Consider the following 288,358-nt stretch of genomic DNA (forward strand, 5'->3'; position numbering starts at 1 on the left):
GTCTGGAGAAATATTTGATAAATAAATAAACGCTTGCCGTTTTAAGAAAAAAGAAGTAAAAATTACCCAATGGGTACTTTTTATTTTGTTCCGTTCATTAGCTTAAAACATTTTACATATATCAAGAGCGACTTAATAGTTACATGGTATAGCCTGCATTTTATAAAAATACCTTTAGGATGCTTTATAAAATTTAAAGTATTTTAAGTACTTAAATATATTTGCATTTTTAAGATTTTTTTGGTTGTATATAATCTTTTTTAACTTAATTTTAAAGAATAGAAGATTTCAAAATCTATTTTGTGTCTAATGGTACCAATCTTACTCCAAAGAACTTTTCGGTATACTCGGCGGTTATATTACTTGTCGATGTAATTGAAGTCGGTTTTGTTTCATTTGCAAGCAAACGGAATTTTTTTTTATATTTATAAATAAAAAACTCTTCAATTAGCAAAGTTATTTTTTCTTCTTAAATATGATATCTAGATGACTTGCGATATTTTTGTTTCGATGTTGTTTCTGAGACGATCTAGCGACTAAATAATATTAACTACTTTTCAAATAATTTACTAAAGATAACTAGATAAATGTTTGTTTGTATTCTAAGAGACATCTCTGAGAGGACCAATTAGTCTATAGCGTGACGTAACTTTACTATCCTGGCGAGAATGAGGTTGGGTATGACTTATCCGACCCTCCGTTTTTTGCATATTGTTTCTTCGCCTTTTTAGCTGATCTATCCATTGACGCAATTGATAGTGACACAGTTTTTTTTTCTCAGGGAATATTGATTTTGTTGAGCTTTTACTTCTTACAAAAAAGTTAAATTTCGGAACTAAAAATAATGCTTCGATAATCAAAAAATTAATTTTGGGATTTAAAATAAGATTGACAACAAGATTGAAAACTTATACGTAATATATGTGGGTTCTTAGTAAAAAAATGTTTATTATAGACTTTGGAGTACTATTTTTAGTTAAACACTTAATTATCTGCCTATAAAAGCATAGTTTTACTGATGAATGAGATACAATCTGTAACAATTGCAAGAATCTTTTATTTAATACATTCGAATAGTCTCAATTTTTAAAAGATGAATGGTACTGACAAAAAATTATCGTAAATTTAATAAATTTGACTGAAACGGGGGCGGTTCAGAAACTTTTATTTTAAAATTTTCTGTTAACAAAGACGATGGCTACCGCGTTTTCCGCTACAGAAGGGATGCTATCGATACTAGAGATCTTTTATAATATTGCCTCGTGTCACGCTATCAAAAGTGGATTGTGCTTAGCATTTAAAGAAAGTAATGATTTAGTTACCATTTTCTAGGGTTGGGCTGGAATTTTTATGTAATTTCTATATCTTTATATTATTTGAGTTTGTTAGTGGAAGCTTATTTTGTTGAAGCTATTTAATGCCGTAAAAGGTAAGTAAAATGTAGCAAGTGTTTCCACTGAAGCGGAGCGGAGTGGGGCAGTGGAGAGCTGAGTTGAGCGGACCAAAGCAGCACTGAGCCGTGTTCCTATGAGTGAAATTCGATCTTTAGAAGAAATTATACGTTATGTTATAAGAGCGGCGCTTTTGAATTCTCTTCTCTTCCAGAAGATGAAGATTTTGTTATTTGAACTCCAAAAGAAATCACAGATTCCTGACTTGAAACCATATAAAACTACTCTGAATACGGGAATTTTATCACTTTCTGTGAAACATGTGATGATGAATTATAAGAATTTTTTTAAAGACTATCAAGAGACAGTTTTCTCTTACCATTAATTTCTCATCCATTGCAATGCCGCTAACTAAACTAAAACGCAACCCACGAGTCATTTACCGATAAGCTTACCCTACCCACTGCTCCGCATTGTCCTAATACGGTCCGCTTCGTGCTTTCTACTCTACTCTTCAACTCCGCTAGGGAAATGGGGTCATATATTTTCTTTGAAAGTCCGCTCAGTTTTGCTCCGCCCTCCTTACAATATTTCCACTGATGCAGAATAGAGATTTTGAGCTCTTGATTGGTCAATTCACGGTCTGCTCAGCTCCACTATGCCCAGGTTCGCTTCGGTGGAAATGCACCCTTAAATACGATCTTACGGTTCTCTCACTCGTACTTTATAGCAAACCACAAACAAAGCATAAATATAGTTATGGTTAATTAGCCATTTTTCAGTTCGTATTTAGTACAGTTGTGGGAAAAATGCGGTATGTATCGCAGAAAACCATAAATTAAAATGTCAATGTTTAACGGGTTATTTACCTTACCCTTTACCTGAAATAAGTCGTACAAAAGTGGAAATGTGTAAACCGAATCCTTGTCATCCTTCTGCTCTTTGTGAACCTTTGTTTTACACATATATTTGCAAATGTCTCGCTGGCTATGTTGGTGACCGATAAATTCAATAACTAAATTTTTTAATTATGTCTTTCAAAGATCACTTGATATTAAAACAGTTTTTAGTCGAAAAATATTTCTACAATAGTAACAATCATTTCGGTTTGAGTTCTCATATATAGTTTTATATTTTGAGACATAATCATGTGGAAAATATTTACAGAACGCGTTACTATTCAGTATTATAATGACGAAATGTAATATTATAATGTAAAACCCAAAAATACTGCGGACTCGTTTTACTTTTGTATTATTATGCTTTGAAATATGTTTATTGTAAACGTTGTCTTACAAATGTATCCATCAAGAGGAGGAAGTTTAGTCCAAGTTACTTAATATATCTACTGTTAACAAATGTTTCTGCAGCATTTTAGTGCCCGACTCGGGTTATTAAGTTCGTGTTATACATTTTAACCCTGCTCGACGCTTTTAAAATGTTTCAAGAATACTGAAAATTTTCAGAGACCATTTATTATTTACCAAAAATATTGTTCTTTCAATGTTCTTAGTGACTGAATGTCAAAAGTTGTAATTTATTCACGCGTTTCAGATCTTACCAAAGTATTAATGTGTCATTGTTTTAAAATATCTTATTTTGAAAGGAAGTTTGCCAAATTGGTACATAAAAATATTTTACACTTTTAAGCGTTAACACAATAATGTTCAAGTAATTATAATAAGGCCAATATCACGAAAATTTTCTATTTTTCTATATTCTCTATTTTCTGTTGCTGCTATTTCATTGTTGTTAATGTATTTATTTATTAAATACTTTCTATGAACTTACTTATAGATGCAGCATAGTTCAAAAGAGATATGTCAAAGAAACATATACATGAATTTTGCTCAAGCGTCAGACACAAACAGGGGTTGTAAGGTAAAATGATTCCTTTTGAAAAAAAAAAATGTTACCATAGAGCATGATAAAAAAGGTAAATAAGAAGAGGTTCACAATTGAGACGAGGGTAATGGTAATGGTGATGTTTCGTCTATTGTGCTTAATGCATATGTTTATTTATTAGTAGGTGAGGGGACAGTGGCTTTTTTACCAGAACGAGGTTTTGTTAGGTTAGTAAAAGAAGAGTAAAGCTTTTTTCCTTTTTTTTGTTGATAGACACATGATAGCTTTGTATTTGTTCTCTTCTAATTTCTGAAGAGAATGTCACTATGTGACAAAAATAATCATTAAATGGCAGATTTTTTTTTACGCCAAATAAAATGAACCTCGTAAAACATTATGGGGCTAATTTTTTCTTTCAAAGTCATAAACTCGATTTTTAAAATAAGGGCATAAAAGGATGATTAAAATCTAAATGCAACTTTTATAGGGAAATGTAATTAGGTATGACAAATCGCAATAAACTGAAACTAGCTTTTGAGTCGTCAGAGTTTGTTTACGACTTTAGAATCGAGCAGTTTGATTTTTGTTTATTCCAACTTTGAAAAACTGGAATTCAATTACATAGGTCATTTGTCATAATTTCTTAAGCTTATCCAGTTTTTTCCTTTTTACATAGTAAAATTAACACTTTTATATATAGTTGATATTTCTTCAGTTCTTTTTTAATTTTTATAGAGCGTAGGTGTTTTTATCTCGGAGGAGTAAATGACATTTAACATTTAGCGTATTTAAAAATTATATGAATTTGAACGGCTTAAAGATTAAATTAACACGCAAAATAAATAATTGTGTTTGCTCGCAAACGAAAAAAAAAAACCGACTTCAATTACATCGAAGAGTAATACAACGTAGATCGACGAAAAAATAGTAATACTTTGTTCGTATTCCATATAACGCGACATTATAAAATTGTAGAATTATATAATGTTCTACTGTTATTTCTAACATTTTGTTAGCGATTGTAGGCAGAAATTTCATAAAAGGCCCGTCGTCGATTCGCGCGAAGCGCTGACATCGCTTATTACGGCGGGTTTTTTAGTTGATGCGGATTTATATTGAATTACGGTTTATGTCTTTTTTATTAAAAATATGTAATGTTCATGTTTTCACACAGCTCCGATGCACGACTGGAGTTTACCCCTTCAGATCAACTGTCTTAATAGGCACAAAAAGGCTTACTAGTCTAAGAAATATATTATTACTATATCAAATTGTAAATAAATGAATCCAATAACGCCATCTATCGGAACCTAATTGCGTTATTAGAAAACGTCTGAACGCCATCTCTAACAAGGTCATTCGTTCAGTAGATTTTACTGTTCAATTTTTTCATTCCGGGGCCTTAAATGAAAATCGATTCTTAAGGAGAAAACTCCAAAAACAGTCAAGTAAATACGCCATATCAGATATAGCTCAAAAAGTTCGAGTCAAATCTCAATTATATTTAAATGGGACCATATGACAAGCACCACCTATCGATTAAAAAAAAAGTCATTGATATCGGTCCACCCAGTAAAATAGTAATGAGGTTAATATAACGTTGGTCGACGTAAAATAGCCAAGTAAATACCCAGTATTAGCGATAATTCAAAAATTAAAAGCTCAAATATATTTATAACGAATAAACTGCTACTCTCTACTCTAGTGGAATATTGTAATTTGATCGATAGTGAACGAAGTAATTTCATTAAATTTTGATAGATGGCGTTGTGGCAAAGTATTGAACATGACCACAGTCGTCTTAACATCGTCGTGTAAATACGTGTCATCAAAGATTACTCAAAAATTGCTCATTATATCTCAATCATATTTAAAAAGAACGACATGACAAGTATTAGCTTTTGATTTATACAAAAAAGATCAAAATCAGTGCACCCAGTAAAAAGATATAACGTATAATACAACGTAGGGTAACGAAAAAACCGTCAAGTAAATACGCAATATTAGATATAACTCACAAATTACTAATCAAATCTCAATTAAATTTGAATGGGACCACGTGACGAATAGTAGCTTTTAATTTATATAAGAAACGTCAAAATCGGTGCACCCAGTAAAAAGTTATGAGGTATAAATACAACGTAAGGTGACGAAAATAATGTCAAGTAAATACGCGTTATCAAAGATTAATCAAAAAGTAGTTATCAGATCTCGATAAAATTTATATGTGACCACATGATAAACATCAGCTTTCGACTAAAGTAAAAATTATCAAAATCGATACAACCAGTAAAAAGTTATTGCGGATTTTCAAGAGTTTCCCTCGATTTCTCTGGGATCCCATCATCAGATCCTGGTTTCCTTATCATGGTACCAAACTAAGAATATCCCCTTTTCAACAAAAAAAGAATTACCAAAATCGGTACACCGAGTAGAAAGTTATGTGGTATAATACAACGTAGGTCGACGAAAAAAGCGTCAAGTAAAAACGCATTATTAGATATAATTCGAAAAGTAGTTGTTAGATCTCAAATAAATTTAAATGGGACCAATCGGCACACACCACCTTTCGATTAAAACAAAATTTGTCGAAATCGGTCTACCTGGTCAAAAGTTCTGATGTAACATACATAAAAAAAAAAAAAAAAAACAGTCGAATTGAGAACCTCCTCCTTTTTTGGAAGTCGGTTAGTAAAATATAATGAAGAATGATTGTTTAGTGTTGTAATATTTGTCTAAAAACACATTATTATTATTTATAGTTTTCAAAGAATATTGTTGTTATCATAATTTAAATGTTGTAGAATGCTGCATTTTGTCATAAAAATGAATTTATAGGATTACTAGCTGACCCCGCAAACATTGTTTTGCCATATACGATATTAACCCCCTTAACCCCCCCACCCTTTATAACTTAGGGGTATGAAAAATAGATGTTGGCGGATTCTCAGACCTACCCGATATGCACAAAAAATCATAAAAATCGGTTTAGCCGTTTTGGAGGAGTATTTTAACTAATATTGTGACACGAGAATTTTATATATAAGGTAATAAAACTATATTTGCACAATTTTTAGAATAATAACATACGCGCCCGATGCGTACCAATAAAAGTAATTATCCGGTAATACTATCTAGTTTAACTGAATATCACGTAGTGGGAAACTAGGTTAATATCGATAGAATTTATTAAAGTCGTGTTGCAGACGATTTCTTAATACCGTCTGTCCTGTGTAAAAGTAGACTTTCTTTATTTTAACCGGTTTTATCCAGATTTTACAGGACTGTAATAACATTTCCTAGCTAAATTTCTATTACAATTTGATTTATTAAAATTGTTATAGATAAGTAAAAATGAAAACATCACATTTTCGTTTAAAGATAAACTCCTTTTCTTAAGGAATAGATGTAATTGGTTATCCTTTCTTCGAACCTCAGTGGCGGTCGGTATTCAGGACTCGCTAAGAATAGCAATGATCGAGTTATTGAACATTGACTAGACCTACTTCGGATTTTCAGTTCTATCTGTCAAAGTTACTGAATGAATACGAGTATAAAAGTCAAAAAAGTTTTAAACATTTTGCTTAAATAAATAAAAGTGTATTTATTTATTTTATTAAAGTAACTTAAAATTATTTTAGAACACGTTGTAGGTACATAAAACGGCTATAATTAAAAAATAAAAAATAAATTTGATGTTATTCTAACTTTGAACTGAAGATAATATACATCGACATGAAATAAAGATTTAAAGAGAATTTGTTGTTTTTAGTCGTTTATACAGCAAGTGCACATCGCGTTAACTGATATTGCGTGAAGTATGCATAGCGTTATTATAGCTTTTTTTTTCGTAATATATAACAAATTTAAGAAAAGTTAAAACAATTCAATACATAAAAGAGGTCACTCACTTCGGCCTGTCGCAGTCCACCGCTGGACATAGGCCTCTTCAAGTTCGCGCAAAAGGGCGTGAACTTATGTGTTTTGTCCATAGTCACCACTCTGGGCAGGCGGGTTGGTGACCGCAGGGTTTGCTTTGTCGCACCGAAGACGCTGCTGCCCGTTTTCGGTCTGTTTATTTCAAAGCCACTAGTTGGGTTGTTATTCCGCCATCAGTTGGCTTTTTAAATTCCATGGTGGTAGTGGAACTGTGTTATCCCCTAGTCCTCATACGACACTCACGGGAAGAGAGGGATGGCTATATTTTTAACTGCCGTAACCACACAGCACTATAAAGGTACTCTTGCTTAATCCGAGAAATGGAAAGGAAGTCTTTTTATAAAACGTGTACTTTCTGTATCTTACTTTATTTCTGTACTTGAAAAATGCTGTTAAGTATTCTGTAGCGTTTTTATTATTAATGCACATTTCTAATTCTGTTCAGTTAGTGATTTGTAGACATACGATGTGTTAAAATTATGTAATCGCCTTAGAAACAAACTTGCGATAAAACTTAAAATAATCATATGATAAAATTAAATTATATGCTATTATTACATGTAGAAGTTTAAGATAATACATAAATATATAGATATAAGTTTATATCAAACCGTAAAATCTTTAAAAAACAGCATTACACTAAAGAAGTCTATTTTTAATATTGAGAATATAATCGTTTACGTCTACAAATTGTGTTATAAGGTCGATCTGAGATAGGAAGTTCAAAATGAAAGGTTACGAAACGAACAAAATGTTTATGATTTTAATAATAATAATAATAATAATAATACTAATAATAATAATAATAATACTAATAATAATAATACTTTTTTATTTGCAACATCCACACAAATCAATGTTACATATCCATTAAGCTAAACAATTAAAATAAACAATAAGGATATCGCAAACCCGGTCTCAAGCTCGGCATATGCTGGCAGAGCTGTCAGCGCCGATCTTCCGCTTGAGCCGTCGGGTGACAACACGGTCGCACCAACACCACATACCATACAAAATCGGAATACAGAAAAAGAAACATGAAAATTAAATGGATATAGTGAAGTATACATGGGACTAATATATTATACGGCAAAGTGAAATGCTCTGGACACTGAAAGGAATTTCGTTCTTATTCCGACACATTAGAGTACAATTCAGCTTTGTTTACATGTAAGTTCTAAAGTAAGTAATAAAAATATTCTTTCAACATAAATAACGCTTGCTAGGTAAAATTAATAATAGGTTATCCATAATCCATTTCACATAGGATGGGTACGGTGACATTTGATATGTTCCAATACACTCTCACTAATTTCAACAAATCGGATAAATATACGTTTTTTTAAAAATCACCAATTAATTTCCAAAGCAAACAATAATACTTGATTAGATTGAAATTGTATTTAAATATGCGTTTTTACGTTTAAAAAAAAAAATGAAAAAGATACAGAAAAAAATAAAATAAAAAATAAAATAATAACCTAAAATTACATTTTTTTTTACTCTGAATTATTGATAATATGTATATATTTCAATTTATTCAGTGCTATAGTATAATAAGCGTAATGTTAAACATTGAATTCACTAAGATTCTAAGTCCTAACACAATTTTCCCGATAACGTGAGTGAACTGGGAATCAGTGTAATAATCCAATCGATCCATTTGTCAACATTGTACCATATGGCTCACGTACAACATTGTTGATATTTCTTCGACATATGCTTCTCCTTATCAAATTTTCTGCTAACACACCTCGCCGAAAATTTAGTTACATGTAACAATATAACATAAATATCGATATAAGTTTATATAAAACCTTTCTTCATATGTTCGTTAGATTATCTGAAGTCGTGAGCTAGCGGCGTATGAAAATATTGTTATTCAAAAGATGGATTTAATTACAGTAACCTCGGAATGTTCGTTTTAATTTAATCTCAATACAAGAGTTGAGATGTGTTTTACTATGAATAAACCTATTTTAGCTTATATCAATTTTAGTATTTAATTAACGAAAAATTAGAATGATTTGTTCATTTTAACCGAGTGGTTTGTTATAAATTGTCACAAAAACAATTTAATAAGCATAATAATTCTATTTTGCGCAAAGTATCGAATAAAAAGTAACACATCAAAATAATTAGTTAAATATTGATATGAAAGCCATTTAAACATTTAAAAATACCCTTTTTTATGGACACACACATTAAATTGGTCAGTCTGTATAAACTATGAGATAAAGTTTATTTAGCGACAAGGAAAAAGACACAACAGGCATATGTAAATACTTTTTGCACTACTATATAATATTTATTTTATCAAAGTACATATTTACTGGAAACGAGATAATTTGTTAACCACCTAAGTAATAAATTTACATAAAATTCATGTCGTCTCTTTAATGTCTTAATAATATTAAAATAAATAATTTGACAACTTGTATTTTATTCAATTCCACGCGGACATGATTTATACCAAAACTATCTGTAAATATTTAGTTCTTAAGTTGTGAATTGTAAATATTTTATTTAATTTATGACAGTCAACACACTTAAAATAATGTAAATTGTGTCTAGAATATTATATTTTATTTCTTTGTATAAGTTAATATTTCATTATTAAAAAAAATGGAAGTCAGTATGCTTCACGACATATTACGTTCGAAAGACCCAGTTTACTATCTATACTGAGGTAGGTATATGACGCGCAAAGAAAATGCGACCTGGGTCAAGGCTGACACTGTTTCATCTCATGGATGAGAAAATCACGAGAGGATTTTCAAAAGAATTAACGAGGCCTCGACTTGAATTTAAGACATACCATAAGATGAGGGATTAATGCGTACTTCCAGATAAAATACCAGGGAACGACATTTAACCTGTCTAAAACATCGCTCGACTTGATTTAAAGCCGTGGTAAAGTATCTCAGCATTTGCATACATGAAGGTATTTATGAGGAAAGCGTAATTCATTATTTAAATAGAGCGTCTCTTTTACGGCACAATAATAAGGAATATTTATTAAAGGCAACGCCTGTCTCGCTAGTTATATCTTGATTTACGTCGATCGTTCGGTGCTGCGTGCAAATTATTATTAGTGTATTAAGCACCTGCGTCTTGTATTGAACAAGAGACTAAACACTCTTTATCCTTATGCTTTTATCTAGCGATAGGTTTTATTTAATACGATTCATCACATCATTATGTTTTACGTGATTCTGCGAAATGAAGCCTAAGGTCCTGTCCATCATGCTATCACAAGACTCAGGTTGATATTTCTGGAATTATAATAGACATTTTGGGAATCATCAAATCACAAAAAGATTTTTTTTAGAATTTAGCCTTTTTCATCAAATTTTGATAAATAAACCTTTTTTATTTGTGCTTCGAAGTTAGTAAAAAAATCGGCCGTTCTGCTAGTTCTGAAGTTGTAAGTGTGAATGTTAATTAATGGTTGCTTGTAATACTTCGGTTTTCAAACAGGTTTTTCGGGATTTTTAAGAATTTTTCTATCCTTATCATTGGTTGAGTGATGAAAATAAAATCACTACTGTTTTCTAACACCCTATAGGTACTATCTATACTGTGTGTCAATGTAACAAGAACACAATTTTCTTCTCATTAGTCATTAATCTTGAACACGTATCACATCATTAGATATATAACTAGATGATAACACAGATTTATGGCAAATACACGCGTAAATATCTATTCTGATGTTGACTTTGATTACACAGTTCTAATTTAATATCTAAATACTTATTAATATTCCACTAAAGTATGTAGTAACGTCAAAATATAAGCTTTATTTACTTATTCTATGTACGTATATTTCTTGAATATTTATGGCTTTTGCTTAATTGAATTTACGGTGATATCTTTGATGTAATAAAGACGTAGGCTTTAAATAAAAATAGCTTTTTTTTCAATTTTGATCAAATTGGTATTTTGATACAAAGCAATTAATTAAATGTTTGAATAAAAGTGTCATTAATTTTTCGTTTTATTTTTATCATTATTAAAGCTATATTTAATTAAAAATTGAAAAAATATAATATAATATAATATATTATATATTTATGCACCCATAAGTTTATTAATATATAATGTTGCATCAGTTTCATTGCAAATACGGGACATAGGATTGTCTGCTGAAAATCTAGTTTGAATGGCTGTTGGCGAATATAATATAGCGTGGCTAGGAATTTTCCAGCCAACTTTTTCACAATTCATCTATGACATAGTAAAGAAGATAATTACTTAATTTTTATCCATTAAGCAGATGGGTGAAGATCAAGTCTAGTTCGGATCTTAGACTGCAACACTTAAAAAGTTTTCAATTATCTAAAAATGATAATGTCGTCATTTTGTGAAGTAACATTTAGTCAATATTTCATTTATATCTTCGTTATCAAACCTTTGCTTTATTTATTTGTCAATATTTACAAAAGCACTAATAGATTATATTAGATTGTCTATACAAATGAAAAAATACACGAAGCTAGCTTTGTCCTGCGGTTTCACTATCGATGATTTGAGCTACATACGTTGGTCGAGTGACCGCAAGCGCGACTGCCGAGCTAGGGTCTGAGATCTGATTCCTGGGTCGGTCAAACTGTTATTGGTTTTTAATTTTTTCATAATATTATCTTTTTGATATCTTATTGAAATTGTAAAAGTATTTGGTCCAAAATAAATTACTTGTTTATTTTTAGTATCTTTTCTTTCTTCTGATCATAATTTTGTTGCGGATCTGTTTAAAAGCTATGACATCTTCTTAAATAATTATCAAAATCAAATGATGTCAAGGAAAATTTCTCTAAGGATTTCAATATTATATTTATATTGACGACGCGTTGGCGCAAAGGTCACAGCACTGATTTATGGCATTTGCGCTGGCGGTTGCGGGTTCAATCCCCGCACATGACAAAAATTTGCATTCGCCATACAGGTTTGCCGTTGTCTGGGTGTTAGTGCAGTCCTTGAGGGTCTCTCCACCGGGCCTCAGAGAGCACGTTAAGCCGTCGGTCCGGGTTGTTATCATGACACCTGATCTGATGATATCATCATACCTGATAACGATCTTTACTCATAATAGGGAATATATCCGCCAATCCGCATTGGAGCAACGTGGTACGTGGGAAAAGAAGCATATAACCATGGGACATTACAGGCTGAAGCGTATTATTGTTTAAACTTACTTAACTGAGGTAGAACAGACACTTTAGAGCAGGAAATTCCCTGCTCAAAATATGGGCTAGCCCAACTGGGGTAGTGCCTCGACCTTACAGAAGATCAAAGCTAAATAATACTGTTTTCAAATAATACTGTTTTAGTTATAGAAAAAAATATCACGTCTATAAAACCATTTTGGCAAAATAGTGCATTATCAACCTTAGAAATAGACGTATGGTGTCGCGGATTTTTGTGTAAAAGCTTTGATGGCGATAATTCCCGTTATAAATGGTTTTTGCGTAACTTTATCCAACCCAAAAATAATTTATCAATTCTAACCAGTAATTCCAGAGACTAGCGCGTTCAAACAAATAATTAAGCCCATGAGCTTTATATTAACTTTTTAATTTAACTAAGGTAGGGCACAGCAGGAATTTCCTGCTCAAAATCTTTGAGCAGCCCGACTGGGGTAGTACCTCGACCTTACAGAAGATCACAGCTAAATAATACTGTTTTCAAGCAGTATTATGTTCCTGTTGGTGAGTAAGGTAACCAGAGCTTTTGGGGGGATTGGGGATTGGGTCGGCAACGCGCTTGCGATGCCTCTGGTGTTGCTGGCGTCTATAAGCTACGGTAATCTCTTACCATCAGGCGAGCCGTACGTACGTACGTATAAATAAATAGATAAAATTGGAGTGTCTGTTTGTAATTTTAAAATTACCACTTTTACCAAATGCATATGGATGTATACACGGTACATATACCCAAATAACATTTTTAACAATTTTGTCTATCTGTCTGTTTGTTCCGGCTAATCTTTTAAACGGCTAGACTGATTTTGACGGGACTTTCACTGGCAGATAGCTAATGTAATAAAGAGTTGCTTAGGCTACTTGTATTTTAGAAATTTAGTTATTTTGTAACTCTGCGAACTAAACAATATATTTTTTTTAATCCCACGCGGACGAAGTTGCGGGTACAGCTAGTAGAAAATAAAATGACTAAAATAAAATTTTTGTACGTTTCGTTATTCAGGAATTCGCTTTCGAAATATAAACTTATTTAAAAAACTTTTGAACCCTCAGAGGCAGACTTTTAAGATTATTGTAGAATGTTAAAAATGTTTGTATAAAGATTGTAATACTATAATATATGAAAGACGAAAAGAAAATACTCCTTTTAATGGCAGGCTCATTATAGTAACCAGTTACATGTGTGAAGCGAAAGTGTAACGAAACGAAACTGTAGATTTCAAAATGAATAAAGTGATATCACTATTTTTAATTCTTTTTATATCAGGTTACAAAACAAAACGAGAAATATGTGTGGGTTTTAGTTGATTCAACTTCGTTGTATAATATTTATCTGTATCAATAAAAATGAAACGCTTAAATTTATGTAGGCACATAATTTCCGAACGACTACGCCAAATCATGATTAATTGTTCTTGTGTTCATTATTTCCTTATATACTATGAATACAATTTTTTTGAGAGAATATAAAAAAAATATATAGTCATATTATAAATGATGGTACGAAATTCGCCGGGACAGTTAGTGTATAAATAATTATTATACATTGAGACACCTTTCTTATCATAATTATTTTAAAGAATAGTAGATGTAAGTAAGTAATAGGCAAAGGAATGTGTGTCGGTACATATTCCTTTGCCTATTACTTTTCGTTTCACGACATACAAACTAGAGAAAACTGACGTATCCTATATCGCGATATCAAAGTTATCAGACCGATTGAGTATATATATAAGAACCCGACAAACAATCGTCGGGGCGTTAGCCACCAGACACAAAATTAGTCTGGTCGGAGGATCCTGCATTTTCAGTGGTGGATGAGGAACTTCACAACCTATTTCTCGTGCCCCCCAAAAATGTGTTACCATTTAGATGTTACTTAGTTGTTTAAATGTGGCGGACGCCTACGACGAGGGCGAGTCACTTGTTATAATAAATTCAATACACTGCGTTTTTTATTTGTCATCGTAGTATTATAAAAATTATTTGTAGGGCTATCGAAACAAACCGTTTGTTTAATTATCAAATTTATAAAACAAAATGAAAATTAATTATTTTGTGTTAATTAATTGCTTTTTCAATAATAAATAGGTACAATTATATGAAATGATACACAAAACGTTTGTTGTGACTGAATAGAGCATCCGTAATTCCGTTACATCTTAGAACCGTGAGATCAGATTCAATTATTATCGACTTCCAATTATGGTAAATTAATTTCGCGACGGAATTGCAGTCGGAAATACCAAATCAATTGGACCAATTTAACGATGACGCTTCGACCGGAATAACGAACACCGTGTAAATTGAACACCTATGTACTCGTATGTAGATAAAGAACTATAGTACGCTCCAACTCAGTCATTATTCGCATTATGGACCTTATAGAAAAACATTTAGTGCAGGAACTGCGTGTGTAAAAGTTTGTTTTCTTTTCTTTGTAATCAGCATTAAGTGTCTTAATGGAGCGATTGCATGTCCTCTCTCAGTGTTCGAGCCAGCGAATACTTAGGGTTATATCAATGTAATTCAAGTAAACTCAAATGGCATATATTGTTTTTTAAAAGGTACATGAAGTTATTTGAATTATGGTTATTAGTGTTAAAGCGTTTATGTTATGTATAGTTGTATGCCTCGAATTATGTGCTAATGTGTTTTTCTTTTGTTTCAGGCGCTCCAGCGCAGGGCTTCTCGCCCCGCAGCTTACGTGTCAGAGTTCGCCAGGCCCAGCGGCAACAGCACCTCCCCTCCCTCCGCCGGCTTCTCCTCCCCGCATTGTATCCGCACCCCCACTGCAGCCGCCACCCGATCCCGTTCCTCAACCGGCCCAGGAAGACGGTGTAAGATTACGTCGAGCTCACACGGTTGCAGTACGGGATTATCTTAAGCGCGAAACACAAACGTTCTTTGGTGTTCAGCGGGACAATGAGACTGAACAGAGGCGATTGTGGTATGAGAGAAGAAGACGACACGCAGCGCGTGCGCTCGGTGACTTCAGGCTCGACTTACCACCCGATCACCATCCCGATGTCGACGATATTAGGTAGGTGTATATTTTGATTGATTGGTAACAACCGTTCTGGTGTAGTGGTGTGAGTAGTCGCCTAAAACGCCGATGAATGAGGTTCGAAACCCGCTCGGAGTTGATATTTGTGATTATACAAATATTGATTTCCAGCGTAGATGTCTGTACTTGTAGGTCTCTCCACCGTGCCTTGGAGAGCACATTAAGCCTTCGGCCCTAGCTTTATCATAAATACCTGATAGCTATTGTTACTTACAGTAGGGAACATATACGCCAACCCACAATGGAGCAGCGTGGTGGATTAAGCTCCAATCCTTCTCCTACGTGGAGAAAAAGGCTTATTCGAGAAAGGTTTATTAGAAAGTTAATGTATAGTGCTAAGCGACATTTAAAAGTATTTGATTGGGACATTACTTCTATATTCAGATATAAGAACCTAAATAAACACGAACGATACCATTAACGTCTCACTAACTGTACAAACTACGTTAAATGAGAAAAATAAGCCAGGTATATAGCGACGATAATAGTGTTAACCCAAACTAACTATATATTTATATTGTTACTTGAAACACGGGAACAATAATAATAATGTTTTTCTTTAAATTGCTTTCCTTATTTGTATATACACAAGTATCGAAAGATAACAATATTAAATGTAAATCGGTTTGCTATAGTATAAATACGAAGGCATATAGGCTTCTATGTACTTACGTAGTTTCCAAAATAGCACTAGTTTGGACAAAATTCTGAATTTTTACCGCTATTTACTTTATTTAATTACCCAATTTTCCACTTACGCTTTCGTCCGCGTGGCTGATACCGTTCCAGTTTTGCCTTCTAAATATACTCTATGTCACTCAGTGATAACGTAGCACTCATTCCCTTAGTAAAAAGATGTTTAAAATCAGTCGAGTATTTTCTGAGTTTATCCAATACAAGCAATAAAAACACAATTGTTTTCAATTTGTAATACTAATATAGAAAGTTAAAGCCCATAAAAATCTTTTTAAGTCAAATTGTATATAATAACAGTTTTATGTTATTCACCGTATAGAGCGATATTCTAAATAAAATACGTATTGTGAAATAGGTCTATGTGAACGGCAGATGTTTCACAGTTAACATCTTATTTTGTATTCTGTATGTTAGGTCTATCACATATTCTGTCAACGTACCTAGATATTTCAGACGATCTTCATATTATTATACAAACGTTTTTTGAAGTTCTTGGAACTTGGAGCGATTCTGTTATAACGACTCTGTAAAGGTAAATTTTCAAGCAATTCCATTATATTTACTCTTTTGTTTTTATTACGAAAATAAATAGAAAATTCATTATATGAAAAGATATTTTTATAGGCTTCAATAAAGAAGTTTGTTATTAGAAAAACACAGTTTTAGTAATACAGATTATGATAAATGACCTAATAATAATTATATTCGTCATGATAGGGCGAGTGAAATAATAAATACGTATCGATACGTATAAAGTTGGAAATAAATATTTATAATCAATACTAGCTGTGCTCGCGACTTCATCCACGTGGAATTTAACAAAAAAGTTTGTCAGTTCGCAGAGGTATAAAATAAATAAATTTCTAAAATAAAAGTAGCCCAAGTTACTCCTTATTACATCAGCTATCAGCCAGTGAAAGTCCCGTCAAAATCGGTCGAGCCATTTCAGAGCTTAGAGGGAACAAACAGCCAGGCAAACAGACAGACAGACAGACAAAAATTAAAAAAAATGTTATTTTGGTATAGATACCGTGTATACATCCATTTGTATTTAGTAAAAAGCGGTTATTTAAATATTACAAACAGACACTCCAATTTTATTTATTTGTATAGATTAAAATTTTGAAGTAAGGAATACTTAGTATAGTATAATAGAATTATAATGTAACAAAATCCTTTTAATGAAAAACAAAGTTTCAAATTTTATGCGTTGGAAATATCGATATGTAATCTGCCAATTTTTTTTTACTTATTAAGATACGTGTAATTATTAATAAGCCGTACACAGTGTAAAATTATTGAGGTGTATTCGTTGAACGTTGTTTTGATTTAAGTAAGACTTATATTGGAAGCATTTGCATGTATTATAATGGAAGCTAACATAAAATTAAAGATGAAATTTTAAATGTAGGCAAGATAATACTAATCCAGCAACGTTACTTTGGATTATCTTAAAATCTAAATTGTAATTGATAATTTATTTCAAGGATATTATGGGATATGTATGTATGTAAGCACAGATTACATAATCTGTGCTTATTTGTAAAATATTTCGTTCTTATTTTCTATTATAATTTATTGACTTTTTCAGCAGAGCTGAAAACGGAATTGATCCCCATTATCACAATCGACAATTCAGCAAAAGTGTTTAGTTGTTATAAATTTTACTTATTGATTGTCAAATCTCTTGATTAACCGAATACGAGTAGACACAAATGTCATGCTAAAATTAATCAAATAAGTTTGATGAATCAAAATTAGTTTGTTATGGAAGCGGAAAATGAATTGTAATTATCAATCCGTAACAAATAAAATCAATTACGTATACAAGAATTAATTAGTGTTTTGTATAAAAAATTCTATCAAATATGTTTATTACTCAACATCAAATTATGAATTCGTATGGAAGGTAATTTTTCTGAATTATATGACGTTAAGCTCAGCGAATGCGTGCTAAATATTTAATACTGACCTGACCCGTATTTAAGACGATCAGAAATGAGGTCATGCGAATTATGGGACAGGTTAAAAGGCGCTAAAATACGAGTAACGTTTGAAAAATATTGAGTTCCATTTAGATATATTATTGTCACATACTAGTTTAAATTTTGACTTACAGTATGATCATGAGGTCTTGAGCCAGATGTAAATTAATAAATAAATATTTATTTTATTATAGATTAAGCACTGTAGCAATAACATCTAAGAAGTTGATTTTAATAATACGTAAGTACGATACGTGTGTGTGAAATATAACCCTTTTTTTAAAGTTCTATTGAGATCAGCCATCCGAGGAGACTATTGACGACTACGTTGAATAAGTTGGCAATAGCCAGAATCACAATTTAAATTTACAGTTTTGATTATTTAACAAACATTAGTAAGTCCTGTCGTACCTATATGTATCTCAAGTTCTTCACTAGATCAGGATCATTCATCATGCTACAGGATATCGTTGTTTGAGACACACTGTCATTATTCTAACAATGAATAAATAATAGAATTCTCATGGGAACATTAACAAAATAAAGATGTATATTTATGAGAAAAAACACACTAAGACCATGACAAACATCTATATGGCCAATACAAATATCTGTCGTCAGCGGGGATTGAACCGGCGATCGCCAGCGCAATAGCAATTGCTGTGACCACTGCGCTACTCATGTGTTTTGGCCATAGTCACCACGCTGGGTAGGCTGGTTGATAATCGAAGGACTGGCTTTGTCGCCCCGAAGACGCTGCTGCCCGTTTTCAGCCTGTGTATTTCAAAGCCAGCTGTTGTATCCATCGGTCGGCTTTTCAAGTTCCAAGGTGGTAGTGGAACTATGTTCTCCCTTAGTCGCCTCTTACGACACCCACGGGAAGAGAGGGGGTGGCTATATTTTTTACTAACGTAGCCATACAGCCAGCTCATGAGTTCACGCCATTTTTGGCATGAACTTGTGCAGGCCTATGTCCAGCAGTGGACTGTGATAGGTTGAAATAATGACCGCTGTGCTAACGCGTCGTCAATTAATGAAGGTAAGGTTCGGTTGTTGGTCTTACACACATATAAAAACCTTCAGATTAATATTTATTATATTACCAAAGTGTCTTTATTACTAAAATTTGTTAAAGGTACTTTATTCAAATAATTTTCAAAATACGATTAATCAATTTCGATTAAACATTCGATTTTTAAATTTTGATTCGATTTAAATTCGATTGTATTATAAATTCAGCTTCACCACTAAATTTGAAGACTTCGATATATAGCGGATCGCGTACGGATTTCAAATGCCATGTTAGAAAAGTGTGAATGCTCGACATACCGTTCGGAAACCGGTACCAAAATATAAGACTATTTTTCTGTTTTGCAGGCAGAACTTAGAAAACGTATTACAAATTTGATTTCCTAGATCTACGTCGTTATTTGACTGCTTTATTTTTATTACTTCTGTAGACATTTTTTATACGACTAGGTCGCCAAATAAGCGTACGGCCCACTTGATGGAAAGAGGTTACCGTAGTCTATAGCCGTCGCCGCAAACGCGTTTTCAACCTTACACACAACCAGGAGCTCTGGTCACTCTTACTTACCACAGGAACCTAAAATTACTTGATAGCATTTATTTAGCTGCCTCTTCTTTAAGGTTGATGTACTTCCACATAGATTGACCTACTCCAGATTTTGAACAAGATATGTCCTAAATTAAACAATATTGGTGATAATATTGTCGTTTCGCAATTAATTTAATAGAGGTAGCACAACTGAGGTAGGGCGCAGCGGGAAGTTTTATGTTCGAAATATGGAGCTGTCCAAATGGGGAATACCTCGATCTTATAGAAGATCACAGCTAAACAATACTGTTTTCAAGTAGTGTTGTGTTCCTTTTGGTGAGAAAGGTGACCAGAGCTACTGGGGGGTATTGTGGATAGTGTCGACAACGCGCTTGCGATGTTTCTGGTGTTGCAGAAGTCTATAAGCTTTTGTAATCGCTTAACATTAGGCAAGGCCGTATGCTTGTTTACCGACCTAGTTATATAAAAAAAAACTCATATATTAATATTACATTTATAAATAAGTAAATTTAAATATCTAAAAACGCAGTGTTGGATTTGTTTTATTACAATGGTTATAAAATATCTTGTGACAAATAATCTACTAGTATCTTAATCTAAACATTTTTGAATATCATATCAAAAATTGACCGTTCCAGCGGGGATCGAACCTGCGTCTCCGACTGACCGTGTCGACGCTCTAGCCGATTAAGCTATGGAACGATGTACCCGCTAGATCGTAATTTTTGATATGATTATTTTTATATTCGGTTTAAGCGAACCGTGGCGCCGTCTATAGTGAGTTCTTTACAGAGACCCGTAACTATTCAAAGTTTTATATAACAATGAAAATCTTTGACAGGAGACGACACTATGCTGTTTTTAATATGTACGATTTTATTTTTGTGCTACCCACACATTAGGAATTCTAAACATTTTTGAATATCATATCAAAAATTGACCGCTCCAGCGGGAATCGAACCCGCGTCTCCGACTGACCGTATCGGCGGCCAATTAAGCTATGGAACGATGTCTTAATCTACTTTAAAATACTTTCTTACAACCGAATAAATTATTTTTTTTCTGTATTAAAAAGTGTTTCCTATTCTAAAATAATATTTTGTGTTCTATTTAATACCCAAAAAGTGATGTCCGGCTACATTTATTGCCTGAAAAAATACAGTAACATATAAAACAAAAGAAAATACAATGAGAAATTGTGATATGAATTTTTAATATTACAAGTATTACAACATGTGAGAATGTTACGCTACATAGTACCTACACTTCTACTTCGTAGATATCGCGGGCAGTTCGAATAAGGTCGATTATCTATATACATATAATAAAATGGTAGGAAAGTCAAAACTGTACATTGAATATTTTTTTTAAGAATACTTGGGGTGTGATCTACAATCGATACTGAAGCCAAAAATATAGTTTTTAGAATTTTTGTCTGTTTGTCTGTATGTATGTCCGGGATAAACTCAAAAAGTATTGCATGGATTTACTTCAAATTTGGCATGAACATTATAAAGAAGTCGGGTCAACATATAGGCTACATATTATCACGCTATCACCTACGGGTAACGAGCAGTGAACCTTTATTTCTTCAACGTATTCTGTAACAACGTCTAATCTAACGACGCATATTTGAATGTTGTTGTTATTATGTTAATAACCACGCTATAAACTAGCTTCTCACTATAAATAAAGACATTTTGTAGTATATTTAGTATCAGCATTGCATCCGTGCGAATCCGGGGCGGGTCGCTAGTATGTAAATATATTTGTAACATTAACAATTTAAATTCTTCTTCTACGCCCGTAAACGTTAAAAAAGGTCGATCAAAGAATCAAAATTCATTTGCAATAATTTCTTACGGGACTAGTGAAATAATTATTTAGAAATAGTCCATTAGCATATTGTTGAAAGCTAAATATTGCGGTTCGTTTGGAGTAAATATTAAATTTATTTTCCAGTATGTATGGAGCGTCCGGAGCGGCACCGAGAGAGGCGCGGGGGCAAACGCGAGAGCGGCCCGATGTCCTCCCTGCGCCGGCGCCGCTCCAGCCTCCCTCACCTGTGCCCACTCGTCTCGGGAAAGACAGCGTGGCGAGGCTCACCCTCACCGGAATCTCTTATGTTGTTACTGTAAGTGTATATCGTGTATTGGCTGATTGATTTATAGTAAATGAGCGTACACTATTGTGGATAAATTAAGTAAGTAAGGAAAAATGCCGCTATTTCTTAAAACTAGGCATTAAATTTCATTTTTAGACTCTAAAACATGGTATATACGCTACTTGCGTAGCATTAGCGTCCAATACTTTAGCAATAAAAAAAAAATATTTTTTAAATTACGTAAACTGTTTTGGTTACACAAACATTTTATAACATATTATTTTCTGCATTCTACAGTAGTGTAACAAGTAAACGATCAGTAATAAAACTAAAAATCGGAATAACAAAAGCATGGGCACTTTAAGCCTGTGGACATAACTCTATTTATAAAAAAAAAACCATATTATTTTATCTATACGGCGAATGTCTTAAGCACAAAAACTCACCAATAATTCGAATATAGAAAGGTGACTTTTCTTCCTCGAACTTGCTATATCTACGAGTATTAAACCATTGTGGGTTTTTTTTCTTCTAATGTTTACGCGAATTTCACATATCATAATGAAACAACTTTTACGCATTTTATCGCGGTTTATTAAGTTTTTTAAATGCTCGACGTTTCGGATATTCCACAGCAACCATGGTCACGGTCCTCCATAATTGTCGAATTTTCTCTTATAATTAATTTAAAATTAACATGGCGAGGTAGTAAAGATAAACGAACTCATAAAATCATTTACAAAATAATCAGTTGATGAGCTAGCGGAAAGTGTAAGATATATGAATGTAATTTCTTTCGTAACAAATTACGAGTATCGTTCTCTCTAAGTAATTTTTTTTCAATGTCCGAATAAGTTTTAATATTTGTATTTTAATTATACGTAAATCTTTTAATCGTGCTGGCTTTGATTACTCGATTGAATTAGCGCTTTAATTCTTTTTATTGAAATACATTGTTTTATAACGCATAATGTATCAGCATTCGATTAAAAAATGAATCATATTATCGGTACTCACACGCACATACACCAAAAAATACAGTCGAATTCTCGTTCTTTTTTTGTGTTGGTTAAGAATGCGAGTTAAACGCTATTGTGTTTTCTACTTGTAAACCACATCATTTATAAGAATTATTTGTATGTTTTTTTCTTATTTTTATTCAGCTAGGTCGTCAAACAAGCGTACGGCTCACCTTATGGTTAGCGATTATTGTAGCCTATAGACGCCTGCAACACCAGAAGCATCGCAAGCGCGTTGCCGCACCTACCCGTAATCCCCTCAAAGGAGCTCTGATCAGTGATCACCTTACTCACGACAAAAACACAATACTGCTTGAAAGCAGTATTAATTAGCTGAGGTCGAATGGAAGGTCGAGGTACTTCCCCAGTCAGGCTGCTCGAGAATTTGAGCAGGATATTTCCTGCTGTGTCTACCTCAGTTAAGTGGTAGTGTGGTGGTGCACACACATAATAATTTATAATAAGTTATGATACAATGCAGGACAGTAAATCAGCTTCTTCAACTCAGCTGTTACTTCTGGTATTATTTTGACCAAAAAAGGTCTTTATTTTAATTATTTCTTATCTATCTCCTTCTCATCAATCTTTATTTAATTTAGACAAACGATAACAGTTAATAATTATAAAATAACAGTCATTGTTTTTTGTAATTAATTGGTATTGAAGCCTTAAAATTTGATTTTAAATTAACGATAAGATTTTACAATGTATGGGTAATTTTTGAAATTGCAAATTTTGTATAAATAAGACAGGTTGGGTTATCTCTGTGATAACAAAAATTAACCATTGCGTTTGTGACAAATTGTTGTTAAGGTCTTACAATTGCTAGTTGTGGTCTCAGAGTATGTGTTTCTGTTATTTGGGAGATCTTTGGCTTGGGATTTTGATCTTACTTAGGGCTTTTGAGTATGAGATGATTTTTAACTGTTATTTTATATGACGTTTACTATTGTTGTTTTTTATTTTTAACGATTTCAAAACATCATTTTTTTTTCAGCGTGAATATGCTTAATATGAATTTTTAAAATTAAACCATATAAACGACATTAAATCGTCAAAATATACGTACGTGCATAGCCTCCGAATGCTTGCACCGAATTGGTTATATATTTTTGGTCGATATTCTCAGGATACGATTTATGGACAGGAAAAAAGAAATATTTATTCACGAAAAAAAAATACGAGTGCTAGTTTGCCGTTCAGCTAGTTTTAAATAAATAAGTAAATCAATACTATTTTTCAAGCAGTTCCATGTACATCGTAGCTGCGCGATAAGAGTGTATGCCACGTGCATAAAAAGCTATTAAGAATTAAAAGATTTCATTTCATTTTTATTGTTATTACAGCACTCTAGACGTACTTAGGGTTTCATCCACGTTAACGTCCATATAAAATGTTACAGAGTCATATAAAAAATGGTTAAGTAGTGCATCAAAAAAAAAAAAAAAAAAAACATTCTAAGCAAGTAATTAACATAGATTTATTATTTCGACGACATAGTAATCATAGCAACTGACCACAGCTATATCGAATTCCATTCCCGTACATGTCAAACATTTATGTAGACCACACATTTATTATCTGTATTTGTGCTTGTGTAATATGTGTGTTTCCAGTTCCCGACAAAGAATTTACATAAATTTCCTACATTGATTATGAGTCGTTTATTTATTTATACCTTTTTGTTATTACATCTAGGATCTACACGGGCTCACGTGCTTAAAATCAATAAGCGAGTAATTGCTTAGAGATATACCTACTGTAATATTTTCAAATGGTTTTGATCTTTATTATAAATTTGGCGTTTTTCTCACTTAAACATCTCAAAATAGCACTTTAAATTGTTGACAATTTCTGGATAAGTATATTCATTACCAGTTATTACTTCAATAATTAGTTTCTAAAACTTGTACAAAGGCACCTTAACTGTTGTGGTCACAGGTGTCTCGGTTTTAAAGCTTACCTACCTACTTATAGGAGGTTAAACATTAAAAGTTAGCTGACATGTATAAAGTTTAAGAAGCGGGTGAAGAGGACTGAGTTCGTTTAAATGCTTTATACTAGACTAACGGGAAATATGATTTGTCATTTAAAGATTTACTAATCACATAGTTTATTACTTGTTTCTAAACTAAGACTTTGTTGCCGCGGATATTTTTCTACTTTTAATATAATACATTTGTCACCGCTTGACGTCCGAGTCTAAAAAATGGGGAAAATAATAATGAAGATTAATATGAAAACAACGGAAGTCAAAACTAGTACAATTTTTTATGATATTCCATTTTTCTGTCTATCAGTCTTTAAGTATTTTGGGATCACGCAAAGGTTTTAGTAAAAAACTAAGGTCCCGATATATAATTTAGATATGAATAACTCTATAAACAAATATTAGCAAAATTGTACCAAAATGCGGGTACAAACTAGTAAATAACAACACATGAATTAGAATACAAATATGGAGTTGAAAAGAAAAACCTATTACTAAAAACGTGACACAAACAGTACACAGGTGCTCATAATACATAAGCATTTTAATAATCTAATAAAGTAAATAGCGATGTATAATTAGAGAAAGTACAGAAGTAGAGAAATAGTTTCTCGATCGAATATATTAAATTATATTCATATAAGCGATATTTTGTCATAGAAACGTATTTAACTAACTTATTAAATGGGAAAATAAAAGTTTAGAGAAATTTAATCATGAGTCATATGTCTCACCTTCATGTCTAACGTACCGTAGTTCTCTTAATAATGTAGAACCAGTATTTGTAAATTTATTATGTATCGAATAATTAAATTTTTTATTGCTAAACAAGGGGCAATGTATTTCTTTTAAAATTATGACAGAAACATAGTTTACGATTATTAGCATGAAATAAAAAGAGATAGTTTTAATTTAAATAATTAATACTTCCCACTGCTTAAAGTAGTTCTTATTAATATGGTCATAATGTGACCATGACATCATTTAGTATTTTGTAATTTTTATATTTGCTTATGGTATCAATATAAACAATAAACTTCATAAAGAATAATAAAACGACAGTGTTATAAAAGATATCTATTTTTACTGTAGAAGCGTACATTTCTCATTACCTCTCTAGAAGCTCTTGTTGTCGAGGCACTTAAGAGGCTTCGTGTTGCAAGCTTGTATGTATCTGCTTTATAAACCTTCTAACCACTTAGCGACGCATATATCTCCTACTTGGAAGTTATAAAATATGCTCAAGCCCGTAATAAATATGAATAACGCTCTTGAAGTATTTAAATACAACGTATATATGTACATATATAATAAGAAAGGAAAAGAGAATTAACGGTATAATTTTGTTACGATCTTTTTGGAGGTAAATAATATTTTTATTCGTGACTCATACATAAGACTTTAGAAAATAATAATGATATATTTAATATATTTTAGGATATACGTTTAGTGTATCTTGATGAGTGTAATACACATTGTAAAGAAACCATTAATTACCAATGTGAAGTGATTCCATTAATTAATATACCATAAATGCTGTTTCAATATTAAGGGGTTAATAACATTTATAGTAAAAAAACATTTGCGTGGTCAGCTTTCATTCGTTAAATTAAAATTTCAATGTAAACAACAATCAAAGTAATCGTTCTTCAGGAGTAAGCTCGAGTCACATGTCGGAGCTGACACACAAACTTTTTTTATGACTAGCTGTGCCCGCGACTTCGTCCGGGTAGAATTTAAAAAAATATGGTTCAGTTATAGTTACAAAAAAAATCTGAGATAAAAGTAGCCTAAGTTACTTCTTATTACATGAGCTACCTGTTAGTAAAAGTTTCGTCAAAATCGGTCCAACCGTTTCAGAGATTAGCCGAAACAAACGAACAGACAGACAGACAAATAAAAATTAAAAAAAGTTATTTTGGTATATGTACCGTGTACATCCATATGCATTTAGTTAAAAGCCGTTATTTTAATATTACAAACAGACACTCTAATTTTATTTATTTGTTTCAACTTTTAAACTTTGACTTTGGATAGTTGCTTGTTTTATTTTACTGGACATTTCCTATTTAATTAAACTTAAGTATGTTAATACATTACTACATTAATACTCAAGAATGGCAAAGTTAATATATATTTTTTAAATATAAAATAAATATAAAATATTTATAAAGCGTGCGAAAGTCTTAACGTTATAACGTAGTTCAACTTCTACAGACTAACGGTAAAATTTTATTTTCATAATCGTATTGCGCTACTAAGAAAACAAAAGTTAACTTTCACGATTTAAGCTTGCTTTTTAGTTGTTTAACAAACAAGTTTTAAATTCAATTATAAAAAGTAATAATATTCGAATGTTCTGAGTAAACAGTCTGTTCGCAGAAACAACTCCTTTTTTCGAACAATGTTATGCAAATGTTAGTGAATGTTGGAATCTAAAACGAGGTAGCGTCATTAAAGTGAACACTAAACCTATGAAGTACCAAAGGTTTCGTATTTCTCTTAAAACCTTCAAATGTAATTAATTTTATAGTTACGTTTGCACGTATCTTGTTAACTGTTTGACGTGGCTTTACGCAAACAGCAACGAAACTTTTTTGTTTATATTATTTGACACTAGCTGACTAGGCAAACTTCGTACGCGATTATATCGATTTTTTATCGATTTTCTTTTATACAAACCTATTTTTCTCATTTTTTTTTTTATAACTAACTATCGTCGCTAATGTTTTTTATTATTTTTGTAAAGTAATTTTATTTTGTTTTTAGTAACTTTTTTTAACTTAGGGAATGTGAAAAACACTATAAATTATTCTGAATCTACAGCTACATGCGCACCGAGTTTCATTATTGTCAATTCAGTAGTTTTTGCGTGATAAAGTAACAAATATACATTCGTCCATACTCACAAAATTTTGCATTTATGATGTTAGTATGAAAGTAAAGATAAGCTTATTGCGTTTCCATAAATTCACGATTGAATGAGTTAAAATTTTCTTGGATGAAAATGACCAACAGACAGCGCATATACTAATTATCTAGAGGTAATACTTGCTATAAAAATATACAACTTTATTAATAAATTTAATGATAATTTTGCGAAGTGCTTTTTTTATTTTATAAATTCTCATATGACGGGACGATGATATAACATTAATTAGATTTACATATTTGTGTGATCACTTTTGAACTGTCAGATATTTGATAAAAAAAATATGTATTTTATTTTTACGAATACGTAACATAATTATATTTTTAATATTCAATGTGGAACATTCAGAACAATCTTTAACTATACATATTTTTAACGTGTGAGATAATTTACTTAAATCACGGCCTTAAATTACGTTTCCTTGCTTTGAAAATAGTAAAATTTTTGACGTTTCTTGAGATAAACGTTTAGCTTAGCTATTCAAGAAATCAAAAATTAAAATTAGTATTTTGTTACAGGTTGGTATTACCAACTTCCCCAACAAAATAGCAAATATGTGGTCGTTATCCTATAGTACAAATGTATATATTACCCCACAATTTCTCACTTTTGTGGCATCCAGAATATGCGATAGACGAATTAGGCTACCATATTTCTGTGCGATAAATTATAAAAGCGATGTCTTTAGGGATCGAGTCAAGCTTTATAGCATCGTAAATAACACAGTTGCTGGTCGCAGCAATACCCTAGAAAGGAACTCTACATAATATAGCCGCTTCTCTTAAGAGCACTATGCTTTAAAAATGGATTTATGGAGTGTGTCATGCAAACGCGCCGTATTTACAACATAAGTCTTACATTTTTGGGGTAAAAGTGGATATGATAAATGTTAGGCGTTAAGGTTGGTGTCATTGACGATTATGGGGCTCATTTATCTTCTGATATAATGACACGGTTTAAGGCTACGTTCGATACGTATTAAAAGCGGGATATTATTTTTCATACCGGAAAAGTATAACGTATGATCATATATTTACAAACCGAAAATTATCTACAGTATATTGAACTCGTGTATTAAAAAAAAAGAACACCCGGCTATGACATGGAAATCTCTCTCACTCAACGGCTACCTGTAAGATTTGCTCTAGTGTTGTGGGACCAGAAATACATACAATACACGGGCCCAAACGCCCAAACCACGACAACGGAAAATATCTGTATCTTCTAAACAGATATTTGCCTTGAGAGTGGATCAAACCCATGACCATCAGTGGAACAGCCAGTGCTGTGACCGCTGGGACAACATAAACTAAATAAATAAACGCTTCATACTCAACGGCCCCCAGTAAGATTTTCTCCTGTGTCTGGTGTCCGAAAACACTCACAATACACAAGCACAACGCCCAGACCACGACAAACATCTATATGGCCGATACAAATGTCTGTCGTGAGCGGGAATCGAACCCGCGACTGCCAGCGCTACAGATAGTGCTATGACCGCTGCGCCAACGCGTCGTCAAATCATATCGAGTTTTAATTCTGAAAGTCTAAAAGTATTAAATATACTAACTATGATCTCCCTTAATTGATTTTAATGATATTTTTGGTCTAACAGGCGGTTACAAGACGCTCACGTCAGTCGACATCGGCGCAGTGGTCTCGTTCATTTCGAGGCTCAGCGACCAGTCCGCACGATGACGTCGACGTCGATGATGTGTTCTTTACTCCTCAAGCACTGACGTCACCGTTGAACCAGCATCATCATGACGAAGACGCTGTTGATGGAACGAAAGGGTAAGTGCTTAAATAACTTAAATTTAACGTTCCTTATTTGTAAATTTGTTGAGTTAAGATAGTAATATCTTTTAATAATTAATATTGTTTAAAAATATGTACATCGTTTGAATGAAAAATACAAAAAAAAACTGTACAAATGTTACCATGTCTATTATATTCTTCTAAATCAAAAAATAAAACTAATATTGGTTTTCTAAATATTTGCTATTTTTAACGTAATAACGCTTTCAGTGTCAAAGCCCGCACCAATTATCTAAAAAATTAAGTAAAAATTGTAACTTTGTAAGTTTTGGAATGATGTTCGGTGGATTATTATTTCAGTCAGTCAGTCAGCTCAGCCTATTGCAGTCCTCTGCTAGACATAGGCCTCCCCAAGTTAGTGCCAGACATCTCGGTTTTCCGCAATCCTCATCCAGCCTACACCACCAATCTTACGTAGATCGTCGGTCCAATGGACCGGAGGATGTCCCACACTGCGTTTTTGAAGACGCGGTCTCCACTCCAGGACCCGTCTGCTCCAAAACTATCGGTCCTGCGACACAGATGACCACCCCACTGCCACTTCAACTTACTTATTCTGTGGGCTATGTCGCTTACTTTCGTTCTCTCGCGGATAGTCTCATTTCTAATCGTATCTTTGAGAGAAACCCCAAGCTTAGCCCGTTCCATTGCACGTTGAGCGACTTTAAGCTTGTGAACCAGTCCCTTCGTCAGTGTCCACGTCTCGGCTCCGTATGTTAACACAAGCAGGACGTATTGCTCGAAGACTTTTGTCTTCAAGCATTGCGGAATCATCGAAGTGAAAATTCGACGAAGCCTGCCAAATGCCGCCCAGCCCAACCGAATCCTCCTATCGGCCTCCTTCTCGAAGTTGTTGCGGTCTAGTTGAATAGTATGGCCTAGCTAAATATAATCCTGAACAACTTCGAGAAGAGTACCATCGACCGATACCGGTCTCGGTATGACTTGTTTGTTAAACATAACTTTCGGTCTACGTGACATTGGCGAAATCATCTGTGCTCATTTGTCACTAAGCCATTTTAAGAAGAAGAAGAAGAACATAACTTTCGTTTTGTCCAAGGTCACCGACACCGATAATTCACCGTTGACGTTGATGCCTCGTTCTCCCCAATCCAAGGTCTTAAACAGATCATCTAGCGCAGTGGTAAACAGTTTCGGTGATATTACATCTCTCTGTCTTACCCCACGCCGGAGGGAAATAGGTCTTGTTCTCTGGTCTTGGACATTAACGGTCATCGTCGCCGCGTCGTACATACATTTCAGTACCTCGATATATCGCCAGTCGACATGACATCTCTGCAGAGAGTCCAGGACAGCCCAGATCTCGACAGATTATTATTTACGGATCTCTAATCCAGCTCTGAAAATAACTCCTCGAACAGCTTCAAATATTAATAGTAACTTCTCAGTATTTTAGGCTGCGGTGACCAACCCGCCTACCCAGCGTGGTGACTATGGGCAACACCCATGCCCAGCGTGGTGACTATGGGCAACACACATGCCCAGCGTGGTGACTATGGGCAACACACATGAGTTCGCGCCATTTTTGGTGCAAACTTGTGGAGCTCTATGTCCAGCAGTGGACTGCAATGGGCTGAAATGATGATGATGATGATGATGATGATTTTAGGCTGTATTTCATTTCAATAAAAGTAACTTATTAACACATTTCAACTTTCAACAATTAAAGTTAGATAAAAATTTCATATTTGGTTTTATGGATTTCACTCATCAAAAAAAAAAAAAAAAACCCGCGCTTCTTATAAATACACGACATTTATTAATGAGGAAATAAATCTTGAGTGTGTTAAGAAGTTATATAGTTGTGGATCGTTTTTAAACTTCATTATTAAATCTGTTTTAAAATAGGACTAATTACGTATCTAGGCTATGATTGTTGTTGACTGGCTGTTTACTTGCTTACCAATGTACTCTACAACTGGCTTATGAACATTAATCAAATGATAAATAGAGCATCATAACGGTTTCTTAAAAAATAGGGCCTAAATAGAATTTATTATACGTAGGACGAATTTCTTTTTTTAAACGGGAATTAGTTTTCGACGTTTATCTCTCATATTTCTGCTAACTAATAAAGTAAGGTTTCTAAAATTTTATTCTATATGGATGGAAAAACTGAAAGAAAAATTTCTATGGAACCTTAAAATTATTAATAATAATAAATTATTGAAAACATATTATGAAATTTTATTTGAAAGGTTTTGACAAAAAAATTGGTTTGAGTAAGCTTCTAAGCGTCAAAGGTTTGAATTGTGCACTTTGATTTATCATTGCTTACAGTGAAATATTATGTACTGAAATCGTAGTAACGTGTTATCTTGTAACTTAACTGTTGTAAAATACAAATCGTGATAATAATGAACTTCGTTTAACACTCTGTGTCTTAAAAATTAAAATTATACACATGTATAAATGATAATTAAAATTAAAACTATAATTAATATAAATAAGAAAGCTCTGATATCTTTATTCGTTTCTGAATACTATTTGTTTTGATAAAAAATCAGGTGTAAACGCTATAGTTCAGCCGAATATACGAGTACATCTAATATTTTTGGTTTTATTGCTATGACAACTTAGATAAATTTATTGCTGGGTCCCTTGTCGTAGACGAACTAACGAAAAGTGGATAGGTTTATTGGATGGGATTAGCGTTAAGGTAACAAATGACCCAAGAGAATTTTTACCCGTAATTTATTCTTTGTAAAGAAATTTGTAGGGAACATCAGTTACTATTAAGATATTTTTTTTGTAACGATTCTGCTCAAAGTGATTTCTGTTATGTAGAATTAAAAATAGTAAATATTATATCATTATAAAGAGTTAAATATCTATGCCACAATTATGCTCGTAATTGTTTCTTGTTCGATTCAGCCCACCCACTCCCACTGCTGGGTATAAACCTCTTTCTCCATTTAGGATTAGGATCGGAGCATAATCCATCACGCTGCTCCACTGCTGGATGGCAGATATATTGCTTACTATCAATAGTAACGATCGCTATCAGGTGTACAAGATAACAACCGGGATTGACAGTTTAACGTGCTCTCCGCAGCACGGTGATGAGACTCATAAGGACAGATATTCAATGCGGAAATAAATATTGGTACAAATATCCACCTAGATCACGAATCAAACCCGCAAACCGACAGTGTTTAGGCACACGGCGCACGTATCACTACACTAGAGAGGCTGTTAAATAATAATATACATATAAAATGACTCTCAGTATAGTAAAAGTCTTTTGTCCTATAAAAATAATAGCTTCCTATTCAACCGTCCCCAGTAGAATTAAAACGTGTTAGAAAATGTGTTATAGGTCCAGAAACTCAAACGTTACACAAACAGTGAGATCTTGACAAATAAAATATTCCCCTTTGAAATCAATATCTATTATAGTCAAATTTTATTGTCATCTGAGGGGATTAAGCATGCGATGTTAGTGCAACACCTAGTTTCTGTAAGCATTGCGCTAAAGGGTCTTAGGGGTAAACGGATATCTTAGCCTGTAGAGACCTGGAATATTAGGAGCATTGTAAGCACGTTACCTAGCTACCTCCGACGCTTTATAGGAACTCTGGCTACTGTACTCACAAAAGAAAATACTGTACTGTTTGAGAGCAATATTACTTAGCTATGGTGCAAAGTTAAGGTTTCTTCTCAGTCGGGCCGCTCCAAATTTTAGTGAAGTATTAAAAATATTCCATTATATAAGATATCCTCTAGACAATTTTTAATTAGTATGTAGTATTATTTAATAAAGTTTGATTAAAAGCACACGCTGCTCTTACGTTTAGTTAACTAAATTCACTTTAGCCGTGGCAAATCTGAAACGAAGTTTTAGTTAATAAGCGCGCTCGACACTCGAGCCCGCTTCGTATTATTACATCATACTGCGCTAATTTGACAGATTAATTAAGTTCAACTTATGATTACACACTCTTATGATATGAATTTAATCAAGCGAACGTTAAATCTCCTAACGGAATATAAAACAGTTTATCGATTGAAGAATATGGTTGCTGACGGTTAATTTATGAAATCACGTGTCGGTTTTAGGTGAGGTGAAAGACCTAAGGAGTTCTATTTTTAAAAGAGGAAGATGTATTAACTTATTTATCTCATCATAGTACTTGTCATGCTTTCTTCACTAAATTCAAAATTCTATTAATGCATTCTTTTAAAAATTAAATTTATCTACTTCATAATAAGTTTACGTATACATGCAATATTTTTTTAAATTCGATGTGATTAGCAAACATTTTTACTTTTTATTTTTAAATGTCAATGCATTAAATATGTTAGTGACGGTATCTTTATAAATCCAATATTTAATATTTTAAAATTTTAAATAAAAATATCAAGTCTAAGCCGTGGTGTTTATTTTCATTAAAATCTTTATAAAGACGTATCACATCTGACAGATATATCAGTTTACCCAAATCTCTATGACGAGGGTCTTCGAATAGAAGATTAAATCATTGGACAAACTAACATTATAAAATATGAATACCCTCAAAAACTAGTTTTCGTCAATGTTTGTTTGTACGTTTAACATATTAAGTTTAAATATTCGAGTCTAAAATTAGTTTTTTTTTTAAATAAAATGTATGTAAAATTCTTCGTATAAGTAAACCATCAACATAAGTAAATTGTAATTTAAGTTGACAAAAACAACTTTAATATTCAAATCATAATACCTTCATAATATTTACGAGTATATTACACTTTCATTACAGCTATAAATTATTCAGCTTCTAATAAATATTTATGATTGAAAAAAAAAAATTCAAAAGATTAATTTTACAAAATCGTATTACGTAAATTGTAGATCATGATAAAGTTGATGTATTAACAAAACCTTTTGTTATGAATTTATTATAGAATCCCGGGGGAAATAATCTCTTTAAATGCTCGGTGTTGTGAAATAAAAGCGAACTCTGAAACACTGAATATTATATTAAAATGTTATTAAATCGTTTTGTATAAAAATCGTGATGAATAATATTATTTAAATATCTATAGTAGTTTTATTTTATATTGCTATAATGCATCTTAAATGTAGTTATTTTAAAATTTTATGCTTTGAAATGAATACCGAACTCAAAGGGTTTCACTGTCCATTTTAATACTACAAAATGAAAGGTATCTATTACATTCAAGTTTATATTTTAGAAATAACATACATGTATCAAAATTTTCTACAAATAGCTCTGCATAAATATTTTTTATATTAAACTAGCCCGACAACCGCTGTGGTGTAGTTGTGCTAGTAGTCTCCTAAAACACTAACGGTTTGCGTGTTTGAATCCCGCTTGGGATTGATATTTGATTTGTACAAATATTTATTTCCGGTCTGGTACTTAGTCCTTGTGGGTCTCCCCATCGTACCACGTTAAGCCGTCGGTCCCGATTGTTATCATAAATACTTGATAGCGATTGTTAATCATAATAGGAAATATATCGGCCAATCCTAAGTAGAGCAGCGTGGTGGGTTAAGCTCCAATCCGTCTTCTACGTGAAAAAGGAGGCCTATGGCCAGAAGTGGGATGTTACAGGGTGAATGCGTATACTAGTCCATCTATCAAACGTATTAGTGATTATTAAACTCAGTAGACGTTGGAAGCGTTACACAGATAAAATAACATTTGAAGTTTACTCGTTAAGATCCAACATGAGGCCCGTGGTATAAAAAATTGCATTTCATCTGTTTGTTATTACAGTTTGATATAGTTTTTATATATTCTGATTTCTGATGGCTAGTATCTCTATTTACACTTCATTATTGCTTCAAAATCTGAAATAAGTTAGTTCGCTTTGAGAAGATGTAGAATATTTTTATCTAGCTCCTACGTATTTTTTGCATATGATTTTATTGTTGTCAGTACAACAAAATCATTTTTGATATGCGTTTGTTCTACAATGTTCCACTGTGCGCGCGTCGGAGCCAGCAGAGACACTTTTAACTTATTAAGTATACTATGAATTTGGTATGAGTAGGTTATGATTATAATTATATTATAAGTTTGATTTGAATTTTGTTCTAACAAAATAACGGTAGTCGATATTAAATACAAATAAAATAATAGGGAAAAAATAGCGTGTCCAACGATGTTTGTCACGATTTCACTACTATTATTTATATAATAAGAACTTCAGAGTCACAAATGTGAAGCTACATCTAATTTTGTTCAACAGACTGGGTGAAACATTAAAATACTTACAGACAAACATAGTGACATACTACAATTGTAGTAATAATTATTTTGACTTCTATTGCTGTCCCATATAAGTCGGCTTTAAAAATTATTTTTTTAGCAACAGATATCGGGTATTAAAAAATGTTTATTATTGTGTATTGAATTATTTTTGAAATAAGTAATTAGAAACTAGATAAGTTAAATTTATCAAGAAATCCAAACAGATTTCGAAATTTGTGGGCATAACAGTAAAATTAAGCTAGTATGATCTAACACTATTGTAAAACTTTCAGTGCCCGCTCTCCAATCCGGTCTTCAAGTGTCGAGTACAGGAGGCCGGAGAGGACCGTTCAGTGGGGTGCGGGTGGCGTCCGCATCCACACACCGATGCTCGAACCTTTGGCAGACAATTCAAATCGAAGGCAGTTCGGAATGGGCGTCGTTGGTAGATTTTTCCGGTATGTTCCTTGATATACTTATACTTTTTAATATAATTAGGTCGGCAAACAAGCGTACGGTCTACCTAATGGTAACCAATTACCGTAGCTTATACGAGAACACCAGAAGCGCGTTGCCGACCCGACCCCAATCCCCTCCCCCAAGAGCTATGGTTACCTTACTCAGCACAGAAACAACACTGTTTGAAAACAGTATTATTTAGCTGTGACCTTCTGTAAGGTTGAGGTACTTGCCTAGGCGGGCTGCTCCAGATTTTGAGCAGAATATTTCCTGCCGCACCCCTACCTCCTACATAATTACTATCAACTACTCAGTCGCTGGTTGAATTTCAGTCTATACTCATATAAAATTTTAAAATCATTTCATTTGCGTAACATACACACATACGACTATATTCACACATAAATATATGTATGTTTTTCCGTATACACATAAAATCATCATGTTATGAAATATTTAAAAATACAACCTTATGTTTGCAGCCATGCTATGAATCGCAACAGTTTTACCTTTCAAATATATGACACAGATATTTTTAATACTGAAATGTTTTTAAATAGTACGAGTTCAACAGCACTATAATTTGGTAGCTTGTGTGATTTGAACAAAATCTTCATATACAAGCAGTTTATAAACATTTTATATTTTCAAAAAAAAAAAAAAAAATTCACGTAGTCGAACTGTTTCGTTTGGACCTTATTGAAAATGAATCAGGCAGTTTTGAAAAAGTATTTATCGTTAATTATCTTGCTAACAAATACATTTTACGTAAGAAACCTCCAATATACCTATATACTACATTTTCAATAAAAAGTTATTATATTAAAACCAAGCATGTTTAATTTGATTGATGTTGATTACATTGCAAAATAATTTTAATAGAAATAAATAAATATAATTAACAATATTGTTTTTCTTGTCACAATTTATAATAAGAGTATGTAGAGCATTATCGGGAGTTTTACTTGGTAAGCGATTAAGTAACTGTTACGTGAATCAAGTGCAACTTAGTGAGATCCATATCACTAAGTGCTACTGTTATAATTTTCAAAGTTAACTTTATGTGTCACGTTAAAATAATTTCACACTATTGAAATTAAAATTTTCTAAGAAGTGATGAAATGTATTAAATAGTTTGTTCAATGATAGAAATATAGTTATTTAGAAAAGTGCGTAAATTATGTAGAACAAAATTACGTTCTCCAACACTTTTTAGACCCAAAAGCAGCAGCAGCAGTATTTTATATAACAATACAATAATTTGACATCCGAATTTTACGTATTCCTTATTTGCTTAAAAAAGTCACTTGAAAGTGCTTATAATTTATATGACAGGGATTATTTGGAAAGTTTCAACTTTCAGTCGACAAACAAGCGTACGGCTCCCCTGATGGTAAGAGATTACCATAGCTTATAGACGCCCGCAACACCAGAAGCGTCGCAAGCGCGTTGCCGTCCCAATCCCCAATCCCCCCAGGAGCTCTGGTCACCTTACTCACCAACAGGAACACAATACTGCTTGAAAAGAGTATTATTTAGCTGTGATCTTCTGTAAGGTCGAGGTAGTACCCCTGTCGGGCTGCTCCATATTTTGAGCAGGAAATTCCTGCTGTGCCCTACCTCAGTACATGTGTTTTTGGTAAAACCACCAATTTTATTTTTATCCTTTACTTCATATCCATCCGTTCAGTTAGTGTTGTTGAAAAAGTCTCTGCAAATAAAAACTGGAGTTCATTGTTCATCTGAAAACTACCTTTTATAGAAAAAAGAATGCTGTCTGCGGTTATGGGCGAATCATTTTCAGGATTACTCGTTGGATGGAGCCTCGTTGAGCTATCGATCCGCGTCATAATTATTAAAGAGCTCCGCAAAGAGCTTAGCCGTCTATAAAGCTCACCTGGTGCTTGTATAACATTTGTGTGTTAATATTTTACATACTGTTTTTACTTTAATAATATAAAACGTAAAAATTGGAAATACATTTAATTTTATTGTGATTTGCGTTGAATATTTTTACGTACAATTGAACGTTGAAAATGATGATTTTCAGTTCTGATTTAGTGCATTGTGATCCATTTCAGTTCTGATTTAGTGCATTGTGATTAGTGCATAGTGCATCTGATTTTATGCAGTGTGTTAGTATTATAGATAGCTGTTAATTTATTCATACTAGCATTGATTATAAAACTTTTCTATAGCTATTCCCTAATAACACGAATATCCGGGTTCAACTCTTTTTACATTTATTTCACTACAATTTAAATACATTATTTGTGATGGAAATCTGTTTACCGATTCGAATTGTCAATTATTAAAAGATAAGATCTTAAAAATAATCGAAGAATGATTTTAATAAAACAACTGTTTATTTATCGATTTGTCTAATGAATTTTCGAAAAAAAAAAATCGTTTTTTTATGAAATAAAAAAATAAATATGAATAAAATAGGTAGGTATGGTGTCCCGAAACCTGTGACATAATTGGGGATTATAACAATTTCATCTATCACACATTTACTAAATCAGACTTGTTAACTTCTCATAGCAATAGTTAACGGTAGGTACGTTAAAGAAGAAGAAAATGAAAATATGCTTTTAATTTCATAACTTACTTTTCTTTAACCGCATGAAAGATATTACGTATTCTTTGAACACAGACAAGTTTCAGTTGTTTGTGAGTTTTATAAATAATGAAAAGTTTCAAACTTAAACAACGTGAAGCTTAATAGCTTTGTTGCGGATGGGTAAGTGAGTTGGAGGCGAAATGAAAACAATATCCTTTATGACTGGCAATGTTTTAATAAAGATATTTGATTCGAAAAACCAGAAACTCGTTCTGTTAACTAATTGTAATTTTTGTTAAATATTTTGTTATTTGTGTGTTAAATATAATATGTATTTTTTCTTAAAACTTATAAACTTGATTGTGTGTACACGTAGATGTCACAGTTATTCTTAATGCAAAAATATATTATACAATCTCTCTCATTCTTAATTAAGATATACATTTTTAAGCCAAGTTCACAATTATGTTATTAAGGACTAGATAAGTGCAAAATAAAAAAGCACTCATAAGTTCTTACTATACAATGATTCGTATTTTAAATTATTTAAGCAATATCTAGAGTTTTAATATAAAATCTGTATATATATCATTAATTATACATAACGGTAACAAAACACATACCATTTGATTTATTTAAAGGGAAATCGTATAATTAACTTACATAGAAACGATTCGTTGGAGCCTGTCATAATTCACCCGCGGCCTCAATATATTTCCCTACTTACCAGAAACTCCGATTTTAACTTTATGTAATGGATTTTTAAATTAATACCTCGTGGACATGACATTGGGTATTATTAATGTTTTTTTTGCAATATTTTCCTTTTTTTGTGTAAGTGATATTGCTTGAATTTTTTCTTTTATTTAATGGTTGAAAATTTAATGGCTTAATACCCACGCATTTGCCCGACTTTAGGTAGAAGGGGATTAATATTAAGTACATTGGTTATGACCATTTGTACCCAGTAAAAATATATGAAATATAATACAACGTAGGTCGACAAAAAAATAGTCAAGTAGGCATTCAAGCTGTAACATCCCACTTTTAGACATAGGCCTCTTTCTCCACGTGGGAGAACGATTGGAGCTTAATTCACCACACTGCTCCACTGCGGGTTGGCGAATATGTTTCTACTATGAGTAACGATCGCTACCACGTGTTTGTGATAATAATCGGGACCGATGGCTCAACGTGCTCTCCGAGGCACGGTGGGGAGACCCACAAATACAGACATCCAAAGCGTAAAGGAATATTTGTACAAATACTAATATCCATTTTTAAAAAAAGATGTTTCATTATAATAAGTGATATTCGCGTAAACATTAGAAAATAATAGGGTTAATTTTTCAGTACATTCTAATGTAACATGTAACAAGATTTGATTTCTTTATAGTCGATCTCTTCGCAAATCTGTGACGCGTCAAGAAGAAGTTGCCCAGCAGTTAGATGAACTAACAGACTACAGGCCATATTTCACGTGGTGGGTGAGCACGGTACAGACACTCGTGTTGCTCCTTTCACTCTTGTGCTACGGATTTGGACCAGTCGGCTTTGGAAGGCACACACATTCAGGACAAGTTTTAGTCAAGAGCCTTAGTTTACAACAGGTAAGTACCATAAAAACCTCTTTTTAAGGGGATTTTTGAGTTTTGTGTTTTAAAATATACCTATAAACAGAACTGAATCAATATTTAAGAGTGTTGTCAGGATTGCATAATTATTTAAAGAATAATTTAATTATGGAACACGAAGTTCCTGTCTAACTATATATGTAGATATCAATTAATAAAAAACTAAATACTGACTTAATAGTTGCTGTCATATTTAAATTTCACGTTTAGGATAATGAGATAAAAAAAGGTCTGAATTTCTAAAAGTTAGAAAAATAATAGTTCTCTAGAGAGAAATGAAACCGCTATTTGGGAGTTATTTCTTGGTTATAGTTTTAAATAGCGCACGTTAACAACGTAAAGCTTTTAGCCAGAACGTAATATTATCCTAGGTTTAATTTAAACAGAATAAGTACGGCAAACTTGAATTTCATTCCTTGAAGTTATTTTTAGACGGATGTTATAGTTTTGATGTTATAATTGTTTGATAAAAATCTTGAATGTTATTGACAGACATTGTATAACTTAACCTAGTGAGCACATGTATTTTGCGTGGAAGTTTTTTATTTTATTATAACAAAAATTAATCAAGAAATAAGGTCTTATTTAATATTACAAAGGTCATGTAAACAGATGAAATTCCATTCCACATTTCTTAGTTAATAAAGGGAATTTGAAAATAATCTCCATGTAGCAACGTAGTAATTGTTTTTAAAAAATTTCCTCTTTGATTGAATAAAAATTTTGCAATAATTACGAAATTAGAAAATTTGTGATTTCATATATTTATACAGTACGTTTATAGATACAAAAACTAAACTTAAAAGTGAAAATAGCGCGTTGAGGAGAAGACTTATCAGCTAGCTAATTGTAATCAAAAATATTTAAAAAATTCTTATAAAATTTTATCTGTTACGAATGTGATTAATTTAATGGGTGATCGCTCTTCGATATTGAAGTTTCATTGAGATTTAAAATGATTATTGTATTTTTTAATACTGGGTCATTGATACACGCATCATATGGTTAGGACGAAAATTCCTAACGCTTACAGAGGACACAATTAGGAACGGTTGAGGTACCTCTCATATGTTTCTCGACTTGAAATTAAAATTTTCAAATCGAATTATATTAGTAAAATGAAAATTTGTGACGTTTTAGAAACAATATTCATTATAAGAATCTGATGACTGGTCTTGAAAAGAGAATACTTTCTGATTCATGTAATAATTCATTTAGCTTATTCTTTCATTGTAACTAGCAGTTTCCTTGAAAAATGTTCAAATGACTTGAAACATGTTTGAATTAATATTTCAAAGAACTTTATTTTAGAAAGCCGGAGAAAATTAACTTTGAAATTCCTGTCATAAACAGTTAATTTTGTGATGAAAAGTTGTTAAAACATTTCATAATATTTATAAATAAAAGATTTATCTTGAAACGATATTCGATTAATTTTTGAATTACACTACACATTGTACATAAAAAGTGCAAAATCCGTACGTGCGTCACTGTGTACGTTTACAGGTACATTGCGAAAGATAAATACTACGCAAAAAGAAAAATTAATATTGGAAGTGACAATAATGGTAACGAACCACTCCGCGTCCTATCAAATAAAAGGATGCATTCAGTGATTTAAAATACACGTAAATATGATATTTAAAAAAAAAGGCTAATAAATTCGCATTATTTCAAGTTTAGCGGCTTCTATATTGCATGTGAAAATTTGTAGTCGAAATAAAAAAACTGTTCGTGTCGTATAATAATGAGCAATTAACAAATACAAAGCTTTTACTGCGGTAGGCGAAAGGTCGACACGACAAAGTAAGAGTATTAACGAGTGAGTGGGATCTAGGTCACATAGGCTTTGTATGCGACTCTTTGTCTAAGGTTTTTGTTGCTAACCAAAAGATATCGTTTTTAAACATGAATGACCTCACCATTATATTAATTCAATATTTTTTTTTTATAACAGTAACATCCTTGATTTTTTGTTATACTCACGTAGACTAAAATTTATACAAATGTACTGGTGTAAAAATTAACAAGTTTAGCTTTAAGCCTTACGCACATAGTATATCATAATCTATATAAAATGCTTGAACTGAAATTATAACATTAAAATTCGGAACAAAGACTATTTTTGTACACAATAAACAGGTTTTACTACGAATATTTAATACTGAATTATTTTTCCTAAGGTTGAATGGGAAGAACCAGCTTCATTTTGGCTCGGGCCAAGAGCGGCAGACCTTATACATTTAGGAGCTAAATTCGCACCATGTATGCGAAGGGATGCGAGAATTGCGCGGGCAATAGCAGCTTCAGCAAGACGAGAGCGAGATACAGCGTGTTGCATACGAAATGATGACTCAGGATGCGTGCAATCTTCCAAGGCCGATTGTTCGGTGAGTACCTTTATTTTCTGGCAGTTTCAAAATCCGTGAAAATGCTATTAAAGGATGTTTAAAACAACATTCACGATTCTAATCCACAACTTTGGTTTGAGTTTTCTAATGCTCTTATATAAAAGTGGAATATTATTTACAATTAATTAACTTCACGTTTAATACTTGCACGCACACAGATTAGAGGATTAGTATCAAAGGTAAGTCCTTAACTTATTATTATTATTAATTTAACCTTATTTTAAGTAGCAATGAATTATTTAACTGCGGTATATATTATATAACGAAAATTGTTTTTTATACAATTGGGCCGGCAAACAAACAAACCGACCACCTGATGTAGTACCGTACCTCATAGATGCCTGCAGTACATGAAGCATCGCAAACGCGTTGCCGACTCTAGTACCTTTCCCTGGATTTACATAATTTTGGTTTATTTTTCCAGAATACGATATCAACATGGAAAAAGTGGTCGTCAGGTGAATCAGGACCTGGTGGACGAATATCGGGTTCAGTTTGTGGATTAGATCCAAAGTAAGAATGTTATACTTAATTTTATTTTACTTTACATGTCTAATAGCTTAAAATATAATCTTCTATATATTAATAAGTGAAGCAAAAACTTTGTACCCCTTTTTACGAAAATTGCGCGGACGGAGGAGTATGAAATTTCGTACAATTATAGTTTAAATAGAGAAAGATTGTAGGATGATAATTTTTTTTAATTATGCATAAATTTATATTGAATTATTAAAAAAAAAAAAAAATCACACACACTACTATGTATGTGACACACACACGCATATTATACTTTTTTGTTGATTGTCAGTCTGTAGTCAAATTTAAAAAATTTAAACAGTATCTTATTTTCTTTTTTTTTAATATTTTTTTTTAATTATGGTCGCATTTCGACCACTGGACGATCACTAGTTTTAATTATTACTTGTCCTATAAATCTCTAGCAACTGTTTTCATAATTTTCAGGTTTTGTGAAGCGCCGCGCTCAATAGCTCCCCACGAATGGCCAGATGATATAACAAAATGGCCGATTTGTCGCAAGTCTGTCTTAGACGGTTCAGCGGCTGCTGGTCGGGCTGGTCACGCTGCAGAACATATGGCATGCGAAGTCATCGGGCATCCTTGTTGTATAGGTGTACATGGACAGTGTGTCATTACCACGAGAGAACACTGTGATTTTGTTAAGGGTTACTTCCATGAAGAAGCTTCGTTATGTTCACAAGTAAGTTATTTTAATTAATAATCTGATATAGGTAGTTCTAGTTCTTTTGATTGATCATAAATTCTTACAAAATGATGTACATTTAATGAAATAATATTATCTGTGATTGTGATTAATAATTGTAATCTAAATTTAACTTTTCAGGTGTCTTGTTTGGATGATGTCTGCGGTATGTTACCTTTTATGCGGAGACGTCGTCCTGACCAGCTGTACAGAGCGTGGACGTCACTCTTTGTGCACGCTGGCTTATTACATTTGGCTGCCACGCTAGCACTTCAGTGGCTTTTTATGAGAGACTTGGAGAAGATGGCAGGTCCAGTTAGAATAGCGGTTATCTATTTGGGTAGTGGAGTCGCTGGTAATATGGCATCAGCTATATTCGAGCCGTATAGAGCAGAGGTAATTATTAATATTGAGTACTGTAACGTTTAAAAAATAAAAAAAGTTTCAAACTTATATAATATATTGCGAACCATCAGTAAATTATTTGAGAAAAACTAAATTTTAATTTTTTTATAGAATTTGGTTTATTAGTAGTTACAATTAAGAATTAAAGTACAAGGCGAAGATAACCTTAAGTTTTTCACATTCCAGGTTGGTCCAGCGGGCTCACATTTTGGTCTACTTGCGTGTTTAATAGTTGAAGTCATCGGCGCGTGGCCCCTTCTAAAACATCCTCGACGCGCTCTACTTAAGCTCGTGGGAATTGCGATAGCTCTCTTTCTCTTGGGGCTCTTACCCTGGATTGACAATTTTGCCCACGTGTTCGGTTTCGTATTTGGTTTTCTACTCTCATACGCACTGCTGCCTTTCATAACTTTCGGCCCCTATGAGAGACGCAGGAAGATAGTTCTTGTGTGGGTGTGCTTAGTGTCGGCGGCGGCGATGCTGTGTGCATTGATAGCGCTTTTTTACGCGGCACCGGCGTACGAGTGTGCGGCTTGCGCGTATTTTACGTGCCTGCCATTTGCGCCGGACATGTGCGCGTCGCAAGACGTCCGCGTGCGGCAGCTGGACGGCGTATGACGGCGCGCGGCCCGGGCGCCCTCGCCGCCGCCGCCCCCCCGCCCCGCGCCGCTCGCGCACCCCGTGCCATCCACCTGCCGTCGCGTCGCACGAGCGTAAAGTGCTTTAGAGACAGTTGAATGCGATTTATAATACCAAGTGATCCACAATCGCAATTGTTCGTTTACGTGTTCTCTCGAGACGATACATCGTAATCGACAGTTACAGTTTTAATAACCTTATTTAATTTCGTTGTGTTTTGGTCACTAGTTACTCTATTTTTCAATTAGTCTGTGAAAATTGCTGGCAATGGTTAACATCACTAAAAATTTTCATTAATGTGCTGCAAATACATAAGCGCAAGTGATGTTGGCTTTAATTTGACTCGTAAACGATCAAGCGCAATTGTTGATCATGCAGTGTTGTGAATTGCAATTTTCTCAGGGGTGCTTAAACTGCTGCAGCGATCAGTTTTCTCCAATATTGTTTGCCGTTCGCCAGTGAATAGCGAGAATTGATTTATTATAATCTTTATTTAAAAAAAGCGATTAATTATTTTGATATTATTAAATTGTTGAATCCATGAGTCAATTGTGTTAATTGTTAATAATATAATGTATAAAAAAATTGTTTTTGTTTTTCAATAAATGGTGTTTACAATAATACATATAACGAGTATTTTAAATGATACAGTATTAATTATATTGCCGTTCGTTATTTACGTGTCCAATTATTGTATTAAAATTAATCGTATTCAAAATTTAAATTCACACGTTTTGTTATTAATGTAAAAAATTTAGTTTTTTTGTCACAGACATTTTTTGTTATTTAAAAAGTGGTCAAAACTAATCGCATACAGCGGTAGTGCCTTCACTGCCATCGGCATCCTGTGACGACACAGTATTATTACGCTCAGCCCTGGATGCTCAACAAAAGTTATCACGTTGTCACATTCGACTGCAATAAATCGAATGAAAGATATCACATTACAAATAAATTATTTGATCACAAGTATCAAATGCACAATCATTACATTTATAATGTCTTTAAGCAATAGATTTTCCGCAATATTTTTAATTATGTTATTTTGTGAGGCTGTAAGTATTATTAAATTCATGTGCGGTGAAAATTCATTTAGAAGCACTGTTGAATGACTTTTTCTTATTAATTGTTCTATTATAATATTGCCAGTGCTTCTAGATGTGTAAGGCTTACCAACCCTTATAAATGTGATAAAAATAACCGTGGGTTACTCTATGGAAATTTGACGAGTTAGTATATTAATTTACATGTATATAATCTGTAAAATATACATAAATACGATCCCTAATTAAGCTGTATTTATATTTAGAATTAAAATTACTTTCACCTGCTTGCCTATTACGGGAATAAGATTTCAATTTCATATTTACATTTACATCTCGTTCCTTTTTTGTTTTTAACAAAAATGGTTAGAGTTGCAGAGTTAATATTAATTTAAAATGAACTTTTCTTTGCTGCAAATCTTATTCCCGTAACAAGGTACATTATATAAAATTTAGTACATTACTAAATAATGTAAATATCATAAACGAATATTTGTTAAATGTATTTGGTATTATTTCTAATGATTGAAATTCCATTTTAATCTTTAAGTATCGAATATAAATTTTAGTTACGTCAATTTATATAGTTATTATAATAAAGTCTGCGTAGATTTAAACGTTAATTTATAAAGTACGCTAGTTCATATTTATTACAGTTATCTATTTAAATTATTTTATACAGACAAATTAATGTTGATACTATGTCTAAATGAAACATCTACAAAACAATTACAGTAAAAACGATATGCCACAAATATTCTATTCCAAAGTTATTTGTGAAAGTTTTATTTAAAAATATATATTTTTTTGAGTAATAATAACATATTTATTGTTTCAAAAAACATTGGTAGGAGATACATTACGTCACATATATTACGCATATTATATATTTTGTGAAAGAAAAACTTAATTTCGGTGACAATTTTAAAATAGTAATACACATGATTATTTTTAAACGTTTGGTAACGTTCTATGATTCTAAACAACAGTTTCAATATTAATGAATTATACAATGATAAATTCGTAAATATGATTCGAACTTAACGTTCTGTGTAAAATGTGTTAAAAATAGGATATGTGTTCATTAGAATTGATTTGATTATACTACGAACAGGTAAAAACGATATTTGCAAGTGTCAAGAATTAGTCTTTGTATAGAGAAGATTTGTAACGAATTTACAACTAAGCTAGTCAAGCATTTTTATTTATTACTAGGTTTAGTATCTGCATATGTTATTTTATATTCAAAATAATTTCACGTATAAGCACAAAATCGTACTTATTGAATTTTTTACTATAATCTTTAAAACGTTGTAGATATTATCAGTTTTGTAAATATTAAGCAAAAAACGTAACAAGGGAACTGTAGGTAATATTACAAGATTAACATTTTCCTTTTGAAATATGAAGCATGTTTACTGAAAGTTTTTAATTCTCCGTGAGGTTTTTTTTTGTATCGTGAGCGCACAAATAATGATTTCTCACTATTTTGATGTTTCTTTACTATCTAGTTTTTTGATTTTTATATAACTTCATTTGTTATACAAACGGAGTTATTTGGGTTTTGTGTTAATTACTTATCTGTACTGTACAACTGAAATATCTACTATGCATAAGTTGTAAACTGAAGGAAAGTGCTAAATATTTTCAACAGTTTCTTTCGTTTACATTTGAAACTATAAATGTCGGCTTTGACTTGATATACTGACTGTCTGACTTTCACGTAGTGCCACAACTAATAGGGATATGAATAGATTTTAACGATTTAAAATATAAAAAAAAAAACAAAACCCATCGAAATTGATACAAAATGAGTTGTACGATAATAGTTCCAATGTACTCATGAAATTCTTGTAAATACAAACGAATATATTTTTGGACAAATTAATAACAGTCTTCTAGAATTTCCAATGTACTGTTTGTTATTTAAATGTATACTTCAAGTGCGTTGGTGAGGCCGAAATGTTGTAGATTACTCATTTTTGTAGCACAATTTATCACAATTATGTTATGCAATTGTTACGGTTCCAAATATTCGCATATGTTTTTTTTTCGACTTAAGCTTAATATGTGCATTTGAATATTTATAACTGTAAGTGCCACAGTCCTTAATCCCCAACTTCGTAATATTTACTTATTATCATTGTACAATGCCTTTATATGAAAATTAAAAAAAAAAGTTGAATTGTTAAAATAATTCACAAGTACCTAATCAAACGTTACGATTTCACTGAAAATAAACGTTGTAAATGTGCGTATTTTTATACTAAAGAAACAATGTGTCGTGTTCGAGTGATGTGTAATGTGTTGGTTATCAAACGCGATTCGTTATTTATTTCGTTTTAAAATAGTTTCAGTGATGTTATCTCAAAGTGCCCTTGCGGCCGGCGGCCCGGCGGACTGTTTTCAGAATTTAACTTTAAGAAGAACCTTACATATTGTACATTGTGAACATACAAGTAATTAATATTCTAATTTATAAGAAAATGGTAAAGTAATCTTATTGTAACTAGCATTAATCGAACAAGAAACCTTATTATCATAATATCATCGTGTTTTATTTAACTTTCATCTCAATTAAACTTGGTTGGTTTCATGAAATATGTCATGAAAGATAATGTTAAAATTAATCTACCCTTTTTAATATCAGTTAGATATAACTAAAACTCCTTATTTAAGGCATCATAACATTTTTAAAATAATTATAATTTAATAACTAACTATCGTAACCACAAGCAGTTTGATTTTATTCATATAATTTAACAGTTCATACAGATAAATAATCGGAGTTGATTGGGTATATGGGTTTTGTGTTACTGAACCTCCCGTTGCAGGTTTTTAATTACATAAAACAGTTTTTAAACAACTATAAAAGGAGGAGGTTCTCAATTTGACTTATGCTTTTTATGTGTGTAACCTCATAACTTTTTACTGAGTGTATCTACCGATTTTGATGATTTTTTTAATCGAAAGCTAGTGCCTGTTATGTGTTTCTTGTGATCGGAGGAGTAGTTTTTGAGCTATCTGTACTTAATATTATAAAGCTGAAGTGTTTGTTTGTTTGGATGCAATAATCTCAGGGTCTATTGAAAGTCCCGGATCTACGATTTCTTCGAACCGGGGTAAAACGAATTTTTAATGATAAATAGAATAAAAAACTAATGGATGAATTATAGTTAGATAGTGAACGATTTAATGAAATAAAATATAAATATTTATTTCGCCATAAGGTGATCACACGCACTTAGTGAACGTCAAAAATAATAAGATTATAGATTAACATGGCTACTTCTATTACTAAAACTATTCAAAAACGAGATATTTACCATGTTTTTTTTTAATTTTAATTTTACGGAGCTCGATATTTCGACATTAACTGCGAATGCCGTCAAAATCTACCCGCAAATTTCAGTCTCGTGTACAAAACATTCGCAGTTAATGTCGAAATATCGAGTTCCGCAAAATTATATAAAAAACATGGTAAGTATCCTGTTTTTGAATAATTTTTGTCAAAAATAATATCATTTACAAAAAAAAAAACAAAGAATAATAAAATAGAGTTAAGGTAGTAAAAATATCAAGCCATAATAAAAATTTACATTAAGTACATTACAACCTTACTCGTAGGTAATGTACCTAGTGCTTTAGCGTGAAATTTTAAAACTTAAAACTTTTGTCGTAAGGACCATGTGCCTAAGCTATTGTAAGAAGTAAATTAAACAAAATACCTAATACAAAATGATCTTAATTGCCTTAGACCAATTAACGTTGCAGTGATATATGTGTGTGTGCACAACGTCATTTTTTCTAGTCACAAATAAATTTCAAATTAACTGAACTGTTTTTTAAAAATCTTTTTTATTTATCAATGTCCACGTTGAAAATATCTGTAAAACGATCCCGACTATTTTTGTAACAGCTGTGGTGAATATACATTAAAAAAAAGTTTTAGACTAAGTGTGTCGAATTTCATAAAATAGTGTATTTTGATTAACTTTAATTCCCTTTGGACTCATACTCATATGGTATGTAGAACATGTGTGGAATCTTTGAGATAGTGGGCGAATAAGCAAAGATTGTTAATTTTGTGAAATTGATATAAACGGGCAACTACAGCCAAAGAAGTACATATATATAAAGAAATAGAAGAAGTGAAAGTATAGTTAATGTTATGGGTAGAATCAAGTACAACGAACACAAGTGGCTGATATGTGTAAATCTAAAAATGGTGAATCCACTTCTTGGGCAACAAGGGGACTATACAAAATGTCCTTGGTTTATTTGTCTGTGGGAAAGCAGAGCTAAGTCTGAGCACTGGGGTAGAAATGATTGGCTATCCAGGCAAGCAATGGTTTCAGAAAAATTAATGTGATAAATGAGCCCTTTGTACTTAGGGATCGCATAAAGCTTTGAACGAGGATAGTGATTGATTTAAACACATCTCTAAAAATTTCGTTAATTTGAGCACATGGAAACTTAAAGCCGGATTTTTTTATGGTCCACAAATAAGAAGGTTGATAAAAAAATGTAATAGTTATATGACTGATATTGGAAAAAAACGAATTGAATAAATTTGTTAGGACAAAAAGGATAAAAGCTTTACGGAGCATTTTGAACTGATATTGTCAAACTACCAGCAGCTTGTTAGTAATATGAGCATCAAGGTAAACTTCCTTCACAGCTATTTGGACCAAGGGAAACAGTTTGCCTCCATGGAGGAAAAGTCTAGCCTTTTCGCCGAGTGCAGCCGGTCGCTGGAAGGATCCTGTTGCCTGCAGATCCAGGACCCTCCAATTAAAGCGGCTGATGGCTCCCGCAGGGGTCCCTGCGATAACAAAAAAAGGGGAACAGTTTCATCAAGACATTCGAACTATGGAAAAACGTTACCAGACTCACTGGAATGCTCACACGATGGCGGATTATTTCCAGAGTATTAAAAACAACCTTCGTGATCTTATAACAGAATTTTTTTGAATTCGATTTATCGGGATTTATACCATGTACCTTTTTATCTTTGAGGCTCCGATATTTCGGCGCAGTTGCATGCGCCATGGTCACGGAAGAACTGATATCCCTGATGATCCACTGGATCCCGATAAATCGAATTCAAATAATGTTAACCATGGAAATTTAAAACAGAATTTTTTTGATAAGTAGCGGTTATTTTCTAATGGTTTTTTTAATGAAAAACAGATTTTTCTTAAAAATCTCTATTTTATTATATCTCAATAACTAAATCCGATGGAAACAATCTGACTTTAGTTCTGAAACCAGACTTAACCCGAAAACTTGTAGAAGATCAGAAGGTGAGTCTTTACAGAAGATTCTTATGAAAAAATTTTTTTAAGAAAATTGCGTCGAAAACTTATAAATAGCAAAAAGTTATAGCGATTATTTCAACGTTATGCGTTTGACAGTTCGTAAGATAGGACAACGGTTGTTGGGTAGCTGTTGACATACAGTTTACATTTTTATTTAAATATGTCACTTTCAGTAATCTCTTTTTTTATCATATATTTATCTCTCGGATAACTCATTGGAAAAGTCAATTTATTATTACATGATAAAATTTGTTGTCATTATTAATATTCATATTGTTGACACTTTTGTTTTTAAACTGTAAATAATACATTAAAAATACACGATATCCATAATTTTAAGAAAATAAATGCATATATATATATATATATATATATATATATATATATACAGGCATATAATCGTGAAGTATAAAAACTTATTTTAAAAGTAAAACTTCAATGATAAACTTTATTAGGCATATTTAAAAAAGGTAGATCATAAGTGTATGTATTATGTAAACAATTTATCTATCTGTATGTATATCTATTTATTGAGTTGTTTTACATTATTTTCTTAAACATGAAACTATACACCTACACCTTCAATATAATTATCATCTCCTTTGCCGTAAGGATGCCTGGAAGAGGTTCTTATTAGCAATAAGGCCGCCTTTTGTATATTTTCAACTAATTATTGTTAATATTGCTTGTTTACTTAATTTCTTCTTTGGTGTAAAATCAAACGTAAAATAAATAAATAGTACATAAGATTTAAATCCCCAAATTATGTCTAATTGAAGTCTACATCTAGACTACAGTTCAGACAGAATAATAAGATTATTCTACTGAATTCTCGTATTATTTTAATCGAATATATTATAATCGAATATCGTCTTTGACTCATCATAGTGTAATATCAATTATAATCTTAAACAGTTTAAGAATTTTAAACGCTCATAATACTAACCGGTGTAGGTTACGCCGAGTTGCACGAAAATAAATTATAATTTAAGTAGTGATTAAACTAATTTAATCGCAAGAATTTTATGAAATTATTGTGATTAAATTAGTTTAATCTCTAGTTAAATTTAAGTTATTAAATTTTAATTTTGTTTCGTGCAACTCGGCGTTAGTATGACAATCAGACGCGATTAGAATTCGTGAAGTGGTTAAGCTATCGAACGCGTTAAGGTGTGCGTTGTCAAATATTTATCATAAGGTTTTTCCGGATAGATTTTTAAATATTAGTAAATTATTTAATAAATAGTAGTAACACGTACATATTTGAGACGATTAAGTCATGATTTTAATTCAAAAATTAAATTATTAATGCTATACACTCAACAAACCTCTATATGATGAAAATGCTTAGTTGGTGGTCCAGAACATACATAATACCTACTTCAGCACAAACGGTTAGACTACGAAAACTGAACATCTCCATAAGAATTGACCTTGACTACAAGTGTAGCAATCTTCTGTAGCCCTTAGGGCAATCCGTCATAAAAAATTTAAATATTATATTTGTCACGTTACTTTTTAGAATTCGTTACCGAAAACTTTCCAATACCCTAGCACTAAAATTTTTCTGTCTCCTGTTTATCCGTCTATTCGTCTGTCATATTGCTGAATAATCTAAGGTCCATAATCTTTATGAATCCCATTTCTTTTCTATATCATTATTATATTTATATTTCATAAATAAGTCATTTTGACATGTTTCTAAAAAAGAAAATAGCTTTTGGAAGAGTATCGTGAGTCGGCATTCCGTTGTGGGCAATCTTAGTCCTCTTCTATTTTTAATTTACAGTAAGTCATTCTTTTAGTCTATGAAAAAGGTTTTTGTGAGTTAAAGTATTTTGTTGCTTATAAACTTTAAACACTTTTAATATAAATAATATAGTTAATGGCTAAGAAATGTGGATTAGTTTTAATTTTGTTACCTAGTTCATAAGTTCATGTTATTTTATTTTTATTTTCTTAGTTTCCTGTTTTTGTCTAATAAAACCATTTTTGATTTTTTTGATTTTTTATTTTATTTTTACTTTATTTATTTTTATTTTATTTAATTTTGTTTTTTCGAACTAACCCAATATGGACTTTAGTCTGAAATAAAGAATTATTATCATTATTTTACTAAGAAATATCATTCAACAAATTTATAGACAAGTATTTAAGAGCCATTTCACAATTTTACGCTCTGCAAGTTTAGGTAAATTTGGTCGCATCGCGCGAGTCGTACGAGCCGCGCGATCTTTGTGCTAGTACGTATAGTGTGACAACCAAAAGACCATCGTGATCATTTTCTGATGTATAATAAAAATTATAACTATGGTATAAAATGTTTTTTTACATAATTAATTTGTTAAAAATTTCAAGTATGTTATATAACAACAGTCAATAAATTTAAAATAAAAATAAAAAATCAATTTTGAGAAACAAATTTTTTAAATTGATTTAGTTTTTTCAGTTTGCGAATGAATCTAATATTTACGATATGAATAAAATAGCATTTTATGACATCGACACCGACAAACATATTAACTAACAAATAACAAGACAAACAGATTGAAATGCCTATTTGTATTGATAATGTGAGAAAAGAAAATTAAATTATACATTTGTTTACAGAAATTATCATTATATTATTTTACAGTCATTTTCGTAATATGTTTATTTTATTTATATTTTATTATGAAAGTATCAAATGCGTTTTATCCGCTATAACAACAGGCGCTTGGCGCGTGTGAGCGAAAGAGACGGCTGCGCAGAATTTGGCGTGGACCTTACCTCTAAGAGCGCTAGCGCTCGACTGATTTACCGGGCTTGATGCGTGGCAATATATACTACCTTTTTATTATTTAATATAAAATGTATTAAAAATAATTACATCTTTTAATTATTTTTTTTGTATTTCTTAATGATGTAAGTTTACTTTGATGAAGATAGTTCGTTAAAATTTCTTAGTTTTCTAAGAGAAATATCGCTTTTAAAATTGTACTTATTTGGAAAATATTCGTAACTTTAAATTTTTTTTATCGTTTAATAGAGATACAAATGGAATAAAAATCTATGATAGTGGACAACAAAATTATATTCCACATATTATGATATTTTTTTAAAATGGTTTCAACGTAGAGGTTATTGAAAAGTAGGACTTCAAAGTATACATTGCGACCGTTTACCTAGGGAGGAGGCTGATGAAAAGGTTAATAATTTTATACACATAATATAAATCAAAATTCTGATCTGAATATGGACTACAACAAAGGTTGCTCTATTATATTTCAAGAATATAAATTACATTATTGCATCCAACACTGAGATTAACGACGTCAAAATATTACAATTTCGCGGATTGTTACCGATTTTTGTGAAATGGCTCTTAAGTATAATAAGTACCTATTGACCTCAATGGAAACGTTACTTACATACATACATACGAAAACTATAGAAAGTGTTTTAGTCTTCGAAAAAAGCTGTTTATTGGTGATCAAGACTTTCTTTCCAAAGCTATTACTTTTACTGGTTCACAGATATTAGTAGCAATAAATATTTACGACAACATCATATATATCTTTAAAAAATATAGATTATTTTGACAGAAACTACGACATGTGAAATATAATATAAGAAGGGGAGATAATCTTATCGCACCAATCTTCTTGTCTTTAAAATACTGTACATAAATTGAAACCTACTTGAGTATATTTGGATTAAATTTTTTTAGAACTAATTTTTGCCTAATCATAGTAGAACTTATACAGACTGATATATTTTAGACCAATATTTTTAGACCTAAGATAGTCTAGTGCGTAATGGATACGCATCATCAGTAGATCGAACACGTAAATTGTAACAGACTACCTAGGATTTAAGTCAGTGAAGAATTCGCTAGTGCTTCATACAAATAAATACAAATGCACTTTTCTGTAGAATCTAAAAAACATATTGCATGAAATAGTGTATAAACAAATAATAAAAATATGTACAAAAGGCGGAATATCATTAAAATACCGAACTTTTCCAGACAACATTTAGAGAAAGAACATGCAAAAGTATAAGGCAGAGCTTAATTTTTTTTAAGTAATTTCATACGCTTCAGCTTTTAATATCCCACAGCTGGGCCTCTTTACCCAAGTAGGAGAAGGATCAGAACTTAATCCACCACATTGCCCTCATGCAGGTTGGCGGATATATTCTCTACTATGAGTAACGATAGCTATTAGGTGCACACGATAACAACCTGTATCGACGGCTTAATGTGACACGGTGGGGAGACCCACAAGGACTGCACAAACACCCAGATCACGGCAAACATCTGTATGGCCAATAAAAATCTTTGTCACGTGCGGGGATTGAACCCGCAACCGCAAGTGCAACAGCTACAAATCAGTGCTGTGACCGATGCGCCAACGCGTCATCGTTAAAAGTTTTAATAATTTCATATTTGACGAAAATCGTAACGCTACTAGCTAACGTACATAATTTTTTTTTAATTTAAATATAACATCCATAGGCTCTAAACTTCCCATATATCATGCATTGTAATTATGATTATCCTACAGGAGCTTTATTACTTAAAACTCTAAATCAAAAGTCCTGTTACTTCCTAGTAAAGCTAGGACTTGGTCGGTATTTTCTGTTACAATATCATAATCTTTTTTTATCTTTACAGTTTTCATGTTTGGATTTTACTTCTTAAGAATCGATTTTCATATAAGGCCCCCGGTACGAAAGGAGTCAAATGTACTGAACGAATGACCCCGTTACGTTTTATGCTCAACCTATTCTGCGCACTTTTCACTGTTCAGGTGTGAGTATTAAGATGACACACGCTATCTATCGGAACCCTATTGAGTTTACCCTATTGGGCATTATAACAAGTGAAGTAATATCATACCCATAAATATTCGTATAAATAACCGTATCAAAGCTCTACATTCATAATAACGAGATTTGCGACTAGAACTGAATGTTTTTTACGAATAATTAATTAAATAATAACCCGCCATCCATATAGATGATTATCTACAATAATTAAAGAATTCATAATTACTGGAAGAATTACAATTATAAAACCGATCTTTGGTTAACACGATGTGGTCGAAATTGAATTGATCGAGAGTAAAACGAATCTTTTTTCGAATAAAAGAACTCGGTTTAGTTCGATAAAGTTGGGAAATCCTTCCCAGAGCTACATTTGCAGCTCTAATAGAAGTTGATTTAAGTATTTGTAGCTTTTGTTTTTAAAAATAATTTGTTTTGTAACTGAGATTTTGATTGTTATCTCTTTTTAAATCTGTCTTCAATTAGTATAGAAAGGAACCCATGTCCATCAAGGAATTTGTATTTTATAATTAACTAGCTTTCCGCCCCCGGCTTCGCACGGGTATTTAACAAAAATTTCAAAAAAAAAATACCCTGATTTTTTAAAAATATAACATAGCCTATGTCATCTGCGGATAGTGTAGCTTTTCAACAGTGAAAGAATTTTTAAAATCGATTCAGTAGTTTCGGAGCCTATTCAATGCAAACAAATAATCAAATTTTTCCTCTTTATAATATTAGTATAGATTATTTTCCTACTAACACAATCTTAACTTTACACCCGCTTGTTAAGGTATGATATTAACAAGAGTTTTGTGTTAATATTAACTTTTGAAAACTATTACAAACATGTTCATAAGTAGCTAGTGTAAAATTAATTTTGCTTGGTTATTCTTTTCATGACTGCAAAAATTTAGATATTATTGTTGAGTGAAAGAAGCAACAAGAGTAATTTGTTGAAGTCTGCACCGTGTTCACCCGCCACGTGAAATATGGCTTGTAGTCTGTTAGTTCATCTACGTGATAGGCACCTTCTTTTGACACGTCACAGATTTACGAAGGGATCGAAAAAATTGTGGTTATAATATGCTGGTATTTATTTGGCATTTAGAATATGCTAGTATATTTCTTAATAGCTCTTATTACCCTACAGAGCCCAACAGCAGGAAATATCTTGCTTAATATTTGGAGCAGACCGACTCGGAGAGCTCAACCTACATAAAATTACAGCTAAATAAGACTGCTTTCAAGTCGTGTTGTGTTCTTGGGGTAAATGAGGTAGCAAAATTTTCTGGGTAGGATCGGAATTATAGTCGGCAAAGCGCTTGAATTACTTTTGTTGTAGTAGACGACTACAGGCTACGGTAGCCGCTTACCATCAGTTGGGTCGTCAGCTTGTTTACCTTCCTAGTCGTATAATAATAGTCACTTAGTTTTAAGCCATTCGACAATAACAAAGTGGAAATATCCACACTTTATCTTCAAAAAGAAAGTGAAGATAAAAATATCTCAGATATTGATATTGACGTTAAAATAACTTGTTGTTTAAAGATATTATTTCACAAAAGTCATTTAATAACATGTTATTGTGGGTTTAATCTGAATCGGATAAAAAGGAAAATGTAACCAAAATTAATGGATTCTTTAAAGATTTTAGGATCTCCAGCAAAATTGCGACAAAAATATAATTGTAATGGGCGACTTCAACACACAAATAGAAATATGTATCAATGGCGGAAAATAATATATACGTTGGGAAAATATGGACAGGGTAAAAGGAGCAAAAATGGATCCAGACTGACGTTTGCTTAAGAAAATAAACTTAAGATCTTAAACAGTTTTTATAAGAAAAAGGAAACAAAAAGGTGGATATGAATGAAATAAAATGAAATTTACAAGCACACAATTGATTTTATCTCTCATTCACAACTTATATTTTAATTCGTATCATAAAATGGTTCGTGCTAAACTAACAGGAACCAAAGTAAAGACTAAAAGACAGTTTTGCTCAGATACAGTATGTCCAGCAATACAACTCAACTTATAAATAACTTAGAAAATAAAGAAGCATGAACCAACCTAATAGTCTAGGAACGATACGCGAAACTTATAAACCTATCGAAAACTAAATACAGATAGAAAAAAAGTAATATCGGACGAAACATATAAAAGTTTAATTACGTTAAAAAGTTACACAAAATGAACCTTCAATATACCCATCTAATATAAACAGTAAATAAATAATATTCTATACAAATAAATAAAATTGGAGTGTCTGTGTGTAATATTAAAATAACAATGCAACAAAAACAATGTTTTTTTACAATTTTTGTCTGTCTGTCTGTTTGTTCCAGATAATCTCTGAAACGGCTGGACCGATTTGACGGCACTTTCACTGGCAAATAGCTGATTGAATTGAAATTTAGCTATTTTATAACTCTGCGAACTGAACAATAATTTTATTGTTGTTAAATTCCACGCCGACGAAGTCGCGGGCACAGCTAGTGTGTAATACGTACCGTTCAATTGCGAACGACTGTAAAACGTACGTACCGTAAAAACGACGCGTTGGCGTAGCGGTCATAGCACTGGTTGTTGCGCAGGAGAACATCCTCCCGGGAGTCCTTGAGTCGAGTATGAAGCATAATATCTTTAGTTCTACTCACAGTAATATAATTATATAAATTTGCCTAATAATTTAGTTTACTAATAAAACGAATGCTATTATGTTTTACTTTAAAATATATTATATTAAAATGCACAAAAAAGTTTAAAATAATAAAAATCTATTTCAACATATTTTGCAAACATTAAAGGTAATATCAAGTAGATATTATTATAACACAACGAATATATTATTGTATTAAATTAATTCCTGCGAAGGCGATAACGTCAATCAATACGATAGTGGATGTGAAGATGCGAAGCAGTGTTGCTGTACAGCAGCTAGTACCGGTTCAAACTTTATTAGGATTATACTTACATAAAACATCCTGAAGTGTTTTGCAAATGTCAGTTATATTAAGATAAACTAATTTTTTTTTGTAAATTATACCATTTTTTTTGTTATTGCAAGATAGTAAGTAGGTAGGTATTTATTGGTTTTGTCAAAAGTTCAGTATATTGTGTATTTTATTCAACTCGGCGTAACGGGGGATGAGGCATAATTAATTACCCGGCTTTTTTTGATCGATCGTCATTTTAAAACTACTTTTGCGACTTTACCGCTTTTATCAGTAGCGTTTTTAACTTAAACTGTCACTCCAGCAGCAGTCATGCTGTTAGTTATTCGTGCCGAAAGTTGAAAAAGATAAATATGACCCATCCCTGTAGCCTACGTCACTATTTTGTGTCATTTATCCCATGTGTCACCAACGCGTCTACCCAGCGTGGTGACTATGGGCAAAACACATGAGTTCACGCCGTTTTTGGCATGAACTTGTGGAGGCCTTTGTCCAGCAGTGGACTGCGATAGGCTAAAGTGATGATGTGGTCCCATGTGTACTTTTTTCACTTATTTAGATTTCATTAATAGTATTTTATGCCTTATATATATATATATATATATATATATATATATATATTTAAACAAATTTTATCAGTCTGCTTTTGTTTTTCAAACTATATATTCTATTATATAATTTAAACTACATAATGATAATTTATATATTACTCATCACTGATGAGTGATATATAAATTATCATTATTATTGTTTACTTATCACTATTTACTTACAACCTACTACCTCCTAGTGGAGGATGATGTCCAGCATGATGAGAGTCCAGCAGATGTTCGCGTCAAAAATGGAGTAAACTCATGTGTTTTGCCCATAGGCACCACGCTAGGCTATTATATTATATACTTTAAATTAATATTTATTATATTAATTTAAACTATATATGTCTATGTATCTCACCACTTTTGGTTTAAATTAAAATAATCTATTTAAAATTTTTATTTTTATTTTTCATTAGAATTGACGAAAGTAAGAGAAGAAAAAAATACAACAGTATTTAAATATTATGTCTAGTGATATAATTTGTTTAATACGATTCTTCTTTTATTAGTTTTAAGTGATCATTTCTAGTCCAAATTTGCATATTGTCTAAAACTGAACAATGAATAAAGTTTCGATAAATAAACTATTAAGTCTTTTGGAATTCATTTAGTACACAAAAACATTTTCAACTTTAAGCCAACAAATAAATGAATATCTACAACACACACACACACACACTTACACACACACACACACACACACACACACACACACACACACACACACACACACACACACACGGTCGTCTGTTCCTAAAGTAAGCAACCTAATGCTTGTGTTATAGGTAAGAGCCGACTGGTATAGCTACATAATTATATATTGTTTTTCGATAAACTGACACATAAATACCAAATACAGAAATAAATATATATTACACCCAGACTCTGGGTGGGAATCGAACTCACAACCCCCGGAGCAGAAAGCAGGGTCTCTACCAACTGCGCCAACGGACTGGCCGATAATCACTTAAAGTAACCACTTTTATAATCGTCCTAGAATTACCAATTTTTTTTATTAATTTCGTTATACATCTCCAAACACCAATTTTTTTTTATCAAGAAAAATTGTAAAATATTTTATCAAGTGAAATTGCTTAGGTGTATTAACTTCAAGAAAATATGTACGTACTTTTGATATCAAATCTCGTAATACGTAAGGCTTATAAACTACTGAAACACACTTCAATTGTGTATACATATTGTAGTGATGGTGTTTCTTGATAATTGTTACTGTGAAATTTAACTTATTTAATTACAAATTATGCGAAGTTAGATACGCTTCAAAGGATTTGGAATAAAGTAAGTCTGAAAGTAAACAACATATTTTTTAATTGAATGAATTTTTATTAAAAATAAAGAGGTTTGAATTCGCTAATCTTAGGTACTACTGCATTAAAAAAAATTTTTTGTGGCGGATAGTCCATTTATTAAGGTAGGCAATAGGCTATTCTTAATATTAATGCGGGTGAAACCACAGAGCACAGCTAGTGCTAATATATATGTAAATAATAGGTCTTTATCTATGAAATTGCCGTTTTTGATGTAATAAGTTAAAGCATTTTTTTCTATATTTTGTATTTTTATTATTTAATTAATAATAAAAAATAGAATTATAATTTATATTATTAATAATAAATAATAGAATCAATGCATATTTGCCAACGTAGTGGTAACTTATTGATGCCTTTCTTGAAAAACTTTGCTGGACGGGAGGCAAACTCTTCAAAGGCATTTAGTGCTGCCTTCCGGGTATTGAATTTTTTCCCCACCAAAAAGTTATCCAAATTCTGGAAAAAGTGGAAGTCTGAAGGTTCAAGATCTAGCGAGTACGGTGGATGACGGTGAACTTCCAACCCCAGCTCTTGTAACTTGGAGATCGTCTGCTATGCAGTATGAGGTCGCGCGTTGTCGTCCAGGAGCAGCGGAGCCGAGCGATTGACCAAAGCTGGTTGGAGACATGCGAGCTTCCCCATTATTGTGTTTAGTGGTCAATTTGATGCAAATGGATCGATATTGTTTTAGTGCTAGCTTCGAAAGCTGCTGCTAATTCAGCTGTAGTTAGAGAATAATCACCCTCCACAATCGCCTTCGAATTAATCGTCATTGTCGATCAACATTTTCGGCCGACCACGTGGTTCCTTTCTTAGGTCGAAATTTCCGGAACGAGCAAACCAATAACGGGGGGTACGATCGTTAGTAGTATTTGCACCGTAAACGTCGTTGATGTTGTGTGCCGCTTCGCTACCACGACTGAACTCATATTCCATAATCACTCGAATTTTTAACATATCCATGATGATGAAAAACGTACAAATGCGATGTAAACAGAACGCTAACCATTAAACAAATGACTAATTATAAAAAAATAATTCTATATTTCTGAAATAAAAATAATTTGAAGTTCGAGTTCTTAGCGATTTTTTTTAGTTTTGAAATAGCCAGTACGATGAAACGGCAATTTCATAGGTAAAGAAAGACCTAATACATAAAGCTAGAATACAAATTTCCTTTAAAGGTTATCTACAAAGACATAGAATGTTATTTTCTTGTTCATTAGATCGTGTTTAATAGAAATAAGTTTTTGTCGTTTCATTGTAATAAAACGAAAATTCCATTGCACAATGTTATATATAGGTACGTCAAAGTAAATGAAATATGTCTTTCAAACAAACACATCAGTGATAAGATTGTAAGGATTTTATTTAAGATAAATATTTGCACTAGAAATATTACGTATAACATTTTTTTTAAATGTCTATGCCCATACCGTATCGATTTTTGGATTGTGTATTTATATTTTCGACTGATAAAATTTTGTTTAAATTTTGTATTAATGTGTATTTCAATTTTTAATTTCAAAGAAAAAATTTTTCTGGTTTTATATAAAATTAAACCGGCGAACTTTATTTCTCGTCAATATATAATTTTTTTTCTTTTATATGTATAGCTTGTTCCAAGAGTAGCAAGTAAAAAAAATAAGGAATTATCTAGTTTGGTACAATCGGTCGAAAGTTATGCGCATACATACATTTTGGCGATTTATTTAATTATAAAATTTGTGCTAGAATATTTTGTTTTTTTTAAATGTTGTATAAACTTTACATATATTACTTAGATGGATACACTGTGTGGTTAGGGCATTAAAGAATATAGCCAACCCCTCTCGTCCCGTGGGTGTTGTAAGAGGCGACTAAGAGATAACACAGTTCCACTACTACCTTGGAACTTAAAAAGCCCACCGAGGGCGGGATATCCAACTCCTGGCTTTGAAATACACAGGCCGAAGACGGGCAGCAGCGTCTTCGGTACGACAAAGCCACCTGCGGTCACCAACCCGCCTGCCCAGCGTGGTGGCTATGGGCAAAACACATGAGTTCACGCCATTTTTGGCGTGAACTTGTGGAGGCCTATGTCCAGTAGTGGACTGCGAAAGGCTGATATGATGTGATGATGTGATGATATTACTTAGATAAATATTTTATCCAACTGTTCACACGATTAACTTTTTATTTAAAATATATGTACGCGATAGGTTCTTAATTGAACGAAATTAATAATTAATTACTAACTAACTGTAACTACGACTTCACGATTGCCAACTACATTAGATTATAAGGTAAAGTAAATACACCAGTTTCAATTTATTGGGAATACCGAGGGTTATGTTGAATATAATTTGAAAACTGATAAACTAAAATCCTTGTATTATTTACCGAACAGTATTTAAGTTATTTACTTTGTAATAAAAAAAGGAAAAATTAAATGAAACAATGCGTTAATGAATTACACCTATATATATATTTTGAATTACAACCCTTCTCCCAAGATAATGGTATAGACTTAAATCGTTCAAAACATTATCTACAATCAATGTGCGACCAAACCACATACAGACAAATAAACAAAAATTTAAAAAATATATACGAATATAGGTGTGTTTTCAGTATCTATACAAATCAATAACATTGGAGTGTCTGTTTGTAATATTAAAATAACCGCTTTTTATTAAATGCATATGATGATGTATACACGGTGCATATACCAAAATGACATTTTTTACAATTTTTGTCTCTCTGTCTGTTGTTTGTTCCGGTTAATCTCTGAAACGGCTGGACCGATGTTAACGGGACTTTCTCTGGTGACAGCTGATGTAATAAGGAGTAACTTAGACTACTTTTATTTTAGATTTTTTTTATAACTCCGCGAACTGAAAAATAACGTCGACGAAATCGCGGGCACAGCTAGTCGTTTATAAAATATCTTCCGAACATTTCTTCAAAATATGTTTCATATGCACAGAATTTTTCCATTGTCATTGTAAGTGTAGATGACAAAAACAGTATAGTTATGTATCTTTTGTGTAAAATATTGTAATTAATGTTCCGTATTTGTAAACGATAGTTTTCAAATATTCGCGTAGTTGAGTATTTACGTCGTTATTCTATAAAATAAAAATAGTAAAGTTACAGCATGAAGTATTAAATATTAGCCATGCCGAGGACGATCAATTTAAAGTAGAGATGGCAATCGATTAAGAGTTGAGATTACTTATCAAATGTCACATCTACTACTCAAATTTATCAGCAAAAAGTTATGACTTCCCTGAGTGGGTTTTTTTTGTATGAGATAATAATAAAATTGGATTTATTTGACGTCGATATCCGTTGAGGCTTAGGAGTACTTCTACACAAGTGCTTTATTTACTATTTGTTGGTTCTTGAGTAAAGTTCTTCTCTCTAAAGTGTATAAGTAAATCCTTGTAGAAAATAAAATGGCAGGATAAAAATATTCATATGTAAAACTATGTTAAAACTGAACAGTACTTTTGGCTGTATAAATTGCTTCGTTTGTTTTTGTCACTGTTAAAGTGAGGAAAAATTGGATTAAAAAGGAACTTATAAGAATTTGATTTAAGTTGGTTAATGTTAGCATTAATACTGACTTAATTACTTTGTATAACATAAAGCGTAGCTACTTTTCTGGTTTAACGATTGTAATATAGAACCCAAAATCAATTAATCATTCTCAAATAATTGTAAGTCATTCCTGAACTTCGTTTTCTAATCCTTTAAGGAACTTGTCATTTAATATTTTAGTATCATATATTTAGATGTAAGTAATGACAAAATGTACCTACATATTTCTTAAAAATTAATATTTAAAGCTAGTGTAAATTAAAACGTTATCAACGTAGCTTAAAAAAAGTAAAACCAATTAAAGCAATAAACAAACATAACAATTGTGTTTGCCTCAAACAAAAAACGACTAAAATCATTATTAGGGATAATTCTTTCATCTAATCCCTAATAATCATCAAAATCAGTAGACGCAGTAAAATTTTATGATGTAACACATATAAAATAGGAATACAATCGAATTGAGAACATATTATTTTTTGAATCCGGTCAATAATGCAGTAAGTAGTAAGAGGATATTACAACATGTATTCTTACTCCGTAAAGTTGTAAATTTAACAAAATAAGTAACGATATAACAATTTATCTTAATCAGAAAATGTTTATAAAAAAAAAATAAAAAAAAAATTAAACATATTTTTAAAAAATAGAAAAAAAATTAAACATATTTTTTCAGTAAATATTCATATCCGTACCTACTCGTAGTATAACATATTACAAAGCCAGTCAAAAATATTGAATATATTTTTTAAATTATGTACAGTAAATTTTACCTAAACAAACACAAGTTTTAATCAATCATTTGATAGCATGTTATTGAGAAAATTTTATATATTGTTTTGTTATAATTTTTCATCTGACATCCAAAAATTAGGTTATCCTTAAACAAACCGGTTGTGGTAATCAAGATTACGTAGGTCAGTTTGTGACGGTATTGTTTACGCTGGCTGCGTCCTTAAGGAAAAGCATGATTGACCATAGTAGCGTATCCAATTTCGTTTTTTTTTTCGGATGTATAATTTGCCACCGCTTGCAGCCTTTTGCAGTAATTTTCCTGATTAGTTTCTCAGCTAGCTAGTTGTTATGAAGAAACTGAGCGAAGTGCCCGCGAATTGTTAAATATATTTTAGTGATAGAACACGAAAATGGTGAACGTTGTTAAAGTCGAATATGTTGGTTCCAGATACAAATACAATATGTTGACAGGATGGAGGCTTTCTCTGTCGAAATGTAAGTAAATATAGTTTTTATTTATGTTACATATAATATAAAATATATACCTACTATAGACTATGTTACATTGTTTTTAGGATAAGTTATCGTATTACTTAAGTCTAAATTTATTTTTATTGTTTTGAGGTGTCGTAATGACAACATTATAATAATTTTTGGTATTTAAATCAAGACTTTTTTTTTGAGTTTTTAGTAAATTTGAAATTATGTGGCAGACAAAATTGGTTTTCTTTTTCAGGTAAATTTTAATTTAGTTAATGCCAAAAACAAGTTTTCTTAATTTAAATTTTGTGTATTCGTTTTTGTTTTCGATTTTTGAGCATATTATTTGAGTACAAGCCACTTTGTGCCTGCTTCTAAATAGGTATATTATATTTAATATGAAACTAACAATGAGTAAATTTAGAAATAGATTGCATTTGTATGTACATCTCTTTTATAATATAACAAAAAGTTTAGCACATTCGTATGTACAACTACTGTATTGTTTAAAAAAATCAAAATCGACTTACATTTGACTTACATTGAAAAAATTAAATTAAATAGTACGCGTTAACATATGCTTATATGTTAACTTAATTAATAATTCCACCCGTTAATATAACAAGTAATTTTATTGTTTATATAATATATTTTCAGTGTTCATAATACCGCAACGGTATGTGCTCGCGATAATGGCGCTGTTTGCCGTGGCGAATGCGTATACAATGCGAGTATGTCTCAATTTGGCGATCACACAGATGGTAAGGAGGGATGTGGTTAGTGAAGGTGATGAAAATTACGATCCCGATGCCTGTACGGACTATAATATACCGACAAATACAACAATGAAGTTAGCGGATTATATTATGAGGGATAGTGTAAGTACTCGAAATATAAATGTACATCATTAGATATTATTCATTGTTTATGTTACGACTCATACTGAGAAGACAATGAAACTTTTTTAAAGTGTATAACCATTTACACTTTAAGGTAGAATCAATAATTGAGTTTGCAAATGAAAAAAAAAACCGACTTCAGTTTCATCGACAAGTAATAGGACGTAACGTAATTTTTCGATTAAAAAAATTTATTAAAATCGGTGCACCCATTAAAAAGTTATGAGGTATAACACACATAAAAGTTACAACGCCCAAACAGAAATGATCATTAAATAAAACTACTTAACCGAACTGAAACAAATTTTTAGGGGACTTAATGGCAACTATTCCGCACCGTACAAAAAAAAAAAAAAAACGAATCACGTACATAATCACGGCGTAATCGGTGTACATACATTAAAATAAATATATCAACCAAATTGACAGTCTCCTCCTTTTTGAAGTCAATTAAAAAGAAACTTACAATTAATTATACAAAGAAAAGTAATGTATAAACCCGTTTTTATCGCTGAAAAACACATAACTTTTAAAGACCACACACGTGATGTGATGATGGAGGTGGCATAGATGTTTTTGTAATTGCTTGTTGTAATTTAAATTGTATAAAGGTTAAACATTTGTCAGGCTGTAAGTGTTATTGTATTAACTAATTACCCATCCTCATTAATTTTAATCTCTTACCATGTTATCAAAATATTTCTGTTGAAATGTGAATGTTTAATGTGAGGAAAATTGACATTTTATACATAAAAAAATTACGTCTCATGTACTTTGAGATTCCTCTTCGAATTTTTTTAACCGAGTAATAAATGTAAAAAAAACTTTAATACTAAAATTATTATCGGTTATTGGTACAAACTATATATATATATATATATACTATCGACATGATGTCATAAAAAATCGCTGTCGAAAAAAAAAAAGTTGACAAAGACGTGAGTAAATAATAAGCCATGCATGTCGTTTATTTTAATCGCAAAAAAATATATCGAATATGGTAATAAGGCAATTTAGATTACTTAGCAGGTGTGGTATCGCCAACTATTTTGTAAGTTGACACATGATCAGTAAATTAATATTAATTACTCGTATGTCACGAAAATGTATTAAAATCTTTTATTTATGTTTTAAATACTTTGTTAGTAAATCTATCTTCGACACAATACTATCAAATTTTACGTGTCACTAGCAAAAAAAAAAAAAAACGAAATATCTTTTATTCCCAGAGCGACAGTTTTGAATTTAAAGTTACTGTTACTCTTAGGTATCGTTTAGGTTGGAGTATATTTTGTGGAAACACATTGATGCTATAAAAGTTATACAGCCAAGATACACCCAGACGTTTTAAATCGTGAATTGAAACCAAAGGTTGCGTTGAACAAATCCTTGAGTTAGATTTGTCTTTAAAACTCATTTCGTGTTCAGTGATCAAGGAAAACGTGAGGAAAATTGTATTATTCGGGAAAAAAATGAGTCATGCAACCCATAAACCTGTAGTAAATCAGCGAAGCATATTGATATATTTTCTTAATTGCGTTATAATTAATGTTTATACAGATTGTAAGCGATGAATTCATAAATACTTCATTGTGCACTTATTATTCTGTAAATAGTAGCTAAGTGCTACGTGTTGTATCTAAATCCCCTATTATTGCGTTTAATGAAAATAGCTTATTGGTAATAATTATGATAGCCGTAATAGTATTGGCAATCTGGTGCGATAAAGTAATAATAATAATAACTAATGTAATACATAATATATAATAAAAATATTTTGAGTCAATCATAAACAGGGACGCTAATGTGTTGTCTTATTATAAATTTATTTGTATAGAAAATCCCCGCAGTAGCATCTTTGTTTATATTTATTTGAAACGTATTTTAAATATTTATAGCTTTACCATAAAATTGTTTGTTTAATAAAATTAAATAAGGTCTAGATATAGCTATATCGCTTATTTTTTTTTTAATTGAGCATTATACTAAAGGTTACGATCCGTATTCCGTAGTTTATCAAGATATGTTTAAAAATCAATATCGTTTATCGTTATAATTAATAATCAATATCGTTTGTACGAACATAATTATATATACACAAACTTGTCTACTAAAAGAAGAAGAAGGTTCACTTCTATAGAGAGGAGAGTAAAAAATTGAGACATAGATTAATTTTGAAAACTCCATAAAACTAACATGACGACATAGTATATAAAGAAATGGTGGTAATAGTGGTAACTAGAAGCATTATGTATTCTTCTGGACTGTGACTAATTGTATTTTTAATAAAACAAAAATATATGGAGACGTTCGTTTTAGTCAAATAGCATTGAAAATGCGCTGTATATCTCCGAGTAAGTGTAATTGAATTTTAATTTATTTTCTTTAATGTTAGCACCGAACCTTGGCATTTATTGTTGACCTATTTTACACTTGTTTAAATGTGATAATTTAAACATTTATTAAAACACATTGACGTGACGAACATTTCATTATGATATTAACGACATTGTTTTTATTTGGGTGAAGATCAGTGTAATGGGTACAACACACTGAATGCGTAGTGCGTTTTTTAAAAAAAAGCTTTAGACAACATTGACCTTCGTAAAAACTCGCTACTTTTTTCCGCCTTTGATATGTCAGTCATTACAACGTCTGTGACGATCGTTCATAAAGCAATTGCATGTAATTGAAATTAATGAAAAACGTATTAGATGACCTTGTAAGACATGATTGATGTTCACTAATAGGTTTTTTCATATAGTATAATTGACGGATTCGTAATATTAGAACAATTGAAATCAATAACATAGCAAATGACGCAATTGGCGTAATATTTGCGTGTGATTGTTTCAGGGGCACATAATATGTATAAAAATGTTTCTGCCCGTGGCGAATTAAGAAAACTATCTTATCGCATCGCTTTTCATATGCACGCCTCCTAAGTAATTGCAGGTTAACTCTACTCAGATATCACAATCTTTTTATAACCCTTGTCTTCAAAATTATCAATCACGGGTCTACCAAGGCAATCTCTTATCTGATGCGGATACATTAGTATCTTATTTTGTATCTTATTTCATATACTTCTATTTTTTAACAATTCGATTATGGGTGTAGATGAGAAAATTATTAGTATGAAAATTATATGTAGTTAAATTGAAGTATTAACTATACAAAAGAAGCTAACATAAGACTTATTAGTAATTGTATAGACACAATTTAGTTATATTTTCACTTCATGCTAACACAACTTGTTTTGTTAAGATTATTTGTAACTGATCAAAATTCATGTCACGTGTTGTATTATTTTGGGTCCTGAAATGAGAAATAATATTTAAACAAGACAACAACAATACAAACTTGTATTGCTGACAAAATTAATCTACACCAATTAAGATATATAAATATAGTTGAAACTTTGCTAGTGAAATTTAGGTATAACATATTTGTACTTTTTTCTTCTTTAAAAATAAGTACCTGGGTGACCGAGCTCCGCTCGGTATTTTTAGTAAATCATGAGGGATTAGTAGTAGAAGAGAGAGTTAAAATGATTCGCTGCCGGTTTGGACGAAGTCTTTTTAACCGACTTCAAAACAGGGGGAGGTTACTCAATCCGGCCGGAGGAAACTCAATATACATAATTATATATCTTATCTATAATCTATAATATATATAAAAGCGAAAGGTCACTCATCACGAAATCTCCGAAACTATAACACCTATAAACTTGAAATTTGCCAGGTAGGTTCCTTATAGAGCGTAGACATCCGCTAAGAACGGATTTTATAAAACTCGACCCTTAAGGGGGTAAAACAGGGGTTGGAAGTTTGTATGAAAGTCCTATGTTTTTGAAGTAAGAAACTTGAAATTTAAAATGTATGCTCTATAGATGGTGAGAAAGTGTTCAAATAATTTATCTTTAGAAATCAACTCCCTTTTGGGGTTAAAATGGGGTATGGTAGGTTGACTCACTCATCACGAAATCTCAGAAACTATAACAGCTACAAACTTGAAATTTTGCAGATAGGTTCCTTATAGGGCGTAAACATCCGCTGAGAACGGATTTTACGAAACTCGACCCATAAGGGGATAAAACGGGGGTTGGAAGTTTGTATGAAAGTCTTATGTTATTAAGGTAAGAGACTTGAAATTTAAAATGTATGCTCTATAGATGGCGAGGAAGTGTCCAAATAATACATCGTAATCTATATATATAAAAGAGAAAGGTCACTGACTGACATCACGAGAACTCAAAAACCACTGGATGGTCCATCCATCCAAGATGGACAAAGATGAAATTTGGCAGGAAGGTAGATTATAGTTAGTAGACGTACGCTAAGAACGGATTTTGCGATATTCCATCGCTAAGGGGGTTTAATTGGGGTTGATAGTTTGTATGAAACATATACAGCAGCAATAAGTTCGCCTGATAGGTTATTCATACTGCAGCCTGAAAATAAAACTAAAAATGTGGTGTATAGAGAGGTTTTATAAAAATAACTATTAAATTATACTTAATTGTGCCTTTGAAAAAGTTACTCAGAGTGATAAGCATTTCAAGTGACTGAAATAAAAAAATAATTTGCGTTAAGCATCTTAATAGTAATGCATATCTTCCGTATGTGATCGATTCCCCCAAAATCTACTTAACGGATTTTCATGCGGTTTCACAAATGGAGAGAGGGCTTCAAGAGGAAGGTTTACGGAACGGCAAAGCCGATTTTGATGAGAGTATATACATATATGTATATATATTTTTAAATGTATGTTCGGGGATAACTTCGTCGTTTATGAAAAGATTTTGATAATTCTTTTTTGTTGGAAAGGAGATATCCCTGGTGTGGTAATATGATAAGGAAACCAGGATCTGATGATGGGGTCCCAGAAAAATCGAGGGAAACTCTCGAAAATCCGCATAACTTTTTGCTGGGTGTACCGATTTTGATGATTTTTAACTTAATCGAAAGCCGATATTTATCATGTGGTTATATTTCATCGAGATCTGATTACAACTTTTGGAGTAATCTTTGATAATGCGTATTTCTTGACTATTTTTCCATGCACCTACATTGTATTACTTGTCGATGTAATTGCAGTCGATTTTTTTTCGTTTGCCTGCAAACACAATTTAATAATGTCTAAGCAAATATTTGTCTACGCTAAAGCCTGTAATATCCCACTACTGGGCATAGGCATCTTTCCCCATGTAGGAGAAGGATCAGAGCTTAATCCACCACGCTGCTCCAATGCGGGTTGGCGGATATATTCCCTACTATGAGTAACGATCGCTATCAGGTATACATGATAACAACCGGGGCCGCCGAGGCACGGTAGGGAGACCCACAAGGACTGCACAAACACCCAGACCACGGCAAACACCTGTATGGCCAAAACAAATGTTTGTCATGTGCGGGGATCGAACCCGCAACCGCCAGCGCAACAGGTACAATCCATGTCTGTAACCGTTGCGCCAACGCCGCGTCACAATTATTAATAATGAATTAAAGCAAAATAAAAAATAACGATAAATTAAAAATTGATATAAAATACACAATTACAAAATTGAGAGTAATTGCATCTCAAAACTGATAGGCGCTCCAACAAATCGTGTTTGTTTTGAAAATCATATTTAAATACGAATTACATATTTATAAAATATGAATAATATTTTTTTACCGACAATAATAACAAATATAAATAAATATAAAAAATCAAAAATAAAAAATAATTAAAAATAATAATGATAATATATAATAAAATAAAATAATAATAATATGAATAATATTTTTCGATTTTACCGACATAATAATAAAAAATAAGAAGTGCCTATTTAAATAAAAAATAAAGGGTGAAATTAAAAAAAAAAAGAAAAAATATTTTTTCAGGGACATGGGGATTTGAACCATGATCTTCTCGGTTGATCCCGACCGGCCGATTTCCCACCGAGCTATTGCAACTAAATTGACAGATTCGAAATTTACCTTCGTAATCTAACGATATTTTTTTCACTCCCTAAAAACAGGGATAAAACGACATTTTCTATAAATGAATCCTAGCTAGATGGATTTATCTCCCCCGAAACCTCCTGTATACTAAATATTATGAAAATCGTTGGAGCCGTTTCCGAGATTCAGATTATATATATACATATATATATACAAGAATTGCTCGTTTAATAGTATTAGATTTAATGAAGGAAATAAAATAATACAGTTAGGTTATTCATTATAGTACTAAAAAAATTAACATATTTTTTTTTATCGCTGTAAAATGCTTTTACGCACCCCGCCGCTGAGGCGGGCGCGAGTGTGGGGCTTCCGGCTGGACTGAATGAGCCAAAATACCAACTAAACCCAGCGGTGCCTTTATCGTCATATTGTACGCCACGTGGTAGTTTTCGCATTTTTCCGTTACCATCCCCTATAGAATGCCCGCGCGCAGCTCTCGAGCGACACAATCTAGATGCTTCTAGAGCCATGTCCATCTCTCCCTCGGTAACAGGAGATGGAACGCACATATCAAACTCGACCGAGGAGGACGGAGTCATCACAGGCGGAATATGGCCGGGACGGTGTGCAAAGAGTTCCGACACGGCTTCGACATGGCTACAGGAGCTCGATAGAAACGGCCATGAAACTCGGTCTAGATTCGCTAGTAACTCTTCTCGGGATAGATACTATAATAGACCCAAATTTTAACAGATAATATCTACATTAAGTTTAAGTACTGGGAAACAGTATCCTTCGTTTTTTTTTTAATCCTTAGGTCCAATTTCATACCTAAAAATGCATACGCTGCTATTTTAAAGATAAAGATGCTTATTTTATCTCATATGGCCAAAGTATTCATAAAAATTAAAATGTGTGAATTACAAAACAATATATTCATCTTTTACCACTTTAATTAATAATTATAAATCGTTGCAGTCATCCCTTTTCGAATGGAGTGAAGCTACACAAGGTCTAATTCTCAGCTCATTTTATTATGGTTACGTACTAACTCACATACCTGGTGGTATAATGGCTGAACGTTTCGGTGGCAAATGGGTCCTGGGATTAGGTTTGCTGTCTACAGCCGTTTGTACTATTATAACACCAATCGCCGTCAAAAGTGGGGGAGCTACAGCTTTATTTATACTTCGTGTGGTCGAAGGACTTGGGGAGGTAATAACTTAAATATGACTACTATATTATATTATTTATGACTTAATAAATTTAGTAATTGTGTTTTGTATTCAAATTTACAACTAATAAAAAATCAACTACTAAACTTCTGCTTGAGTTAAAAAATACCAAGATTTGCTTGGCAATTAATATATACAATTATGGTTTTACTGGACAGTATTTTATACTACAAATATAACCTTATTTTTCAGACAGTGTAGCTTTATTGATTGAGGGATTTTCTAATACTATCTAATACTTTTATTATTAGTACCATAAGTAAAAAAAAAAAGATTATAGAGTTATATTAAACTAATTTAATTTTTAGGGTCCAACTATGCCTGCGTTGATGGCGATAATATCAAAATGGGCACCAAAATCTGAAAGGGCTCGTTTCGGATCCATTGTTTTTGGTGGCGCTCAAATTGGTAACATAGCGGGGTCATACTTCTCAGGGCTCATTATGTATGACGGATCTTGGGAAAACGTATTTTATTTGTTTGGAGGCTTCGGCTTTGCATGGTTTATTTTATGGGTAAGTTTGAAATGCAATTTGATAGATTAATTTGTTTATTATCGGTTAAATGTTCTAATAATTAGAATAAATACCAAAGTATATGTAAAAAATAAAACAATCGTTAGTATTATGTATATATATGTAGAAATATAAAAATTAAAAATATTGATAAGTGTATGTATCACTTGATAAGAAATTCCAAGATTTACTCAAGTACCTATAACGTTTGTGTGACCGACACTGTATAATGTCTACACTATATATGTATGTTTGCTCGCAAACGAAAAACACCGACTTTAATTACATTGACAAGTAATACAACGTAAGTGGACGTGGAGTAAGTCTCCACGACTAGTGCATTCGTTAATTTTTTTCGATACGATTTTCGAAAATACTCCTTGATTTTTCTAGGAAGCCATCATCGGATCCTGCTTTTCTTATCATGGTATCACCCTTAAGATATTTCCTTTCCAACAAAAAAAGAATCAGTAAAATCGGTTCATAAACGACGAAGCTATCCGCGAACACACATAAAATATACGGTCGACTTGAGAAATCTCCTCCTTTGTTAAAGTCGAATTAAATGAAATTCAAATGACGTGTTTAAAATTTGAATATATATTCTTATGCTATATTTAAAGAAAATGTGATTTCTATATTGTTAAGTACTTGTCAAAGAAACTTTTTATTTTTTCTATTTTTTGCTACTACCGTAGCATTGTAGTTATAACGTCACATAAATTTCTACATTTTCAGTCACTCATTTGCTACAGTACACCAAATACGCATCCTTTCATTAGCGATAGCGAGAAGAAATTTTTGAATGAAAACGTTCAAGCACTGATTCATAGTGAAAAGCAGAGATTAGAACCAGTCCCGTGGAAGGCTTTACTTCGATCTGTGCCTCTTTGGTCTTTGATTGTCGCTGGTGTAAGTTATTAATTTATAGAAAATAATCTTAAAAATCCTCTGAAAGTATTTTATCAAAAAGATTAAAAGTGCTTGTCTTTAGATTAAGACCCGTCGAATTAATTTAGTAACGAAATTATGCCGATAACCGGTCAAATTTTGAGCTTAGATTGGTTAGGGTTATTTTTTTTAATATTTAACGGGTCTTAATCTAAAAAAGACTTACCGATTAAAAGAGTAGCTGTTAATATTTTTACCGATTCTTCTCAGCAATATAAAAATCTGAAGTAAATGTCGCATTGCATTAATTATATTCACTTGAAGAATATACATATAATTACTTAACAAATACAAATAATGTAAAATTATGATAAAAAAGGTTTTTGAAGTCTACTCGAATAAACACATTTTAATTTTGGTTTAAATTTATTTTATTTTATGAGAAAACTTAACGTAATTAAAAGGTTTAATTGTTTTTTATTAGTTAAAAATTACACTTTGTATTTATTTGACTTCAGCCTTTATACTAGTAACTAAATGAAGAAAAAGTTTGAAATTATAAGTTAACAGGCTATAAAATATCATGAATTACAATAATGGAAATAAGCAAAATTAATTCTTTGTTTCTAGATTGGTCACGACTGGGGTTACTTTTCAATGGTTACTGACTTACCCAAGTACATGACTGATGTCTTGAAGTTTAATATTAGATCTACTGGCTTACTATCTGCCATGCCATACGTTGCGATGTGGATCGCCTCTTTCTTATTCGGACTGGTCTGTGATTTCTGTATTAAAAGAAATTACCACAGCATAATGACAGCTAGAAAATTGTATACGACAATAGGTGAAAATTTTGTATTACATTATATCTATTTTTTATGATCATGTGTATATTAAAATTTTTCCGTTTATAGTCTGTTTGTATTTTTATGAATAAGAATAGTTAGAGCTCCATTTCGGGTAAGAGGAACTCTCAGCGTTTCTTCCGTTTAACGTGATTTTTTAGAACAAATTAAGCACTTAAAAACTGCGTTGATTTAGACCTCTAATTCTTTATTATCTATTTACATATTCTATTCTATCACCTCGGCTAAGTCAGTTTTATTTAAGTATATAATATTGGAAGTATCAACTTGAGTTTAGTTCACGTTACGAAGTTTTTTTGTGATTTTTCTATAGCAGTCTATATATTCTATTCTATTGCATAGGCTTACATATTGAGGACAAAAACGGGACGTTTTGCTACTTGTTGGTGGATAAATGTTTTAAAATTTCTTTAGTACTATAGTTTCCTCACTATTTTTTCTTACAACCCTTAGTATAAAACAAATTAAAGGCTTTTAAATGGTGTTAGCTCGACTTTAAAATTTCGAACTTCCGGTCAAAAAATTATTAAAACTTCCAATTATACCACATGATCAATCAATAAATCATCGGTTACAACCGTAAATAGATTATATTTAGTTCCATTTGAATTTGTAATAATTGTATATTCTTTCTTAAGACTTACAATAAAATCCAAAATATTATATTTTATTTTCAGCCGCCACCGGTCCAGGTATTTGTATAATTCTTGCTTCATATTCCGGCTGTGACACTACTTTAGCGGTGTTCTGGTTTATTGCTGCCATGACACTTATGGGTGCTTACTACAGCGGTATGAAAATTAACGCCCTCGACATAACCCCCAACTACGCCGGTACAACTACCGCGATGGTGAATGGTATCGCTGCAGTATCTGGAATAATTACGCCATATTTGATCGGTATACTGACTCCAAACGTAAGTTTTGTTACAAATAGCTTTGATAATAATAGGTTCATATTTATACTCAAAAACAATCGTTATTGATGCTTTGCGATAATTTTTATATGATTTTTCGTAATGTAATGAAAATAAAAAGTGAATTTTAAAAATAAGATTGATGATGTTGAAGTCGTGTAAAAGAGATAAAATTGAAACAGTATTTATTTAGTTATTTTTTATTGTGTATTTTCAAATAATTTTTCCTCATATCTAGTACTTCAACATCAATGTCATTTCCTTTCGATAATGAAACGACTTCCTTGTTTGTATCGTAGTCGTGCTACTCACTTCAAATTAAAGTTTTTGTATTATAAACAAAGAAATTAAATACAAAATATCATACTATTTCAAACAGTTTCGACTCTCGGGCAAACATGTACATGGCGTTCTGTCAGCAATAGAGGCCGTTATTAATATATTTGATTTTTATTTCAGTCAACGCTCAAAGAATGGCGAATAGCTTTTTGGGTATGCCTTGCTGTTTTGGTGATCACAAATATTCAGTACTTAATCCTTGCGAAAGGTGAACAACTCTGGTGGGATGACGTCAATAAGCACGGTTATCCACCAAACTGGAAGCATGGCGATCTACCTGTTAGAAAAAATGACTCTGAGAAACTAAAAATGGAAACCAATAACGAGAAAAAGTAAAATATAGACCTGCTAGTCAAAATTATTTAATTTCTTTAAAAATAAATTGTTAAAAAATAATATTGTGTTATTCTTGGTTTTTAATTCCTATAGAAATAAACACTTTCACCTAAAAAAGACGATATGTTTGCACTATTTTGTTACTAAGCACTGAATATCAATAATTGGATATAGCATTCATTATTATTATGTGAAATACATTGTATACACAAATTAGTTATTTGAAATCTGCCCCTTTTTAAACAATATTATATATATTAAAATAACAAAATATCACAATATTAAGAAGTACATGATTGTATTTGCTCGCAAACGAAAAAAAAACCGACTTCAATTAAATCGACAAGTAATACAACGTAGGTAGATGAAAAAATAGTGAAGTAAATACGTGTTATCAAAGATTACTCAAAAAGTTGTAATCAGATCTCGATGAAATTTAAATGTGACCGCATGATAAACACCAGCCTTCGATTAAATTAAAAATCATCAAAATCGGTACACTCAGTAATAAGTTATGCGGTCTGATACAACGAAGGTCGACGAAAAAATAGTCAAGTAAAAACGCATCATTAGATAGATATAACTCGAAAAGTAGTTGTTAGATCTCAAATAAATTTTAATGGGACCAAATGACACGCACCACCTTTCGATTAAAAAAAATGTCGAAATCAGTCAACCCAGTCAAAAGTTCTGAAGTAACACACATAAAAAAAATACAGTCAAATTGACAACCTTCTCCTTTTTTTGAAGTCGGTTAATAAAATTGTACATTAATGTACATTACTTCTTGTTCAAAGAAATCGTTTTCAAAGTAATTTACTCATAACAATGGTAAATATCTTGAATACTGAACTAAAGTTAATTTCCATTGCTTTGTTCAAAGCTATTTCAATTTAAATTTATTTATTTGCTACTCTTGTTGTATACAAAGGTCTTTTATATATATTTTTATAACATCAGAAAAGCCTTATGTCATATTTTATCTAGAGCGGCATAAATAGCATGAGTAAGTAGAGCCTTTTCTCGTTTAAGACCAATGAGCAGTTTTTGTTTCATTGAAATAAATAAGTTACAAACATGCAAAATTCTATTAAAAAACAATAATGAGTTGATCAATGGGTTTTACATCTTACCTTAGATCTTCTGATTTTTTGACGTAAGAAAGCGTACTGAAAACTTGGGATACTGAGGTTCATCAGGTATACTTTGAACATTTATAGATTAATTACGGATAAGGATGATTCTATAGGTTTGGTATGATTCGCTAACCTTTGTTGTTCCCAACCATCAAAAGTTTCTAAGATTAAAATTTTGTGCATTATCTTCTCATTTTTTTCATAATTCTGTGCCTCTGCTAATTCTTAACAAAAATATTCAATATATTATTATTGTTATTATTATAAGGTTTTAAAATGATTTCAAAAATATTTAAATATAAAATGAATTTTACTCTCATCTATGGCTTATTAGTACTGTTCATTCATTTTCTCTTTGTGTCACTTTACGAAATTACATTATTTACTTTAATTTTCTGTGGTCGGAAGTACGCCACATTTGGTTGCCATTTGGGAGACTACTAAATAAATGGACTATACAATTGACACTACAGCCCAACGATAGCTATTATAATTCATTATTTTACCAAAAAACGCCAAACATTTATAGCTGTTAATGTTAAATGAGTTCAGTTTTACATACGTCATATTATACAGTCGTGTGACTGATATTACGTCACTTCCGGCTTTAGTCTCACATTTTTTTCAGTTCGGTCGCCCGGCAAAATTTCTATATCCTCCAAGCCTGCCGTAAGGAACTTCGTTCCAATAAGTGTGTATGTACTTATTATACGCACGTAAGAAGTTATACTTCATTCGCTAGCTAACTTCATATTGCGTAGGGTGTCGATTGTTCCGCGCCCAAATATAAGTTTGGCCCTAGGGGTCTCTCTCAAGACCCCCAAGTAACTTCAGCCAGTCCCCCTCCTTGGCTCAGCATATGGCCTGCTGCAGCATCTTCCTTTTCTCCATGTAGATCCTGCACAGACTGTCGTCCCTGTCCACGTCCTGGGTGTATCTCCACCTGCTCCGAGTATATTGCCTCCTGGCCCCATTGCAGGCGGCCCGGAGACTAGCTATCTCGGCCGACCACCAGTAGAGCACCCGCCGCGGGGATGGACGCTTCGCGGGCGACATGGCCGCTCTGCAGACAGAAGTAAATGAGTTGTAGAGCCGGCTAGCCACCTCATTCACCCCAAACTTCGACAGCGGCGGGAGACGCCAACGGCCGACGATTGCGGCTTCCTTAGCCAGTTCCCGGTTGAGGAGGAGGAAAAAAAGGGTTGTCGGTTTTTTGTGACTGTGGGCGCGCATCGTAAAAATTTACCCTCATCATTTTTCTCTAACGCGCCAAACAAGTATAACTTCAAAAATTATTTAATTTTTCTAAAGTTTCCGGTGGATATCATATTAAGATACTAAATACAGAGTATAACATTGTACATTATAGGTGAAGTATATGTCCGAATAAAATATGGATACTCGTTAATCCTCATCTTTTCTCTCTTACTACAGTTTCTGACAGAAAAAGTAATAACGCTATTATGGGTCATATTTTTTATAGTCGTTGACAAAGCGAATATAAAAGTACTAATAATAAGTAGAGACCTTACTACATTCTTAAGATAAATGTAATAAGGTCTTAATAAGGATACATTTATTGTGGTAAAAAAGGTTTAATAATTAATTGTCATTTTTTGTCTACGACGAATAACGCTTAGTTGCCTTGTTAAGTAGTTTCTCAAATATTCTGAAGTTTACTTGTTCTGCTATGATTTATGTGTTAAAATGTATTTTTGTGCATTTAAATACTCAATGAAGTGTTTCATACATAATATAAATCACACATTACTTTATTTACATACATTTTGTCTGTATCATATAAATTTTCTACAAAAATAACTTTTTTTATTGAAAGGCTTCACTTGTCTTAGGTATTTATCAAGAAAACCATCTGTTTGTATGACGTAAATCACTTCTTGTAGGGTTGAAAGAAACTATCATATACTGTATCGTATATACATGAATTTTATCTGAACGTGTTTCAAGTATTTACTTTATCTAATATCTTCCATGTTACTGAGATACTGTTTTTATTTCTTTCACTGATAATGTCATCTCGTTACAATCACACGGTTTAGTGTACCTAAATATCATCAAAGCGTTAAGATAATTCAGAAATCAACACGGATGTCAACTGACAATAAAATAGTTTTTTTTTTATATTATTGTGGAATAAGTGTAAAGGAAATGACGGTATAAGTCAAAGCAATGTATTTTTTTTGCATTATTAATCCTGTAAAGTTTTCAAGTGGTTATTATTGTTGAAATACTTGTATTGAAGTGTGACATCACAGGCAAACAATATGACGCTCACAGGGTGGCGCTTAGTACTAAACAGGGGTAAGATGTGTTTGAGTAGCAATAATTATAATATACAATTTTATATCAAGTTTTCATGGAATTTTATCGCTAATAAAACATAAATGTCAAAATCATTGTAAACTGAAAATATAAATACATAAAATACAAAGAAAAATATAACATAAAATATAAAGAAATATATATAAAATAATAATAATATATATAAAATAATAACATGAAATATAAAGAAGCAACTAAGGTTAAGGTTGCTTTTATTATTGCTTACTATCTGTTGCATATTTCTTTATTTGATTTTTTAAATACTCCGTTAAATTTTTAAACAATTGTTTTAGCAGCTAGTTATCTATTTTTAAATATTTTTTAAATATGATTAATAAATAATTATTAATATCTTTCAGTATTAATAATACCGCAACGTTATGTCTTCGGTTTGCTGGGTTTGTTCGCGTTGGCAAATGCTTTTACAATGAGGGTTTGTCTGAGTGTGGCTATAGTCAAGATGGTTTCCTATATTCCACCTGGAGAACATATCATAGGTGAAACGTGTCCAGATACCTCTTTAGTATCAGAGTCAGTGACTAATACATCAGTTGTAGTTAATGTGAGTAGAACTAACACCTATTTCATGACGGTATCGTCGGTTTTGTAGCTGGTACATGGTAAACGTTGAATATCAAATTGCAGTAGTTACAATAATCTACAATAGTTGCACATAAAATATGCGTCCATTTCGAGTCTCTCAGACAAGATTGCGACGAAATCCCACAGCAGCAATGAATATAAAGTTACATGGGATAAAATTTTCTACAGTATTTACAAAGAGGGGCAAAGTAGTGTATAATCATTATATTACAAGAATTTATGACATATTTGTACAACATTTATGGTCATTTTTCGTGATTCTCTTAGATTTTTCAAATCATTTTGTCATGCTTCTGAAACTCCTACTTCAGATATGACAAGAAAATGTTTAAGATATACTGAGGCCTAACTACCTAACCGGGTCTAAAATAAAGGGTAAAATATTGTTTATTGCAAAAATAAAACGCACTTTTAAACAAAACGTCAATGATTTTGATGTGATTAATTTTCTCTCAATTTCAAAAACGCTGATTGAAGGTCTACGAATTCTAGAAATCCCCCTATAATTATGTTACCCATTAATTTGACTAGCCCGTTGGCGCAGTTCGTAGTGACCCTGCTTCCTGCTCCGAGAGTTGTGGGTTCGATTCCCACCCCGAGTCTGGGTGTAATATAAATATTTATTTATATATATGTATTATTTATAAGTATGTATGTAAAAAAAATGTAGCTATATACCAGTCGGCTGTTATCTATAACACAAGCATTAACTTGCTTACTTTAGGAACAGACGACCGTGTGTGTATTGTGTAGATATTTTATTATTGTTTATTATTATTTAATGTTAGAATTCTTACAAATACGAAACACGAGTTCGCTCATTTTTAATTAGTAGTCCAGAACTAAAAAATTAAGTTTAAGGTTAAAAAATGACGAATTTCTCATTTAAATTTTCAATCCCTATTTTATCCCTTTAAGGGTGGTTTATAATTATATGCTGATGCGGACATTCGTATTCACAAATTTTTAATAAATAGTGCAAAAATTAAGTTTTATGCTTCTAATTTAAAAAAAAAATGACATACGACGGATTGTAACAATAATAAAATAATAAATAATTCTTTATTTCAGCCAAACATTTACAAATATCTTCAGCATACAGATCACAGATGTTACACTTAACACACTGTTACACTTAACCATTATTTATATATCAGATATAGGCAGCACTAAATACATTTATTAGATTGGGATTTATTATTGGGAACATATAAAAATTAATAATAAATATTCACTAATGTGAATGACAAAAAAAGTATAGAACAACTACTATAATTGTGAATACACGGCCGCCAGGGCCAACCGATTGTATAACAATTACAAACTCTAAACCATGATCTGACGATCTGAGATAATTAATTATTTTTCAAAATCTTTTGCTATTGAACCTCTAAAGAGTCGTCCAATGTGAAAATGCCAGTTCTTAGACCACCTTAGTCCAGAAAATATGTTCTTAGCGAACATTTACTGAATACTAGAAATCTCTTTGCAATTTTTTTTTGAGTGCTTTAATTCAGCCCTATCAAAAAATTCATTCTTAGTGGATATCTACTAACTATAAACTACCTCCCTGCCAAATTTCATCCTTATGCGTCTAGTGGTTTTTGAGATTTCGTGGTGAGTGGGCTCACTTCAGCCTATCGCAGTCCACGGCTGGATATAGGCCTCCCCAAGTTCGCGCTAAAATGGCGCGAACTCATATGTTTTGCCCACTGTCACCACGCTGGGCAGGTGGCTTGGTCTGATGTCCGTCTTCGGCCTGTGTATTTGGAAGCCAGCAGTTGGATATCAGTTATCAGATAGCAGTTATCCCGCCATTAGTCGGCTTTAACAGTTCCAAGGTGGTATTGAAACTGTGTTATCCCTTAGTCGCCTCGTACGACACCCACGCAAACAGAGGGGGTGGCTATATTCATAGACAGCTGATGAGTGGCCTAACGATTTTATATATGTATATACATATAATATGTATGCAACCGTTGCATCTTCGTGCGGTCGCTAATGTAACCCAATATCTAAAATGCAAAGAAATGGTAAAACAAAATCATTTCTCTCTTAATATTATTATATTATTTTAATTTTAACAACGTATTTCGAAATCAAAATCGATTCCACCGAATTGTTGTAATTTAGTCTTAATATAATTTCGCATTCGTTATATATAGAAATCTAACGATTAAATAAAATAAATTTAATTAAAAATAAATTAATTATACCTAAAAATCCTCTGAATTCCTGGATTCTTATTTATAATAATAATAAAAACTCTTTATTGTACACCAAGAGTGAGCAAAGTGAGATTTATCAAAACTTTTTGAGGAAATTGTAATTTTTTTTCAATATTTTTTTAATAGTGCGTAATATAATCGTAATGTAATCCAAAAAAATCAATAACAATATTGATTTTTTGGATTTAAATATCTATGTATAAAATATAATGTAGGTATAAATAAATATGTGTTTTCTCAACACTTTTGTTTTGAAAATAGTACTATAAACTTTACTATATGTTTGTATTAGGTTTTCGATTGTTGTAAAACGTGTCGAGTATGCTACCTTACATAACACAAAGTATATATGCGTCAATCAAAAGATATCTTTCGAGTTTGTGAAGTTAGAATTACCGCTTCGCATCGAAAGTTAGACAATCAACCAAACTTTACATTTATGACATTTATTGATAAATTATCGCAGGCACATCGTTTGTTATTCAGTAGTACGATCAATAATATTTGACGTCCGATCTTATGTAAATCTGTTTTGGGAAAAACGTACTATCGGATTATGTTGATGTAGTAGGTTTTTGATAAGTTTTATAATCGTGATTATGTTTTTATAAGCTTTTTTTAAACTTTGTTAAGTTTTGAGCAGTGATCCAATAGTGTTAACCGTATCCAAAATGTTTTAACAAAAACTGGTTTTTATGCTATATCAGAATTAAAATTATTATTATTATTAATAATTTCCATCTATTCTATGTTGTTTATTTTGTATTTTTTTAACATATTTAAAAATTTTGAAAAAATAGTCACGCACGTTGTTTGTCCAAGCCATATGCTGCTTAAGAGGATTTATATGTATCCTTAATACCTAAATATATAACTCATTGTAGTTTGTAATAAAATCATTATAATTTTTTAACTCTCTGAAATCCTGTTGGTGGTTATTACTAAATAAATAATTTTTTACTTAAAAATTAAATTAAAGATTACATTTGATAATAATGTGGGACATTACTATAGTATGTAGCAGTGTTGGGCAAATTTTAATTGCAACAACAATTAAAGATTAACAATTGATTAATTGGTAAATGTAACCACAACAATTAACAATTAATCAATTGTAATTGTGGAAAATTACAATTAACAATTATTTAATTGTTAACTGTAGTAGTAACCATTAACAATTAATTAATTATTAATTGTGCTTTACTACAATTAACAATTAATTAATTTTCAATTGTTTTCTGAATTTTAATTAAAACTAACAATTAAAAAATACTGCTGTATGCTGCTGTGGCTCCGGGTATTAATATATATATATATACACATATATACATATATATATATACATATATATACACACATATATATATACATATATATATACATATACATATATATATACATATATATACATATATATATATGTATATATGTACTGTGTGGCTACGGTACTAAAGAATATAGCCACCCTCTCTCTTCCCGTGGGTGTCGTAAGAGGCGACTAAGGGATAACACAGTTCCGCTACCACCTTGGAACTTAAAAAGCCGACCGGTGGCGGGACAACCGTCCAACTGCTGGCTTTGAAATACACAGGCCGAAGACGGGCAGCAGCGTCTTAGGTGCGACAAAGCCAGCCCGTTGGTGCGGTCACCAACCCGCATGCCCAGCGTGGTGGCTATGGGCAAAACACATGAGTTCACGTTGTTTTTGGCGTGAACTTCTGGAGGCCTATGTCCAGCATATATATATATATATATATATATATATATATATTATATATATAATAGTGTATATAATGTATAGTATATGTATAGTATCGCGACTTACCGCTTAATTTTCCTAAATCTTTTACTAATTTAGTTTTGATACATAAAGTTAATTGTTAGTTTAAATTGTTTCATAAAACAATTAAAAAAGTTAATTGCAATTATTTTAATTGTGAGTTACAATTGACATACGTTAATCAAATTAATTTAATTGCAAGGTGCAATTAAAAGTTTAATTGCAACTAATTTAATTGTAATTAATTTAATTGCAATTACTTTTTAAGTCAATTAACAAGATAATTGACAATTTAATTGATTAATGCCCAACACTGGTATGTAGTATGTGATTTAATGTTAGAGTAAGAGTGTAGTGAACAATAAAGTACTAAAGTCAATGTTAGTAATTGATTTGAGGTCGTTGAAATTTACTGAATTCCTGTTTCTGGAATTATTTTCGAAAAATTTCTACATTGTAGTAGAAAATAACCTAGGTAGGTATATTTTTACAGAATCGAGAGTTATACGACTGGAATGAAGAGACACAAGGATTACTTTTGAGTGCATTTTATTATGGATATGTTATCACTCATTTACCTGGTGGACTTCTGGCGGAAAAGTTTGGCGGGAAGTGGACTCTAGGACTTAGTTTACTTTGTACGTCCCTATCTACATTGTTTACGCCATTGGTTGTTACACAATGGGGGGCTATTGGATTATTTTGCATGAGAGTTTTAAGTGGAATTGGAGAGGTACAGATTTCTTTTTCCAGTTTTCTTTACCAAAAATATTTTTGTAATTTATATACGCTATTTATTTAGAATGCATATTGAGTAATTATTATTTTTATTTTCATTAACAATTTAATTAAAGACAATTACTAGCTGACCCCGCAAACGTTGTTTTGCCATATATCTTATTAACCCCCTTAATCCCCTCTCCTACAACTTAGGGGTATGAAAAATAGATGTTGTTTGATTCCCCTACCCGAGGCCTACCCGATATGTACACAAAATTTCATGAGAATCGGTCAAGCCGTTTCGGAGAAGTTTAACTACAAACACCGCGACACGAGAATTTTATATATTAGATAGTTACATATATTTACTTTGATTATAATATTAGTAGTAACGACTTCGTTTTGTTTCCACATTTTTATTTATATTTATATAAAGAATAAAAAAAAAACTTATATAAAATGTTCGTTTCTCAAAGTTTTTTTGTACCGACTAATAAAGCGATATAATTTCAGGGTCCGGTAACCCCAGCGTTTGTACTATTAATGGCACGTTGGGTGCCACCGGCAGAGCGGTCTCGTTTCGGCGCAATGATCTTTGGTGGCGCTCAGATCGGCAATATTGCGGGTCCATATATTTCAGGATTGCTCTTGGCGGATGATGGCGATTGGGCAAATGTATTTTACGTGTTTGGTGGACTGGGTGTGATATGGTTTATATTTTTCGTAAGTTTACTGTTACTATATTTACTAATATTATAAAGCTGAAAAGTTTGTTTGTTTACTTAAACGCACTAATATCAGGAGCTACTGGTTCAAATAAAAAAAATATTTTCGTGTTGGACAGTCCGTTTCTCGAAGAAGGATATATTATATTTTAGTACATTTTTTCTAAAATTATCGCAGGTAAAACAACATGTCACAGCTAGTTTTACATAAATCTGTATAATAGATAATGTGAATTTTTTAAACCAATTAAAGGTGTTTAGAAAGTGCTGTTTTCAAAATTTATTAAAACACAAAGAAAATATCGAAAATATTTGATAAATATATACCATCACATTAAAATATGATATTCGTTTTTATGAAATAAATATAAATTAAAAATAATAACTTCGATATACGTACTTAGTAAAAATAAAAGCAGAGCCCATGCTTAGTGTTGTAATCTTAATTTGGCATTAAACGAGACAATTGCTGTTAATTATTATTTATGTAAACACATATAAATATTTGTATTTCAGACGTTTCTTTGCTATAGTACACCTTACTCTCATCCATTTATTTCGGACGCTGAGCGGAAATATCTAAACGAAAATGTGGCTGCTTCTGGCCTGCACAAGAAGCTTGATCCCGTACCCTTCAAGGCTATTCTTAGATCTCCACAACTCTGGGTCCTTGTGATTGCTGCTGTAAGTTTTATCACTTAACATTAAAAAAAATATTAATTAAAATTAAATCATTAAAATCATAATAGCGAAAGTATTTATCAATGAATTAAAACACATTACATAGTATCAGAGTTTATTGATTGAAAACAAGCAATGGAATATTTCGACTGTGTAACTTGTATGGACTTGTGCTTATAATGTACTAATTGCTTAAACAAAGTTTTCAAACTTAATTTTGAAGTCTGTTGGAGATATTACGATCGATATAGTTATGATGTCGAGAAGGTAGTTGTTTGAGGTCTAAAATTTTGCCGTAGGTTCGTAAGTAGGTGCATGGATTCAAACACGTAATAATAGTTAACTAGAACTCTCAATATAAGCTATAAGTATAGATAACTGGATATATTGTAATAGACAGATCATTATCTCGTAAATTATATTAAGTACTTGGATGATCGAGCTTTGCTTGGTATTTTTTTAGTTAATCATGTTTTTGGAAATTATATTTAAATACGAATTTCATACTGGTGATAATAATAAAAAAATATAAACTTTTTTTTTCTAAAATATACTTAGATATGAATTAGATGCGTTAATAAGGGGTTCCCTAATAATTAATAGCTTTTTCTCACGAAAAAATAATTTGAAAGAAAAGGGAAAAAATAATCGGACTGGGGACATTTGGACTCTAACCGGGGTCCTGTGGTTTCGGGACCGTCCGATTTGCCACCTTAGCCATTATATCTTACACATGTCTGCGAAATTTACCTTTGTATCCAAATAATACTATAGCAGATTTTCATTGCCTGAAAATGGCATTTTCTAAAAATGAATCTTAGCTAGGTCGATTTATCACCTCCGAAGCTTCCTGTATATTAAATTTAATGAAAATTGTTGTAGCCGTTTCCGCGATTCACATTATATCTATATATATGCACAATAATTGCTCGTTTAAAGGTATTACCTACTAACACACTGAAAGAATTGAGCATAATGTTTATACGAGTAATTACATATATTAAAGAAGTTATTAGTCCTGTTCGAAAATGTTCATATTCTTAATTATGTAACACAACATTACATTCTCTACGTATTGATTATACGTTTCGTAGGCTACATTAGTTTATAACCATCTAAAGAATTTATGTATTTATGTAAGTATACATTTTACAGGTTGGACACGACTGGGGTTATTTTACAATGATAACAGATTTACCGAAATATTTCTCAGATGTACTTAAATTTAATATTAGGGAAACAGGCCTTATGGCGGCTCTACCATACGTCGCTATGTATATATTTTCATTTATATTTGCGTCGTTCTGTGATTTTTGTGTTAGAAGAAAGTGGCATAGCATTACAACTGGAAGAAAAATTTATACAACAGTCTGTAAGTATTTTAATACAAAATTAGATCGGAAAATATCAGCTAGAGATAACTGTGTTTGTACAATTGGTACATTTGCGTATATTTTTCTTTGGTACTCGGCTCTTGGTACTACTGCTTTGTTTAATACAAATTAAAACATTTATATATAACAGTTTATAAGTAGTATATATAACAGTTTTCTTCGTCATCGTCTATATATATATAAATGAATGTTTGTTTGTATGTCCTTTATAGAATCTTAAACTATGCATTTGATCATTTTATGATCTTCAGCAAAGTGTTGTGCATGAGCCCACAAAGGTCTTTGAGTTGGTATGACAAAAAAAAAGCGTAGCAACGCGCGCAGAGTACAGCTATTTAGAAATAAAAATGAGTCCCTGAAGTGTCCGGAAAAAAGTTTTTTTTTTTTTTGTATTTTATATAGTATTTCAAGGTAAGATTATAAAAAAATTATAATTTTAACTATAATACATATTATGTATCATTTTGTTCGATAACTTGCCGCCATCTCGTAGGTAATGATAGGATTTCGTTGCTTTAGAAATTTTAGAAATTTTCATAATAAAAATCGCGAGAAGTCTTTTTGAGTCGTCTATTGATGTTAACTTTACACTAACTTAAGAATCATGAAGAGACCGAAACAGATAGAAATCTGAGCGTGCAAGATCATGAGATATATGGTGGATGGATTAAGAATTCCCAGTCAAATTCTCTCAACTTTTGTCGAGTGGCTAAAAACGTATGTGGTCGGGCGGTGTCGTAATAAAAGACCACACGTTTTCTGTTGATCAATTCTGGCCGCTTATTCTCAATTTCTTGCTTAAGCGCTATCAGCCGTTGACAGTAGAAATTCGAATCGATGGTTTTGCCCGGCAGTAAAAGCTCATAACGAATGATGTCCTTCGAACCCCAACATACACTCAATATCACCTTATTGCTTGTAAACCTGGGTTTTATTTTACATCGATCATGATCTCTTTTGTACATTTTTATCGTAGATGATTAACTTTTCGTCACCAGTGATCAATACCTTCAAAAACGGTTCGATATAATTACGCCTTAAGAGATAATCGCAAATTAGTATATGGTTCATTAGGTTTCTTTCAATGAGTTTATCTGGCACACATATAGCAAGCTTTCTTGTGTAGCCAGCCTTTTTAAAATGGTTACAAACTGTTTTACGATTATAAAACAGTTTCTATCCATACTCGGATCTTCACCTATATCGTAACTACTCAAATGTCGATCTAGCTTCACTTTTTTGAGTTCAAAGTTTTCTGACTGAAACCACTAGTAAGACCAATTTTGTGCTATACTTACTGAAATGACTAAAAATGTACCGAATTTTTTCGTTGGATTTACCCATTTAGGCGAACAGAAAAATAAATGAAAAGTAGCGGGAAAATGGTTTTACTTTTTAATTTAATTTTTAACATGTCACATTTTGCATGGTATCAAAACCAGCCAGTTAAAAACAATAGAACCAAAAAGATTTTATCGTAACTTTTTATTAGGAAATACGAAAAGACTTTTTCCCCGCCCTATTATGTAAGCGCACAACTTTCGAATGCCATTACTTTTTATTCTCATGTTGTTTGTTATTATCAGGACTAGGCTTGCATAAGAGAAAAAACAACGATATATTCACAAATAATTGTGTTTGCTCGCAAACGAAAAAAAAAAAACCGACTTCAATTACATCGACAAGTAATACAACATAGATCGACGAAAAAATAGTCAAGCAACTACGCGTTATCAAAGATTGCTCAAAAAGTAGTTATCAGATCTCGATAAAATTTATATGTGACCATATGATAAACACCAGCTTTCGATTAAATTAAAAATTATCAAAATCGGTACACCCAGTAAAAAGTTATTACGGATTTTCGAGAGTTTGCCGCGATTTCGCTGGGATCCCATCATCAGATCCTGGTTTCCTTATCATGGTACCAAACTAGGGATATCCCCTTTCCAACAAAAAAAGAATTATCAAAATCGGTACATCCAGTAGAAAGTTATGCGGTATAATACAACGTAGGTCGACGAAAAAAGCGTCAAGTAAAAACGCATTATTAGATATAACTCGAAAAGTAGTGGTTAGATCTCAAATAAATTTAAATGGGACCAATTGGCACACACCACCTTTCGATTAAAATAAAATTTGTCGAAATCGGTCTACCCAGTCAAAAGTTCTGATGTAACATACATAAAAAAAAAAAAAAATACAGTCGAATTGAGAACCTCCTCCTTTTTTGGAAGTCGGTTAATACATTGGTACAAACTTCACCGGGTCAGCTAGATTAAATACCTATTATTCACAATATTTTAGGTCTTCATTAATCAGTTAGACTTTAGATTTAAAAGCAGGCTATAAATAAGGGTTTATAATTAATTACACATTACTTAATCGTAATAAAGATATTAATTACAACATTCTTTCACATCAATTACATGGATAAAGTACGTTGATTAACATTTAGAAGCCTTATTTCGGTTTAAGATATTTATCGATTCACGAACAGTTTAAACGAATCATTATTAGAGAAATAAGTTTTAAATATTCTTATTACGTATTTGTATATCGTTAAAATTATTAAATTTAGGATAAGAAACTAAAGCGCCTTATAACTAGTCTTCTGTAATTTTTTAAAAGATAGGTAACAACTGTTTTTATAGAAAAGTGGTGCAATAAAACGATTATAAAGTCTTACTGCAGACACAGGACTTAAAGATATCCATTTTATTTCTTATTTTAATTCATTAAAATTGTATATATAAGAGTGGATAAAATTGTATGTACAGTGGTGAATAAAAGCTAATATTTTAATTAAAAGATTTTTTTTTGTATGTTGGCTATATGGAGTATTACAAATATCCGCTTAGGTTGGAAATAGAAACATCTAAATAGAAAAAGTAAACAGAATTTCAATCTTATACCAGAACGATTTATACCTTGGACGTTACCGAACCTATTTTATATAATATCAATGTTTGTATTGCTAATTGCCAGTTTTATAAATATATACTGATACTGTTCTTAGTATCTTTTAAATATAAATACGTACAATATTCGTACCTAATCAAATTAAAAAAAAAGTAAAATACCTGTACAGGTACACCCACACCACCAATATTTAAAAAAAAACTCAGTAGCTGTACATTACTACAAAACGTAATTATAATTAAAATTATAACTTAATTTTAGCTGAAGTTTCGAAAATGCAGTATTTAATTTTTTTAATCGGAAACGATTACACTTTTTTTCCTCACAATGTCACTCCTTTTCACGACTAAACGCATTAATAAAATATGTCCCTGAATTTATCACGCTCACGGAAGATTATTTTTTCCTCAGCTTCTACGATACCAGCCATTTTTATTATTCTGGCGTCGTATTCGGGCTGTGATCGTATTCAGGCAGTCGGACTATTCATAGCATCCATGGCTTTTATGGGAGGATTCTATAGTAGTGTTAAGATCAATGCCATGGATATAGCGCCGAACTATGCCGGCACCTGCTCCGCATTTGTTAACGGATTGGCTGCGGTATCTGGGATAATAACTCCCTATATGATTGGTCTATTGACACCAGATGTAAGTGTTGGCGTTAATAATGTCAGAATATTGAATTGTTTTACGTCAAAATTATTTTAAACAGGACCAAGTGCATGTGTACGTAATTCTTTACGCATGAAATACCTTTGAATTTCCAACTAGATTGATGTTAACTTTGATTATTTATCAAATTAGAGACAATTTGCAAGCTTATTTTCGAATACCATCCTTTTCGTTTAGCCTAAAGGTATATTCAGGTATGTATTTCCGCTTAATTTGACCTTAGGTTTAAAATTTCTGTACGTTGCAGTTTCAAGTTATTTTGACCTAATACTGATAGCTATGATGTACGTCATTTATTAATTAAAGACAAAGTTATTTAAAAATGTTTGAAGAATTTTTATAAGACATCTAATAATAAATAAAAATGTTTCTAACATAAGATAATTAATGAAATTGAATGAATATAAACAATGTCTACTAAATTCTTTATTGGAACAGAATATCTTAAAAAAAACTGATCTCGGCGCTGGCGTGTTTTTGTTGATAGACTGAGGTCAAAATAATGCCTGAATGAACACTGTTCAGTTAAAGGTGAAAATTAAATATGTCAAGCGTTGAATTAATTTAATTTCCTTTAAACGATTTCTTTTTTTCAAAAATGAGTGATCGAAAAGATATTTAAAATATAATTATAAATATATTTACTTACGTTTAACTTCACTTTTCAGAATATTTCTAGTTTTGATTACTACTTTTTATTATTAATTATATATTAATAATAATTATAACTTTTGAACACAAAATTATACTTTCAGCAAACGGTACAACAATGGCGGATTGCATTCTGGACGATTTTTGTGGTATTAGTTGGAACGAATATCATATACTTGATTTGGGGTTCTGGAGAACAGCAGTGGTGGGATGACGTTGAGAAGCATGGATATCCAGATAATTGGAAACATGGACCACTTAAGAAAAGGTCAGAAGACACTGAAAAAAAGATTGTATACCCGAAACACGATCATTCACCAGTTGCTAAGGATTAAAGACATTTTAATATCGTAATTGCAATTGTTTTATTTACCCGCCCACACTGAAACCTGGGTCTATTTTTGTCTTTTAGATATTTTCGATCTGTACGTATATACTCACACACATGGAAAAACAAATGGCAATAAGTGAAAAATTAAATATAATAGAAAGTAGTAGAGTTGAGGAAAGCCATCTTGTATGATCATTTGAAAAAGTATCCTGCGATAAGCTACGTAATAGTTTAAAATCTGCTCAGAATGGCACTGGCTTGAGAAAAATGTACAATATGAACTTAGCTATTGTAAATCGAGTAGAGTCTGCTGAGTCCATATAAATAATGAAATGCATTGAGTAGAAAAATTGAAAAATTTGTAGTATGTGGTTAAAGTAGTATCGGAAAAGTTTTATTAAGCCAAATTTTTTTATTAACTTAATTTTAATGTAACCCTTTTACGACAGCAGTGCCACCTGTTTTGAACAGTTTGATTTAAATATGTCATACAAAGTCAATTGTATTTATTTTTATCGTAAGTTACCTCAGAGCTTCAAGCTGGATGTAACTATTTCAATGATTTTTTTAATCAAAAGATGTCATATGGTCCCATTTAAATTTAAATGAGATCTGACCAGTACTTTTCGAGCTATATCTAATAATGCGTATTTAGCACAGTAGTAAATTTCCTGCTCAAAATATAGAGCAGCCCGGCTGAGGTAGTACTCGACCTTACAGAAGGTCATACCTAAATAGTAGTATTTTCAAGCAGTGTTGTGTTCCTGTTGGTGGGTAAGGTGACTTGAGGATAGGCTCTTGGGGGGAATCGTGGACAGGATCGGCAAGGCACTTGCGATGCTTCTGGTATTACAAACGTATATAAGCTACGGTAATCTATTACCAGCAAGTGAGATGCACGTTTGTTTGCCGACCTACTTATATAAAAAAAAAAAAAAAAAAAAATTACTTGACTATTTTTTTCGTCGATCTACGTTGTATTACACCGCAATACCTGCTTTTCACTGAGGGTAACGATTTTGATGACTTTTATTTTAATCGAAAGTTGATACTGTCTTGTAGTCTCATTTTAATTTGATAGAGATCTGATGACTGCTTTTCGAGTAATCTTTGATAACGCGTATTTACTTGACTATTTTTTCGTCTATCTACGTTGTTTGCTAATACAATTACGGACCCATCTTGATTACGAAGTGACGGTTCTCCCTACCTATATACACTTTATAGCTGCTGCCATGACCATCAGTAGCGCCATATAAAAATAAATAGCAAAACATGATTTCATACACAAAAAGCTACAAAACATTAAGGAGTTTAATAGTTTTAGTTATGTAGGCACTGTCTGAATTTAAATTTTATTTACTTCGTTAAACGAATCGCATAAAGTAGTAAAATCAAAATAAAAAATTACTTTTTCAAGTTCGCCTCAAAAGCAATTTTCAATCTTCAAGCTTTTATGAATTAAAATTATATTAGAATTAATTAATTAGTTAAAGTAAAAAGAGAAGGTACTGTCGATTCTAAAAGTAGTTTGTGCCGAGAAGAATTGACCAGTAACTCCACAGTTACTCTTTAAAAAAAATATAATTTGTTGTAATATGAATATATATATAAACAAGAACAAATATATTTTGAAATTTTATAATATTACCTATATTTACAATTCACATCATAAGAACGAAATATTTATATATATTTTTGGTATAAATCATGTCCGCGCGGAATGGTAACATATTTATAATATCAATTCGCTTTTTTTTGTTAAGCAATTTTTTCAAGAATATGCATGCATTCGTGTTTTTTAAAAGGACCGGACCGAACCGGCTGATCAGGATGAGATGAGATTTCCTGATCTGGACCCGATCAGGAAATCTCATCTCATCTTCTTTCAATCTTTCTAAATTGATTTTACGTAAAGGTTTTATTTTAAATTAAATAGATATAATATACATACATTCTTTAATATTAAATCCAGACTCAAGCGGGAATCGAACCCGCAACCCGCGGAACAGAAAGCAGGGTCACTACAAACTGCGCAATGGGCTATATGAAATTAATTTCTTGTAAAGGCTAAAAGTCTTACCGATGGCTTAGATTACAACTTAAATGTATTTAAGGCTTATACGGACTTCATTACTGGCGAGAGTGTGACAAGGTTATCCGGTAAGCGTCTTACGGCCGAACCCAATATTCAATCTATCTCTGGTTATGTCCTACTAGAGACAGAAATATCTATCTATCATTCATTTTACTGACCCAATAAACTTGTCGACGATAGGCAATCCTATCCTTCAAAGCTGTCTATCGACGAGAGGGAGGATAGCTTACCAGAGATAACAGTTCGTATGGAAATGACAGTGTAAGCGTCCCAATAATAATAGAGTTCTATCTGTCAGTAGCGTTGGTTATCTTTAGTAACAACAATATCCGATCTATAGTTTTCGGGGGATAACTAAGATTTATTAATTGAAAAAGTATTTTCTTTGTTTAAAATAAAATTAATTTCGAGTGAAAAATAATGGCAGACTCAATTTCAAGTAGCAGTTCAAGTGATATTGCTCTTTTGCAACAATTAATTGAATAAAAATAATATGTTTCTTGTGAAATAATACTTACTTTACTCATCTTGTGAATAAAACAAACAATTTGGTGAATGATTGTACCTATAATTTGCAATGATTTGTATAATTTGAATTTTGATTTGTAAAAAAATTATACAAATTCAAACGAAACAACGATTCAATAAAGCGTAATGGCGTCGTAGCGTCTTTTCGTGTCGTGTTAAAACGTTCCGTTACTAGATTTACCATGGATTCCATATTAAAATAATGTCATTTATTATAAATTAAAAAGTCTGTGTAAAAATTAATTTGTCCATATTTTTATAAAACAAGATTACTTTAATATGAATAAAATTTGTATGACAAAATTTAAATACTACAAAACATCTGTGTAACATAACTGAGGCCGTCTGTGACGCTGAGTATACTGGAATGTAAGGAAGAGCTCAGGTAGCCGGTCTATCTACAGCTAACTGGAGATAGTAGTCCCCTATGCGAATTATTGGGACAACTACAAAGGATAGATAGTTAGTTATTAGCAGTCGATGATAACTACCTATCTCTATCTTTAGATTGAATATTGGGTTCGGCCGTTAGTTGTAACTCTAAACGAACATTTATATATTGTATTTAATTAAATTGAATAAAAATTGAAAAGAATACGATAGAAAAAGTAACTGACTAGCGGCCTAACTTGGGAAGTACCTCACCCTTACAGAAGATTACAGCTAAATAACACATCTTTCGAGCAGTGGTGTGTTCCTGTGGTGAATAAGGTTACCAGAGCTCCTGGTGGGGATGGAGGGTAGGGTTTGGGGGCTGGGGGCAATGCGTTTGCGATACTCCTGGTGTTGCATAAGCTACGGTAATCGCCTACTATCAGGTGAGCCGTACGCTGGTTTTCCGACCTATTTGTATAAAAAAACGCAAGCAAGTTATATATATATATATATATATATATATATATATATATATATATATATATATATATATATATTAGTAGGGATAGCAGGAGGCAAAATATCAAAAATCCGTACCTAGCTGTCAATTTTTGAAATATTTTTATGATTCTATATGATAAATGGTGGTTTGAATGGTCTTTGGTGGTCTTTGATTTCCTATTCATAGAAATGCCGTCTAAATTAGGTACTGTTGAACTGGATATCGCGAATCAGGTTCATTATTACAAGTAAATACAAACTTATAAATTCACGTAAAGTTGAGCCTAAGGCAACAATGCTTATCACGGCTTTAAGTTAACTCGATGTTTTACAACCCAGGCTACAGATTATATATAGAATATAAGTGAAGAGTTTTATGTTATATAGATTTGGTATATCTTTATAACTGGATCGGCAAACAAGCATACGGAATACCTGATGGCAAGCGATTACCGTAGCCTATAGATGCCTGAAACACTACAAGCATCGCAAGCGCATTACCGACTCTACCTTCAATCACGCCCAGGAGATCTGGTCACTTTACTCACCACAGGAATACAAAACTGCATGAAAGTAGTATTATTTAAATAAGTCCTTCCTTAAGGTCGAGGAACTTCCCCAGTCGGCCTTTTTTAACGTGGAGAAAATCCGTCATGGTACCTAACATAACCCTACGGCGCGGGGGCGCCAGAGGGTTATGTCAGACTCCTACTGACTAAAAAAGCACCACGTGTGAGCAGTCGCCCACCTGGGTAGGTCGAGATGGGGTCGCGCGAGCCTTCGCCACCTCGCCCCGGTGGTAGGCCCGGACGAAACCTCCGGGCCCCGGCACAAACGTGGGGGTAGCCTCGCTCACAACAAGGCCACCCCTCAGACATGTGGGGTCGTGTCGTCAGGCCGGCCGAAGTCCCCCGACTATCGGCGAGTATTAATTAAGACAGCGAAAGAATTACATTAATAAAAAATTGAACACTTACGTTTTTATTTTGACTTTTTTATCCTTGTTTTTAAAACGACAAATATTCGTTGAATTAGATTCCAATTTTTTCAAAGAAGGTGTTATTTTTTAAAATTAATTTGAGCCAATTAAATTGAGCCCAAAACGATCCGGCAACTACCACACGGGACCGCTGGACTGCACAAACAAGCTCCAAGGAGCCAGCACAGCCCGGCCGGAACACCGTGCTTTCAGGCTACAGGGCGGACGAGCGAACCTACCCACCGCGTCCTTCTGCTGGTTTTTGTCCACGGGGATTCAGGACCCAAGACCCCTAACACTCGCAGGCCAGGCGAGAGGCGTTCCCCTATCCACCACCTAGGGACGCGCCTAGAAGGAGGTCCAGAAACTCTCTTACGTATTTAACTATCCTATATAAGTTTTTTTTTTCAAATTGAACCAACTCGATTACCCCGAGTACCCCTCGAGAATCCTGTATACACTTCAAGTAGCGCATTCAAGTAAAGAAATAAACCATTAAAACTTACAGAACTATTATTGGTTGAATATGAAATTGTGTTACATTGTTTAGTCTCTATTATTCTTGTAATTTATTATTTACATTGGTTTAATTAAGTAAAATTCTATATTCGTGTTTAAACAAGGTTTCGCTAACAGATACACGTCAATTAACGTCAGAAACAAGACGCTACTAAATTAATATTTAGATATCCTCAGATCCTTGCCACATTATTTTATTCATAGCATGTTACATTAACGTTTGATAGGTAAATAGATAAATATAAGATTTATTGAAAGGTTTATCTCGTATAGTTACATTTTTTTTTTAAATAAATGATAAGATCAGGATAAAAGTTTACTTCTGCTTCCGTCAATTTCGTATCACCTGCGTAAATGTCACCTTCACGCTACATATACTGTCAATAAAAATACGCACAAAGAAACCTGATAAATATGTAAATAATTAATTTTCTCACATTGACACATATTAAGTTTTGTGCCTAATGTAAAAGTGGTAGAAGTCGAAAGTCATCATTTTACAGAAGAACAAAACCAAGATTGCAAAAATTCTTGTTCGAGAACTAATTGGGTTAGGTTCAACTGAAATAGGTATTTTAATTTGTAGAATAAAACATCATCCTTTAGTATGCATTTTAGTTAAAATGTGTACGAACAAAGTCACAGCTTGTGAGTAATGGAACCAAAGTACTTTCAGTTTCACACGTGTGTTCAAAACTTACCTTTGTTATATCTATCTATCTATATCTATATAAATAAAAAATAATGTTGCTAAGCGCATAACTCGAGGACGGCTCGACCGATTCGGCTAATTTTTTTTTGTGGTCCTTAAGGCCCACGGAAGGTTATAATACTGAAAAAAATATTGAAGTAAATAAATAAAAAAATATTTACTAGTAAGTTTTGACAGAACGAAGTCTGTTCGGGCAGCTTATATTTAAATAAACACAGTCTTAAACATGTACAAATATTTCGGTATTTGAAGCGACCAATTTTGTTTCTATGTTGTTATCAGCTTTTCGCTCGGGGCTTCACCTGTATGGATTACACGATTTTGCCTGTTCCCTTTTCTTTCCTTAAAATATATCGCATGTCACTCAGTAATAACGTATTATTCTTTTAAGGAAAGTATGCCAGTAGACTCTGAGTGTATCCAGTATACATAAATAAAAAACTAAATCTCTTTTCTTAATCGTATTAGTTTAGATTAAAATATATTTTCTCACCCTCACAATCACAACTGAATCTCTAATAAGGGGCATTAAAAAGATTCCCGAGAAAACAAAACGATGACAAATTCAAATAAAAATGTTATTTATATCGATTGATTAAGGTTATTTTTTCATTAAATTATATAGATTTCTAAGATAAATAAAGCGCGTGATGTATGTGTACACACATTTGTTAATATCAATACAGTAAGATATGTATTGTGAAACTTCAATTGCATTTGTCACGTGTTTCTTGCTTCATGTATGTATGTAGTTTTGAACTCTATATGCTTGATACAGGTTATTTATTGTCTTTCTCGGACGGGATCTCTCGCTGCCGAGTGTCGTAAAGGCCATGCTTGACAGCGAGAGATCGTGGCAGGCGGCGGTCTACTTCTGCGAAGAGGTAATGACGCAGAAGGAGACCGCGGAGCGGGCCAGAGAGGAAGACGCCTCTGCTGGCCCACTCCGGCGCAGAAGTACGGGGGCAAGGAGAAGGCGGTTTGCCCACCTCCTCCCCCTCTCGCAATAGTGGGGTCGGCGGGGTCTGAGGGGTGGCCTTGTTGTGAGCAAGGCCACCCCACCATTATGCCGGGGCCCGGAGGCTTTGTCCGGGCCTACCGCTGAGGTGCGATGGCGAATGCTAGCGCGACCCCATCTCGCCCCACCCAGGCGGATGACTGCTAACACGTGGTGGTTTTTAGTCAGTAGGAGTCTGACATAACCCTCTGGCGCCCCCGCGCTGGAGGGTATCCATGATGGATTTTCCCCACGTAAAAAAAAAGGTTATTTATTGTCTGTAATTGTTTCATAGCTAGGAAAAAGCTTTTTTTGTACTGTACTTTTTACAAAAAAAAAACAACAATAATCATCATGTATCATGTTTTATATTTATTCTATCAGTAACATACAATCTTGAAAAAAAAAAAAATCAAAGTAATTAAACGCTCTCCTAGCCTGCTTGTATTTTTATAGACAAAAGTAGCTGAGCTTAAATTGACATTACATTGTTTATTAGTGTACCTACAACAGATTGTTATCTTCATTATTTTACGATACCTGATAGTAATCAAATAACTTCAAAATGCAAAAACTTTTAGATGTAATTAATAATTTGTTTGTATCAATATTTAAACGAACTTCATATCTCTCAATATGCTGACGATTTTGTTTTATATGTTACGAGACAAAATGTTGGTGAGGCTGAGAGAGAACTTCAAGCGGCAGTTGATGAATTTGTCGTTATGGTAGGTAATTTAGGGTTGAACATTTCGTCGTCCAAAAGTAAAGTTTGTGTGTTTAAAAAGGGACTTAATAGATATCCAGTAAACATTATCGTCAACGGTTCCACACTGTCCGTAGTACATCATGCAAAGTATTTGGGAGTATGGTTAGATAGATCGCTAAGGTGGGGCAAACATATTAATGATTTATGTAACAAGATTTCGAATTTTCTTAACATTTTTAAAGTTTTGGCTGGCTATGGATGGGGTGTTCATCCAAAACATTTAAGACGCTTATATTTGTCTGTTATACGAAGCCGAATAGATTATGCCTGTTTTGTTTATAACGATAGCAGTGTAGCTCATTTGATTAAATTAGATAGGATGCAAAACAGAGCTTTGCGAATAATTGGTGGGTACATTAGGAGTACACCATCTCACGTAATGGAATCAGATTTGTGTATACAACCTCTTTGTTTCAGAAGATTTTATTTAGCGGGTAAATTTTTATTGAAATCGATGTCTATGACCAATAGCTCACTCATACAAATATTAGACAAATTTATATCTTCAAATTTAGTTACTTCGTGGAAAAGAAAGCGTAAACCGTTGTTAATAGAGGTCTACGATATTTTAAAAAATGTTGAGGTCAATAAAAGTAAATCTTTGGATATCTTCTCACTTGATACGTGGCCGAACAATATTCAAATAGCAAATTTAATTAAAATAGATATAATGAATATTAATAAACCTAAAAGAAACGATAGTACATCATATTTAAATAACCACTGTAAGAACTTTATTGACGAACAGTATAACGGATTTTACAAAATATTCACTGACGGTTCTAAGGATGGCCTACACATAGGTGCAGCATTTTTTGATGCCGAATCTTCAGATTCAATTTACTTTAAAATTAGTAGTAATATTTCTATCATGCACGCTGAGCTATTGGCTGTTTCTGAAGCTTTATCATATGTATCCTCCATTGATTACGACAAATTTGTTATTTTCTCAGACTCTAAGTGCGCTCTTCAACATGTAGCTCGATGTACATCTAACGCTAGAAGTACTCCCGTAGCGTACAGAATTTTAAAACAAATATGTAGTTTAAGAGAACAGTCTAAAACAGTTTTTTTGCAATGGATTCCATCTCATATTGACCTATTAGGTAACGATATGGCGGATACTCTAGCAAAGTATGGCGCTTGCGATGGTATAGAAATGATTGTTAGGCCTATTTTTTCCGAGTGTTTACACATAGTTAAAAATAAATGCATTGACTTGTGGAGAGAATATTTTGATAAAAGGTCGAAAGACAAAGGCATCTGGTACCGGACCATACAACCTCACCCACCCAATATATCTTGGATAGACACAGTGTTATTGAACAGAAAAGACGTTGTCACCGCTTTACGGTTGCGGTCTGGACATATTCCATTCAATAAATTTGGCCATTTGATGGGTATAACTCCACACCCTAATTGTTCAGTTTGTGGAGTAGTAGAGGATGCCTATCATATATTAATGGAATGTGTTAAGAACGAAACCAGAAGACGCCAATTTTTCCCATATAAACTGTTTTATACGAATGTTGGAGAATGTAATAGTATATTGACAAAACCAGAATCTATTTCGGCAAAGAAATTATATAAATTGGTCGATGAAGTTCAATCAATCATGTAATTGTATTAACATAAATGTATAATAACAGAGCGACATAGTCGCAGTAGCGGCAAAGCTCTTTAATAAAGAAAAAAAAAAAAAATATTTAAACGAACTTGACAACAAGTTACTAAATAGCCTATAGGTACTTGAGCGTAGGGAGATATACAAGTATATAATTCTCTATATACACATATACATATTTATGAGAATTTATCTCCCTCAGTATTTTAGAACTAAAGTCTCCTAGCGCACTATCTAATGCATAATGAATACTAATAATAATAATAATATTAACTCTATTGTACACCAAGAGTGAGCAAAATTACAAAAACAAAAACAGGAGATGAGTACAATATACTACATATAAACAGGAGATATACTAATATATCATATAGGTTACATTGCAGGAAGACAATATTTATCCAACATAAAAAAAAAAAATCAAAACTTTTTTATTTGAAAAATGTGTTGGAATGTTTGTTTGTAATATTAAAATAACCGCTTTTTACTAAATGCATAAGGATTTTTTAAAACTTTTGTCTGTCTGTCTGTTTGTTCCGGCTAATCTCTGAAACGCTAGCACAACTAGTATAGAAAATTTATAAAGTTTAATAGATGTTTTTATTTCCAGAGATGATACAAACACAATATACAACGCCGTTGAAGCTGCATTCTGTTAGCGCAGTTATCATTTGAAGCGACCAACCACATCATTAACACATCGTATTTAAATTTCTACTTAGCATTAAAATATTTTAAAATTTACATTTTATATATAATTATATTGTATAATATTTTATAATAAAAGTATTTGACCATGAGTTTATTAACATGTATGTCTTATTTTTATACGAGTATGTGGTAATGATGATGAACAGCATAATTATATAGGTACAGCTTATCCAGTTTTTTTTTGTAAATAGTTTTGGAGTTTTTGGAGTTCATCGAAATTGTAGCTGAACTAAGTTTTTTGTCAAGAGATTCTTCACGGCATTTCGTCAAGTGCTTGAAAACAATTGTTATCGTCTGACGCGAAACCCAAAAGGATGCTGGATCCACTTATAACGTACCTCAACTTTGTATATGATATTGCTTTTTAAATGTCAAAGTATTATTTTGAAATGAAAGATATTAATATACATTTTTACTACTACTACTTTATAAGCGTCATTTAAAACTGAGTTGTCAAAGTTCATCATTTTGCGGTCATAGTAATCGACATAGCAAAAAATGTTTTGCAAAATATTTGGAGCAGTCCGAAAGAGAAAATACCTCATCGTTAGAGTAGATTAATAATGCCCTCAAATAGTATGCAACATAGTGTTGAAATGGTGCGTAAGGTGGGCAGAGCCCCTGGGGATGGTCATGTAGGGTCAGCAACTCGCTTGTGATGCTTTTTGTACGTAACAACATTTTGTATAGGCTTATTGTGTCTGGGTGTTTACGATTTGTGTTTGTGTACGTTTTTATGGTCTTAAAATAGGATTTCAATTCTACTGGGTGTTGTTGAGAGTGGAGTTTTTATATTCGTAATGTTTTTTTTTTGCTTTTGTATCAATCCTTTCGTAAAAGACGAATATTTTATATCAATCAATTAACGATTTTAAAATAATTTTCTGTTAATATTGCTTTTTTGCACAAACCTGAATTTAAATTAAATTATACATGTATAAAATTTTAAAAACGTGGTCATTATAAAATTGCGTAATGTAATCATTTTATAGTGATATTAAACTTTCGAGAAATCGAACAACTGAAGCAAAAAAAAAAAAAAAAATTAGCGTTTTAACTATTGACAATTACAATTCGTTTGTATTGAAGTCACTGTATTAACCGAGTTAAAAAGAGAAGTAGGTTCTGAACAGCATTTTTTGTATTTAAGTCATCTTATATGACATGGTATGTTGTTTGTATGATTGTGTTAGTTGTGTGTCTGTAAGCAGTGTGTGTTAGTGTGTGTATGTGTCTCAAATATATGTCGTTTCTTTTTATTTCATGCTACTCCAACTTATTAATTTCGGTGTTGATTTTCAGTGAATTTATTTCATGACTCACTTATAATATATTAAGTTTTGATAATTTTTAAGTTTATAATTGCCTCCGGCTCGCTAGACCGACGATCTAAGTAAGATTGCCGGTGTAGCTTGGATGAGGATTGCAGAAAACTGAAATGAAAATGTCTGGCGCAAACTTGGGGAGGTCTATGTCTAGCAATGAACTGACTAACTTACTGATATGAAGTTTGTTGTTTAATGTATCTATGAATAGTTGTAAAGTTGTTTTTTTTTTTAAATTAGTATTTTGTACAACGTAATAAATATGACTAGTTTATTACGACGTGGACAAAGAGATACAGTTTAAATAGAAAAAGTTTAGAGAGTTCACTGTTTTCAATTAGATTAACTTAATTATTTATTTGTTTTGCATGATAATAATATGTCGATAACTTGTCGATATAAATTTAAGTCGTTTATTATTTTGATTGAGAATAAAGACAATTATATTATTTACAATAATCATAATTTATTACTGTGTAATTTATTAGAAAAAAATTAATATTGAAATGCAAAATTGCTGACATCTGAGTAATTACCGCGTCAGTTTTCGAGTAGTATGTTATTTTAAACTAGCTGAACGGACAGGCATTGTCATGTCGTCCGAACTGTCAAACGCGAGAATTTTAAATGATACTAACGACTATTTGAAATTTAACAATGCAATTTATCTTTTTAGTTTATTCAATAGGAACATTTTTCAAATTATCAGGAAACTTTAATGAAAAATTGGTTACAATTGTTCCAGAAGCTTTTGAGTATCGCTGTTAGAAACACATTAAACGATAATTTTTTATTTAGCTGACCCCGCAAACGTAGTTTTGCCATATATGTTTTTAACAATTTATCCCCCCTCCCCTTATAACTTAAGGATAATTATGAAAAATAGACGTTGGCTGATTCTCAGACCTACCAGATATGCACACAAAATTTCATAAAAATCGGTCAAGCCGTTTCGGAGGAGTATGTTAACTAACATTGTGACACGTGAATTTAATATATATAAGATAAGATTGAGAAAAATCAAATATCGAGATATATCATTGATGGCATCTGCGTCAATATCGCGCACGTTTCATGTGCTAAGTTGCGCGCACGTCGGTTTCATTACTTACCGCGAGAGGTAATCCGACACTGCGCACGATACGACCCGCGCAGCCGCATGTCTCCCTTACCACTACAGTGCTGTGTTTACAAGTGAAATCAATATCTCTTTATAACGAACCTTTAACGAGTGAGTAGTATTTTTTTCATTATTTTGTGACTAAAATTTTGTAGGCTTATAATTAAATAAAAAGTTAGTAGCAAATTTTTTACATATTTTTTTTTTCTATTAGTACTACGTTATAAATCATGTATTATACGTTAAATAATAGTAACTGTTGATGGATTTATTGATAAGTGCTACTTAATTATTCCACAATACTTGAGTAATCAATAAATAAAATGTTAAGATCTATACGTACTATTGACCTGTTTCCGTCCATATTTTTCACACGATGAGTAATCACCAACATATCATATACTAAAAACTTTTCCGAAACACGCTGCATCTTATGGTATAAAGTATTATTCTGATCGGTTCAGTAGTAAAACCGAACAAAAAAACCAGGTCTTCATTCATTAGGATAAGATATATATATATATATATATATATATATATCTATATATGTCTAAATAGTATATATATATATACTATTTAGACAAGGTAAAATATATATGTGCAATATAAACGTTTCTTTAACTTATTCGTATAGTAAAATAAATAAAAAAAGAAGATAATTATTATATTAATATTAATGTATTAAAAAATCCTTAAATATAATAATTCCATATTTACTTCAGTTACATCCGTGTTATTAAAACAGTTTTTCTAACAATACTAAGAATGTTTAATAAGTTTATTTAACGTATTATAAGGTGTTATTATTCTGATGCTTTTAAATTACTAAATATTTAATTTTCTACATATAAATAAAAATGAACGTTGCTAAGCGCATAACTCCAGAATGGCTCGACAAATTAAATTAAAAAAAAAAAAAAAAAACTGTTGACAGAATGAAGCCTGTCCGGGCAGTTAGTTGATAAATATATCAATGTATGACTGAACAATGATACATAGATGAATTAATTATGATAAATAGAAATATAGGAAATATCTAAAGATAGGAATATTAATGAATCTGAACAAACTATAGGTAGCCGTCATACACCATACGAATCAAAAAAAAAAAATACATATAAACATGGAATTTGTTTATTCATAACTCTCTAATAATATACCTCCATTTTTGTAATATTACAGTCTAAAGTAACATGTCAATAACAATATATACATTCTTTTAATGACACTTGTTTTGTGCAAGAATAGTTACAATTGTTTCTTAATGTCAACGCTCTCTGATTCATAGTGAGATAAAAATCCATGAAATTTAAAATAACTTTAAACGTTACGCTTATTACGAATAACTTTTGATGAAATTATTATATAAGATATATAAGAAAGCATCTGCGCTTAACAAGAAAAGGAAATAAATATGTAAAACGAAAACAAGATAAAGTGATAACAAAAACCTTATATTATGTAAAGATAAAGACGCAATAAGAAAAATATCAGTGTTATACATATATCATAAACAGATTTCCTGATTTAGTTGAGTGGGTAAATATGGAGTGATAAACATCCATGAATTCATCACAAACATTGCTTTAAGCGTAACGGCAAGCTATTACACTAGTTGGTCATATGCCATATCGGTAAGGCCTTAGCGGCGATCGTCATTTCATTCATTCAATTGGTATTTCAATGCTGCCAAAAGATAGAAAACAATTTCGCAAATGTTAAGCGTAATCTATACATATAATAAAATGGTAGGAAAGTCATGAAGAATAATTGATAATTTTGCTAATGTTATGCATAATGGAGAATACACGAAAGACATGATCGGTGTGGTAGAGATTACAATCACGATGGTTGGCGATCTTTTAGTGTTTGTGTTAATTTTGTGCGAATTTCTTGTTCACTAGATTATATTCGTCCTACTTAACCGTTTATTAAAAAGCATCTATTTACTATTATACATTACCGGCGGGATAACCATCCAACGGCTGGCTTTGAAATACACAGGCCGAAGACGGGCAGCAGCGTCTTTGGTGCGACAAAGCCAGCCCTGCGGTCACCAACCCGCCTGCCCAGCGTGGTGATTTTGGGCAAAACACATGAGTTCACGTTATTTTTGGCGTAAACTTGTGGAGGCCTATGTCCAGCAGTGGACTTTATAGGCTGTAATGATTACCGGAGAAACATTTGCGCCAACCTGTCACTAAATACATCAAAAGTGCTTTTAATAAATAAAGTAGTTGCTAAATAAAAATGTAAGAAATGCTTCTCACAGTTTCATCTCTTGGAAATATGTTTAATTTATCTTTGTTCAAATTAAATTTATTGATATAGTCGAGAATATACATACACAACTTTATTATTTGTGAAAATATATTAAAACAAGTGCAGATTATAATTTTAAAATATGAGTTTGTACTACACAAACTAATTTACCCCCACTTTAACCCTTTTTGAATATTTTACATCCTTAGTCAATTTTAGTAAATTTTTGAGTTTCTCATATTTATCATTAAATTATACATACCTTTTCTAATAATTTTGTTTGCTCGCAAACGAAAAAAAAGCGACCTAATTGAAATCGACAAATAATACAACGTAAGTAGACGAAAAAATTAACAAACGCACTAATCGTCATTACGATTTTCGAGGGTTCCCCTTGGTTTCTCGGGGATTCCATCATCAGATCCTGGTTTCCTTATCATGATACCACCCTTGGGATATCTCCTTTCCAAAAAAAAAAAAAAAACAATTATCAAAATCGGCTCATACACGACAAAGCTATCCCCGAACATACATAAATATATATATGGTACATATATACGAGTATATACGGTCGAATTGAGTAACCTCCTTCTTTTTTGAAGTCAGTTAAAAATAATAATTCAAATTGTTTGAGGTAAACATTCGTAAAAGTATAAGCGACCTCGCTTTTACTACACAACTCAAGATCACTGCCTTTAACAATTTCGTTTGTGTAGGTCCATAATTGTGTATTTATGCTTTTATTGAAAGATACATGAATTTTTTTCTCGTTACTCAAACTATTATTACTTTGTATTATTACTCGTTACTTAAACAATAGTTCGTAATAACATTATGTTTTATGAGCGACCATACCATTCAAGTTCTCGTGAAAAAAGACGAAAGACGCTGCAAACCTTTTTTCTGTGAGTCGCTTAAACACAAATTATTATTAACAAGTGAAAATAAAATTTTAAAAGTAAAACCCAGTTATGTTTAAAGACAATAAATAATAATATATAAATATTCTGCTCAAAATCTGGACCAGCTCGACTGGGGAAGTACCTCGACCTTATAGAAGATTACAGCTAAATAATACTGCATAGAAGAAATGCTGCTGGGGGTCTATAGGCTACGGTAATCGCTTACTATCAGGTGAGCCGTACGTTTGCTTGGCGATACTATCCATACAACTAGTGTATGAAACAAATATTTTGTAAATTACACCCAGTTATCAAGCTGTTGTTAAACAAAATAACATGCAATATATTATATTTACTAATGTTCTATAGAATTACACTTAAATTTAAACAGTCATCAACATTTTGTAATTTTTATCAAAGTTCTATGCTAATTTAATTAATTTTGTTATAAATATATATTACATTGGGTTAACCTTTAAGAAACAAACGAAACAAGTTATCAAACATTTGAATTGAGAAAAAAGTATCAGCTGCGTCTGTCAGTCTGTTGTTTGTTGATACATCAGTTGCTTTTGTGTGTGTCTGACAGCTAAACTCGTTGATATGAGCCACCCAGGTCGTGTTACAATCCGTTATTAGACCCAAAATTTTCACTTTATTAAAATAAGGAATTGTAACATCAGATAGCTGACTTTGTAGTATTGAATCCCAGTCAATTTTGCATCTCATCTGCTGCTACCAAAATTATACACTGACTACTCAAATCGAGAAGATTAACGAAAAAGCCGAAAGTGTCAGACCACGACTGAATTTCAACCAGGTCCGAATTTAATGCACCAATAGCTTCGTGAAACTCAGTCAGCTCAAAGTGTCGACATATATGCAAATCATCTGCATACATATGGAAGGGAGAAGAAATTATTTTCTATATATTATTAATGAAGATTGAGAATAGTTAAGGGAAAAGTACGCTACCTTGAGGTACACTAGCAGTGAGGTCTACCCAATTTGATGATGTATCGTTGCTTTTCTTGCAGTGCTGACGTCTGAAAGTGTAAGAATGAAACCAGTTTAAAACAGTTAGAGAAATGTTAACCGCTTGGAGCGTTCCAATTATGTTCCAAATAAGTCAAAGTCTGCACAGTTAAAGCACTGCTAAAGTCAAGAAGGACCATCGCAGTCAGCTTAGTGTTATCCATTGCACCACAAATATCCTCCGCGATAAAGCAGTGCTCCAACTGATAGGATTAAATATTTTTGGCAGTGGCAAATGCTTTGTTTCACAATAATGAAAAGACACTACTCGTAAGTGAGCAGTTCATTATGTGAGTGATCACAGGAGCAATGTCTTTCAGTGTGGGAAAAAGCATGTCAAGACTGAGGTGATCAATCCTAACGGCTTTCGCTGAAATATAGCGCACACACTTTTTTATATCACCACAGACACTGAACAGAGACTGATTTGAAGACGAATGGTAATGGTAGGTCAGGAGTAACAAGATTTAATACGAATGAATGAAAAACCGATTTGGTGGGACCGGGTGGAGTGGTAGAATGAGAGTGAAGATCCACTGAATTTCAACAAGTTTCTTTGGCCTTGCCCACACCGAGTGACCGAAAGAATCTTCAAACTTGCTCTTGACTGAGATCCTGAATTTTGGAGTAAATATAGCGATGTTCGGCATCCCTACATATTCTGTTGCAGAGTTTATACAATTTTTTATAAGCATCAAGCGTTTTTTGGCCGATGATTCCCTTATATTCATAGATTTGGCCTTATTAGGTTTGACCATGGACGGATGGGAGTATGTTTCATTCGTACCGATCTGACTGGAGTGCTCTTGTCATATAATCAAATCCGTTCCGCAATTAAGGAGTCTACCATGCTATCGATGTCATTTAACATCAATATTGCTGATCAGTCGATGTTTTAATATCTTCTCTCACACGTTCCAGGTCCATATGCTTGAAATTAAGTTGGAGTAAGACTTTGCCTCTAACCTTTGGAGGACGCACTTTATAAGCGAGGTAAATTAAGTCGTGACACGTGAAGCCATTTGACTATGCGAAATAGAGTAGGTGGAGATACAGAGATTAAGTCAATAAGAGGATTCTGACTATTAGGAAAGTAGTGAGTAGGTTTGTATATTGTATAGTATGGGAAGAATGTGCATCTTCACTAAAGATGTCAAATTATTTAAGGCTTGTGTTCTGGAGTCATTTTTAACAAACACGTATTTAGATCACCCACGCAAATCATGTTCCTATACTTAGGAAACAAGTTCCTTATATATATATCCTTCAACTCCGATAAATAATTATCCTTGTTACTAGGGCAGTACAAAACCCCAAGAAGTACCTATTATGTTGATTCAAAGAAACCTTGGCCAAATTAACATTAAACTATATTACAAATAGAATGTTTTGCCACTCAGCAGAAGATTTTAGCGTGCAGTTGTTTCCAAAACTATTTCAGCGACCTGAAGGTCAGGACACCAAGCTGGGCATGGTAATCGAAAACAAAACTCAAAACATCAAATTAAAAAACATAAATTCATCATCAAAATCTATTTAAAGTTAATATAAGCGAATATATCGCATTTTAGATGAGATGACGGTTAATTGTTCCTCTAAGTATATTTGTGTCTATCAAGCTGGCATAGACACAGTAAATTGGTAATTGTCAAATACCCAACTTAACTGAGGTAGGGCACAGCAGGAATTTCTTGCTCAAAATATGGAGCAGCCCGACTGTGGTAGTACCTCGACCTTACAGAAGACCACAGCTAAATAATACTATTTTCAAGCAGTATTGTGTTCTTGTTGGTGAGTAAGGTGACCAGAGCTCCTGGGGGGATTGGGGATTGAGTCGGCAACGCGCTTGCGATGCTTCTGGTGTTGCAGGCGTCTATAAGCTACGGTAATCTCTTACCATCAGGTGAGCTGTACGCTTGTTTGCCGAACTAGTGATACAAAAAAAAAAAACCCAGAGATTTTTATACACAAAGAGCCTATTCGACTTATTGTTTTTCCAAAAAACGTAAAATCCGGCTTTAAGTAAACTTTTATTTGATTTACTATAGGTACAAATAAAATAACGATACGAACAGGTGTTGATTCGACGATGGATGTCTTTGCCACGCGAATCAAAGGTTTATTATTACAAGTAAACGCACACTTACAAATACACGTTAGGTTGAGTCCAACAACCAATAAAATTAACACATTTTATTTTATACTGGCAACAATGCTTATCACAGTAGATTGCTATAAGTTAACTTTATGTTATACAACCTAGGCTACAGATTTTTATTATATGTACAATATAAGTAAATAATTTTTTGTCATATATATATTTTTTTGTACTGTGTGGCTACGGTACTAAAGAATATAGCCACCCCCTCTCTTCCCGTGGGTGTCGTAAGAGGCGACTAAGGGATAACACAGTTCCGCTACCACCTTGGAACTTAAAAAGCCGACCGGTGGCGGGATAACGATCCAACTGCTGGCTTTGAAATACACAGGCCGAAGACGGGCAGCAGCGTCTTCGGTGCGACAAAGCCAGCCCTGCGGTCACCAATTCGCCTGCCCAGCGTGGTGACTATGGGCAAAACACATGAGTTCACGTTATTTTTGACGTAAACTTGTGGAGGCCTATGTCCAGCAGTGGATTGTATAGGCTGTAATGAAAATTGATTGATATTTTTTTTAATAACTGGATTGGAAAACAAGCGTACGGCTCACTTGATGGTAAGTGATTGCCGTCGCTTACAAGCGTCTGCAACGCCAAAGTCTAGAAGCATATCAAGCGTATTGCCGACCCTATCCCCTTTTCCCCCACAGGTCTGGTTACCTTACTAATCAACGGGAACAAAACGCTGCTTGAAAACAGTATTATTTATCTGTGATCTTTTGTAAGGTCGAAGTACTTTTTCAGACGGGCTGCTCCAGCCTTTGACTTGGATATTTATTGCTGTGTAGATTGATTTTGGTATAAAATATGATCTCATATCTCATACTACAATATATTCAAAATTAAAATATCTGTTCTTTCACCTTTAATTTTACACATTGAGAAATGTTATGAAAATATGCGCATTTCACGCTATTTATAACGTCATTTCACGAAACGAATTCATATTATGAAATAAAAAATGCAGTTTTACATATTTGAATTAAAAAAATGAAGAATTTTTCATTATAATTTCTGTATAAGAATACTTTACAAAAAGTTTATAAAATATTCGATATAGCCTTAGACATTTTTATCACCACTACCTACACGAGTTGGTTCGACTACTTTTCAGTAATGAAAGTCATTTATTTTGAAAGGATATACCTTTAAAACTTTTTAATATCCGTACGGGATTACTTTATTAAGTATTTTAGACGACTAAACGTCAAAACGTTCCTCAATCAAAACGTCATCGCAACGATATTTCCAAAAAAAAAAATTACTACGTACGAATAAAGAAAATAAAAAAAAACTTAATAAAAATAAAACTTGATAATTCATATTGCGCAAAACACATATAAACTAATATTATGTATAATATAAGTAATATATAATTATTAATTAAAGATAACTATTTAAAGACTTAAATTAACATATTTTAAAGTAAAATATATAGGTACCGAATAAGCTTATAACGGTAAAACAACTAAAATTAATTTTACCCAATATTCACAGAAAGTATTGTAGCAACAATAGCATCAATTCTCTTCCTCATGGTTAATGGTCAGGTTGAATTTAATTATGGACTCGCTACGTCCCACTTAATCAAGGCCAATACACACAATTGTATAAGGGTCAGCTGTAAACTAATTATTCGATCGATAGTATCTTTGAGAAAGAACGCACACGTAACTCAATTTACCACTGAGATAATTATTTTTTAATCTGTTTACTGATACAAAAAGGTTACAGAGGAAGAAAATAAAAGATATTGATCTAGTTTTTATGTAACTACATTAACGACTTTAATTTGAAAAGTAAATTACATCTCTAGTAACATTATAAAGCTAAAATTTACTTTTTTTGATATAACTAAGTCAGCAAACAAGCGTACGGCTCACCTAGAGCACCGAGCTAAGCGATTACCGTAGCTTATAGACGCCTGCAACATTAGAAGCATTGCAAGCGCGTTCCCTAACCTATTCCTAATCCTCCTAGGAGCTCTGGTCACCTGATTCACCAACAACATCTGTAAGGTCAAGATACTACCCCAGTCGGGCTGCTCCATATTTTGAGCAGGAAATTTCCTGCTGTGCCCTACCTCAGTTAGTAAGGAGTTCAATAAAATTTAACAATATCATCGAACATTATTTAGTATTCATTAAACAACCGAAACTTTCTATACCGAGTCTTATTTAATTTTTTATAAGGTTTATTATCATACAAACGTCTGTTTAAGACCTACCGTATGTTAGTTTGATATGAATCTGAATAGATAATTCACGCTCATTAGAATTCTTACTAGCTAATAACACTATATTTTGCTTGAGTTGTGATATTATCTTTATGACTTATCTTTATAGTACTTTATTATTTTTTGCTCTGTTCTTAAATTAGTGTACTTTGATTTGGCAAATAGTCTAGAAGGCTTTAGAATATTATTGTCAGTTTAAGGAAGATAAGTTGTAAGATAATGGCGTGGCATCGTAATCTTTACAAATATAAATTTCTATGAAAAAATCGGAATACAATTTAATGAAAACAAACTTAGGTTAAATTAACGTGTAATATTGAATTACATTAAGTAAAAAAAGTATCAAAGGAATGTGCCAACTTTGTCAAATCTATTGTTAATATAAAGAAAAGAATGTAATGTTTCATATTTAACGATAAAATTAATTAGTGTATAAAATATCAGGGTCATTATTCTGTATGTTAATTAATAAACAAAGGAACGTGTATCACGTTTCTCTGTATTATCATGCTTTAAATTGTATTCTCTGTACAACGGTTGTTATACCTCGTTAGATAGCTGATGAAACGTAGATATTTTAAAACACATCTGCCTAACAACTGCCATAATGTTTTTCTGAGATATCCCTTAGAGAAAAATAAACTTTATAATATTTTTTTTAATTTCTTAACTTTCACTTGTCTACTACGGCCTTTTCAATTAACTTATGCACTATTTTAATGATTGACGTCGTAAAACATCTTATTAGAGATGTAAAAATGCAATAATAATAATAATAATAATAAGACACACAAAATAAACAAAATTAAGTTTAGTAGCCTAAAAATCGGCAATTTTCAATAAAAAAATTAAAAGTCGAATATCTCGAAAAGGGTTAAGTTTAGGGTAGGGTGTTTTATAGTGAAATAAGTCAGAAATGATAGGTACTTCACGCCCTTAACGGATCTAGCACGACTTTTCCTGTAACCCTGTATATATAGACTAATGAATTTATACAACTAACTAACAAACGGAAAAAGTTTTCAACATAAACAAAAAGAACATATTAACAAGAAATTATCGATTAATTACAGACAGAAATATAAATAATTCAAGCAACACTAAAATCAATATTATGAAATACAAAAACGAATAGGAAAAATTTATACAATAATCAATTAAACAGTAAATAGTTAAAAGATAACAAATTAATTTTATCTAAAAATTGAATAAGTTTATTAATCATTATACATATTTACAATTCACACAACTAAAGAACTAAATATTTACAGATGAACTAAATTTTTACAGATAGTTTTGGTATAAATCATGTTCACGTGGAATTGTGCCAAGAATGCTGCCAGCATTTCCCCGTTGAATCGCTATGCCGATTCTCTGGGCAAAAAATACACCAACCCTCTTGTCACCAGTGGAGGTAATAAGGCGAGGAGTTATCTCATAAAAAAAAATAAGCACTGCTTGCTCCAAGGTTCAAGTATTTCGACTGCAAACGGCACAAAAATATAATTTGGAATTAATTGATTAATTTTATACAACGAAATTTTAGAAGTTTTAGAAGCAATGTTGAAATATGTTTGATGATTTCTCTGTTTCTGCGACTTTTAATAATCATTAGTACAGTTTACTTATGAAACGATATTAAGGCCCTTAGTATGAAAAAAAGTATGGGGAGTATAATCATATGAAACGAATGACGCTGACGCTCAGTGAAAGCGTCGTATGATTCATTTAAGCGTCTTCGGTGCGACAAAGCCAGCCCTGTGGTCACCAGCCCGCCTGCCTAGCGTGGTGACTATGGGCAAAACACATGAGTTCGCACCATAATGTCTGGCGCGAACTTGTAGAGGACTATGTCCAGCAGCAGCGGGCTGCGATAGGCTAAAATGATATAGACGGTAAATATAAAGCGAAACCCTTAATTTAGTCTATAACTGCAACTAGATATGGATTTTTAACAACTTTGCATCGAAACTCTTAAATTAATTGCTTTTTTAAAATATTAAATACGTAATTTAAACATTTTTTTTTTTTTTGAATATCATATCAAAAATTGACCGCTCCAGCGGGGTTCGAACCCGCGTCTCCGACGTACCGTGTCGGCGCTCTAGCCAATTAAGCTATGGAACGATACACCCGCTCGAGCGAAATTTTCGATATGATAATTTTAAATTACGGTTTAAGCGAACCGTGGCGCCGTCTATAGTGAGCTCTTTACAGAAACCCGTAACTATTCAAAGTTTCATATTACAATGAAAATCTTTGACAGGAGACGACACCGTGCTATTTTTAATATCTAAGATTTTTATTTTTGTGTTACCCACATTAGGAATTCTAAACATTTTTTTTTTTTTTTTTTTTTGAATATCATATCAAAAATTGACCGCTCCAGCGGGAATTTTTGATATGATATTCAAAAAAAAAAAAAAAAATGTTTAGAATTCCTAATGTGGGTAACACAAAAATAAAAATCTTAGATACGTAATTTAAATTGAATTAACGGAACTTTTAAAAATATTTTATAAAACTTAACGTAGACGTCTAATTCTCGGAGTATTTTATAATAATAGTAAGTAATTCAACCGTAAACATAATCATGCGACTGACCTCGATGACTACCAACTTGTCTGAAGGCTGTTCGTTGCTATTTAACATTTTAATTATTTCGTAAATAATGCAATTCGATTATTTTTAGGAATAAGCGTTCTGGTGTAGTGGTGCGGATAGTCGCCTAAAACACCGACGGTTTGTGGATTCAATTCCCTCTCGGGATGCATATTTGTATTTCTACAAATATTTCATTCCGTTTTGGATGTCTGTCATTGTGGGTCTCCCCACCGTGCCTCGGAGAGCACGTTAACCGTAGGTTTCGGTTGTTACTTTATATATATAATAGCCATCGCTATTCATAGCAGGGAAAATATCCGCCAACCCGCAGTGGCAGAGTGGTGGTAGATAATCCACTTCGATCACACCGCTTCGATCCTTCTCCTACATGGAGAAAGAGACCTATTAAATTTTATGGAGTTAAAGAAATAGATACAAGCTTATGGATGTAAGAAGATAACATAATAGATACACGGAGATGAGGAGTATAATTATATTAATTAATTAAATAGGAGTATCATGGTTTTTTTTGTATGTTCTAGTTCATACATTAGCGTGCCGTTGTAAAGCCTATCCTTAATAAAAAGCGAAGTTTCAGAATTAATTCAATTAATAATGTTTTAAAATACGTAATATTATTTTAATTATATTAATATAATATACCTAGTATATATTGTCCTTTCAATATTATTTTGGTAACCGACTTCAAAAAAGGAGTTTTGAATTCTACTGTATTTTTATGTGTTACTTCATACATCATTACTGGGTGTGCCGATTTTGATGATTATTTGGTAAATGAAAGATGATACTTCCCATGCAGTTCCCTCTAATTTTGATCGAGATCTGACTAGTACTTTGTAAGTTATCCCTAGAAATAGCTATTTAATTGACTGGTTAACCGAGTACCTACTTCGTAGCATTTTTGCGAATGTTAAATTTGATATCTGCTATGCAGATGCGGACTACTAGACGCGAATATTTGCGAATGCGGATGTGGACATAATGATTAAAATAATATTGTAATGACAGATTATTTGATAAGTAAGCTTAATGAAAGAAAGACTTTTTAATTTTTTTTCAATGATACACATTTTATTAAATACCAAATTTATATTATATGAGCCTTACATTACAACTTTTTACGTCGTGTCTAGCGAAGGAAATTCATAAAAAGCGGAGGAAAGTCATGTCAAAATTATAAAATTTAATAGGTATTTTTTTCTTATATCAAAGAAACCTAAGCATAAAATGACGTTAAAATCAACTTTGATATTGTTTTAGATCATTATATTGGATGATATTTTAAAACATTAATGTTTTCATTCAATGTTTAAATCTTTGGCATTTGATCTACTGAGCGCCTAGATTTTAATAAGTCTAAGTGATGAAATGCCATTTCAAGTTATCGTCTATTAGAATTTAAGAATTTCGGCTGCTTCACAGCCATTTCAATTTGTTAAGATTTTTAGAAGTGTTAAAGAGTAAAATATATTAAACACGTTTTAAACATAATTTGATACTTTATATTTGATACGATTTCATTATTAAATAAATAAAAATATATTATTAAGAAAATTCCTATCTTTAATACAATTAATATCAATGCTAAAATATAATTTCCGATAGCGTGTTATAGCGATAGAAGAAATATATTTCAAGTATATGATCGCCCAACGTTAGTCGCCAATAGTTAATTTAAATTATAAGTTTGAAGTTGCCAAAGACTACTTTTTCTATAACAATAAACAAAAAAGCATATATGCGTATGTGAGTCAAATACATGGTAGTGTGTGTATTAGTTTTCTTTTTAAATTGATTTAATTAATTTTTTATTCAAAATTAAAAATAATAATAGCATTCTGCACTCCTTCTCTATATTAACTATAAGCGTGCGAAATGTCATAATCCTCCGTCCGCGTAATTTTTGTAAAAACGGAAAACAAAGTTTTTACTTCACGTATTAATATAGATGACATTGTTTACTGTATTTATTTATATATGAGTTAGCGACAACACTCTTATTGCTTATAAAATAAATAAATTACAAAAAACAATAACACAATGAAAATACATTTTAAAATTATTCTGCTGAACCCTTTATAGACGAGTAGGTACAATACAATTCTTTAGTATTTACTTACCGGCTTTATAAAGATATTTTTATTTTAAAACGGTTGGTGGAAGCTAAACGACTATTTATTTAACGATAACATTGTGCAGAATATTGTATAAATTTTTTAATGTGTTATAAAACTGGAGTTTTATACATATGAGTATAAATGCATTTTTTGTGTGGCGGTGACGTCAAAAAATCAAGTAGCCAGTTTTATGAATACTCTGGTGTCTAGTGCAGTATAAATCATGGTGCATGTTAAAGAAAAAAGGTCGTTAGAGAACGATGTTACCCAATTTCAAAACAAGTAAGTATGTGAACGGTTTTATTACGTGTATCGTTTTTTCAATGCCATCTATTTTTAATAAGTGGTATCGAAAATGCAATTATGTTACTAAGTAAGAATGAATACTATTTATTATGTGGTGTTATGCATATATTTCTAACGTTCCACAAATAAAATAGTGTATAAGTGGGTATATGTGAATATATCTATTTCATTTTAGCTACTAAGCTCTGAATGAATTTGATACAAACTTTTTATTAATAAGGTCATATTTATGAACTGTCTTGTTTTGAGTGTTTACTTATATATCGAGAAAGTTATTCCGCTAAGCATTTAAAGGCCATCAAATCATCTTTCTTCATCGTTTTACTGATTAATATTTTGGACCTGGATTTCTTGTTACGTCATTGCTATTGTAATGAATGACTTATATTAAGTTATTAAAATAGTACTGCGGTGTTTAGACTAGGTATCGTGTTAAAGCTCATTACATTTCCTTTAATGGATAGTTTTCTATAATAATATTATAATGAGGAAATATTTGATTGTTTGTTTGCATTGATAGGCTCCGAAAGTCCGAAACTTTTGAAACCCATTTGAAAAATTCTTTCACTGTTAGAAGCTAGACTATCAGCGGATGACATAGGCCATATTATAATTTCAAAAAAATGAGGGGAAATTTTTTTTGGAATTTTTTGTTAAATATCCGTGTGAAGCCGGGGCGGGATGCTAGTGTAATATATGAGAGATTTCGTATCACCTTTAGAATGAAAATGAAACACATTTACTAGCTAGTTAGTTATTAAAAATGCTTATTACGGCCTTTGATTAAATAATAAAAAAATATTGCATTTTTTTATGTCATTAGGTCGGCAAACAAGCGTACGGCTCACCTGATGGTAAGCGATTACCGTAGCTTATAGACACCTGCAACACCAAAAGCATCGCAAGCGCGTTGCCGACCCAATCCCCAATCCCCCCAGGAGCTCTGGTCACCTTACTCACCAACAGGAACACAATACTGCTTGAAAACAGTATTATTTTGCTATGATCTTCTGTAAGGTCGAGGTACTACCCCAGTCGGGCTGCTCCATATTTTGAGCAGGAAATTCCTGCTATGCCCTACCTCAGTTAGTACACATACACTTCATATTAAACAAAATATAGGTATATATTTATTTTACCATCGACTATATTCTTTACGTTAAACTTTGATTACATCTTATACTATTGTCTCAACTGAATACAGCTGACGTATTTAAAGCAATTTATTATTTTACTTACTGTAGCAATCATAAAAAAAGTTTAATTAAACAGTCTAGATTGGCAACTACTGTACTTGTTGTTATTAGCTCCAGTTCAGTTAAACCACGTAATAAAACATATTAATGTCGCTATACCGCTCCCCTTCTGCACTAAGTACTACATTTAAATATTTATTATAACTAGTAAAGTATCTTTTAGTTAAAACAATATTCTGTCCAAGTTTATTTCCTTCACAATTTTCAGAATCATTGAATTTAATACGTATTATTTAACTGATTGATTTGAATTTCTTTTTGGTGAAATTTTTCTACAAAAATTATCGGTTTACTTTAATTTATTAACTCATTATTAACTCATTATTTATTAAGCATTATGTTGCACTATATTTACTATATATTTTAATAAGAAAAAACGGATGAAATAAATGTTTCAATCAGTTTCGTTCATATATTTGTTAAAAATAATTTTAAATAACATTTTATATTTAATGTTAATACATATTTATCAACATTATATATTTTCTATGATGAAATTACTACTATCTCATTTCTTTACCACTTTATATTTTATATAATAAGTATTAGGAATATAGGTAAAAATACACACTTCGTTATTTCGTTAAGGTCATTTTCATTTAGTCTCAATAAATTTCTTTAGAAGAGTGATAATTCTATAATTATAGGTACTTTTCTTAAAATAAAATAATAATTTCTTCTTATAAATGATTAAACAGTCAATTTCTATTAGTAGTTATTTAAAAAACGAATTCACGTTAAGATACAAATGCAATCACCGCATTTTTGTAGCTTGCTTTACAAGTACATTAGAATTAGAAATAATTTACTTTTTGCATTTTATGCGTTTTTTGAACTCTAAAGTGTCACAAGGTCTTAAGTAGTAGGTAAGATTGACAAGGGATTTCGTATGTTTGATATTTATTGTGATCTTATTAGCCTTTGCGCAAAATATATTCTGACCTTGACGCATAAAGATGGCTTGGCCTTGAAGCAAAAGGATGCATGCTAAAAGATTATACAGTAAACAAACTATTAGTAGAAGATCCGAACCTCAGTCCAGGATTTTTTTAGGCAACCCATTCTTGGTATATTATCTACTATACTAAATTTATAAAGTATGTTTCATTTTATTATCAGCTCGGTGAAAATCGACTTAGGTTCGGATCTTAGACCATTATTATTATAGAAGTATCATCATTACAGCCTATACCGTCCACTGCTGGACATAGGCCTCCACAAGTTTACGCCAAAAATAACGTGAACTCATGTGTTTTGCCCATAGTCACCACGCTGGGCAGGCGGGTTGGTGACCGCAGTACTGGCTTTGTCGCACCGAAGACGCTGCTGCCCGTCTTCGGCCTGTGTATTTCAAAGCCAGCAGTTGGATGGTTATCCCGCCATCGGTCGGCTTTTTAAGTTCCAAGGTGGTAGCGGAACTGTGTTATCCCTTAGTCGCCTCTTACGACACCCACGGGAAGAAAGGGGGTGGCTAAATTCTTTAGTGCCGCAGCCACACAGCACAGAAGCAGTATAGAAGTATAGTCTTTGACAACAGAACCCTAATAATGTTCAAACTTATAATTTAAATTAGTTATGGTCGAATTTAGACCACTAGTATTAATAAGCATGTTATCAGGCATTTATTAAAAAAAACAGGCGACTTCGTAAGACAATTTATTTTACCTGTCGGCCAAGAAGGGATATGTTTTCGCCAGTATCTTGCATGCATGCGTGTAATATTTTTTATCACCGTCTATCCACTAAGCCACTGGACAGATATTTGTAATTAGGATATCGTTAGATTTGTCTTGATGACCCAAATTTTCTCAAAGAGGTTGTTTTAAAAAAATAATATAAAATTATAAGGCTTAATATATAAGAATTTTAAAATAGTGTATCAAGTCCGTTTTTATAGAAATACAATAACAATATTTTTATTTCCATTTTTATTTGTAGTTATATTTACGGAGTAGTATAGGTAAAAAACTCAATAAAGTGGATATTTATATTTTAATTGCTTAATGCAAAACACGGTATAGCGTTGTTTTTTTTTCTTGGAGTGAAATAATCTTTGTTTAATTCCAGTATGATTTACTGAGACGAATTAGGTTTTATATCGCGAACGTACCGTCTGAAAGTAGTCGACCTCATAGAATTATCGATTGGACACGAGTATTTTGCTCCGTTGCTCAACACCACCGGAATATAAACTCACTTTTTTACTAAAATTACCGTAACTTCATCGGAGAATAATAAATATTCACTTGTGACGTAAAATATTAATAGCTTTTGTTACAGAAATAATGCGATACCACACTGTCATTGTTTACCGTACACATAAGACGAAATAAATATATTTTTTTGGTTTGTACAAAAAATAGTAGTCTTAATTTTTTTAAATACTTTTCCCATTACACTACATATATATATATATATATATATATATATATATATATATATATATATATATATATATTTCAACACATCTTTATTAAATATGCCGCAAATTAATGATGAATAGTTTAAGCAATAAAATGCATACTTTGGATATACATACACACATATACATATATCTTAATGAGGAAAAAATAAGTTTAGGTATATGGACACGTAAGATGTAATTTTGATTTTATTTTCCTGTAGGTATACAAATCTTACTGACCTGTTTTTTTATATTCATGTCATATCGATTTTGTATCAAATCGAATGTAATAAAGACAAAAGTGTACAAACATTTTTTTACAAATAAGACAAATGAGTGTCTTCAACATAAACTTCAATTCAAAAATATAATGTAATAAATATACATCAAAAAAATTACAAGAAGGCACAGTTTAATATGTTCGCGCAATAAGTTTTCATTTTAAGAGTATTAATATTTGTTATCTGCGCATCCGGATCTTCAGGACAAAGTATTCCAGCGGGAAATGTTAATTGAAGATTGACGACGCTCTTTATTATTTTTTATTTAGATGATAATATGTTTAAATATCTCGTCTAGAATGATTTAAACTTTCACAAATGAAATTAATATTTTCTAAAATTAAAATAATGAAAAGTTTGTATATATATATATATATATATATATATAATATTTATATTTAGATGTATATAAACTTGAACAACCAAATTTAAGAACACTTTACGAGTATATGCGGAAAATTTGACATTAAAGTTGAGTAGGTATTGAATATTTCAAATTATTATAAAATACTAGCTGCTGCCCGCGACGTCGTCTGCGTGAACGCTATACAGCACCAAAAATACCTACGATTATACCTTTTAAAATAACATTCATTAACCCGTTTCTTCTTTACATTTCATATCTACAGAAAGTGCAGTAACAGAGGAAGACTGTTTTTTTGTAAAATTGACCTTCAAAAAGTATTTATTTTCAGCCTGCTTTAAATAAATGACTTTATGGTGATTCTGTTGAATTAAGTCATAAGTTGTGACTGAAGCAGACGGAGAAAATAATGAATAAGGAATACAGAATAGCGTATAAATAGGGAATACATACTTATAGGACTTCTCGATAAACAACATTAGTGGTTATGATAATGTTTTTGAAATCTCATAAATGGCGCTGCTTTAAAATTGTCTTGATACTACTTATATTCGTTTAATTATGTTAATTGGCCTAAGTTACTTATATTGCGTGATTTTTATAGTGTGAAGCTAACTGATAGCATAATAACAACAACATTCAAATATGCGTCGTTAGATTACACGTTGTTACAGAATGCCTTGAAAAAATAAAGGTTCTCTGCTCGTTCCCCGTAGGTGATAGCGTGATAATATGTAGCCTATATGTTGACCCGACTTCTTAATAATATTCGTGTAAAATTTGAAGTAAATCCATGCAGTACTTTTTGAGTTTATCCCGGAAATACATACAGACAAACAGACAAAAATATTTATAATATACTATATTTTTGGCTTCGGTATCAATTGTAGATCACGACCCAAGTATTCTTTAAAAAAAATATTCAATGTACAGTTTTGACTTTCCTACCATTTTATTATTTGTATAGATATTTAAGGAACGCACGTCACAAAAAAATGACTTGTTCTGGTATGATACTAATAACAGCAACTAGAATCTACAAAAATACATGGTTTTAAACTACATTTTACAATTTGTGTAACGATTAATTTCTTACTCCATAAAACAACATCACGACAATGCCTGTCTCATACGAACACTCCGTAAACAATGAACAAGTTGCAAAACCCCACCCAACTAAGGAAAATGAAGAATAACTTGTATTCATTGACATGATATTTGATAAAACAGGTTTCTTCGTCCTTGAAGGATTGTATGGCTTGTACTACTTACCTAATTATTTTTATATAATATCCTTCCGTCCTTTAGAACCGGTTTAAGGCTTAGGGTATTATTAAGTCCCTCTTTTGGAATTCTAAAGGGTTTGTAGGTAGGTTGGAAAGTTAAAGAAGTGTTTTGAAGAAATTTCATTTCAGTCAAGTATTAATAAAAATTTGCGCAATGGTTAATAAAATAATTATTTTACTTAATATATTATTTAGTAAATAAAATTAGAAAAAAAACTTATCATAGATATTTGTTCCTATTTTTTTAAGTGCCATAAATAATCTATTATAGTTAGTTTATTATTGAATGTAAATTTGCTTATAAACATTCCTCTTTTATTGAGGAAAATTGCTTGTTGACATTAGACATAAAAGGCTTTTATTTTCTGTGAAATTATTACAAAAAAAAACTCGATTCTTAACCATCTAAAAAACACAACAGGAAAAGTATGTCAATGTTTACATGTGCTTTTGCAAGAACAGCTATGTCTATTTTTTTTAATTGTAAGATTTTCTGTTGTACCCAACAGAAAATCCAATGGTCTGGTATAGTGACGCGTGTGTTGTATGGGAGCCTAAACACAGGTGGTTCCGGGTTCGATTGCCGGTCGGGATGGATTTGTATCCTTGCGGCTCTTCCCATCATGCCCCGGAGAGATGATTCTGCAACATGTCAAAGCATAACAAGAACAGAATCATTAAAAAAAAAATACTTGTGAGGTTTTATTGATAATGTTAAGATTTTGTGTTTCAATTAAGGTTTTCATTATTTTCAGGAAGAACTCTAAAATTTGCTCTCATTAAGCAATTACAAAATAACAAAATGACGGTTTGCGAAAGCGATACTTTTTTTATCAGATCCGTGTCTACTCACAGTATTTTCAAAGTCATAGGTAAACAGTGTATCCTTTCACTGTGCAACGTGGCCATGGATTAATTACTGATTAGGTTATACGGTAAAATAATCTTTTAAACATTCTCGCGATTTAATATTGCTTACGTAACTATATTTTCCTTATCTTTTTAAATTCCTTCATCATTTTATTTTTTTTTGTCATACATATAAATTTTATATTAAAATATATTTTATTCTGAAATTTAAATTTAATAAAATTTCCAAATTTATAGCATCAGATCTATGGAAGATTAGCTACACATGTGGTTTAGTGCTTAAAATTGTTCACTATATGCTGTCACGGATTTTCTTTAGGACTTTTAATTGCGATGAATTCCGTCATACCGCGCATTAATAAACTCAGCTCCTATTTGTTGCAACATGATGTAATATAGCCTATCTTTCCTCTAAAAAATGGACAATCAAACACAAAAATATTTTTTTAATTCGAACCAGTAGTTTCTGAAATTAGCGTTATTAAACAAACAGTCAAACTTTATAATATTTACATAAAATTTACTTTATGATATGTTTTAATTTGTAAAGATATAATTGTGTTTGCTAGAAAATGAAAAAAAACCGACTTCAATTACATCGACAAGTTATAAAACGTAAGTAGACGAAAAAAATTAACTAACGCACTAGTCGTCACTACGATTTTCGAAGGTTTCCCTCGATTTCTCCGGGATTCCATCACCAGATCTTAGGTTCTTTATCATGGTACCACCCTTGGGATATCTTTTTTCCAACATAAAAAGAATTATCAAAATCGGTTTATAAACGACGAAGTTATCCGCGAACACATAAAAAAAATATATACGGTCGAATTAAGAAACCTCCTTTTTTGAAGTCGGTTAAAGACAGTCAAGTAAATACGCGTTATCAAAGATTACTCAAACAATAGTAATCAGACCTCGATCAAATTTCAATGGGACTACAAGACAAGTATCAGTTTTTGAATAAAATACCAATCACCAATATCGGTATATCTAGTAAAAAGTTATGCGGTATAATACAACGTAGGTCGATGAAAATTATAGATATTAGATATAACTCAAAAAGCACTTATTAGATGTCTATTAAATTTAAATAGGACCATATAACATGCACCACCTTTTGACTAAAATAATAATTATCAAAATCAGTCGGTCCACCCAGTCAAAAGTTCTGAGACAACATACATAAAACAATACAATCGAAAAAAGAAATGTAGTTATAGTGTACAATAACGTATAATTAAATACATGATAAATAATATTTTCATCAGTACAGTGATATATTTTTTGTGAGTGCTAGATTATAACGAAAAAAAAAAACGGAATAAAACTTGGAACGGAATGTTAAACTCATGTAATGCACGTTGGAAAAGCTCACAAAAAAGACGAAAAGCTAGTTTAAGAGGACGTTCTGTGCAATTTCCCTTATTAAATCACTAATTAAATATTCCTATCAAATAATAGCATTTTCTTACTATATTTATTACTATTATTTTTTTTAAATGTAGATTTTTTTTGTATTTCGGAAAAAACGTCTAACATCCAATATGTAAAACTAAAATGGCAGGAAAATGTTGTCGATTTACATAGTTTCATTTCGTCGTTGATTACATACTTGTGTAGATCCTCATTATTTACAGACATTAATTTTTTATGATGTCATACATCATACACACACATACACTCGACTCGTTAAAGTTAACATGAATTATAGGATAATATAGGATTGTAATTTTATTATAATTGTAAATGTTGTTGCACTTAAGAATTTGAAGAAAAAATATATACATTTTTTTAATTTAAGAATAAAAGAAATATATTTTCCTACCAACGATTTTATTAATAGTGGTTTTGTAAAACGGTAATAGCGAAAAATGTTTAAGTTAAACGTAATTGAAAAATCTTTTTATGTCGATTGCACGCAGCAATAAAACACTAAATGATTTTCATTAAAAATGACAATTCGTCAGAGCACGTCGATACTAAAGTATAATAAGAAGAATTACAAGTATAGTACAGTAACAGTAATTCCTAAATGTCAGTCGGAAAAAAATGTGTCAGAAATCACAACAAATCACATTTAGTTATCACATTTATATTGACATTACCTATTAAAGTTGACAATGATGTTGAGTTCATAACTCTTACAATTTATCCTAGTTTATAGAAACTCTTATGTTTTATCTAAATCTACGATATCTGTTATCTTAAACCTGTCTTTATTGTCACTGCGTCGACTATATTGTCACGTTGTATGGTGATTATTATCTTTTATTCAAATATAAAATTATAAAGTATAATCATTTATTCTAGATAGAGAAGCACACGGATTGGGGAAGTACCTCGACTTTACAGAAGGTCACAGCCACGTAATACTGTTCTCAAGTACCCAGTTGGGGACAGGAGTGTCTATGCGTTCTTTGTGCTTTTTTTCTCCTTGTACATTGCGCGTTGCCAATACAACACCTGATCCTTCCAAGGAGCTCTCGCCACCTTACTCATTACAGGAACACAACACTGTTTGAGAGCAATATTATTTAGCTGTGATTTTTTGTATGGTAGAGGTACTTCCTCAGACGGACTGCTTCAGCTTTTGAAGTAGATATTTAATGATGCTTATTTTGTTTAACTATAATATATCTACATTATTTACTACGAGCATTCAATTGTCATATTACTATTTGATCCCTTTCTAGGAAAAATATCAAATGTTCTTTCTCACAATCGTATCTAACTAGTTCTAAACACTTAAAAGCGCAATACTTCAAATGCCTAAACCTTATTCAAAGATTAGAACAGATAATGTCAAGAAATATTTGTTATGATAAAACAATATGCGTCATTTTATGTAACGCTGGCGCATAGACGTATTTAAAAAAAAATTATATATATATATATATATACTACATATAGAAATACTACTTATAAACAACACAATTTCTAAGTCAAAAATAAGAAGAAAGTCAAATATAAACGACAGTTTATGTACAAGGTAGATTGAAAACTGACTTAAAGTGCTGCTTCTATTTGACTGATATTTTTGATACAGTTTGAAAATACTTGTACATACACACTCGTAATTTAGTTTCAATGGAACATTTTAATTTTTAAATATCATGGCAATCGTTCTTAAGGAGTAAACTCCAGTTACGTGTCGGAACTGAACAATTTTTTTTACCAACTTCAAAAAAGGATGAGGTTACTCAATTCGAGCATATACATATATATGTTCGGGGATAACTTCATCGTTTAATGAACCGATTTTGATGATTCTTTTTCTTTGTTGGAAAGGAGATAGCAGTGGGGTGGTACCATGATAAAAAACCAGAATAACCAGGAGGGTAATTGAAATCGGTTTTTTTCGTTTATCAGTAAACACAATCATTTAATTTAGTTATTTGTATATCACGTAGAATAGAGAAGGTACGATGAAGATTGGTCGGTGCTGTAGTGAATACAACCTTAAAACTTTTGAAAATCGTAGAAATAGTAGGTGGTTTATGCTTCACCCTTAACCTTGTGTTATGTTCATATAAGTATAAATCTCTAATGACACCTGTCGTCTCGATGAACATGTTATATATCATAACATGGATGTTGATAGTTGATATAATATGATCAGTGGAATCGAGCACAGCTTAGCAAGCGAGCCCATATTAGTAAATTATCAAGGGAAATAAAATAATAATATATCATTTAAAATATTAAGCATAATTATCTCTTATATCTTTAGTATTAATTTACATGAGAAGATATAAAAATACTGACCGAAGATTGAAGATTTATCAAAGACGTAGTACATTATTTTTATTTCTATTTCTTATATTTATTACAAATGCTCTAACAAAGTTTTTTCAAATACTTTGTGTGCAAATATTTAGTTTCGACGTTGCATATTTTGGTCATGAATATTTTAACATCGAATATAAAAGGAAATTCGTTTTATTCCATTTTTAAAATTGAATTTTTGAACTAAATTATTTTTGCCGCGAAACAAATTTTAGCTTTCAAAATTATGTGCTGCCACGCGTACCTGTCTATGCAATGTGCATTCACAGTCACATTTTTGTTAAGTCAGGGCCATTATAAAATAAATTAAATATATACCGTCCACTATTTAAACATATCTCAAATATGCAATTATGCTAAACCTCTAAATAAATCTTAATTATTTTTAAGACAAATTGATGATTGATATTAAAATGTGAAAACGATTTCAAAGAAGCACTTTGAAAGGCACAAAGATATAGCGATATTTAATAAAGATTAATCACATCATCTCCAATTTCTTGTCCAAAAATAATGAGAATAGCTTTCAAAGGCTTTAATTAAAGGTTAAAATATTAAGATAATGAATTTATTTATTGATAATATAGTATTATGGAATTATAAATGGATATTAAACTTTTTGGAAATAAATCCATATTTGTTTTTCGATCATCAATAGATAGTTTTACAGTATTTTTATTTTATTCTTCTACGTGCTTAGGACACTCAGTAATATTACATCGAAGTTAACCTAAAAACGAAAACTGTAATCGAAACCAGAATATCGATATTTATGTATCCTTTATAATTATTTACAACAAACTTTTTCAAAACATTCTTAATTTATTATTCTATGACAAAATTTTACGATAAATATTAAGAAATATATATTATAAAGCACAAAATACTTAAAAACAGTATGTACTTATATTCGTACGTAATATACGTTTATTTTTATTAGTATATTAGTAATCGTAACGGTTACGATATTGAGTACATCACAATAAAAGTATGTCAATGAAATATTTAAGGTCGTGTACTTAAAAAACCAATACTCTATAGAACACTTTAGCGTATTCTCAAAGACAGAAGTAATTTAAAGATTAAATTATTTATCGTAATTTTTTATTCCGCAATATTCTATTCTGAATTTTAACTTGCGATCAGTTTTTTTCAGTTTCAGTTAGATCAGTTTTTTCAAATCAGTATTAAAAAGCATATAAGCGTTTCTTACTTAACAAAAAAAAAAAAAAAACGCTAGTATCAGAATATAAACTTTTTTGCTGATGTAACTTTTTACTGGAGTTACAGATTGTAAAATATCTCGCTTAAATACTCGTAAATGTGGTTCTGCAGTAATTTTCAACAAGCTTTAGAAAAATGAACATAAATAAAAGGAAATTATTAGGTTGTATAAATTAGAATTGATTTCAATACTTTTGTAATTAAAGGCTGTAGTTTAATTTAGGTTTTTTTCTTCATTCCAGGTCAAAATTGACGGTAGCGACATTATTATTTGTCTTCTACGTTGCAATGTTACAAGGATGGCGACTAACCGTGTCGAAGTGTAAGTTCGTCCTTCGTAGAAAAAAATGGGTTGAAAATATAATATTATAAAAACGATATTATTTTACTTTTATTTATTTAATTTCCTTTAATTAAATTATTTTATTATTTACACCATCAAATTTTAATTTCTTTATAATATTAATAAATTTTCTTTGCTTAGTGTTCCTAATTCCTCAGCGGTACGTCCTCGGTATCATGGGACTGCTGGCTGTATGCAACGCGTATACAATGCGCGTCTGTTTGAACCTCGCGGTCACTCAAATGGTTAACAATACTAATAGTGGAAATGAAAACTATGACCCTAACGCATGTCCTGATGATAGCGAAATAATTGGCAATGGAACAGCTGATTTTAAGCCTGTGAGTAAATACTATACATGTATGTTATCGTAAAAATGTAAGATTTATTTCTTAGTAAATGTATTCTCTAAGTGTTGGACAGATGTACATATATTACTTTTATGAAAAATTCTATAGAAGTATCGTTTCATAATGAACGTTTTGTTATTAAAAAAACATAAGACTAACTCAAATTAAGGAACACAAAAAAAGAATTACTAGTTTTGTGCTGTCGTTTGGATTCATCGGCCATTCATTTTTATTTATATACACGTTATATACATACTATAAATGTTTTTGCCGGCAAGCAACTTTCCTTATATTCTGCTACTTCTTCAATCTCTCGAACGGCTGGACTGATTTTGACAGGATTTTCACTGGCAGATTTAATAAGGTATTACTTAGGCTAATTTTATTTTAGGAATTTGTTTATTTAAGAACTATGCGAACTGAACAATATTTTTTTTTAATTCCACGCGAACGAAGTTGCAGGCACAGCTAGTATAACATAAAAAAGATAACTTAAAATTTCCTCAAATAAATTAGATACAATTTTCTTTTCAGCACGCGATTTTTGAGTGGTCTGAGTCGACTCAAGGACTTATTCTTAGTGGATTTTACTACGGGTACGCAATCACTCACGTCCCTGGCGGATACTTGGCTGAAAGATACGGGGGCAAATGGACTCTTGGAATTGGTCTTTTGAGTACAGCCATATTCACTTTATTAACTCCGATTGTCGTAAAAGCCGGTGGAGCAACATGGTTATTCATACTTCGTGTTTTACAAGGCATGGGAGAGGTACTTTTTTCACTTTTTGTAAAATACGAGTGTATTTGGCTGTACTATCTTTTAATTTCCGTAGAATTTAAATGAAATATAGATGAACAGACTCTTTAAAAGTCCTATAAATTTTTATTGTATATTATTTTACACTTACAACTTACATTTTTTTTGCTAATGAAAAGCTACCACCGATTCGAAATATAGTTTCTACAGAGAAGAATCGCCAAGACACTCTACAGTTGCTCTTTTAAAAAAATTAATTGTGTTTTCATAAAAAAAATGGTAATATCTTGCATGAAATACAGCGTCACCAAATTTTTATCGTTTATAATGTACTTTCGTAATCCTGCATCGAATAATAAACCTTAATATATAAATTACTTTTTCAAAGTTTAACTTTATACTCACACAATTGCAATTTTTTTTGTGAGATTTTGTCATAAATGTATCCGTTTCCTACGTTTACTTTGCGCAGTCAGAAAATTGGAGTTACAATTTTGTTATTTCTCTTTGTGTTTTACTGCGACCGTTACTATTCAAAACAATCAAATTTCTTTGGCATTCAAAACCAGTTTTGTTTTAAACAAATATTCGATTCGCGGTGAAGCTGTTCAGGTCATCATAATTTACTTTTTCCCTATTAACTTTAAAAATAAGCGATGTTATCAGCAGAAAGCACTAACCGCATAAATGTAAATAAAACTAATAAATATATCTGTAATTTAATTTTAAAACATTTCAGTACCATTTAACGTATTTATCGTATCAGTTTGACGTCAAGTTAGCTAATTCTTAAGACTTCTTTATAATTTTATTATGATAGCAATTTCAGAGTTTGCATTTATTGAAATATTTACTTATAAGCCTGATTTTATTGGTAACGTCTTCTATATAAAATCATTTGTACGTTCCAGGGTCCAACAATGCCGGCTCTGATGATTGTGTTAGCTCGGTGGGTCCCACCACACGAAAGATCACGACAAGGCGCTTTGGTCTTTGGTGGTGCGCAAATAGGCAATATATTTGGATCATTTATGTCTGGCATCCTTATGGCAGGAGGCGGAGACTGGGCTAATGTATTTTATTTCTTCGGTTGTTTCGGAATTATGTGGTTCATTGCTTGGGTAAGTTGAACTGATATTTAGTTGATTTTTTGAATAGTAAAGTTAATATATATTTTTTTTTATATTAAATTTACTGTTCTGATATTTTACATTACTTGAATTTTTGTACTTATCCAATAACTTCCACTGTTAAAACATATTTTATATCTTAGAGCATGCTATCAGAGATTTTAAATAAACAAGTAAAGCCATAATATTGTTGTATTTTATTCATATTTTTTTAAATCACACAAATTTCAGAGTATTTTCTGCTATAGTACACCAAATACACACCCTTTTATATCTGACGAAGAACTGAAATATCTCAATGAAACTGTACCTAGCGCCGAAAACGCCAGTATCAGGGATCCTGTACCTTGGAAAGCCATTGTTAGGTCTGTTCCAGTTTGGGCCCTTTTGTTTGCAGCGGTAAGAGATTTTATCAAGTATTAATTTCGTTTTTACTTTGTTTATTAAATGAATACAACTCGTACATAATAGCTCCCTTTTACTTCACAAAATTGTACTCGTGATCGTCGATTAATTAGGAGTAAAGTGTAAAGATTTAGTTTTATGTTAAATAATCTTAAATTGCCATATTTTAGTACGAGTTTGCGTATATCGCAGTCCACTGCTGGACATAAGCCTCCACAAGTTTGCGCCAAAAATGGCGTGAACTCATGTGTTTTGCCCATAGTCACCACGCTGGGTAGGCGGGTTGATGACCGCAGGGTTGGCTTTATCGCGCCGAAGACGTTGCTGCCCATCTTCGGCCTGTGTATTTCAAAACCAGCAGTTATCGGGATGGTTATCCTGGTCGGCTCTTTAAGTTCCAAGTTGGTAGTGGAGATGTGTTATCCCTTAGTCGTCTCTTACGACACCCATGAGAAGAGTGGCTATATTCTTTACTGCTGTAACCACAGCAATGGAGCAGTGTGGTGAATAAGCTCCAATACTTCTACGCGAAGAAAGAGGCCTATGCCTAACATTGGAATGTTACAGACTGAATGATTGCGTGGGTACCTCATTTGTTCGGGTTTTATTTTTAATCAAATGCATCAAAAAATTCAAATATGTATGACATTACTTACACGATTTAGTTTATTCTGGTTTATACTCTATACTCTATAGATATATAAATAAAATTGAAGTGTCTATCTCTGATTTCGAAATAACTGTGTTTTGTCAAGTGCGTATAGTTATTTACACAGTAATAAAATAAAACAAACGATTTTAAAAATTGTTTCTGTCTGTCTGTGTACTTGTTTGTCTCGGCTAATCTTTGGAATAGCTCAACCGATTTTATGGAACTTTTACTGGAAGATAGAGAAGGTCGTGAAGCAATATATAGGCTACTTTGTAAATCAAGTGCATCTGTACTAATATAGTAAAGCTGAAAAAGTTGTTTGTTTCTTTAAACATACTAATCTCAGGAAATACTTGTTCAAATTGAAAAATTATTTTTGTATTAGATAGCCCATTTACTAAGAATGATTATAGGCTAATATATATTTTTCCTCAAATTAACGCGGATGAATTCGCGGAGCACCGCTAGCTAACAATATAATATTATATTCCAGATTGGCCATGATTGGGGATACTACACAATGGTAACGGATCTACCCAAGTACATGACAGATGTACTTAAGTTCAACATCGCTACAACAGGAACGTTGACTGCTTTTCCATATCTCGCCATGTGGATCAGCGCGTTCATATTCGGCTGGGCTTGTGATGTTTGTATAAAGCGTAATTGGCATTCAATCAAAACTGGAAGAATTATTCATACTACTATTGGTAAGTTGTTTGAGATCATTCGTGAGAAGAAAATCAATCAAATAGATATTTGGAACAGAATCTTAATTGTATATAAATACAAATTTATATTAAGAAAGAATAATTACTTCAGAACGATTTGAATCGTACAGCTGATTTTATTGAATCTGCAACAAACAGATCCAAGTGTGTAATGCTCGTAAATAAAATTTGAAATAAGTTTTAATAATAATTGAAGAGGTTCATTTACATGGCAATTGTTCTTTCGTAGTGGCAACGAAATTGTCATTATCGCTGACGGCCTACTGATTTCCACTTAGAGCAGATATTCATATTTGTAATATGTGCTTTAAGTCTGGGGAATTATTGTTGCGATTTATTTTTAATGTATTTCAGAGAATGAACTGTGCCACTAGTTCCATTTGTTACCATAACTACCTGATAACCATTATGATTATTAAATTATATTAACTGTCAATAAATTTACTTACCTTAACAGTTGAGTTAAGATTTTTATACTTGAATTTTTATTTCAAAAAGGCTTTGTTGCGCAATAGCAACTGGGTGCAAATTTATTGAAACTGCGAAAAATGTTGAAATAGTGGCACCTAAATTCATATTTTGAAATAATTACAGCTGCTACTGGTCCAGCCATCTGTATCATATTGGCTTCCTACTCTGGATGTGATCGTTTTGCAGCTGTCGCCTATTTTATAGCGTCTATGGCTTTAATGGGTGGCTTTTATAGTGGAATGAAGGTTCGATGACATTTTTATCTTTTCACGTTTCTGTTAATTTTGGCTGACTTAATTTTTTTTTGTAATATTATTGTAAACTAGATGTCAAATATAAGCTAACATAATACAAACATCATACGCAATTGTAATAATGTTTTAAAGTAATTATTATTTCACAAGAAACGGTTATTATCAAGGAAAAATTTTGTTCTTGAAATAGTATATGCATACGTTCGAAATTTTTTAACCGTGACATAATATTTTTATTGTTCTACTAATTGCATTTGTTTTCAAATTTTACAAAGGTTTGTTTTAAAGTGTTATTTAACACATATTTAAAAAATATTTTTTTTTAAACCATGGAAAATAATGATGTTATTTATAGTAGTTATAATAAAAACTAATCAAATAACATTATACCTAAAGGGTAAACTATTAAAAAAGTTCTTAAATGGTAATAACGTCAAATATATGGTATATATCACTTACTTAAATATGCGTGTAATTAACAGCCTCTAAAATATTAAATTTTAAATTTTCAGATCAATGCACTAGACCTGGCACCTAACTATGCTGGTTCGTTGACAGCTATGATTAATGGAACGTCCACAATATCAGGAATTATTACACCCTACTTAATAGGGCTATTAACTCCCGACGTAAGTACTTAATTAAAGTTAATTTTATATTAAATTTAAGAACAAATTTTGAAGAATAATTTTAATAACAGTGAGACTTTTAGATACGCTTGAAATACATTGATTGTTTAGTGAAAATATATGAAAATATAAAGTTTCATTATAAATATGATATATTATATAATTATAATATATTATATAATTTATTTTAGATAATTTTTAGACGAAAAAAATAAATAATAGAACAGGATGAAATCCATTACAAAAGCAAGAAACCGATTTTTTTTTAAAAAGCAGATATTGATTCGATTGAAAATGATGAAGCTTTTTTTATTTTAAATCAAAACAGGGATTTCATCCTGTTCTCATTATTTTTACTTTTTAGCACTTACAAATATGGCACTGGTCTAATATGAAATTTTAAATTTGACCCATATGTGTTCCGTATAACTATTTTCGTCAGGGTAATTTAAAACTATAAAAATCTTGTACTTTTTTAACCGACTTCAAAAAAAAGGAGGAGGTTACTCAATTCGACCGTATATATATATTTTTAAATGTATGTTCGGGGATAACTCCGTCGTTTATGAACCGATTTTGATAATTAACACACAATAACAATTTAATTTAAATTTTTTGTTTCATAATACTTGCTTAAAGAAATATCGTAATTATTTATAAGGTATGTGTAATGTAATAAACCAAGCCTTATCAGGTAAACGTTTTACTTTGCCACTGTGTCTGTGTCGTGTTCGCAATGCTAATATCTTTGAATTTATCTGCGGTTGGCAGCTAATAGCTGAGTTGAAATGTTTGCATCAAACTTCGTGAATAAGGGTCGTTATTGTCAACTTATCGAACGTTTGTCGGGCTCGTAACTCATAATACAATTATATATAAGTTACGAGCAGATTGAAAATGATCCGTAACCGTGATGATAATGGTTTACATTTTATATAAAGTGAAATTTTATACAGTACTATAATAGACGTAATCTTGTCACTATATTCCTTCTCAAAAAAAAAAATGTTTTTTTACCTTTTCTTTTATTACATTTTCCAGTGGAGTTATTGTACTTAAGGATAAAAACAACGGTATTAGATTTTACAGCTGATATTACCTAGACATTGAAAAGAAAATAGATTTAGTATTTATTGTAGAATTTCTCCTTACTTAATTGTGATTTATTATTATTTCTAAATCTTAATAATAAAGGCAGTATAAGTCTGTGGATAAACTTGTGAATATAGACGAAAAAATAATTAAATCCGAGCCAAGCATTGAATATATAAGAAAGTTTCGCATTTGCGGATACACGATTTTCACATGATAAATTATGAACGTATTCCTAAAAACCTAAAAACTAAAATAGTATTTAGGTCTTGAAAAATACTTTCACGCAAATTTATGCTGTAATGGTTGCTTTGTTTTACGTTAACTTTTATCTATCCTAGTCCATTTGAAGCCAATATTAACGGCACATTCGCAACAAGGTATCAGAGAAATATATCAAAAAGAATGTATTCTTATTATACAGAAATATGTAATTAAAAAAAAATATACGTGTCATATCACCAAATATATATCACGTCCTCAAATGTAGTATGACATAGTTTATGGTTCATTTGACATTTTTTTGCAAGTAAGCTGGATTACAGAAAGGTTATAGAGTATAATTATATAGTATCATATATCGCATAATATTCTTTGGCACAATTAATATTAGCACAATTTAATACACATTGCACAGCGTTTGTGGATTTTGAGTGGATTGGTTCGGCAAAATATAGTATTTTTAGAGAGTAACTGTGGAAGCTTCTTGCCGATTTTTCTTGGCAAAATCTAAAATCCGAATTGGTGATAGCTTCACTTTAATTATAATTAAATACCTTTATATAATTAATTAATGAAAAATAAATATACTTTTAATCTGTAAAAATCTAAAATCCAAATTGGTGATAGCTTCACTTTAATTATAATTAAATACCTTTCTATAATTAATTAATGAAAAATAAATATACTTTTAATCTGTAAAAATCTAAAATCCGAATTGGTGATAGCTTCACCTTAATTATAATTAGATAACTTATTATAATCATTTAATGAAAAATAAATATACTTTTAATCTGCATAATGACGATGAATGATTTATTTTGAATCTTGTAGCTCAATGGCTATCATAATGTCACTACAGATATGCCAATTGTAGCTCCGCGTTTCTATAACATGAGGTAATCTCTTCAGTTATTTACCATCACGTAAAAAAATATTAGCTTTCTAAATTAAATCTAAATCGACCTTATCATCAACAGCTAGTTCGTAAATTACAGTGTAGTAGAAATTGTTTTGCAGTACTTACAAACTAAGAAACTCATATTATATAAACTAAGCTATTGCAGGCTTCCATGGAAGCTAAGCTTTACTCTTCGAAAATGAAAACATGGGAAGCGCTTACTCTTAAATCTCTATATATTTATAATGAAGTCTATTTTGAATACTATTATAGTAAAAAGAATCGATAAAAAAAATATCACGTTGAACGTTAAAGTTTTCCATGTACGGATGATAATAAAATTACGCGAGAACCACTAGACACAATAAGCTTTTTTTTAATTATTATACCAGTAAACTATTTACTAAGAAGCCTATTGAATATGAAGGTTGAATAAATTCTTGAATTTTTGACAATAATTATTTTTTATAATTTATTTTAGTTTCTATCATAATAATATAGAATCAGAGACATCTGTGATGAAATTATTATCGCTGTATTTACGGTTTATTTATTTCAGTCGACTTTAGTGCAATGGCGGGCGGCATTCTGGGTATGCTTTGCGGTACTCGTGGGAACTAACGTGATTTATTGCATCTGGGCTGATGGAAAGCAGCAATGGTGGGACGATGTACGTCAGTTTGGCTACCCAGAGAACTGGAAACATGGTCCATTAATTACAGCAAATTTAGACAAGGAGAAAAGCAAGAAAAAGGAAGCGGAAGGCACTGCGTTATAAAACATACTAGATCATAGTGTGATATTTTTAGCCTATTTTTGCCTTTCTATATAAACATGTTTTCTACATGATAATAAATAGATATGAGATATATAAGTATATCTCAAGGAGTTTCTTAGATGAACGGGGAATCTGTAAGGTACAAAACGTACGTTCCTTTGCAGATTTTATGATACTATATGTATTAAACTAGTATTATTTATATCTATATAATCTTTATGACTGTTTAAAGTACATAGAGAGTTAAGAATTTATAGATAAATTCGCTGTGTTTAATTTCGTTGTAGATAATAAGATTGAACATTTTTTAATTCTAGTTTTTAGTAATTAAGACGGCTTTTCTGTATACATTTCTCATAGTGCCATTTTGTGATAACATTTTCAACGGTGATTTTAAATTGTTTAAATGTACACTATTCAAAAATGGTCAATTCAATATGTTTAAAAATAAATTATGTAAAATAATTTATTCCAACAACTGCCCGAATTTTAATTACTGCAAGTTCTGTTTTATTATTTTATTTAAGTATTTAATTCAAAAAATAATAAAAGGTGCTGTGGAATTTTAATATAAACTTACTGATTATAGCAAAATAAAGTTACCTTATTGAGTTACCTAATGTTAGTCGCTTAGTAGATTATTATTATAATATCACAATTTTTAATTTAATAAATAATGTGTTAAGCTAATTATTTGTAAATAGCTCATTCGTATTTTTATAACTTAGTTTCTGGACAAAAAATACTTTGTACATATTTTATTTACCAAACTGTATTCAAATGATACGACGTTAAAACTTTGTTTCCATTTTTTGATGGCTTATTTAATTTCTTTTAGATGTATTAAATAGTTCTGTTTTAATGCTAAAGTGTTATTTTTATATATTACTCATAAGAAACAAGTACAATAATTTCGTTACAATTGTATCAACTTTTTTTAATCATTATTTATACCGCTGAACTTAACATTAATCATTATTTTTTTTTGACAAGGTATAAATGTAATATGATTAAATTACGCAGAAGACCATTTGATAGTACGAAAATGTATTTTAATCAATAATCGTATCGTATTTAAATTTTGTGATCGAATTTATGTAAGCAATTTTTATTATTGTTGACGTATTAAAGAGTTAAATTAATACTTGTAATTTTTAATTCCAAATATGCGATCAATGAAATACAGGCTAAACGCTTAAATTTATAGCAATCATAGTAGTTTCCCTTGGATATAAATACATACTTGAGGTCTATTCAAGTATTATAAAGAAAACAGATAATTATGTAGTTTGATTGTTTGTAATGGATAAATTCAAAAAATACTGAACCAATTCCGAATAAAAAATTCTTTCAGGAAGAGAATACTACGTTACGACATATACTCTATTTTACGGGTAAAAACGAAACAGCCAAAATCGTGTAATCAACACAGGCAAAGCCGCGTTCGGAAAGCTAGTATTCTATGCAAAACAAAAAGTCGAAGGATTGAGTATGCACGATCGAATAGATTGGAATTTACAAAACCCATGTGACCTATTTTAAATTTTATTGTTTTATTTTTTATGGAGCTGGGCTTTTTGTAGCTACGTTTCCCACTTCCTAAGGTAAAAAAGGTTTCTATTTAATTTTATAACATTTTAATTTTATTAGTGATTATTTTGTTCTAAGTATTTGTTTAAAAAAAAGACAATATAGAAATTCCAATTTATAGATTTTTATTTTTTCTGTTAATTAATTAATTAACTCTTTATTGTACACATAAAAAGAAGATCACAACGTATAAAAACAATATACAAAACGAAATGTTCAACAGGCGGTCTTATCGCTAAACAGCGATCTCTTCCAGACAACCAGCTCGGAGGAGATAATGTGAAAAAAGCGTAAAAGGGTGTACAGAATTCAAACGAAATAAAACAGGAAGAAAACCAAATATACACACATAAATGCATACATACATGCACATATTATAAACAATATTAACTATACTAAAAATTACAGAACGTATTACATAATAAGATGTAAATACACCACGCGTATAAATACTAATAAACATGTGTGTGTGTGTGTGTGTGTGTCTATATCTGTTGTCAATCGAATCACAATTATCTGATTAAATATAATAATGGATCTCCAAAATATATTTCAGTTATTTTAAAATAAAAGAACATTTACTGTACAAAGGTACAAAGTAAGATAAAACATGTATTTACCAATTCTTAGGCGATCAGCGATCATAAAATGCTTATTAAGCTTGCTATTAACATGCTATTTAACATGGTTTGAATGAGTTACTTAGAATTCAATGCAATGAAAAAATTTGCATACACTTGTGCCATGAATACAAATATGTTGGTTAGCCTTGTATCCAGTTAATTATATATAATACATTATTAATAAATGTAAAAACGTATACGCTTATATATATTATTCTATATAAATAAAAATGAACGTAGCTAAGCGCATAACTCGAGAATGGCTCGAGCGATTCGGGTAATTTATTTTTTTGTATGTTCCTTAAGGCCCACGGAAGGTTATATTACTATTTTTTTTATCTATTAACTATTGACACAACAAAGTCTATCCGGGCAGCTAGTAAAACCACTAGGTAATGTAAAACCACGTCATGCATAAGTTCTTTGTCGGGTCATTTTAATAGGTCGGGAAAAAGTCTTTTTGTATTTTCCAATAAAAAAATGCAATATCTTTTTGGTCGTATTGTTTGAAACTGGCTGTTTTTGATACCATGAAAAGTTGAAATGTTAATAATTTAATCAAAAAGTAAAAAACATTTTCCCGCCATCTTTTATCTATTTTTCTGTCCGCCAAAATGGGTGAATCGAAGGAAGCAAGTCGGTACATTTTGAAGTTTTACTTTAAAACAGGAAAGCATGCGACTCAAGCTGCGAAAAAAAAATTGTGACGTTTATGGACCTAATGCAGTGTCAGCAAGACTAGCATAAAATTGGTTAAAGCGTTTTCAATCAAGAAATTTTGACATCAAAGATGCATTTCGCTCTGATCGTCAGTTTCGGATAAACGCGCGAAATTTTTGAGAATGTGGAGGTAGTTAGAATGTAACTGAGGATCTGAAAATTGACCCCAAAACAGTTTTGACCCATTTGAAAATAGATAGGTGAGAACTCCCTAAATTTCATAGAGGTGGTGGCAAGTTTTCGAATAAAATGATAACATATATATGATAATTTTTGATCATTAGATTTTTGATTGATTTTTGATTTTTAATATATGATAATTTAATTTCTATATAAATAAATAAATAAATAATAAATAAATATTTACACAATACACACACGGTCGTCTGTTCCTAAAGTAAGCAACTTAACGCTTGTGTTATAGGTAAGAGCCGACTGGTATATAGCTACATATTTTTTTTGATAAACATACTTATAAATAATACATATATAAATATATAAATAAATATTTATATTACAGACTTGGGGTGGTAATTGAACCCACAACCCTCGGAACAGAAAGCAGGGTCACTACAAACTGCGCCAACGGGCTAGTCATATAAAATACAAAGAAACTTTTTCTCCGATCTAATACTTTAAATAAACTTAAAATTGTTATGTCGATATACTTTTCATTATTTTCAATGAGCTAAATTCATAATTTTAATTTTGATTTTTGACAAAAAAAGCGAACAATCAACTATATTTTAATAAATTAAGAGAAAGTCACGAACAAATTGTCTTACCTGTAAAGACTTTTCGTGCCTTATCTTTAAAGCATCTTTGCTTTTGTAATCATGTTTATCTTTGCAGGACGTTTTACTTACTGCAGGGATGAAATTCTATTTTATACAATGTATGATAGATTTGTTTAGATTTATAATCTGGTATAGGCAGTTATCTTCTATAAGTGCTTGTGGCGTAATTACGCTTAAGGTGAATTGTACGTCCAAAAAATAATGTTACTGCCAAAGGAAACTATCACTAATCAATTTTTATTAAGAAGAATTTAAATCCACATTATTTCGTATTGGAAAAAAAAACTTGAAACACTTGTCTCGTTTTTATGAATAAGCTTTAAATACTCACGAATACCAAAGCTACACCGCGGCACCCACCTACGGTTTAGCTATATTTACTAATCGCATTATAGAGAACCGTAACGCTATGATAACCGCAAAACGCTTTGTCATAAGCTAATTCCATAGACGATAGAAAAAAAGGTATCCTTAAATCTAAAATAAATGCATGATTGTTGCTCTTAAACAAAAAAAAAAACCGGTTTCAATTATAGTAACAATTAAACGACGTAGGTAGTCGATAAAACAGCCAATTAAATTGCATATTAGGAATGACTCAAAAAGTACTCGTCAGATCTACATCAAATTTAAATGACACTTGACAGGCACCTGTTTTCGACTTAAACAAGAATCATTAAAATATCTACACAAAGTTTGAAGCTATGACGTAACATATATAAAAAAAATACAGTCCAATTGAGAACCTCCTCTTTTGTTTAAGTCGGTTAAAAATAAAAGAACTAGTAAGCTACTAGTAATTAAATAAAACATTTTTTATTATTTTGCGTTTTAACAAAAAATTTAAACATTTTTTATGCTTTTGCGTGACGTAATCTGCGTCGATATACAGACTGCGTCATATCACATTAAAGTTTTCAAGTACTGAATTAGTTAACGGCAGTATTATTAGAAGCTAGGTGACTACGGCAGTAAAGAATATAGCCACCCCTTCTCTTCCCGGTGTCGTAAGAGGCGACTAAGTGATAACACAGTTCCACTACCACCTTGGAACTTATAAAGCCGACTGAAGGTGGGATAACCATCAAACTGCTGGCTTTAAAATACACAGGCGGAAGACGGGCAGCAGCGTCTTCGGTGCGACAAAGCCAGCCCTGCGGTGACCAACTCGCCTACCCAGCGTGGTGACTATAGGCAAAATACATTAGTTCACGCCTTTTTTGGCGCGAACTTGGGAAGGCCTATGTCGAGCAGTGGACTGCGATAGGCTAGGCTGCAGTGATGATCAGCTTTGCACCCGTGCGAAGCCGGGGGGGGGGGGTCACTAGTAGTAAAATAAATAACGTTTTCCAAGTGATGACTTTTATTTTTTTTATTTTTTTTTATGTTATCAAAGCCTTCCGTGGGACTTAAGGAACAAATAAAAAAATAATAATTGCGGGATTCGTCGAGCCATTGTCGAGTTGTGCGCTTGACACACATATGAGTTCACGCCATCTTTTGCCCGAACTTGTGGAGGCCTATGTCCAGCAGCAGGACTGCGATAGGCTGAAGTGATGAGTGAGTATTTATTTTCCACGATTTTACAAATCACAACATAAATTTTATTATTATACACCTCAATTAGTATCAGTAGGGTTAATACAGTTTCCTTTGATAGGTAGTTTAAATTTAAAACATTTTGAAATGTCGAAATTTTTAAAATCATTTAACCTGGAAAAAATATGCTTAAATAATAATTATAAATATAAGTTTTGTTGCTATAGTAATACTTACAGCGTTCCTCAAATATACTCCTTAGTCTGTATACTCCTTTTTTTACCTATACATACTCGACGCGTGTACTTGTATATCGTTATTGCGTAATCGTGTCGCGTAAGACATGGCGCCGCTTAACGACTGATTAAAATGCAGACACTTAGTGCGATTGCATTTATGTTAAATATAGTTACGTAGAATGTTAATTTTATAGTATTAGTTCATAAAATAATTGTAAATATGTATATATGATGTATAAACTCAAATAGTGTAAGAGCATGTGAGAAACGACGGTCAAATGGAATTACTTCTGTGATCAGTAATTATGTGAGAAAAACCGCGGCATACGCACTGGCCAGTGAGAAATATGCATAAATTAGCTAATTCAGCTGCGTTTTATGCTGTTATATAAACAAATAATATAAAATGACTTCTGACTTCCTTTCGTGATTACTCCTGTATTGAAAATTAAGGTTTCAAGTATAATAATAGTACATTGTAACAAATAGTGTAATCCAGGTTAAAATGATAGTATATATTCTATTTATGTGTATTATACGATGTTCTGATAACCAGAATTAATGAGGCGACTAAAAGAACCCTTGAAAATCCACAGAGAATGGGAATGATAGTTTGATAAACTTCGGATGATTACATAGTTTGATCTGTGTTTACAAAAAGAAAAATTTGGCTAATATATGACAACAAATCTGGTGTAGTAGTGCTTGAAGCACGATTCGATTCCCTCTTGGGGTAGATATTTGTGTTTGTTTAAACATTTAGTTCTATATTTGTGTGGTCTTGGTGTCTATTTTTGTGTGGATCTTCCCGCCATGACTCGGAGATCACGTAAAGATATCGGTCTCGGTTGTTAGATACTTGTTGGCAATCTTTACTCACAGTAGAGAATATATCCGCTAAGCTCCGATCCTTTTCCTAGATGGAGAAAGAGACCAACATGGAGAAAGTGCCCAAGAGCGGTAGGATTCTATAGGCTGATTCGATCTACAAAATTTTATTATTATTTATTTTTATTTAAGTACCCATTTTAATTGAAATTATTCCACTTTAATTCCAAAAGAGGCGGATTATACATTGCGAAATGTAAATTTATAAATGAAGCTAAATTTGCAGCTGAAGGACTTGTTTGTTGTGTTTATATAATGTGAAGTCTGTTAGAAATGTCAAACTCCCAAATTGTAAGGTCAACTGATATAAATAAGTGCCATCTGTTTCGCACGACTATCAGCACTGTCTGTTTAATTTAAATGTTAGGAAACGAATTGCCTATTACAATTTAAAACAATTAACTGGCAATACACTTGTGATGCTTCTGGTGAAGTAGGCATCTACAACGTACGGTAATCGCTTACCATAAGGTGACATGTACGATTGTTTGTGGACCTAGTTCTATAAATATATAAAACTGACTATTATCTTTCGAGTTACGCAATTCGATGAACTAGTCAGGTGAATTAAACTTCATTCTTAATTGCAGAATAAGCCATAGGACTGTATAAAACAGTAAAATAAATTCTCTAAACGCTAATGTTAAATAAATATTTTATATTTTTGTTCTAAAGAGTTTATTTAAATTTTAACCTTTCAATGTAAATAGCTTTGCTGCTATTTAGCTGTATTTCTCGGTGCATTAAATTTAACTTTTTGTAATATTATTAATATCATAAGTAAACGAAGGTTCTTTAGGTCTAATTAAGAAAAATAAAAATGTATATTTATACGTATTTTTTTTATAAATTTCAAGTTTCTAAATTAAGTAGTTCATAATGTCAGCTAACAAGTTAATGTTTAAAATAGCAACATTTTACGAGTACGTAGTGAATCTGTTTGGGACGTAACGTCACTGTAGTGACACGACAACTATGCCAAATTATCGCATCCATACGTTTCGTTTTTTTTTTTTAATGGAAATAGCTAAAGAGTAAGAATCACTTAATTAATCTTTATTTTATTTCGTGACTATAGTTTGAACTATTCAATAGACAAATTAAAATTTTCGTGTTAGATTTATTATCTTCAGATTTTTTTTTAAAACTATCTAGATCTCAGGCTTAAAAATTAAACTAACGCTAACAGTCTGCAATCGTAGAGTTTGCTTCGTTCAATAGACAAATCCATTCAAAGTCATAAGAAGGTAGTCTTATTTGTATGAAATTGAGAGCAAAAGGTTCGCTTCTGAGTTTTTTGGAACAAGCTGAACTTCGAAAATGTTTTAGGGTATCCATACGTCACAGTAAATTGTACAGGATACTGTAGAGCATAATCCATCTTGCTCATCATTTTTGGTCTAATAATGTGACATAAGTATCGAATCGATGGTACATTGTTTTGACATTTATCTATATCCAGATCGTCTCAGAGATATGAAATGATTGTCGGAACATCTGAGAATAGATAGGTGTAAACAAAAACACCAGGTTGTCAGTTCGTACAGAGAGCTGTGGAACTAATTCTATTATATCTGTAGTGTCTGAGAGTAGTGTGTTAAAGAATGTTATACTTCTCCGAACTATAGCCTATTTGTGCTTTATTGATAGATGATAATTATATCTTTAATAATAACACTTATTTTGAAAGGTACATAAAATAATTGTGTTTGATCACAAACGCAAACAAACCGACTTCAATTACATCTACAAGTAATACAACGTAAGTAGACGAAAAATAGTCAAGTAAACGTACGTACGTACGAAGTAAAAAAGTACGCGTTATCAAAGATAACTCAAAAAATTGCTATGATATCTTAGTCAAATTTAAATGAGACTACAAAAAAAAATCCAACTTCAACAAGAATCATCAAAATCGATATAACTGATGAAAAGTTATGCGGTATAACGTAGGTCAATGATAAATAGTCAAGTAAATACTCATTATTAGATATAACTCGAAAATTACTAACAGTTACTATGGCTATTAAATTTAAATGGAACAACATGATACGTACAAACTTTCGATTTACAAAATTATTAATATCGGGTCACCCAGTCATAAGTTCTGAGCTAACATACATAAAAAACTCAACCGAATTGAGAACCTTCTCCTTTTTTGGAAGTTTGTTAATAAAACTTCCAAAACACACGCACAAACTGATAAATTTTTATACGTAGCTTATTGGATGCTGTCACTATAAGGTCAGTCAGTATCTATAACAACAACTCAAGCGTTTCTCTTTTGAAATGAAACTTCTTTAGGCGCATAAGGGTAAAATTTTTACGGATGAAACGCACGAAAATGTGCCGTTTCGATGAAACGGCAACGTTTTTGTCGAACAACAGAGCCACCTAGCGTGTACTATAGAAACAACAAAGGTTGTTACATTATTTATTGTTGTTTGTTTCCTAATTTCTTATATTTCACATATGGTAAAATTAAAAATCAATAGGAAGCTCTAATTTGAACTGTTTATGGAAACTACCGTTATGTTTTGAATTTTTTTAATTAAAATAAAAAAATCTATGTTGGTTTTAGTTGGTTTGGTGTACTATAGAAACTACAAAGGTTGTTACATTAATATCGATAATATTACGTTGCAAACTAACTGGGTAGAGTAAAACGTATGATAGAAATTCGAAATATGAAATATAATGTCTATAATCTAACATAAATTGACAAAATACATCATATTCTTGCGGATAATTTAATGATGGTTTAATCTTAAAAATTAATTTTGCCAAAGAAGTTTTACTTCTGACATGTGGACTTTGTACGCACGTACTTTTTTATATATAACTAGGTCGGCAAAGAAGCGTCGGCATATATATATATATATATATATATATATATATATATATGTACATCTCCATGCCGTCTAATTCTTTTGTCATGTCCTTTTCATGCTAGAGGTTGTCTGGAAGAAATCGCTCTTTTAGCAATAAGACCGCATTTTGTAGATGTCTATAATTATTTTCTTTCTTTCGGTGTAAATTTTTTTCTCTAGAATCGTACGATAAAGAGTGTTTGTACTTGTATTGTATTGTAATATTTTGTGAGTAAAATAATTACAGTTTGATTATTTATCTCGACCAATACCGATTACTTGTAAATTATATTATAAATATAGAGTAAAGAGATCAATAACGTATTTATCAGTTTCAATAAAGTCTACCTATGTTATCAGCGTTATGCTCTAAACATCATAACGCTGGTACAATCTTGAGTGATCTAGTTACTATTCGTTATCAAGTAAGATAAAGTAGTGTAGATGTAGACGTGTCCCTGAGTTTATATAATGTTTACTTATTTTAAGGGTTATCGAAGTTAAGATTTACAACAGTATATGTATTAAATTACATGTAATAATTAATATCTATATGTGAGATATATACAGGAAAACGAATTAACTAGGGTTTTTTATAAGGAATAATAGAATCCAAAAACCTAAAAAAATTCGCATATTAACAGACTGTACATTTAATTACTGTACATTAACGAAATATTGAAGAGTTATAAAAATTTATAGTCCACGAGAATTAGCTACGAAAATGCAGAATTATTTTTACCTATTAGCTAGGTATTAGGTAAATTATTATTTGAAAGTGTATGACAGTTATTATCTGTTTCCACTGCTGTTAATGTAATAAAAACACGAAGCGCAGTACTCTGGGGCTCAAGTGAATCAGCATGTTAAAATACAACAAAGGTTATTGTATATATATATATGTATATTTTTGTATAGAATCATTGCGAAACAGGGTCAATCGTTAATGGGTATGTCGCAATGGTGGCCGTGAGTCGCAAGAGAATGGACAAGGAATTAATTACAATAAAAGACAATTATTTAATTGAAGCAACAAAACATTTATCATTTGAAATAAATCTTATATATCAAAATAACGGTATATGTACTAAATTTGTAAATGTATTGTTCTTTTATGTATGAAGCATTGATGTTTACATATGTGGTATGGTATGCTAGTAGAGGTCTGCGAGCCGCAAGAGCATACCGCTCGGTGTCCTACACCGCATCGTGCTTGCTCACCAGCAGTCCTCTGGTGGGGGAACTGGGGGCCGAAATCCTCGCTTCGGTCTTGTGGCCGACGATGGAGACGCGCCTAAGGGAAGAACTGCCTCTTCCGCAAGTGGTCGTGCGATGGAGCAGAGCGGCTTGCGACGACCTCTTCCGGAGTGGTCGGCAAGCTTGGAGGATGCAGAGGTGAGCCGGTAGCTGGTGCCTACGAACATAGATGAATCAAAAGAATATACGGTGCGGTGTCATTCCACTTGGCACAGATTTTGACCGGACTCGGTTGCTTCGGCCATTATCTGTGCCGAGTGTTGGGGTGGGAACCAACGTCAGCGTTTCATCACTGTGACGACGGCATCAATGACACGGTGGAGCACATGCGTGTGGTCTGTCCAGCGTGGAGCGAGTAATGCCCTGTCTCGTCAGTTCAATAATGCTGCGCAAGGAAGTGACAGAACGGGAGCGAGAAGATCCAAGCTCGCTCCCGATTTATTGGAGAAGACGCGGTTGGCGACGCAGGGAATCTGCCGCCGTAACGCGATTGCACGGTCCTGAAAAGGGAGGTGACCTCAGTGTTCAAGGAAGTGCAATAGCGTATCCGTAATTCCGCCTGGGCGTGTCGAAGGAACATCCCAGGGGTTTTAGTCGGTGCGAGTCTGACATAACTCACGGCTTCCCTGGGTCGTGTTGTATCCATAACGGATTTCCCCTGGGTCAACAAAAAAAAGGTATGGTACGGTACGAGGGTACTGCAATAGGAGTAGTAATATTTCTAACTAATTACAACTTCCAATTATGTCTTGTGTTCAAAACATACTAATTGATTAAAACATTATGAAGGTCGATTTAAGCATTTGTTTAAAAGTGTTACATACGCATTACATACATTACTTATATTAGCGGTGACTCAATACTGGAGTTGTCAACCGCTTATTTTTTTAGGATACATCTCAATTACTTTAACATTGAATGATTGTAACATGGGTATTTTTACTAACCAAACAAAGAAGTAATACAACATTTTACTTAGTTTTATTAATTTGTACTTAGCAGCTCAATAATTTAACCCTTTGAGATGGATGTGCTAGAGATTCGTTGAACTTCTTATTCTTATACTAACCATCTCGTCTCTAAGCATAATTTTAATTCCGTTTCAAATACAAATCATAATTATATAACAAAAAACAAAATTACTTCATGAAACAGTAGTCATAGTTTTAAAATAATGTAATAGGTAAATACTTTACGAGCAAGAAATAATTAATGTAACATCAATATAAGGTTATTATTTCATAGAAATGGAGATGCGGCTACAATGAAGGCTTAAGGAAGCCAAAAGTATTTAAATATTTCAGCTGCAATATGATTAAAACATGTAATGACAGAAACATTGTTTTACAACAAAAACAGAGTGATGTAAAGTGAGGAATTAATAAAAAAAAGGTACTGGTTTAATTATGTACATGTTTTTATACGTTACCTACTTACTACACTAGTTTTTATAATATTTTAAAGTTTACGATGCCGAATCAAGGGCAGAGTTGGCATTCTAAACGTTATTAATGGGCGTAATATCAATTGTGTTCTTTAACTACTTAGCAATCGTGTTCTCACTGCAGTACTACCGTACAGTATAGTGTATTATATATAAATGTTTATTTATATTTTTTCACATTAACAATACATCAATTTCAATTTAAATAATTTTTACTTAAACCTTCGTGTATAAAATGGTAAGATATTTGTCAAACATTACTAAAATTATTAAAATATTTTAATTTCCAGTCAAGCACACACTTCACAAAAAAAAAAAAAAAACGCCAAGGCTTATTTCAACAATTTTTTTACTTAATATTTTGACAGTTTTTTATTATTTTATACAATCTTTACATGCCTGTAAGACGATTATTATGATTAAATTTATATTGATTGACAGTTTTTTTTTTAAATATCCTCGGAGTTTATTGCCAGTTCTCCTGTGCAGAATTTACATTCCAAATCGGTGGTAGCTTTTTATTTATTTATTTACAGACACACCAACAACATTACAAACATTACATTACAATAAGCTATACTCCTCAATATTAAGATAGTATGCATGCCCATTACAAGTATGTACATCACTCTTAATTGATTAAATTTGATCTTTATACAATCTATGTTTTGAATCAATCATATTACTTTAAAAAAAAGGAACTGACGACTCAGTGTATTTATTGAAGCCTGCTGTGAGGTTTTGTATTTTTATTTTGATAATACTTACTACAATTATGTATGTTTCAAAATATTGCCTAGGTTAGATTTTGCTAAACAAACTTTTACTAAAAATTTAAAGAGCTGCCCGATGGTTCTATAACCAAAATCAAACTTTTTATAGTTTTTGTATCAAAAAGTTAAGTTTACACTGTGTTGTTTTTATTTACATATTTTTGAGGTAAAAGATGGGGGTGTTTTGGTGGATTTCCTTTCAGTGTTTGACTTCAAGTATTCTAAAATAAATGAAACATTATTTTTTTAGCAGTACTTAGTGTTAGTACTATGACGTGTAATATAAATATTCGAAATAACTTTAAATTTATCAAAGTTATTGCTTTGAAATTTTTGTTTGAATTGTACTTTGCTTTTGTGTAGATTATATAATGATTGAAGATGTCCATGAGCTTTATTAGAAATACGATGAAAAGTGACGTGATGTCAGAAATACGCTAACAGCTATTTGATATAAATTAACTCTTAAGTTATCTAAACAAAAGAAATTGTTATAAGTGTTTGTGAGATTACAGTTTTTTTTTTATGCGTTATGTCTGTATTCCACAGTTTGGACTTTTGACCTTTATCAGACTGTGGATGACGTAATTTAATTTTAAAGAAATTTTTATTTTTATTGTCGAGTTACTCCGAGTTACTCGAGTGACTCTGTTGATACGTATATTTCAATTTATAAATACATTTTATCTTTTAAATGTTATATAAGCAATTCTTTTATTTCACACACAAATAATTGCATCAAGTTTATTTATTTTAGCGTGGGTGCGTGCGTGCGTGCGTGCGTGCGTGCGTGCGTGCGTGCGTGCGTGCTTGCGTGCGTGCGTGAGTGCGTGCGTGCGTGCGTGTGTGTCTCTGTGTGTGTGTGTGTATAAATATTATATGTATATATGTAGATATGGCTTTTTGCATTTATTATGTAGGGAACGAAAATGCATCATATTTGTATACATAATGTTTTATTTACAAATTACACAGATAGTTACGCTGCTGCACTTACATTTTCAATGTATATTTTCCTCTTTATAAGGTTAAGGTGGTCTGGAAGAGGTCGCTACTACGCAATAAGAGTGGCTTTGTACATTACTACCTATATCTATGTGTAAATAACTGTTTTATGTAAATCTTTCCAGAGTGGTGTGCAATAAAATATATTCTATTTATCTACCTATAAATAATATTACTTACTTTTTTGTTTTATTCAACACGTGTCATCATTTAAATGAATTAGAAATTATCAATCATCAAAGTAAATTGTATAACATCATCCAACTGTTATGCAAATTTTCCTTTCAAATATTTGTTGATTGATTGCTTGATTGGTTTAATGGCTCTCAGTTGTGCCAGTGGAGTGCAAATGTTTGTTAAGTATATGTAATATTGTACTATGAATTGCAGCTACCTACATTCAATTGCTTCTATTTGTGAATGATTTGATAAATGAAACAACAACTAAGACTGGCTTATTAATAAATGATCATTATATTACTAGATTTGTTTAGTATTCAAAGAAGTCGCGCAAAATTGACCTTTAACGTTACGAGAACCGATATAAGATACGCAGCTTAAAAAGAGGCTGATTATTAGTTAGTAATGTTGTTATGTGGTCATTACATTTAATGATTACTTTATAGGTAACTAACGTTTTATCTTACAAGTCATTGCCTTTTCCAGCTTGGCATGTTTGAATTTCGTTACTGAACAAGTAAAAAAAAATCGAATTATTTTAATCTCTCAAGAGATTTTTTTTAAGTTCAAACCTGGACTTTATTTAAATATATTAAAAGTTGGCTCAATTAATGTAAAGTATTGAGTTTTCAAATATCTGTATGGCCCATACATATATATGCCATGTGTGGAGATCGAACCTGCAAACGCAAGCGCATCAACCATATGCTAGTGCTGTGACCGCGTCGGTCACGCCTTGTCCAAAATTTTTAATGCTATGTGTATCAAGGGTTATCTAGTTAAGACTAAAATAATACTTTGTTTAAAATGATACTTTTTACAAGGTTTGTCCTTGGTTTAAGTATTAATTACATTTAAAATCTTACTAATACTTTTATTAATTACTTATTTTTACTAATTACTTGTACTGTGTGGCTACGGCACTAAAGAATTTAGCCACCCTCTCTCTTCCCGTGGGTGTCGTAAGAGGCGACTAAGGGATAACAAGGTTCCACAACCACCTTGGAACTTAAGAAGCCGACCGATGGCGGGATAACCATCCAACTGCTGGCTTTGAAATACACAGGCCGAAGACGGGCAGCAGCGTCTTCGGTGCGACAAAGCCCGTACTGCGGTCACCAACCCGCCTGCCCAGCGTGGTTACTATGGGCAAAACACATGAGTTCACGTTATTTTTGGCGTAAACTTGTGGAGGCCTATGTCCAGCAGTGGACTGTATAGGCTGTAATGATGATGATGATGATGATTGAGTTTTCAGTGATGATGATTCTATTGTTCTGTATATACATTCCTAATATTTGCTTCTTCTGTTAAGTCATGACGGAGTTGTATTAAATTTGTTTCAATAAAAAATAATAATAATAATAATAACAATAGTGTTCAAAATTTAATTACCAGTATTTTACTGTACTAAGATGAATCCGACGACGACCGTATACTTGGTTTTAACAGTGTACACGTTTTTACCTATTATTGGCTTGATTTTTTTTTAAACAATGACGTTGTTGTTTATTACATTTATGTCCTTAGTATTTTGCTGAATTTCAAAATACGGCAGGAAATTTTGCCTATTCTTTAGTTTTTGCCACATCGTTTGCAAGATCAAATTTCGTAAAATCGTTTCCTCTATTTTCTATATCGCGAAATTAATAACTATGCTAAATTTCAAGTTTATCAAGTTATTCGTCAATTTAAAAGGAATTAAACTAGTGATAATAATATCAATTTGAAATTGCGGTAGTACTTAAATCATACTTGTTACTAAAATTTTAAAATACTATAATTATTTATTATGTGACAAAACTAGGTGTACAAATAATAGAATAGCGTTAGAAACTGAAAGGGCTAGTCGTCTAATTAGTAGGTAGGTTAGTTGCGACATGGGGACTTATTTAATTTTAAGAATTAAGAATTATTAAATTAAAGTAAATTTTACTCGCATGTGATCAATGCAAATAAATAAATGAAATACATGTACGGGGGAATTAATTCGGCGTAGCTGCATCGTCACGCTTCAGGCAAAAACGTAAATTATAACATTACAAGATCGTAAAATAAACGCAATCATTCTATTTATGAAATGATTGGTAATTTAAGTGTTTTACTATTTTATTTGGGTTATTTTGAGCGTATAAATAGTTTTGATTTAATTGTTTGTTTTAAGTTTATTCTTTTATATAATAGCTTATATTTTTACAACTTATATTATTTTATATTATGCAATAATAATATTTACTATTGTAATAACTATTTAAATACAATTTTGGGTAATTTATTTATCTACCAAGGCTTGCTTTTTTAAAAGTAACAAAACAGCACAAAAAAAGAGTGTGCTTTAGACCACACGTCTTAAATAAGACTTTCGAAATGTAAACCTCTCTCTTTCTATCTTCACTAACTGATATATCTCTTTCAACTTCCATTCGCTTAGCCTAATCACAGTTTTCGTAACGCTCTCATCACGCACTCACAAGCTTACTCCCCAAGTCAAGCATGCGTAAAAAAGTTTTACTTTAAAAATAATGGAAAATTTATGTGTAAGATGTTGACCAACGTAGATCAAAATATTCCGAGACATGAGTATTTTGATAAAAATCATCAATAAACTTGTATGTCTGTAGATAAAATTTGAAATAATGAGATTTATCAATTTCTATTTGTAGTAACAGTAATAGTAATACCGTAACGGATTACAGTTTAAATATTTATTGAATTTTTTAATACTTTTTTAAATTTCGTAAAAAATTGTACTTCTCTTTGGTAAAAAAACTATTGGAACTGTGATTAAAAATTTTGAACGAGGAATGATTAAATGAATAAAAAAATCTCAGTTATATCGATTGAAAATTTTCTAATTGTCAAAAAAAAAAAAAAAAACATAATATGACAAACAAACAAATAAACATACTTTATGTTTAGTATTAATATTTGTAATAGGTATACATACGACTTTTTTATTTTTCATGTGTTATTATAAAATATTCAAGAAAAGCTAAGAAAAATGTCAAAAACACTTAACAATAAACAGTCAAGGACTAAGGTAAATAAAATAATAATTAAAAAAAAAATCCGCCTGCGTGAAGAACAACTAATAGAAAATCAACTGAAAAAGGTGGAACAAGATAAAAATTCAATATACACACAAAGTCAGCGAAATAAATAGAATCAATATCAAACATTTGCATGTGCATGTCTCCGACTGCATGTTATGTACGACGTTGCGTAAAGTTTCGAAGGACTACCGAATTAATATATTTTAAATGTACAGCACAAAATGTTTGATATTGTTTCTATTTATTTCGCTGACTTTGTGTGCATATTGAATTTTTATCTTGTTCCACCTTTTTCAGTTGATTTTCTATTAGTTGTTCTTCACGCAGGCGGTTTTTTTTTTAATTATTATTTTATTTATGTCTTTTTAGTCAGATAAATTACGTAATCGGTTCAATTCATTAAAACAGTTTACATCATGTGGTTAATTAAGTAATTTTTTAGGTCAAGACAACTGATAGCAAGCCCGGAGAAAGATCTCACTTTGCTCAAAGCAACGTAAGCCTGACCTTTAGCAAATAGGTGACTGCTTAAGTCAACGACTATTATTTTTAACATAATGAAATTATTATTAAAATTATTTGTTTGTATTTGGTATTATGTATTTGTTATTGATTTTATTAATTTAATTGTAAATTGGTGTGACATTTATTAATTTTTATTTGTAATTTTAATTTTATGTTTGTTTTTAACCGTTGTATTTTATTAGAAAGGCTACACCCCGAAGTTGATCGTCGCCTAGGAGGCGAGTTTGGCATGGCATAGGCGTGGGAAAGAGCAAAGTCCACATTTTTTAAACTTTAATATTGTATTTCTTTATTAGTATTACGGTAATAATAATCATGATATACCTTTTTAAAATCCTTGTATTGTGCCCTTCAATTTGATACCCAAATTGTAGTATTCGAGAAAAAATTTTTTTTTCATTAACTACAATGGCTTCGCGCAGCCGCCATTTTTGGTTTTTTTTAATGTCACCCATCTAAGAACACTTGGGCAGTTAAGGCGAACCTAACGATACCTCAAATATGTAAATCCGTTCAGTGGTTCTGGAAATATGAGGTAGTAAAGAATATTACATACAAACATACACACATACATACATACAAGATACGCGCGAAAAACATAACCCTTCCTTGACAGTCGGGTAAAAAAAAAGAACGTGATCTTAAGTTTGGAGACAAACAGTAAATGCGTTCGATTTAAATGACTCAAATGTCTAGACAAAAAAAAATTTGAAACTTAAAATTTTCCATAAAATTGTAAATTTTATTTTAGAGTTTTAAATCCAGATATTGGGAGATAAGATATATTGTATTATTAGAATAAAAGATAAATATAGTTATATCTTTAACTTGACAATACGACGAGAAAGTAAAAGTTTGTTGAGTGTTAAATCATAAGTATTATTAGAAATAAGTAAATAACATTTTAAAATTGTAATAATGTATAATTGTAGTAATGTATAATTAGCTTTACGAAAATAATTTCTTAAAAAAAATATTGTCAATTGCATTGCCAATATTGATCAATTAAATAGTCATACAAGTATGCAAATATTTATTAAGCATAATAAAAAAAAACAGGTTATGAAACTGGTTTTTGTAGACAAAATATTCTGATGGAACTTATTAATTAAACGAGATGTTTGTCAAGTTGTCTAAGATAATATCTCTAAGTTTTTCACAGAAAATAATTGCTAATAACACGATTATGTTAATTATTACCAGAAATCTGGTCAAATCTTCAATAGACTCAATTATATCCATTATCAGCATATTTATTTTATTATTATTTATTACATATTATACCAGTATATAGAACATTACTGTATGATAACTAAAATAATAGTTAAAATATCTTTTATAAAGATGTGAGATAGTACTATATGTATATATATATGTGTGTGTATATGTATGTATATTTAATTATTTTCATATTATATTACTTGTAAACTCTATGCCAATTCTTTACCAACACTTCCCGCCTCTCTTTTTCTATGCCCTGTGCTATATATACCCAAAGGCTGTCTGGAAGAAATCGCTATTAGCGATAAGACCGCCTGTACATCTTTCTTTGTATGTATCGCTTTTTTGTAATGGCTTTTTTGTGGTGTACAATAAAGAGTATTTATAATTATTATTACAATGACACATAAGATATACAATTTATTTTTATTTCAATTTTTTTTTAAATAACCTGTTTTTTTGGTGCAAATTTACTTATTATTTTTACTTATTTACTTCAATGCTAAATGCTGTTCATTTCAAAGAAAAGCGATTGGGTTCTTGAGCTCTATGACTTTTTTGAATAAATTTGTTTATAAATTAACTTAATTTCCGAGAATAAACTACTATTTGTATATTTCCATTAATATGTATAAAATTCAAATAAAATTTGAAATAAAATTATTGAATACCGCATATATAAAGTTATATACAAAGAAGTATTACTTTTAATTGTAATTACTAAAGTTAAGCTAAGAGTTTTATTTATGCTGGCTTAAGGGAAGAAAGAACGTGATATCTTCTTGATATCTTCCCCTCATTATTTTCTTTGTATAATTTAGGTATAAATTAGTATATATATATGTGTTATACTATATGTTAAAACAATTAAACAGCTATCTTATGCTAGATTTAGGTTTCTCGTATTGGATTTACTAGTATAAATTATACAATATCCGCAACTGTGCCAGATTGCCGTATCAATTTCACGGTTTCGCTCAAACTGTAGCTATCGCTTCTCATACTGAGTACGATGGACTCGATTCAAGGCCGACAACATATATGAAGTCGGTTTTAGCGTGGGTAATCGGCCTAAGAGCTATGTATGACAATATTCGCCATGTGCCCTAACGAAACGCGCGTACACAAGCTTCGTTAGGTTGACATTACGATAAAGATCGCGAACACAATATGATAGAGAACTTTGTCACTGTGTGGTTGTGATGTGAATATATTAAATATTTTAAAATTATATATAAATATTTTAAAATTTTTAAATTTACAATGTAAATTGTTTCATGTGATTGAAAATTCTGTTCATTATTTGAGGTAAACAATGTTTAGTGATAAACTGATATGACTTCACTAAAGTTATTATATTAAATAGAATTTAAATAATTTTATGCGTGAATAGTTTTTGACGATTGCAATTTCAAAAACATTATTGTAAATATTTTTTTTTTGTTAAAAAGTATTCTTATGTGAGAAATATTAATGAAAAATCCATTATTATAAAATGAAACGTGTAAAATACAATTCTAATGTAAAATTATTTACGCATTTTTATTCATCGCCAATTTATTTTTAAATATTATTTGTAATAGTTACAGCCAGTCCCTTAGGTTGCAGTTATATAAATAGCATTATGTTTTTATTCCACATAAAACACTTTTACAATAAACTGCAATCTAAAATGTACCTTAAAACGCGAAAAAACTAATTTTTTACTTTTTTACAGCAGTGATAAAAGTGAAAAAAAAAGATTGTAAAAAGCCTTATTTTCTTGGGTACTAAAAAGATTCTGTAAAAATAAGAATATGAACGAGTTCCAAGGAAACCAAGTACAGGCTCATAATTTGCTTGGTCAGAAAACACAGATACCGAAAAGAAAAGATAATTCTCTAACAAGGACTCTAAGATCATGTGAGTAAGGATATATCCTTTGTGTTCAACAATTGGATTCAATAATTTAACTCACTAATGATAGTTTTCTAACATAGCTTGTATAAAATATATGTAAAAATTCTACCTAAAGTAGCCAGAATCAGATATATAGATGGTGGAAACCGGCCGGTTTCTAACGCAAGATAGTATGAAATTAGGTCAGTTTTTAGAGAAAAGATTACTTGTATTAAAGCCCCGGTTGTGGGTTAAATTTAGTTTAATTTAGTAGCGGTATTTTATGTAGATATAGTAGTAAGTAGATGTGGGAAATTGAAATGTTGTAGGCACAAATTTATTCTACCAAGTTTTAAATTAATTTATGTTTATTTTTATCTAGCTCCGTTTGAGAGAAAAAACTGCAAGGACACTAAATGGTCGTCCACCAATACGATACTGGAGTGTAGTGGATTAAATTTGAAGCCTTCTTCATAGGAGCAGACTCACTTGCTATGAGATACGTACTATCTGTTAGAGTAGTAAAATAGAGTTATTATAAAGAATATTGTGTGAGATGACGTCATTAAAGAACCGGGTATATTTTGTCTTAGACAAAAAAAGTCTACGTTATGTAGAGATTACAATATACTTTAAAAGAGATAAAATGCTTATACATTGCAGATGGAAATTTAGATAGTGGTTATATTTACCTCCGCTGTGAGAGACGTAGTCGTGTCGTGAACTGCAAATGTGCAGCGAACCACGGGTTTCAACTGATGCGTCTCAATTAAAGCGGGGTCGCTCACCTTTCACACGGGAATTCAATGCAAAGTATAAACCTTACAGTAAGGTGACGTCAATAAAGCTGAGACATTGTTCACATATATTTCCGTACAGCTAAAACTATAATGATATGCAGCGTTTGAATAATTTCGCAATTGTTGAGCGTTGTTTTAATAATTATTTATTATAAAGTAGACTAACATCCCTACACTTTAAGTAATTATGCACATAGTGTGTTTAACTTGCTTTATCTGCAATGATTTGATAAAATTATTATTATAAAAATTAAATTCTCTGAGGTCTTTGATATTTACATATTCTGAATGTAATATTTAACAATGCACTAAAAGTATACTACTCAGCTATAAAAGTATCTGTTTAAGGATCGCTTGCTTAAATATATAATTATAATATTATTTCGAATCTTTTCGTATCATGTAAAAGATTCGTGGGTGAAGCCCAAGTTGGTTTTTTTTTTATATTCTATAATAGTTTTACATTTTTATGACACCAAGATGGACTGTGGGTGGAAACTAGTTTGTGTTAATTTGTTACATCTAATTTAAAATTTAAGCCAGACAAGAGTAAACCGGGGATGACACTTAACTTCGATTTTAATAATTTATGAATGTTTACATTATTAACAAGTCTTCCAGACAAATCTATTTCAGATATTTCTGATAAAATTTCATATTTTTACCACGTCAACCAGAAAAACCGCAAATCAAACCACACCTGGCTTTAAATTTTTCTTTGATAGGCGTTTTTAATTATTAATTAATATTTTTGAATTTTAACATGAGGTTTCCGATGTAGGCTTTCATCCCGCTAAATTAATAATAAATATTTTAGGTTATTTGGTTGGTATAAGTATACCATCATTTATGTGATTCTCGCTTCTGATATCTAGTAATATTTGAGTTTCGAATAGACATGCTACAGATTGACCCAGCCACAACAAATATGATTAAAATAGCATTATTTCGGAATAAAATTCATTCGATATTTAGGAAGAGAATTGTTTCAACAACAGTGATGTACGTTACAAGTACTACCATTTACCAATAGTGATGAGCGTTACAAGTACTACCAATAGTGAAAAAAATAATAAACAAAATTAGTCCCGTTTAAATTTTCTCGGAAGTCACATTTTTTGAAGGAAGAAAAAATCATCAATACTTATAAGTAAAAAAGGTCAATAACCTTAGAAATATTCTTCTTCTTCTCATGGTGCCTCTTCTCTACGAAGGTTGGCTATCATTATGGCTATCTTAATCTTCGAAGCTGCAGCACGGAAGAGAGAGCGAGTACTTAGCTTAAACCATTCACGGAGGTTCATCAGCCAGGATGTTTTCCTTCTGCCAGGTCGGAATCACAAGCTGAAGAATCCGATATCTGTGTCCTCTCATTATGTGACCAAAATACTGCAGCTCCCTCTCCTTCACAGTCTTCATTTATTTCCATCTTTTTATTCATTCGACGCAGAACCTCAACATGTGTTATTTTCATAGTCCAGCATATTCGGAGCATACGTCTGTATATCCACATTTCAAAAGCTTAGAAATATTAAAATCAAAATATTTAATAAAATTGTGAGATTTTTTGTATTCAACGTAATTGAGTTTGAGTTAAAAGACCTTAACCTTAGTATAAATTAGAGCAATAAATTCTAATAACGTCAATCTTTTTAGTATTAGTGTACACGAATACAATTATAAATATATTACTGTCGTAAAGTGGATAAATGTAATTACATAAACTAGAATATAATACAGTGGTCATTATTGAAAACACATTCGCAAATAATAATAATGATATAAATATTTTTTTTACTCTTTTCCTTGTAATTTTTTATTTAATGTTGTCAAAGAATAACTGGCGCAATACATATTGCTTTGTAAGTTGTGATATAAGTATAACGTTTAAGTGCTAGTAATGATATGCATATCGGCTATCGGCCATGATAACTGGAGCAGTGGACCTTACGTGGTTTTAATGATAAAAATGTGAGTCAAATGACCTGATGATAGCTAAATTTGCAAACTGGAAAATGATAATAAAATAACGGTATTTTAAAAAGTACATATTTTAATGTTTTTGAGATATCAGCTTTTATAAATTTTACACACGTTGCTAATAATAATAATAATTATATTAATATAATTTATAAATTAAGATCGTACTCACTTATTTTGAATAAGGTTTAAAAAACGCATTTCATATTCGTCTCAGTATATCGTAATACACATTCAAACGATAACATTAAATGTTAACAAAAAACTTTTGTTTATAATGCTGGAAAACTAAGTAAAACACCATTTACATAACGTATATTAGAGACAGTTTTACTTAAACAAGAATTATTGCGATAAATATTTTAAAACAATATTTCGGCGATGTTACAGTCCCCTGTATAATTTAGTCAACCAGTTCAAAAATGTGTTAAATAGAGGCAAATCTCCTAAAAATTACGAGCATAGCTCATTCGATCCTAAATGATGTCTAGAAAAATAAGTCGGAAGGATTTTATAGCACGAAAGAATTTCGAAATTTGTTAACAAATTAAGTTAAAAAAAAAAGAATTTTGTATTTTGTTTTTAACTCTGAAACTATTAACATTTAAGGAATTAATCAAAAAAATCCCCTAAAGAACAAAATAATTCCAATGAAAATGATCTCCCTTTATTATTTATAACTTTAATTTAACGCTGAAAATATGTCCGCAAAATTAGTTTGAGTTTTTTAGCTTTATCTCTGTCTTAACACGTTTTTGAACTTGTGAACTAGAATATTCAATTAATGAATGAATTAATGAAGTCGTCACTACCATTACAGTTCAAAACGTAAATTAGACGCTTTTTTTAAATTAAATTCTATTATTTTACTTATTTTCTTAATTTTTAAATCATAACAAAAAACTTTGACATTAATAGTTACAGTACAAATTCAATTAATTTATTTTTCATTTACCTTTTATTATAAATTGCGCGGTAAAAATTAAAACCACAACCCACTAGCACAGCCAATGAAATAAAATATTCCGTCAACTGTGGTAAAATGTGTTACTTTAACGCAAAGTAACTATAGTTTTTTTTATGTATATACTTTTTTTTTAATTTTTTATCTCCTTTAGAGTTAAAAATTTGATCTTAATTTCACGAACAATTTGTAATTCATTCAAATTTGAACTAATAAGTTCATTTCACCTTTAGAAAATGTAGTGTGATGATTTATATCAGCAATATATAATATCAAATGAATCATTATCTTACTGGTCTGCTGGAAATAAATATGTCTAGTGTTTGATATGGAAAAAATGTTATACAAAGTGGCAAATAACAAAATAAAATAAAAATAAAAAACTATTATTTAACATAATACATCAAAAGTACCTACTCAATGACAAACTTTTTTGTGGTTATCTCAATAAATAAACATTTTTCCTTATGAATGATGTATGTGTTGTATTCTTTGCTTCGATGAGTATTCTGTTCTTAATATATCTCGGCCTTTTAACATTATATTTTTTATAAGTAAGCTTAGTCCGACGTGGTGTGTCTGAGGTATAAAATTTGGGTACACATTTTTAATGCGAAACGAAATTAGCAACATAGCTTTGAGACACAAATAAAAAATGACAGAATAATTTATATCTCGAACATAAACATGGTAAAATAAGGACTTAGTACTAATAAACTACAACTTTTGGATTCATAGCTTGCGAATAAATGTACGTAATTTACGAAGTGAAATTTTAGTTCAAAATAGACAATTATCTGTTAGGTACCGTAAGTTATACGCCTAATAATTTTATCAGCAACCGGTCAAACGGGTCCTTACTTAGGTGCCTATTTTATTATACCAACTTGTATATTGTAACTATCTGTCTACGTATGAAAATAAATGGTCGCTTTATTTCATCACGGAGATTTACTGCTGTTCCTTTTTTTTAGATATACTGGTTTCCTTATAATTTGTTTGCTCAAAGTCAAGCTCTAGATGTATTTTGGAATCCAATATATACGGTATAATAAAAAAAAGTTGTTGAAATTGCTAGCCCGAGTTTGTATTTCATAGTGAATTGGCTTTCGCATAAAACGTTGTTACTGAAAAAGATAAAATATAGTTGTAATTACTAAAATTATGGACGAAAAAAGAACGTCGTACAAAATACTGGTAGAAGTAAAAATCCACAATTGTGGTCTTAGTGTGGTTTAACGACGACGCGTTGAGTATGAATGCGTAGATGTAGATAGGTATACTAATAATATTTACACAAAAAAGATTCGTTTAATTATTTTAAATCAATATCAGAGAACGACCAATCAGAGAGAACGAAAATTAGAACTATTATTTATTTACGTAAACTATTTTAGATATATATTATACAATACAACGTATTTAAACATGAATCTATTGATCTACATATCTAAAGGTTGTGAAATATCGCAGTTAACATAAAAGGCTTATCGACATTGAAGATTGTCTTATCAATATCGTGCTGAGAAAAGAAATAATAAATATAAATATAAAAGTACTAAATTCTACTTATTTCTCAACTACTTGAACGACTGCAAATTATATTAACGTTATAAAACAAAAAGTCTTATGATGTGTCGTTTGAATTTATTTGATACTTAATCTATAAAGAAGAAATAGAAAAATCGGTCGGTTTTGACATATTTTACGTATAGAATGAGCAACTGTTCATTACAAAATGCAAAAACAAGTACAGTAAACAAATTTAACTTGATAATGAATAAAGTTTGTAATTTTAATAAATAAAAAAATGTTTTATTCATCGAAACAAATGCAATGATCAGTTAGGATTGTCATAGTTGTTGTGTTTGTTTCTATTTATTTTCTTATATATAAAATGAAATTTTGTATGTGTATCGGATAGGTCTGAAAATCAGCCAACATCTATTTTTAATACCCCTAAAATACAAGCCCTTCCCCCTTTTTTATAAGGGTTTTCCCCCTTTTAAGGGGCTTAATGATATATATGGCAAAACAACGTTTACTGGGTCAGCTAGTTTTATTATAACATTTAATTTTAGGTTGCGTGATACCACAACGTTATATTCTGGGAGTGATGGGACTCCTTGGAGTTTGCAATGCTTATACTATGAGAGTTTGTCTCAATTTAGCTATAACGCAGATGGTCAACCGCACTAAAAGTGAAGAACATTTTGACCCAAACGCCTGTCCAGATGACGTGCTAATCGGAAATAAAACTGTTGTGCAAAACCCAGTATGTGTATTTCCTTGTTTCTTAGACTAATGTTAAACTACTAAATATTCTGAAGAAAAAACTTAAAAACTAACGCTATTTTTATTTGTATAATTAAAATTGATAATTTTATGCAGCTAGATAATATTAAAAAAGGAAAAAATTTATATAAAACATAAATAATATAATATAATTTACAATACAATAAACTAAAAAATACAATAAACTTTTCCAGCTCCGATAGCTCCGAAGCTCCGATGCTTGTATACCAGTGTAATTTAATAAAAATTAAACATCCAGCAGTTATGCAAGTCGCTTTTATTACTTTGCAGTATGCGATCTTTGATTGGGATGAAAAAACACAAGGACTAATTCTTAGCGGTTTCTACTATGGATACGCCATCACTCAAGTACCCGGTGGCTATTTGGCAGAAAAATTTGGAGGTAAATGGACTTTGGGAGTTGGTCTACTAAGCACCGCTCTCTTCACGTTCCTCACACCAATCGTCATTAGAGCTGGCGGTTCGACTTGGCTTTTTATTCTACGAGTTCTGCAAGGAATGGGAGAGGTAAAACTATCTTAGATTTGAATTTAAGGAACCAAAGCGGCAGATTTTTAAAGACATATGCAAGAAAAAAACACAAGAAAATTATTGTGTGTCATGCTCATCCATATTTTATTAATTATTTGTTACAATATTAATTATTTTTGTATTAATCTTTACAGGGTCCAACAATGCCTGCACTTATGATTATGTTAGCGAGATGGGTACCACCGCATGAAAGATCTTTTCAAGGAGCTCTTGTATTTGGTGGGGCTCAAATAGGAAACATTTTCGGTTCTTTCATGTCTGGAGTACTATTATCAGGCGGCAGAGACTGGGCATATGTATTTTATTTCTTCGGCGGTTTCGGCATTTTTTGGTTTACATTGTGGGTAAGTATCAATGTCTGTGGTTGTGTGTAATTATTATCAAAGTTTAACCATGTCATCTTTGAAATGAAATAAAATAAATCATTATGTAGAAATTTATTATGTAAATAATTATTTGAATAAATATCATTACATAGTATAAAACAAAGTCGCTTTCCGCTGTCTGTAGGTATGCTTAGATCTTTAAAACTACGAAACACATTTTGATGTGGTTTTCTCTAGTAAATAGAGTGATTCCAGATGAAGGTTTATATGTATAATACATGCAAAATATAGTAGAGAAACACTGATAGTTATTGCAACCGTGCAAAGCCGGGGCGGGTGGCTAGTAATAATATAAAGTGGAAAGTATTCTTAACAGTTTTTATGAATTCATTTCAGAGTTTTCTATGCTACAGTACGCCAAATTCTCATCCTTATATATCGAAAAAAGAACTTAGTTACTTAAATAAAAGTGTTACAACTGCCGAGAATAGTACTAAGAAAGACCCTGTACCGTGGAAAGCATTGTTGCGATCTGCTTCTGTGTGGGCGCTTGTGTGGGCTGCTGTAAGTAACAAAACATTTCCTCATACAAGATAACACCTATGCTTTAAGCGCTAGGCAGTTAAAAAATACATGTTTAAATTCATAGTATGCAAAATAGTTTTTAGAATATTGTGTAAAATTCTTAAACATTATCACATCCTTGCATTGTTAAACGAAACGTACAGTTCAAATGAAATTAACGCAAGCTTTACTGTAGTAATAATTTCGAAAATTATTTTTAAAATTCGAGCAATTTTATTGCCGTAGTTTTGTATTAAAATATTAATACACAGTTAAATTTAATTATAAAATGAATGACTATATCGTGTATCTAATGTCTACGTTATGCAAATTTTAGAATTCTCAATTCCATTACACTGTAATAGGTTATATTTATCACAAAGCAACCTAACTTCCAGTAAATTCCATCACATTCAAATAGTGGAAAATGCAAAACTGTTTGCCTATTTCAAGCACAACCCACTTTGAATTCTATTTAAAGCTAATTAAGTATAATTTGGCTTGTAAAATAAATATCGTACATTTGAATGGTGGTTAAGATTTAGTACTCGTGTATTTTGCGCAGGAATGGCCTCTGTTTAACAATTTACTTGAAGGTTTGTTTTAGCCACTGCAGTGCCTTTGCAATGAAAGTAAGCTTGGAGCTCGTTGAGCTGAGTATAAATGTTTGTTAAAAATGTAACAATGTGTGCTAATAATCAACAAATATTTAGATTATTTTCGCGATATTTACAACGTGTTATGTTGTATATAACTGATCACAGCGCTGGTTTATCGTTTTTAAATGACATTACGTGTTGATAAGACAAACTTTATTATACATTATACGTAAAGTTATAGGGCCTCATTACGTATTCTACGATCGTTTTAAACATGCCTATACATTGAACAAGCAAAGGTACAAAGGTTTATTTTGTTGATAGTTCACCAGTTATTACGAAGGTTACGTAATGATTTATATGGCTCGCTTGCGTTGAGACCTTGGTTCATATAATGATATGCCCGTTAGTTACACGCTGTTCTAATAACTAAACGTGTTAAGGAAATATTATGATGTTAATTAATATATTATTTTTATTATCGATAGTTTAAAAGTTGCTCATTATTATCCTTTGATAACTCAATTTCGGAAAACTGCTAAGCTATAAGAGTAAATTTCTTATGTCATGACAAAAAAAATGTTTATAATCTTTAATCAAGTTGATAGTTTGTTTTATCAAATTTGGTAGGGTTGGCAACGCGCTTGCGATGCTTCTAGCAATGCAGACGTCTATAAGCCACGAAACCGAATCAGCTGAGTGGTACGCTCGTTTGCCACCCCAGTCAGATATAATAATTTAAAAAAGAAAAAAAATTTGAAATTTAGTTACTGAAGGTTAACGGTGGAGATAAAAAATATTTACGAATAAATTTCCTCCGAATGAATTTAATTTCAGAATACACGTAAATGTTCATAACACTATGTTATTTGAATATTTCCATTATGTTTTCGTTTTCTTTGTAATTGTACTAGGAAGGTTGTAAAAGGACATATCATTAAATATACTAAAAAGTCTTTGTCATAACTTCCTATTGAAAAAAAATGAACCTACAATATTAAAGGAATTGTCATTCTTTCCTTTGGCTCAGTGAAACGTAGATAAAAGAAGAAAACGACATCATTTACATAATACACGCTTTCTTCGACTCAGTAATAAATTTATCGGATTGTAAGGGCATTCACCTTTTTATTCGTCAGTATTTATAACGAGGTGAACTTTACTTACTGAAATGTAATTAAATATTATTTTTGATTGTTGACAAAATATTTTATAAATTATATGAAACGGTATAAGTATGGTAAGAAGTTGAAAAACGGTGTAAGTCCGACCGAAGACCGATCACACTTTAAATTGAAGTTTTTTGCTGCAAAAAAAAAAACTCTTGCTCAGAAACTATTTAATGTACGATGAATTTTTTGCTCATATTTAGCCTGTAAAATCCAAATGTTGGGCATGGGCCGACTTCAATTATAAAGTCGAGTAATACAACGTAAGTAGACAAAAAAATAGTTAAGTACGACGTGAATACGTTTTATCAAAGATTACTCAAAAATTTGTCCTCAGATCTCGATCAAATTTAAATGGGACTACAAAAAAAAGTTAGCTTTCAATTCAAACAAGAATCATCTCAGTATACCCAGTGAAAAGTTATAATACAACGTACGGTATAACATAACGTAAATAAATGGGACCACATGAAATACACCACCTTTCGATTAAAAAAACATACATCAAATTATATTAAAAAATCGTATACACATATAGAAAAATGGAATTAAACCCCCCTCCTTTTTGGAAGTTGGGTAAAAATTGATTTTGTTTTTACTTTGTTATGAATCAATCATAATAATTTGAAATACAGTCAAGTAAACACTTTAAAATACTTTTCTATTCTAAAACATTGCAAAATTATAAATTAAAAACGAATTTGTCTAACAATATCGATAGTCAAACCCTTTAAATTTCGACAGTCATGTAATTGAACCCATAAATCAAAAGCGCTAAATTTATTTTCAACTGGCCAGCTTGCGCTTTTACTAGTCACTACTACATACACGTATACATGTGTACTAATTTATATACGTACAGAATATTAATAATCGTAATATTGGTTATTTAAGTTTTAATTATATACATGAGTTTTAACTATAGAGAGTGTGAGGCATAGAGTGAGAGATAGCATAGTACACTCAATGACGTTTGTAGGTTTTCTTCCTGTGTTGAGGATCGAGAAACACATGCAGACCATATCAAATATCTGTATGGCCCATACATATATATGTCATGTGTGCAGATCGAACCTGCAAACGCAAGCGCATCAACCATATGCTGGTGCTGTGACCGCATCGGTTACGCCTTGTCCAAAATTTTTAATGCTACGTGTATCAAGGATTATCTAGTTAAGACTAAAATTATACTTTGAAAATACTAGTAAAAGGCTTGTCTTTGGTTTAATTTTTTTTTGATTTAGCAGATTATAAAAATTTTAGGCGTGACGGGATAAGCAATCTCTACACCTTAGCTTAATAAATTTTACGCTCACATCCACAGATTTATGTCAAACCACTCAAACAACTACTTAATAATACACACAAAGTATAAGTTTGCGGTGGAGTCAAATACTTTTTTTTTAATTTCACCATCTTATCTTATTCTATATAATATATACAAATGAATGTTTGTATGTCCTTTATAGAATCGCAAACTATGCGTTTGATCATGTCATGATCTTCAGCAAAGTGTTGTGCATGAGCCCACAAAGGTTTCTGAGTTTTAAAAAAAAGCGTAGCAACGCGCGCAGGGTACATCTAGTATTATTTAAAAGTTAATTGATTGAATGATAGCTTAAGGCGTCTATAATTTACAGAAAGTTTTGATATAGATTTAAGTATTAAATTTTAACTAGTGATCACCCAGAGGTCGAAATTCAACCATAATAAAAAAAAATTAATTAAAGAAAACCAAAAAATTATGAAAATAAAAAACCTTTTTAAATTTTTCAATTAGACTACAGGTTTTGACAACCAACAAAAGAGTATATAATATGCGTGTGTGTGTCAAATACATGGTAGTGTGTGTAATGCTTTTTATTGATATAGTATTTTTATGCATAATTTAAAAAAAAATATTAGCATCCTGCGCTCCTTCTCTATATAAACTGTAAGTGTACGAAATTTCATACTCAGGGGGTACAAAGTTTTTGCTTCACGTATTAATATATATTTATTAATTTTCAGGTGGGCCATGACTGGGGCTACTACACAATGGTGACTGATTTACCAAAATACTCTCACGATGTTCTCAAATTCGATATAAAGACGACGGGCACCCTAACCGCGCTACCTTACATTGCTATGTGGCTTTGTTCTTTCCTCTTCGGATTCGTTTGTGATCTGTGTATAAAGAAAGGATGGCACACCATTAAAACTGGAAGAATTATACATACTACTATAGGTACTTACGAGTATATATATACATAATTATGTTAAATTAGAAATACTATTGTTTATTTTGTTTCTGGAAATGCTTCACTTGAGTTATGATTATAAGAAATGTTTGATTGTAAACTCGTTATCCATACTTTTAGTTAATTCATATAAAAAGTTTTATTTTATTTCAGCTGCAACTGGACCAGCTATATGTATTATCTTAGCGTCCTACTCAGGGTGTGACCGAGTCGCTGCAATGGCTTATTTCATTTTATCTATGGCCCTTATGGGAGGATTTTATAGTGGAATGAAGGTAATATTAACAGCTTTTTGGCTAATCCAGTAACGTCCCTCATAAAAAATTGTAATATTCACTCAAATTGAAGTACGTGTCATAAATAATAATTACTAATTTCATACTAATATAAATACGAAATTTATTATGTCCGTATGTTAAATATTTACTTCCAAATTTTTGTATTGATTTTAAAACACGTGATAAGACACATAAAAACTGAGAGGGAAGAATGAGAAATAGTGAATGTTTTTTTTTTTTGGATAAAATGTATCATTTATTACTTTTTTTAATATTTTGTGTATTTTATTGAATAATTATACTTTTTAGGCGTTACTCGTATCGTGACTTTATTCTAACTATACTGATATACTTGTATCAAGTCTGAAGTTGCAAGAAACAATCACTGTCACATTAAATTTGGAAACTTAAATTATAAATATGTATTGAACATTGAATAACAAAAAAGTTCATTTGCGTAGGTGAACGCGTTGGATCTTGCACCGAATTATGCGGGATCGCTGACATCACTTGTTAATACAACATCCACCTTCGCTGGCATTGTGACACCATACCTTGTTGGGCTATTGACACCTGAGGTAATTTGTTTTTGATATATCGTCTCTAAATAGAAATATTGGAAACAGTGAATTTTCGATTAGAGTTTTACTATTTATTAATATTAACAATAAAATAGGAATGTATTTTTAGTAACAAAAATTATATAATTGTAAGTAAATTTTGTTGACAGTCGACATTGGCGCAATGGCGAATCGCTTTCTGGGTGTGCTTCGCGGTGTTAGTGGGCACCAACGTGATATATTGCATCTGGGCGGATGGCGAACAGCAGTGGTGGGATGACGTCCGTAAATTTGGTTATCCACAAGGATGGAAACATGGTGCACTTATACCAGACGAACCAGAACAACCGGAGTCAGTCAGATTATCTAGTAAAAAGACTACAGAAGATGTTTATTAAATTCTATGCTGGGGCGTAGCTACAATACCAATTATATTTAGTCCTTAAACTACACTTGCTAACGTTTCTGTAGCCTGACACATGGAAACTGAATCTAAACTGATTACGAAACTAATTTCACAGAGGTTATTTTGCAACATGCTAGAGCGCTCTTTGAACTTTGATATTTTTATACACTTCCATTTTTGTTGCGGACACTTTTATTGGTGACAATACTTTTGGAGTACCGTAATGAAACAAATATTATAAAGTCCTTAGTGTCAAAATTACAAATGATTGAAACAAGCTTTTTTATACGTTGAGTTACACAATTTATTATAAACAAAAATAAAATTGTAAACACATATATATATTCTTAAAGTATCAAACAGAGTTAGTGTTAAGTAGATGTAGCAGTGATTTTCGGACATGTATGGAGTTTTTTTTTTATTTCTTTCGTTTTTTCAGATTCGGCTTTCATGTGTCAGACTATATATAGAAAATACAGAACCCTTTTAGACTTGTAAAAATGAATTTTGATACATGGGGTACGTATATTCATACAATATTATTTTAATGATTTGTACATACGTTACGTATCATTCTTAGTAGTAATTACAGAGATATTTTGAAATACACGTTGTCTGAAATTCATAGTGTATATTAAAAATAGAATTGTTTGTTAACATAGTGAAGTCACTTAAAATATACACATAGGCATAATTATTTTAGATTTTTAAGGTTATTAGGGGTTGGTATATATGAAAACAATACTTTGATATTGTTTTGTACCACCAGCATTGTTCATTCCGCGGTAAAATAGTAACCTTTGTTATAATATTTTAACATACACCTATAAGCACGTGTTGTACAAAATAAGTACAAATAGAACTTAAGCTTAAATATATATTTGCTAGTCAGCGAACCGTTAGCAATGTTATCTTTTTATAAGGCATATTAAAAATTATGTTTTGGACATTTGTATTTACAGAATAATTGTTGTGTAAAACTTAACTCAAGTAGATTTTGTAATACTCGATATTAAAATTAAACAAAATAAAAAGAGAGAAGCAATTTTATTTACTCCTAGCTGTGGCCGCGACTTCGTCCGCATGGAATTTAACAAAAAAGTTATTGTTTAGTTCGCAGAGTTGTAAAAAAAAAATTCTAAAATAAAAGTAGCCTAATTTACTCCTTACTACATCAGATATCTGCAAGTGAAAGTCCCGTCAAAATCGATCCAGCCGTTTCAGAGATTAGCCGGAATAAACATACAAACAGAGAGACAAACATTTTAAAAAATCTCATTTTGGTACGTCATACGTGTGTCTTAATGTATTTAGTAAAAAGCGGTTATTTTAATATAACAAACAGATACTACAATTTTATTTATTTGATAAGACTAATTGTGCTTATGCGCTTGTACGTACTTAAGTTTTACTTAAGTATGTAGTTGTTTTTAAAGTTACACTCTAAACAAATTCTATAAAATATCTCCAACTTTTATACTTGAATTTCGACAGCCAATATTTTTACTGTTGTTATGTTGCTTATACTTTACTAATAACTATTAGTTTTCTTTCTCCTCTATTTATATTTTCGATTTACAGAGAGTAGTGAGATCCAATGAATTACTCTATTGAATATTTTCTCTACTCTTACTGTATTGAAACAAAATGCGCAATGAGATAATTTTGAGCCTTAGTCGTAATTTTTTTACAACGAAAAAGAGTAACACATAACTGCTAAGTAGTATCAAAGTCTTAATCTGCTCTTGTCTCTACGTTACGGAATTTACATAATAAACAGCGTGAAATTGAGTACACTCAATTTAATATTATTATAATTACTCTAGTTAAACCTCATCACACACAACCGAATATAATAATAATAATATTAGTCAAATAATATAGTAATCGGAGGCAAAGTCCCACTGAGAGAAGTAAAAAAATGCTTTCGCTATTCCTGAGTTAGTTCTAGTGAGTCGCTAGTTGTCGCTAGTTTAAGAGACTGTAGTAGTTTTAGAAAAATTCAAGCATCACACAATTCATATTGGGTAGGTACCTATTGTCAAAATCTAACAAAACCTACGCTTCATATTAGATAATATCGAAAAGCTAAAATTAGCTTTTCGATAAGTAAAAGTAAAAATCATATATACAAAGAAAGTTGGCAAGCGCGAACTTATCTCTAGAAGAGATCTCTACCAGTCTATCCATGGTGGTGAGATTGCTGTTATCGCGGGGCACAGAAGTGCAAGAGTGATTAATAATAATGATTATAAATCTATAAACTTATTCAGAATTAATAATATAAGATACACGTATACACGACTACATACACACTTACATGAACATGTACATACATACATAAAATACATAAATAAATACATACATTGAAAGTATATCCATTATGAGAGACAATGATGTAAGTAAATATATATACCAAACAAAATCCAATAAGCAAGCAATTTCAACGCCTGTAGATAAATAATTTTTTTCCGATTTGTGACCAATCATCACCATAATATCTCAAAAAGATAACCCATAATATGGACGTCCGTTTTGAGCCCAAACCAGGTTTCCTCTCATAACTCCTTGGTATCAGCATCCAACTTCCCACGCACAATAACATTATCAAGGCCTGTCAGGCCAACAATACCATTAATTCAGCAAAAAAAAAAAGTTTATCGATGTTCTAAATAAAGAGATATCCTGAGCATTTGTATTGTAAGTTACTTTCCAGTAGTAATAAATTTATGGTAAAAGCAATTATTGTTTTTTTTTTCATACACCTACTAAATTGTTATTTTTCAAAGTTTCCTCCAAAATGTTGACCGAAAACTATATGCGATAAGGCTATCTTTTCTACTTTTTTAATTTTTTTCATGTGTACAGTGAAGAATATAATTATGAAAATAATAATCATGCAATACAGATCTCATTGTTGAATAATGACATTTTCTCCACCCTACCCGTATCTATTTCGGGGACGTAACAGCAGATTACATGTTATAAGATTTACTTCGACCCACAAACGTCTCTGCCAATATTTTCCATTAAAGCAAAATACGCAACAAATTTTAATAAAAAGGCTAATTAGCATTACTGCTCTGTGCTACATATTACTATACTTATTTACCCTAAAAATTCTGCGATACATGTAACTCAATCTTGTTAATCAAATAAGTATTTTCTTGACTTTTCACTCTAATTAAACAAATGATAATTAATGATGTTATCATGTTAACAGTACCTCTTCTGAAAATAATCTTCGCGACTGTATTACACGTGAATGTGCATTTTGTATCTAATAAAAATTGTTAATATAAATTATTTTAACTCTAAACGAGTTAGTCTTATTACTAGTAATTATTATTTGCGAATATGGATAACTTGCTGTCGAACGAAGATAAAAATAGAAGCGAGAAGAAAACTTCTGCTATGGTATCGTTATTACGATCATGTAAGTTAATATATATTAGGTCAGTTTCCTCATATTTTATACAGAAATTCAAGTAAAGATTTTAAAAAATATCTTTTAATTAATTATAATGTGTATGTATCATTTTGTTCGATAGCTTGCAACCACCTTGTAGGTAGTGACAGGATTTCGTTGTAGAGAACATTTTGGGTCTACGCGTGCGCAGAAAACTGAAATATTTCAAAAATGTCACTAATATTTAAAGTTTACGCGTTTGACAGTTCGCGTCTGCGGGGTTACCTAGTATATACTATACATTAAACTCGTAGTATACACTGGTTTATAAAATTTCTGCCTGCAACGATTTTTTTTTAATACTTTTTAGCCCCATATAAGTAAAATATTCTAATATAAGTTAATTTAAGCCGTAATCGGGCTTTATTTGTTCATAAAATTTTTTTGCTAATATCATTATGGAGAATATAATAAAATTAATTAATGCTTAAATTTTTTATGTTCATTATTTCAATGGATGTACCTACCTATTATTAATTTTAATGTAAAGTAACACAAGCAAAAAACACGATTCAGCCTGTAACATCTCACTACTGGGCTAGGCCTCTTTCCCTTTCGGAGCTTACATAGTCCACCACGCTGCTCCACTATGGATTGGCGGATTTATTCCCTCCTACTTAGTAGGAACGATCGATATCAGGTGTGGTATTTGATATATGATAACAACCAGGACTGACAGTTTAACGTGCTTTGCGAGGCGCGGTGGGGACATCCTCGCGGACAGACATCCAGAACCGAAGTAAATATTTGTATAAACACAAATGTCCACTCCAAGCGAGAAACGAACAGCAACTACCGGTGTCAACACATTATACATTAAAGCGGTCAAAATCAACATAAGATACCCTAAATAATGAACATTATCTTTTCACAGGTTGCATAATTCCACAGCGCTATACATTTGCAATAGTTGCATTAATTGGCCTTTGTAATGCATTCACAATGCGTACAACTTTGAACGTTGCAATCACGCAAATGGTTAGACACAGACGCTTAGGGAGAGAAAATTTAGATCCAGATGCATGTCCAAGTGATATAGTACTTAATACTACTACTCTCATCACTAATCCAGTAAGTACCAGAACTTTTTATTAATTTTATTGTAAAAAACATTAAATCTTTAATTAAATTCCTGCTTAACAATTTCGTTTATAGTATGCAATGTTCGACTGGGAAGAAAAGACACAAGGTCTCCTTTTAAGCGGTTTTTATTACGGATACTGTTTATCACAAGTTTTAGGTGGATATTTAGCACTTAAATTTGGTAGTAAATGGGTATTAGGTGTTGGACTCTTAAGCACGGCAATATTCACTTTTTTGACGCCGATTATCACACGAATGGGTGGATCAACTTGGTTATTTATTCTTCGAATTTTGGAGGGAATAGGAGAGGTAATTAATTTTTCACATACATATTTACGCCAATTTAGAGAAGTTTCTACCATTTAGCAGTTATCATTTAAAGGCCAAATCTAAATTCAGGTACCTATGGATAGTAGAGTAGTTGCGGCCCAAGACTTTTATCTCACAGTCGCTAGCCACTGTAAACGCAACGAATTTAATTTAAAAATGACAATATTTTTAAAATTAAACACGTGTTCAAGGTTGATTATATTTTGATATAAACTATAAATTGTTGGATTTCTTTAAATAAAAAAATAAAAAAAAAAAATTATATTTTTTTTATGATTTTAGTTCACCGTTGTTTCATGATTTTGGGAACTGTAATAGGTAGCATTACCTTTTATTGAGGTAGGGCAAAGAGAAAAATATTTTGCTCAAAATCTGAAGCATAGAGTTTGGGGAAGTACCTCAATCTTACATAAGATCAAAGCTAAATAAAATTGCTCTTAATTAGTGTTGTGTTTCTGTGGTGGGTAGCTAGCACGCTTGTAATTTTCCGGGATGAAAGGTAGCCTATGTTCCTTCTGGGCTCCATTGACGTGGCTCATCAAAGTCAAGCTTTTGAGCCCTGAAAGTAGAATAAATAAACAAACTTACTTTCATATTTATAATATTAGTGTGAATTTTGCTACACATATTTACACATATGCGCACGCATGTATGCAAACATTCATACACATATAAATTTCAGTTGTGTTATAGTAAATTTATATTAAATTTTAGTAGTCTTTTTATTACAAAATAATTGGCTACAGATAACCAAGTCAGTGCATGTTACTTCGAGTATAATAAACATTATTATTAAGAAACAAAGACATTTATCAAATTACAGGGGCCTACAATGCCTGCATTAGCTCACATGATGGCAAGATGGATACCACCACATGAAAGGTCGATTTTATCAGCAATCATTTTCGGAGGTGGTCAATTTGGAAACATATTCGGACCAGTCATATCTGGAATTTTATTAGATAATAATAGAGATTGGGCTTATGTGTTTTATTTCTTCGGAGGTTTTGGTTTAATTTGGTTTACCTTATGGGTAAGGGAAGAATTGATCTATAACCATTCATGCACATATATATTTACTTAAAAAGTAATCTTGTATTAATGTTGTGAATTTCAGACCCTTTTATGCTATAGCGAACCAACTGAACACCCATTTATATCTAAAAAGGAATTAGAATACTTAAACCTAATTCTGCCGAGAGCTAAGGAAAGTAATAAAAGGGATCCCGTACCTTGGAAGGCCATTATAAGATCACCGCCAGCGTGGGCTATGCTTGTCGCTAATGTTTGTAATTTGTATTTAATTTTCTATTATTAACCTAAGACATTATTTAAATACAGTTAATATGATTAAAAAAAAATCTTATCATGGACTCACCACATTGCTGTAAACCAAAAGTGAATCTTATTACTTCATTCGTATAGTCTAATATTTGCTTGTTTCTTCTATTTTTATCTATATAAATAAAAATGAATGTTGCTAAGCGCATAACTTGGCGAATGGCTTGACCGATTCGGCTAATTTATATTTTTTTATGTTCCTTAAGGCCCACGGAAGGTTGATACTTAAAATAAAATTAAAAAAAAATTACTATTAATTTTTAACAGAACGAAGTCTGTTCGGGCTGCTAGTTCTATAGTAAAAACTATTTTGTAACTGCGTTATTCGTGCATACTGTAGATCTTCTTCTTCTTTTCTTCTTATAGGTATATTTTTATTTATTAATTGTTTTCTTATCTTTATAGGTGGGACACGATTGGGGACTTTACACTATAATATCAGACCTCCCAAAATATAGCCACGACGTTTTAAAATTCAACATAGCAGCTACTGGTATTCTGTCTGGCTTACCTTTTATGGCGATGACGCTTTGTGCTACGCTTTTTGGTATTATTTGCGATTTAGGTATTAGAAAAAAATGGCATAGCGTAAAAACAGCAAGGAAAATATACACTAGTATAGGTGAGTATTAAGTTTTGTATTGTTAAATTCATATTAAATTGTTTTTTACAATACGATTAATATCGGTGTACCAAAGGTAATATAATTGAAAATGTAGGACAATTTACACTTTAAATTAAATATTTTGTGCATTAAGGAAAATCAATCCCAAAATAATTAAGCAGTCGAAATTTCCTCCAAGCCTAAGTAGTTTTTTTTTTAAGCCGCGTTTTAGGATACTTACGTAAATATTTATATATATATATATATATATATATATATATATATATATATATATATATATATATATATATATATATATATATATATATATATATAGCTGTAATCTTCTGTAAGGTTGAGATCCTTCTCCAGTCGGGGTGCTCCAGATTTCGAGCAGGATATTTCTCGTTGTGCCTTACCTCAATTAAATATGTAATGAAACAATTGTTATTAAAAATAATAGAAACAAGATTGTACACACTGTCTGTATTTTAAGATATTATAGCAACTATTTCTTTTCTTACCAAGTTTTTACTATGATACTTTACATTTTAATACAATTTTTAATTAAATATTTTAATCAAATATTTTGAATTGAATATTTTTATACCAACAAACAAAAATGCTTAAGTAATATAAATGTCACATTAGCCGCAACAGGACCAGCGATATTCATCATTCTAGCTTCATATTCTGGGTGTAATCGGAATGCGGCGATGGTCTACTTTATAATTTCAATGGGACTTATGGGCGCATATTATAGCGGAATGAAGGTATTTTTAATTTATTTAGTATTCAACTTTATTAACAAAATATAAAAAAAAATATCCGTCTTATTATTACAGTCATTTTGCTAAAAAAAAAAAAAGATTACCACTCTATACACATTGCATTTTTGTTTGTTTATATTCGAAATTCGAATTACAAATTTGAAAAATTGTCAAATAAACTTATCGTTAACGCATCAAGGCTGGTTTTAAATATGTACTGCATACAACGTATTTACTAATATTAAAATTAAATTTATATTCTTCATTAACAATGTATTTTTTTTAAATTCATTTTATATTTATTAGTAGTGATTTCAAATATACAAGCTATCTTCATAATTATAATTTTAAAAGCGATTTTCAGCTTACGCTTTTCTATGGACTAGCGCCAAAACACACGTTTATAGCAATTTCAAATACTTGGGTGAACTAGTCATTATAAAAACATTTGACTTTGTAAAATCACAGCAGTTACTATTATTACACAGTACAGTGTATTCTTTTATAGGTGAACGTTTTGGATGTGGCACCTAACTACGCTGGAACATTAACATCTTTCATAAACACAGTATCCACATTAGCTGGCATTATAACGCCGTACTTGACTGGACTATTAACACCCGATGTAAGTAAAACATTAAATCAAATTAGACTTAATTTATTACCGTTGAAATTGTTAGTTCAGATAAATATTTTTAGCCCTAGGCCATTTTTATAGGTACTTGTGTTAGTGGTCTAGAAGTAGTTACGTTTAGTATTAGTATATACTCCGAACCTAGTAGTAGCAACGATTCAGAATTTAAATTTTATTTTGACGCCAAGTTATTTAATAGTGATTCCTAATGGATTTCATGGGTTTCCTTTGTCATGCTTTACTACTCAATACAATAAAAAAATACGTGCATATTATTAAATTATTAATTTTAAATAATGATTTTAAAATTTTATTACTTTTCAGTCAACTCTGGTACAATGGCGTACATCATTTTGGGTTTGTTTTGTGATGCTAGTTGGGAGTAACATAATATACTGCATCTGGATGAAAGAGGAGCAGTTGTGGTGGGACGATATAAAAAAATTTGGCTATCCACCTGGGTGGAAACACGGTCCCCTTACAAAAGATGAAGAGTCAAAAAGTCCTCAAGATGTCGAATTAATTGAAAAAAATATAGGATCTTAATAATTATTACTTCAATTAGTTAATATACCCACCTTTTTTCGATGTCGATAAAAAGTTCCACCTGCTTGAAAGGGACATGACGGGATAAACTGCGTTTTTACGTTTTTACGAATGAAAGTTTTAGAAAACCAACAGACTATGGCCTAAAAAATACAGTTAAATATTTTTTAAATTTCTGATAACTGACGGACATCGCACGACCCAAGTTGCTAATTATCACACGCACTAATCAATATCTTTCATAATAATATTCTCTATCTTAGATATCGATAGGCGAAAAGAAAATTAATAAAATATAAAAATAATATAATATAAAAATGACGCATATCTATATAACAATGTTAAATACTTTTCCAAAATAATTTTTATAACGTGTTATATTTACTATTTCGATCAAAATAATGATTTCCAGAATTATTTGTTTTTAGTTGCAGATGTTGTCAGTTTTGTTGTTGTTACGACGTACGAATCTTAAAAAGTACTAAAGTGCTTACAGTAAAACTTAATAATCTAAAGCTATTAATTACTTAAGCTAAAAAGTAGTAATAACGTAAATTCAGGCGCAGTCGGCTTGATATGATTAGCTAGGCGAAGTTTTCACTTTCTTGATTAGAAAATAATCGAAATCAAAACAGCTTTATTTAAATAGGCTTTAGAAAAGCCTTTGAATAACATTTATAATTTTTTACAGATTATGAATTATATTTCTTTACTTATTTTACCTAATACATTTTCAAAAATCTTCACAATACAAATAAGCAAAAAAATTTAAAATGTTAATAGATTATTATTATTATTATTTGTAATGTTTGTATTTTTTTAATATAAATCTTGAAATATATTCTTTATAAAAGAAGCTGCGTCGAAATGTAAATGTAATCGTAATAAGTGTGTTAAATTCTTAAACCAAAAAGCTTTTAATTTCTTACTAAATATTTCGATTGATAACATGAGAAAAATATCGTATATTAAGGTTCTAAATGCATCATCTTACGTTCAAATTGTAAACTTCATTTGAAACTTTTTTAAATATTACGTATATGTACAAAATTGCTATTATATTTTAGCAGGAGATATGAGGATCAATAAAATTACACCACATAATACTGTAATTGTCAATAACCATGTGAATATATATTTATTTTATTACTAAAAAAAATCTGACGTTATTTTTAACACTAATATCAATTTTAACCTATTAAAATTTCGTAATAGCAACGAATCGAGAGGAAAAAAAACGAAAAGTTATTAGATATGTAGGAATTCAAAATTTTGATAGTTAACAAATAATATAATATTTTACAGAAACACTTGAGATGCGCTATTAGATTCAGTATTTATAGTTTGGTTTATTTGCATACGTCTTCTGGCTTGTCTTAATAGATTTGTAATTTCAATTATTTGAATTTCAAGTCGTTTCTTTTTTTCCTTAAGCTCCACAACCTACAATGAAAAAGTTCAGTTTATTTTGTATTGCTGTGCTGTGTAATAATAAATGAGGTTAGTATTTAAATGTTTTTTTTTTTGTTTTATCCAGTATGCAAGTAACTCTTATTGCCTGAATACGGATTATAACATTAATAGATACATACACATATTTTTGCAAGATATTATCTTTTATACGATATTAACCATCCGATAACATAAAGTTTCAACCACAGATCGACTCCAATGGATACCGCATATCGAACATTTTGTTCAATTTCAAATTCTTCAACATGTTATGTCATTTTTTTTTAACTAGAATTATTATTTTATTTTCTACAACACTTTATGGCACAAAAGGATATTGTAGATGTTGACAAGTAAGCTTTACTTGCTCAAACATTTGTTTTAATTGCTAAAATTCAAAATTGAATACGTGACAACAGGTCTATACCTGGCCGATGCTAAAGTCAATAATCTGAATACTGAGTTATATGTATATGATTTCCAACGTTATGCACTGGTAGTGTGCCTTTCATGTGGTATCTATTGGGGATCTGTGGTTTCAATATAAATTAAATAAGATTGGCATCATTGTCTTTTATTTACTAAAAACTAATAGGTACTCGTAATAGGTATTTAATTTCTTTAAAATTGATCTTGTAATAGATTGTAACAAAATATCATAAGAAACTTTATGCACGTGTAAAGAAATTGTGCGCTCCCACTTTTCTCTAACAGGAAAAAAGACATGACGAGATGTAGAACCGAGAAAAATTTATATGCTTTTATCCCAGTGAAGTAGTAATGATCCTTTTCTTAACTGGTAAAATTTATGAATTAAAAAAAAAATGTAAAAATAAAGAACTAAAAATTGGAGTTTTCAATTAAGTCCCTAATGGCCTTGAGGCATGGCGTGTACCTCGTCGGTGGCGTCTTGAAAATCACGCAACAAATCTTTTCTAGTTAGTAAGCCGGCTTTCATTCGCTCGGCTTCGAGGGACCAACGAAGATGATCGCGTTTGTTCTGTAAATAAGTGACAGTTATAAAAAAAATGTGTTGTTAAGGTAAGCCTTTTTGCGAGTATAACAACAAATATTTCAGCCAAAACGTTCGCGATTTATTTTTTTATATACTAAAGTAAATGCAAAATAGTTTTTTATTCATTAACAAAATGGAAGGTCGTTTCTAGTTCGGTTTCAGAAATTTATACTAATTTTGTAAAAGACCGTTTTCCACAACTGTGACATACTTTTCTGTAACATTCATTTACAAGATTAGAAATCTTGTGCCTATACAATTTTTATAGCAACAAGTACTAAGAAATTAATGCCTACAAGTAGAATATGAAGAAAAAAAAATTAAATATTTTTTTCGAGTTTCTCGGACCGGACGGAATACATGGACCGTAATTTGTTTGATCGGCTTGAATTATACTTTAAATACCATACATTTTTGATGAGGTACTTAAATGAAAACGCACTTTATAATTTTCTGTCACGTCCACTACAGAAATCAGTGTTCGTATAAAAAGTTCAAGGCGGTTTCAAGCACTTAATAATGGGACTAAACATTAATTTAAGTGTTTAAAAATAAATGTTTAACTTATTTTAAGTGTAAGCTTGTTTTTTCTCATTTCAATATCTCCAAAAACAATAATATGTTTTTTTGGAAAATTTGTCAAAATTTCACTAAAAGACAATATTAAAACAAAGACGAAACATTTACGACATTTTAGAATACAAGGTCATGGAATCATAAGATTTATTACAATATTGACAAATGTATATTTATTTTCATTTAATTGGATATTATGATATTACTGTCGTTGAACACTGGATTTTTTACCGCTTCACCTATCGGTAATCATTAACATTTGTAGACATTTTTGCGTAGCTAATTAATTTAGCAAAATAGTCTCTTAAATTCTGTGATTTATTCAATTAAAAAAAGGTGCTTCAAATTAATTGATTATGAAATTGATAATAATAATAATTGAATGCAATATTAAGAATAACTGACTAATGTGCCGTCGTGTTCGATCCCCTTGCATGACAAATGTTTGTATAGCTCATAGAGATGTTTTCACAGTCTGGGCATTTGTATCGTATGTATGTTTTTGTGGAAATATACACCGAACATTTATGACAGACAGACAGGTTATCATCCTACAGAAACCTGTTTAGTGTGAAGAATATATTTATTCGGTCATTTATGTATTTACTTACTTTTATTTCCCCTAATTCCTCACGTGCCCTAATAAGCTCAATTTCGGCATCACCAAAATCACACTCAGCAAAATCAATGACCTCTTCCGTGTGGTGCATTTTTTCTCGAATATGTGCCAACATTTGGTTATGTTCGGTACAATTGACACGATTTTTAATAAGTTCATCTTCTCGTTCTAAATAAGGTTTTACTGTTTTTAATATTTTTTGTCTAAATCATAACATTTTATTTCTAGGAATTGCGTAAATATTAGAATTATGTATGTATATGTATATAAGTCCAAACTATTATTAAGCTAGGTTTACATAGTTAAATACCTTCTATTTTCGACAAATAATTCTGTTTGTCGATGTATAGCTGTTCATACTGAGCGACATTAAGGCCCGGAGCGATTATTTCTAATTTACGTACAATAGAATCTAACTCATTAACAGCGTTCCTTGCTCGTATGTATCGAAGGCAAAGAGCTGATGCTTGTTCACATTTGCGTCTTTGTAAAGTTAGGAAGCGTTCAACGGTCTGTAATATTAGAATTAATTTTATTATTTAATTACTAGAATTTTTTAAATTCAATTATAAGATAAATATATAATCTTATTATATATGATAATATCATTAGGGTAAGGAGGGTTTTATACATTTTAATAACCGTATACAAAACCCCTGATATTAATACCACAGTCGGGTAGAAAGGTGGTCCTCATTTATTATTTAAGCATAATCTCAACTGAAATACATCATTTAATCTTCATCCATATTAGATGTTAGTGAAACGCTTTCTTACTTAGTATTACATTAATTTGTAATTCTAATAATTATTAACCTATAATAAGTTGGACAAAATTATATTCAGTAAAAAATGTTATTTAAATTATTGTGTAAATATTTATAAATAAACAACTTTTTACCGAAAATTACCGGACCCCCTCAGCCCTCCCGTGACCATGGTTGCTGTAAAGTATCCGAAACGTCGGACATCTAGGCATCTAAAAAAACTTAATAAAACGCGATAAAATCCGAAAAAGTTATTCATTATAATGAGCATACTTGCATAATTCGCGTAAGCACTAGAAAACATTATATGAGGTAGGGCACAGTAGGAATTTCCTGCTCAAAATATGGAGCAGCCCGACTGGGGTAGTACCTCGACCTTACAGAAGATCATAGCAAAATAACACTGTTTTCAAGCAGTATTGTGTTCCTGTTGGTGAGTAAGGTGACCAGAGCTCCTGGGGGATTGGGGATTGGGTCGGCAACGCGTTTGAGATGCTTCTGGTGTTGCAGGCGTCTATAAGCTACGGTAATCGCTTACCATCAGGTGAGTCGTACGCTTGTTTGCTGACCTAGTGATATTTAAAAAAAAAATGCAAATATTTGTTAATATAGAAATGCTACATTCGGCAACTGAGGTTGGAAATATCCTGCTCAAAATCTGGAACAGCCCGACAGGGGAAGTACCTCCCTTACAGAAGATCACAAATAAATAAGTGCTTCCAAGCAGTGTTGTGTTCCTGTGGAGAGCAAGGTAATCAGAGCTCCTGGGGGGATTGGGGATAGGGTTGGCAACGTGCTTTTGATGCTTCTGGTGTCACAAGCGCCTATAAGTAAGCCGTATGCTTGTTTGCCGACCTAGTTAATCAACAAAATCTAATCATCAAAGGATTGATGAAAAAAAAACATATATCTAAAAATGATAATAATAAATACAGTTTACATTCTCTCTCTCTCTCTACTACTCGCAACATAATAATGCAGTGATATATTACATAGTATTAATCTAGATAAATAAAAATGAATGTTGCTAAGTGCAAAACTCGTGAATGGCTCGATGAATTCGGCTAATTTATTTTTTTGTATGACCTTAAAGCCCACGAAAGGTTTTTATACTAAAAAAAAATACTATCAAATTTTGACAGAAAGAAGTGTGTTCGGGCAGCTAGTATATAAATAAAAGTGAATCGCCAAAATTTATGTACACGCATAACTTCCAAACGACTGCACTTATGTGGTTGTTAGGATCAGTATCGTGTAAAAGAAAATTTAAATAAAAAGTCGATATGATATGTATGTTTTGTTTATTACTACGTTCATAATATACGTGAAACTGACCTTATCAGCGATTGGTTTTCCCTTTTTAGAGTAAATAAGGCCAGTGCCAGTGTTACGTTCGTAATTTTGGAGTGCATCAAATCTGTTCTCGACATGTTCTAATTTATCTGCGTATTGTACTTGAACCACGTGTAATTTTGATTTTATCTGCAAATATTTCATGCATTAAAATTTAATGTGCGCTAGATTATTTTAAACAAAAAAGGATTTAGTATTACGTCTGCCATTTCTATTTCCTCTTTTTCTTTTAATTCTTGAAATGTAAATAGTTTCTGTTGGTATTTCTCTTCTAAATGCGGAACGTTTTCTAAGGGCTTTAAGACGTGTTCCAGTTTTCTCTTTCTGAAATTAAAAAAAAAGAAAGAAGCTTAGAAATACTTTATTTTTAACATCAGTTAACAGTCTTATTAGACATACTGTATAGATTTATACATTTTTAAATCACAATAAAAAAAATTAATATACTTATAAATTATATTTTATATGAACATAATTATAATGATAAATACATCTCTATGTACATCTCTATGTACATTTTTATTTTATTTTATTAACGGACAAAAAATAATAATAAAAAATAGTAATATATAGTAGTGAAAAGAGCTTTAACACTGTTAATTTTAATTAAGGTTTTAAACTGATTCTTACTTATAATATTCAGCTAGTCGACGGTGTAGCAAATTATTTTTAATTTGTGCCTGGTTACGGTCAAACATCAAATCTCTATAAGCTTGTAAATATTCATCTCGGTTAATTGTTACAGCTGCTGCGCCTATCCCTTGTCCAATTTGACCACATGATTCGTCATTAATATTCTCTCCAGCCTCTGGTAATAACGTTCATAAAATTTTATTAAAAGGTAGCTGCGCACTCACAAAATTAGTATCATGGATAATATAAAAACTTAGAAATAAAATTAATAGGGCTCGTGAGTTTTCACTTACATTATACTTCAATACTTTGTAGAACAGTTGATATTATGTTACTGCACCGTTTTTATGATTTCAAAAAGCACAATGACATGCCATGTACGATCTTTGTCTATAATACGTAAGAAACTTCGTTTTATAGGAACGCAATCACTGGCGCTCCACTCGTTACAACTTAATGCCAAATGTACGTAATATAATTTGTATTGACTATTATATAGACATAGTAGAATAGAAATGATGTAATGTAAGGATAGTAAGTAAAATAAATAAATTAACTATAGCCGTGCAAATAATTCGCGCTAAATAAGAATAATAATTATCCCTCTACAAAATTACAAAAAAGTATTTATACGTGAGTCGATTTGAAATTGAACAAAAATTTACCGACCGTCAACCAAGTTGACATTGTTTTAAAATTAAAGCCGTCATACATATAATATTAATAATTAATTAATTTACAAAAACAAAAGCAAAAAAAAAAAACAGTTGTGGATGCCGGTAGAGCAAGCAATTATCTTTTAAATGATAAATAATGTATGTAGAGTAATTTTTTAGAGTTAAATTTCCAAAAAAGGAGGCAAACATCTTAACCTTAGCTTATTAATATATATGATGATATAGATTTAAGATTATCTATGTAATTTTCGTGGTAGTGCACTGCACCAGCCACTTAGGACGAACCAACTCTGGTCTATATAAATGTTTTCTAACCCGAAAATTATTTTCGAAACCGGCTTAGACTTACTTTAATATCGACATTAACTTTTTAACCAAATTAGAAAACTCACCTCGGTTCTAAGAGCCTGATCACAAGAGCTATAAATCAAAAAAGTAAGAGTAAATATTATTTTGCTTTAATTATCTAATCCAAATCCTCCACTCTGTCTGAACCTTTAACATTTCGGGTATTATACGTGTGGTGAATAGTTTCGATTACAGCTCTCAAATGTCTGAAAGTCTCGGTTATATCGTACAGTGGCGAAATTTTAGTTCTTTGTTAAAGAATATAAGTAAAATAAACATTTTAAAGTTAGTAGATTTTTGAGAAGCTAAATAGGGTATAAGTAGGTTTATAAAAGTTCATTAATAATATTTTTGTTTGAATTATGGATATTCTTCCTGATATAAAAATTCAAAAAAAAAAATAGCAATCATTATGATATATGAACCCATGTTAAGATAGTTACTATTTTACGAGCAAGCATTTGATAAACACCTGTTCTTTGTAAATTCTATCGTAAATCAATTTAAATTATAAATAAATCTTAAGGAAGAGAAATACAAAAGGTTTTAAAGATTGCGTTTCTCTTAAAATAATACATATTATAAAAATAACAAAGAAACAATCTGAGCACAACTGTTACAAAAGATATGAGCAATATGTAAATTCGTATATTTGTATTAATAACTAATAATATTAGATTAAAAACATCTGGTAATCTTGATCTAAACAGTTCTAAATACTTTATTCTAAAACGATTTTTTTTTAAGAATGAATGTTAAACGTTATCCACAGCACGGGTATGAGGCTGTATTCACATTTTTTCAGTGTTACTAATAATTTAAAAATTTTATACTTTATAATACTGTAAGATTAGGTTTGTATAAATGCACTAATTTAAGCTTTCGTCGTTTAGATTCGAATATATTTGTCATATATAAGAAAGCCTTTCAACTAACAAAGATTATAACATTGTTATAATAACTATTAAGCAGCGATGGTAAATGGTAGTGAAACCTCACGAGTCATTAACATGTTGAAATCTTTATAGTGTTAAATAAATAAGTAAAACAATCTAAGTCACGGCAGCAACAACTAGGTAATATCTTTATTTAGTTTAATAAAATATGATAAAAACGATATACAAACCACTTGATGAACTTGAGCTACCATCTTCGGTTTCCGTTTTTTCTTTTTTAATTTTAGTTTGCTTAGGAGGCTCCTGTGTTAAAATTATAATACTATGAATAATATTCATCTAGAATATAACTAAATTTATTAAGTACTAGCTGAATTCGTTCGCGTGAGAGATTCTATCTGGATACTCATGATTGTTTTAACGGCGTGATCCTGATCCCGTGGGAATTAGGGGATGAAAAGTATATGTTACCACGTGACCTCCTGTAGCTTATTTTAGCCGTTCCAGAAATAGATGTAAAGACATATAGACAATCATTTCAAAAAGTTTTTAATTTATTATGAAAAAAAAAACCTAAAGACTTGCCAAAACGGAAATATTTTAGTATGCAGAATGTAGTATTTTAATTTTATTTGCTTTTTACTCATCTATATATTTATTTTATTTTTGTTTTTTATAATTTAAACCTTTTGGGATCTTATTTGTTTCTCTTGCAATAATAGTCCTATTTCATATTAAAATGTTTTGTAAATAAACCCCATTTCACTGGAAGATTGGGATAAAAGTGGCCAGTTGCAGTTGCTATATAATCTCTTCTATCTTCCAGTGAAAGACCTATTAAAATCACTTTCACCGCTAAGTGAGAAAAATAAGTGTAGTCGCAGATTGCAACAAAAGAATTTACTCCCAAAAATACAATACAATACAATACTTTATTGTACAACCAGAAACAATACATGTAACAAAATAAGCAAAAAGAAATACAAAAAAAAATGTACAATAGAAAAAATTCGTAAAAACGACGTCGACTCACGTGCCTAAGATCGCTCGTACCTAAATGTAATTCGTAATAATTAATGAGCTGTTGTTGGAAAAATACTTTGTAAACTTTAGCATTCCCCAACGCGATGACGCTTGGAAAATAAATATATTTGAACCTACATAATATATGTGACGATAGTAATTAAATACGTTTAAAATATTATTTGTTAGTTTTTAGAGTTTATTTTTTGTGTCGGGGGTTTTTTAATATTTTTAATTTTACTTTTAACATTGAAGACTTCTTTACACATGCTTGACTTGGGGAGTAAGCTGATGAATGCAGACAAGGAAGAGAGGGGGAGGGAGGGAGAGTTAGAGAAAGAGAGAGTGAGAGAAAGAGTGAGTGAGAGGTGCGAGCACATATTTTCTTTCTCTCATAGCCAGTTACGTTTCGTTATCTAAGACACAGTGCAGGCCTATTGTGCAGGCCTATTGTGCAGGCCTATTGCTAAAGAAGTTTTACTTCAGTCGTGTATAGTCTAACGCACATTCGTTTTTTAACCGACTTCCAAAAAAGGAGGAGGTTCTCAATTCGACTGTATTTTTTTTTTTTTTTTTTATGTATGTTACATCAGAACTTTTGACCGGGTAGACCGATTTCGACAAATTTTGTTTTAATCGAAAGGTTTTGTGTGCCAATTGGTCCCATTTAAATTTATTTGAGATCTAACAACTACTTTTCGAGTTATATCTAATAATGCGTTTTTACTTGACGCTTTTTTCGTCGACCTACGTTGTATTATACCGCATAACTTTCTACTGGATGTACCGATTTTGATAATTCTTTTTTTGTTGGAAAGGGGTTTTCCTTAGTTTGGTACCATGATAAGGAAACCAGGATCTGATGATGGGATCCTAGACAAATCGAGGGAAACTCTCGAAAATCCGCAATAACTTTTTACTGGGTGTACCGATTTTGATAATTTTTAATTTAATCGAAAGCTGATGTTTATCACGTGGTTACATACAAATTTTATCGAGATCTGATAACTACTTTTTGAATAATCTTTGATAACGCGTAGTTCCTTGACTATTTTTTCGTCGATCTACGTTGTATTACTTGTCGATGTAATTGAAGTCGGTTTTTTTTCGTTTGCGAGCAAACACAATTATTTAAGACAGAGAATACGGATACTGTTCAGTGGATACTGGGATCGAAATTTGAGGCTTGCAGTAATTATAATTACCATTGCGGCTCTCTGAAAACTTCGTTTTTTTTATTGACTACAACCTTCTTAAGCTTTATTTATTTTTAACCGACTTCCAAAAAAGGAGGAGGTTCTCAATTCGACTGTATTTTTTTTTTTTTTTTTTTTTATGTATGTTACATCAGAACTTTTGACCGGGTGGACCGATTTCGACAAATTTTGTTTTAATCGAAAGGTGGTGTGTGCCAATTGGTCCCATTTAAATTTATTTGTGATCTAACAACTACTTTTCGAGTTATATCTAATAATGTGTTTTTACTTGACGCTTTTTTCGTCGACCTACGTTGTATTATACCGCATAACTTTCTACTGGATGTATCGATTTTGATAATTCTTTTTTTGTTGGAAAGAAGATATTTCTAGTTTGGTACCGTGATAAGGAAACCAGGGTCTGATGATGGGATCCCAGAGTAATCGAGGGAAACTCTCGAAAATCCGTAATAACTTTTTACTGGGTGTACCGATTTTGATAATTTTTAATTTAATCGAAAGCTGATGTTTATCATGTGGTCACATATAAATTTTATTGAGATCTGATAACTACTTTTTGAGTAATCTTTGATAACGCGTATTTGCTTGACTATTTTTTCGTCGATCTACGTTGTATTACTTGTCGATGTAATTGAAGTCGGTTTTTTTTTCGTTTGCGAGCAAACACAATTATATACTTATTCTATCAATGGAGCTGTGTTATTGCTAAAATCAAACCTTAAAATATAAATTGAGTTTTTTAGATGAAAGTCCAAAACATTAATTTTAAGCAGTATAATGTCATAAACCTGATGTCTCTGTTGCAATTAAAAAAAAAGATTAATAAAATACAATGCCATTACAAGCCCGCCGGGTAATACTAAACTTTTCGAATTTCACATACAGATAGGTAATATGAGTATACCCACGTAACGTAAAAATATCAACGGAAGGTATTTCTACATGTGCCAAGAAAAATTTTGGTACCTATATGTTAACGAAAATATTTAGTAATACCAAGTAAATGGAAAAGCAAAATTTTTTTTTTCGTAGAGAAAAATAAATAAATAGTTCAACCCTAAATGTATCAAATTCTGGATACATACACCATTTTGATTTACTTTAACCAATAAATCAATCTAATGTCATCCCTTGTTGCATGCTCGTAGGAATCTAATGTTTTAAAAAGCCATTTTAAAATTTCCGTTAGCCAAATGGTGTCTGTATTGTTTTAGGCCGAAGCGTGACTCACCAGCGTAGGTAGGTGCGGTAGACAACGCGATGGCATTCTGGCCAAACAATTTCAATATTCGTTTTTTTCTTCTTTGGGTTACGTGTTATTTTATTCTAATGTCTTTTATTTAAAGTATTATTATAAATTATCATGTAATTGACAGTACAATTCACATAAAATAATCAAAGTACGTAAAGGCTTTTTGAAGAATATTGCTTTATAGAAACGACGAAGAGACGCTTATGGATCTTTTACAGACCGATGATTATGATATAATTTATAAAGTTTAATTAACGTTAGTTAAGTGGGCATAAAAACAAAACAACTAACAAAATTATGTTTTAAAAAATATTTATGCAAACAATTTAAATACCCACATATCGCAATAAAACTTTTTCTTACATAAAAAAATATCACAATCTGCTACATGATTTATAAAAGATACTCGGAGAATTAGACTGAAGAAAAAAGCAAATTTGTTTCATATTAGTCACCGAAGAGGCATAGTGTGTTAGTAAAAATGTAAAAGGTATCTAAGAAACGTCTGAGACACATATATACATAGCTGAAACACGTAGTCGCCGTAACGTTTTCCCCAGAAGATCTGAAAGCTCGGCTCTTTGATTAGAAGTAAATAAAAAATTGTGTATGGGCGTTACACAACACCGATTATTATATTTGAATTGAAACGTACCAATCATAATTAATTTTAAATTATTATAATCTCAAACATTTTATTTTTTTCATATTTCAAATCGCCGGTAGTCGTTTATTAATACAAATGGTAATTGTAGTAATTTGAAAAGATAATTGTCATTAAAATAAAACAAATTGGTAAGTAACATGTGTGATCGTCAACTATCTAATAATAAATGGTAATTTACCAAGCTGTCTTTAGGAATAATGAGGTTATAGAATTCTCGTCTCTATTGTAACAACTGTAAGGGCTTACAATACTTAGGGGAGCGGTACACAGAAGCCAGTCGCATGTCACGTAACTCACATTAATTAAGTTGAAAGGGGAAAAACGTAAACCTTACCTTAGTCTCGGCCATATCGCGTGATCTGCTTGAATTACCTTCTCTTATTGATCTGTTTAAGGTTTCATCAAAAATTATTTTAATCCATTACCTTCACAGCACAACATGCAACTTCGTAACTGTTGCCATGACTACATGCGAACACTAATCGATCCATTTTGACTTGTCACTTCGATATGACTTTTTTATGATTAAAAAGTTACTATATGTAGACTGCGCTCGTGTAAAATATATGTTTATAAGGAAAGATTGTTTTTTATAGTAATAATATAAAAACAATATTCTGATTATGATATAATCGTCCAGCCTTAACCACTAGTTATATATTTAGAAGATTAAAATTTTTGAAAAACGATTTATTACCTATTATTTACCTAGCATTTTGAAAGAGAGATTTTTTTTTAGATAAATGTGTATAATGTATAGAGAAAGGCCTATGCCCAGCATTGCGTGTTACAAGCTGAATCGTGTCGTATCGTTCTTACGTACAGTAAAAAAAAACATTTATCGAATTCACTTTTCGGTAAGTCAACACAACAACTACTTAACAAAAGTAAGTTAACAAGTGAGGAAATCTGTTTACTAAAAAAAAATTATAATTTAACGTAATAAAACTTCTCTATGTGGACTGACTTCATTTATTGCATTATATAATCACTGAATAGACTAGCGTTGTGTTCTTGCTCTGGTCATCGAAAGACCCTCGGTCAAAATACTAATAAAATCCCCGCCGCGCTCGAATCTGATTGGTTGTCAACTGTCAAAGTGACAGCAAGACCGCGCAGGAAACAAGCTGAGTGACTAATTTCATACAATATTTGAAAATAAATAGTAAAACAATCATGACAACGACTACCCCGTTTGCGCAGGTTGAAATGCCCAGAATGCAGTTTGATTCCCGCCTGAGTATATGTGTGCATATGTGTCTGTGTTATTTTTATGTTTATTTATTTAAAAAAAAACACGTAGCTACAAAACAAGTTGCTTACCGTGGAAAACGGTGACCTTGTGTGTATGTTATAAAATATATTTAAAAAAAAACAAATCATATATCTAAACTAGAATAACACAACAATATTTTTATCGTATCAACCTCCATGGTATCAACTAAAATGACAATAATCACTTTTCAAATTTTTTTTCAAAGTAATATCTAAATTATTATACAATAAAAAAAAATATCTCGCATTTCAACAGACACTATGAATTATATATTATTCCCACAAGAGCTACAAATGGTTTATAGTTTTATAGCGGCTATCAATAAATTTTAATGTCGTTAATGAGCTTATTTACATAAAGCTTCTACTAAAACGTTTGAGCACTTTAAGTAGAAACGTCCAATAAATCTTTTCAGATATATAAATTATTATCAGTGACAAGAAGATGAGTTTATTAGATTTTTTTACTATGGCTATAGCGCTAGTGGTCGCAAGTTCGTCTACTGCTTATGACAAAATTTTGTACAATATATGCTATTAAATCATGATTAAATGTAAATATTGAGTGAAAACACAGCAAAAGAGTAAGTATTGAATCTGAGACAATCATATATATATATATATATATATATATATTGTATTAACTGAGGTAGGGCAGGATATTTCCTGCTGAACATATGGAGTAGCCCGACTGGGGTAGTACCTCGATCTTACAGAAGATCACAGCTAAATAATGTTGTTTTCAAGCAGAGTTGTGTTCCTGTTGGTGAGTAAGGTGACCAGAGCTCCTGGGGGAAATTCGGGATAGGGTCGGCAATGCGTTTGCAATGCTTCTGGTGTTGCAGGCGTCTGTAAGCTAAGGTAATCGCTTACCATAAGATGAGCCGTAAGCTTGTTTACAGATCCAGTTACATAAAAAAAAAAATTCATGAATGAAAACTTTGCTGTGTGGTACGGCAGTAAAGAATATAGCCATCCCCTCTCTTTCCGTTGGTGTTGTAAGAGATGACTAAGGGATAACACAGTTCCACTACCACCTTGAAACTTAAAAAGCCGACCGATGGCGGGATAACCAACCGATAAGATAAGACGGGCAGCAGCGTCTACGGTGCGACAAAGCCAGGCCTGCGCTTACCATCCTGCGACCAGGTGAGCAACACACATGAGTTCACGTCATTTATGGTGCGAACTTGTGGAGACCTAATGTCCAGCAGTGGACTGTGATAGGCTGAAGTGAAAAGTTTAAAAAATACGTCTCTTAATTTTTTTATGACAACGTTAATTTTCTAATAATGTCAAAATGTTTCCTGACAATTAACGGTTTTAGACTCATAACAAAATCAAATAAAAAATATAGTTTGATTATATATCTATAATGAGCCCTTTCTTCGTAGCACCCTCAATTTTTCAATTTTTTATTTTGTACAATTTAATCACGAAGTATTATCAGAATCTATTTAAACATTTTCAATAACTTATTCCCCACGAAAGCCTTTCTAAATATATCGATGTATACATAGGTTTGTATGGCTTTCGAGTACGAAAGTTTTAATAGGATTTAGTTTAAATTAAAACGAGATTACTTAATGCGAACGTCGTTATTATACAACAATAAAACAATAGCGTATATACCCAAATTGATTATATGATAACATTTTATTGCTACAAGTTCATTTACTCCATTTTTTTTGTAAGTAGACTTCAGATCTTACGAAAAATCTGTTAGTTTTTCTTTTGTTAATTAGGAAATATTCAATTACGGTAATCATTTTCTTTTAGAATGTACGTGCAAATTTATACCATTATATAACTTTAGAACATTAGTCTTTCGTACCTTCATCACTTTTATGTATTGACAAAACAAGGAAAAAAATCACGGTATTGTTTTCCCTAGGATTTTACGGGTAATAATAATACATAATTAAATTCGTTTTAATAACTTACCCGAGTCACCATAAAGTTTGTTACCAAACCTATTTCTGGTCCAGTTTTGTTCGAAAAAAGGAAAAAATGGGAGATATTCTCATCAATTATATTAAAGGTTTAATTGACAACTGATATGAGAAGAGAACATATGAAATGCATTTTCCTATCTAAATATTTTGTAACAAACATATTATCTATGCCAAGAAATACTCTTTGACAGAATTGAATGCTTACAGTACGCTACGATCTTGGACATTATTTAAAAACTAGCTGAGCTCGCGATTTCGTCCGCACGAAATAGTGACTTTACATGTTCAACGTGATTCTTTGAATTGGCATAACTTTTTTATTTATGAACCGATTGACATAAAACGAAAACTAAATGTTAAGCTAAGCTTGCCAAAATATATGATTAAAAACCACATCTAAATCGGATAAGCCGTTTCTGCGAAGACAAACAGATAACAATTCTGACAATCATTTTTTTGGGTGCTATTTGCGTTAACAAAGGTCACAATAATATTTTTTTCTTATATATCTGAAATATAAAGACAGCGACACATTTTTTTATTTTCCATTCCCGTTACATTTTTATTATTTGTGTTGATATGGTATGTTTATGAAGAGATTACACGCGGTCGGATGATTGGCGGTTGAATATTGTTAAAGCATAAGTAGCTCTGTTTTTCTGTTAATCTTAAATCAATAGTTAGGCTATATTAATTTCACATTGGTGTGACCAGCATAATTTATGAGAGTACATTTATATGATATATGACGGCCGGTCAGGTGTAATGATGCATGTGCCGTATCGGCGGGGCCTAAACACCGACGGTCGCGGCTTCGATTCCCGCTCGGAGTGGATATTTATGTTTATATAAATATTTATTTCCAGTCTGGTAACAACCACTAATTAACAAGTCCTTGTGAGTCTTCCTACAGTGCCTCGGAGAGCACGTTACGCTGTCGGTCCCGGTTGTTACCATGTACAACTGATAGCGATCGTTACTCATAGTAGGGAATATATGCACCAACCCGTATTGAAACATTGTGGTGGATTAAGCTCTGATTTTTCTCCTACATGGGGAATGAGGCCTATGCCTCATCACAGTCATCATCATCATCTTCATCATCATCATCATCATCATCATCGTCACAGCAGCCTTTCGCAGTCCACTACTGGACATAGGCCTCCACAAGTTCATGCCAAAAATGCTCATGTGTTTTGCCCATAGTCACCACGCTGGGCAGGCGGGTTGGTGACCGCAGGGCTGGCTTTGTCGCACCGAAGACGCTGCTGCCCGTCTTCGCCCTGTGTATTTCAAAGCCAGCAGTTGGATGGTTATCCCGCCATCGGTCGGCTTTTTAAGTACCAAGGTAGTAGTAGAACTGTGTTATCCCTTATGTCTATGCCTAGCAGTGGGATATTACAGGCTGAATTCGTGTATGTGTAATGTACCTTTTTCTTTTTTTATGAGGAGAACAAAGTATCTAGCCTTGTATTGATGAGTATTTCGTTGTACCTATTTTAATATTTTTGTAGCGTTGCCGATGTGATTGGTTTATAAAAGAGACATATACATTAAAATAATTCAGACAACAATAAGGTCATTAGCGATTTGGATGATACGTCCCAATTCTATACTTTCTGGAGATAGACAAATATGCTCAACACTTTTTGTTTTTTTAAGTGGACTCTTGACGTTTTCTCGAAAACCACTTACCGGTTCATTAGCACTACACTGGCTTTTCCTTCAACGGTTTTTTTTTAGGACACTAACCTTTGTTTGAGGTTGGCAGTGTCACAGGCCGACTCTGGGCCGCTGCCAGATTTCTCGACAATGCACAGCTTAAAATAGATGACGAGGAGCGAGTACATTTTTTTTTTAATAAAAAGCTTAAAAACTTTGAACTCGAGTATTTTAGACTTGATTTTCTATAGGTTCTAAGTGTCTTCAATAAAACAATTTTAAAGGTAAATTTACCAAGTTAGTTCAGAATAAAATGCAATGACCGATTCTGTGTTTTCTCAAAGTATGTCGTTGTTTATTTTCACGACGATAGTAATGCCAAGACAAATTGAGGTTATTTGTAATTAACATATTTGTAATGTTGTCAGATGATGTTTTACATCGCTTAATACAATTCTTTTTCACAGAAATCATCTTTTAAGTGTAACAAAATTTGTTTAAAATATTGGAAAATTGAATAAATACGTTTTTCGAACATAAATATTTAAAAACTGTGTTATAGTATTTATAATTTTAAATTACAAGCTGTTGAATTTCACATTTTATGGATACTTTAAAGAACACTCGTTTTAAGTCGTTAACCTTGTTATTTGATAATGAAGGAAAAGGTATTAAAAAAGGTAATCAAATAAATTTTAATTTTATTAAAACAAGTTGAACGTACATACATGACACCAACATATGAGATAATGTAAAAAGATTGGAATAAAAATAGATCGTATATTAGGCAACTTAATGGTAATAATATATTTACAATTATTTGAACAAACGTCACATAATCGCTCTTATTTATCTTTTATTTATTGAACATTAATTATTGTATATATTTTTTTTTTGGTTACACAAACTTCATTTGTTAATCAAGATGACAGACCAAATATATAGAATCAAAAAATGTTTTAAAAATGAAATAATAAATGTGATAGAAATTAAAAAAAAAATAGGGCTGGCAGAATTTTAGATACTTTATTTAATTCTATGTATTGATGTCGTACGTATACGCATAGATACGCACAATTAATTTTGAATTCGATCCAAGTTAGCTACGAAACGTAAATGTAATCACGTAGACAAATTCATACAATTTGTAAAATCAAAATTGTACTTTAGATATAGTATATTATCATTTGAATTTGAAGTTTAATTAGACCAAATTCAAAATCTGAATTGTAGATGCTAAAATTTATGTCAATATTTAATGATTTTTTTAATGTGATTTATTTAAGAAGAAGGTAACCCGAAATTCTATAAGATATAATTTAAACAAACTCCTTAATTATAAGTTTTTTTGATATTACGTTTCAGTACAATTATAATATATTTTTTGTATTGATAAAAAAATTAATAGAAGTCTCATTAATGTATCGTGTAGCACTTCAGACTATTGAGTAACAACTGAATAAAAAGCCATATTTTTTATATAAATAGACATAACATATAAATAAACATTCCGTAATTATCTCAATTTTAAATAAATAATAATCACATTGTTATTGGGAATAGCTACTGTTTTAGGCGTAGCCTACTCTTTTTTAACCGACTTCAAAAAAGGAGGAGGCTACTCAATATATGTAATAATACATACATATATATATATATATATATATATATATATATATATATATATATATATGTTTTTTTTCAGTTTTGTTCAGGGACAACTTCGTCGTTTATGAGCCGATTGTGATAATTCTTTTTTTTGTTAGAAAGGAGATATCCCGAGTGTTGTACCATGATAAAGAAACCAGGTTTTGATAATGGAATCCCAGATAAATCGAGGGAAACCCTCGAAAATCGTAGTGACGACTAGTGCTTTTGTTAATTTTTTTCGTCTACTTATGTGTATTACTTGTCGAGGTAATTGAAGTCGTTTTTTTTTCTTTTGCGAGCAAACACAATTATTTAAGTCTGTTATCTGTGAAAAGCTATTAAAGCTAAACCCTTGATTAAATTTTAGCGACATTACATTTATTTATTGTGACTTAAAATTTGGGGACAATTTAATTTAGAATAGACAGATTAATTTGCACATTCTGTGCCTCATTAATAGCACAAGTTAATGAAGTAATCTTCGTTAATGAATACGAGAGAGTTCTTTATATAAATACTAAATTAAGTAGTTTCAGAGAGTAAATTAGGAACTTTTTAGTTTTATATTCTATAAATACATTAATTTCATTAAATTATACGTCATTGTGATAATTACGAAATGGTCCCTTTCGAAGTAATAATGTAAATAGTTTTGACTAGATAAAGTTTACAACACTTGCTTAGATTTTACATAATAATCTTATGGCAGCAACTATCGATTACATATCAAATGCGACTCAAATACAGATAGAATGAAGATTATTTATTTAAAAATATTTCAAAAATTACTCAGTTTCCTTAAATAGAGACATTTTAGGATATGTTTTGTTTCGGAAATATAAATGTATTATAGTTTAGATAAAATATGATTTTCGTATGAGTGGTCCATGATTAGTAGGTATATATTTCTAAGAATATTTGAATCGCACGAAAATTATACTAAATACAATTATAGTAAGGCTGTCGTTAATCTCATAGGTCTAGGAATTATACACTTTATACAATATCACACAAACCACATTGCAAGCCAGAAATAAAACAACAATTATAATACATCCGACGCTTATAAGATTAACAAGGCGTAAACAAATGTAGCAAATTTCAGAATAAAGGTACTTTAAAACGGTACAAAAATTTTCAATAGAGTACAAACTTAAATTGAAACATCGCGTCGATAAATAATAACGTTTATTACATCTAAACAATAATATTTAGATAAATAGACAGTGATAGCTAGCGCATACAGAAACAAGTTGTGGGTTAATCAGTGCATTCGTAAATACTTTAATATTGTAAGAGTTGAATTCGACAATATAATTCATATTGCGATGTTTGAACTTGAGCATTTTACAGCGGAGTGCTTTAAACCGCTCTTGCTTTAAATGTGTTTGGAAGACATAAATAACAAAAACATTTACAGCTATTGGTCAATTGAGCACTGTTCATTAGAGACTTGGAGAAACGTCCATTCGGTGAGAGTGGTCGCATGGAGTATAATTTGAAGCGTCATCGACCGATGATTGTTGGTTCATCGGCCATCGCGAGTTCATCCGTTGCTGCTTTGTCACCTTTCCTTTTACGTGAGTACCAGAGGAACGAAGCAGCTGCGAAAAGGTTTACCAAAACCACGAACCACGCCAAAAAGAAGCTGATGTGGAAGCTGTAAAACAATTTATTTTATTACATACTCGCAACCGGCATCGGATTTGGAAACCTACAAATTTGATAAAGGAAGTCCGTGTAGTTAAACTCGTTCAAATAACACTTGACATTTTTCATACGTTTCCACGTTATATATCACATTTCATTTATCTTATTTATAATTGTTATCAATAGGAATTAAAAGACTAGTTTACACTTGTGAAATCGGGCTTGAATTTATTCATTATAATTTGTAAAATATATTATTTTGACTTACTAATGATAGGCACGATCTGGATAAACAAATTTCAAATTCTTCTTCATATGATCCACGGAAGACATCATTACTTGCACCACGACGAATGTACACGAAGCTGTTGTTAAAAACAAAATATTATTTACCACAAAAATATTTAAAACTACATCATTTAAATTTTAAATTGTAATATAAATCATATAATTATTTTTTATTTTACTTTATACTGCCTGAAAATTTCTAAACAATGAGAAAAGAGTAATTCTTTTGATCAGAAGATAGTTGTAAACCTTTTTAAATATAAACTTCTGTTGTACTGTAATTTTAAAAGTGTAAATATTACGAATTTCTTTTACTTTTATGACATTAAAAAAAATTCAAAATATAATAGATGTATTAATGGTTTCTTTTTTAATTTTATTTAAAAGTTTTTAGTTATTTTTATTTTATCAAAAGTTCGTTATACTAAAATTTCCATCGTCAAAATATCTCATTTACCATTCATCTTAATTAAACCTCAACTATTCCTAATTAAAATTGTATGTATTTCAGGTAGGCAGGATGTTATTAAAAACTTACAGCTATAACTAAACAATTACGTGCAAACGAGAATACGTAATGTTATAATTATTATTTATTTTATGATATAGAAAGCCAAACATGTTTAATTTTACTTTTTTTTTTTCAATAAAATAGCAACAGATAAAAAGTATTAAATTGTCCATTTTATATTACAATTACAGGGTAACTCAACAAATTTTTAGAAATAATAAAGAAGAGAAAGAAAATAAAAATTACATCTTAGATAAGTAAAAAAATAAATTATTCTTTTAAAAAATTAATTATTATAAATTCATATACAGAAATAAAAATAAAATAATGAATCAACATAAAATTTCAATTAAAATTTATCAAAATGTATCTAAACTATCATAATATTTAGGTTATAATAAAAAAAATCATTTCTAATTTTTCTGCTAAATGTTATACTGTGACATTTTGTTTTATTATTAATCTCATGTAATTTTCACTACATCATTGTGCAAAACTGTGTAAAAACCATTATTAATTATAACAATTGTGTTTTATTGCTTTGAGTGTCTTTTTCCAATTAGAGATAGATTTAATGCTTGATATTGTCAACGGTGCTAGTTTATGTGTAAAACCAGATCGTTAACTACCAAATAAGATTTAGGTGCTTCCAACTTATCATAGAATAAAGATTTTTTTTCTAAACAAACAGTCATAACGTAAATCAAATTATGTTAACAAATATGAAAAAAATCATAAGTCAGCGAAGAATATAGTCGTTAACATATACATTACGTTGTTTACGCGACCCTGACTATTTAAAACCGCGAATATTTGCGGCTAGAATGAATAAATCTCAATTTTTTAGCGTATCGCACCGAAATGAGTTGAAAGGTACCTAATTCATTTTTGCTTAAGAAACCGAAAATTTATAATAAATTTAAATCAATTTTTGTAAAAGAGGTACTGTGTGATTTTATAATGTTATAATTAAAACTGTTATTTAAGATGTTGACGAATAATATGATTGTTTGAACATAGGAAGTCTTTGTACAGCGTTCTTCAATCTTTAAAGATAGCCAAATTCAATGCCTCCTTTTAGTTTCAAAAGGAAATACACGTGTAATAAAACGGAAGCAAATCGATGATGTGTAATTACGTATATAACTTTTACATTTATTACATTTAGAACTAAACATAAAACTAATAAAATGCACGCATTCTGCCTGACTACGTCACCCCTACGTCAAAATATTTTATAGATTTCGTCATTTGCACTTTTATGACAAATCTAACGATCGCTGATGTGTTAAAATCCGTCAATACTTGTAGTCCACACAATGTGCCAAGATTAATTTAGACACACACTACGCTTATTACATTTATAAACATTTCGTATTTCGGCACCTGGTTTAAATTCCAAATTAACAGTGCGCATCTTATTGAAATATTAAATATTCAGAATATGGGATGATAATAAATTATTTTAGATTATCATTTGTAGCAAAACCAGCATACTGAGAACGACAATGATACTATCAAATGGACAAATCGAAGAGGCTCCTGCTAATTAAGACAGTAAGGCGTCCCAATAAGATCGACACATAATAATCTAACGATGTGTTCGTTATGATCAAGAAAGTTAACATTGACACAGCGTCACGTTATATGAAATTAAATTAAAACTAGCAATACCCGTGCGAATAATTCGCACTAAAGAAGTAAAAAAATTACCTGGCTTTATTCATGTTGACGTTGTTTCAAAATCCGTCATAATTATATATAATTTCAATAATTTATTAATTTATAAAAACAAAAGCAATAATATTTTTTTAGTTGTGGATGCCGGTAGAGCAAGCAATTGTCTATAAAATGATATATAATATATGTGGAGCTATTGTGAGGTTTTTTCTAAAAAAGAGAGACAAACATCTTAACCTTAGCGTATTAATATATATGATTACTTATATCGCTAAATATAAGACTTAGACTTATAAGATTATATATCCTTAATGAATGGTAAATGATCTCTATTTAAAATAAGTAAGTCAATGTATAAGGCTACATTTTAATATTAATTAAGTTGTGTAGTTACAATATTTAATTATCAAAGCTGATATTGGTAGATGTCGTCTTTTTATATAGTTATTAGCTTATTTAATATTACAACAGATAACCTAATGCCAGTAAAAACCTAAAAGTTAGATTAGAAATCTCTCAATAATGGTTGTTATCTAGATAGAGAATTGAATTTTTCCCAATGAATCTATATTTTGTACTTACTGCTTATAAAGTGTATACCCGCTGCAAGGCGTTTGAACATATAACGCGGATTTCGAAATGTGTACATGGAAAACCCGCACCCCATAGCCATAACGAAAAGGCTGATGATGCCGAAAGAGATCATCGTTCGGACGTAATCTGCAAAAAAACTGTCGATTAAATTCTTTCTATAAATGAAATTGTAAAATAATTGTGATAGTCTTATACTTCAGAACACAATAAATCTATCACAATAAATTCTTACACCCATATTTTTTTTTAATTGAGTAGCAACGGAAAGGAAGGGAAGAAAATATTAAGACATTTTAAAAATCTGTGGTTTATTGGATGTTTTACTAATACTTACAAGCTAGATACATACAAGCTAGATCTATAGGTAAAACAGGTATTATTAATATCTCCACTAATATAATAAATGTTAATGTAAGTGTGTTTATTACACTTTCACGCGAAAGCTACTTAATCGATCATCATGAAACTTTGTACATATATTTTTGGAGGTATTAGAAGTAACATAGGATACGTTTGCTTAAAAAAAATCAATGCGAGCGAAGCTAGTAATTTAATAATAATACTTGCTGTTTTACCTATAGATCTAGCTTGAGTTGAGTAAATCAGAGGCTTGATAAATCTCGTTAAAACTTTTTATTTTTAAAATCATTTACTGATAAAACTAGAGCAAATATTATTGAATAGATAAAGAATTCTTTATTTAATGATACTCGATAAGATAGGTAGAAAATCTCTACATTCTTCTTTAATGATACTTACGTTAATTATATTGTAGTATTTAAGTACTAAGCAAGCTTTGTAGCTTAAGGGGTAAGCTTCTTAGCACAACATAAACAACAGATTATATATTATATATTCAGAGAAAAAAATGTTCTAAACAGACGATTTATTTTATCATAAAACTAGCGACCCGCTCCGGCTTCGCACGGGTATAAAATATATTTATAGCCTATGTCATTCACTGAAAAATGCTTAAAATCGATCCAGTAGTTTTGATTTATTCATTACTGCCCGTGGCCCGGACGCGTTAACTTAAGAGTAAAAGCCGGCCGGAACTGCCGTAAACGCTACGTATCGCAATTTTTCAATCTATAATATCTTCAAAAATATTCATTTAAGTCATATGCTGTAAAGGGCCATATATATCTATATTAAATCAACAATGTATTTAAGGTATTTAATAAGATAAGGATTAATGCTGTATTGGTTAAAATCACTTTGAAAATTAGCCATTATTTGTCGTAAAAAGTATTTGACAAAAAAATATTACTGTGGGATATCCATAAGAGATAGATATATGCCATCGCGGAGTTTTCTGTAGACCTTTTCAATGTGTACATTACTTAGTACATTATTTTGATAAATCTCGTAGGGTTCAGCCTGCGTTTGCAATTTAAGCGAAAAAAATTATTATTATTTACGACATAACATTAGAAAACTCAAAAATAACAGTATTTCTCCACTATTTAATGGATGTTATTATACATATAAATCTTTCTCTTGAATCAATCTATCTATTAAAAAGCCCATCAAAATCCGTTGCGTAGTTTTAAAGATTTAAGCGTACATACATGTGCAGGGACAGAGAAAGCGACTTTGTTTTATACTATGTAGTGATATTTATTACTTTTACGCATTATTAACAAATAAAACAATATGTTTTATTTGTTATATTTGTTATATGTTTTATTTGTTATAAATTAAAGTAACATTTCTTAGATTTATTGTGACATTTGGAGAAACTTTGGATCAATTCGAAGAATTATGTTCTAGCTACATTATAATTGAATGTTAGTTAATTTATTGAGAAAAATTACACACGTATCTGTCTGGATTTTTAATTTTTACGACTTTTATCCAGTCCAGTTTTTGTGCAGTCCTTGTGCGTCTCCCCACCATGCCTCGAAGAGCACGCTAAGCCGTCGGTCCCGGTTGTTATCATGTACACCTGACAGCGATCGTTACTCATAGTAGGGAATAAATCCGCCAACCCGTATTGGAGCAGCGTGGTGGATTAAGCTCTGATCCTTCTCTTACATGGAGAAAGAGGTCTATGCTCAGTTGTGGGATATTACAGGCTAAAACGTAACGACTTTTATCGAAAGAACACGTGTCATTGCTGACGGTACTGTTGTTACGATATAAATAAATCAAATTAAAATGGTTTTTACTTTAAATAAATAATATAGACTAAAAAAAGAGATTCTATAGAATATGCGTAAATGGTTGAAAGAGTAAGTAATAATAAAAATTATCTGTACTTTTTTGGGTATCAGTTATCAGTTACTTTTTGGTATGATGACGTAAAACTTGATATTATAATGAAACAACTTTCTCGGATTTTATCGCGGTTTATCAAGTTTTTTAAAATGGACGTTTCAGATACTTTACAGCAACCATGGTCACGGGAGGACGTCGGGCATCTAAAAAACGAAGCCGCGATAAAATCCGAAAAAGTTGTTTCATTATAAAGAGTGAAATTCACGTAAACATTAGATAGCAATATAACACTTGCTATTTTTCAACCGAATTTATTTTTTATGTGTCTAACTTTTTATCGGGTATACTAATTATGATTATTCTTTTTTTAATCGAAAGCTGGTGCTTGTCGCGTGGTCCCGTTTAAATTTAATTGAAATCTGACGAGTACTTTTTGGATTATCTCTAATAATACGTATTTACTTGACTAGTTTTTCATCTATTAATAATAATTGATGTCAGTTTTTTGTTTGTATCGATTATTTTATAATCACTTTATTTGACGATTAACATTTACTAGCTGATGCTTAATTTTGATAATAAAGAAACCGCAATTCTTATAAAACTAATTTTGTTAAATCAATGAAGGACAAAAAATCGAAAATGTATACGAATTTTATATCTGTACTCACTAGCTACGTCGATGTCATATGCGGGATCAGCCGGCTTGCCGTTCTTCATTATAGGCTGCGATAAATAATTGGTACAATCTGTAACAATTTAATCATTTAAAATAAGCAAGAATGAAGATAATAATAATTAATAGACAACGTGCATAATTTCACCAGCTTTTGAGATAATTAAACAAAGTTGAGAATAATATAATTGAAAAAATAATGTAAATAGTAATGCACATAATAAATAAATAAATATCTATCAGTCAATCGATCGATCGATTCAGAAACATCGGGCATCAAAAAAATATAATAAAGCGCGATAAAATCCGAAAAAGTTGTGTCATTATAATGAATTAATATCTACGAAAATAGTAGAGTAGTGCGTAGTAAATATTTGTATTCGCAAATATTTATTTCTAATCTTTGTATTAAGTCATAAAAAACGTAAAAGCCGATCGCTGTTAAAAGACCTGACACCAGTCATTGATACTACTTTTTACGGGAAAACTAATGTTTTAAAGCGCAATGGAGGTCCGTAGCAAATTAAGTCAACATGTTCTAGCAGTTAATACTTTTTTCTAGCATGAGATGAAGGCGTTATATCGACTCTTGAAGTGTCCTACAAAAAATTATATCAATTCTATATTTATTATTATTATTATCTCCTGTTATATTATAGATTTCAGGAAAAAAAACATTAAGTTGTTATAAAAAAATATTTCATAGACAAACACTGAGAAAAAAAAGAATGAGAAAATATTCAGAAAGTTCATCCTTTAACAAACGCCGAATGTTTATTGCTTTAAGTAACGAGCACATAAATCTTAGCTTTCAACAAAACTAACTAATATGGCTAACGCTATTATCTATACAAGTTATAACCATTAATATCATTTATGCTATATTTATTTATCATATTTGTCTTAATGTTTATCTTAAGAAATTAATTTTGTTGAAAATGCTTCACATTAACGATAAATGTTGAACAAAAAACAGGGACATATTATATACGAAGCCTAAACTTCTATTCAACTACCTCTGGTATCCACAAATTACTGCCAACACGCTTCGTGTACCTGTGTCGTGCAAGTAAAAGCTTTAATAATTTGTGTAAACTGGGCGAATTGTATGTGTTCAATTCGGGTGTGGCAGTGGCGAGGCGAGTATTGAGCCAAAATTTCTTTGCAGTTTTATTGATATGCATGTGCTGATTAAAAAAGGTTCTGTAACGATTCGACGTGTAATTATTCTGTCGACACGATGTGTTATTTATATATTAGTACTTATACGTGAAGACCTATCATTAGCCAAATGATGTTTAGTACTATTGCTATAGTTTGTAATTTGTGCTGTTGGGTTAAATATTAAATAAATACTAAATTATCATTTGAAAATAATTTTAGTACGACTATCAATGGCTGACAAAAAATTTAATAAATTAGAAGTTGTTAACACATTTTTATATTTCATGATCGCGAAATATGAAGTTCTTAAACGTAAATACTACATAACCACTTAGAATATTTTCATGATGAGTAAAACAATTTCTATTTAATAATATTTCCGGTCTTAACATTCAGACATAAAACAGATGTTTCTCCGATCCATTACTAACTCCATTTCGTTGACATTCTACAAGGTCTTATCGTTAACGCATATTAACTTCTATATATATAATAGTATAAACATCTATACAAATAAATAAAATTTGGATGCATACATGGTACATATACCAAATTAACAATTTTTACAATTTTTGTCTGTCTGTCTGTTTATTCCGGCTAATCTCTGAAAAGGTCTCTGATGTAATAAGGAGTATCTTAGGCTACTTTTATTTTAGAAATTCATTTATTTTATAACTCTGCGACTTGAACAATGATTTTTTTTGTTAAATTTCACGCGGACGAAGTCGCTAGTATTAAAATATAATGAAATTTATAATGTCACAAATGGACGAAGAAAACAGCAAAATCAATATGTGCAATTTTTTGATTGTAGACATTCCGAGCTGACATTTTGTGTAATCGTACAAAAAATGTGCGCGCGGAAATTAAATTTCTAACATTCGTTTTTGATTTCGATCAAATGTCGTTTTGTGTAACGCTACTAGTGTAGTACCGTTTTATTGGAATGATTAATGAATGAAAATCATGTGTAATTGAATCTAATCTAATCGAATGTAAAGAAATTCCGAAAATATTTATTCAATACATATTCAAATTACTAAAATATTTGTGTTTTTGATTACCCGTTACCCGTAATCTTATTGCTACAATATCAGATTTACACACTTTATTTTTGGCCGAAGTATCGACATGCATTCGTCGTCCAAGCTAACACATGAATATAATTGAACATATCATGTCGCAAAAGTTTAAACAAAACATTAATGTAAATTATAATATTCATTTACTACTCTGAACCCAGACGCATGCATGGGACGCTATTTAGCTAAGCTAGCCAAATATGTGTGGTGGCATCTCAATTTCTTTAATAACTAAAATTTTTTACCTATTTGTTTCTATTTTTATTTATGAAACAGTTCTGTCCGACGAAGTTTCGTAATTACATCACTACCGTCTATTAATATGTAGTAATTTCGTTTGGTTACGTTAACAGAGCACAGTGCAGCATTGTTTATTTATTTACTCCTAACGTATACGCTACATACTAGCTACTATAGCTGTAGGCGACGACTTAAAAGAACCAACGCGGTATTTTTATCGGTGACTATAAATCTTATTGTGTGGGTCGTACTGTACGTTTATTTATTTATTTTTGTGTGATTTTAGAAGATAACTCCAGTTACTCCGTCGCTATTCGATATTCATATCTTTAGTATTTATAACCGACTTCAAAAAGGAAACGTTCAATTGCCCATTTTGAATGTTCTTTTTGTAATGGGAAGCTGTTGATCTAACAAGTGGGTTTCGAGTTATTTCTAATAATACATATTAAATTGACTATTTTACACAACTAGGTTATTATTTGTGAAAAAATATTGTAAAGTAGAAAGAAGACCCCGTTTGTTTGCATGCTCTAATTGAAATCGATTCAAGAAATTCTTTTTTATAAGAGTTATAGGCTACACCACTTACTTTTACATGTTTTATACTATGTAATGATATAAATATAAAATTGTATATGTTGATATATATTGGATTATTCATTATCTAAAAATAATGTAAATACTTTTTTAAATTCAAAAATTGTAATTTAGAAAACAGATATATTTTTTTTAAATAAGCACGTCACAAATTCAAACTATCTGAAGTAATTATGTAAATTGCTTGGCTTTCTAGAAATTTAGACCCAGAATCACGTCATCATCATCATCACTTCAGCCCATCGCTGCTGGACATAGGCCTCCACAAGTCGGCACCGCAAATAACGTGAACTCATGTGTGTTGCCCATAGACACCACGCTGGGCACTGGTTTGGTGACTGCAGGGCTGGTTTTGTCGCACCGAAGACGCTGTTGCCCGTCTTCGGCCTGTGTATTTCAAAGCCAGCAATTGGTTGGTATACCACCATCGGTTGGCTCTAGAAGTTCCAAGGTGGTAGTGAAATTATGTTATCCCATAATCGCCTCTTACAACACCCACGGGAAGAGAGGGGTGTCTTTACTGCCACACAGTCTACCTAAAATATTTAGTAAAAAAAATAGCCTCCAACCAAGGTGTTATTTTATTATTAATTACAAAATTAATTGCCGCCACATATAATAACTAATTACTTGTACGCTTGGCAAGAATACAAATAATATAATGTGCGTACTTTGAATACAATGCACCATTACTTTAACGATAACGATCCTACATCTACAATTACAATAAATTTTTCAGGAACGGTTGGTTTAATTATATTTAATTGGCAACATAAAATCAGAATGAAGAAAACTTTGCTGATTGTAGTGTAAAAGCTTTTGTGAATTATGCCAATTATTGAAGTGAAAATTCTATAGGCGACGAGGGTAAAATTTTTACGGATCAAACGCAATGATAATAATATTAGGGTCACGAAAATATGCAACGTTTTTGTCGAACAACACTGCCACCTAGCGTGTACTATAGAAACTACAAAGGTTGTTACATTAATATCGATAATATTACATTGCAAACAAACTAGATAGCGCTGGAACGGAAATCTAAAGCTTTATATTTGTATAAATATAAACGAGACTTAAAAATTATTTTGCCAAAGAAGTTTCACTTCGAACAACTTTGTTCGCACGCACTTTTTTCCAAATTTTACATTTTGTTTATCTATATTAAAAGCAACCTGCTTCAGCCTATAATATCCCACTACTGGGCATAGGCTTATTTCTCCGTGTAGAAGAAGGATCAGAGCTTAATCCACCACGCTGTTCCAATGCGGGTTGGCGGATATATTCCCTACTATGAGTAACGATCGCTATCAGGTGTACATGATAACAATGATTGAAGGAAGAATAAGACTGAGAGACTGAATGAACGAATGAATGAGGGACCGACGGGTTAACGTGCTCTTCGAGGCAAGGTGGGGAGACTCACAAGGATTGCACAAACACCCAGACCACGGTAAACACCTGTATGGCCAATACAAATGTTTGTCATGTGCGGGGATCGAATCCGCAACTGCCAGCGCAACAGGAACAATCCATGGCTGTGATCGTTGCGCCAACGCGGCATCGTAAAAGCAACATGTCACACATAATTATCACATCAAAAACATACGCATATTATCGCCAAGTCTAATCCATTGAAGCTAGACATGACAACAAGACATTTGACAAAAGCGTTTTATTTTTAAACGTTTGTGTTTACATAAAAAGCCGGAATAAATTCTAAATTCATAGATTTTATATATTATTTTCATTAAGATGTATAGAGTGAAATCGCTTTCACCTCGCGAGACCTAGCTACAGACAAAGGTTGTTTATCAGACGTACTGACCGACAAAGGTCGGTCAACAAAGCATACTTTAATCTTGTTTCTCATATAAGTGCATTGCGTTAAGTCTTATAAGTATAAATATTTTTAACCTGAATCTTAGAAGCAACCTATCCTTAAAACATTTAGCTTTTTTATTATCAACATTTTCACATCATGATAAATTTATGCATTTACCGAATTTAGATAATGAAAGTTTGGATTGGTGTTTGTTATTACAATAGTAGTGTTTGCTCACAAATGAAAAAAAAACAGCCTTCATTTTCATTAAAAAGTAGTACGTAGATAATCAAAAATATATTCACCTAAATACATAACATGACAAAAAACAGCTTTAGATAAAAAAACATCCATCAAAATCGGTACACACAGTAAATTAAAAGGTTCGTTCTCTCGTTTCAGCTTGTACTACCCCAATGCTGGGTATAGGCCTCTTTCCCTGTGTAGGAGAAGGATCGGAGCTTAATCGACAACGCTGCTCCGCTGCGGATCGGCGGATATATTCCCTACTATGAGTAACGATCGATATTAAGTGAAAGCTTACGTGCTCTCCGAGGCAAGATGGGGTGACCCACAAGGACAAACATCCAAACCGGAAAGATATGTTTGAACAAATACAAATATCCATTCCGAGCGGAGATCTAATTCGCAAACCGTCTGTGTTTAAGCACGTCTACTGCACATGCACCACTTCACCAAACTGGTTGTTACCGTTTATGATATTCAGTAAAAAATACTTACATTTACAAATTTATATTGAAAAATATTACAGTTCATTACTATACGTTGGCTTTTTAAGTTCTAAGGTGGTAGTGAAACCGTGTTATCCTTTAGTGACCTCTTACGACATCCAAGTGAAAAGAGGGGGTGGTTTTATTCTTTACTGCCGTAACCACACAGCCGATGGCGGGATAACCATGCAACTGCTGGCTTCGAAATACACGGCAAGACGCGACAAAACCAGCACTGCGGCTACCAACCCGCCTGCCCAGCGTGGTGACTATGGGCAACACACATGAGCAGTGGACAGCGATAGGCTGAAGTGATGATGATGATAACTATATGTTGTAGCGACATGTGAGCTATCTATACCATATATAATAAAACCAACTATGTAGTTTGTATCTATATAGGACTCTACATAGGAGATATTTGAAATAATTAAAAAACAATGTATTGTCTGCATAAAGCCAGAAGCCAAAATAATACATTCATTATTGTAGTCTGTATGTATCTTTGTCCGCGCATCACTCAAACACAATGAAATTTGATGTGTTTTTTTTTCAGTTGTATTGCCGTGGTCTTACTTGAAAACTGGTGCATATTTCGTCTTAATACACGGTTAAAACCTAAGATATTGAAATTTTCTATGTGAACAAAATCACGGTGTTAATAAGAAAAACACTAAGTAGAATTCTGCCGTTACAAAAATTGAACAAAATTATGAAATAGAGTTTGTATTAAATGTCCTTTTTGTTAGATATAAAAAAATACTAGCCTTTGATTGAATTAAAAGAAATTAAAAGTTAATAAAAGTATAGAATAGACAAGAATGTTATTTATGTAAGACAATAAGAGTATTTTCAATCATTATTCTTTCGTTCACTCTTAAGATGTAAATAAAATATATGTTTATAGGTTAGTTATTTTAATATGTAAATATAATGGTTTTTATACGCTTTTTATTAAACAGATAACTTTTATTAGATTTTTTTTATTTTTTATATTTCATTTTATTTAATTAGTGCTGTGTGGCTACGGCACTAAAGAATTTAGCCACCCCCTCTCTTCCCGTGGGTGTCGTAAGAGGCGACTAAGGGATAACAAGGTTCCACAACCACCTTGGAACTTAAGAAGCCGACCGATGGCGGGATAACCATCCAACTGCTGGCTTTGAAATACACAGGCCGAAGACGGGCAGCAGCGTCTTCGGTGTGACAAAGCCAGAGTACTGCGGTCACCAACCCGCCTGCCCAGCGTGGTGACTATGGGCAAAACACATGAGTTCACGTTATTTTTGGCGTGAACTTGTGGAGACCTATGTCCAGCAGTGGATTGTATAGGCTGTGATGATTTTATTAGGGACAAAAAACAATTGTACAGTAGATAAAATATACAAGTATTATAACTAAAACATAGAGTTTATATTCATAATTATAATTTTTTATTTATGTTTATTATATTAAAACCAAGTTGGTATTTGAATAAAGCTACTCGTTTTCTTTACGAACTGTTCAACATATCCGAAATTGATCGAATCTTGAACTAAACAAAACGGATTTGATGATATAGAAACCGGTAGTTATTGTATACTGCCAACTGTCAGTTATGCCAATGTATTGTTTTTTTCACGAAATAGAGGTCACGCAAATACCACTGTCGCAATCGTTCAAAGATAAAAAATACACGTTAAACGTTGAAGGATAGACGTGGTTTGTTTAGATTTCTATTTTTTCCGATGCGAAAAGAAAATAACTTTGATAGAATAAGTAAACCAGCGGGAGCTAATGGAGTTAGTGAGTGAGCTAAAACAGAAGGCGGTCCAGGAGAAAATAAACTAAGATTGTTCTATGCCTCGCACTATATTAGTCAGTTAACGAGTTTGTTACTTATAACATGAACGAACCAGATTATTCAATTAGTAGAAAATTATATACAAATGAATATAAAATATACACGGTAAGGTGTGGTCTTCGCATCAGGTTTGTTAAAAACATGTAGAGTGCTATAATAAATTGCGTTATATGGTAGAAGTAAAGTTTTATACGAGGTAATCGTTATGAGTTTTAATTTTGTTAATGTTTTGTCCTTTCTCTTTTACAGAAGCTAAAGATTTTTTTTTATACTGTCTGTTAAGGCAGAACAGGGTACTGGTAATATTAATAAACATTAGGTATACTTTTTTTATATTAATCTACTGTAAAAGTACTTATTTTACACGGTTTTATTGTATTAGGGTTGGTTGATTTTCTTCAGAGAAAATGAGACATATAAATCGCAAAAGCTGCTGTCAATTTGTTCATAGTTTTATAATATCCTAAAAATAATAACAAAAAAACAAACACACACACGCCATCATTATAAAAGAATGTCCATAGTCAACGTGTCTACTACTATAGGTCGCATTTACATTGTTATATAATGTACTTGTGTTGTGTACATATGTGTATAGGAATAATTAAAATAAGTGTATAACAACATAACTGCTATGGTGTAGTGGTGCTACGTCTGAAACACCGACGGTTTGTAGGTTTGATTCCCGCTTGGGATTGATATTTGATTTGTAAAAATATTTTTTTCTGATTTGGATTCCGATCTGTCCTTGTGGGGTCTTCCCGCCGTGCTTCGGTCTCGGTTGTTATCATTAATACCTAATAACGATTGTTACTCATAGTAGGACACATATCCGCCAATCCCCAGTACAGCAGCGTGGTGGATTAAGCTCCAATCTTTCTCCTGCATAGAGAAGGAGGCCTATGCCCAGAAGTAGGGTGTTATAGGCTGAATGCGTAGGCTACAGCGAATGTGTGCGCGTGTGAGTATGCGTGTGTGAGTATGCGTGTGTGTGTATATTATGTAAGCTTCATTACTTTATTGCTCTTTAGTATTTCCTTTCATTAATTAAAATTTTAATTAACACTGTTATTGTGAGAAACGTTAATACTTTACTAATGAAAAGCTAGAAATCTCTTTAATGAACACAATTTAATTTATATTATTGACAGTAAAATCTCACAATAACGAAGAACAAGGTTCACTAAAATAGATTTTTAATCTGTACATTTTCTGTACGACGGATTTAATTTAAAATATTTTAACATAGTAATTCCAGTTCATTTGATTATATCTGACAAGTCTACGATTAAAAAAAAAAGAAAGTAACTATAATAGGTTTTTTTCTAAAAAGATGTTGAGGTCGATACAAATCTATACTAATATTATAACGCTGAAGAGTTTGTTTGTTTGTATAAACGCGCTAATCTCGGGAACTAATGGTCCGATTTGAAAAATTCTTTCAGTGTTAGCCCATATATCGAGGAAGGCTATAGGCTATATATCGTCACGCTAACATCAATAAAAGGGGAGCATCAATGAAGAATATTTCAAAATCGTTTTTTTTTTTGCTTCCGCTGCGTGCGCTGTAGTTTCGCAAAAATCATATATGACAGAATTATTCCTCTTCCACGCGGACGAAGTCGCGGGCATAAGCTAGTTTACAATAAACGATATTTAAAATAAAAATAAAATCGCCGGGGTCAAATATAATTTTTAATTTAAATTTTATTAAAGTTTTAGGTTAATAAAAAAAAGAAATAATGTAACTTTGTGGTATATGGAAAGAGGGGGGGGGGGGCATACGGGACGGGCATAAAACGCTTAGAAAAACGTTTGACAAACTCTTAGAAAGATCTCTTAGTGCAATGTTGATTTTATAAGTATCCGAAATTTCATTATTAATTCATACTTAAACGCAAAATAAAGTATTCCAATTATGTTTAAGGATACTTTAAGTATAAAACAAAGATTTTTTTAAGGGGTTAAAATTAGTTTTATGACGACACCTTTAATTTGTAGACTATCACACAATGAAATCAAACTTCAATGATTTACCTTTGCGCCAAGCAGAAGTAGATTTACGACCTACTCTTTATATATTTAAATTATTATTATTTTTTTGTAATGTATTTCAATAAAATTGATCAACTTACTAGTGAAATATTCGCCCTTCAAATCTCCTATATCAAAAGGGTTAAGCGTCGCCATGTATGTCGCGTTGTACCTTAATTGATTTTCAAAAGGTTGGAAAATGTAACGACAAATTTCCCAGACACCCGAATCACTCCACATGAAGAATCCACCTCTGGTTGGTAAGTATATACCTGCAACAAAAATATTTATTTATTTGTACAAAAATCCACAGCTACTCGTACATTTTATGTTTGTTAAACCAATACAGAACATAACAAATGCAATTTCGGATTTTACATTATTTACATTACACAGTTAAGGTAGACAAAGTTGAGTATATATTTATTTTATATTTATTTTATTTCAAATATATTATCCTACTTAGTCAAAATAAGAATATTTTGACAAAAAAACTTTTATAATACAATACTGAGATCATTGATGAATATTAATATATTAAAACCACTAGTTATTTGTTATTATTTATTGTAAGATGCATAATTTAGTTTGCTCGCAAACGAAAAAAATTCTAACACCAATTATTACTAGTAACACAACGTAGGTAGATGAAAAAATAGTGAAGTAAATATGTATAATTAGAGATAGCTCAAAAAGTACCCGTGAGATTTGACAATCAATAGGTTCTAACAACAACAAAAACAACTGTACGCTCCGTGAAAAGTTATGAGAAACACACATATATAAATAGAACCGAATTGATAATTGCCTTCTTTTTTTGAAGTCGTTTCAAAATTCAACAAAAATATCATAGAAAATATCCAAATAAACTCAAGTAGAGTCAGAGCCTTGCTTGAGTTTTTTGACTTGCATATAACGTTCTTAACGAATGCTAGTCGTAGATTTTCATACAATATGTGTTTCTTGGTACACCTAGAAGATTAATATATAACGTTTATATTTTATTGTATGTGACTACTGTGACTTTGAAAACAACATTTATATATATGGATATTTTATCTCATGTTTGAAATGAAACAATATGAATGTAACGTATTCAGTACACACTCAATACTGTGTACGCATCAATCATATTTTGAGTAGCATTGAATTCATCTTAATTACAAAATCATTTTAATCACAATATTGACATCAGCGATTCAAATTTTTATATCACTTTCCATTTTGGTACTATAGTAGCTCAAACATTATTGGGAATATTATGTGCTACAATCTTAGGTAAAACAAAAGAATATAAGTAAAGTAAATCAATTTATAACTTGAAATACAAAACTTCATTTTCACTTCATGGCTTCTACTCCTCATCTCATCTCACTTACATTACAAATTAGCCAATGACTCCAAAATGTGTCATAAATAATATTTAAATACATACATTGTCGTCGGGATAATAATAGTATAGTGATGATGCTCGTACTAAACAAAGCGAATGGACAGTTTTGTTTGCAATACGAGTAGTATACAAAATTAACTCTATTGTACATCTGAATGTCTTTACACTGTACAATGTACCTATTTACTAATATTCGTGTGTTTATATCTAAATTATCCCCAAAGCTTCCTATATCCTAATACCTTAAAATAATTATTTTATTTGATCAACGGCATATGGATGAGTCAGAATCTTAATATGATATAATTACACACATTGATAAGTCACCGTGAAATAACTTGCAGCATTTTAAAATTTGAAAGCGTTGCCAAAAAGATTGCGATCTTAAATTTAAACGTTATATAAGTTCGACGACTAGGTAACGATGTTTCTTGTATCGACAGTCAGGAAAGAAAAAATATCGTATTGCCTGTGTTTAAAACGTTTATATAATAAGTTCATGTAGATGAATAAAAATATTCATACGCAGTATATTTTATTTTAGAAAAGCTTTATTATTATTTTTATTGGAAATATATAATATTATAGTAAATTCACGAGAATTCAGTCAAATCAATATTTTTTTATATGTACTCGTATAAACATACCTAAAACCTTTAGAATGTCGTTATTTGACGTAGTTATTGTTGTTAGAAAAATGTTTTTCGATATAGTGTAGTGTGTAGTGTGTTGATTTTTCTTGGATTATGATTTGATTGTATCTTTTTTATCTATATAAATAAATAAAATTGGAATGTCTGTTTGTAATATTAAAATACGTACGTAACGTATGGACGTATTCACCGTACATATGTACCGTGAATACGTCTATACGTATTTAGTAAAAAGTTATTATTTTTATTATTTACTAACCTAACCTAACCACTATATCATTTTTTACAATTTTTGACTGATTGTCTGTCTGTCTGTTTATTTCGGCTAATCTCTGAAACAGCTGGGCCAGTTTTGACGGGGCTGTCACTGGCTGATAGCTGATGTAATAAAGAGTAACTTAGGCTACTTTTATTTTAGACTTTTAACTCTGCGAACTGAACAATAATTGTGTTTTAATTCCATCACGGACACAGCTAGTCATTTAATAAAAATGTGAAATATTTCTATGTAATTTGTTTTCTTTGTTATTCTAGCTAGGCTATGCTTCTTTGGTAACGTCACTCGAATTATCACCGATGACTGCATTTTATGTGTTTTATAACAAATATACTGTAAACTTGTTAAGTATTTTATTGAATTTAATAATTAAGTATGAATTCGTATGAATTCGTTTGTTTTTGTTAGGTATAAAATTATTAGAATACAATCTCTATTAAACAAATATTACAGATTAATAATAGATACGCCTCCTGAAGAGAAAATAGCTTAAGTAAGGTGACTATCGAATAATTGCGTATACAAAATATTAAGCATCAGACAATCCACTAAGGTCCAATCGTATAAAGTATGAGTTATATCTGACAGGAGAACTTCACTTCTAAACGGAGGAGTAATCTTATATATCAGTCAACAAGTGATTTTTCTGGTTTCTGGTAACAAAGAACAATTTTAACTTAAAAATTAACAGTTCAAGAGTTTTATGAGATTCTAGACTTGCCAGTCGATTTTAGACTTGGGCATTCTATTAAGTTGCTTTGTTGATTGAAGTTGTTACTTTTATATCACATTTCGAAAATAAAAAAGGTTAGCTTGTTGGCGTGTATGAAGCGTAGTTAGCTAGTCCTTTTTGTGTCGCTTCACTTCGCTTCAGTCTGTAATATCCCACTGCTGGGCATAGGCCTCTTTCCTTATTTAGAAGAAAGATCAGAGGCTTAATCCACCACGCTGCACCAATACAGGTTGGCGGATATATTTCCTACTATGAGTAACGATCGCTATCAGGTGTACATGATAACAACTGCTATAGTAAGTAACGTCATAATATAAAAAATGTGTATAGTATGATTTTTTTACTAATAAATAAATAAAAGTAATGAAACTTTTTAATAAATAAGCTTTTATTTTTAATGCGCTAAAAAAAAAAAAAAACTTTTCCTTAAAAAAGTTGTCCACTAGTATCGATTGGAAGCATGCAAAAACATGGTCACTAGAGTCCTCACGTGACCATGGTTGCTATTAAGTATCCGAAACGTCGAGCATCTAAATAACTTAATAAACCGCGATAAAATCCGAAAATTTGTTTTATTATAATGAGTGAAATTCGTGATAGCATTAGAAAACAATATGAAAATATATACTTCAAAATTATGTTGCAAGATTCCACCCTAACGAATAAACATACGTACATACTTATATACATTGCAAGTTAAATAAAAGCTTTTAAGAAGATATATTTCGTTCATCAGTATCACAATATAGGTTTGTGTACCTAGATAAAACGCCGACGCCATGGCGTCGTCGGTGAGCCATCCAACAGCTTCGCTCTTGTTTACTCTTAATGTCAGAAATACACAACACATCCCTGAAACACTTTTTGGTTAGCTATATTAAATGTAATAAAAAATACCGTTGATTCCTTTTGTAAAGCTAGTACTTATTGTGTAATCCCATTCAAATTTGATCGAGACCGGATTTTTAAGTTAAGCCTAATAATATGTATTTTACTTCTTTTTTAACCGACTTCCAAAAAAGGAGGAGGTTCTCAATTCGACTGTATTTTTTTTTAATGTATGTTACATCAGAAATTTTGACCAGGTAGACCGATTTCGACAAATTTCATTTTAATCGAAAGGTGGTGTGTGTCAATTGGTTCCATTTAAATTTATTTGAGATCTAACAACTACTTTTCGAGTTATATCTAATAATGCGTTTTTACTTGACGCTTTTTCGTCGACCTACGTTGTATTATACCGTATAACTTTCTACTGGATGTACCGATTTTGATAATTCTTTTTTTGTTGGAAAGAAGATATCCTTAGTTTAGTACCATGATAAGGAAGTCAGGATCTGATAATGGGATCCCAGAGAAATCGAGGCAAACTCTCGAAAGTCCGCAATAACTTTTTACTGGGTGTACCGATTTTGATAATTTTTTATTTAAGCGAAAGATTATGTTTATCATGTGGTCACATATAAATTTTATCGAGATCTGATAACTACTTTTTGAGTCATCTTTAATAACGCGTAGTTGCTTGACTATTTTTTCGTCGAACTACGTTGTATTACTTGTCGATGTAATTGAAGTCGGTTTTTTTTTCGTTTGCGAGCAAATACAATTATTTAAGTATCTCGATCTAAATAGCAATCCCTTTTTTTAATCTGCGAGCAAACAATTGTAGTAAAAAAATATCATTTGCCTTTTGATTACTGGTAACACCCATATATCAAATAATGTTCACAGCTTACATAGTCAGTTTTAACCGAAAAAATTACTTTTTATAAAATAAATAAAGCATCTAAAATTTAAAAAAATATCAATGTTTTTTTAGAAGGAACGATAGGAAAGATAAACAAAACAACACTTAATAACAACGTCGATAAACGCGTTAAATGCGTAAAATACTTTGAATAATGAGATTCATAATTTGAACTGTCTGCCAAAAATTTTGAGATGTTCATTTTCATAAATTACGTTGACATTTTTTTAACGGAAATTTAAATTACTTCCGAATCAAAACAACTATGATTCATATTGAGCCTACATGCATTTACAAGTTTAACGTATAGCAACAGAAATAGATCAACGGACGTTGACCTCAGTGCCATATGAGCATAATTAATAATAAACTCGGATGCATGATTTTATCTCAGATCTACGCTGGCGACAGAGCGTCTAATCGACATGCTGATATGGGATCGTTTTAATTAATTTTGTGCTTTATAACCGAAATTGATTAAATTTGTTATAATTTGTTTACGAAACTACTCTTTGTTTACATTACAATTTACGCGAGAGGATATACTATGTATTTTACTGGCATCGATCAAAGCTACAAATTACAAAGCAAGAAGAATTTTGACTGCAATTCAGTTTGGCACAGGTAGCTCATTTAACATTGTGCTTGTAAAGTGTCCGCATTTTAAACGACTGATTGTGCAATTCCTTTGGTTCACTTTATTCTATCGCCCGTATTTTCTTCGTGTTTATTTTTATCTACGGTGTTGTAAATTTCTATATTTTATCGTTTTATCACGTTTAACACTTCATTTTGTTTGTGTTTCTTCCTCTCCTCATTGGTACCGTAATTTATATTTCGTTTAGTGTTTCCTTCGAAATTTTTATCTATTAGGACCAATCCTTTAATTCAATTGTGCAGAAAATTTAAAACGCTTCTTTTCCAGTGCTTATAGATTGAATTAGTTAGCGGTATGTGGATATAATTGAATACGAATTGGACTAACGTTGGCACGGAATATCAGTTGAAACTGGTGAAGAACGTGACAGCTCTTAAAATGTTGGAACGGTTCGTGTTCATTGAACTAATACCGATCATTTGTTTTTAACTACGTAACAAAAAGAAAACGTTGCAAAATGTATGCTCACTCTATTTATGTTACGGTGACCGTTTCCAAACGTGTATTCATAATCATAACACAAATGTATAGCAAATAGATTTGTTACATTTAAAAGTATTTTAGACATTTTGAATTAAAATATCAGGGTTTCAAGATCATTCAATTTCAAAATTTTAAGTGATAACAGTTCTTAAGCGTTATTATGACACTTACATGCTTCATTTTTAATGGGCTGAACAAAAAGCAATACTGACCTTTAAATTACTTGTGACAATAGCTTGTAGTTTTTGCGTCAGAACAAAATCCAATTTATAATATAAAATACAGATATGGGAAATCAACTAACCATTACCGCCTTCAATGTGAACCCATTTCTCCGTACAAACGGCTGTGATCCAGACAAATGTACAGAGACCTATCAATATTGTGCAGGCGAATAGGATTCGTCTCTCGATCACTAAAGCTTGCATCAGTGGTCGTCGTTCAGCGCCTACCGACGAGGCTGTCGACATCTTGTCAGTCTCCATGTTTGGATGTCTGTAATGAAAAATAAATAAATATTAACATTTTTTTGCCTTCTGATATGATTAAGTGTAGGTTATCCGGAAATTAGAAGAGGGTCTACATTAGATTGGCTTTTGTGTGTATTTACATGACATATATATACAAATAATAGATAAACGAGGACATTCCCTAAGTAATATTTCAGGCGTTCCACTTAGAGCATGATGTCACAGTACGTTTACGAGTTCATGGTAATATGGTATGAGGCAGGCGTCTTTCATATTTTAATAACTCAGGGGTTGATTTAGTAAGACTGCGATTAATATCGCGGGTTGATGTTATGATATTCTATTTTACAATACATTACTTTCAAGATATTTAATATATTGGATGTATGACTACGTGTATGTACGCGTGAATGAATATTTTAATATATGGGGTATCTATGTATGTGTTGATCAATAAAATATAAGTAGGTTAAATAAATAAGTATAATAAGAACTTAAAAAAGCGTATGTGTGCAATTCACCCACGGCAAAAGTGAAACTTCTGAAAAGTAGCCTACGAGTAATTTTTCACCGAGATTATAAAATACTGTGTAATCTCATTCTCCCCTATATACTTATGTGATTGTTTCCATATCGTGAAGCACTTTCGGTTTTATCGAGTTTCAACTTTCAAATCATAACGATCCGAAAGAAATGTTACTTCAAAAAACCAAATACCTGCCATCAAGGCAATAATAATTGATTGCTATCAAACTACGAATGTATTTATTTTTCGTGTGTCACGTATTTTGCGCGACGCTAGCACAAAGAGTAAAAAAGTGACACTATTCTACTGTACTAGAAAACTATTACGTTGACTGTGATGCTGAAAGTACGTACTCCTTTAAGGTTCCGAAACAACGCTAAGTGCTAACACATCTGTGAAAGATTATAATATAACCTTATGTTAAATGTCTGGTAATTTGATGTTGTTAATAGCAATATTAAAATTTAAATAAATGAATTTTAATAAAACCTTGAATAATATCCATATAATCACAAATATTGTCTCCAAAATTTACAAGTCATAATCCATACTAATATTATAACGCTGAAAAGCTTGCTTGTTTTTTTGAACGTGGTAACCTCAGGAACTACTGGTTCGAATTGAAAAAAATATTTTTGTGCTGAGTAGTCTATTACCGAAATTAAATAAAATAAAATTTCTGTAAATAGTATATATTTAATTTCGTTTAATTTGTTTAATTTAATTCATATAATTTGTATAATGTAATTTACAGATTCATTGTCCACATACCACATACGGTCTGTAGAGATACTTCCATATCAGTCCACAGACCGTATGTGGTATGTTCACTTGTTGTTTCTAAGACATCTGATACTGTGGACGTGAGAGGAAAGTCTCATATTTAATGCGGACTTGGCAGGACACATCATAAGGATTATAAAAAGTGCTGGGACTTAGGGGAATACTTGATATTTTTTTTTAAAGGGTATGAAGTTAAAAGTGTCAACAGAGGGACATAAAAAATTTTTTTTCGAATTTTATTGTTCAATTACTTAGAAATTAGCTAAGCATTGGGTAAAAAAGTAACAAAAATATGGGATTTGAATATAAAATTTATTATATAGAACAAAAATTATACATGAGCTTTTTGAAAACATTGCAAACAATAAGGTTTTGTGCAAATATTACATATTTGCGAAACTCTTTTCGCCTTATTAGTAGCAGCCTGTGCTGTCTCTCCTGTCAATCTATGTCGTTCATAACAACCTGTACACCTTCGTCTTTGTAATTTACCGTCTTTCTTATCTAGCATTTGAAGAAAATGTTGTGCTGGTGATGGCGAGATGCTTTGACGTGATGTGCCTGCAATTGAATTTTGCTGTGGAGTAGCTACAACCGGAGCCGGTATCTGTGCCATGTTTATACCCACAAGTTTTTTCACAATATCTGTTTGTGCTTGTAGAAGAGAATATTTATTTTTTGGGTTCAGTTTATTGTAGATATACAGCGCATTTATTACGGCTACCCCGAAAACCCCGCTGTGCTGTGTGGCTACGGCACTAAAGAATTTAGCCACCCCCTCTCTTCCCGTGGGTGTCGTAAGAGGCGACTAAGGGATAACAAGGTTCCACAACCACCTTGGAACTTAAGAAGCCGACCGATGGCGGGATAACCGTCCAACTGCTGGCTTTGAAATACACAGGCCGAAGACGGGCAGCAGCGTCTTCGGTGCGACAAAGCCAGTACTGCGGTCACCAACCCACCTGCCCAGCGTGGTGACTATGGGCAAAACACATGAGTTCACGTTATTTTTGGCGTGAACTTGTGGAGGCCTATGTCCAGCAGTGGACTGTATAGGCCGTAATGATGTAATGATGACCCCGAAAATAACATCAACTGCAATCTTCTTGTACCACGAAAGACTTTTACGAATCGGAGAATAATAACTGACTAACTCATCAGAAAGATCGCTGCCTTTTTTGCGGTTGTTATATTCTAGAATCATATTAGGCTTCAGGCGTGCATTTCTCCCAGTAGTCATAGTCTGCTCATCAGCGTGGTAAGTTGAGATCATAAGGATATCCCTTTTGTCCTTCCATTTTAGAATTGTTATATTATTCCGCTGAGCGGCGATATGCTGTCCACTTTTGAGCTTCTTTTTCTTGACTAATAACGGCAGATGTTTGCGGTTTTTTCGCAAAGTGCCACAAAGATTTGTCTTGCGACTGAGCAAGTATTCAGCTAATGGTATACTTGTATACCAATTATCTGCTATAACCATTCTCCCTTGGTCCAAAAGCTCTTCACACAGCTCAACGACGACGCTTCCAGGTTTATCCAGATTAGAAATTTGGGGATCCTGGCCAGTGTACACTTTGTATTTCCAAACATACCCATCATCAGTTGTGGCCTAGTAAATCTTTAGGCCGTACTTGTGGGTTTTATTTGGGTTATACTGGCGAAACAGTATTCGCCCTTGAAAAGGGACCATCGACTCATCCACGACAATGACATCTTTTGGCGTAAGTAGTTTTCTGCAGTTTCTCATTACAATGTCTATAACTGGTTTGACCTTGTACAAACGATCATTTCTTTCCGCTGTATTGTCTACAAATGCCAGCAACGCAATATTGAAACAAAACGATTGTATGACATTTTTATCGTGTGCATCAGTGGATGGTAATAAATAGGGTCTCGTTTCCAGTAACTTTCTAATGATGGAAATCTAATTATACCAGTCACTAAGTAAATGCCCATAAATTTCTCTATATCTTCCCTGGTAACAGGTTTCCAACGAGTCCAACGACCACCAGGATTAGCAGCAATAGATTGCTCAGCGTACAAGTTTGTCTGTTGTACCATCAAGTCCAGGATTTCATCATCAACCAATAAGCGAAATATCGTAAAGACATCGGCATTTTCAGGAATTTGATCAATATGTAAAAAGCTGTCACTAGTAAAATCTTCACGATGCAATGGCTGGATGTCATAGTTCCAACCTTCATTCTCGTCATGTCGTTTCATGTCGTAATCTGTAGTCGATCTTGAAACAAAAATTCTTGGAGCAGAATTTCTCGGAGTTTGAACAGATGTGTTTACTGCATCGCTAGTAGCACTATTGCTGGAATCTGAATTTGATAGTGCAGGTACATCACTTGCCTGTGTTCTAAACTGAGACTCACTTGGAAAAAAATCTGGATCTGCCACACTGTCGTCATCATACAAATTTTCCACACTATCCGATGAATTTGACAGAATTTCTTCTTCATAATCACTTTCTTCTAATATTCTCGTCAGCTGTTCGTCGGTAATCACTTGTTTACGGCTCATTTTACACAAAATAAGACAAGACAAGTCAACGGTAAATGAGTGAATAATTTGAACTTCATTATCTGAAATGTCAATAACGTCATGTCAAATGTTACAATCAGTCAATTTTACTGAATATTTTTGTTGCCAAACGGTAAAATACGTAATAAAAAGAAAAGTATGCGCAGACCACATAAGGTCTGTGGACTTACAAGGTAATTTTTACATTCCTGGAAGCACTACGAGTCCACAGACCATATGTGGTCTGTGTTAAAAAAACTATTTCAGGAAAGTATAAATATTTTATAACACATTTAGGCATACATTTTAACCACTTATAAACCGACTTTTAATAAAAACATAACTGGACTTATGGACCATTCCCACTCTGGAGAGTGGACAGTGAACCTGTTAAATTTGTTAAAACTTGATTAATTTATTAATGAATTTTGTATAGAATTAAATAAAGCTTTATTATTATTATTATTATAGTCTATTTAACGAGGAAGGCTATAGGCTACATAATATTTTAGTGTGTTTTTTTTCTAAGATAACGCAAGTGAAACCGCAGGGCACAACTAATATGTATAAGGAGACCACTATGAAAATTCTCAATATCACTATTTATTTGTATTGAAAACTTTCAACCAATGCCATGTAGATAATAAAATAGCAACATCTGCGAGACATAATTAAAATCACCACGTTTATAGCGTTAAACGAATTACAACGAATGCAGGAAACTATAAAGTGACGAAATTTTTACGTTTATAAACAATTAAGAACAAAACTGTAGTAAAATAAAGTTACGAAGCATTTAGAATGGAAATAGCCTTGATCACCACTTTGTGAGTTTTAACTTTGAAGTAAATACGTAGCTTCATGTCCATCTTTTCTAGAAACTGCTATCGAACATGCGTTATAAACAATAGAAGTCTATTTAAAAACCGCAGTTTTTTTTTACAGTTTAATCAAGCTTAGAAACTCATACGCGCTCTGACCGATTTTAGTAAAATTTTATTTCTACCATATCTATAGAAATAAAAATGAATGTTGCTAAGCGCATAACTCGAGAATGACTCGACCGATTCGGCTGATTTATTTTTTGTATCTTCCTTAAGGCCCACGGAAGGTTCTAAAATAAAAAAATAAATAAAAAAAAGTTAAAAAAAAAAAAATTAAAAAAAATTTACTATTAACTTTTGACAGAACTAAGTCTGTCCGAACACCTACCTCTTAAATAAAATAAACAAAGCGAATACACCGATAATATTTTATTTTTCGAATTTCTGTGAATTCGAATTGTGTTTCGCGATTTAAACAAAATCTTGTTATCATTGAATTTCTATGAACAAACTAAAGTTTATTTATTTAATTATTAATTTATAATAAAATGTTACTATCTATCACGATAAATTTATAATAAATTAAAAGAATCTCCTAAACATATGAATGTAAGTGCAATAATTCCAAAGCACTGTACCAAATTGGAAAATTCGGCGATTCAGCTAGTAAACTAATAAATAAACCCAAAGCTACACTACGCTATTATGTATTGAAACACTATATAGTTTACATCTCTACTGAGTTATAATTACGATTTAGTAATATAAATGAATTCTTCATAAATACCGCCTCATAGCGAGGCCTATAACGTGAAGCTATTGTTTTATTTATTCACCCACTCCTCCGTTAGGGGTTCGGCGTCGGGACGCCCGCCGACGTCCCCGATGACGCCAAACGATATTTACACAAGACTAACTTCGGTATCAAGTATTCCACTCGGCCTTAATACCACCATCTTTAAGATAGGGTTGTCTTTTAAAGTAAATAGTTCAACTTTGACGTAGTGGTACTAGTATTTCTATCACACGTACTTACAGACATGAAAGTAGTTAATTATACGAAATATTATATACATATATTTAAGTAAGTATAATACTACTTATAAAATAGTAAAAAATAAAAGTAAATATAAAATATATTTCATTTCGTAATAATGTATTCAATTACAACCTAAGTATAGAGATAGGTCACCATTTAAAAGATTTAGTTAAATAAATTTATAGTAAAAAATAAAAAATAAACAAGCATTCATTTAAATATGCTAAAAACAATTAAATAAACCTTTCCTTCAAAACTTTCTATAGATATTTAACGTCATTACACTTTTATATTCTCCATAATATTGCTGAAAATTTATGATATAAAAGTCTGTCGCGGTATTTAAGCACCTACTCGTTTACTTAATTTGAATTTTTTAGTACTCGTTTACCTACATAGGTAGAAAAATGTACTATGAAAACTTTATACTTAATACTTAAAAATATTTATAAAATTCGCACAAAGTTTTATATCAAAATCAAGCTTGACTTGTCAAACTAAAGGCAACCCATTTCATATTTGAATGTCATGCTCACTTTAAAATGTAATACTATGAATTCATCCGTGAATATTTCGGTCATAATCAAGGTAAAATTACGCGGGTAGTCGTGAAGCGTGCAACATAAATATTTTGCTCTGTTATAAATATTGTTTATAAATAGAAAATCTGATTATTAACATTAAATTAATGTACCTATAACTTTGATTTGCCTGCCAGCATCTGAATTTTATATAGAACCAAGTGTCGTGATCCAATAATGGAATCTATTAAGCGCACCATTGACGAGCTTGCGCAGACATTCAATGCGAGGATGAACGATTTCCAAAAGGAGTTAAAATGTAGTACTCTCGCCACATCAAGTCCATCATCCTCCAGTATCAGCAGTCAATTCGATTCCTTCCGTACTTTCGTCCTTGTTGCATTAGAAAATCTCCAGCAACAAGTCGAATATCTATCAAAACAGTACGAAGATTTGGAGATACGGTCTCGGAGGAAAATTCTTCTGCTGCATGGAGTTCCGGAGGCCGATGAAGAAGACACAACAGCATGTGCGACGAAACTACTTAGTGAACATCTTAAGCTCCAACAAGTCACTACTAGCACCCTCAGTATCTGCCACAGATTGGGTCGTCCTACACAAGGCAAACCTCGGCCGATTTTGATTAAATTTAAAGACATTTCTTTGAGATCCCAGGCTTGGTCGTCAAAGACGAGGCTAAAAGGGACTGGATACACTGTATCTGAGTTCCTAACTAAACAGCGACACAAGGTCTTTTTGGCTGCTAGGCAGCACTTTGGCGTTGCAAAGTGTTGGACCAGAGATAGTATTATTGTCGTACTGGATGATAATGGACACAGACACCGTGTGACAACGATGACAGAATTGGATGCAATCTCAGGTGATGTTTCGGCCGCTACCGGGGTCCCAAGTGTCGCTACACAGATAGAAACCAGGAAACAAACTAAAACAACTACAACGAGAGTGAAGAAACCTGTTAAAAAATAAGTGTTTCGAGTGTTGTTTTCATTCCATTGTTTGTTTGGTTTAAGTATGATCTTTTTGCTGTGGGTAATTGATTTAACTGTTGGTGAGGGTAATCTAATATATATATATATTGTACTGAATATTATTGTGGGTAGTTATTTTATTACTGTTTTGTTAATATTTTTTATTTTTACCCACATAGAAATGTACCCTCTTTCTTGAAAATCTCAGCCATACTGACTATGACAATTACAGGTTACATTGACAAAGACATATGACTTTGATAGATGCCAGTGGTGACTAAGACAATGACAGATGACATTGACGAAAACAGATGACTTTGACATCTGATACTGGTATACAGGGACATCTGTCATTGTCAAGTGACAATGACACTGACAGAGACAATGACAACTGACAGAGACAATGACAACTGACAGAGACAATGACAACTGACAGAGACAATGACAACTGACAGAGACAATGACAACTGACAGAGACAATGACAACTGACAGAGACAATGACAACTGACAATGACAAATGACATGTGGTTGCGTTCAAATTAATACTAATTTCTGTTGTACGTAAAGTTAGATCCTACAGCAATTACTTTCAAGTTTTAATTATAATTTTGTTTTACTGTTTTATTCATACTTTTTTACCTGAGATTTTTAAACTTTTATTTTTAGCTCTTATATATATCATTAATGTTAATAAACATTGTTGTTAAAATTTTTCATTGAGTTCTATACGAATTATGTGTTTTAAAATGTGTATTTTCGTTTAGTATAGCTGGCGGGTAATTTGATGATTTGAGATTCGGTTAGTTCATTATTTATACATATACTATATAGCATATATATCTGCTTTGTTATATATTTTATTTATTGTTTATTTAGTCTATTGTATTATTTGAAATGAGTACTCATAGTGATCAATATTTTTCCCTCTCCTTATCTGACGGATTGTCCAGTGATGATAGTTACCACAGTACATCTTCTCCCACTCTAAATGTCGCCCTCGATTCACATTTCTCAGACTGCCTGAAAAATTTTAATGTTATCCACATAAATGCTCAAAGTGTTCCGGCTCACTATCTCGATATGCTTGCATCTTTTGACTCGCGCAATATTCACGCCATCCTTGTTTCGGAATCATGGCTTAAGCCTTGTTTGCCTTCCACTTTATACTCAATACCGGGCTTTCAGCTGATTCGTAACGATCGTATCGGTAAGCGAGGTGGAGGGGTAGCGATCTTTTTACGTACCCATATTCCTTTTACCATCATAAGTTCGTCTACTCAACCTCCTCAACCCGATATGGCCGAACATTTACTTATTGAAGTAAATCTTTCCAACTCTAAAATGCTTCTGGGTGTGTTCTACAACCCTTCATCTCTTTTTAACTACTTCACAAATTTTGAAGATATCTTAGAAAACCTTGTTCATAGCTACAGCCACGTGGTTATAATGGGAGATTTTAACACCTGCTTACTGAAAGGCGACACAAACAGTAAAAAACTGTTAGAGATAACAGAATCATGTAATTTGCATATCCTACCTCTATCAGCTACACACCATTCTCCTGGCTGTACCCCCTCGCTTCTTGACCTTATTATGGTATCATCACTAGATTCAGTTTTCAAATATGGGCAACATTCCGCTGATATGTTTTCTTATCATGATTTGATCTTTCTCTCATACAAAATTCGTCCTCCCAAATCCAAATCAAAAACTCTTCTCCAACGTAATTTTGGCGGAATTGATAGAGACCATCTCTGTAACGATGCTCGTCGAATGGACTGGTCTGAGGTTTATGATGCTGACTCTATAGATGAAAAGGTGGAGCTGTTTAATATGCGAATAATCCAGCTATATGACATACACGCACCTATAAGGCCTGTGAGATTAAAGCACCATCCGGCTCCGTGGCTATCTGAGGAGCTTAAAACTTTAATTGCCGATAAAAACAAAGCCAAGTATAAATATAAAATCAATAACACTGACCGTAACCGCGATAAATATAAAAAAATCCGTAATCGCTGCAATACATTATGTAGAGATGCTCAACGACGCCACATCCATAAATTTGTCGAAAACGGCGACATTGCTAAAACATGGAAATTTCTCGAAACCTTAGGAGTTGGTAAATCGTCTCGTAAAAACTCTTTAAATATTGACATTGAGCTTCTCAATAAGCATTTCTCCTCTTCCACGATACTCAATGATGTTGATAAACAACAAACTTTAAATTATCTTTCATCACTATCAACTTCTAACATCTTACCGTTTACTTTCTCCTCTGTCACCGGGAGTGATGTTAGAAGAGTTGCGCTGTCTGTGGCTTCGAATGCCGTCGGAGCCGACTGCTTAAGCCGTAATATGATCATCCCTATCCTAGATATAATTATTCCTATTTTGTTACACATCCTTAATTACTCTCTCACGTGTAGTAAGTTTCCCAAAACCTGGAAAGATGCACATATTATCCCTATTCCTAAAAAAACTAGTGCTACCTGTATATCCGATTTCCGGCCGATTTCTATTCTTCCTTTCCTCTCAAAAATCCTAGAAAAGTTAGTTTTCCAACAATTAAATAGTTTCCTTTACAAACATTCCCTCTTAAATCCTCTTCAATCTGGATTTCGTTCTGGTCATAGTACGGCTTCAGCTCTGGTCAAGGTTACCGACGACATCCGACTGGCTATGGATAATAAACAACTCACTGTTTTAATACTTTTGGACTTTAGTAACGCGTTCAACTGTGTTGACCACGACATTCTATTGAGTGTGTTGCGCGCTTTTAGCATGTCTCACTCGGTGATAGACTGGTTTCTGAGCTACCTCAAAGGGCGACGACAGCGCATACGCTACGATGATGCCACATCTTCATGGTGTGATGTCCAAGCTGGCGTACCTCAAGGCGGCGTTCTATCTCCATTGCTCTTCTCAATCTTTATCAATTCGATTACTCAATCCATTTCTTCTCTCTACCATATGTATGCAGACGATGTCCAAATTTATCGTCACGCAACGCTTCAAGATCTCCATAGTACAATTGATTTAATCAACAGAGATTTAGCTAATATTTCTAAGTGGAGTAGACGCTACGGACTTAATGTTAACCCGAGCAAATCACAGGTTATAGTTATTGGTAGTCCAAGCTTGATCGCAGCGGTTGATAGCTCAACACTACCTACTATCTTTTATAATGGTATTAGTCTGCCTTACTGTGCCACCGTAAGGGACCTTGGTATACAACTCGATCGGACTTTGTCGTGGTCAGAACAATTAAAAGAAGTCAGAAGAAAAACTTTCGCTGCATTGAGCTCCCTACGGCGCCTCAAGTCTTTTTTTTACCAATTCCTACCAAAATTATGTTGGCGAATTCTCTCCTCCTATCGATTCTCAACTATGCAGATGTAAGCTATATTAATCTAACAGAGGACCAACTTAATAGGCTTGAGCGTCTTCAAAATTTTGCTATACGGTTTATATTCTGCCTTCGCAAATATGACCATGTTTCTGAATTTCGTTCCAAGCTCAAGTGGCTTCCAATACGTTCTCGCCGAAACCTGCATATTTTATCTCTTCTGTACTGTGCGTTGTTTGATCCTAAGGCTCCGTCTTATTTAAAAGATAAGTTTGAATTTATCGGGGACCCTTCTTCCCTAAGATCTTCGAGGAGACTAATGTTAAAAATGCCTGTTCATAAAACAAAATTTTTCAGTCAGTCTTTCACCATTCGGGCAATTAAACTATGGAATAATTTACCATTATGTATCAAAGAAGCCAAATCACTCCCATCGTTCAAAAGATTAGTTAAAATACATTACCTTAATACTGAGAGCGATTCCAATTAAATTTATTTGTTTATTAATTTTATTATTTATTTTTTTTTAATTTATTTATGGCGAAATTGATTGTAACTGCTATGAGATACTGTTGTTATATTTATTAGTTTATTATATTATATTAATCAAATGTATATATATGTATTGCTTATAAGTATTAATGTGTAGATATTTGTATGTAAGTTTATTACAATATAACTGCACCACCTACCCGATCCTCAAATAAATAGTATTCAATCCTATTTCGGGTTGTCTGGAAGAAATGGCTAACTAGCCATAAGACCGCCTCTTGTACTACACATTCTTAAGTTGTCTGTATTATTATTATTTTGTATTTGCATATTGTGGTGTACAATAAAGAGTAAATAAATAAATAAAATAAATAATAAACGTTGAATCAATTTCAAAACGGATAACTAATTAAACAGAATATTTAATTAAACAGAAATGGTCGATTATTATTAAATTGAATACCAACTACTGCTATTTATTTTGCAATATGGACAGATAGCTAATTAATTAAATTTAAGAGATGTTCTTTATTTATTATTACTGGTATCTGTTTCGAACTAAAATACAACCATACCAATCAATAGTGTAACAAAACTGTGTTGAAAATCGACTGGTCTATTTGGGGACTTATAGTGACTTGTATTCTGCTTGTTGGTTCAATTTTCCACGTCTAGGTATGATATTATAATAACTAAAAATACTAATGAAGTTTTCAATCCATAAAAAAATTTAAAAGTCTCATTTTTTATCATTCGAACGACAAAAACCCTTTAGCTTATATATGTTTTAACTTTCCTGCGCCAGATCTACAGGTCTGCTCACTAAACTCGCTCTCAATCGAATAGATCTCTGATCTCTGAACTGAGTCACAGCACGATATATAATTCTCAAAATCTGGAGCAGCTCGACTGGGGAACTACGTCGACCTTACAGAAGATCACAGCCAAATAACATTGCTTTCAAGGTGTTGTGTAAGCTGACCAAAGCTCCTGGGGGTAGGGTCGACAACTTGCTTGCCACGCTTCTGGTGTTGCAGGCGTCTATAAGCAACGGTAATCGTTTATAATCAAGTGAGACGTGCACTTGTTTGCCAACCTCGTTATATAAAAAAAATGGAACATTCGCACAAAAAACATTTCGATCAAAAGCCTGAATATAAAATCATGATTCTAACTTCCAATATGACAGACAAACTTTTAAAATATACTGTGGCGTAGAAATTCTATAAAGAGTGAAAAACTTTTAATTTATTTCCGTACCTAGCTCGGCCTAAGAATGAAGACGGATATTTATTTATCAGCCCAAAGTAAATGTTAATATCATACAAATTAATGACCAAAAGCCTAAGGATAAAGTTTCATGCTTTTTATTCCAAAATGACGGGGTTCCACATTGACCCTAATATGAATCTTCAACTCCTATTACAAGTCCCTTAGGGATAAAATGTCCACAAACGCTGAAATAGTTATTTATTTTTCATCAGTATGTAGCCTCAGCCCTGCGGTCACCAACCCGCCTGCCCAGCGTGGTGACTATGGGCAACACACATGGGTTCACCTATTTTTGGCGCGAACTTGTGGAGGCCTATGTCCAGCAGTGGACTGCAATATGCTGGAATGATGATGATGATGTAGCCTCAAAAAAGTTTCAAACCTACTTCAAAAATCACAAAGCTCTATAAATTTTCATTTCTATTTCTATTTGTAGAATTTCTACAATATTTGTTTGTTGTAAGGGAATTCTACAATTTTTCCACATACGGCTCAATGCATATTTACTGATTAATTCATTATTCAGTAGTCAAAAACAAATTTTTATGTTTCTAACTTCAATAATGACTCCCAACATGTAAAATTTAAAAAAAAAACCGTTTGTAGCCTACGTCTACTGACTATAAACTACCTCCCTGGCAATCATCTTTATTCGAGAAGCGGTTTTTGAAATGTCGTGATGTATAAATGAACTTTCGCTTTCATATATACATATCTACAACATTTTAATCTGTTATAAATATTTCTTGTTGTCTAAATATAATACTGGCTTTGAAATACACAGGCCGAAGACGGGAAAAAATGAAAAAATGATGGAAAGGATGATGAAGTTATGATAAAAATAATAGGCAGGAAAAACTGCGTAAAGATGTTTAAATTTAGTTTAATTTAGACTATAAGAAATCTAAGCGACAGTATTATTTGTCTCATATCATAACAGAACGTAGAGATAATTAACGGTAATTTGTTCCGGATAGCCTAGAGACTGTACGGGTTTGTATCGTGAAATGAAATTACATATAAAATGTGTAATATTGTGTTGAATGTTATAAATATTTACTTGTAGATATTAAAAGATTCGCATTCGCGTCCTATTTTTATTTTTGTATTTGCTGAAGGAAGTGAGACGGATCTGAGATTAACTCGTATCATTACACGTCCACGTTATATTTATTTGAATTACCTTACATTACTTTTGAATAACGAAATGGTTTAAAGGCTCAAAATATCTTGTGTACTTTTCTAATTTTTTTAAATTTATCTTAATTTGTTTCTCTTGTACAATAGTATAAATTCAGTCATTTCGATAAATTCTTGTAATTGATAAATTCCAGGCAAAAAGATATAAAATGCTATATATAAAAGATATATTTTAATGGAGACATTCGAACAACTAAAATTATATAATCTGTACAAATTAATGTTGTTAAATTATTGCCTACATGAAACTGTTCATTATGTGAATTAATTTTAATTATTGGGTTTAATGGATTGATGTGATAACTTCAAGTTATCCCAGCCCGATTTAGAAATATAATTATATATTAAAGTTTGCTAGTAAATAACCTACTCGGGTATGAAAGATAATTACATCAAATTTTCGATATGTGGTAGTGAGGATTATTAATAGAACTTTCTTTGTTACGTCTTTACGAAAAAGATTATCTCCAATGATGATTTATATGAGTTGTACAAATATTTGTAACGATTTATAAATAAACATAAATAAGATCAGTTATTTTAATAGTTATATAGATAACTGAACCTATAATACTGTACGGACACAATGAATTTAGCATAGACAAGTGGTATCGTAAAACTTTCAACACCGCCCTCTTGAATAGATATTCTATTTTAAAAGAACAATGCGTCGACTGAGATAACAAGAGCTAAGAAGTCTTCTTTAACGCATTAAACGAGCGCTGTCATTTGCTCCGGATATAGATCGTTAATTTTTATGTTCCTGTGATGAGCCGTTTTAAACATACGCAACGAGCGTCATATATTAAAACAGTGTTAGAGCTTTTACTGTTTGTAGTAAAATTTTACTAGCTTATATGTTTAGTTTACTTGGGTTAGTGAACTGAAAATTTATGCTTATATCGAACTAGAGTGTCTTGTGTTGTCATTTTCTACTTACCTACGTAACCATAGAAAATATTAAACTGATTTGGTCATCAATTAGTTTTTAGAAATTTGCCATTGAAATTCCTGAGCAGAAAGATATCTAACGGAATAATGTGGAGCAGAAATATATTGAACAGAAGATACTGTAGTGAGAGGAACATATGTAAATATTTATAAGAGAAAAATAGTCTGCTTTTTTTTCAAAGGGATTTTATAAGGTGCTTTTATACGTTTAACAATGATACGTACGGTATACAAACGCTAACACATTTTTTTTTTGTCCATCACAAAATCCAAGACAATTTTACGATCATTTTCGATTTTTATTCTGAAAATTATTACAACTTATGTTGAGTGACAATGAACAAACTGGATGAAAGTGAAAAATCATGTTTCGTTCTATTAATGACATTTTGATTGATAAATATTATGATGATATACTCGTAAACAGACATACGTTTTCAACAAACCGTGAAAGGCGACTAGGAAAGTGTATTTAACGACTCAAGAGCTTAACAATCTTTAATATAGTTTCTGCTTTGTGCCTTCAAAAACAGTTCTTATTTTGAAACTAGACGCAGTATAATGTTTTAAATTTACAACAACATAAAACCACTATTTATATTTTCAAAAAGAAGGAGTTTCTCATTGTTATTATTTTTTTACGGAGTAGTTGCTATTTGGATCCGTAAAAATTAGATTAAGTTTGGCTTAGTAGTTTTGATTTGATGATTATTTTCGTTAACTTGAACGATGTAATATTTATGTGTATTACCTGATAGCTTTTAACTGGGTGTACTGATTTTGATATTGTATATATATATATATATATATATATATATATATATATATATATATATATATATATATATATATATATATAAACGCTGTGTGGTTACGGCAGTAAATAATATAGCCACCCCCTTTCTTCAAGTGGGTGTCGTAAGCGGCGACTAAGAGATAACACAGTTCCACTACACCTTGGAACTTAAAAATCCAACAGATGGCGGGATAACCATCCAACTGCTGGCTTTGAAATATACAAGCCGCAGAAGGTCTTCAGTGCGACAAAGCCAACCCTGCGGTCACCAACCCGCCGACCCAGCGTGGTGGCTTTGGACAATACATATGAGTTTACGCCATTTTTGGCGCGAACTTGTGGAGGCATATGTCCAGCAGTGGACTGCGATAGGCTGAAGTGATGATGGTAACTGATTTTGATGATTTTTTTAAAATCGAAAGCTGGTGTTTGTCTTGTGGTCCTATTTAAATTTTATCGAGAATCTTCAAATTATTTTTTGAGTTGTTTGTAACAATGCATATTTACTTGACTTTTTTCGTTTACCTTCGTTGTATTTCTTGTTTATGTAATTGGAGTCGTTTTATTTTTCGTTTGCAAGTACGTTTTTATTTCTGAAATATTGTGTAGTATTTTATGTAAATTTCTGTCTCTTTTCGTCGGATTTTTGTAATTTTTTGTAATGTCGTTAACATATTGTATTACAGAATGTGGCTTATAATAACTTCGTTAAAATTGTAGCTGCCACAGAGGATTATTACAAAGGTCATGTAAAACATACATTTTACGATGCCACAAAGTTTGTTTATATTTACCGACGTACATGTCAGGCGGGACATGTTTGTACAATAAGTCTACTAATCCACGTAAGTGACATTGGTGAAATAATATCATGATATAATTTGTGTCAAGCAAATACAAATAAGTATAAAAAACATACAACGAAGAATAATAATATAATATCCCACTGCTGGGCATAGGCCTTTTTCCTCATGTAGGAGAAGGGTCAGAGCTTAATCTACACCTTATTTCGACACGGGTTGGCGGATATATTCCTTACTATGAGTAGCGATCGCTATCAGGTATACATAATAAAAACCGGAACCGACGGCTTAACGTGCTCTTCGGAGCACAGTGGGGAGACCCGCAAGGACTACATAAACAATCAGACCATGGCAAACATCTCTATAGCCACTACATATGTTTGTCATGTGCGGTGATCGAGCTCGCAACCGCCAGCGCAACTGCCACAAACCAGTGCTGTGACCGTTGCGCTAACGTGTCGTCAATAGAATATATCAAAATATTTAAAGCAATTAGCGATAATATTAAACGGAATAAGAACAAACAACGAATCGACAGAAAGCTAGTTCATGAAGAGACTGAATTGATCATAGATCAATCAGGATTTCATCCTTACCACGCTAGAAATGATTTTCGATATAATAAAAATGTAATTAGAATTATATGCTGTTTTACTAGACATCAATAGAAAACGAGCAGTGGTGAGACATATAAAAGATCATTTTAAACGTTTTAGAATTCAACTTATTATTTTCTTAATGCTCAAAATCACTCAAAAGACATATAATTCATTGTGTTTGTGAAAATATTTCATTGCTTTATCCGTAAAAATAAAAACATAGCTATAAATTTTTTGAGGACGAATTGATTTAGTCAGTGTTCACAGCAGCTAGCTGTAACGTTAGCCAATAGTAAAGTTCTATCCTCTCATGACAAATGTTTGGTTTGATCATAAAGACTCCGTGAGTTTTTCCGGATCTCCAACATGGAATATTTGTCAGTGAAGCATTTCGTTAGTGTAATTTATTTCGATTCCAAAGCGATTTATTACGATGTTTACAACATTTTCAAATCATCATGTAGTAAAAGTAGGTACTTTATATTATTTATATATTAATACGTGAACCGAAAACTTTGTACCCCTTTTTACGAAAATCGCCCGAAAGGAGGAGTATGAAATTTAGAGAGTAGAAGGAGTGCAAAATGCTAATACTTTTTTTTTAAAGTTAAGCATAAAAAATACAATAAATTATTAAAAAAATCAATACACACCTACCCTATTATAGAAATATAGTCTTTGACAACAGAACCTTGATAATAAACAAAATTATAATTTAAATTATTTATTGTCGAGTTTTATAATATGCAATTGTATATTGTTGTAAGAGCTTTTATATAGCCGATATATCTGACAGTGGTAAATGTATTGCACAATCGCTGATAGGATCGCCTGATAAAAGCAGCTACTAGAATCACGTTATCATATCCGCTCTGAAATATAACCTGATACGCTTCGATTGCTGGCTTATGTATGAGTAATTTTAATAAAAGGTTGACAGGTTTTAAGTAATCTTAATCTAGACTGACCTAATTATAAAATAAACTCTCAATGACAATCTTCACATTATTTCACGAATTATTACTACAAACTAGTAAGTAATTTCTGAATCGGAATTTTACTAACAAGAAGATTTGTCGGTTTAGATATCTCTTTACATTCCTCTTAAAGACATAATACCTTTAAAAGGAACGTGGCTTCTAAAGGATACGTAAAATGTGAATATTTATTTACGTTTAGACAAAATGTGGGTGTAGAGTGAGTGAGTAATCAAGTGTGAGATAGTTATAAAACAATAATAAAAATAAGTTAGAGTAATATACTATTAACCATACTATTAACAGATACCCTGAATGATTTATGGATTAACGAACAGACAAATGGCAAGCTCGTCTGTGCGAGTTCACTAAAAATAACTCCTATCTTTATCTTTTGCGTATACATCTATGCATCTTTAAAGACTAAGTGTACAATATACAATCTCTTCAGCCTGTTATATCCCATAGCTGGGCAAAGGCCTCTTACCCCATGTAGGAGAAGGATCAGAGTTTAATTCACCACGTTGGTCCAATGCGAGTTGGCGGATATATATCCTACTATAAGTAACGATGGCTATCAAATTACAACACCTAAACCATGGCAAACATCTGTATGTCCAATGCAAATGTTTGTCATGTGGGGATCGAACCCGCAACTGCCAGCGAAACAGCCACAAACATACAAACATACAAAGCGCGTACAATATACAAAGTATTCAATAAAAAATATAACATTAAATATAAAAAACAACAATCTGTATTTAAGTATTACTAATATTATTATTATCTCACTGTTGTACGGACATTTTTTTTTAGTATTTTCGTATTGTTATTCGACAACACATACTAAAACTAAATACTGAAAACATACGTCGGATTTCAAGATGTTATTTTGTGTTGTGAAAATAGGATGATTTTTTTATATTATCTCGAAATGAACGCTCTGTTTATATTTATAGACTAGCTGTACCCGCGACTTCATCCGCGTTTTGGGTATTTACACGTTCAATGTGATTCTTTAAATTCCCATAACTTTTTTATTTATGAACCGATTGACATGAAACAAACGCCAAAATATATTAGTAAAAACCACATCTAAATCGGATGCGCCGTTTCTGAGAATAGCGTGTACAAACGCACAGACAAACAGACAAAAATTCTAACAATCATTCTTTTGGATTCTATTAGCCTGGATAAAGGTCCCAATAATATTTTTTCTCATATATCTTCCATGTACAGACAGCGATCCGTTACATTTTTATTATATGTATTGATAAGTTAGTTTCGAAGTGGTTTTTGCTTAAAATTGTATTGTATGTTGCTTTATGACAACTTAGACTACTAACAGTGAAATAATTTTAAATTTGATCAATACAGTCCACTACTCATAAAACTTATCGACACAATTCAAACGATAAACATAAACATATCAAAAGAAAACTTTAACCTTTTTATTGTTGCGAATAAAAAAAAAGATTAGAAGTTGTGTTTCGGCCTGATTATGAATGAATAACGATATTTTTGGCGTTACCTTTAATATTACGTAGGCGTTTATGACTATTCAGTGTCCCTATAATAGACTGGAACGATATTTTTAGCTCTCTCACCCACTTGAGATTGCATCTATTATTATCTATATTTGTATTATAGGGTAACAGCACCAGTGGCCAGCCAGGCACCAGTGGTCAGCCTTTTGCGTCGTTTATTGGTCATAAATATTGCTACAATTAGAATAAACGAATCACGTGTACCTAAATAGAAACTTTGATTCCTCATTAAATAATATGTCACACGGTAGGTGCGTTAGGGGATCAGGGGGGAGAATTAAACTCGTTCTTACAGGTGACGGCGGTTGAAAAGAGCAGTAGTGTCATATCCGCCATATTTTTTACTTCGCGTGGTGTTCTCTTAAAAGGTAAGAAAAAACATGTTTTATTATTAAATGTGATAGTCTTTTATGAAATTTGACATTGTGTAAACTTCACGTATTGAATTATATTAAATTTGAATAAAAATATCGCTGATTTACGTAAATATTGTAGGGGCTGACCATTGGGTACTACTTTTTTATAAAAGATCCAATGGTCGGCCCCCCGGGGCTGTTCACTGGGTTCTTGAATTATTTTTAAAATTGCGAGAAAAGGCGTCATTAGAACCGTTAAATTAAAATTTTCAAATTTCGTAAGGCATGTTCTTTCATATTCCACAAAAAACCCAGTGGTCAGCCGCATTAAACATTTTATTTTTACGCGGCTGGCCACTAGGTGTTGCTGGTCCAGTATTCAGCCCCGATAGACTACATTTTAGTTTTACCTCAAATGTATTTAGGTAGTTTGTATTTCAGTAATTGAGAAGATATTTTTAGCCCAAAATACCGCCAAGACAAACTTATCCTCCAGAGAAGCTCTCTTCCACCATCGAAGCCATACGAAACGGAATGCCGATAAGAGAGGCTAGTAGAACGTTTGGAATTCTTGGAGGCACACTACAAGATCGGCTCCATCTACGTGTCCCAGAAGGCCCACGAAAAATGGGTCCAGATTCCATTTTAAATAAAGCAGAAGAAGCTGCACTGGTAGATTTGTGTCCAAAATTAACAAAATGTGGGTTTCCTTTCAAAACTGACAATTTATTAAATACGGTCCAAGCAATAGTAAAGGCTGATGGAAGACCTAATACTTTCGTAAATGACAGACCAGGAAAAAAATGGCTTAAATCCTTTTTTCGAAGAAACCCTTCCTTATCTATATGAACAGCTGAAGAAATTTGAATAGATTTGAAGGGAAGAGTGTAATAACAGAAGAATATCTAAGAAAGTGGTTTCAAGACTTGACAGAGTTCTTAAAAAAACACGATGCTCTGGATATACTGGATGATCCTATGAGAATATTTAATGGTGATGAAACAAGTTTTATGATTTGCCCCAAAACTGGAAAAGTGATTGCTCTATCTTAGAAAGAAAATTAAAACGGGAAATGATAAAAAAAGAACACGCAGAAAAAATAGCAGCCAAACGAAGTCAAAAAGTAAGCGTGAGCACTAGTAAAGTAAATAAAAAGTGAACAAGGAAAAGGAAAATAGATCTTTCGTCTGTTTCGCATCCAAAGAAAATAAAAAAAAGTGTGGTAAAAAATCTAAGTGTATAGGGTACCGGGAAATAATGAATATCTTAATTACAAGTAACAGTTCAGATGATTAGATAGATATGAGTTCAAGGTAGATATGTCCGTTGATATATAAGAGAGTTGAGACATATAAAAATAGGAAGATTGTGGCTGTGATTATTTGATTGTAAATAGATTTTACTAGGTACCTACTATTAGTAGATTTGCTAGTGACCTTTTTCTCTTTCGTGTTATGTGTATTAAACCTAAAAGAAATATTTACATAGTATATAAGTACGCATAGATACTAATGTCGTTGATTATTTTAAAATAAATATTGATGTTTTAATGATTAAGTTCTAGAAAATAAGAACACAAATAAGTACTGTGATTGTTTACTTGCAATAATATTTCGGTCAGGTGAGATTTTTTTTTGTTCTGATAATTTAGCTATAAGAAATAAGAAAGACATAAATAATATTGTTGATTTTGATATAAATAATACTCATTTTGATCTCATGCTTATTCATAGGTATAAGGGCTGAACACTGGGTTCATCAAGGCTGATTACTGGATTTTAGAGGCTGACCACTGGCAAAAAGTGCCATATTTTGTTTGAATTTATATATATATTTTATAAAGAGAAAGGTTGTTTTTGACATATGTTGTTTAAAAACTATAATAAACAATTAATCCAATCATGTACTACGTTTCATTATCCGACGAATCCTGTAAAAATGCCAGCTTTCCAAACTTCAAAAAGTTGTTATGAGGCTGACCACTGGTGCCATTACCCTACTTACAGGCAGGGAACTAATATTATGACTGTGTTTGTGAAAGGTAATCTCCAGATTAAACAATTTTTTTTCAAACTATTCTTGGTAATATTTGGTAATAAATAATTGTGTTTGCACACAAACGAAAAAAAACCGACTTCAATTACAAAGACAAGTAATACAACGTAGATCGACGAAAAAATAGTCAAGTAACTACGCGTTATCAAGGATTACTCAAAAATTAGTTATCAAATCTCGATAAAATTTAAATGTGACCATATGATGAACATCAGCTTTTCAATAAATTAAAAATTATCAAAATCGAAACACCCAGTAAAAAGTTATTGCGGATTTTCGAGAGTTTCCCTCGATTTCTCTGGGATCCCATCATCAGATCCTGGTTTCCTTATCATGGTACTAAACTAGAGATATCCCCTTTCCAACAAAAAAAGAATTATCCAAATCGGTATATCCAGTAGAAAGTTATGCGGTATAATACAGCGTAGGTCGACGAAAAAAGCGTCAAGTACTAACGCATTATTAGATATAACTCGAAAAGTAGTTGTTAGATCTCAAATAAATTTAAAAGGGACCAATTGGCACACACCACCTTTCGATTAAAATAAAATTTGTCGAAATCGGTCTACCTGGTCAAAAGATCTGATGTAACATACATAAAAAAAAAAAAAAAATACAGTCGAATTGAGAACCTCCTCCTTTTTTGGAAGTCGGTTAAAAGATAGATTTATTTATTTCTGATATACGAGTCCGTGTATTCTGATTTATTGAGGTTGGAGGATTCGTTTGTTTGTTTGTCTATAGGTACCTACTAATCGTGAGTTTGGAGATGATCTTAGGTATTGTTAACAGCCGCTCTGGTGTAGTGATACGAGTAGTCGCCTGAAACACTGAAAGTATGCGGGTTCAATTCCCGCTCAGGATGGATATTTGTAATGTATATTTTCTGTGTCCGGTGTCGGTGTGTTCCGGGTGTCTGTCCTTGTGGGTCTTCCCAACGTGCCTCGGAGAGCACGTTAAGTTGTCGTCCCGGTTGCTATCATAAAAACCTGAAAGCGATCATTACTCATAGTAAAGAACATATTCACCAATCAGCAGTGGAGTATCGTGGCGAATTAATCTCCAATTCCTTTCCTATATAGAGAAAGAGGCCTATGCCCATGTGAGATGTTACAGGTTGAATGCGATAAATTGTGTTTCATCACAAAAATAAAAAAATAAAATAAAAGTTAAACATTATATTTAAAATTCTGTTTATTTTTTTATAGCTTTAATATATGTTTTAAAATGTATGTTGGTACTTGAAATTCTAATGAATGCTTATTACCATACACAGTACCCTTTTCACAGCTTACTATGAAAAACTCATAAAAATGTGTAATATTTTTGCGAGCTATATTTATTTTAACATAAAATAAATTGATATCATAAAATATACAAAGAAGTATAAAAATGAACTTAAAATCAATAAGTACTTCCATTGAACAACTAAAGCCAAATACAATAAAGAAACTTCTTCAGTGACCGTTAGCGAATATTTTTTTCTGTTACACTGACCTATCACATACTCGTATATTAGGAATATTATATACTATGTACAAATAAATAAAATTGGAGTGTCTGTTTGTAATATTAAAATAACCGCTTTTAACTAAATATATATGGATGATAATATGGTACATATACCCAAAGATTTTTTTTTCAATTTTTGTCAGTGTCTGTCCGTCTGTGTGTAAGTGTGTTTGTTCCGGCTAATCTCTGAAACGACTGGACCAATTTTGTCGTGACTTTCACTGGCAGATAGCTAATGTAATAAGGAGTAACTTAGGCTATTTTTATTTTTATTTTTTTTTTTTATTTTGCGAACTGAACAATATATTTTTTTAACTCTACGCGGACGAAGTCGCGGGCACGATTGGATTAATAAACGTGCGTGAAGTTGCGGTCGGGAAATAAAGATGACTAAAAGATAAAAAAGCCCATACATCAATCAGATATATTACTTACTATTATTTTGTTATCGTTCCGTGATCTTTATGGTTTAAGTGTCAATTGGGATGACGTATATTACTTGTTACTAGCTGGAGCTCGCGACGTTGTCTCCGTTTCATCCCTTATGCAAACTATAGTAGCCTATGTCATTTCCTAACATCACGTCTATCTCATAACTAAATTTATATTAATAATTGTTAAGGTGTGAAAGCGTTACAAACTGAGCTACTTCCGCATTTATACAATTAGTATGAATGGAGTTCTACGTTTTACTAATTTTTTAATGTAATGCTATTTTAGTATATGTATATATGTCACTATGTATGTATGTATTTATGTATGTATGTATGTATGTTTGTATGTATGTATGTATGTATTTGTGTGTGTATATATGTATGTATGTATGTATGTATGTATGTATGTATGTATATGTGTAATTATTTGAATATTTATAATAAATTTGTTGTAACTTGTACACCTATGCTGACGCTAGACCATTTCCTTTGTCCTAAGGTTGCCTGGAAGAGATCACTTTTTAGCGATAAGGCCGCCCTTTGTACCTAATGAATATATTGTTAATATTATTCTTTCTTTGCTATGTATCATTTCCGTTTTTTGTGTACGATAAAGTATATTATTATTATTATTGAATTTTCATGATCATTTTCATTTAATGTCTAAAAAGACAGTTACGACTTTACCACAACGTGATGATAAGCACAAAATAATGTAAGACGATATTACTTGCTACAACATTAGGTACTCGAGGGATCGCTTATACATTATTAAAAGACCAAAATTTGATGGACTGAAGCTAACACGTTGTAGACCTAAAATAACGGCATAAATATGATTAATGGTAATATTAACAAAAGAAAAAGATTTAAGAATAAAAACCCGCTCTGTAATGTTGTTATTATTATCTGTACCTACCAAACTAGTGCCAAACAGCAATCGGTATTAAGTAGTAAATGATTTTTTTTTATAACATTTTACGTTTAAAATAATAACTGTACTAGCATCTGTTAGCCGTGATTTAAAATTCTATCAACTGAATAGTATGCATTTTATTTCAGTACTTAACAATTACGATAAATTGTATTTCATTAAATAATACGTGAATCAAAAACTTGTACCCTTTTATACCAAAATTGCGCAGACGGAGGAGTATGAAATTTTGCACACTTATATTATTATATACACTTATATTATATATTTATATAGAGAAGCAGTACATAATGCTATTTTTTTTCTAATTATGCATAAAAAATACATTAAATCGATAATAATAATAAAAAAATATTACACACACACTGCCTTGTATTTGACACACACTCGCATATATTAATATGACTTAACTTGTTTAAACATAATTTAACTAATTATGGTCGAATTTCGACCACTGGACGACCACTAATATTACGTGCATTAATACACAATTAATAATTTATTACGTAATAAATATATTTAGGCAATGAGTTTGTCTACTAAATACCATAATAGACAAAAAGTACGCCTCCGTCAGTGATGTCATCTCCATTGTTAAAATACTGTGTTTAACATGATCAGATTATCAGATTTCAGGCCTACATAATAATGTTGTAGGATGAAGGTGTGTGGGTTGAGCATGTTAGCTTAATTTTTATAGGTGATATAATCTACTTGTTAATGTATAATTTGACAATTTTAAGATTTTACTAGCTGACCCCGCAAACGTTGTTTTGCAATATATGTTATTAACCCTCTACCCCCCCCCCATTAATTTAGAGGTATCAAAAATAGAACAACTAACATTGTGACACGAGAATTTTGTACATAAGATTTTATTAAAGAAAAAGATAAATTATTCGGTTCTACTTGTGTTGTAAACAAAATTTGCATATTGTTTTGCATGTGCTGACTAATGAATATAATAAATAACGATAAAATATGCCTGTAATGTGTACCTACTGGTATAAACTAGAAAATAATATTTTCTAACTTTTAATTGCAACAAACTTTCTTATGTTACCGTCTTAGAGGAACAGATGTTTATAAATAATACGTATATTTCTTTTGTCTTTAGTCAGAGTTATAGTTGCACGCCAAGTTTCTACTATAATACGTAACATAAACAAGAAAACATGCATGCCAATGAAAGATTTAAAGGATTACAAGATGTGGTGCTCTAGACAGCTCTGGTGAATGGTGCGTGTGTCGAGTCGGCGACGCCTAAACACCAACGGCCGCTGGTTCGATTCCCGCTCGGAATATCTCATATATTTGTGTTTATACAAATATTTATTTTTGGTCTGGTTTAGTCCTTGTAGGTCTCCCCACCGTGCCTCGGAGAGCACGTTAAGCTGTCGGTCCCGGTCGTTATCATGTTTACCTGATAGCAATCGTTACTCATAATAGATAATATATCCCCACCAACCTGCATTGGAACAGCGTAGTGGATTAAGCTCTGATTCTTCTCCTACACGGGGAAAGAGGCCTATGCCCAGCAGTGGGGTAGTACAGTCTGAAGCGATATCTGTTGTTACAATGTGCTATTGGAACGAGTCTATTATTAGTATTATATGTCTACACATTTAATGTTTAGTTAACTTTCAGGATGATGTAACTAGTAAATATAAAGCTTAATACAGTACGATTACTAATAATTCAATATGGTTTCTAAAAGTCAACAGCACTACTTTAGAGTAAAGACACAATTGTTGATTTACGCGTTCTATTTGTTAACGCGACAATTATAATATTGTCAACTTACAATTCATCCCTCACTGAAAATATGGGAACCGTTTTTAATTGACAGACAAAAAAAGGATCAGTTTAAATCATCAATAGATCGATTAGAGGCAAAAACATAAAACAACATTTGCAATATTACGGTGAGATAGTCATCCGAGTCTCTATCACAGATATATTATACATCAATTAGTTAATATCAATAAGCAAGCACTGATAAATTTTTTAAAATAAACAATATCGTTAAAATGTAAGAAGTATGATGTTTTGATCTAGTAATGCAATTCAGAAGTACATGATAAAATACAATTACCAAACTACATAGCTAGCCTAAAAAAATGAATAAGGTCCAATAAATAAATGTAAAAAATTAGCTTAATGTCAATTGAAATGTTATAAATTACATAATTATGTTCATAATATTACTTATGCCATTACAATAACAATAACGTGAAATCAAGAGATTTGCATAATAAACATGATCCAAAAATAATAAATGAGACAAAAATATCCAAAATTTCCAACATTTGGCATACTAAATACAATTTCGGGTTAAAATAAACAGTAACACATAAAACATAAAAATTTAATAACACATCCTACGGTTTTACAATTCCTACAAATAATCGCTAATCTTGCACTTAAATTGAGGCAACTTATTTATGGCACTATTTTGACGCTTGAAATCCTTTTTGAAATGCAATATACGATTTTGACGATCTCGGTATGCGAGTAGAAGAGTTTCTTCCCAATTGACTTCTAAAGACTTTTACATCAGGTGTCATGGTTGTCAGAAAGCAAATTCGTTTAAAATATCATGTTTAAAAATTTATAAAAGAAATTAATTGTTAAAATCTCTCTCCTTTTTTGTAGGCTGTCAACATTAAAATGTTGGTTCATCAACATAGCTGTCCAATTTCAATTTAAATATATAATAATGGCTATGTTGTGAGTGGTGTAATTTTTTTTAAAGAGTAATCATATTAGAGAACAGTACTTAAGCCGACGCTAACAAGGCTGTTGAAAAGCTTTGGGATCTTTCTTTATGAGTTCTTAGAGGTTTTTGAGGGTATCATAATAAATCCTAGTGACCTATTGGCCAAATCGTTACAGTGTGACAATATGAGCACCAAAAGTAAGGCGACTGTCTAAAATAGCAACAATCTCTCGGATTTGAGTTAACTCAATCAACTCCTGCTGATCGATGTAATTTATATTGAAATTTTTCTTTTGGTGTGGAAAGTGGAAACTTAATACGCTAATATTTTTCAATATTAACAGACATTCTGTTTTCTTTACACTATTAGATCAATCTATGAATGTAATCTTGAAGTAAGTTACTGATCATACCTTGGATTCAGACAGAGGACATCACCGGTAAGATCAGTCTTTAATTGACTTCCATAATTGTGTTTGCAGACAAACGAAGAAAAACCGACTTCAATTATATCGACAAGTAATACAACGTATCATGTGGTCACATTTAAATTTCATCGAGATCTAATTACAACTTTTTGAATAATCTTTGATAACGCGTATTTACTTGACTATTTTTTCGTCGACCTACGTTGTATTACTTGTCGATGTAATCGAAGTCGTTTTTTTTTTCGTTTGTGAACAAACACAATTATTATTTTATTAATGATCTAAAGTTTTTAGACATATTACCTTTAAATATCACGTCATCAAAAGGAAAATGATTTTATTGGACCATTAATGTCAACCAAGTAATGGAATGAAATTGACCAAGTATTTAAAACTTAGTTAAACAATTTAAACAACTAAAACTTTATTGTAATTGCCTCAGCTTTGTTAGCTAAACGCGGCTAGTTTAATTTCAATAACCTTATTGCGAATACCTAATCTCTTTAGAGATTTATTGATTTAGGTTCAGAACTGGGCTTCAACTGTTCAAGTTACTTTCAAAGGGTTTGCTCTATTATTCGTTTAACAAAACTTTGAAGAGGAAACCATTACATTACATCATACAGTACCCGACTCACATACACATCGACCTTTGGAATGAGACAATACAAAAAAGACAAAGGTCGATGTGCATTATTTGTGACAGTTACTGCACTTTCAATTTGTTTCCTATAAATACTAGGTGACCCAACAGACGTTGACCCAAAAGAACTTCCTACAATTTTACAATTTCACGACTATGAAAGTTTGCAAGATAGGAAAGTGACTTTTAGGTCAGCAATTGTATAATAAGTGTGATTGTGCTTCAAACTAGTTCCATTTAGTAAAGTAATTTATCTTGTAACCATTATATGGTCCCTCTGTCTCTATTTGCTCCCTATATTGTACCCTCGACAGTAGTGAATCTATAATATAACGTTTAATTTGAACGCTAACCGTTCGGTCATTATTGTATTGAAAGTTTTTTTTCTACAAAGATGGACAATGAGTGTACGAACCACCTGATAGTAAGAAGAACGCTTTTGCGTTATCATAGACGCTACCCCTCGATCGTTACAAGCACGTTATCAATCCTATCCCCAACCTTGCTCCACCTGGAGCTCTGGCTACCTTACTCATAACAGGAAGACAATTGTCTCAGTATGTCTAATAAGGTATTTATGATAACAACCGGGACCGACGGCTTAACGTGCTCTCCGAGGCACGGTTGGGAAACTCACAAGGACAGGCATCCAAAGTGGAAAGAAATATTTGTACAACTACAAATATCCATCCCGAGCGGAAATCAAATCCACAAACCGTCGGTGTTTTAGGCGACTACTTGAACCATTACACCAGAGTTGTTGTTATCATAAATACCTGATAGCGATCGCGACTCATAGTAAGCATATCTGAATGCGTCTAATAAGAATCAAATCTAAGGATATTATTATTTACGTATCATGGATGGTTCACAGTTTTACGGTAAGCAACTAATGACTTGTACCCAAATAAACCTTTCCTGTGTCAGTTCAATTCGCGCTTTGCCGGCTTATATATATTATACTCAAGTTATGTATATTCATATAATTTCTTTGAATATAGCTTGATAAACATAATAATAAAGTGTTTAACATTATATTACGGACAATACGACCTTTAAAATAGATTTACATAGATACACAATTGTTTGGATTTACCAACCAGGTTTCAATTTAATAGAAAACTCCTTAGCTTGAAATACAATGAGAATCAATTAGGTGTGAAATATCTAATGTACATAATTGTAGCTTGCAAGCAAAATATATTTCAAATAATGTTTATCTCCATTGTGTGTTTACGATCTGAGAATTTTAGTTACATTAACAAAACTGTCTTATGTACCACAAAAACAAATCTTATGCAACAGTAGAAACGTAATAAACAAAAAGTTCCAAGCGAAACAATAAAGTTCATTAGAATCCGCCCGTAGATATCCGTCCAAACAAAACTAAATAGAATTTTGGAGGAGTAAGAGAATATTAGTGACTAGAACCTGACCTGTTGAACTATCCGAGTGCCGTTAAATTTCTGTGTACTGCTACCACGAACTTTCGACTATCGAACATCTTTCACTATGAATCACGACTGAACACTGTTACATATTTATATATCTTCTTTCCAACACTTCAAAGTTTAAACATTTATATGTTGTTTCGATAAACGACTAAAGCGTCACAGAGTAAAGAGGCGTGCGTCCAGGCCTGCGGAGGCGCCTAACTAACGTATCGGTCTGATGTCGGGCGGGAAAGAACCACGTGGTCAGTTGCACAGTTTCGTTCAGGGCTGCGCGCGTCTGTTACCGGGTTACATCTACACAAATCCCACTCTGGCGTTCTCTTGCGTCTTGCTCTATTTTAATCGGATTTCAGTTACACGAATGTTTTTATTCCTTTCACACATTGTCCGCAAATTCTTTGAAGAATTGAAAATGCGATTTTAACTTTCTTAATTAGTCGGGAAAGTTAAAAAGTTAAATAAAGTCCTTAAACTCAAATATCAATAGATATCATAATTCTACACCAATTAAAAACTTTTTAATTGCTTTAAAAGTCTTCTATCATTGGAAGTTCGAAATATAAAAATATTGAAATACATCTTATTTTCTGACAGTTTGGATCTTCTTGAAGTGTATTAATTTAATTAAACATAAGTAGAAAATATTTTTAATCGGTAATAAGTTACATTTACAATTGAATAACTACGAGAAATGTTCAGGTATTTTTTTTTTTTGTTTGAAATACTAAAAAAATAATTTAGGCTAACATAAAAATAGAAATATTTATAGAAGTGGAAATTTTCAAACAATTTATGTTTTTTGTTCGACAGTTTAGACAACTCTTACTGTTCTGGTGGATAAGATTATTTTTCTGAAACGCTTGTGTTTATTTATGTTAATAATATATTATACACATTAGTGATGAGTTACTAAACCCGTTTGGTTTGGTATATTTAATACAATATAAATTTTCGAATGGTATTGTTCCTCCAGCTGTATATTAATACACATTTCATTATATCATTTCATTTTGATTTTTTATACTTCGTCTGGAATAAGTATGTTAAAATGCGTCACCTTCAACAATAGTCCTACAATTTTTTTTAGCAAAAAAGAAGAACCGCCTTTAGCCGTTAAAGATAGATTTAAAATTTTACTGGCAGTACATTATCGGGGAATTATATGTATAATAGTGCCTTTACTTGCGTTAGTGGTACTACTGCCGTTTCCCCCTGAAGTAAGTTGACAGTTGTTTAACTAATTCAAGTAAATATTAATCAAAATAGCTTAAAGTTAATTTAACTTTATACGCTTCTATATATATATGCGATCTATTTTTGCGTAGAAATTGTGAATATTCTCATTAGATAATATGATTATTTGGAATAAAAACTCAATTATTTAAATTATTTTTAATTTTATTCATGGCAATTTTTTTTTAAGTTCTCTTTCATATTTAGGTACTTAAATGTTTTATTTAATTCCATAAGGGCCGAATTTAAAAAAAATAATTTTAATATTAAAAATGATGTTTCATGTATTATTTATTTCATATATTTCTTAATTATGTATAAATATTTATTTCAGCCACACCAATGGACAGCATATTGTCTTATCATAATGGCCATTTTTTGGTTATCAGAATGTATCCCATTACCTGTCACGTCATTTCTTCCGATAATCATATTTCCTCTTACCGGAGTTGCGAGTACTACGGATGTGTGCATGGCATACGTTAATGTTAGTATGACTTTTAATTTTTTTTAAATCCAAAAGTAGCAAACAATGCTATAATCCACCTGATAGGTGGTAAGCGGTACCGTAGTGTATGGACTGCAGTACCAGGAGTATTGCAAGCGCATCCCAACCCTAGCCTCGACCTTCTTCAGAATTAGCAACGCTACTCACTACAGTAATACATCACTACTTGAGATTTTTTTAAAGTGTAGAGTAGTGTTGGCCCTATCGGCTTTGACAGTTTCACTGGGTGGAGTGGCTGGGTACTGAGACTCAGCCTACTTGAGACTAGTATTATTTAGCTTTTATATTTGACTAAACTCAAATCCAAAAAAAATACTAGCTCACTGGCCAATTAAATTGACTTTTAATAACTTCAGACGATAACACACCAATATTTTTCTGCATGGATTTAGTATTCTAATCTAAATCATTAGTATATCACGTGTTGTTTAAGACAACATCCCGTGTGTACAAAGTAAAATTGTCTCCATTTTTTAATGGGCATTGGAGTTTCTTTAGTGTTTCTTTTATAATGAATACGTGCGTAAGTTTAGAAATCTTTCTTGTAGCTAAATGATTTACACATGAAAATATTAAAAATCCTTTTATAACTATTAAGCTTTGTGAGAATTTTTTTCTCTTGAAATTATTGACTTAAATTTAAAAACACGGCCAAATAAACGAAATATAAAGAATCTATATCAATAGTTATTATATATCTTATGCTATTAAACGAGCCATTCTTGTATATATATATAATCTGGGTCTCGGAAACGGCTCCAACGATTTTCATGAAATTTAGAATGCAGGGAATTTCGGGGGAGACAAATAAATCTAGCTAGGATTTATTTTTAGGAAATGTCGTTTTATTCCTGTTTTTAAACAATGAAAAAATATCGTTAGAATACGAAAGTAAATTTCGCGTATGTCAACTTAGTTGCAATAAATAGCTCAGGTGGGAAATCGACCGGTCGCGATCGGAAAGACCACGGCTCAAATCCTCGGCCAATTATTATTTTTTTCTTTTTTTTCTAATTGCACTCTTCATTTTTTATTTAATAATGTATGTAAAATTTAAAAATATTATTGATATTCTATCATTATTATTTTTTGATTATTTATTTTATTTTTGATTTTTTACATTTATTTATATTTTTTATCATTGTCGGTAAAAAAAAATATTTTTCATATTTTATAAATAATTATTTCCAAGAAACACGATTTACTAAAAATACCAAGCTAAGCTCGGTACCTAGGTACTCTAATTAAAAGGAAAAATTAATTTACGCTTATTTATGCTTTCGATATTGTTGTATATGAAACGCATATATTTTAACTTGAACATTTTATTCGTGAATTATATTTATATAAAATGTTTTATTTCAAAAAGCAGGACTCAGTTTTTATGTTTCTTGGAAGTTTGATATTGGCTTATTCAGTGGAGCAATCTGGTCTACATAAGCGGCTTGCTTATTGCGCCATTCGGGCGATTGGATATTCACATCTCAAGTAAGAAAATATCTAATCAAATAACAATGATTTAAAAGTTACTTTTTCCTTAAACACATGCCATAAATATTGTAAAAGAAAAGAAATCGTGAAACATAACATATTTATATTACTAGTAATTGACCTGATTCAATTCTGAGATACGCACCTTTACTAGCTTGTTTTTTGATATTCTATCAAACAAAAAAAAAAAAAAAAAACAACTGGGAGTCTAAAACATAAACTAAGTATAATTTTTGGTATAGTTATAAAGAAAGCGCGGGTTTTAAATGTATTTAAACATTACCTATATGTAAGAATCTTTTTTTAAATGAGTGTTGAGTATTTACCGTTTAAATTTTTTTTTATAGGTTACTATCTGCAATGTGCATTGTTACAACATTTGTATCTATGTGGATTACAAATACAGCAGCGACAACTATGATGGTTCCTATTAATTTTGCAGTACTGAAGGTCTTCGAAGATGTAAGTTTGTTCTCATCGTACACTAGTTATTCCTTTCTATTGTATTGTATGCTTAAGATACGAACCCATTAGGCAAATGGGTTGCGGTTGATTGTTTGTTTTCCATAACGTTTTGATGGGGCTTGTACGAACAAGAGAAAACAGGATAATGTTGTCGTCAAAGTAATATTTCAGTAGGCCAAGTAAAAAGTTCCAGATTTCTGTATGACGTAATCATAATTCCACCAAATTTAATATAAATTCGCTATGTTTATCGGTACAAATCGTTTTATATATCTGGAATATTTTATGATAACTATAATTATTTTCTTCTATAATAAATAAAGCAAAGACGGAACCGAAGTTTAAAATTAATATGGAGTAGTATTCACTACTTTATTACTAAGAAATTCGACTCATTTGGGTTCGACTTTAAATTTTTACTTTCTTAACTTTCGTTAAACCAATATTGATTTCGATTGAATTTGTTTGAATGAATTAGTGGATTATCATTTTATAACCTACTACTAGCTGACCCCGCAAACGTTGTTTTGCCATATTATTAACCCCATAATCCCCCCCCCCCTTTATAACTTAGAGGTGTGAAAAATAGATGTTGGGCGATTCTCAGACCTACCTGATATGCACATAAAATTTCATAAAGATCGGTCCAGCTGTTTCGGAGGAGTATTGTAACTAAAATTGTGACACGAGAATTTTATATATAAGATTTTGTAATAGCATATGATAAGGGGTTGTGCACAAATAGGCATTTCAGTAGAAATTCTACTCAATCAGCCGCAGATTTGGCATAATTTGGTCCAGTTACTTATACTTTATATAAATTTCATCAGATTTAGCTATTTGAGTATGCGTATGCTTTCAGTTTACACTGTGACGTATAACGTTATACAACGGATAAAACTTTATTATTCTATTTTCATGCTCAAATTTCACCAACGCAATCGTTCATATAATTGTTTGCAGTTTGAATTCCTTTATATGTGCTATATTGACAAAGTGTTTACATTTTCTTATGCCATTTCCCCTCATATATAATACTAAAAATAATGACACATTAAAAGTAATCGTAACCATTTTGATAGTTGATATATTAGCGACCAACGAAGAAATATTATTTCATTTATTTATGTAGGAATTGTATAAATGTATTTTTTCGTTTTTAGCAAAAGTTAATAAGGATATACGAAACAAACAGTGTTGGTGAACAAGTTGCGTCCGATATAACGACATGTTACTTCTGCACTGCTACTTTTTCTGCTACAATTGGTATAATTGTTATTTTATATTTTATACCAATATCCTCGTTCGAGTATATTGGTATCAGGAACATTTCATATACAAATTTTTATTTATTCTTTTATTGCTTTATATATTACATTTTATATTCCTTTTATTATTATACAAAATATTATTTAGTCCTCTTATTTAGTCCTCTGCCCAAAGGTTGCCTGGAAGAGATCGCTGTTTTAGCGATAAGGCCGCCTGTTGCAACTGATGCAAATTCTATTTTTATATATCATTTGTTATGCTGTTAAAACCTTATATTAGTGTGCGAAAGTGTAAATAAAATAAAATAAATAAAATGATATTACCGAATGAAATAATTTTAATAATTAATATATTTTAGGTGGTATTGGAACTCTAGTGGGAACGGCGACGAATTTAGTGTTTAAAGGTTTATTTGTAACGTGAGTATGTGAAGAAAACAAAAGAAAAATTTAATAATTTACTTTCAAGTGAAATGTAATAAGATATCCTAAGTAATGAAAATCAAAAGAATTCGTGTATAGCAGAACTTAGCAATTTCATTAAAATGTTTATATATTGCTTACCTTAGCTTATTTATTGAGGAGTCAATAAAAATCAAGCTCTAGTAGAACAGAGCAGAAACTATAAATGAATATAATATATATATATATATATATATATATATATATATAACATATATATATATATATATATTACATATATATATATACATACATATATATATACAGAATATAATATATATATATATAACTAAACTTATAAGTACCAATATCCAAGCGGAATCAGTGAGGAGTATTTTGGATTGTAAAGCTTTACTATTTTGTGTCCTAAGCTCGTTGAATTTGATAAGATCATATTATTGCGTATAACGTTTAGTGAAAAATTGAATAAAGAATCCTCTCCCCTTTTGATCTTTTACTTCGCAAATCAGATTAAACTTGTATGATATTTGAAATATACAATGTTCGACTCCTAACTGCGTCTCTTAATATGAAATCTACGTATATTTGAGGTATTTTTTTATTTGATAATTCCAAAACAAAAAGTCGCAGATTCGAGATTTAATTATATTATAGAAATGGATAATACATCGCAGAAACAATACAGAGTTTGCGAAGTTGGAAACTTCATAAATTACTCTTTACTTATTGTTTTCTAAAGTTAACGCGAATTTCACTCATTATTATGAATAAAATTTTTCGGATTTGATCGTGGCTTATTAAGTTTTTTAGATGCCCGACGTTTCGGATACTTTACAACCATGGTCACGCGAGGTCCTCAAATAATTCTAACTCTTCATTTATAGAATATATCAGTTAGTGAATATATATTGTGTTTCTTATACATTACTGTGCAGTCCTATAATTATTATACTATATTTAATATACTATACTACGACTCAGTATATATGTAAATTCTAAATGTTACAGGCAATATCCAAATGCCCCGGAGCTATTATCATTTCCGAAGTTTTCTGCGTTCGGTGTTCCATACATGATTTTATTGGATATTTTTATGTTGCTGTATATGTGTGTAGTGTACATAGGAGTGCTGCGGTGAGATTGTCAAAATGAAATGATTATCATTAATGTCAATTTAGTCATTAACTCATAAAATGCTTAGTTTACTTGAGTCTGGATATGACTTAACGACTATTGCTAATAAAATCCATAGAATATGGTAGAGTTTCTGTACAATGGGAGTAATTATGCCTGTTATACATTAATCGGTCACGTTCAAACCCTGTTTTATTTGTACGACATTTTGAAAAATAGCCGAAGATTTAAATATTTCGTTCGGAGTTTCACTCAACTCAATTGAATTTTTTAGTGTACCTATAGCTAACCTACAGAATAATACTTGTCAATGTAAATTAATTTTTTTTTTTCGAAAACAAACAATTATTTAATATATTTAATTCGTTAAGGTCCATGTGCTTTGTTCTCTAGACCATTTCGGCTTAGTATGCTTATTTGATATGAATATTATTGTTGGACATAAGTTTGTGTATTTGAGTTACATTCATACAATTGTTATTTTAGGCCAAAAAGTGAAGTAGCAAAGAAATCAAAAATATCACCTGAAGGTATGAAAGCTGCAAAAATGGCAGTTAATGCAGACTATGCACGTCTAGGAAAAATTACTTTCTGGGAATATGTAAGAAATAAATCTATATATTACTGTATATACGTGAAGCAAAAACTTTGTACCCCTTTTTACGAAAATTGCGTCGACGAGGAGTACGAAATTTCGCACACTTATAGTTTATATATATTATAGAAGGAATGCAGAATGCTAATAATTTTTTAAATTATGCTTAAAATATATTATATCAATAAAATAAAACATTACATACACTACCATGTATTTGACACACACACACGCATTTTATACTCTTTTCTTGATTGTGAAAGTCTGTAGTCAAATTTAAAAAAAAGGTTCATAGTTATCATTATTTTCCGTTTTTTTTTTAATGTGAATTTTTAATTATGGTCGAATTTCGAGCATTTGCCGACCAAAAGTTACCTTAATTATATAAACCGATTTGTTTTCTTCTTAAAACTTTTGATACTTTTCCTTTGCGTCTTTATCGGTTGGGATCAAATCTTTCTATGATAACATCTGGAAACGACGGCTTTACGTGTTCTCCGAAGATATAGTCCTTTCGAATAAGAATTGTAGAAATACAGGTATGTTGTCCGAGCACGAATAGAACTCACAAATAACGTCGTTCGCGGCTTCTCGTATGCCAAAAACCCAAAAAGTGTCCATTATTTTTTAGTGGTAGTTAGTTTACTTCACATAATCATAGGATTTTTTTTTTCTATATTATACTTTTTTTACAGAATTTCAAAAGCGTATGATACATCAAATTTTACGAAATGAATGTTATAGAATGACGCTATTATCTATAATTTATATTCTTTGTACTTAATATTTTTGACTGTCGATACAAAATCTTACGTAGGAGTTATTTTATTAATAGTGAAACAAATTACCTATATCGTCTGAGTTTTATCTTTTATATTTGTAACGATAGTAAAAGTTTTAATTGAAAAGAAAATAAACAGTAGTATAAATGATCACTTTCATTATAAGTTTGTAAATAAAACGAAGTAAGCTCTTAACTATTTTATGTCGAATAGAAAAATCTATTGTTTAACGAAAACAAGTGCTATGTGAAAACATCTAATTTAATTTGAAAACTCAAATAATGTTGTTTTAGATGGTTATTATATTATTTGGCGGCGCGATGGTGGCATTCTTCTGTCGCTCCCCTCAACTGTTTCCAGGTTGGGGTGATCTCATCAACGATTATTTTGAGTTAAAAGATGAGAAATTGTGCGTATATCAATTATTTATTTGAATCTCCTTAATAATAAACATTCAAATAAGGTAAACAATCTTGACGACGCTTTGGCGTAACGGTGACAGCACAGGTTTGCACCGATGTATTTTGATGTATCAATTTTTATACTCTCGTATTCAACGCTAAAGAAAAGCGTCGACACTAAAAAAATATAGTTATTAACATAATTATACATTTATCAATCGATATTAGAATAGGTAAGCGAATTAAAATCCAATCTGAAAAGGATTAGTCGCCATGTTGTTTCGATGCAATATGTAATTAATGTCCGAGATAAATATTTGAATTAGATTAAGATTAAATACAAATTATTGAAATACAGCAGTGGAACTTTTGAACCTTTATCACAGTCTATCGTTTATTTACCCAGCTTTAAAAAATTGCGCAAGGCCATTGACCTCAAATCTAATATCCGGTTATTATTTACTTGTATGAAAACTTTTTTATTGTATGTTTATTTGTGTAATGTTGTTTAGATTGTTATAATAATAAGCAATATTATATGCTTAATATAAAAAAGCATTTTAAGCAGTGAAATTAATGAACTACATATAAATATACGCTTAAATAAATATAAAATTGGTGTAAAGGTTTACGATTTTATTAAGTTTATTTAGTTTTCGAAATTATTTCAGTGTTCGTGATTCTGCACTGGCAGCACTTGTAGCATTTATGATGTTTCTTTTGCCATCTAACCTTTCATTTTTCAAGAACTGTAAAGCGAAGTGTAAGTAAAATAGAACGTCAATGACTTACTTTAAAGAATGATGTTTTTGCACTGAAAGGGAACCAGTTTTTGGAACATAATAAATTGAAATCTTTTGGAGACATATTAACAATAAGCGTGTTTGCTGGCAAACGAAAAAAAAACCGACTTCAATTACATCGACAAGTAATACGACGTAGGTACACGAAAAAATAGTCAAGTAAATACGCATTATCAAACATTACTCCAAAAGTTATATGAATCGATGAAATTTAAATTGGTCCACATGTTAAACATCGGCTTCCGATTAAATTAAAAATCATCAAAATCGGTAAACCCAGTAAGAAGTTATGCGGATTTCCCTCGATTTCTCTGGGATCGCATTATCAGACCCTGGTTTCCCTATCACGGTACTACACTTAGGATATCTCCTTCCCAACAAAAAAGAATTATCAAATCGGTAAAACAACAAAGTTATCCCCAAACATACATTTAAAAAATATATACGTATATATATATATATATATATATATATATATATATATATATATATATATATATATATATGGTCGAATTGAGTAACCTTCTCGTTTTTTGAAGTTGAACAGAATATTTGTATTAGGCATGAAGGTTTTGTTTCACTAAACAAATCTAACAGCTTCAATATACTATGATATCCACATATTATTATCATAAAAATCATAAAAAAAAACTTTTTTTTAGTTTATGAAGACTTACCAAAAACTAGGGTACCGTCTGTTCTAAATTGGAAGAAATTGATCACGGAGCTGCCTTATAGTTTTACCTTCTTACTCGGTAAATATTCGACTGACATTATATAAAATCGAAGATGTAAATATGTTTAAATGTGTATACTTTATACATTGTTTATATATGATAAGATCAATATTTGTATTTTATAAGAAGCCGGCCATTTAGCACGGCTTGTGAGCATTATAGATATGTTAAACAACTTCATAACTATGTGTCAGATACGAAACCCATAACTAATGAGTGAGTGTTGGAAAACTACATATTAATAATTTTATATTTAGTTTAAGAAACCTAGGTTTCTCAAAATAGTGACACGATATATATAAATTCACGTATTAATTTAAATTATTGTCTAATCTAATTCAATATTTATTTTTCAGGAGGAGGTTTCGCTCTTTCTGATGCAGCTCGAAAGACTGGCCTCAATCAAAAAATTGGAGAATTCTTGCAAGAACTGAAGATCCTACCGAATATTATTATACTATTAATTTTAATTATTTTCGTTGTTTTGATAACTAATATCGCTTCAAATGTTGCCGTGTGTAACGTCCTTGCACCGATATCAATGCAATTGGTAAGAATTAAAATATACGTATATCAGAATTATTTTTAAGCTTAAAAAAATATACACATTATTAAAATTTGCTCGAAATTATTTTTAGTTAACTAACAGTATACATTTTGATAACGTGGATATAGACGACATATATAGATAACAGACTATTCTGTGGTAAAAAGTATTAGTTTGAGTTACAGTGATGGATGTTACGTGAAAACATTTTCGATTCAGTGTATGGAAATGTGTGTCGAGCTTAAATCATTTGTATGTAGTGTAGTAGTTATGTCAATAATTGGATTTGCTCACAAACGATGAAAAATCGGCTTGAATTACATCGACAAGTAATACAACGTAGGTAGACGAAAAAATTTGACAAGTCAATACGCATTATTAGACAGACATAATTCAAAAAGTACTCGTCAGATCTCAGAAGAGAATTTTAAATTGGACCACAAGACAATCACTAGCTTTTAATGAAAAATGAATTATCAAAATCGGTACACCCAGTAAAAAGTTTTGAGATATAGTACAAAGAAGTTCGTCAAAAATTACTCAATGTTAAAAGTAAATACTAATTATTAGAGATTCCTTAAAACCTTGATTAAACCTCGATTAACCTCGATTAAATTGAAGTAGGACCAGAGTGCCTAGTGCGAGTTTTGTTCACAGAAACGCGTTTATACGTGAAGATTATTTTGTATGGTAATTTAAACAGTACAGCCTAGACGATAAATAATAGAATACGATACAATAGATACAGAGTCATCTAGCGGCAAATGCAGGAACTAGGTTGTAATGCTTATTCCTTCATTCCTTATTCCGAATTTCCCATACAAAATGAAGATAAAATTTACGCCCGTTATTGCGAGGCGGATTAAACAAAACTCGCGCTAGGCACTCTGGTGACAAGCACCAACTTTCTATTAAAAATAATCATCGAAAACATTCCACCAAGTAAAGAATCATGTGATAATACACCTTTAAAAATTCCAGTCGAATTGATAACCTTTCCTTTTTTGAAATCGGTTAACAACTCTAATATTTTACTATAATTGGTGAAATTTTTTCAAAGATTCAATAAAGGAATAAGAGAGGATCCTCTATAGTATGTTCATTAATTGTTTTTCTGTTTTATTATTTGGTAAATGTTATATATTTTTTTTTAGTTTTAATGAGCCATGAATACAAATACAATTAAAAGAACTGTTTTTTATTTGTTTACCAAATTGTAAAAAATTAATTTCAATATACTACAGGCAAAAGAAATTGGACAAAATCCTCTCTGGTACGTCATAGCTTCTGGGTTCTCTTCATCCTACTGCTTCATGTTTCCAGTTGGTACTCCTGGAAACCTCGTTGTACAGAGTGCTGCGAAAATTCCCACCACAAAAATGGTTACAAATTATTGTTTTAAGAATTATTTTAGTTTCTTTTCATTGTATTAATGTTTGAAGGTATGGGTTTTTACAAAGAGGTCGTAAAATATACACACACTGCAACCCACCTGGTGGTAAGCGGTTACCGTAACCTAAATCGTTCACTGTTATGTATGTCTAAATTTCGTTAAATGTTAAAATTTTTGGTTAGATTTTAATTCACCGCGCTGATCCAATGTGGTTTGGCGGGTATATTCCCTGAGTAACAATTGCTATCAGGTGTACATGATAACAGCCGGGAGAGACGGCTTAACGTGCTCTCCGACGCATGGTGGGAAGACCCACAAGGACGCACAAACATCCAGACCACGGCAAACATCTATATAGCCAATAAAAATGCTTGTTATGCGTTGGGATCGGATCCGCAACCGCCAGCGCAACAGCCACAAACCAGTGCTGTGACCGTTGCATCAACGCGTCGGCCCCTGCTCATTAACCCACAATTTTATTGAAAATTCTTTTGAAGAAAATTGTGTTTCTCTTGCTTTATCGGTATAGCAGTCTGGTTCAATATTAGTACTCGTAAAAATGCTGCATATTTATCTCAATGTTAATAAAACTATAATTCGAAGAAATAACGAAGTCGAGTACTTTACATTACTATTCTTGTGTCTTATACTTTATTTCAACTAAGACAAATTGGCCTGATAGAGAAATTGTTCGTACATCAAAACTGTTTTCTAAAAAAAGTATAAATTATAATTTTAACAACCAATGATTTATTAACATAATATATAACTTATGAAGGATTTGTAATTTACAGATAAAAGCTGGTCTAGGGCCTACGCTGTCTACAATTATAATAACTTGGCTATTTGTCTACTTCTACGCTCCTATAATTTGGCCAGAATTGCACTCTATGCCTGAATGGGCAAAATCATAGATTATCTTCGAAAATTAACATGCGTTTTACTGAAAAATATTATTTCTTTACATGTTTTAAGTGACATATTTAAGTTTAACATTTGTTCAGACCATCGTTGTAATTGTTATTTACTTTAAATTGATAAATAAAATAATTTAAAAATATTTCGTGTTTGTTGTGGTAAATAATCAATGATAACGTCGCGCTATTCTACTATTATTTTTAATTTAGAATATATATTAACATGGCCAACTGGTTTAATGATAAATGTCTATATAAAAGTATTTTTAACATTCTTTAATAATAAGGTTAAAGATCATTTATTTCTCAAAAGAAGTGATAAAAAATGAATGAAATGGAGAATAAGGCTAGTCGTGGTTCCTTGCCTCCTGGAATTAATGATGATATTACGTCTGATAACGTAGTAAATACTGTTACATTGTAAGTAAACTTTTTGTATAATTCTAAACATAGGGCAGGATGTTAGTATTTTAAACGTAGGCATGCAATCTATGCTGATATTATGATACTAGATGTGCCCCGCGATTTAAAATAATGCTTAATGCTTAATTTATAATTTGCATTTATTTTTTTGTTATAATGTTAATATCATAATTATTATCATATTTCACCAGAAATTAAAAAATCAGCAAATAAAGTGTTTGAGATGTAAATAAAAGTAAATATATATGTCAACACTAGCGCTGTTATACGCAATTAGAAAGGAATTATTAAACAACAGATGCAACGATCGCGTCACCTAGCACATCGTTCGATAGTCACCTACCCTCATTTATTATATTACTCGAATTGTTCTGACATGTATAAAACGAACGGTGTCACCTCGGCTAAGGCAGTCTTGGCTCTGGCTTGGCACGATACATTTGTTGTATCCTGCTAGTAGCTTAACCTAGACTCATTCGATAATTAATTTGTGCATACGAATTAATTGTTACATATTATGGCGGATAACTCGAGCAGTGAAGGTGAGCGTTGATGCGCATCTCAAAGGAGATCTCCTTAAACCTACACCTAGGTCGCAAGTCCTAGGCACTGCTCTGAGTTACTCCCTCCGCCACACGATGGACTCGATCGGAGCGCTGAAGAGCGCGCACGCATCCACGTGTTCGGTGTACGTTACAATCTTGTTATAATCTTTTAAGGACTACCTACATAATATTGTAAAGAGTGCGAGTATAACCTACGCCCGCGCCCTGCAAATATAGAAAAGGAACTTCCAACAGTCGAAAGACTACATATATAAATTAAATATTTCATTTCATTATTTATTTCTAAAGCATGTTTTTTTCGTTTTTAGAGACGAACCTTTAACAGTTAACGAACGAGTATTTTTATTTTTTCGTATACATTGGAAAGGCGTTCTGAGTTTAATTGTTCCATTAATTTTAATACCAATACATATTTCATTCCCTTCTGAAGTAAGTATTTTAATAACAATATTTATTCTAAAACGGATACAAGTATTATTATAAAAATAGTAAAAAAAAAAATTACAGTGTTAGACTTACCGTTTTTTTTTTAATTGAATTCAAACCCTTCTTCATAGATAAGGGGCCTTAATTATAGTACCCAGTAATAAATATTACGCCTATAGCTTTAACCTGGCGGTTTTTTGAGATTTTAAGTATATATGATGCAAGACTTACATTATAATTAATTATTTTCATTAACTAATTACCTAATCAAGACTCTGAACTGTAATTTTCTGTAAATAATTAACTAAATGAGGTTACTTTCATGGCCATTTCATTTTAGTAGATCTGTTTACTTACTTAAAGCTTATTCGGCGCGTGATTACATAAATGATTAAGATGCAAGTTATTTTGTTTTAAACAGTAACTGCGTATTTTTTTTTTGCCGATTCTTCTCTGCGAAATAAACATTCCGGATCGGTGGTAGCTTCACTTTTAACAATAATTAAAATTAAATTAATAACTAATTTGCTTTTGAAGCCTATTTGAATAAAGTTATTTTCAATTTTGATTTATATCAATGATTTTAGGGTACTCTTTTGAACCGTAGGTCATTATATCTTTCTACTACTTACTACCTACAACTTGATGTGTGATATTGTCTGCCCTGCGCTGTGGTCCTTTAATTGTTATAGGTCATACAAAATTTTAGAAATACCAGTGGTGTGCCTACACTTTAGTACTGATGGCTATATTTTGGATAACCGAGTGTATTCCGTTGGCTGTAACATCATTTTTACCAATAATAATATTTCCCTTAACTGGTATTATGAGTACAACTGAAACGTGCAGTTGTTATATGAACGTAAGTATTATAAGATGTTATCTTTTTTATATATATTTTTATAACTATGTCGGCAAACAAGCGTACGACTCACCTTATAGTAAGCGATCGAAGTGCGTTGCCGACCCTATCCCCAATGCCCCCCAGGAGATCTGGTCACCTTACTCACCGACAGAAACACAACACTCCGTGAAAAAAGTATTATTTAGCTGTAATCTTCTGTATGGTCGAAGTACTACCCCAGTCAGGCTGCTTCATATTTTGAGCAGGAAATTTCCTGCTGTGCCCTACCTTAATTCAATTTAGTTACACATTCAGTTACACATTATCATTTAAATAAATAAAGGTGAGTTTTATTTTCTGTGTCCGATTTATCTATCATATATATCATCATTCATCATCATTACAGCCTATAGAGTCCACTGCTGGACATAGGCCTCCACAAGTTTACCCCAAAAATAACGTGAACTCATGTGTTTTGCCACACATAAATTATATATCGTTTTATAGATAATTGCTTGCTCTACCGGCATCCACACTAAAAAAAAAAACATTATTGCTTTTGTTTTTTTAAATTAATTATTTATTGAAATTATATATATGACTATGATATTATACTTATTAAGCATCTGTAACTTGGTCCAAGTTATGATAGGGTAGTTTTTATCTCAATTATTGATCCTCATATTCGTTATTTCAAATTAAATGTTCATTATACGACTTTAGTGTGTATTTATCGGTTAGTTCTATAAAATCCTAATAGATGGCGGTTTGGCATCTAAGTTACACAGATTCTTCATTATTCTAAGTCACAGATATCTGGTAGATGGCGCCGTATTTCTATTTCTCTATACGGTGCGCGATGGCGGTTTGGCATCTAAGCTGCACAGATATCCGGTAGATGGCACCGCATTTCTATTTCTAGGTTAAGGATAGCGCGTTTGAATATAGAACTTACATATATTTTAATAAATTATAATTACTGAGCCACAGCAACGCATGGCTGGGTCAGCTAGTTTATTAATTTATAAAAAATAATTTGAATCCGAATAAATATATTAAAAAAAGTAAATTGCTTTAGAATGTATATTTATTTTTAGTTTTTTATCAAGGAAATTTTTTATCAAATAAAAAACTTTGTTATTATAGATAAATATTTCCTGATTCCTCAACTCACTCATCTCTCACTTACTTGTTGTGTAGAAACTGAATCTACTGAACTGTTTAAAATCATCTACATCGCTAATAATAATAATAATAATATTACAGTACATATATTTATAGATCCATTAACTATCATATACATAACCCTGAAGCTATTAAATTTTATCGGTATATAATATTTTTAACCGACTTCAAAAAAAGGATACGATTCTTAATTCGACCGTAATTTTTGGAATACATATTTTGCGTAAGCTTTGATTATTCTAGGATACAATAATGATGTTTTTGGGCAGTATGATGCTGGCTTACGCCATTGAACAATCTGGTTTTCATATGAGGCTTGCCCTTCATGTTATCCGCGCTGTTGGCTACTCTCATTACAGGTAAGTAAGCAAATTCTTATAACATTTTTGATTTCTATCATAAAAAATAAATCATTTAAACCTATATATAACATAGTATATATATGTTTTTTAATGTCAGATAAAGTATCATTGCATAGTATAAAACAAAGTTTCTTCCAGCTCTCTGTATCCTTAGATCTGATTGAACGGATTTTGATGCGGTTTATTTAGTAAACAGAATGATTCCAGAGGAAGGTTATATATATATATATATATATATATATATATATATATATATAATACATGCATAATACAGTAAAGGAACGCTGATAGATAGTTTAGTTGCAACCGTGCGAAGCCGGGGCGGGTCGCTAGTATTAAATAATTTCCTTTCAGGTTATTGTTTGCAATGTGTTTCACTACAATGTTTGTTTCGATGTGGATAACAAACACAGCAGCCACTACGATGATGGTTCCGATCAATTTCGCTCTTCTTCAAGTATTCGAAGACGTAAGCTTACGTTTACTATTACTTAATGCATAATAACATGTACTTATATAGAAAATACATGACAATGATTTGTTTTCACTGTATTTAATTGTGTCATTACTATGTATGTCTTCAGTTTTTATAAAAACTTAGTATAATATTGATTTTAGACAAATCGATTATTAAGAAGAATTCAGTCTTCTTGTAAGTAGGTACTTTATTAATTTAAATACCGTTGTTCTAAAATAAATGTTCATTCAATATGCACCAAACACCATCCTTAAACTATGTGTGATGTTCTTGAAGATAAAGACATGCAGTCTAGTCATCATTTTGCTTTATTTAGTAATCCGTAAAAAGGCGGTTGACAATGTGAGATGAGCGATATCAATCCAAAGTACCTACTCTTCTTGTTACTATAAAATTATCCACATGAGTGCATCGAAGCAGAATCATTGTGGATTAATGCAACTGTCATATTACACAAACAGAATATTATTTTATTTTATTTATTATTTTAAATATTTTTGTTGACAGCAAAATATACTTAAAATATACGACATCGGAGCCGATGGGGAAAAGGTAGCATCGGATATAACGACTTGCTATTTTTGTGCTGCTACGTTTTCAGCAACGATAGGTACAAGTTTCAGCTTTTTATACCTATAAATGTTTTTAATTTTTTTCATCCTACATCATAAATTAATAGAAACATTAATGTTAGCAATACAAAGATAAAGATTATAAGATATTAAAAGATCGTTACTCTTATTTAATCACAATATTTAGGTGGCGTTGGAACGTTGGTGGGAACAGCTACTAATTTAGTGTTTAAAGGACTATTCTCTAGGTAAGTTCTAGAAGTAAAACTATTAAATTATTTTTAACTCCATAAAGCCACTTTGGAACCCTACCAGATATTATGTTACTTTCGACTACATAATCGCGATATTATTATATTGAAATATCTTATACAATAAATACATTCTATTAAATTGCAGAATGTACCCAGAAGCGCCCGAATATTTATCATTTCCAAAATTTTCCGCTTTTGCGATACCTTATATGCTGGTAATGGAGATCTTCCTGTATTTATACCTTCTCGTGGTATATCTAGGTTATTTGAGGTAATATTTTTAATTGGTAATATTTTAAATAATATTTTTTAGATGAAAGATGTATTTTTATTTTTTTTATATCACCAGGGTAGCAAAACTTTTCGGTCCGCCTAGTCATAAGCGAATACCGTAGCATATGAACGTCCGACACTCCCCAGTATCTCTCGCTACTTTACCACAGATCAAGACACTTTTTGAGAGTATTTCCTTTCAAAAATATATAAAATAGATACGTGGAAAATGTATTAAATATAATGAATGCATTAAAATTTAAATTAATACAATAAAAACTAGAATTAAATCAATAAAAATAAAATAATAAAAAAACATTTAAATTAAATAAACGATAAATTAAAAATTTATACAACTTTTTTTTTATTAATTTCGATCAAAAAGTTGCTGTACCCATCCCTCAACATATATTCATAGAAATTATATTTTATTTTACAAGGCCAAACAGTGAAGCCGCTAAAAAAGCTAGAATGACACCATCGGGAATAGAAGCGGCTAAAATAGCAGTTAATGATAATTTGGAAAAACTTGGGCGCATAACATTTTGGGAAATAGTAAGTAAAACTCATACTAATAGCACCTAGTAGAAAACTGAATAAATAAGTAACTTTTATCTGACACTTCTTACGCGTGGGAATCGTTATAAGTTGTTTTCATTTTTCCTAATTGGGTGTAAAAAATATCTAAACTGAGGATATAAATAACATATTCTGTAAGATAATTTTACCTTTTTTATATTGATTTATGAATTAAACGACTCAAGACGACTTCGCTACTTTTACTTTTTGAGTAATAACTCCATTTTAAGATAAAGTCTACACACATTATAAGTTAGACCTCTAGGGCCACAATTTGAATAACTGCGTTCAGTTTAAATAAATGAAAAAATCTTTAACATACACAACAGGTCATCTATTCCTAAGTTAAGCAACTTAATGTTTGTGTTATAGGTAACAGCCGACTGATATAGCTATTTTTTTTTTGACGTGACAACGTCTAATAAATCGATTAACGCCGGCGGCATGCACGAAAAAGGATGATTCATTACGTTACGCTCATTGTCCTGTTACGCTCAGTGACTATCACTTACGCTCAGTGACTATCACTCGATTGACCTATACGTCCGAGCCATTTTGTAACATGACGTTGTCACGTTAAACTATCGTCCATAATCCAACTTTACAGACTAAAAAATTTTTTGATTAACAAACATACAACTATACATATAAAAATAAATATACATATTACACCCAGACTCGCGACGGGAATATAGCTCACAACCCTTGGAGCAGAAAGCAGGGCCACTACAAACTTCGCCAATGGGCTTGTCGTAGTTTGTAGTTTTTTTCTGTAATAAATAATTAGAAATCGCAAGGCCTTGTCAAAAGGATTATGACAAACATCACATAAATTATACTCTTTTTATTAATAATTGATAACTAATCTGTTGTATTGTTTGTGGTCGCTTAAAACACTGAGCGACTCGACGGTCGCGTTTTCCCCTTTCTACGTTCTAGTCTGACTGTATTTCCTTATTATGGGTTTCTCTTCTTCACCACAACTTGGAGATCATTTTAAAGTGTTGGGCCGGATATTTATCATAAACACATAATAGTATCAATTATCTGCCTTCAACCAATATGAAGAAAGAGGCATTTTTCCATCAGTTGACGTTACGCTGAATCAATCTATGAACCTATCGAATGAATAATTATGATCTTTTGTTTCAGCTTGTCATAATTCTATTTATTAGTGCTATTTTATTGTTCTTTTGTCGTACCCCACAAATATTTACCGGTTGGGGTGACATTATACCATTGTATTTCGATATCGAGGACAAAAAATTGTATGTATGAGTTGTTTGAATGAAAATTTTGCTAGTAATGAAAATTTTAAATTAAATTTTATTTTGAAGCTGACATTTTAATCACACAGCGTGAACGATTCAGCAGCGGCTTTGTTGATTGGATTCTTGATGCTTTTGTTACCATCTTCACTGAAATTTTTTGAAAATTTCAGTGCAAAATGTAAATATACTTGATATAGTTAATGTAGCAAAGTTTGGGTAATGATATATAAATTTATTTTATTTTATAGATAACGCTTTTTTAGAAGTAAAATTGAAAGAAAACAAATTCACATGATTTCAATAAGTAATTATTGAAATGTTTCCCATACTGCTTATATAATTAGTTATACAATAATTTATCCAAGAACAAAATTAACCCTTTACACCTATTGTTATAAATCACTATTTATTTAATTCATATCACAGTAGTGATGAGTTAATTTTGTATAGTAAAAAACATAAAAATACAAATTAACTCGTATGTAATCACGCTTCATACACTGCTGCACAGTGCGCAATCATTCATTCTACGATTATTGTAAAGTTAAACAAAATTAATTTCAAATTAATGAGTTTCAGATTATGGTGATTTACCAAATAAAAGAATACCATCAGTCCTTTTATGGGAAAAAGTAAACGAAGTAATGCCATACAGTTTTATGTTTCTATTAGGTACGTGTAATAAAATAATTTCAATTCAATACTATTGTTCATATTATTATTATTTGTAATGGACCGTGTAAATGTCTGTTTTTTTTCTCAAGTAGATATTTACTGTCTCTATTTAAGGCGGTGGATTTGCTCTTTCGAATGCTGCGAAAAAGGATTACACTGATTTAAATGGAAAAATTGGTACTATGCTTAGAAATTTAAAGGACTTGCCAAATAGTTTAATTATATTTTTAATTATTATTTTCACCGTTTTCACTACGAATTTTGCATCAAATGTCGCAGTTTGTAATGTGATTACTCCGATTGTTATGCAACTGGTAATTATACAGGATTTTATAAGGTATTTTATTGATTCAATAGTTGTTTAGTTAATTTACTTCAAAAACTATGTATACAGATGTTAATTATCACCGTTTATTGAAATAAGTTAAGTGAAAATTTGCGTTCTCAATTAGCGTAGATAATATTGAATAACATATTTTAATTTCTTACTGTTATTATTTTAAAGATAATATTTTTAGTAAAAAAGGTAAATTAGTCTTAGATTGGCGCTAAGAGTTTATGCAAACAAATGTAATGCATAACTTGCTGACACATTGATAGTTAGATCTATATCCTAACGAACACGATATATATATTTATTTATTTTATAGACACATCGACAGAATACATATAAAATATTATATCGAATCAATATTACATTATTATCTAATATGTATCCTATTACGGAATACACAAAAATATATAATACTATAATTACAATATATTAATGTCATGAAGCAAGTGTATTTAAAATAATTTCACATAAAAATTTTAAAAAGTAAATATCCTACTTTTTAACAACTAGCTGACCCCGCAAACGTTATTTTGCCATATATGTTAAGACCCCCTTTATAACTTAGCTGTATGAAAAATAGACGTTGGCCGATGCTCAGACCCACCCGATATGCACACAAAATTTCATAAAAATCAGTCCAGCCGTTTCGGAGAAATAACATTGTAACTAACATTGTGACACGAAAACTTTATATATAAGATTTTTCCCTGAATTTTTTGTTCAATCACAATAAAATATAACCTAATCACTCCTGAATAGCGTGGCTTTCTGTTAGTAAAAGAATGTTCGTGATCGGATCAGTATTTGTGGAGATTACCCCCTACAAACAAACAAAGTTAGAAATTTTACCTCTTTTTAATATTAGTATAGATAAATTCATTTAAAAAGAACCATTAATCAAATTATTTTATATAAAAATAATTGTGTTTGCTCGCAAATGAAAAAAAAACCGACTTCAATTACATCGACGAGTAATACAACGTAGATCGACGAAAAAATACTCAAGTAACTGTGCGTCATCAAAGATTACTCAAAAAGTAGTTATCAGATCTCAATGAAATTTATATGTGACCACATGACAAATATCAGCTTTTGATTAAATTAAAAATTATTAAAATCGGTACACCCAGTAAAAAGTTATTGCGGATTTTCAAGAAGTTCCCTCGATTTCTCTGGGATCCCATTATCAGATCCTGGTTTCCTTATCATGGTACTAAACTAGGGATATCTTCTTTCCAACAAAAAAAGAATTATTAAAATCGGTACACCCAGTAAAAAGTTATTGCGGATTTTCAAGAGTTTCCCTCGATTTCTCTAGGATCCCACCATCAAATCTTTTTTTTTTTTTTTTAGGCAGGCATTTGACCACAATCTCACCTGATGTTAAGTGACGATGCGGTCGAAGGTGGAGCATGCCTGCCTAATATCAGCCTATTCACTCTGGCCTTGAAGGCACCCAGATTGTATCGTTCGGGAAACACAGACGCGGGCAACGAGTTCCATTCCTTAGCTGTGCGCATCAGAAAAGTAGAGCCAAAGCGTTTTGTGCGCGTAGGTGGCATATCGATGACATAAGGATGGAACGATCGACCGCGCCTAGTGTCCCGATGGCGGAAGGTTGTTGGGGGAATTAGATCGTGTAATTCCTTCGCACACTCACCGAAATATATTCTGTAGAACACCGACAGACGAGCTACCCTACGCCGATGATCGAGACTCTGCAACTTGGTGTCTGTCAGAGTAGGGTCACCTATGAGTCTCTTAGCTCGTTTTTCCACCGAGTCCAAAGTTGCCAGTTGGTATTTGGCGGATCCATCCCAAAGATGGCAGCAATACTCCATACAAGACCGAACTTGTGCTTGGTATAGTTGAAGCAGCTGTTCTGGAGTGAAGTATCGCCTGACCTTAGAGAGAATACCTAGTTTTTTTGCTGCAGTTTTTGCTTTGGACTCGATGTGTTGCCCAAAGTTCAGATTGGACGATAGCTCTACACCGAGGAGCTGTAGGGAGTCGGTAATTTCCACAGAAACATCCCGGAAAGTCGGAGCCAGGTGTAAAGGGCTCCGTTTAGAGGAGAACACACACGCCTGTGTTTTTGTAGCGTTGAACGTGACCAGATTGGCATCGCCCCATTCGGAGACTGCCTGGAGGGCGACGTTCAAGCGGCTGACCATATCCTCTCGACAAGACTGAATAACATCCTTACTAGCCCCTGCACTCGAAAAGTATCTGTCCGTCACTGTGCAGTCGTCAGCGTACCCAAAGGTACCGGGGACGAGCAGATCGTTAATATGCAGGAGGAAGAGGGTAGCGGACAAGACTGATCCCTGAGGAACACCAGCGTCGATAGCCTTTTGGTCCGACGAGTACCCGTCAAGGACAACTTGTATTGAACGTTCGCTCAGGAAGTCAGAAATCCAAGTGCAAAGGCCAGGTGGAATACCATATGAAGGAAGCTTGCTTATAAGGCTCGCGTGCCAAACCCTGTCAAAGGCCTTCGAGATATCGAGAGACACGGCAAGTGCTTCGCCGTGTTTGTCAATGGCCTCACTCCAAATATGTGTGGCATACACTAGAAGGTCCCCAGTCGAACGGTGCTGGCGGAAACCGTACTGCCGGTCGCTGAGGAGATCGTTACCTTCCAAGTGGGCCAAGAGTTTGTTGTTAAGTTCACGTTCCATAGTCTTACAGAGTATGGATGTGACCGAGATGGGACGGTAATTGACAGGGTCTGCACGACTACCTTTTTTGGGCACAGGCTGCACGTTGGCAAGCTTCCAAGACTTCGGCACTTTGCCAGTCTTAAGTGACAGGCGGTACAGGCGTGTAAGAGGTGGAGACAACTCAGGGGCACAGGTACGCAGGACTATCGCTGGTATACCATCCGGTCCGCTGGCCTTGTTCACGTCTAGAGTTTGCAGGATTTTAAGGATCTCTTTTTGGCGTATGAGTACTTCTGCCATAATGCAGTCAGCACGAGTTGAGATTGGTGGAGCTTTTCCTGCAACATCCAGACGCGAGTTCTCAGCAAAAAGAGATGCAAACAAATCCGCTTTCTCTTTCGCAGAGTGGGCCAGTGATCCATCAGTCCTCAGCAATGGTGGAAGTGACGGCCGACAAAAGTTAGATTCAACGGCTTTTGCCAGGGACCAAAACGCTTTGCTCCCAGAAGGGTAAGAAGCTAGTTTGGCCCCAATGCGGCTGATATGGTTGAATCTAGTCCTGCGTAACGTCCTTTTACATACCTTGGCGGCTTGGTTAAAAGCTTTCTTCAAATTCCGAGAATTTGGAGACTTGCGCGCTCGAGCTTCAGCCCATGCAGTGTATGCCGACCGCTTTTTGGCTTCTGCACGATAGCATTCCGCATCAAACCATGGGCGAGCTTTTCCATTCGTCGCTACGTCAGAGTATGGTATAAAATATTCCATACCCTGGCGTATAACCGCGGTAATGGCTTCAGCGCAGCTGGACGGATCATCAGAAGAAAAGCATACCTCTCGCCAAGGATAGGACGAGAAAAAGTGACGCATCTCATCCCAATCTGCTGCCTTATATCGCCACACCCGTCTTGGGCCACATGGGGATTCTTCGGGTGGGGAACAGACGGATATTGATTTTACCAGACAGTGGTCAGAAGTACCCAGTGGTGCAGAAACTGTTATTGAGTACCTGTCTGGATCAGTTGTTAAAAATAGGTCTAAGCAGTTGGCGGTATGAGAGTCTACGTACGTAAATCCTGGTTTTCTTATCATGATACTAAAATAGAGATATCTCCTTTCCAACAAAAAAAGAATTATCAAAATCGGTACATCCAGTAGAAAGTTATGCGGTATAATACAACGTAGGTCGACGAAAAAAGCGTCAAGTAAAAACGCATTATTAGATATAGCTCGAAAAGTAGCTGTTAGATCTCAAATAAATTTAAATGAGACCAATTGGCACACACCACTTTTCGATCAAAAGAAAATTTGTCGAAATCGCTCCACCCAGTCAAAAGTTCTGATGTAACATACATAAAAAAAAAAAAAAACATACAGTCGAATTGAGAACCTCCTCCTTTTTTGGAAGTCGGTTAAAAATCAAAGGTAAGTCAAGAAAATATTAATAATCAAACATATCTAGAATTCAATAATAAGTAGATAACTAAAATTTTAATAATAATATCAATACACAAAAAAAAAACATTAGTAATTATTTAATAAATCAGGTAAATAATTATAATCTTATAATAAAAAAATAGACGGGAGTCCCGTAGAAGTGGGGTGAAGTTTCAGTTACAGGATTCTATTGGCATTTTTTAAGCTGTGCTATGTTCACTATGAAATCCTTAAAACAGGACAGAAAAATTACTCCTCACTATAATAAAATTATCGCTTACCTTTCTAAGATTTTATACTATAAACGTCTCGAAAAACTTTTTATGTAAATTGCAGTTGGAAAGACCATTGTAAGCTTTAAGGGTGCTATCAATAATGATTTAGGTACTCCTCATTGCCACACTATGCTTCACGACTAATCCACAAGTTTAAAGTCATTTAACGCGTAATAGAACGGAATATGCTATGAGTATCTATCTCTCAAAGATAGGTTTAGAAATGAGACTATCTGCGAGAAAACTGAAGCAACTAACATACTTCACAGAACTATGTAGTTGATTCGATGGCCGCTGGAGCAGATATGTGCTGGAGTAAAGACCGCGTGTTTGCCAACGCGGAGTGGGATGTCCTCTGGCCCGCTGAAACGACGGTGGACAAACGGTGAAGGCTGGCTATGTCCAGCAGTGGAATGCGATAAGCTAAAGAGAATGAGATAAAGGGAAAGAGATAGAGTCATAATAATTGGATGCTGATTTGCAATACAAATAATACAAATAGCCAGTCAGTCAGTCAGTTCAGCCTATTGCAGTCCACTGCTGGATGTAGGCCTCCCCAAGTTCGCGCCAGACATCCCGGTTTCTGCAATTCTCATCCAGCCTACACCGGCAATCCTACGTAGATCGTCGGTCCAACGGGCTGGAGGATGTCCCATTTTGCGTTTGCCAAGACGCAGTGTCCACTCCAGGACCTGTCTGCTCCAATGACCATCAGTCCATCGACACAGATGACCAACCCACTGAAAACTCTTAAAACTTCTTTATATACTCGTATGTCAAAAGATCTTGACATTGTAGTTTCTTTTTCAAGTCACATACAATGTCGTACAACTATAAACATGAAAATATTATACTAAATAATAATAACATAGAAATTATTAGACCTATTCATATCTTTTCAAAGCTCTTTAATTTTAAATTGGCCAACAGCGACAGCTATGCCACCTTGCCCAAAGAGTTAACTCAACGAGTACAAACGACTAAATACTGGTGAAGTTTAATATTCTCATACTAGATGGCGTCATGTGCTACTCAGTAATTTAAATTGCGGTGTCAAAATTCATATTATAAAAATACGATGGCGTAGTGGTAGTACATATGTAAATTTTATGTTGTTCTAGTTCAAGAGTTTCTAACAAAACCAAAAATATTACTCATGTTTTTTATAAATTAATGAATGCTTTTCTAACGCACCGACCAATTTTTTTTTTGTGTATTTGCTATTCTAGGTGATATTGACAATATCATTTGAGCTTTTTTTTACTCCATTGAAACCCATTATCTCAAAGGAAATTGAAGTCAAGATGGTGTCATGTACGGCAAATTATCAATTCGGATATCGGTTAGGTCTTTTAATATTTTTGTCTTTCCGCGAATTAGGTAGAAATGTGGGTACGTTCTGCGTAGTTTACTCTTTAATTTTACTGAAATAGGGTTTGCACACCAGATGAGTTAGGCCAAATGCTGGCCGGCCTAAACGAGTCCTCCCGACATGTCGGTCTCTGTATGAACTTGGACAAAACGAAAGATATGTTTAACAACCAAGTCATACCGAGACCGGTATCGGTCGACGGTGCTTTTTTCGAAGTTGTTCAGGATTATATTTACCTAGGCCATACTATCCAACTAGGCCGCAACGACTTCGAGAAGGAGGCCGATAAGAGGATTCGGTTGGTCTGAGCGGCGTTTAGCAGGCTTCGTCGAGTCTTCACTTCGAAGATTCCGCAAATTCTGCAATAGGCTGAACTGACTGACTGACTGACCCAAAGGGTACTCGACGGGATCATATTAACGTACCTCCGCTGTCTGTCTGTTACAAGACTGTACTGTACTGTTTTGAAGGGTAACAGGTAGATGTTTTCTTTTATTTTCATGAAATAGTTTTAATTTGTTCACTAAAATAAGTTTCAATTTGTATTTGGTTTTAAAGTTTATGATGTAGTCGACTGTATTACGATAATTCTGCAGTATGTCAAATTTGGACTACGACGAATACGGAACAAACGATTTTAAATAGTTTAGTTGTGGCCCTCGTTTATATTTTGCCCCAGGGCCTTTGGTTACCGAGCTACGCCACTGATACATCCATATGCATTTAGTAAAAAGCGGTTATTTTAATATTACAAACCGACACTTTAATTTTATTTATTTGTATAGATTAGACAGCGTAGGACAGTTTATTCAAACTGTGTCACTTTTCTTATTTAAATAATTTTTATACCCGTCATAACTTCTAAACGAAAAGTCCGATCTGAATCATTTAAATGGATAAGGATTAATATCACGATACCAATATTGATTTCACCTGTATTTGAACTTCATTAATTAGATAAAAACTGTCATTGTGGCTGAAATAAGATAGTTAGGCATAAAATAGTTAGTCCGCCATATTTTATTTAGACTAACATCACTTTATTCAAATTATTCTAAGCAAGTACTTTTATTCGATACTCATATTATAGAAGTACATTAAAAATAACTAGTCCGCCATCTTGCATATGCCGCCATATTGGATTTAGAATAACGTCACAAAGGTAACCATGCATTATCATCCAAATTGAAGTTGTATACAAAATTTCAGCTCAATTGGTTGAATATACCTGCTTCAAAATTAAGTTGCAAGATTTCGCCCCAACAAATTTACTTATATAAATACATACATATATACATTACAAGTTAAATAAAGGCTTGTAATAACAAATACGTATAATAGTAACAAATTCTATAACGTTACAGAACTCCTTAACAGGGATAGGAATAGGGACATAATACGATCACTTTGTTTTTGTAATATTATAGTTAAAAAAATATAATTAGAAAAAAATATACCGAGTTTAAAAATTACTGCTTAGTTTAGGATAAACAATCTCAAATATTGATTTTTTTCAGGCGAAAGAAATAAACCAAAACCCTTTGTGGTACAACGTAGCTGCAGGATTTTCTTCTTCTTATGCTCTATGCCTGCCAGTCGGCACACCAGGAAATCTAATAGTTCAAAGCGCTGCTAATATTCCAACATCTAAAATGGTAAGAAAAAAAATTGCACCTAATTTTTTCCTACTTTCCTTGAAATTGAGTTAATTTTGTTATATATTTAAAATTACAGATAAAAGCCGGTGTTGGACCATCGGTGCTAACTATCACAATAACTTGGTTGAGTGTGTATTGTTGGGCGCCAGTTATTTGGCCAGATTTGCTAACGTTACCCAATTGGATAGAATGAGACATATACGTACAATATTACTTTTTTACTTATGAGTCATTATATACCTAGAATTGTTATTAAAATCATATAATAAAAAATGCACTATTATACTATACTTTTGCGTATACGTAGTATAATAGTGTCACTTTTCAACGTTTATATGTATCATTTAATAACTTTGTTGGTATTAAATTTATTGGAATACTAGCTGTGCGACTTCGTCCGCGCGGAATTTAACAAAATAGCTATCGTTCAGCTCGCAAAGTTATAAAAAAAAACTAAAATGAAAGTACCTCGCTAAGTTAGTTACTCCTTAGTAGTTAGTTACTCCTTATTACATTAGCTATCTACCAGTGAAAGTCACGACTAAATCGGTCCAGCTGTTTCAGAGATTAGCTGGAACAAACACACAGACAGACAGACAGATAAAAATTGAAAAAAAATAATTTGGTATTATGTACCGTATATACATCCATATGCATTTAGTAAAAAGCGGTTATTTTAATATTACAAACAGACACTCCAATTTTATTTTATTGTACGGATAATAAACTCTTAACATAATAAAACCAATGTCATTTTTATATTTATTATTAGTATAATACGAACAATAAATTAAAGAAACGAAAATTGTTTTAAAATTAAAATCAAGAATTATCAGTTACAACAGACTCAGTTGAAGGGGATAACGTATAACTAGTAACTCCAAGGTTATTAGGATCCCATACGAATGGACCCCAAAAACATAATGCTAGCCATAGTATGATACAGCATATAATCGCACTGCCTATTGAATATTTGATCTGAAAGCAAAACAAAAAAATATATATTAATACTATAAATAGCTCTATAACAAAATTACAAGAAAAAAATACAGTAATAACAGTCTCATACAATCCGTTTTTTAGTAATACTAATAATTTAGCAAACATTTATTATTAATTAAAATGTAAACAAAGTGGTTATGTACTTCTAAATGTTAAGTAAATTAATATAGGAGAAGAATTATAACATAATAATAATAACGCACCATTTTTTTTATAGGCACTTTTCCAGTATAATGACAAAAATAAGCAGGAGTGTAAAGAAAAGGAGATGTGAATCCCATCGACGTCCCAATACCCACAGCAACTGCGCCTAAATACAATCTTTTAGGCCATATTTCACCTGCTGCTTCTAAAGCCTGTAATGGAAATGATTGTGGCAGACATGTACAAGTAATATATTAAGTAGGAGATCCGAACTAGAGTAGAACTCCACACCGAAGCAGTTATGCGTGACGGATGAAAATAATTTTATACTAGCTGCCCGGACAGGCTTCGTTCTGTCAAAAGTTAATAGATTTTATTTATATAGATTTATTTTATATTTTTTAATTTTTTTTTAAGTATTAAAACATTTCGTGAGCCTTAAGGAACATGTGACATTGTGAAAGTGAAACACATTGGAAAAGCAAGAGAATACGACAAAAATGAAAGGAAAATTAAATTACGGGCGATCTGCGGTCGGGAAATGGTGGAAGGGGGGGGGGGGTTAAGGGTAAAAAACGCTTACCTCGATTTCCGGCTAAACTACAAGTTCTATGGAAAAAAATTAAATGGAAAAGTTGTAGGTAATAAAAAGATCTACAACTTTTGCATTTACACTTTTTTCACATAACGTCGAAATTCAAAAAAAAAAATCAAAAAACCAAGAAAAATAAAAAACCAATTTTGGATTTTTTTTTTCTTTAAATTATATGCTTAGGTGCTTCTTTATTACTATCTTAAGCAAATAATCTTTTATGGGTGATGAATAAAACATATTTGAAAGCTATTTTTATGTTAAAAGTGTACCATATCGCGACAATAAATGATTTTATTTCGTTGTCTCTGAAAAAAGTTATCGTTATTGAGAAAGCAATAAATAAGCAATAAAACACTAAATTTTAGGATAGAGTATCATAATATGTTACGAAATGACAAAACATAAGTAGTCGTTAGAGACAGGACAGCGTACCGAACTGGAAATGATGTCACGAACTAGCAAGCTAAGCGCGCAGTTGTTTGAGTATGCAAAATATTATTTATTTATTTACACTTTCACTCACCAATACAAGGTTTTAACAGCATTACAAATGATATATAAAAATAGAATTTGCATCAGTTGCAACAGGCGGCCTTATCGCTAATACAGCGATCTTCCAGGCAACCTTTGGGCAGAGGACTAAATAATAAGTGTGGGATGGGGCGCAAAAATATTATGTAACATACGCATGAACATATTATACTCACATACGTACATGTACACCACACACATACATATATACAGATATACACATAAACATATATATCAATAAAAAAAATAATAAATATTAGCAGAATATTTATTTACATGGCAATTCAAAAGACACAAGGCAAGTCAATTAAAAACAGTAAAAGCATTATTATTATTATTATTTGATAGGGCAAAATAGCAAAGATATTTATTTTTATTACATACTATTTTTGTATTATTATAAAAGAGTTAAGAGTCAGAGTCAGAGAGTTAAGAGTTATTATAAATATTTTTAAGAATCATTTGCACAAATACTACTTAACTCTTACATAGTTTTAAATATATGTATTCTATTGGTATATTGTTTATATATATATATATATATATATATATATATATATATATATATATATATATATATATATGTTTGTATAAATATATTTTGTATGTATTTACATATGTTTGCATATGTTTATGTAGGTATTATATACTACGTTTAGAACTATAAATTGATTTAATTATGTGTAATAAACTTGCTTTGTTGATTGCGTACTATTACCGACATATTTTTCATATACTACTTTTATTAAAGGTTGCCTGGAAGAGATCGCTGTAAGCGATAAGGCCTTTGCATACATTACTTGTTTTTGTATTTAATCGTTCTAAAATGTATCTTTTTTTGTGTTGTACAAAAAAGTTTAATAAATAAAAAAAATAAAAAAAAATAAGAGTCATGTATGCTTACCATGTTTAGAACAAAGGGTAAGAAGATACAACATGCAGCAACCCCTGACATAATATTCGCGAGGAAAACTGATATTAAGCACACTATGAAAATAGAAGCATTCCAACTTAAATTTGTTATACCCTTTCCATAACTTGATGTTACCAATTCATTCAGAGTACTAACACGTACTGCACTATTCAACGCTATACCGCCACCTAAAAACAAATATAATTTTTTTCTTTTATAGACATATATATTATATTTTTTATATATTTTATAAAGAAATATTTTGTTCATAATGTATTGTATATTTATATATACTGTTTTATATTTTTATATATTACATACAACTAGCTGACTCGGCAAAATGAGGACGCTGTCTTGCCGCTAAACGCTATTAAAAAATATGGGATGGTGGTAGAAGGGTGAAAATTTAGACTTGTATGTATTTTTTAACGCCAAATCATAATAAAATAAAAAATAAATAATTTATCTAAAAATTAAAAAAAATTGGGGTGGACTACTCTTAACATTTAGGGGGATGAAAAATAGATGTTGTTCGATTGTCAGACCTACACAATATGCACACAAAATTTCATGAGAATCGGTCAAGCCGTTTCGGAGGAATTTAACTACAAAAACCCGCGACACGAGAATTTAATAATTATTCACCTATTAGTATAATGTACCCATAAATAGTATTTTTATCGACATAGCGCCACCACATAACTGCCGACTCCGGCTTCAGAACCCCGAGCTCAGTTCTATCTGTAAGTAATCATAAAAAATATTATAATTACTAAAAACGACGAAATAAATAAGTAACAGTGATATATCAATATAGTTATATCATATAATTATGTGATTATAGATGAAAAATGCATTCATTGGAAAAATATGACTTAACTCACTTCTAGCTGTCATATACTTCCAAAACGTTACAGATCTAGGTATAACATGCAAAGCCACTACAAACATGGCAGCGACCGTAGCATCTTTAATCCTGTAAAGAATGTTTTTATTTTAAATATTTTACGAACAGTTAAGACAGAGCAAATTTGATATAACTGTGATGTCCATACGATGGTACTTCCGGTATCACCGTCCTGAATGAAGACCAACCCATATTCAGCCAGCTACTCCATCGAAAGAAACATACAGCCAGAAAGGCGAAATAGAAGAATGTGCAAACCTTAAACATAAAATTATTTAAACAAAATTCTTTAGAAACTTTATAATTGAATGTATAAAAGTCCGGCGAAATGTGGACAGTCATATTTTTACAGTCATATTTATTCTTTCGTGAATCGATTTTTTATACAAACACTGTGGAATAAAAAAAAAATACCTTACGTTTAATGTAAAAAAAAAATATATAGTTTCAGAACAATTTAGAACCTTTGCATGCAAAGTTGTTGGAGGTAAAGCATCTTTGTGTGTCAGTAGCAAGTTTCTCATTTGTGTCATTGTGCTTCCGCTCATCGGTTTCTTAACTACCCTGTAAATAAAATAAGTAGTTTAAAAAATGCATCTTATTTAAATCAAAATAAGACATTCACATCATAGTACTTTAATACAACATTTTTCTTAGTTTACGTAAAACAATTTTTGGACGAGATGTTAATTTAAGACAATTTTTTTTATATCAAAATTTTTTAAAATAAAACATAGAACGTAGTTATTTACCAATTGATTAGCAGCATATGGTAGATAAAATTAAATATAAACATAGCAAAAGCCACAGGAAACGCGAAGCATGTGTATTGTAAATAATTAAATATATCTGGGTATTCTGAACTTGAACCAGGATGTCTGCGAAAGAAAAATTAGAACTTACAGAAGACGTAAAACCTTTGTTTTTGATTTGAAAAAAAAAAATGTCAAGTACGAGGTTACTTATAGTTGTAAATAACGCAACCATCTCTTTCACAGTCCCTATTTCGTTATTTTGTTTGTAAGTTTTAAATAAATAAATAAGCATCTCACGTTTACAGGGGGTGGCCCCTGTAGGATTTACTCATGTATCGGGGGTCCGGACACACACACAATTCACAAACGCCTAGACTACGGAAAACCTCTGTATGGCCAATACAAATGTTTGCGGTGCATATGCGCGGATAGAACCCGCAACTGCCAGGAAAATACCTATGAGCCAGTGCTGTGACCGTTATACAAATGCGTCGCGAAACACTACAAACATATGTATAGAAAAT

At 31.7% G+C, this 288,358-nt stretch overlaps 13 protein-coding genes and 2 long non-coding RNA genes across 15 annotated transcripts in view; 10 read left to right on the plus strand and 5 right to left on the minus strand.

Annotated features, from left to right (window-relative positions):
* Window positions 1-14,967: 14,967 nt before the first annotated feature.
* LOC123657270 (inactive rhomboid protein 1) lies at window positions 14,968-45,102 on the plus strand. The gene is made up of 11 exons (XM_045592845.1): window positions 14,968-15,422; window positions 21,669-21,840; window positions 29,367-29,545; window positions 36,084-36,248; window positions 40,209-40,422; window positions 42,630-42,836; window positions 43,016-43,036; window positions 43,282-43,370; window positions 43,821-44,076; window positions 44,221-44,475; window positions 44,671-45,102. The coding sequence occupies exons 1-11, from the start codon at window positions 14,968-14,970 to the stop codon at window positions 45,100-45,102; spliced, it is 2,445 nt and encodes an 814-aa protein (XP_045448801.1).
* Window positions 45,103-65,967: 20,865 nt separating this feature from the next.
* On the plus strand, window positions 65,968-77,997 carry LOC123657100 (putative inorganic phosphate cotransporter). The gene is made up of 8 exons (XM_045592687.1): window positions 65,968-66,001; window positions 66,644-66,864; window positions 73,815-74,051; window positions 74,380-74,586; window positions 75,325-75,498; window positions 76,108-76,324; window positions 77,024-77,262; window positions 77,722-77,997. Exons 1-8 carry the CDS (start codon window positions 65,968-65,970, stop codon window positions 77,935-77,937), a joined length of 1,545 nt encoding a protein of 514 aa, XP_045448643.1. The 3' UTR covers window positions 77,938-77,997.
* Window positions 77,998-81,358: 3,361 nt separating this feature from the next.
* On the plus strand, window positions 81,359-94,148 carry LOC123657327 (putative inorganic phosphate cotransporter). Its single transcript, XM_045592895.1, has 8 exons — window positions 81,359-81,395; window positions 81,776-81,978; window positions 86,521-86,760; window positions 87,261-87,470; window positions 87,989-88,156; window positions 89,309-89,525; window positions 92,881-93,119; window positions 93,899-94,148. The coding sequence occupies exons 1-8, from the start codon at window positions 81,359-81,361 to the stop codon at window positions 94,127-94,129; spliced, it is 1,545 nt and encodes a 514-aa protein (XP_045448851.1). The 3' UTR covers window positions 94,130-94,148.
* A 7,411-nt stretch (window positions 94,149-101,559) lies between these two features.
* On the plus strand, window positions 101,560-103,224 carry LOC123657271. Its single transcript, XM_045592846.1, has one exon. It carries the CDS (start codon window positions 101,560-101,562, stop codon window positions 103,222-103,224), a length of 1,665 nt encoding a protein of 554 aa, XP_045448802.1.
* A 3,175-nt stretch (window positions 103,225-106,399) lies between these two features.
* On the plus strand, window positions 106,400-140,212 carry LOC123657272 (putative inorganic phosphate cotransporter). The gene is made up of 10 exons (XM_045592847.1): window positions 106,400-106,494; window positions 131,741-131,820; window positions 131,983-132,182; window positions 132,726-132,962; window positions 133,862-134,071; window positions 134,312-134,479; window positions 135,631-135,847; window positions 136,463-136,584; window positions 137,106-137,222; window positions 139,994-140,212. The coding sequence occupies exons 2-10, from the start codon at window positions 131,787-131,789 to the stop codon at window positions 140,210-140,212; spliced, it is 1,524 nt and encodes a 507-aa protein (XP_045448803.1). The 5' UTR covers window positions 106,400-106,494; window positions 131,741-131,786.
* Window positions 140,213-150,497: 10,285 nt separating this feature from the next.
* Window positions 150,498-161,710, minus strand: LOC123657296. Its single transcript, XR_006743679.1, has 2 exons — window positions 161,507-161,710; window positions 150,498-150,892 (listed from the first exon to the last, which is right to left on the minus strand). It is a non-coding gene; the product is annotated as an uncharacterized LOC123657296 (long non-coding RNA).
* On the plus strand, window positions 159,962-174,585 carry LOC123657295 (putative inorganic phosphate cotransporter). The gene is made up of 10 exons (XM_045592871.1): window positions 159,962-160,244; window positions 160,654-160,838; window positions 166,640-166,833; window positions 167,145-167,381; window positions 167,540-167,749; window positions 168,128-168,295; window positions 172,074-172,290; window positions 172,457-172,578; window positions 173,043-173,159; window positions 173,312-174,585. Exons 2-10 carry the CDS (start codon window positions 160,733-160,735, stop codon window positions 173,537-173,539), a joined length of 1,599 nt encoding a protein of 532 aa, XP_045448827.1. The 5' UTR covers window positions 159,962-160,244; window positions 160,654-160,732; the 3' UTR covers window positions 173,540-174,585.
* Window positions 174,586-176,904: 2,319 nt separating this feature from the next.
* Window positions 176,905-182,330, plus strand: LOC123657273 (putative inorganic phosphate cotransporter). Its single transcript, XM_045592848.1, has 9 exons — window positions 176,905-176,983; window positions 177,891-178,087; window positions 178,172-178,408; window positions 179,253-179,462; window positions 179,547-179,714; window positions 180,176-180,392; window positions 181,026-181,147; window positions 181,653-181,769; window positions 182,103-182,330. The coding sequence occupies exons 1-9, from the start codon at window positions 176,905-176,907 to the stop codon at window positions 182,322-182,324; spliced, it is 1,569 nt and encodes a 522-aa protein (XP_045448804.1). The 3' UTR covers window positions 182,325-182,330.
* A 1,097-nt stretch (window positions 182,331-183,427) lies between these two features.
* LOC123657274 (centrosomal protein of 135 kDa-like) lies at window positions 183,428-189,426 on the minus strand. Its single transcript, XM_045592849.1, has 8 exons — window positions 189,405-189,426; window positions 188,737-188,914; window positions 188,307-188,430; window positions 188,089-188,235; window positions 186,297-186,498; window positions 185,979-186,154; window positions 184,672-184,776; window positions 183,428-183,767 (listed from the first exon to the last, which is right to left on the minus strand). Exons 1-8 carry the CDS (start codon window positions 189,424-189,426, stop codon window positions 183,624-183,626), a joined length of 1,098 nt encoding a protein of 365 aa, XP_045448805.1. The 3' UTR covers window positions 183,428-183,623.
* Window positions 189,427-202,410: 12,984 nt separating this feature from the next.
* Window positions 202,411-254,879, minus strand: LOC123656830. The gene is made up of 7 exons (XM_045592451.1): window positions 254,629-254,879; window positions 224,748-224,938; window positions 218,601-218,771; window positions 208,976-209,053; window positions 206,073-206,210; window positions 203,280-203,376; window positions 202,411-203,021 (listed from the first exon to the last, which is right to left on the minus strand). The coding sequence occupies exons 2-7, from the start codon at window positions 224,926-224,928 to the stop codon at window positions 202,868-202,870; spliced, it is 819 nt and encodes a 272-aa protein (XP_045448407.1). The 5' UTR covers window positions 224,929-224,938; window positions 254,629-254,879; the 3' UTR covers window positions 202,411-202,867.
* Window positions 226,188-228,751, minus strand: LOC123657275 (piggyBac transposable element-derived protein 4-like). Its single transcript, XM_045592851.1, has 5 exons — window positions 228,157-228,751; window positions 227,910-228,028; window positions 227,373-227,831; window positions 226,715-226,829; window positions 226,188-226,294 (listed from the first exon to the last, which is right to left on the minus strand). Exons 1-5 carry the CDS (start codon window positions 228,749-228,751, stop codon window positions 226,188-226,190), a joined length of 1,395 nt encoding a protein of 464 aa, XP_045448807.1.
* On the plus strand, window positions 244,400-246,369 carry LOC123656831. The gene is made up of 2 exons (XR_006743606.1): window positions 244,400-244,479; window positions 246,201-246,369. It is a non-coding gene; the product is annotated as an uncharacterized LOC123656831 (long non-coding RNA).
* Window positions 254,880-255,686: 807 nt separating the features above from the next.
* On the plus strand, window positions 255,687-267,486 carry LOC123657415 (protein I'm not dead yet-like). The gene is made up of 14 exons (XM_045592960.1): window positions 255,687-255,863; window positions 256,214-256,366; window positions 257,760-257,875; window positions 258,226-258,340; window positions 259,507-259,609; window positions 259,971-260,031; window positions 261,043-261,168; window positions 261,655-261,769; window positions 262,839-262,954; window positions 263,618-263,709; window positions 264,412-264,504; window positions 264,843-265,036; window positions 266,278-266,415; window positions 267,221-267,486. Exons 1-14 carry the CDS (start codon window positions 255,687-255,689, stop codon window positions 267,338-267,340), a joined length of 1,719 nt encoding a protein of 572 aa, XP_045448916.1. The 3' UTR covers window positions 267,341-267,486.
* A 182-nt stretch (window positions 267,487-267,668) lies between these two features.
* LOC123657416 (protein I'm not dead yet-like) lies at window positions 267,669-283,180 on the plus strand. The gene is made up of 15 exons (XM_045592962.1): window positions 267,669-267,763; window positions 268,641-268,761; window positions 269,468-269,620; window positions 271,031-271,146; window positions 271,504-271,618; window positions 272,135-272,237; window positions 272,387-272,447; window positions 272,599-272,724; window positions 273,167-273,281; window positions 274,458-274,573; window positions 274,663-274,754; window positions 275,156-275,248; window positions 275,366-275,565; window positions 282,847-282,984; window positions 283,064-283,180. The coding sequence occupies exons 1-15, from the start codon at window positions 267,669-267,671 to the stop codon at window positions 283,178-283,180; spliced, it is 1,761 nt and encodes a 586-aa protein (XP_045448918.1).
* Window positions 283,181-283,739: 559 nt separating this feature from the next.
* LOC123657417 (protein I'm not dead yet-like) overlaps window positions 283,740-288,358 on the minus strand; it is a 7,416-nt gene continuing 2,797 nt past the window's right edge. Inside the window, exons 8-15 of the mRNA XM_045592963.1 lie at window positions 287,832-287,957; window positions 287,544-287,643; window positions 287,228-287,337; window positions 287,057-287,148; window positions 286,818-286,913; window positions 286,164-286,360; window positions 284,193-284,345; window positions 283,740-283,965 (exon numbers count right to left, since the gene is read on the minus strand). Coding sequence (XP_045448919.1) covers window positions 283,810-283,965; window positions 284,193-284,345; window positions 286,164-286,360; window positions 286,818-286,913; window positions 287,057-287,148; window positions 287,228-287,337; window positions 287,544-287,643; window positions 287,832-287,957 — 1,030 coding nt within the window. The 3' untranslated portion in view covers window positions 283,740-283,809. The remainder of the gene's footprint in view (window positions 283,966-284,192; window positions 284,346-286,163; window positions 286,361-286,817; window positions 286,914-287,056; window positions 287,149-287,227; window positions 287,338-287,543; window positions 287,644-287,831; window positions 287,958-288,358) is intronic.

Source organism: Melitaea cinxia, chromosome 10, assembly GCF_905220565.1.
Source record: "Melitaea cinxia chromosome 10, ilMelCinx1.1, whole genome shotgun sequence".
NCBI classification, from domain to species: domain Eukaryota; kingdom Metazoa; phylum Arthropoda; class Insecta; order Lepidoptera; family Nymphalidae; genus Melitaea; species Melitaea cinxia.

Excerpts from the sequence above, each read along its gene's own strand:
- LOC123657270 (XM_045592845.1), top strand. The coding sequence starts at position 14,968 with ATGGTTATTAGTGTTAAAGCGTTTATGTTATGTATAGTTGTATGCCTC. Across the intron at positions 42,837-43,015 it reads CTTCCAAGGCCGATTGTTCG|ATTAGAGGATTAGTATCAAA; the intron begins GTGAGTACCTTT and ends GCACGCACACAG. Across the intron at positions 43,371-43,820 it reads GTTTGTGGATTAGATCCAAA|GTTTTGTGAAGCGCCGCGCT; the intron begins GTAAGAATGTTA and ends CATAATTTTCAG.
- LOC123657100 (XM_045592687.1), top strand. The coding sequence starts at position 65,968 with ATGTTGACAGGATGGAGGCTTTCTCTGTCGAAAT. Across the intron at positions 74,052-74,379 it reads TGGTCGAAGGACTTGGGGAG|GGTCCAACTATGCCTGCGTT; the intron begins GTAATAACTTAA and ends TTTAATTTTTAG. Across the intron at positions 76,325-77,023 it reads AAAATTGTATACGACAATAG|CCGCCACCGGTCCAGGTATT; the intron begins GTGAAAATTTTG and ends TTTTATTTTCAG.
- LOC123657327 (XM_045592895.1), top strand. The coding sequence starts at position 81,359 with ATGACGCTCACAGGGTGGCGCTTAGTACTAAACAGGG. Across the intron at positions 86,761-87,260 it reads TTTTAAGTGGAATTGGAGAG|GGTCCGGTAACCCCAGCGTT; the intron begins GTACAGATTTCT and ends ATATAATTTCAG. Across the intron at positions 88,157-89,308 it reads GGGTCCTTGTGATTGCTGCT|GTTGGACACGACTGGGGTTA; the intron begins GTAAGTTTTATC and ends TACATTTTACAG.
- LOC123657271 (XM_045592846.1), top strand. The coding sequence starts at position 101,560 with ATGGTAGGTAATTTAGGGTTGAACATTTCGTCGTCCAAAAGTAAAGTT.
- LOC123657272 (XM_045592847.1), top strand. The coding sequence starts at position 131,787 with ATGTTACAAGGATGGCGACTAACCGTGTCGAAGT. Across the intron at positions 131,821-131,982 it reads GCGACTAACCGTGTCGAAGT|TGTTCCTAATTCCTCAGCGG; the intron begins GTAAGTTCGTCC and ends TTCTTTGCTTAG. Across the intron at positions 135,848-136,462 it reads AATTATTCATACTACTATTG|CTGCTACTGGTCCAGCCATC; the intron begins GTAAGTTGTTTG and ends AAATAATTACAG.
- LOC123657295 (XM_045592871.1), top strand. The coding sequence starts at position 160,733 with ATGAACGAGTTCCAAGGAAACCAAGTACAGGCTCATAATTTGCTTGGT. Across the intron at positions 167,382-167,539 it reads TTCTGCAAGGAATGGGAGAG|GGTCCAACAATGCCTGCACT; the intron begins GTAAAACTATCT and ends TAATCTTTACAG. Across the intron at positions 173,160-173,311 it reads TTGGGCTATTGACACCTGAG|TCGACATTGGCGCAATGGCG; the intron begins GTAATTTGTTTT and ends TTTTGTTGACAG.
- LOC123657273 (XM_045592848.1), top strand. The coding sequence starts at position 176,905 with ATGGATAACTTGCTGTCGAACGAAGATAAAAATAGAAGCGAGAAGAAA. Across the intron at positions 178,088-178,171 it reads CTACTCTCATCACTAATCCA|TATGCAATGTTCGACTGGGA; the intron begins GTAAGTACCAGA and ends TTTCGTTTATAG. Across the intron at positions 179,715-180,175 it reads GGGCTATGCTTGTCGCTAAT|GTGGGACACGATTGGGGACT; the intron begins GTTTGTAATTTG and ends TTATCTTTATAG.
- LOC123657274 (XM_045592849.1), bottom strand. The coding sequence starts at position 189,426 with ATGTCAACTTGGTTGACGGTCG. Across the intron at positions 188,431-188,736 it reads CGACTAGCTGAATATTATAA|AAAGAGAAAACTGGAACACG; the intron begins GTAAGAATCAGT and ends TTTTAATTTCAG. Across the intron at positions 186,155-186,296 it reads TTATTTGTCGAAAATAGAAG|AACGAGAAGATGAACTTATT; the intron begins GTATTTAACTAT and ends AACCTTATTTAG.
- LOC123656830 (XM_045592451.1), bottom strand. The coding sequence starts at position 224,928 with ATGGAGACTGACAAGATGTCGACAGCCTCGTCGGTAGGCGCTGAACGA. Across the intron at positions 209,054-218,600 it reads GAAGGGCGAATATTTCACTA|ATTGTACCAATTATTTATCG; the intron begins GTAAGTTGATCA and ends AAATTGTTACAG. Across the intron at positions 203,377-206,072 it reads GGGTATACACTTTATAAGCA|CTTCGTGTACATTCGTCGTG; the intron begins GTAAGTACAAAA and ends TTTTAACAACAG.
- LOC123657275 (XM_045592851.1), bottom strand. The coding sequence starts at position 228,751 with ATGAGCCGTAAACAAGTGATTACCGACGAACAGCTGACGAGAATATTA. Across the intron at positions 226,830-227,372 it reads GCGATCTTTCTGATGAGTTA|ATACCGGCTCCGGTTGTAGC; the intron begins GTCAGTTATTAT and ends AACATGGCACAG. Across the intron at positions 226,295-226,714 it reads AATGCTAGATAAGAAAGACG|TATCAGATGTCTTAGAAACA; the intron begins GTAAATTACAAA and ends TCACGTCCACAG.
- LOC123657415 (XM_045592960.1), top strand. The coding sequence starts at position 255,687 with ATGTTAAAATGCGTCACCTTCAACAATAGTCCTACAATTTTTTTTAGC. Across the intron at positions 258,341-259,506 it reads TACTGAAGGTCTTCGAAGAT|CAAAAGTTAATAAGGATATA; the intron begins GTAAGTTTGTTC and ends TTTCGTTTTTAG. Across the intron at positions 261,169-261,654 it reads GTGTACATAGGAGTGCTGCG|GCCAAAAAGTGAAGTAGCAA; the intron begins GTGAGATTGTCA and ends TTGTTATTTTAG.
- LOC123657416 (XM_045592962.1), top strand. The coding sequence starts at position 267,669 with ATGAATGAAATGGAGAATAAGGCTAGTCGTGGTTCCTTGCCTCCTGGA. Across the intron at positions 271,619-272,134 it reads TTCTTCAAGTATTCGAAGAC|CAAAATATACTTAAAATATA; the intron begins GTAAGCTTACGT and ends TTTTGTTGACAG. Across the intron at positions 272,725-273,166 it reads GTATATCTAGGTTATTTGAG|GCCAAACAGTGAAGCCGCTA; the intron begins GTAATATTTTTA and ends TTATTTTACAAG.